The sequence below is a fragment of the Protomyctophum parallelum genome (assembly GCF_964188405.1).
Source record: "Protomyctophum parallelum genome assembly, chromosome: 13".
In the NCBI taxonomy this organism is placed as follows: Eukaryota; Metazoa; Chordata; class Actinopteri; order Myctophiformes; family Myctophidae; genus Protomyctophum; species Protomyctophum parallelum.
In genome coordinates, this window is record NC_139708.1 from 18,439,771 (window position 1) to 18,728,128 (window position 288,358).

A 288,358-nucleotide genomic window follows, 5' to 3' on the forward strand; every position below is an offset into this window, starting at 1 on the left:
TATGATACAAAGTACCGTGACTAATGCAGCAATATTGCTGGCGCTGAGATGTCTCTCATAGCCTATCTATAAGTATGCTACAGTACAGGCAGTACACAATACATATCAAGTACACTGTATCTCAAGTTCCAGTACACAGACTTAGATGTACATGGGCAACTCATAATATAACAATGACTAAAACTAAAATCAAAATTTGCTGTCAAAATCAACACTGACTTGGTCACAGCTAGCTATTAAAGCAAAAACTGCCTTAAAAAAGTACAATGGATAACAACATAACAGCATAATGAGGGTTGGTTGAAATTATCCACATTGGCAAGGATACGAATATGTTCAATCAATAATCAGAGTGCATGAAATTGGTAGCATTACAGCAAATCATTCCGTTATGCATGTAAACAACTAATGCAATTATTAGTGTAATTAAAGTCAATGTTGAACCTGTTCTGTGCGTGTACTGTAAACGCTGACATTGTCAGGAAGCGCCAAGTATTTCTAGGCTATATAGCTACTGTATTCTGATGGCAGCATGATAGCACCCCAGCTTAATGTGTGTATGCTCTGTCAAAAAGTCCACTGCAACAGGTGGTGAAAAGATATATAATTGTGTGACTCAAGGGGGGGAAAAGAACATCTTGTCAACTCCTCCTTGTCTCTGAGATGAACTAACACTAACAGTCTTTTACTGTAAAAAGAACAACCTCATACCTGATGAACACAGAAGAATTTATCCACCAAAATACAGAGATGCAACTATTGATCGTCTTAGCCATGATTATATTGATTACTTATGTTTGATTAATCCAATAAGAGAGAAGCATGTTTTGTGACCATGATGATTATTTTGTTGTATGTCCAATTAAATGTTACAGCCCAAATGGACTATACAGACCTATTTGTCCATTTATGCTATTTAAAGACTATTGTAATAATAATGTACAAACCTAGGATGTGTTTTTGTGTATTATTTGCAGATACTGTAGCAAGCCTACAACATAAATCAAAATAAATCCTGTCTGTCCACTTTGTCCCTGTGACAAACTTCATAAACGTCATGTCCAGGGGGTGTACTTTTACATGTATCAAGCTGTCTCATGCTACAGAAACAGAGAAAGGATCCTGCCCTCATGACTCGGCAAGGCTTACTTATTATCCACTTTGTGGATGAAGCTGAAGTTAGGAGCAACTGAAACGTTGCATTTCTCTATAAGCCCTTGAACACAGCATGGGCAGTATGGGTTGGAGACTGTGTCTTCCGTGAGGAGGAGGCCCAACAGCCCCCATGGAAATTAGGAGGGGCATTCATAGCCTGGGTTCCAGCCTGATTCTCTGCGTTCCGCAGATCTGAAAATGTCACAATGCTTCTCACTGTTGACAAAAATAGTGCCGTTCCAAGACTTGAGAGTAAAAACCTGCTGTAAAAAGTAAACGATTCAGTAGTACACTGTCAGATACGATACGCGTTTATCACGAGTCCAATGTGTGACTTTTGGACAAAATATGTAGGAATAGTACATCAAAAAGTATGTTTTGAAGAAAGTGCAATATGGCATGGCCTATATGGACAGATGTGTCAAGATCCAAGGAATCTAGGGGAAATGACATTTTCAATGTACAAGGTTCATGAGTTACTGGACAGATCGTGAAGCTTCCATGAGGCGGCGTCCTATTTTAAAATAAAATAGAGTGTCTTCCTTAGACTACTGGCAGCCAGTTCCAAATCCGCACGCGCACACACGCCCACCACACACACACACACACGCGCCCACAACACACACACACACACACACACACACACACACACACACACACACACACACACACACACACACACACACACACACACACACACACACACACACACACACACACACACACACACACACACACACACACACACACACACACACACACACACACACACAACAAATCAACAAATCGATGTGAACAAAATTAAATGGCTGATATTTTACTTTTTAAATAATCATTTAAATTAATTAATTACACTGGACCATAAGGGAGCAGGCATACCTGAGCAGGGTATTGATCTAGTGTGCAGAGCAGACATGATCCATCATGAACCAAGCTCTCTTTCACTGCTATCTTTCTCTTAAGCAGCAAATCGTTGCTGCCAGGTGGAAACCTTGTATGTCCAGTATTATTTTGAGTATCATTATAAAACCTTTTTAAAATAGTGAAAATAGCAGATCTACAAGCAAAATAAATCGGCTATTCTTTCTCACTACTTTTGTGCGACACACGTATGATGCATGTTGGACATTAATTTCCGAAAAGTAAAAAACCTGTTGAAATATGGAGATAAGAGGTTATGTGTGTCAGTGTGTGTGCTGCTCATCTGCTGAGTGCTGGATGCCAATCACCAGCCCTTCCTGTGATTGGTTGGGGTTGCCTATATAAGGCCAGCAAACACCTGAGGTCTTCGGCAGTATACTTGTTGTAGCGCTGTCCCCGGCTTGCCTGCCATATTCTTGTTTTGTTCTGTATGTCTATAAATAATTTGCTACGCCAAACTTTATTAGGCTTTCTGCAGTGCAAGCTGCTTCTGAAGGTTTTATATAACAAGTGGTGTTTAGTCAGGTTCACCTTTAGGATGTTTGAACCTGCACTCAGAGCAGCATAGCTGACACTGTGTTTTGCTTCAAACTAAAGTTGACAACTCAACTTCACACAGTAGTAGTAGTATTGTGGTGCCTGCCTTTTGTAAACGTCAATTTTTGGTGTAGTTACTAGTTAGCTTAGATTTCATTCCTTTTTATTTTATGTTAGGTAAGTGTTTCGTTAGGTTGAGTTTTTGTGATTGTTTATTGATTTGCGTCAGGTACTTTTCTATTGTGTAAATAGTATCGAAGATCATGTCTTTAACCATCATGTATTTGAGAATGATAATGTCTTTGTAAAATCATGCAAAAAACCTAAAAGAACCGAAACAAAAGTGGTCATAAATAAACAACATTTCACTTTCCAACGCTATGTTGCAATCCTTATCCTTCCCCTAGACTAAGGATTGTAATACTGCCTGACAGCATCCAAATGGTAGATGTTAAGAATTTAAAGTTTGACATAATATGGCTTGTTATTTACTACCATTATACTGTAAAGCCACAAACAAAAAGCTTGTTAATTTAAATTGGTAGGACTGCAGAGATATATAAGCAGAGGTCATTACAGTATGTCTTCCAGATCTAGCCTGTACGACTATATGCACTACTATAGCTACTTCGACACTTTCCACCAGCTGGTACGCCTCTTTGTTCTCATTCCCTCTATATATATTCCCTCTGCGGCCACAATCTTCCAACATCGAAGATACGTGGCACAAAATAAGGGCTCCCCTTCAATCAACTATAAGACGGAGCTATATATTCTGATAAGTTACATAATCGTCGCCGTTAGGCGGAAAGAAACCTCATGTTCAAAACAGTCACTTTTCAGGATTCAAATGTCAAAATAGCAAAAGTAGCAGGTCTAACAGTACAAGCCCAAAACGAGTCGCATTGCGAGTTTTGAGCGTGTACATTGGCTATTTGTGCTACAGTGCTTTTGTATGCATGACAACAACCCATCTCGCAGAAATAGCGGGAAAATAGCACGGAGTTCCGTACATAGGCCTACACGCCTAGAAAACCCCAAAATCCGTACATATTACACGACTACTGTTTTGACCGCGACGGAGGCTTGCCTTTCACTAGTACAGAAGTGCTAGGGGGGGGGGGGGGGGGGGATATGCTGCAGGTATAATATACCTGCAGCATATCCCAGCATATCCACCCCCCCCCCCCCCCCATTTTTGTCACATGTATATTGATGCATATTGCACTGAAGCATATTATGCTTCAGTGCAATATGCATCAATATACATGTGACAAAAATACGTTGAGCACAACACTTTTCTGCCAAAGCATAAATTAGGCTTAACCTGCACGCCATCATACGGTCTCTGGTGGTGGTGTGCACATATAACACAAATTTATATTGTACTTACAGTAACGACGCAACAGTTTCATACAGTCTCTAAATATACATTAGTCTAAATATTCATTAGAAGTGAATACACACACTCAACCCGGTTGAGTGTGTGTATGCATGTTGGTTTAACACTACACAGTCTGATATGTGCTACTTTATACAGTACCCATGTTTACTTTGGCCATTTAATTTGGCTAGAGCAAAGAGCGTATCTACTGAATTGGCTGTGCCAAATGGGATATGTGATCAGTGGTGACATTTAGTACTTTTGCTTTACATGAGCATTGAAAGTATATATATCTATACATCTCAGAAACAAATATTGTACTTTTTACTCCGCTACAATTATTTGACAGCTTTAGTAGCCTAACTAAATTAGTTACATTGCAGATTTAGATTACAAAAGAATACTTATCACTAAGCCCTATTTTATGTGTGTTTGAAAAAAAACGTTTGAGTACATGCATATACTTGCTATTGTACTTTTAGTTTGTCAAAAGTAAAAGGTATTCAAACTTCAGAGTATTTGTATATTGTGGTATTGATACTTTTACCTACTGGAAGTAAAACATGAATCCCTCTTGCACCACTGGATCCACACACACACACACACACACACACACACACACACACACACACACACACACACACACACACACACACACACACACACACACACACACACACACACACACACACACACACACACACACACACACACACACACACACACACACACACACACACACACACACACACACACACACACACACACACACACACACACACACACCTATAGCTAAAGATAGCAAAAACACTTGATTTGCGACTTTAGGTGTCAGCATTGTATTTAGCACTATAGGCTGTCATTGATTTCAATTCAGTGGTGCACTGGTGAGGCCATGTCTGCTCTCTCTGCACGCAGAGGATGATCCATGACCCTGTTGTGGATCCTCGTGTTGGATCCATCCTTTGTTCATTTTCCTGTCTTTCAACTGATCCTTCACAGACACAGACTAGCTGAAAAAACAATCTCCTTGCCATCAGATTGTTGTTCTCTCTCTTGCACAATGCACACGTGGTTCAGGGCTGGCTGCTCGCAAGCATTTAGCCTTCTCCACACGAGGTGCAGCACGGTATTATAATAATGTCATTGTTCCTGTTCTCTCTCTCTCACACACACACAGCCAGCCTTGAACTGGTCCTGCCTCTACAGCTATTATCGTGAGTGTGCACGACACTTATCTGGCTCTGTGCAAATGGCCACGCCAGAGGAAGCATATTGTTTGGTTTGAATCACCTCTCAAAACACATTTTGTATTTCTTATACCCTTTCTTTTTTCAGTTTGTTTTTGTATTCATTTTCAAGCTGGGTTAACTTTATTGAAACTGTTGCCTACTTGCCTTGCAGCACTGTAAATACAAGTGTATAAATGCGAATAACAACAGTGGCACAAACACAAGTCGAAGGCAAGTGGCACAGATTATCAAAGCGGTTTGCCATAACTCACATCCTCGAGTGATATTGCTTTTACAGTTTGAATACATATCTGATTTACAATTGTGTATTCACTGAAATATCAAGGTTTGGTTGACTTATGTATATTCGGGAGACAAGAGTGTCGCACAAAAAGTATTTAAAATAGCAGATCTACAAGCTCAATCACGCAACGCATTGTGAGATTGTAGATCATCTATGTTCACCATTCTAAAGCGTTTTAAATAATAAGAAAGTAACGTTTGGGACATACAAGGTTTCCACCCCACAGTAATGATATGTGATGTATATGTCAAATAGCTACCACATGGCTGCTCATCTGCTAAAATAGTAAATGTCAACCATGTATCATGTAATTACAGGGCTCCAGAGTGCACCCATGGGCACACATGGCACATGCTCCCAATAATCTGTCCAGTGCAACCAAAGATTTTCATTGGTCGCACCATTGCACTCCATCAAGCACGAGAACACCATTCAAAACGGAATAGAACATGGTGGTCGCTTCCATTGAGTTTAATAGAGAATTGGCGGCCTGTTCTATTCGGTTCCTCAAGCTACTAACTCTATGTAGTGTATGTGTGCATGTGTATGTCTGGGTGCACCTACATTATATGATGGTGCATATGAAAAAGTTAAGTGCAGTTCTCGCAGTGCAACCAACAAAAAGGGTATTACGGAACCCAGAATTATTTAATTATTCTTCTAAGTTATATTTGAATACGTTTAGCCGTGTCTTGACGTCAAATCAAATGATTGGACAGATTTTTAGTGCCTATAGGGAAAGTTAAGCAATACCATGAAAAACACATGCACCTCCACACCACTTTTGCATTGTGAACCATGCATGTTATAGTCACAACGCATTGCGATGTGAGACCTTTGCTGCATGTCTTTCCCCTTCTCTTCCTCCCTCTTTCCTTTTAATATTTTATTGCAGTCTTATTATAACATCTTCAGAGCAAGTGCATCGCGGCGCAAAGCTTTGGCTGGCCAAAATGCCCTGCAGTCAATAAACAGCTGTCTCCTTTCTCATTTGGCTATAAAATAGTTTACAGAAGAGAAGAGATAGCTTTCACAAGCCTTGCTCTCACGTGGTGTAAGAATAAGTCTACTGCTGGTCTAGAGAAGGATGATCAGGACAAGTTAAATTTGAGTGGTAGCTGTGATCAGTGAAGCAGGAAGGGATGTTCAATTTAATATTTCACTCCCGACGTGTGCCTCAGTAATGTAGTCCCAGTGCTGTCAGCTTCTTCGCAACATTCTTTTGTGAGGAGAGATCTTCTAATGAGAAGAAAAATGTAATGTAATGTTTTTTCCTTTTGCTTATTGTTGCCATTACCTGGATGTGAGAACTGCAGATGTCAACTCAATCCTTTTTTCCTTTTGCGGATTTGCAAGGTATGCCATTTACAGTAGGCTGCTACATACTGCAGAATAATCTTAATCATGTGAAATGGAGAGCATCATTTGACAAACGTGACATAACCTTTTTTAATCACGCTGCTTGGAGAGGGTATTGCTGCACAAAAATAGCCGATCTACAAGATCACGTGTTGTGAAGCAACGTGTTTGTGCCATTTTTGCTACTGTATTTTTAAAAATCAGACCCGTCTGAAGTGAGTGGCTCTGTACTGTACTGTACTGTACTGTACTGTACTGTACTGTACTGTACTGTACTGTACTGTACTGTACTGTACTGTACTGTACTGTACTGTACTGTACGTTAGGCTGTGAAACAGTGACACTTGGTGGTGAACAAACGCTACAACGCTATTTTTGTACTTGGACAGACCCAGCCAGGGACAGACCCAGGGACACACATAGCTGTCTATAGGAGTGGTTGCACCACTCAAAAAGGAATACAAATTAAAATCAATACATTATTTTATTATTGATTCATTGACCCTTCATAAATCAAGAGTAAATCAAACAGTTTGGCAAGAACTAATTGCTTCAAATCAAATTGTTCGGATGGAACCGTCTAACATTTTGTACGACTGTGGTGACAGCCAGGTTGCTTGTATATGGATTTACTGTCAGTGCCGAGTGTGACAATCAAGAAGACATCTTCCATTGATACTAAAATAAAGCATGAACAAAAGGACAAATTGGAATGTTCTGTCAAGTGGGCTAAACATGCGCCTGTGGAGGGAATAATGTGGCGGTGAACAATGATCTGATGTACTGTTGAGGATGTTATGTCCATGACAGGCACACACCACAGCTTATGAATCATGGCTTGGCTGTCTGCACTGCATGGGCCAGTGTACATTTTTAGATCCTTCTACCCCCCACTTCCCGGGTACCCCATAGGGATGTGTTCTCTTGACCCCTTTGCGCTACCTGTATGTACGGCCAAATATAGTTTCAACTTATCTATCTATCAAGCTGTCCGTTGTTACACGTTGTATTTCCCTGTATCCTCTATTTTCCTGTCATTTTATTTTGAAGGCATGTCCTTGGCAGCCGTGGGATATTTGGAAATGTGACTTTCACCCTACATTTCCTAGTTGGATATTATTGTCTCCACCAGCCGAAGGCATGGGGAGAGTATGTTTTGCACTCCGTCCGTCCGTCCGTGTGTCCGTCCGTCCGTGACCAGCTAATCTCAGCCACCGTTAACCTGGTCGATGCCAAATTTTGCACACACACTCCCTGGATGCCAACCATGAACCTCTGCCCCAAACTTTCCAGAACAGCCTGTTATAGCGCCACCAGGAGGCCGCTTTGTGCAAAACAAGTTTTTGCACAGCACACCTACAGATTTTGTCCAAACATCACGCAAATTGGTACACAGTCTCTCTAGAGCCATTCAACCAAACCGGTCTTTCAGATTTCTCAGACTCTATACTGATTGGTTAAGATTGGCTTCCAAAATTCACAGGAGTGCTCAGTTTCAAACAAAATGCTGCAAATCATGAACACATCGCGTGATTTCCCTGAAATTGTGCACCCACATTCCCACTAGGCCGAGGACGAAATGCCACATGAACAATTTCAACTCAGCCTCAAGGTGGCGCTATAACTGGCCCAAAAGTGTTTTACCTCTAACTGCACGGATCTGTGGATAACCTGGTGGAGACCTGTGCCCAGAAGGGCACTTTTCCTAGTTTGTTATGTTGTTATCACGAGGAATTAAGGTTGTGGAGAGATTTTTGGAGACCTACTGTATAAGTGCTGATGTTAAAAGCATCAGTTTGGGAATACAGCAGCCAGTTAATCACTTGACCTCCGCCACCATATACAGCGTTCAATTTTATTTTGAAACCTCTTCCCTTTCCCTTCCCCAAAAATAAATTATTCTATATATGTTTTTATTGATTAATAATAATCGATTAAGTACTTAATTCTATAAAATAATCAATTAAGCACTTCATTTTATACTTAACACGCAAACCGGTGTTGTACGAAAGTAGTGAAAATAGCAAGCTTACAACGCGTTCCGTTCTTGCCTATAATGACCATGTAAAGATGGTTTTGTATACAAGGCCTAGTTGACCCCATCAGAATGCATTGTGAACTGTACAGTGGATACATTGAGTCACTCAATGTTAATAGTATTTGCAGTACATAACAGTATATATATATAGCACAATTTGAAATGTGCACCCTATGGCCAGAAAAATAAAGTCTGTTTGACTAGGGTTTGACTCGATAGCTGAATTCCTACAATGACCATAATGCTTTGGTGCACTACCCCTCCTTGTGGAGAGGGGGGATGCTGCGTGGAGGTGTGACTTGTAGTCCAGGAACTAAGAAGTGAGACCACATTTTCACGACACATTTTGGTCATGAACATGATGGCGTCATAACTCAAATATATATTTTTTGTTATCAAATGTTTTTTATTTTAAGACAGAAATCACAATAAGACACGTTAACATCATGAATGACTTAAAGAAAACAAAACAATATGTGTTTTGTTGTGGGTGGGATTGTTTGTTTTTTGTTTCTGTGTTGTTTGCTTTTGCTGTTATGTGTTTTATAATATAAAACACATAACAGCAAAAGCAAACACAGAAAGCGAACTTTGCATTGACTATTCGTTATGTTTGAATAGATCAGATCTCTCAATTCAACAGGATGAACCAAACTCTCCTCAAGCTCTCGCCAACAAACCTTTATAGATGAGTCGAAATATCTTAAAAGGGGGCGAAGAGTGAAAGCCCAATAGTATAATTTGAAGTTAGGTAACGAGAGACCGCCATCAGCTCTGGCCCGCTGTAACAAGGAAAGTTTGAGACATGAGCGTTTCCTATTCCACACAAATTTAGATATAGCAGAATGAATCTTAGTCCAATACTGTGCTGGCGGTGGCAGTGGGAGCATAGAACTCACAAAATTAACCCTAGGGAGGACATTCATCTTTATGATTGATACTCGAGCTCGAAGAGAGTTGGGCACATCTATGCCAAGATATTTAAATTTGTTCACTACTGGGATTATGGGAGGCAGAACAACAGATCTCATCTCCTCATTTAGCGGCAAAAGGGCTGACTTTGTCCAATTGATTTTGTAGCCTGAGATGGCACAGAACTGATCTTAAGAATGTGTGTAATTGACTGTGGAGCATTCTCAATAAACAGCAGGATGTCGTCCGCATATAAATAAATACGATGTGTGTTAACTGAGATAGGTGTGATCGCTGTGGACTGACGTACTGTCTGCGCTAACGGTTCGAGCGAGAGGGCAAAAAGGAGAGGACTAAGGGGGCAACCTTGCCTCGACGACCTGTCTATCGTGAACAGTGGGGAACAAATCTTGCCTGTTAATACCATCGCTGTTGGATTTGAGTACAATACCTTAATCAATGTGAGGAATGTGGGACCAAATCCCATCTTATCTAGTACCGCCCACAGAAAAGGCCACTCCAAACGGTCAAAGGCCTTCATAGCATCGAGCGACAGCACCGCCGCAGGAGATCGGAGGTCACCAGCTCTGTCAATAATATGCAACAATCGTCTAACATTATCAGTGGCCAATCTGGTGCCTATAAAACCTGTCTGATCACAATGTACCAACCTAGTCATGTAACCCTGTAAACGACGTGCAAGCACCTTAGCAAATATTTTTAGGTCAGCATTCAACAGTGAGAGCGGCCTGTAGCTCCCACATTCCGTGGGGTCTTTGTTCTTCTTCAACAACAAAGATATAATGGCTACATTAACGTCTCTGGAGAAGGAGCCCCTTTCAATCGCAAACTGAAACATATCATGCATGTGCGGACCCAGATCGTCCCAAAACAGAGTGTATAGTTCAGGTGGTATCCCATCCAAACCCGGTGACTTGCCTTTGCGCATCCCACTGACTGCTTCCTTTAATTCCGCTCTAGAAATTGGTCTGTCTAAAGCCTCTGCATCGGCCTCGCTGAGGGTTGGTAACTGAATTGTAGATAGAAAGTCATTACATTTACCTACATTATGAACAACCTCAGAGGTGTAGAGCTCATTATAAAAATCACGAAACACAGCATTGACGCCTTTAGGTTCATCATGGCTCCAGTTGTTGACTTGACACTTACAATATCTGCAAAATGCTCATTAGACTTAAGACGTAGTGCTAGTAGATGGCTAGGCCTTGCACTATTGAAATAATACTTTTGTCGTGTGCGTTTCATTTGAAACTCAGAACGACGTTTAAGAATGGAGTTAATTTCTTTCTTAACTAGCTCTCTCTGGGTTGCTGTGCGTTCATCAAAGCTATTCTGGAGAGCAGAATCCAACATGGCAAAGCGGGCCTCTAGTTCAACCAGCTTGGCTGACCTTAACTTTCTCACAGTAGAAGAATAGTGTTGAGTTACTTCTGATAAATCCCTTAATTGAATCCCATAAAATTCTAGGGTCAATAACTCAAATATCTAAAAACACATTACACACCCAGGAAAGCGTTTCTTGTGTCCTAAACATTATTAAAATAAGATCTGGTTTCAAAAGGGGGTGAAGTGGCCCTTTAAGCGTTTCCTTTGTTTAAAGCTGATTAATATAGGAGAATGGGCCATTCACGGAAGATTTTGTTAAGCACCGGACAATGGCACCGTTTTTGTTTCAATTCTGATTCCATACGAATTAAAATGTGTATGTAAAGTTTGTATTATGAATTATAGTTTGTCCATAAAACAATATGAAGATATCCGTTGACAGAGTAGCCGGCAGCACATTAGGCAGTATAGTCTCTGATCCCATAATATGATATAATAAACCAATACATAAATGTAAATGCAACAACTGTTGCTAATTGATTTAAAGGCCGGGCTACACCGGACGATTTTGTGCGCGTGTATGCACACACGCGCACACACACTTATAGGTCCAGTCCTATTTTAAGTGCGTGTATGCGGGGCTCGCGTGCGAAAAGCCTGGTGTAGCCCGGCCGTCACATGTGTGGTAGTGTTTTTGTTTCTTTTCTTTTTTTGCACACATCTCATAGTCGGCTGAAAGGTGCAGTCTTGTCTACCATTTTGTAAGACAAGCTCTTTAAAAATGTAAACCCACCAGGAGCACTAACTGTATTCGTTATAGACATGTACTTAAAAAAGTAAGAAGAAAAAAAAGCCTCGGATCGAGATTAAACATTTACACAGATTACTTTGGCACTTATCCAGAATCCAGATGGGGATATGGATGTACTCAAGAGCGATGCAGGAGCGCAAAGTACCAACGAACTGGCCAGATGGAGAACCGGGATGACTGGAAGCGAAGATGGAGGGCTAGTCTGAGGACGACCTAGAGAGAGAGGTGCGGTGAGTCAGAGGGGGATGGCTGTGGTGCCTGGAGAGACCCTGCATGTCTACCTTGGCTTGGAAGGATTCCCTTTTTACATGTTTAGTGCTGCATCGTATGCTATATAGCCGTGACTAACCTGAAGATGAGCGCTGTTAAAACTGCTGAGATGAGAAATTCTCCTTCCTTATCAAATGTCTACCCAATTGGCCATTTGGGACATTCATTCAGCCTGCTGCTGAACATCATAACACGCAGCATGACTGGACAGGAATGTGCCTGCTTGCCCAATAGGCAAGGCTAAATGGTTGTTCCATTCCAACAGCCAATGGCCAATACTGTATCTCATCTATTTCTGTCTGTTTGTTCAATTTTATAGATCTGCATCCACATCCTCTCCTCACCCGGTAGAGCCCTCTGTGGGGAAGTGTAACATATGCTCACTATCAGGTGGAAAACCTGTACATTATGTCCAAAATCATTACTTTTGCAGGGAAAAGTGGGAGGAAAAAAATTGTAAATACTTTTAAATGGTTAAATATATTTATAAAACATACTTGACCACTTTCAAACTGGCATCCCTGGCAATGTTTTTGGGATTAAAAAACATGCAGTGTAAATGCTATGCGCTTTGCAGAAACGTAGTGACACCTTTTTCTCTGGAGACCCAGTTGAACCCAGATATGCCGACTTGTGCTTCAAACCCTCCATTGTTAGAAATGATGACGACCTCGCACACAGCAAATAAACCTCTTTTTGTTCATCCTCTTGTCAGACGCACTACACTCCATTGGTCACTTGCAGACAAGCTGAACAAACAATTCCTTCTTGACCATACAGTATCATATCACCATTCGACCATTCGGACCTCAACCTTTCCAACGTGCACTGCTCTTATCTCTCCACCACATTTGTTTACACTTGCAGCTTCAAGTGGTAGCATCTTTGGTCTTTAGCCTAGTCTTTTCGAGGCTAAAGACCAAATGACACGTGAACGCTGTTTCATACGTGAACGCCGCTGTTTCATACGTGAATGCGTGCAATGATAGTCAACAGCCAGCGCGTTCATGTTATTGGGGCAATCCATCCCAGAATGCACTCTGTTCCTACCCAGGAGGAGTGAAATCGCCTCATGCGCTTTTGAGCAACTAAATGCAAGTGGATGGGAGGAGAAATCCGGCGCCGTCTCTATTCATATACTCTAGTCTAAGATCAGAACGCAGCACGTAGCACGAAAACAGAAAAGTCAATAGTATAGAGCCCTGAGGGACTCCCGTCTCCCGGTCAACCGAGTAAGTGCTTCAGAATGTTTCACACCTACACATTCTCAGGGTTCTGGTCAACAGGAGGTTCCACAATGTAAGGATCAGACCCGTGTCTTTAAAGCAATTAAAGTTAGAATCTAAATCATAAAACGATGGCGTGCAGCCACTGGTAAGACTAGAAAGATAGCACTTTGTAGATTGTGTACCTCAGCCATTGTCCTGCTTCCACCTGAAATATGCAAATTTGACCTAGACATTGATCGTGAGATTCGTGACCTTTCCTTTAAAGGTCACGTCTTCGGGTGAGCCTACTGACAATTCCGACCAAGATTCATGAAACTTCCATTGTCGGTTTGGACCTCAAACTCTATTGTAATTTTTACTTTTGTTTATTTTGACACCGTCACTGTGCAACAAGTGGGTCGAATAGGTATTTTTGGTGACGCCCTCAAACTCCACACAGAAAGGCCCTTGGCTTTTGTCAACCCCACCACAGGGTATGGGCACAATAGATTGAAATAGTAATGTTGTTTAATATGTTACACAGTATAACTTTAAACATCAGTAAAATGTTTTGCTATTGATGATGTCTGACAAATGTCACATTATTGAGTTTTGTCACCGTTCTCTGAAGAACAGCAGTTTTTCTCACAGCCCCGCAGGCAACCAAATAAATAACACGCAATCATGTCATTCTGAGCACCTCAAGAACACGCTAAGATTCAATAAACCTCAGAGCTTAAGTAGTTATAGGAATAGGATGTAAACAAGACGTCAGTGCCACTGACGCTCACATGAAAAGAATAGCCTGTGAGAAGCCACGTTGGAGCTCCGTTTCATCTTCTGTCATCAGGGCCACTGAAAGTACTTCACCAAACAAGCTTAAACACCTACGCAAGTTTCATAATATTCCTAATAAGCAGGGACAATGTGGAGCTATACGGCAGACACCATCCCCTTCACAATCAAGTTACCAAACATCTCGGAGGAATTCCGAGATCTAGCCCATGGATCGTGACCCTGAAGCTGAAGGCTCTTTGACAGTGCAAAAGGCGAGGCCTATCAAAGCTATGATGCTCACATATGGTATCATTTCCCCCTCACTTCAAATTCCCCAGTCGGAGAACCAAGGAATCTGCTGCCCTGAGGCAATTAGAGTAGCTGTCAATGCAACAAACGGGACGGCTGATACTATTCATTTGGAGAAGGATGAAAAGAGAGGGTGGGAACAGAGGGTGCACAGAACCTTCGCTGACAATAGCACTTTGACAACTGCAGCCACATTTGGCACTACAGAGTAAAACCCTCAGTGCTAATTTAACCCCGAGAGTGTACCAATGGAATCAAATGGAACATACATACACACCGTATAGGACTGTGTGTTTATTGGCAATTAATACAACTTTAAAATCTGTGTTTAATGGTTTAGTCCTGTCTTATTTATAATACATTTCCTACAGGGGATGGGGATAACTACTGCTTTTTTGTTGAGGTGAATATCGTTAAACATTTGTGTCCACGGATGATTATTATTATTAAATATTAGTTAAATATTAATTTTTTTCTTCATACCAGGTTGTTTTTAGGTATTTATTCATCATCTATTATTTGTTTATGTTTGTAGTTACTGGGGAATGTTCTATCCAATCTTCTGGCATTGTGACATATAGTACATAAGAGTATGGCGATGTACAGTATATCTACATAATTGTGTTACGTGTCACAGTGTCACTTTTTGATAAGACAGTATGTAACTTTTTGTTAAACTTCCTGACTCTCTTGTTCCAAATCATGTTTCCCGTTGCAATCTCTTGTCAATGATAGCGCTTGTATTTTGTTTCACTCAATTACCTACAGTACAGTATAACTACAGTATATGGCTAATTTCGACAAAAGGTGATTATCTATTGGGCTTGCCAACTTGAACATATTTCACTGTCTGTTGAGAATGGGGAAAAAAAGCATACATTTTGCGGGAATTATCTAGACATTGAAAAAAAGTGGGAAATTCTACTACTGTGTGTATGCCATAATGCCAGAAGATTGGTAACATATACTGGTAACATTGCTGTCAATCTACAGTACTAAACTGAAATGTGTAAATTAATGATAAATGCATAATGTTGAAACGTGTACTTTTGCTTTCATGACAATAAACATTAAAACGGCTACATATTTGCACATCATGATTATATAAAGAAAGCTACAGTATGCTGTAATCCCCTATAATATCATCCCTTCCATTAATTAATTGTGGTACTGTGTAAAGATCTCCTTCACTAATGACAGTAGAGACCCAAGGTCAGACAAGTGTGTGAATAGCTTGACAAATTGAAATTCTCACAGAATGAAAAACAATCAGTGTCACCAAGCTTGAATATCTTGATAATTCGGTACAGCCTTCACGCCATGCACTGGTCTGTCTGTGTACACACTGTCCTCCTTTGCATGACTTTGATTTGAATATCTGTTAATTACATTTACGGAGAGCTCCTTATAAGCATATAAATATAATGTGAACATAAACTTTTCAGAAACAAATAAGTTGAGGGAAGAAGAGTATGAACGAGTCGGTTAAGTAATACACTATAAAGTCTAAAAGTATATGCACAAAAGTATGACTAACAATGTTACTGGTTTGGTTTATGGTAATTGTGATTGCCTTTGATCCAATTGGTGCTATTCACAGGTGTATCTGAAATTGTATTTATCAAATTAAATGATTAAAGGACCACTTCACCACTTTTCAACCTATCTTCATAATAGGTCCTCACTAATAATCATGATAAAATGTCTTCCAGTGACATCATCATTAGGCAGATTTATTTTTTAAACAAGATTGTTTTACAAAAATATATATTTTTTCATTATCGTGAGAACGATGGCTTCCATTTTCGCATTGCAACTTTTCAGGATTAGAAAGCCTGCAGTTTTTATTAGCTTGTATTCCCCATCGATGATGTCACTGGAAGACGGTTTCTAAACTACCCACAGCCGTCCTATGAGACACAGACTGAGTAAAACAAAATCGTGACATTTTATCATGATTATTAGTGAGGACCTATTATATGAAGATGGGTTGAAAAGTGGTGAAGTGGTCCTTTAAATGTTAGAGTAAGGACCACCACTGATAATGCCAGAACTAAATACTGGATTTAGTTAGGTCAAAATGATCTTGTAGATATAGAGATTGATGGAATATTGGTTACTTTGTAGGTGGAGATCACCAATGGTGTCTATTTAAGCACTATTCACAAGCTTGAATGGTAATGAAGAGCAAATGGCTGGGTTTCCCAAACACATATGGTGTAAGACTTAGGTAATGCCGCTCATGCTCAGTTGCTCCTCTAGGCCGCACACAGAAGCCTGTGAACATAGACATTTCGTGCAAGATGTGCCACGCAATGGTAGGCCTCAGGTCTACCATTCTGAAAATAAATGTAATAATATTTGGACTGCTGGACAGCTGAGCTGGACAGCTATCTATGAACAAAATGTCTACGTTAACAGGTTTCTGTGTGCGGCCTAGAGGAGCAACTGAGCATGTGCGGCACTACAAGTCTTACACCATATGCGTATGGGAAACCCAGCCATTGTCTTGAACACTTTACAATGATACAGTAATTACTTTAATTTAGTTAAAAGACAACAGCGATCCTTATATTTAAGGTCATCTTAGAATTGTCTCAGTAAGAATTGTGGTTCAACCGTTCAAAAATAAACAAACTGTCTGCGATATATCTCGACAATAGTGAGTCACTCATAGTCTGATTCTGGTGAAAATGTTACTTCTGTAATTCGGCGGCATTAGGCTAACATTAGCGTTTTCTCGCTGTCAGTTGATTCTTCATATTCATATGAAGTATATATATATATATATATATATATATATAAAGTCTATGGGAATTCAGAATAGGGGAAAAAAGGCGACCCGTGGATGGATGTGTAAATTACGCCAGACTTATCGCCTTGGAAGTAATGATAGCTAATTCCCATAACGTCTTGCTAAAATACAAAGCAGATACGGTCTACACATGGAAATCATAAGTAACATTCATGTCTTGCCGATCTGAGACATATCAGAAGATTGCCTTCATTATAAGGGCTGTGTAGATATCAGAAGATCGCCTTAATTAAGGGCTATGTAGACAGTAAAAGCATCTCAGTGTTAATTTAATTAACAGTCAGGCATTTACAGTGGTAGATGTTAAATCTGTCCCTCCTGTTCGTCCCCCATGGGGTGCTCGCTTAGACGGAAGACAACCTGAGTAGCAGGAATCCCTGCCTTTGCCTTCAACCACCGATAAAGACATGTTCACACCTGCATATACAGCTTGTGTAAAAAAGAGAAAATGTAAAAAAAAAGGTTGTGCCAGGGCCAGCTGGCACACTAGGCAGCTGTCCTACTGACTGCCACCGGAGTGAATTTATAGAGGATTAACATAAAAAGGCTTGGAATTATATAGAACATATCACAACCTTGACTATTCCTTATTCTTGGCTCCTCTCCAGGGCGGCACCATTGCCCCCCTACAGGGCGGCGCCATTGGGTTTTTTCTCGCGGTCTATGAAAATAAGCCCAAAATAATTAAACGACTCCTATAGACTACGTTCTACCACTTTTAGATCAGCGATTTGAAAATAGCAGATCTACAAGCAAGTTTGTGTAAGAAGAAAATATACACTAATAGCTGAATATAGGAGGGGCTAGCACCCCTAAAAATGTCCGAAACGGTAGAGAAATTAGAGAGTTACCATGTGGGGATCGGCGGAACATCCAGACCCCCAGGAACGTGGCCAGGGGGCCTGGACGATTCCGGCGAGCCGCCCCACGTCCGAAACGGTTGAGAAATGACAGAGTTACCGTGTGGGGGTCCCTCTACTGTACCCTCTACTGTACTGTACAGTACGGGCACACCCGAAATCATCATATATACAGTTAATATGTGCGTGTGTGTTTGTGTGTGTGTTAGGTTGCGCACAGGTGGTGAAAAACAACCATGCTGTTTCCGTGCTCATACCCAGCCACCCAGCCACCCACGCACATAGCTCTGTAAGGGAGTGGTTGCACCACTCAAAAACAGATAGTGTACAACTGTACACACTCACACTATACTCAATAATATACTCAATGTCAAATTATCCATTTGTAACAAATGCAACCATATGGACCCTTATGGCTTACGGGCCCATATGGTTGCATGTGAACACTGTCAGAGTTAAATGAGCAGCTCTACTGCACCTGGCTGTTCGTGTATTCCGTTAGCACACACTTTGTCAGGAACTTGACTGCAGGTCAGTATAAGAATGAGTTCATGCTTTTCAGGGAGGTCAATATGAAGACAATTTTAGCCAATGATGTATCCTCTCTGGCAACACCCAACATTTCTCAGCTGTCATCACCATCCAGACTCAATAACTATGAAGGATTGGCCTGGGCAAGGTCAGGCCTCAGTCACCGTGTCCCAGTAGCTTCTCCAGCTGATCGTATTGTGATCTAAAAAAGAAACTAATGAGGCTGAATCACGACTCTCGCTCAGCACCTTTTTCCCTGTAGCAAAAGCAAGACGTGATTCGAACAAAGACGTTTCGTACAGTGTTTGTACTATAGCAGTGCATTGTGTGCATATATACGATACCAAATAAACGCAATATAATATATCACTTGCACACATTGCTACTGAATAAAGCATTAATGTTTAATGAAAGTATGATTGTACACCAGCTATAATGTTAAATTATTAAAGGGCAGCAAAGAATATGAGGATACATTTAATAAGCCACATCAGTGTAAGTTACCATGATTGGATCTCATCCTCCAATTATGTTGCTCACCTATTGCATTCTTAATAACCACATATCTCCACAGAGGCTTACACAATAGGCTCTATATTGCAGAGCTATATTCAGCATGTGATTTGCTGAGGTGTGTGTGCGTGTGTGTGCGTGTGCGTGTGCGTGTGTGTGCGTGTGTGCGTGTGTGTGCGTGCATGCGGGGTGGGGGATTGGGTTTCTCCCCCCTCTGGCAATTTGTATGGCCGGTGGGAATGATTTATCTGGTCAGACTGAATTAAATACATGCATTTCCTTTTGGTAAATGTATAGACAGTCTGCTGAGTTTGATATTTATGTTTGATTATCACAATTTAATAAAAATAAATAAAAAACAAGTAGGTTAACCTGGCTGGCATCCTTATTTTGGGATAAGTAAAAAAAAAAAGAAAAAAGAACTTGCATGTGCGAAGTGATGGCCGCTCTTAGCATCATACATCACGTTCCGTACTTTGGCCTCTTCACTTTTTATGTACTTTATGTTCTTTCTTTCTCTCCTTCTCTTTTTCTGCCAAAAATAACAGTTCTGGCTTATCCGTGCAGTCGGTTTTCGCGAAACTTGGCAATTTTATAGAGGGTCAATTGCCCAAAGGGTGGCTATAGCACTCAATGGAAAATGCTAACTTTGAACAGGCATACTGTAGCTCATGAACCGGACTGGTTTGACCGTTAGCAATAAAACTTCGATACACATCTGTTTCCTCATGCCGAACAACTTTTGTGTTCCGACTGTTGACCTCTGACCTTTAGATCTCCCACCATTTTTAATTATATGAATCTCCTCCTGGGATCTTTGCCCGAACAGTTATACACGTAAAAGTTTGACCTATATCGATGACTATCCAGGGTTTGATGAGGTCAGTGTTGTGATCTTCATGCCATATATGGAGCGTGTCACGAGGCGGGACTGACGGACTGACATGAAGTGTGACTGACATGAAATGCAGGCTTTCATAGTAATCTGCGACCCACAGTCGCAATAACTGCAGCCAGGCAGCGATGTTGTTGAGCAGCAGGCACCGCTCAGTTCTTATTCGTCTCGTCTTATCGCTACTTTGCAGCTACATTATTTTACTTTATTTTGATACAGGCCATATTTTGATACTGATGCTGATCTCACAGCACTGCTCATAATGTCAACCTGATTCTGAAGAATGTGATTTTCAACAAGCAGATATAGTCCCTACCAGTTGGAAACGCATAGCCAGCGGACTCTGTTATTTCAGCATAAAATAGTTTGTCAAAGATACAAGACGAGTATGAATGATTATAAATCTATTATTGGGGCGAGTGAAGAAAATAATGTTTTCAATCTGCATTGGATGAATAACAAAGGCCTAATAATCCATTCAGAGAACACATAATATGCCACAAGGCAGTGACATATTCTGTAAGAGAAAGTGCATACAAACAAAAAGGCTCTAGGATTCCACAGCTCCACCATGCATGGGCTTGTGAAGAATCACCTACGTGTATTTGCTGACAAGGATTACATTGACAGAACGTCACAACAAGGCTTCAGTACAATGCAAAGATTCACAGAGAGACTTACACAGTGAGGGCTTATGGTGGCTTGATGTTGTACTGTAAATATATATACAGTACAATATAGTGTACATATAGTTTACAGTATGTACAGTATGTTATGGAGCATATACAGCAGGTCTACATGGCGATACACAGATTACTTTTATTGCTATTTTCCTGCACACACTTTGTATTTAACATTGGGTCAAATATGTGCATTAACGGCCCGGGCCGGCCTAGCGGTCCGGGCACCTAGGCTGGTAATCCAGCGTGTCGTGAGTTCGAGTCCCGACGAACTTGGCTGTGTGTCACCCCATCCCCACCTTTCTCCCCATTTCAAAAGGGAGGGCGAGATCCAAAAGTGGTCATTGGTATACCACTCACAGTATACGACTTTTTGTAGAGAGTCACTACTGTCTACCTATGAATAAAGGCCTAAAAAACCCAAATACCTTAGAATATCTAACCACATGGACTGCACGCTAGCTAGAGGCATACAAGAAAAATACCCGCAATGCCGATAGAAGAAATATAAGGCACTTTATATAACATTTCATTATTGTTGTTTTTAAGACATTCTTAAATGTTTTTCTCATTTTTGGAATAATAAATAGTAATAGAGATAACATTTAAAGTGACATTGGGTATGGCAGGGAACGGGAGAGTCTTGCTTTTGCTGCTAATGGCGTCGATGCATCTATTTCGATATTATAACTCAAGGTCTCTCCGCCACTACGGCATATTGCAGAGGATTCTGTCCGTGTGTGTTTTTTCCACAGTGTGAGTGAGTGGACTCTGGGGGGGGGGGGGGGGGGGGAACCATGCATGCAGTGATTTCCAACATATTGTGCAAGCTTCTTCTTTTTTTATATATATATATCTCCCCCCCTTTTTTCTGACATTGTGGGCAAAACGCAGGTGCATCATTATGGTGTAATTACCCTGCTGTTAGTATTGGGGTATATTATTCATTAGTACACACAGTGTTGTGACAGGGAAGGTAAAATGAATGAGCCCCGCAGATAGGATCAGCCACAGCAGCCCATATTGTCATCATTAATACTGTGCCATAGCCAATAAATACAGCACTTTCAAGGCCACTGCTAAGTGACTCTATCCACCCGCCCACACAGAGCACCACACACACACACACACACACACACACACACACACACACACACACACACACACACACACACACACACACACACACACACACACACACACACACACACACACACACACACACACACACACACACACACACACACACACACACACACACACACACACACACACACACACAGCTTAGCAAAACTAACTACTTAAGGGCTTGTACTCAGTGGAGGAACAACACAATCTCAATGTTTGCATTGAGATTTTCACAGAAAATTTTAATTCTAGGCTGCCTGCTGTCACTGTGGACTCCGGACTTGCAACTTTAAAGGAGCAGTTCACCCCCCCCAAAAAATACTTATTTTCTAAAAGTTACACACCACATGAAGCCTGAGGCAGATTATTTTGTTTTTGTCGCATTCCTAAATCAATAATTTGGTAGCCTGGAGTCCACCAATGCTTCCTATGGCATAGGCAGCTCCCGGCAGGATCCGCCAGGAGAATCTAGACGCAGCTGCGCGACATGAGACTAATTAATTAGAGCGACAGAGAGAGAGAGGAGTGTGTGTGTGTGTGTGTGTGTGTGTGTGTGTGTGGGTGTGCATCAATTTAACAAAGGTGCAGACGATCAGAAATCAGCAGAGAGTGATCGACGTTTGCACTACTCTATGCCGTGTGTGAACTCGGTCCCAGACTTTCTTTTTCTCACCCTGGAAATAAAAACGTGACAAGAACAAAATAATGATCACAAATTCAAGGCTTCATGGGGTGTGTAATAATAGAAAATACTTTTTTTTTGTGTGAAGTACTCCTTTAAAATGAATCTTTACCACTTGAATCCCTTGGTCAGGGGAGATATTGACACACACACACACACACACACACACACACACACACACACACACACACACACACACACACACACACACACACACACACACACACACACACACACACACACACACACACACACACACACACACACACACACACACACACACACACACACACACACACACAGTTGTAGGCCGGTGGGGTATAGATTGGTGATCCTTGAGGATATTGTTCAAATGCACCAGTATAGTCCAGAGCTCAAACCAGGGCTGAGAACCACTGCTGTATCACACAGATTGGTTAACATCATGTTTTATTCAGTAACCACTTAAAGTCTATATACTTGTTGACCAGACTCACCCCCCAGAGGTCTATCCTACTAGGCCTCCTCTTTTCCTCCCCCTCTACGCCCACCTGGAATAGGGCCCGGCGCTGCGCTTAGGGCTCACGCTTATTGGTAATTACCATAGACTGGGTTTTTACCGGATTGCAGCTTTTAACTTCTAATCATGAGCGTAGTGATCGCTTACTGATGGCGTTTCAAGTGGCAAAGGACAGCCCAAATTAGCCATGCATGCAGGCCAGGGTAGAGGACTATACGAGAGAGAGAGAGAGAGAGAGACTCCAAAAAGGGGGATCACTGACTGGCTGCACATGAGAAACACTCACTCTCAGTGGTGGAAAAAGTACACAATTGTTTTACGTACTGTATAAGTAAAAGTATCAATACTGTAACGTAGAAGTACTCTGTGTAAATGTACAGAATTAAAAAGAAATAAAAAAAAATACAAAAGTATTGGCATCACAATGTACTTAATGTACCAACAGTAAAAGTACTCGTTATGCAGAATGTCCCATTAAAAGTTTTCAAATGTACTGTATAAGTTATAACCATCTTTTGAAAATAGCCGATCTCCAAGCTCACGATGCGTCGCGACGCAATAGGCTATTTTTTGCCGAATTGTACAGTGTTGAACAATGGTTAAATAAATGTAGTGGAGTAAAGGTACAAGTTTTGCCTCCGAGATGTAGTGGCGTAGAAGTAAAACTATTGGAAATTGGAAATACTCAAGTAAACTACAAATACCTAAAAATGGTATCCTTACAGTAGGTACAGTACTTAAGTAAATGTACTACTTTCCACTACTGAATACAACAAGGGAGGCCAGGTCTCTGTGACTGGGCTCGGGGAAGAATAACTAGAGATTGTATGGATGGTGTCGCCAGCGTGCAGGCAGCAACAGAGGAACAGAGCTCCAGGAAGGGCCTCCTCAGCTGTGCTGCTGTAACGCACCACACGGCTAAGTCCTCGGGGTTAATGTATCCCCACACTGAAGAGGGTCTAAAAGCACCCGCTTCCAATGTTATAAACCAATATCAACTAGTATAAGTCAGTGGTTCCCAAACTTTTTCATGTCAAGGACCCCCAAATTGACACTGATTAGCCCGTGCATCCCCCATTTGAAAAAGATATGTCAGGAACCCTCATAAGAGAAGATTTTTACAGCTCTAGCAGTGATTCTCAACCAGTTTAATTTCAAGGACCCCCCTGGTTTGACTTGAATTAGGCTACGGAACCCCATTTAATGGCATTTATATCTCTGAGATCCCAATTTATATTGTAAAATCAAAGTTTATTTAACTCTGAGAGTGTACACTCTCTGAGTTACAGACCCATAAGAGTCCATTTGGTTCCCAACTATCATTTAGCTAGGGCAACCCCTGGAACTTCCTGAAGGACCCCTAGGGGTCCCCTGTCCCCACTTTGGGAACCACTGCAGTAAGTTACTTATCAAGACAATGCAATCGACCTACTGCATGTACAGATGAACAAACATCAATTTATACAACAACACTGTCAAACAAGTCTATGAAAAAGTTTCATCTGCAACATCATTTTATACAATATGTAGGGGTTCATCGGACTGAAAAACATTGAAAACCCCTGCCGGAAACGATCTCTCTTAATAAACAGAAAGAACAAAAAGAGAGAGAGGGAGAGAGGGGAACAAAATAATAATAAAAACTGTATTTGACCTCTGGCATCACATTCACATGTAGTTGTAGTTGAAAGTAACAGCTTTAGCCTCTGCACTGAATAAAGACCAATAATCCATCAAACATTAAAACCTATAGTACATCCTGGCTGATCTGTACGCCAGTGGGAATGCGAGCGATTCAACAGCAGTAAGATACAAGGCCCTGTGGTATTTCCGCCAACCGTGGCAATGTTTTTGCAATAATTCCATGAGTGTGACAGACTACATTGTAAGAAACACTTCAGAATGCCTTATCGGTTATCAATGCATCAACCTTCACCACCCGTTTCCATGGGAACCATTCAATACCTTATAGCACCTATAGTAGTTTGTTCCTGTAGTATCATCCATATTCCTTCCAATCCCATTGTGACATTCTTATACTCACAGTACAGCAGGTGTACATTCCTGCCTATCTTTGACTATGCTCCAACTTTGGTTAGTGCGTACAGCTGTGGTAGGCTATACAAGTCTATTCAAAACTAAAACCCTTCCATTGAATTTGCATGGTTTAACAAAGTAGTTTGGAATGATGACAACAATTTTAAAACTGTCAAAAAACTGTGGTTAACACACGTTTTCAATATGTCTCCGAGTATAATACAACGATACAACGGAACGGAAGCTCCATGCTTGCAAAAAGTGTAACATTCATCAGTGTTACAAAAGTGCGTAACTCTGAAATAGAGCAGGTGACAAACGTCAAGCGTACACAGCTTGTTTTGAGCTCAGAGTTCTTCCTCGTGCAGCATAAAGCCTGATTTTATACTTTGTTGTGCATCACGCGTCACATCGACAATAGCAGATCTACAAGCTTACAAACTGTCATGCTGCTCTGACGCACTTCTATTCACCTGACAGTGAGGGGGTTCACCGGGTGGGGGCCCTGACCCCATCTGAAAATATGTTGTTCCATGGACCCCCCAGAAGCAAAGATTTGAGTTACAAATTTTGAACTGAAAGATATATATATATATATATATATATATATATATATATATATATATATATATTCAGAGATTCTAAAATAGCAGATCTACAAGCTCGTATGAGTTTGTAGATTTTTCAACATCTAAAACACCAAAATGGAATGAATGAATGAATGGGTTTAAAGAACAAAATCCATGGCCAAAGTAGACCCTTTTTACAATAGATATTTTGATGGGTAACGGTAATAATGTTAATTGCGGATGATGGTCTTTCATTGTTACTGCATGCATTGCACAGTTAAATTCTGTTAACTACACTCTTTAATTGAAACAGCCACAATTAAACAATATTACGTGAGAGGGTTTGTTTAGGACAAACAGGAACAGGACACTCGATCGTGGCAAGTTGTGTAAGTTGTGCATTGAAGTAAGACAATCAAAAAGTATTCATATCGTGGGGCAAATTCGCTCTCAAAATAAAATAAACCCTTTGCTAGTACTATCTCAATTTCTGACTGTGACAATTTCTAGTCTTGATCGATTCAGCCAGCCAACTTAGATAGAGATGGGATTTCCCAAACTGAATAAATACGAGACATAATACAAACAAAAATACAAAACTTGCTCAATCTTGTTCAAACTAAGATAGTTGCTGAAAAATAAATGTATTATTATGATGAATGAATTCATTATTTTCAAAGAATATGTTTTTAGTTTCATGGAGAGAAGAGGCACAGCTGATATGCCAGTTTAGGAGGAGCTTATAGTCACATCAAGGCCATGTCTGACCAAGGCTAATTCTAATCATATTTATAGTGTACGTAGTATAAACTACCAGTTATATTTCACCTCCAGCTGCAATTACCCCATCACAATGACCCTTTTGTTTTTTTGTTTTTGCTGGAGCTCCCGCCTCCCAGCCAAGCTACAGGCTATAGTGGGCAAGTGGTGGGCGAGTATAGAATAACTTCTTATTTACTCAAACAAACACTAGATACAAACATACAGGAAAACTATGTATACACAGCAGAGAAAGATTATAATACTGTAGAGAACAATCATATTGTTACCATAGGGCAGAATATATAATGTTTCCTTTTTTACGAATGTGGGTCCACAGCTAAATACATAATTATCAATTTGGGCGAGCTTGATAAGCATGTGGGTGGAAAAGCCTCCCTTATTTGTGTATGTGTTTTCTACTAGGAGGTTCGTGCCGGTATCCAGAATGCTTGCCTTAAAACACGCTCGCCCTCATTTTATTCCCCCTGACCTCACACCGACAGCTCGGTGGGGTGCTTCTTGTATTTGTTTTACTGAGAATAAGGTTAGAAATAAGTTTAGGGTTAAGCATAGTTTTACTGGGGTTACGTTTAGGAACAAGGGGTTAGCTTTTGGCACCGTTTTACTGAGGTTAAGGTTAGAAACAACTAACAAGGTTAGGTTTAACCCATTCTGGACGGGAACTCCTTTTGGTGTTATAACTAAGCATTATGTTATACTTTAGCTATTGAAAAATAACCACCAGCAGCTCTACATCCGACCTCAAACGCTTAGATCTCCATATATACAGTATGTTGATCCTTCCCCATCTATCCTTCTTCTTCGATGTCTCCCTTTTGACTGATACCTGTCCATTCAAACTCTAGACAGGCCTGCCCCAAAGTTATTAGTGCAGCTGCGCCTGGCAGCCGGCGAAAACTAAAGTTCTCAACAGGCCGAAAATTAAGGCCCTACGTGGGCCCTCATCAAACCCTGTACACTCAAGAGAATGTCCCCGCTACCACCCTTAGATGTCCATATACTGTATGGAGCTGACCTGTTCTGACATTCCATATGTTGTTCTGACCTCATCAAACCCTGTACACTCAAGACATGCTCCTTATATGGCCAGTACAGAATTCATTCCATGTTGATCTGACCCTCCATGCCAAAGTGCCATCACTCGCCCAGCTGCAGTCTGCCGTCAACGAGGCGGATGTGTACACGCGTCCTCGCCCTTTAGGCGTCTTACTGGTATAGGATACTGTTTAATATATTATTTTGTCTGCCTGCCAGGGGCGCTAATGTTCCCTTTTTCCTCTTTTTAGTTTTTTCTTTTGTTTGGCCAATATTTGGAAAGAGCATGCTGAAACCCTGTACAAACTCAGAGCTAGTTTACAGAGACAACACATGATCTTAACCTATCTACAATAATTATTGCGAAAATAGTGAAACTAACCAGTCTACAAGCTCACAATGTGCCACGTTATGATATAAAAAGGAATTGTTTTGAATTCTTCTGAAATGTTTGGAGATTTGGGGAATTTTTAGGGAATCATGCCAGATTCAAAGTTGTTAAGTACTTTGCCTGAGCGTATAGATACTAGATAGTCATAAAAACATTTATGATGCACGGTCTTTATCACAGTGCAAGAAGAGCTTTTGTTTGCATTGGTTTGAATGAGAAAATGTTACACATAATGACCAATTACAATGACCAGCTGTGTTTACCAGTCCGGTGTGTGTGTGTCTCAGTATAACATTCAAAATTGATTCTGCTGCAGGGCAATCCACAAGCTGTCCAAAAGGACTCCTCACCCTTGCCTTTTTCCTTGAATATGAACTCCCAGTTGGGGGTTGAGTCTGGCCCTCATCTTGTGCCTTGGTCTACCAGAGTTTCTGCAACACAGCAACATTTATATTTCAACGGGTGGGTATGAATTATGCACAATAACCAGTGAGAGAAGGAATTTAATGATGCCTCACTGGTACAGCATGCCTCTGCAAACGTGATTCCCCCTGTCTTAGCTTGGGGGATGGTGGTGGTGGTGGTGCTGATTTGAACACATCTTGACCTCATCTTTCTGGTTGTGTGGCGTGTGTGTGTTTGCAGTCAGTGCACAGGTTTTGGCGTGGGAGAGATGGCAATGAGGGCACCGCACACACTGTCAGAATATTGATCTGCTGTGACATCTAATGTAATGATTCTTTGTCAGTAATGAAACGGCTGGACAGACTGAATTTAGGTCATATCCCCGATGACTTTTAATTAAGACTCTCTCTCACACACACACACACACACACACACACACACACACACACACACACACACACACACACACACACACACACACACACACACACACACACACACACACACACACACACACACACACACACACACACACACACACACACACACACACACACACTTTTTTGTCATCCAAATTGCAAGCACCTCTTGGATCGGTTGTCATTGTGACCTTAATTTGTTGAGTAGATGAACCAACTGCCTTGAAATCACAGATCATACCATGGTAACAACGCATGGCACTTTTGAATTGGTAAATGGTGCATTTATATATAGGCACGCACGCACATGCACACACTCACTCACAGCATTTTTCAATTAAAATGTATTTAAACCCTTTATCAAATCAGTCCATCTGCAGGCAGATTAAAAACGGGGAAAAAATATATACCGGTATATATATTTTAGTAGCCTAATGTGTAAAATACTAAATGTGCAATGAAGTTACTGCAAATTGTAAATTATGTTTTGTCCAATGAAGGGAAAGCGTAAATGATTCAATAATGCATTTTTTATCAGCACCATTTGCAAAAGCGAAAGGCAGCAAGCAAGTCCAAAGGTCAAGCGAATGATGGATGTTAAGGGCATGGCTGTGTTGAGATACTGCTGATTAGAATGGCTTATCTAGATTAAACAAGATCACCAGGTGACATTTACATTTTCGTGCGGTATAGTAGTCTTAATAACAATATAGTATATACACACAAGTATTGTCTGTACACACCTCTACAAAAAATATTTACATTATTAAACAACTATTCAGCAGCAGCTAAAAGTGGTTTAAGTTCCTCTCCGTGTCCTTAAACGGCAAGGACAATGCAAGTTACCTTGATTTGCACTTTATTTGTGTCCGGTTAGGCCTAGTGCAGGTGGCTGGGTCAGTCCCTAGGTCTTCAGGTCTATTTATATGCAGGTTTTTGTTGGTGATTGATTGCACGTGTTAGATTTGTCTCCATTTCCACCTACTGGTGGCCTATACACTATGCACACCTGACCAGGACTGGTGCAGAAAGCCAGGTTGCATGTTAAGCCATGTTTACACAGTATGCTGGCTTTAACCTTTGCGTTACTATAGTGTTACTATATGTACTTGTTCTCTGTGTATGTATGTGTGTTACTACAGTGTTACTAGTCTCTGTACTTCTCTGTGTATGTACTGTATGTGTATCTGTGTTTTATCCTTACTTCAGTGCTGCTATGATAACTACATTAATAATAGGTCCATCTTATCCGTATTCTATTCTTCCTTTCCCACTGCTTTGTGACAAAGGACTAAAGTATGTGCTACAAAATACCCATCTTTCAACCGAACAGCTGATTGACACATCTATTGATTCGGTTTGGTACTGTACATAAACATTACTGAAAGCCTGAGAGCATCTATTTTCCAATTATATCTCAATTATCAGGTTTACATGCCACGAGGTCAGAGGTCGATGTGATGAGATCCATCATCCAGTTTCACCTGGGCTGACATATCATTTCAATAGTCATTCTAGAGTGACATGCTGCAGATCAACTGAAAATGACCTCCTTTCCATCAACACCTCGTCTGTCAAGGTTAGAAAGAAATCCATTTCACTTTGGTATTACTTTCATCTTTTAACAAGTGTGTAGCTTCAATTAATACATTATAACCATATTAATTAAGAATGCATTTAGAAAATATGTGTCGTTTTAAAAATTAAAATATATGGATATGAATTAATTTGCACTCAAAACCATGGTGATAAGAATTGACATCATCAAAGTCTTTTTAACTACACTTCATTAGTATCAGATCAATACTGTAGCTTACTAAAGAGAAAAAAATAGAGAGTAGAGATGAGAGGTAGTACTGTAGGTATGCGTTCATCGGGACTTAGGGGTCCTTGGGGTTTGACAGTGTACTTGTGTGGAAGCAGTGGCGTCGCTACCTATAGGTGCAATACGCACTGCGAGTAGGGCAACACGCCAAGGGGGGCAACAAAAAGTGCCAAAGTGCCAAAATAACAATTTTCTCCGCGGCTCCGCCGCATAACAACGATATGTGCGTCCTCACAAACGGCGAAAATAGCCAATCTGCATGAGGAAACGGAGCAGTCATGTCAGGAGGGGGGGGGGCAGCACAAATATCCTAAGAGTAGGGCAACCAAATGGTCTACGTCCCTGTGTGGATGCTCATTCCACACTCCCTCTCTCTCCTACACACCATGCCACTCATGCCAGTGTGTGAAAGAGCCTTTGTTTAGCTTGTTATTTCATGCATTAATTTGTATTGCTGTTTTATTGTTTTACAGTTGTTTATGTCATTGCTGTTCTTCTATCAATGTTAATTGCAGCATCTTTCCATTTTCATAATTATGTGCACATAATGTGAACATTGCTCTACAAATACAAGATATATGGTATATTCATTGAAGCAACTAATGAATACTGTTTAGTCCTGTAGCTAATGAAGCGTTTAATTAGATTATTCAATTATATTAATGCCTAAAGGAAGTAAATATGTGCGCATCAGCACAGCAATAGTTTAGGTTTAGAGTCTTGAAGCTGTCCTCGTACCATGCAGCTGATATGTTATTTATTGCACTCGGCCTGCGTGTAATTGCTGTGGGCAAAGTCTCTAAACTAAATAGGTACAACAGCCCTAGCTCAGCCTCACCCCCGGTGTTTGCTTGACTGACTTGAAAGGATTACACAAGAACTATAGCACTGAATTATGCTTTCTCACACGTGTATAGGACTTATAGAATTGTATTTTTGTCGTTACAGATCTAGAAGCAGCAATGCGTATAGCATAGCATGAGTAGTGTAAAAAAGTACTCACATGTTTTACTTAAAGTATCAATACTGCAATGTATAGACATAATTACAAGTAAAAGTCCGGAATTCAACATTTACTTGAGTAAAAGTACAATTGGTATAAAAATGTACTATATAAAGTAGTAAGCACTAATTATCCAGAGTTGAGTGTGTCATAGTAATGGACTTTGATTAACAATAATGCCATGTTGTGATTTCACAGTGCATTGTGACAGGTTGAAGGTAGACTATACTAGAAAGACTACTAACCCCTTTGAAAACATTTTATATCAATATATGTATACATCACACAATTTTGCACCCCATTTTTTTCACCCAGTGACAATTGTCTAATGTAATCCTGGGCACTACACTCCCTCTGCCACCCTGGGGAGAGCAACAAACTGACCTCATGCTTCCGTCAATACATGAGGAGTCCAAGCCGCTTCGTTTCACCTGACGGGGATGTTTCCCTGGTTAGACGTAGCCGTAGCGCGTGGAAGGAACACGTTATTCCAACCAGAACATGCAGACTCAGAAAGGCCCTTTTGCCAACCCCACCTATATGGGCCCTTTGTAAGAGAAGGGCTTTCTAAAGGTTTTCAGTTTAGGTCACAACCATTTCCAGTTTTACATTTTTGAATACAATGGTGTAGATCCTCGTTGAATACATACAGTGCCACCTCTTCACACCCCTGAAAAAAGAAAAAAAAAAAACATATACCGAGATGAATATCTGCTCCAATGCTCCATTGAATATGGCCTACTTGTACACTTGAGATAGATGATTCTGAACTTAGGTGGCTGTAAATCATTTTGTAATGTGGCAGACTGCCAATCAGGGAAAACTACCGCAGTATCATGTCTTTTTTATTGGTTATTATAAGTTATGGTTTGATTGCTAGCCAAGAAAGACATTTCTATTAAAGATTTGAAAAATGTGCGCCAATGCCTCTGCATTGTAAAAAAAAAAAAATGATATGGGTGGAGGCCGTTTGGACTGGTGTGTCACGCCTATTGAACACCTACAGTAAGATGGGCTTGGCTTACTGTATGAGTCTGTATGAATATGTGATAACATATTACCTATTGTTATAAGTATAGCCAACGTTCATATTTCGGGAGGCATCTCTTTTCAAACGATGCAGAATGACTCACCGATTCCTTAGTTGTGCTGAGTTATTACACTCTGCAGGGGGATTGGGTGGTTCAGTGTATCTTGTATGCCAGTGTTTCCGCTATCAGTGGCGTGCGCAGACATTTTGAAGGGCAGGTGACAAAAGTGAAAAAAGGGCACCTTTTACAGAGCGTGGAACCGCCGGCTGCCTTAATAGTGTGTGAGATTTATAGATTTTGGGGCATAAATAATATATTAGCAGCTTTTAAATACAGAATTGGTCGATGTCACCATGTGCCACATACTGTACAAAACAATAAAAAAAAATGAACAATCTGTACAAAAAAGGGAAAAAAACGTTCAAAAGGGCACAATGCTATTCAGAGGGCAAAAAGGCAGGTTCTCCAGCACCGCCTCTAGCATGTCTATCTGTGCACGCCCCATATGTATTATCGTGTGGGGGGGCCCCACACAATCATGACCAGCCCCCAGAGTATATGATTTTTAGTAGGCCAAAAGACCACAAAAGACTGCAAAATGCGTGCATGTGTGAAAGCTCCCCCCACCCCCCCACACTATCAGCTTCTCAGGCTAAGGGAAACACTGTATGCGGAGACAACAGACAGCAACTAGAACTAGATGTCATACTTTTACTTCAACATCTGGGGGGGGGGGGGGGGGCACCTTTAATTCCACACCTTTTAAAAAGATATATCTGCAGATGTATTTATTTTCTTTTCATTATTTTCATAAATCATACCACTTGCCAAGAGTTTTAGGCATTTTTCATCTCTTAATCCAAACCTCCAGGTCGCATGTTAGATAGGTGCATAGAGCATCTCAGAGTTCCACCCCAGTCAAGCCACCGCCATATAAATGCCGTTGGACATTTTTGTTTAAAAGAGTGGTGTGCACATTCAGTTCACTGCATGCTGACTGACTTTCCGAATTAGAATTTTCCCTGCCTCTTGAAAACAAATCCCCTCCTGCTGTGTGTGCCTGGTTTGCATATCACTGAAACATCAAAGAATGTTTATGCTCTGAATACCATTTTTTTCAGCCCGCACACCCTGTGCATAGTGCTTTTCCTCATTCTGAAATATGATCCATGACTCTTACTCTGGCACTGAACGCTATTATGAATCTTAAATGACAGTGGCGGAAGAAGTAAAAGTATCAATTCCACAATGTAGAAATACCCTGTTGCAAGTACAAGTATTGGCATCAAAATGTACTTAAAGTACAAGTACTCATTACGCAGAATTGTAGTGGAGTAAAAAAGTACACTATTTGACTGAGATGTATAGTGGATTAGAAATAAAAGTTTTGAAAATTGGAAATACTCAAGTAAAGTTAAAACAAATACCTCAAAATTGTACTTAAGTACAGTACTTGAGTACAAATACTTAGTTACTTACTAACACTGAATTATAATCGGAAGATACACAGTCAGTGTGTCCCTAAATGAGAACATTCTGCAAAATCCATTCCTAATGCTGCATGTGACGCTCAACCGTTCTAAATTTCAAAGAGTTTGATAAGCATTAGGGGCCACGGACCCCCATCTGATACCATTTTTATCTCTGCGACCGCAATAACTGTTAATATCTCAGTGTTACGGTAATTCAACTATGAGACTAAGTTCCACTTGTTTACTCGCAAGAGTTACAGACCAATACGGCTCCATTTGGTTCCATTTACATGCACTCTCTTGAGAACCACTATTGGCCAGTCATCTTATTCAGTAAAAGGGATACACCTCTCAGACCTCTCAGTGCCCTGGGCGCGACGGTCGCTGGGGTCTGGTCAGCACTGGTTTGCTGCACCTGGCCGGCAGGTTGCTCACTTTCCTGTTGGCCAGGTGTGGCCATCTCTCGGTGCTGGCTGCGCCTCGGTGATGGCTGCGCCCGGGGCGCCCCTCCGTGAACTTGTCTATAGGTGGAAGCCTGGAGGAGAGGGGCAGTGACTTGGCCAATCACTGCTGACCCGCCAACTGGAGAGGGTTGAAACCTTAGAGTATATATGAATAGAGAAGGCACCCAGAGGAAACCCTGAGGCGAAATGGACATAGTGGCCGAATTAAGGTATTGCAGCATGGCCCCAAACACATGAACGCGCTGGTCCGTTGACTATCATTGTACACGTTCACGACGGACGACGCTCGTGCACGTTCAACGGCAGCGCGTTCATGTGTTTGGGGCCACTCACCATTGCAATCCGTCCCAGAATGCACTCTGTTCCTACCAGGAAGGAGTGAAATCGCCTCATGCTTTTGAGCAACTTAATGCAAGTGGATGGAAGGAGAACTCGGGTGTCTTCTCTATTCATATATACTCTAAGGTTGAAACACTCCAAACACAGGTTGGAGACCACCTGATGACCTCTCTTCCTCTTCCATCCATTAGAAATGGATTATATCTTTGATGTATTTACAAACTATAGAAAGGCCTAACCAGGTTCTGGGGTCGCAAATTAGCCTCGGCTATAAACTCCATATACTGTATACATTTTAAGGGTTTCATGTTTTTATAACTTGGCACATTGTTTTTTGTATTGTCCCTGATAAATAAACGTATAAATAAAATTAAAGACAATTCTACAGTAGCCTATATGACACTTCTCTTTTAACATGTACTGGATCACACAGCTCCCATCAGCTATCCCCATTGGCCCAATCTTACTATATACAACAGCTTCATGCAATCAATACACTTACTATGGAACCTTTTCTGGCCTACCATTCCCCATCTCTGGTGACTTCATATGCTGTCAAATGCACTTAACCCATTTATGTCCGACGTCGAAATAAAAATGTATTTTTTTCTGTATCAGTGTTTCTCAATATTTCATGTCAAGGACCCCAAAAATTATATGTAATATGCTGCCGACCCGCATCTGAAAATATGTTGTTCCAGGGACCCTCCAGAAGCAAAGATTTGAGTTAAAAACTGAAACTCTGAAAGAATATATGGGTGGGTGACGTGACATGGTGTCCCTGGCTGTCCTTAGTGTAACTCATGTATAAATAAGAAATATATTTGTCAAAAACCTTCTGAATATTGTGCAGGACATTATGGTCCATGTGAACATACTCAAGATTAAAACATTTCATTCCTCATTTCTTCAGAATTATCAACCAAACACAGCAAAACTCATATGGTGCGACTGTCCTGGCCTTGTTTCTCAAAGTAGGAACTTAAATAAAACTATGGAAAAAAATGCTAAAATTCTTTAAAAAAATCCATAAATATAATATAGATGTCTATTTGTGAGCCTAATCTTTTCAAAGTCCAAGCTTAATGTTTTCAGTCTTTTCTGATCAAAAATATTTTGTCCCCCAAACCAAAATCATATTGTGTGACACCATTTTGGGAAATTTCAACAGGCAATTGTTTACACACCCATTGGGATAGAGAGGTACTTCTTCAGTAAGGCTGTTCAGCACTTGCATTACAATAGCATGACAGGTGTCTGTGGTGAATTATCATTTTAACATTTTCATAAAATACGATCTTGTTGGAACGCTGACAAATGCGACTCTTCCAAGTGTCTGTGGGTGTGACACCTTTTTCATTAAAAAAGCTTAAGGTATTAGATTTTTTGGTCATAATTACATGTAAATCTATGTTGCTTTGTTATAGCTAGCATGTTGTTAGCATGCTAATGTGTAGCTAGTAGCCTCAAGGTTATGTTAAGTGCAGAAAACGTAATATGGTGTGACACTTTATCATAATGGTGTGACTGTTTTCCTGTCATGCCATATGACTTTTTTGTCACACCATATGATACAAACTGTACTTTCCTACAGATATAGCAATAAATAACAAAGTCCCATGTTTCTTTTGTCCATTTAAACATTTGTTTTAAACATTTTCACCTAAAATCTGCAACTATCCACAATAAATTGTGTTTAATTTCGTTTTATTCAGTCATTGCCATGTTATTCAATGTTAAAGCAATTTTCCTGTTGCTGTTTTTCCTGAGTAATTGTTTAATCAATCTGTAAAGTTCAGTACTCACTAATAAGTAGGTTAAAACACAGTTTGCTTTGAAAAATGAAGATATGATCATACGGTGTGACACTAAATAATTTGGTGTGACGTTCCAAATAGTGAAAAAATCATACCTTTATTAATGATGAAACCATTAATGTTTATGGATTACATAGCAAATAGTCTAAGGAAGAGTCACAAATATTTGTGTAATTTTAGAGAAAGTTTTGTCACAATAAATGCAAAATATATTGAAAGACTGATAACATGGGCCTCACATTGAGTGTTGATTACGAAAATAATATACAGATTTAATACATTTTCACAAAACTATAGTGGATCACAGGTTAGTTATGATAAAGGACTTTGATAAAGTGAGCAACTTAAGAAAGTTGTACTCCATTTTCATTTTATAAACAATTATTGTCATGTCACACCATATGACGATTTTAGGCACAAGTACAACAAAATGCTGAATAAATTCTGATTCCAATAAAATATCTAAAAACTAAATATGTTTCCATAAAGATGAGAGTGAGTAGAACAAAAGTAAATCATTTTTATTCCTGTTATTTAAAGGTTTTAAAAAAACACTTTTTTGGGGGTGTCACGTCACTGACCCATATACTCAAAGATTTGCACTACATTTTCACGATCTTTAAAAAATAGCAGACCTACAAGCTCGTAGCGCGAGCTTGTAGATCTGCAAATTTTTTTTTATTTTTTTTTTATGCAACACCAAAAGGGGTTCCCGCCCCAAAATGGGTAAAATGATAAAACATCCATGTCACAATGCTAACGATGGCGAAAACGTAACCTTCTGAGTTAAATCAACACTCTGAACTTTACTGTGTGTGTGTAGGGACCAATAGAACTTCAGGCTGTTACATATGCTCATAATTCCAGGGAAATTTGCACGTAAAACTGCATTGTGCCCCTACTGTACAAGGGCAATTCTGATAACAAGCCATTGTGTTCATAGACAAGTCAGCTCTTCCCCCTGGCTCCCCATCTCATGTCTTATCACAAAAATTCACACATAAAAGACTAAAAAAAAAGACTAAAAAAGCCAAAGCGAAACAAATCAAAACAACTTTGCAAATATACCGGCAGGCAATGTTTCTTTAAGACCTACTTTAGACCTACCTAATCCTCTTAAAACAGTCAACAGAAAAAAAATGTTTTAAACATAAATCCTGGCTTTTCCCTGTACCTGTGATGAACGACTATGGTAATTTGCCTGAAGAAAATGTTCAGATTAATACATGCATGTCTGTGTGTTGAATTAACATACTGTAGTAAATGATTAGAGACACTCCCGGCACGCTCTCTGATAAGGGAATACAATTTGTTTATTTTCTGACCTTTCGGTTGATTAGAAAGACATTCTATGAGAAGTGGATTTGTCTCTAGAATTGGCCAATCCGGCAGACATGAGATAGCGTTGTTTAATGGATACATATTGCAGTCTGTTTGGTAGCTTGTGCAGCAGGATGGGAATACCTGCAAGCAACAATATGATCCCAAGATGGTTCATTACACCAAAAGTACACAAGCCTTACTCCCTGGAGTTAAGCCGCAGCGCGGACACACACGCACGCACCACGCACACACACACTTTCAGATTCACAGAGTGTATGCTGGAAAATGCTTGTTTCCTGCTCACTCTATTTGAACCGCTATTATTACTGTAATTGATAACAATTAACACAGTTTAAGCTGAATATCCATTATACAGACTGAAAGATATAGGCCTACTGTGTATAGTCTATTATTGTAGCCTATATCTCCAGCGTTGAGGAGCTACGCAGTAAACAATCCTCGCTGGTTCCATTTGTACATTCAGAGTTAAATCAACTTCAGGATTTTACCGGGTAGAATACACTGAGGGTGTCGTTCAAAAAGATCATTCTTTTCAACCTTAGTTGTTATGTTGTTCCGCATTGTTTTTCTTCCCGGTTGGAATTGCTGGAGGGTGAAAACCTGACCCAACTGGAGTATACTGCTGCATCATGAATGCAGTGTCAGCATCACACAGTGTTGTTGCCCAGGCCCAGTAAACAGACACTCTATTGACACGTTACCGCAAACCAAAAAGATTGAAATGAGAACCGCGATTATTCAGTGTATAATTCAAATAAATTACTCTAAATCATTTTTATGTGCTCATCATCATCCTCACACACACACACAAGAGCTGTTAATACTAGTCCATGCCAAACCAATAAAGATAGCAATCAAAGTGATCGTCTAATTAAAAAAGGGCTGTGCACTGTACAGACAGGGAAGGGCCTCAGTGTAAGGCCACTGGGACACGGTCTAAGGGCTGCTGAAGATCACTATATGCTCCCATTATAAGATAAGCAAGAAAGAAAAGATTAAGAGGTGACCTAGTTAATGGAGACACTATTGAGAGTTCATGCAAAGCAATTATGAATTAATGCCATTTCAATAATTAGCATTAATCTTCGGCTTCATCAAGGTATACTAACAGCATTATACGTGGTAGTCACCGGGGAATTTAGAAATCCCAAAGGCACGAGTTTCAATGAGGTCATAAAGACAGCTGCTCCGCTCTCCATTACATCTCAGGTCAAAATGTTTTAAACTGCCAGTGTGCCGCCGCCACCACCACCCATACATCATCTCCGTTCTGCCCACTGACGTGTTGGCATATACCAGGTGTCACCGGGAGCAGGGCTGGTCATTTTCGTGTGAATTTGGCCCAGAACCGGCCCACCACAACCAGCGCGCAGGTGATACAGGTACAGTGAAATTATCATGATGGCAGAATGGCAGCACGCCCGGACCTTTCCTGGTGGCCTGCCGCCTATTGGCCTGCCTGCCTGTCAATCATGGGAATATGCCCGGTACGACCTGTGGCCAGTCCAGCCCTGGACGGAGTTCGGGACCTCCGCATGTTGAATCTACAGTAGCCTATGTACAGTATAGTGTGAGGACACACATTTCCAATGATTTACACCAAGCAAAGAAAAAGGCTATCTGCATAGACACAACATTGTAGGCTAGCTAAAAACGGATACTGGGATTCTATAATCTGAAAAAATAAACAGGACAAGGTCCTCCTAAGACAGTATACTATATCTGAGGCTGATCAGCATTTTGAATATGTACAGAAATTCAGACGGATTCAGTGGCATCCTGTTTACTATCAGTGGCCCTTGAGGCAGTTCCAGCAAAAGGAGAAACAGTTTAAACACTTAAAAATTGACAGGAGTCCCCCATGAATCTATACTAGGCCGGCCCCTCCTTTTTTCACTGTATAGCAAATATCTTTCCCAAAAGCAGCCGAATGTTCGGCCCAGAATTAGGGCTTCTAGTGTTCATGTTCATGTGGTTAAATAATAATATAAGCAGCAGAACCTCAAGGTGTTTCACTTGACTTGGAACCAACCCTGTAGCCTTACTTAATTATACAGTATTATGACATGCCACACGTATAAGCTCCTTGGGGCCTAAAACGTCATCTAATTTGCATTTTATATAATGCCCTTTTCCATATAGTACTTTACAATGTGTATAGCGGTGGTTCTCAAAGAGTTGCAGGGGACACCAGCAACATGTATGAACACAGCATCTAAATCAGTTTAAACCTACATTGTTTATTTGAAAATAGACAATCTATGCATCACGATGCATCACACTGAGCTTAATCTTTTTGAAATATTTTGGGTTCCCTGGCAAAATAAATAGATCCACGGCCAAATAGATGAAGATGTTTGAGAAGCACTGGTATGCTGTAGGCCCGTGGGGCGGCGGTGGCTCAGGGGTAGAGTGCCTGGATGGTAACCGTAAGGTTGCCAGTTCAAACCCGGGCTCCCCCAGAGTTACTGTCGAAGTGTCCTTGAGCAAGACACTGAACCCCTAATTGCTCCCGATGTGCTAGTTGGTGCCTTGCATGGTTTCCGCTGCCATCGGTGTATGAATGGGTGAATGTAATGCACAATCTCTGTAAAGCGCCTTGGATAAAGGTGCTATATAAATGCACCATTTACCATTTACCCTCGCTAGTATTACAATCCCCGTAGATTGCCTGTTCGCACGGTGCCGTTCATGACGTGCTGTCGAGCTTCCGCCGTTTCCGTTTGCCAAATCCGCCAATACTCACAGTGTGCGCACTGTGCGCGTCTTAAGCACTTAATACAGTATTTGACTTCAGAAGCGTTTATATTGTAACCTCACTTGGGTAGGCCTGTCACTTTCATGTTCAAAAGCTATAGCCTAACAGTGAATGCAGGACAGGTGTCTCAATCTAAGAATAATTACAGACTCATTATGTTCATATCATTGAGTTGTAGGTCACAGCATAGGTTATTCCACATGTGTACATTCTGCATTTCCACAGATGTCTGATATTATAGACAGAATAAGACAATTGCTTTTTTCTGGCACAGGGAAAACTGTCCAAACCTTCTTGGCACAGTAGCCATTCTCTAGCAGTGCATCTGTGTTGCCGCTAGCCACAGGCTGCACCCACTTGTGCTCTTCATACTGAGATAAACTGGCATGGAAAAGCGATTAGGAATAGATGTGGACAGGAGCCGAATCGCAAGGATTGTTTTTGTATGTGTATTGTGATTCGCTTATCTTGATAACTCTGTTTTCCATTTCTGAAAAATAAAATTTCTCAGAACCAAAAACTTGAAATCTTTTGGAATTTATTATAAAAGGTATACCCTTACAGGTCTGTAGTGTACAAATGGAACCAAATGGACTGGTGCAGATCCCTTTGGTTCCATTTGTACACTCCTCTTGAAATTGCTTGAAATTTAAAAATAAATCCGAACCTAACATAAGGCCCTTCTAAATGGAATTTGTCTAACTGTATGCATCACCAAGCCAGCCAGCTGACCAATCAGCTTCATCTAAAGCAACGGTTCTCAACCAGTATAGGCCGGGACCTTAGAGTATATATGAATAGAGACGGCACCGGGAGGAAACCCTGAGGCGAAATGGACATAGTGGCCGAATTTGGTATTGCAGCTCGAGCCAGCGCTGGTCCGTTGACTATCATTGCGCACGTTCATGTGTTTGTGGCCATGACACGTGAACGAATGTTTCATACTTGAACGCGCACAAACGGCACAATGATAGTCAACGGCAGCGCGTTCATGTGTTTGGGGCCAATCCATCCCAGAATGCACTCTGTTCCTACACGGAAGGAGGAGTGAAATCGCCTCATGCGCTTTTGAGCAACTTAATGCAAGTGGATGGGAGGAGAACTCGGGTGTCTTCTCTATTCATATATACTCTAAGGCCGGGACATGCTTTTGGGGGATCCCCAGATGACAGTAATGTGACAATGTGAGGACATTTAAAACTTTTTCTTTCTGCTTTTTTGGAAAGGGGGAGAGAGATGGGGTGGAAGACATGCAGCAAAGGTGGTCGGGATCGGGACTAGAACCAGCGACACACTGTGCAGGCTGGATTACCAGCCTAGGTGCCTGGACTGCTCGGCCCGCCCAGGCCCATTTAAAACCTTTTAATTCCCCCCCAAAAATATTGCAGCCTCATCCTTTTAGATGTGGTGGGCGTGTCTAGCTTGATTTTAATCATTGCAACAGAGCTTGTTCCTTGTAGACCTGCCCATATGCTGTTGTATATAATACGCCTCTTGATGTTGTACACTCATACCTGACGAAGACCCACAGAGGTCGAAACGTTGTAACAATAAATAATTTTCCTGGGAGCTACAACTCAGTGTGCGGACATCCCTTCTGTGGACATCCCTTCCTTTTTCACAATACCCCAAAAATGAAAAAAAAAAGTAATCAACTACAATAAAAACTGGTCAAACGCTGTCCCAAATTGTCATATAATAAGAAAGTTGTGAAAATATATGTGTGTGTGTGTGTGTGTGTGTGTGTACGTTGTCCTGAAAAGGTTGAGAACCACTGGTCTAAAGTGCCACCGCGTGCACTGAACCATCACCACAAGCAACCTCACTGCTGATCCATGTCGAACATGGATGGAACTCTGCCACAGAAGACACAGTGGAGTTAATCTGGGCAGAAAGCGAACCAAAACACATAGCGGAAAACGCGTGACCTTCAATGGCTCACGGTTTGTTCCTCGTCAACTTTAATCTATTCATTCAATTAACGTGTAAATGAAATGCCATTTTCTCATTGTCTTTGTGAATAAGGCTCTAAGGTTATATAATAAAACAAATCACAACAACGAATGTCGTTGATGATAATATTCTGTTGATAATATCCTGTATCACAACCATATTTGAGATGCACAGTGAAGCAGCAACCAGGTGCAACAATACTGATTGCCAGTTACAGTATAAAGTTATGATTATTCAGAACATACAACATAATTGCCCTAATGCATGCATGACTAAACAAAACATGAAAAAAATAACAAAAAAAACCCTCCCTTGCCACGTCTGGGCCAGTGTGTGTTAGTTGTGCGAGGTAAGAGATAAGAATAGCTCTGGGGTTGATCAATGACTAGATTATTTGAATGTCAGATGTCAGCCAGACATAATTAACCCATTTAGACCTGATTTCCTGATCCTTTAATTTCTGAAAAACCCATGTTTCTATGTCAGTGATTCTCAAACTATTTCATTTCAAGGACCTTGGAAATTATATGTACTTGACTGCAGACCCCCATCTGAATGTTGTCCCAGGGACCCCACAGAAGCAAATTTTTGAGTTAATTTTTTTTGCTCTGAAAGCCTATATACATTCAAAGATTTGCGCCACATTTTCACGATTTAAAAAAAATAGCAGATCTACAAGCTTGTAGCGCGGCACTCGGTGCCGCGCTATGAGCTTGTAGATCTGCTATTTTTCAATAGCTAAAGTATAACACAAAATGGGGTTCCCGCTCTGAATGGGTTAAAGCTAGTACATATCAGTAGTTCATTCATTATTTTTGTTTATGTGGCTCCAATAATATGGTATACACTGACCACACCTCTCACACATAATTAATGTTTACTGGCAGAAGGTTAATATCCACTCAAGACAAAATGAATCAACAGTAAATTAATGAGACCATTAACTGCATTGATTGATACCAAAATGAGCCTTCTTTATATGCAAGACTTACCTGGGTGTGTGGGAGTATCGATTATAATAATGCCTCTTTTAGAGAAGCCCATGTCCAGATGGGTGATTTGTGTGGAGATTATCACCAGGGTAGGCCTGCATAGACTGGGATCAAGTTGCTTTGCAGATTGCTGATCCATTTCCCATATCTAGAGCAAATAATGGAAATGGTTCATTGTTATACTACATACAGTACAAATTACAGAAGGTGCATGCGGTCTCAGGCCGATCTTTAAACCTGGGAACGATACTACATGTCTTCTAAATCCTGACAGTTTTCTGAAAACCTTCAGCGTCAGTGGCGCTCAACCTTTTTGATATGTCAAGGACCCCCAGAATTATCTGTATTTGGCCGCAGACCCCCATCTGAAAATATGTTGTTCCAGGGACCCCCCTCGAAGCAAAGATTTGAGTTAAAAACGTTTGCTGTGAAAGAAATTATATTAAAAGATTTGCGCCACATAAATAGCAGACCTACAAGCTCGTAGCGCGGCACTCTGTGCCGCACTATGAGCTTGTAGATCTGCTATTTTTCAACAGCTAAAGCATAACATAATGTTTAAAACACCAAAAGGGGTTCCCAGAGCAGATTTGGGTCCTTTTTGTGACACAAAGCTTAATTGTGTTGGTTGTACCTCCATGTTAATGGCAGATTGTTTTTCCTTCAACATATTCATTACTTAGTAAATGGCTCAAACAATCTTACCTTGGGTTTTCATTATGAAGTATGGCTGGCACTGGCAATTTCCTTCCTGACGTCAGCCATGACGCATATGGCATGCATGGGCAGATCATGCAACAAAATAAGTGGGAGCTAGCCTACTCTTTTATTTTGTGTCTTTGTGGTTTTCAGAGGTGGGTTTACTGACTTACTGACTCCTGTACATTCACCAAGACACCAAGTTGGCCCTAACCCTACACTGCTCTGGCCAATAACACTGGTCAGGTGGAAGTCATTATTCACCTGGCTGGCACTGCATTACTTTTAATGGTAAAACTGTGGCTTGTTGACTTTCTGGAATCTATAGGCCTATATATGGCTAACCCTGGCTTCTGTTGTTCTGCTGCAGCAGGGAACAGCCTTTAATAGATCCTTTTCACAGCAGCCATGTTGACAGACCAAGCAGCAAGGTAATATCATGAGTGTGTGTGTGTGTGTGTGTGTGTGTGTGTGTGTGTGTGTGTGTGTGTGTGTGTGTGTGTGTGTGTGTGTGTGTGTGTGTGTGTTCCATTCAAAGTCTCTTGTGTGCCAGTGCCAGCATGATGTTAAACTGCACCACAAGAGCTATCTCTGCTGGCACAAAAAGTAACACCTAAAAGGAAACACACCCACAAGCCACAATTAATTGTTATTAACTTCAGCTGTGTTTACCTGTCAACCTGTCTGCTGTGATTGTGAAAAGGGTCCATTTCCTATCTGGAGTATATCGGGGACAGCGGGATGATGATGAGCCCCTGAGTAGAGAAAACGAGGGAAGATAAGTTGTTGAACCACTATGAACAAGCTGCAGTCATTCTGGGGCATTATTTTTGTGCTGTTAGCCTGTTTCACAGCTAGCTGCCGATCAAAAGTGGCTGCAGCTGCTGTGATTTACAGGTTTCGTGTTAACAGTGTTTGCTGCTCCCTCTCTAGGTCGTCCTCAGACCTGATAATGATGCAGATCGGGGCTTCTTGGATCTTTTTAGATTATAATTATTTTTTTAAGACAAAAATCTGTTCAAAGTCAGGATCCTTTTTGGATCGCAGCTGGTTGGATCCACAGTCAGGAATAGTAAAACTACTCCCCATCATGATTCATGTACCTTCATGAGCTAACAGCTCATGAAGTTCGCACTGCGGACGACACCGCCGTCATTGGCCTGATTACAGGCAATGATACTGCCGCCCTACAGAGAGGAGGTGAGAGCCCTGCCCTGACATTGCTGTGTCAAGAAAAACAACCTCCGACCTAACGTCAGGCAAAACAAATGAGATGATCATGCATGCTTTTGAAACTAAAGGTTCAAACCCTCACATCTAGAGTTCAGGCCAACTCGAGTCTCTGAAAATATTGCGGTTATCAGGAGACTGCAGGTAATATAAAAAACCTCCACCCCAAGACTGTGGTGGAGAGTGAGCACTGAGCAGCGTGGTGTTCGTCAGGGCTCACGTCAGTCAGTGATAACCTATAGCTGATCACATCATGTGAGACAACAGCTCTTTTTCCTCTGGAGACTGTCAGCGTGACCCCCGTGCCACTCTGAAGCTTCTATAGCTCCACCATTACGAGTTTCCTGGCAGGTTGCATCACTGCCTTAATATTTATACTGAAGATGCTCAAAACAACTGACTGCAAGGCTCTACAGAGGGTGGTTGAAAGAGCAGGGCACACCTCACGGGGGACGCTGCAGTGGAGAAGGTCAGAGTTCCTGGGAGTAGTAGTGATGTGCTCCGCACTACCTCTGTACCTCACCTGGGATGTGCAGACAGATCGGGTGAATCGCTCAGGTTGGCTTCTACCATTGCCAATGTATAAACCCAGCGGCAATGAATGCAGAAAAACTGAAGATTTTTTAAACTTTAATCACAACATGTTATGCTGGATCAGGTACTGCCAGAGGACTTTACCATAGAGTTTACAGGTCTATTCTATATTATTTGAGGAGGGATTCCATGGGATATAGCATGTTGATCCATTAAAGACAATTTTGACTACCGGTATGTTGTTTTATTGAGAAAATACACACATTTCCTGCTGCTGGCAGTTTTTTGTCTTTGACCACATTTAACTGAGGGGCTGCCATCGTGCAGCCTCAAGCTTTTCACCAGAGGAGAAAAACTGATTTTTTTATTTTTTTATTCAAAATTAGTTACTGGTAATAGCACAGGCAGACTCTTCACATACTATAGAGCATGTCTGAAATAAATGTCAGAGCTGAAATCGACATATGAATATTAAACATGTAGCTAGTGAACCTTATGTTTTCTCAACTCACTGTTTTCTGTAAGACATTACTCTATAAGCCATATCTCCCAAACTGGTGGGTCAAACTGAACAACCAATATGTCAATTTGAAGCTATGATTCCCTGCTTTCATATGACATGAGAAAACGAAAATGACAACCATGCCCCCCATGGACAATGTGAGATCTCTGAGGTCCTAAGATCCTAAAAGTTCCTGAGACTAAGCGAAAGACTAAGGTGACCGCACTTTTGCAGTATAGTTGCTCACTGTACATTATGGAACGCCCTACCTTTCACTTTAACAACGCTGAGTCTGTTGATATTTTTAAGAGTATGTTGAAAACGTTTTTATTTCTGAAACATTTTCCCGATATGTTATTTGACCTTCTTGATTATGTTTTATTGCTTGTTGTACTCCATTTTTCCTTGCATCATTACACTATGTCTTGTTTTAATTTGATTGATTATATTGTGTTCATTGTACAGCACTTTGTAACCTTGTTTCGAAAGGTGCTTTATAAATAAAATGTACTTACTTATTTACTAAACTGTTGAAACACTATCGAATATCAAAACCTAATGCAATTTTTACGATCTAACCACACTTTTGTGGTTTGTAGTTTTATGGTGCATTATGTTATACATCACATCAGTGCATTTATTGAAAAGTTGTTTCAAATAGGTCACCTATTCTAGAATCAGCCATCATCATGCAACGAGACTGGAAGATCTTTTTTCTTCATTTGTTTGAAATAACTAAACAGACTAAATATAAATTCTCTCTGGGTCGTCTTCAGACGAGCCCTCCATCGTTGCTTCCAGTCATCCTGGTTCTCCATACATCTGGCCAGCTCATTGGTGCTTTGCGCTCCTGCGTCGTTCTTGTGTACATATGTTAATACTAGTTTGCTGGCCCGGCAGCTCTTGGTGTCTTTGGCAGTGTCCTGCTAGTCTAATTCTCCTGGCTGCTATTTTCTGGCTCACCCTTGGCATTCTATCATACAGGTTTCGGTTTGTGTTGGTAACATGTGTGCTCTTACTGATGTCATGGCCATGTGCCTTCTGTTATAAAATGCCTAAACCAATTAGATTATTTCTTGAGCACTATCCCTGCCCACATAGCTGTGTCTTGTGTGAGCGTCTAGCTATTAGTTAAACTGCACATCCCCAGAGAAAGTTTCGGGAATCCACTGCAGACTTTACAATAACATTCCCTTTCTTCAGTGATGTCACAACATGCTTTGTTGAGGCTTAAAGGAGTAGTTCACCCAAAACAATTGTTTAATTACACACCCAATGGAGCCTTGAATTCATGGAGATGTGTTTTGTTTTTGTGACATTCCTAAGCCAATAATTTGATGACCAGTGAAGACTCAAAGAGAGTTCATTGAGTCTCCTACCGGAGACTTATTACAGAAGAGATATCAGTTGCATAGTAAACCTGTACAGTACTTATCAGTGTCCTTCATAGCATCGTACCTCTTAAGTGGCAGTTAGATGAAAAGAAAAGTTGTGAGATTATTAATAGACTTGAAAAGTGAAGTTTGGACCCAATTGCAACTGTTTGGTAGCCATAAACGTCTAGACGTCTAATTGCCAATTAAGTACCGGATGCCACGGACGACAAGACGTCTTCCCTTTGGAATTCATTTTTTTTTTCTTATATATATATATTTTTGAGCAGCATATTTTGAAATTTCCTCTAAGCTGGTGTACAGGTGATGACATGCACATTACATGCATAATAGAATTACAAATTATTTATTTCTTTATAATGGGAGAATTGGCACTCAAAGCCTAAACTGGTGACCTGAAAGAGTTTTAAGTGCCAACTGACAACCTACTTGTACAGAAGCCTTGGCTAGCTATTAAGATTGAGCCAGATGTCTATTCTACTTTACGGTTTAAATAATATGCCATTCATCTCATGTCATTTTAGATTTTTGTTATGTGCATTGGTAATTTTATATAATAATATATTTGGGAGTCCTCTTTGACATTAAAAGTTTGAGCACCACTATAACATATTTTTTTCAGAAATGATTCAGAAGACATTTGTAGAATCTGCCTGCAGGTCTTAATGGGTTGAATCAGGTCTATATAAAATAGAGTTACTGTATGTATAATTCATAGCATGTGACACATCCAACCATCCATAATAATTAACAGAAACCCTTCACATTGCAATGGAACATGCGGCATTGCATAAATAATTCAGCTAGGGTTGATATCCTTATTGGTTGGTAGGTCAGTCGGGTGCACTTCATGGTGGCCAGGGAATACACCAATCATTATTTCAGTTCATGCCAGTCGTGGGCGACACACATTAATACATTAAGACTTGAGGCAGATTCTACAACTCCTAACAGTCTTCTATAATATCGTGGACCCCTGAAAATATAGTAATTTGGCCGCATACTCCCATCTCAAAATATGTACTTCCAGGGATCCCCAGAAGCAAATATTTGAGTTAAAAAATGTTTGCTTATATCTGCTAAAATCTAAAATGACACAGATGCTTTCTCGTAAACGTATACAGTCGTATACGTATACGAGTCAAAAGTAAAATATTTGTCTTTGGAAAAATGTAGTATCCAAAAATAACCTGCTATATTGTACGCAGTGCTCAAGCAAATATACTGTGTTTCTGTCCACCACCAGACAACATTAATACATTAGTACATTTCAGTAAAATGATAGCAATGGCTCATATAATGAGCAGGAAACACTTCTTTGTCATCCGAGTCTTTCCTTTTCTGTACGCCGAAACCAGCGGTGAACCACACAGCACCACACGACCCCCACAGGGAGAAACACGTGGAGGACAGCTTAGCATAGTCTTTCATGCGCTGGAACTCTCGCAGGATGAATCAAAGCACCCCGCGTCCGTGCCCACCAACACCGATCCGATCCTCACCTGCAATATAAGAAAAATAAGTGTCTGAATCAGCTAACGAGAGCCTAAAAATACACACGTAAACTTGTGGCAAGGAAGGAAGTCTCTCATGCACGTGTGCCTGGCAAAAATGCAAATGCTGTCACTTTAGTTTCGAGCACAGAGTGAACTCAGACATTCGGCATATTGCAAACGCACGTCCACAGCTGCTCTAATAACGCTGCAGGTTTCTCTTGTGAATTTACTGAATTACTAGCAGACAGATTGCATGGTTTGAGGGTGATTCGGCTATTATATGGATGGATGTGTGAAATGTTGCAGAGTCCTGTCTTATTGGTTGTGATTATCATATTTCTTTGTTTCTCAAAGAAATACGAATTTCCTTTTTTTTTGTAATTCACCCAGCTTTTAAACAGATCTAGCTGTGTGTGAGCCATAATCATTTGCAAATATTATTTGCTTTTTCTTTATCAGCTTAGCAGGTTATATGAGGTGAGAGTAAAGAGAGGGAGCTAGAGGAATCAAGATGGGGAGAGTCCGAGAGAGAGAGAGAGAGAGAGAGAGACATGCACAGACAGACAGAGTGATTGCCAAGAGGACACCAAAGGATGGCTGCACACAACAACCTCAAAGTGGAAGTTGTGTCTCTGGGAAAGTGAGACTCAGCGGTAAGTGTTCAGACTTGGTGTTACAAAGGGCAGTAAAGTGCTTACTTTGATTGAATCAATTGCTCCGCGTAACTAGCTGGCGGTGCCGGGCCTCCCCAGAGTGACAGGAAGGTCTGCAGAGAGTGAACCAATCCAACCTTGCGTTGTATTCGGAGAACAGGGGAGATTAACAGTGCAATGCATCATAGCTGTGCCAAACCACTGATGTGTAGCAGACTGTATTTATTGACTCATTGACTCTATTGATTGTCTCAATTGATGAAAAGTCCAGAGACAACAGACAGATAGATGCACAGCAAGTTATGCAAAACAAGATCATGGGTCATGTTACTCTTATTTCATTGGATAAGCATGGATAAAGTAGGATTCAGAGAGAGAAGCAAATACCTGCCGAAACCCTGTTATTATAATCTTTACTCTTATAGCACAGTGGTTCCCAAACCTTTCCAAGCCAAGGACCCACAAACAGCCGTAGCCTCTGGCGGTGGGGCCCTTATTGCGAAATGGCTTCACCCAAAACAATAAAAAATAGAAAAAAATAAAATATCAAATCTATAAACTCACGTGTCATGCTGCAACATATTGAGAGCTTGTAAATCTGCTATTTTCCTTCTTTTCAAAGATCTCTACGTTTGATAATGAATGAGAAATTGTGTGGCATGCCCAAAAAAGGGATGCCAACAATCTCATTGATCATGATTAATTTGAATATATAATATAATATAATTTTAATTTGTATATATATCATTTATTTTTAGACTTTTTCTTTCCCCTTTCCCAATTCCACCCGCCTGCGGCCACGCCGGCCGCTGCATGTAGCATGTGTGTGACGACCCAGTTTGTCCTGTTGATCACAAGCAGGTGGAAGTAGGCTATAACTTTTAGGTATATCACAGACATGTCCCTGACAAGCATCAGTCGATCTGATTTAGATACATACAGTACAGTAACAGCTCAGTAATGTATCTGGATACGTTAGCAAAATTCACATTTTGACATTGTTCCATTGACAGGTTCACTCAATAGGCCAATAAAACTCTAATGACGGCAAACGGCACCGCGGCAGATGTTTGTCAGACAACTTGTGTGCAGTCGTCCTGTGTTGTTCTTCACCCTCATTAACCTGTATTACGTCGACGAGAAAGGGGGACGCAATCAGACTCTGTAGACTGTAGAGAACCGTCAGATTGATCTTTTCTGGTCTATCAAGCATGTTTTGGCATGAAAAATGTCAGGGTGTAACATGATTGAAAGCATAAACAATCCTCTTGATATTTGCAATTAACAAATAATATGTCATTATGTTAAAGTCATTTATACTACACCACGCCAAGAGTGCCTGGTCTATGAGGACGCTAAAACGCTGTCAACTATGCAGCCAATTTTCAAACCCAAGTATTGAACGTGAATGGCAGGCGCCAAACATCTATTTTGCTATTGAATGTGTGTGCAATTACTGAGTGCGGGCCACAGAGATATCGACACCAAGGAAATTAACACTTTGGTCAAACTGGGATGATGGAACAAAAACAGAAGGATTGTCTCCACATACAATACAAACACTGACAACTGAAAAAAGATGAGTGCATGTCAAGGGATTATTGTACTATTTGTCTACGAATTTCCTTTCCTTTTCTTTTCTCTACAACAGCAGGACAGTGTCAAAAGAAATAATCCATAGCACTTCTTGGCCTCAGCCATTTGAATAGAATGTCTTTCTCTACTGTATGCTGGTGAGTGGGTGTGAGGGCAACAGACTGCAAGGAAAGTAAAGGGAGGGGGAAAACAGGCAGAGTTTGCCCTTAGGGCTCACGAGGTAAGGACACTTAAATCATCGCATGCATTGCCATAGTCAACAGGATTTCTTTTTTTAAGATCAGCTCTTTTGCTTTAAAAACAAAATGAATAAATCATCTCCTCTTCACAAATATAAATATATTTTATGTATAATAATTATATACAATGTTTTGCCACCATCAACAACATTAGTATTGAGGGGGATCGAGAGAACAAAAAAGCATTATGTCAGTAAACTCTTGCCGATGGGTATACAGACATTGCAAAGACATAGTCATGATTGATTGACGTGCTCAAGCAGTCTCTCTGAAGATGCAGATGCCAAACGATAGTTTGTTGTATTATTGAGAAGGCTGGTGGTGTGGCTGTGCTATATGTGCCTGAATCACTTGTCTGCTAGTCCTGAGAGCTATACGGGACTGTCCACCTTTCTCCCAGCTCTCTGTCTGCTAGTCCTGAGAGCTACAGGACTGTCCACCTTTATCCCAGCTCTCAGTCTGCTAGTCCTGAGAGCTATGGGACTGTCCACCTTTATCCCAGCTCTCAGTCTGCTAGTCCTGAGAGCTACGGGACTGTCCACCTTTATCCCAGCTCTCAGTCTGCTAGTCCTGAGAGCTACGGGGTCCTCCACCTTCCCCCAGCTCCCACTGAATTACCTGTCTGCTAGTCCTTAGAGCTAACGGGGTTCTCCACCTTCCCCCAGCTCCCACTCAAAGTTCTGGCCAGTCATCTGGTAGAACATCATGTTAAAGGGCTTGTAGAACTTGTGCAGTCGGCGAATCACGTCGGGGTCGATTTTGGGATGAGTTCTCCCTTTTGACTTGCCCAGGCACCGCGGGGTGCTGCTGTCCTCTGGCTTCTTCAGACACGGGAACCCTTTCGTTTTGTTGAAGTAAAAATGTTTATCCGTGACAATCCGCTTCAGTCCCAGGAAATCCTGCACTTTGGCCATCTCCCCCGCCGGATCGACGATAAGCCTCTCCCCGCTAACAAAGTGCATCTGAGCCAGAGGGAAGTACTGCATCCAGCTCTCGAGGTGCAGGGCGTATATTCCGATGCGCAGGGCGCTCCACGAGGCATCGATGAGACCGAGCGTCCGGTTCTTAAACGCCAACACCTCAAAGGTCGGAATCTCGGGTTTCTTGGACAACGTCTGCGTGTAATCTGAGATGGCCCTCGTGACGGGGTTGCGCACCACGATGATAAGCTTGATGTCCCTGGCCATCGTGTGGATGCGCTTCGGGGCGTGGTTAGTCACAAAGTAGCTGGGCGTCTTCTCCATGGTGATCTGGCCCTCCAGCGTCGAAGGCATCAGGTCTCTGAGGAGACAGAGACAGACAAGACAGCAGACACAGCAGTTAGTTCAGGACCAATGTGACATTCACACACAAACACACAAACACACACACACACACACACACACACACACGAGCGGTGACCATATATGGAGGCGTGATGTCATGAGGCGTGACTATATACAGTAGGCATGATGTCACAAGGCGTGACCATATATAGAGGTGTGATGTCACGACGAGGCGTGACCATATATGGAGGCGTGGGGTGACTAACTAACTGACGGACGGGAGATGCAGGTTTTCAAAATAATTTACATAAATATTTTCGGAAATCTCTATGAAAAAAAAGAGGGTTGTCTATCTGTTGAACCACAAAATGGCCGCCACTACTATGCCCTATAATGTGACACAAATTACACTGTGCAAGCAAATTCATGACGTTTATCAAACTTGAAAGTACAAGTGAAAATGAGCGTTATCATCACTGGACGTTATGTTCTGAGGAAGAATGTACAGCTAATTACATCCATGGAGCAATCTGTGAGAGATAAAAGAAAGGGAGATAAAATGGCAGGCGAACAAGTATGCTCATTGCTTAATTGACTCCATCTGTGTTACTCCAGGAGCTGTTTTGGAACATTAATAATGAGTTCGCTGCATATCATTAATACTGTGGCGCCCGGGGTATTGTTTTGTCATACATTTATTATGCGTGCGAGGCTCCACTGCGCTCTGCTGTGTGTGTGAGTCTCATTCCTCAGCATTCACATGCATGCCTTGTGAGCATGGCACTTTCTCTTTCCTCTCTGTCCAATGTTTAAGGTTAGAGGCTGTTCAATGAAGGGAACACTAGTGTAATCATTGAGTGTCATTGTGTGATCATTAACTGTAGCTTAGAAATGTTCCTGTCTGTGGAACCGTGTCCTGTCAGTATGGGGTGGCGGGAACGCCTTTCGCCATGGTCACGTTTTCTCTGAGAAAGAGCTGGTGGAATCAGGTAAGTATCACTCATACGTCTTATATTTCGACAGTTACCATTTTTATATTGACAAATAAAGCATTGTGTTATTACATCAAACAAATCCTCATCAAATCCTTACATCTGTGTCCAATCCTAATCCCTGCTGTTCTGTTTGTTTATTTGCTATTGGATTCTGTGCTAAATTGGTACAATAAATCCTTTGTGAGACGGCACTTATTTACTTAGAACTTCAACAATAAGAACCATGAGGTACTGTGTAATATAAAAGGAAATGGAATCCAAGTATAGTCTGTGGAAATACATTTGTTGTTTACAAGCATACAATGAAGTTCTTTCATAGACTTGCACTGTTAGACAATATTCCCTATATTTCAATGATAAAAGCTATTTCGTTCTGGCATTTCTTTCTTTTTTAAATCCCCCATTAAGTTGGCCAGCAGTGCAAACGTACAGTAACGATACGGACACATCAATCATTCGCATCTTGGACATATTCTAAATTAGCTGTTCTCTGCAAAGAATCCAATTTACTGTGTAAAGCACATCAGCTGTTATGCACATATCGACCACCCTCACACACATATGGATACTGAGCCGCACGTCTCACAAGTGGCTTAGTAATTGCATCTCAGTAACAGTATTGCATTCCTGATGGGTAATTTCCCCTTGGATTATGTTTTTCTCCAGACACCATAGAACTGTGGCTACTTCTTCCCCGGTAATGGGATATTAAACATATCTACAGATAGCATGGCGACTGTGAGGAATATTAGTTTTCATTATATCCCATCAATGTGGGCACACTTCTTCACTTACAGTAATGAATGGCTAAAGATTTTCTCTAACCTTTCAAGGTCTTGAGCTCTTCACTGTTTAAAACCCAAGTATGAGGCATGGTAGATGGCACAAAGTTTATCGAAATTAAAGCGCGAGGAGGGCAAACCGCGAGGCACGCTACAATTAATCACCTTGAAGCCACCTATGTGATGCACCTTCAGCCTAGCGCGCGAGCCGGGGTGTCTCGGTGGTAATGTGCTGTGCTTCTTTGGAGCATATCCAATTGACGGGACAGATGAACAATGTTCAAGGTAACCTTTTTATATACGTAACACACTATTGTCCTCATCAAGCCGCCCCAATGCTGCTCATTATAATGTTTAATTACCAAAAGATGGAAACGCACAAGCCAGATACTTTCCCATTGTGATTGGGAATCAGTCATGGATCATGTGCATTTCAAATGTCGGTGGTGAAGGAGAGGCGGCACCGAAAATCCGAACGGCAGATAAACAAGGTAATTCTCCCTGGGCGTGTGTGGCGGATGACTGCTCCGGCCTTGCAGTCTGCCGGAACCGAAGTAAACAAGAGGAAACGGTTAACACTCGTTACTCTCCGCATCAGCTGCTCAGCTCGACACGGGTCATTCAGGTGGGTAGGTAAATAAAATGCACAACGCTAAAGAGGCCCTGCTTACCATCTGCTGTTTACAGGCGCAAACCCAGAGAACACATCGCATGACATTTGCCTTCTGTTTTTACCAGACTCTGAGCGCGATATTTACATAGACAAACAGAAGTGTGAAAAATAAAAGTTTCCAGGGAACTTACAGTATAGCGTGCGTGCCGTGCGTGCTCCGACTCCACCATCTAATAAGGGCGAGGGTTATTATGCCTGGTTTATACCTGGCGAGAGCAGCGAAGTATGAATCACCCTTTAGGGTTATTTGTTTGTATGACCTAACTGCACGATGTACTCATGTACATTCATGTAGACTAGAGCAAACATTTTATTGAGTTGAAAGGTCCATTCTGTGTGTGTGTGCATGTGTGTGCGTGTGTGTGTGTGTGTGTGTGTGTACGTGCGTGCGTGTGTGCATGTAAAAATGTTGCAAAATGTTATTCATATCATCCGAACTAATAATTATAATGATTTAGCATCTTCAACTTATACCCAGTTGTGTTTCAGTGGAAATGAGGAGAAAGCCATTTGACAGCAGTAAATGTCAATTTGCATTCATAAAGTGCAAAAACAAAGATTATCAGCGGAGACTAGCCTCGATACCCAGGCTTTCATTTCGTCTGCGCGAAAGATGAAAGCCTGGAAAAAGCCGTGGGCTGAACCAGTCTAAAAGTGGGAGTCAACCCTTCCGCGTAGGCGTCGCTCTAAATGATGTGACGTAGCGCTGCACTAGGGGGGAGAGGAGGGGCCGGGGGTGACGGACAGATCGATGAGATCCAATCAGGGTGCGCGTTTTTCTGAGCCGCGGCCCTCCCATCTAGGCCAGAAATGTCTCTGCTTAGGTCAGGCTAGCGGAGACAGACAGACAGACAGACAGAGTCTGTCTGTCTGTCTCCGCTGATAATCTTTGTTTGTCTGACAGACAGACAGACAGACAGACAGACAGACAGACAGACAGACAGACAGACAGACAGACAGACAGACAGACAGACAGACAGACAGACAGACAGACAGACAGACAGACAGACAGACAGACAGACAGACTATTGAGAGAATCTCCTCCTCTCTCACACATGCCCAGGACCAAACATGCTCTTTAACCTACCCAAGCATTTTATTAAATGTTTCATCATGTCCTGTCTGGCTAGCGAAAGGCGGGATGCTTTCAGGGTCTTGCTAATTTACATCCCGGATACTAATAGGGCCGAGCTGTGTCTTGGCGTGCAGAAGGAGACTACAGGGAAGCTGGGTTTTCTCTAATAAACACTGGCAGAGCAATAAAAGCTCCCTCCATCTCTCGTTTGGATTGATCATTGTTTTGTCGCCGGGTTTTAATCCACTGAACCCTCTCCACATCCTGTCAAATGCAATCAACCATTCTGTCCAGATATACTATAGCTTCAGTACAGGGAAGACAGCCTTCTTGCCAGCCAGTAATACTGCGGGCTGACTTCTGTAACCAGACGGTTGTGATGAAGAATTTAGTTTTGGTTTGTTTTGTAGCCTAAGTAGATAGTTTTGATCTATTAATGGAGTCTTTGTACTTTGCGCTTCCAACGGTAAAAGTTTTGCACACCATGTAAGTCCAAAAATTGTGTGTGTAATATTCCTCATTGACCGCCGACACGGCGTCTGAAAAAGGTACTCCAGGACCGCCGCCCAGTCTATTAATACCGCAAGACTCTTAGTTTTAAAGACGTTTCACTCGGAAGAGTGTCAGGAAGTGAATTATGGTATATGTAACGGGTGCCTCGATTGTTATTTAATTCACCCAAAACATACACTTTGTAAGGTTCTGGGTAGCTCCAAATGATGTGACGTAGTGCTGCACTAGGGGGGAGAGTAGGGGCCGGGGCTGACGGACAGATCGGTGAACCAATCAGGGCGTTCGCAAATCTCAGCCGCGACACGTTAGCTCAGGCTAGGATCTGGGGGTCATATCGTTTAGAGAAATGAGCTGCAAATAAAGCTTGTTTTGAGCCAACAATCTTTTTTGAATAGTTCAAATAGCCGCTCTACAAGCTCACACCGTGTCGCTAGTTGAAAGATGTAAAATCTTTTTAAAAATAGTAAAAAAAAAGGCCCTGTATACTCGCGTCACGGCACCCACTTTGAGAATCCCATCCGTGTAGGCATTCTGCTACATGCACGATGCAACGTTGTGTAGAGCATGCAGAAGATAACGGTAGCTTAACTCAGAGACACGGAGAGAAGTCAAGGTATGTTTAAGTAAATCATACAGAGCAATTTAATTCAGAGACACGTATAGGCTACAGAAGTCAAGGTATGTTTTAGTAAATCATACAAAGCAATTTAAATAACTCCCCCATTATTGCCCCTTCACCTCCCACTAAAGCATACATATTAATGAGGTTTAAGGTGGAACAATCCTGTGCCCTAGTTTATTACATATTCTCCTTATCTAACCTGGTGGTTAGGTTAGTAGATCAACTTTCAGTAATCATCACCCCTTAATATATTAATATCTGGTCCTATACTGCATTATGCTAAAAGAGCTGTTAGACAAAGCACACTTTGTGGAAGTCAGTTCGTGAAACACATCAGCACTACATAATTACTTAACGATGTAATAGTGGTGCAATTTGAAAAAACAAAATAAACTAGAAAAAGTGCCCTTCTGGGCACAGGTCTCCACCAGGAGGATAGGAATGTTTAGGAGTAATATAAACATGTTTTTTGTTTGTTTGTTCCAATCTTTGCCAATCAGGATGGAATATGGGAAATGGTGCAGATCCGTGTTGATCGCACGCATGCACAATCCACCTGTTGGTGGCGCTATAACAGGCCAATGTGAAATGGGTGGGCTATATTCCTCAGCCTAGTAGGAAAGTGCGTGAAAGATTTCACGTCAAATTGCACGCTGCGTTCATGATTTGAGGCTTTTTGTTCAAAACAGGGATTTTTGGACAAAATCCGGAGGAGTAATATCCAAAAATGTGTTTTACAAAAGTCGGCCTCCTGGTGGCGCTCTAAAAGACAGATGTGAACTAGAGAGACTGTGTACCAATTTGCGCGATGTTTGGACAAAATCTGTAGGTGTACTGTGCAAAAACTTGTTTTGCACAAAGCGGCCTCCTGGTGGCCGTTCTGGAAATTTTGGGGCAGAGGTTCATCGTTGGCATCCAGGGAGTGTGTGTGCAAAATTTGGCATCGACGGTGCCGGAGATTAGCTGCTCACGGACACACACACGGACAGACACACGGACGGACGGACGGAGTGCAAAACATACTCTCCCCCCATGCCTTCGGCCTGGTGGAGACAATAAATACAGCAAGACACTCCATGGCTTTGTGCTCAGTGGTGTACTGTAGTTTCAGTCCAGAGTTAATGAAAATAACATGTCACCATGTTCCTTAAGCAGTGGTTCTCAAACATTTTCGTTGCACTCATTGCATTCATTTGGCCGCGGACCCCCATCTGATCGATCCTGTCTGTCTGTCTGTCTGTCTGTCTGTGGCAGAGACCCCCGTAAGATAAGAAGTTTGTCACGATGCGTTAATTGTGAGCAGGCTATTCTCTGGGGTATAACTGAGGTTAAAGTGGTTCAACACAAATTTTCTGGGGAATTTCGCCGTTTCCATTGTTAAGTCATTCCAGTAAGTCATTCCATTGTTAAGTCTCTGAGCAATCTTTCATTGAAGCTAACGGATACCGCGGGGTACACAAACTAACCATTGACACTAACCAAATATAGGCCTAACATGCAAAATGAATGGTTTATCATGCATTCTCGTTCAACAACACACAAGGTAAAACAGACAGCCCTATGGAACATCTGACAGCAAACATGAAAGGGGGGAAAACAAAAACAAAACGCTGCAAGCATCTTTGTTATTATGAGCAGCAATACTTCAAGAGATGCACAGAAACATGGTGCATGTTTGGCAATTATGCAGTGCGTAATCTCCGTATCGTATGCACTGTATGTATCTAGCTGGTGCATATTTTCAGTAACAGTGACGCACGCACACACTTTAACAATGCCTGTGGTTTACAGAGAAGAGAATGGCCGTCGGTCAGGTGAGTCATTCCTGTGTTGTGGTCTCAGCGTTTGAAGAGTACAGAAACAAAGCAAACCGTGTTTATTATTTCCCACATTAGAGGGTCGGAGTGTCACTGTTCTGCTGTAGGCTGTACTCAAGTACAATACTGTAGGCTGTACTCAAGTTTACTGGAGTAGGTTAATTTTTAATCATTTAGCTTTTACTCCAATACTGTACACATGTAGTAGTACTGTACACAGTAGTACTGTATGCAGTAGTACGTTAGTAACTTAGTACTGTATGCAGTACGTTAGGTGTATCCGTGGTGCAGAACTGCAACAAGCATTACCATATAGAAGCACTTGGCCTCTGTTGTGCCATGTGGAGTGATGGGGTTCCATATAGTGGCCTTATCTCGGAAAGAACTCAAGTACGGGCTATAAAAAATATCTCCGTTTCACTTGGTAACAGCCTTCTCCTCCCAGAAGGACACAGAAATCAGGGACTGCACAAAAATCTAAATGCCTTTTATTTCCTTTAGTGAGTCAAAGTGCGTGACGATTCAAAAACCCTGATGCTGTGACGAAACAAATAGTCCATTATTAACTGCGCGTCTCGGCGAACGGTTTTGCATTTGATATGACTTTAGTGAAGGTCTGGTTCAGTTAGTGGCCCTAACAAGTTAAAGTCTGTGCAAATAGAGGTATGCTGTGCTGTACATGGACAGGATAAGGCAGCGTTTCTCAAAACATTGAAACATTTTCATGTAAAGCTCACAACGTGTTGCGGTGTGGCCGCTTTGTGTGCTTGTACATCGGCATGTTTTTTAATAGCCGAAAAATGAAATACGTTTCAAGTGGTAAAACTTTAGATTTGTATAAATTTTTTTCCTGGGGACCCCCGGAACACCCTCAAGGTGACAGGGGGGTCAGACGGACCGCAGTCAGTGTGCAGACCACCTCGACCAAGAGCCACAGTTCTGCTCTGTCAATGTGCACACCACCTCGACCAAGAGACACAGTTCTGCTCAAGTGCCAAGCAGGGTGGCATTGGCAACCTCCCAGTTTCAGGGCGGACACTCTAACCACAAGGCCACTGTCTGGTTCTGCTCTGGCAATGTGTGAATGTCATTACATCTCCAGGTGTCCAGGTGAAAACAGATCCCACCTCCTTGTTGGACGTTTCACTACCAGCTAATGAGAAATTAACCTTGATCGGCCCTCCTATATTCAATCAAATTTTAAATACGTCATGTTGCGTCTATTCATTAATATGTGAGCAATGAGCATTGATGTCAGTGGCACTTGGTAGTACTGTAGTTATCGTGTTTCATAAAACGACATGCAGGTTTACCTCTCAGTAACGTATATGTGATGTGAGTGTTCTGTGTTTGCAGGTATCAGAGAACACAGAGACAGCATGCATCACAGCGTGCATGGCTGCACGCATCAGAGAAAGCGCACATCAGAGAGAGAGAGATTACATTTATTTGGTCTTTGGTGTCATGTCTCTATAGGGCCCTGGCGGTATCATATTTGGGCCAGGCTGTGCTTCATGAACACCACGGACTGCAGGGATGGAGTTTTGGTCCCGTGTAGGTCTCTACTCTGCAGTGATCTTATACCTTAAAAAAATACTTTTTTTGCAAACCGAAAGAATAATTTACGAGCACAGAGTCAGTGTCTATGACCTCTCGTAATCTTTTCAATCTAAAGGAGAAAAGTCACACTTGTGTGAAGTGAGGGGCGCTCTTATCATCATACATCACTTTCCATGCTCAGCCAATCAAATCATCACAAACGTCATTCCAGCCAATCACCTTTGGCGTCTTCACTTTTCTGCCCTCACTTTTTATCCTCAATATGTAGTTTGCTCAGCCAATCAAAATATCATCTTTGTGTTCACACAAACAGACACACAACGCCCCCCAAAAACTAAATAACAACAACTAAAAAATAACCCCATGAATTTTTATAATCGTAAGCAATCCTAAAACATGATTATTGTCATCTGTTTGGATTGATATATTTGCATATTGCCTCTAGACAGCACACCCCCGTGAAGCTGCTTCTGCTGTGTGTGTCTCTATGCAATCTGAGAACTCATCCGCAAAAAATAAAGGAAAAACAGCGCCCTTTTTTTTCTTTGAATGACACGAGTCAACCGTCTGTCTCGAGAGACTATAGTGTCTATGAAACACACTCATTTCTGGTGAAATAACATAATTGATAAAATGATAGATATCCTTTACAGTCCAGATACATACTAGGTTTTGACCTAGTCCTTTTTAAATACTTTAATACTTTCATACTTGTATTTACAATTCCGCAGTGTCACGGAGCAAACAACTTTAGTAGTGGTTTCCCCCCCAAAAAAAACGTTTCTATCTCGAAAACGCTGTAATGAAATTCGTGGCTATACAGTATATCGTTACAAACACATCATCGCCGAGCGGGCGGGTAGAAGCGAGTCAGTTTGCTTTAATTAACACATTTTGGGCGGGAACCCCTTTTGGTGTTAGCATTATGTTGTAATTTAGCTATTGAAAAATAGCAGATCTATAAGCTCGTAGCGCGCCACCGAGTGCCGCACTACGAGCTTGTAGGTCTGCTATTTTTTTAAACGGTCAGGATTTAAGATTTTTTTTAAATCTGCTCTCAGGTCAAAATGCATTTCTTCCGTGCGTTAGAATCTGATCTCAGGTCAGAATGGGTTAAAACATAACACAGCCTCCCCACACAGCAAGCAGGCCCATTATACTGTAACACTCCTGTAGAACTATGAGCTTCAACGGCAGCCGCGTCGAGTATAGAACTGACAGCTGGGCTTGATCAAAACCCTGTTCCATCCTTTCTTCCTCGAGATCCCCCCGAAGACCGTTTCACATCCAACATGGCGGGGGAGCCAGGTACTTCTCTACCCAGAACGCCAGACTGTCTGCTGCAGCACAAGATCTGAGGCTGGCGTTCAAATGCCCTTTGGACACAGAACATCGTGAAATGAAGCACGGGCAAGAGTGGAAGGTAGGGGGGGTGGGGGTAACTATGTGGGTGTTTGGAACATCGTAATTTACTGCATCATCAGTTCATGGCAGCCTTATCTCACATCGTAGATGAAATAAACAAGAGAAAATGTTCCTGCGCCACCCAAGTTTACGTCTCTGCCAGAGTGATGGAGACATTTTAAAAAGGACAGTGGTCTCCTTTCTCAGTGTAGACACGAGCATACAATGCCCATGGCAAAAATAAAAGCCCTACATAATTGTTCATTAGGACTCAAATGCATAGTACAGCAAATAGCAATTTGCCACAGAATTGAATATTGACTTGCGTTTGTTTATTTGTCTTTGGATGAGCTGATGAATGCTTCGGGCTACACACGCGCACGCAAGCCTGCGCACACACACACACACACACACACACACACACACACACACACACACACACACACACACACACACACACACACACACACACACACACACACACGCACCCAAAAATCCTATTATTCATGTTATGGTTACACAAACAAGTGAGCATGTGTTATTTATTTCACACTGTTTTCACACTGCAATGTTGACAAGTAAAACCATCATTTAAGGCTTCCTTCGACAGAGTGTTTTACTCGGGAGGAAATACAGTCAAAATGTATTTCCTGAGTGAGCTTGGGTGGAATAAAAAAAGCCAATAACGATATATCACAGATATTCGGGTGGTGCAGGGCATGCAGGGCAGAATTATCCACTAACCAACGTATAATCGAATAATAGAGAAGCAATGCATTTTTACTGGTCAAAGCTGGCACTGCAAGCGGGCACAATACATGCATGAGCTAGAGACCGTGCCACTGGGTCTTTGCTTTGTGAACGTGTGAGGTGACGTGACGTAGAGGTACCACAAGAGCCAAACAATTATATCGAGCCAACAGAGGTACTTCCCGGAAGACTTTGGTGCTTCAGAACGCCACTGAGCAACTCCCACCGAAAATTAATGAATAGCTGGGAGGGGGGGGGGGGGGGGGGGACGACACTGTCCACTCCGCTCTATAGTTTATACACCCTTCCTAAGATTACCACTAGGTATTTCCTTAAAGTTAAGAAACCAAGTCAGCCTGCCACTTGCCTGATTATTAAGGGGCAGTAGCCCCTGATGCAATTTGTTTTTGTATTAGCTGATTACGCTTCAGGCTGTACATAAAATTCCATCACAACATTACCTAATATGATATTAATTACATATAACGTGATGATTTGTTGCACTCTCCCAGGCAGAAACGACAGGAGAGAGGGGGGGGGGGGGGGGAGAGATGAAAAGACGTGTATTTTTTCTATCTGTTTACCATCTAAAATGACTGTGAAGGATGTATTTGCTTAAAAGAGAACAGTAAATGGAAGTCATACCTGACTACGCCTGAGGCAAAGGCTAAAACGTACCTCCAGGAAATATTACAGATCTGGCTCAGTTAACCAGAACCGATTAATATGACAGTTTGAACGAGACAGATTCCCCAGCCGGAGGAAAATGGCCAGCACTCATCCACATGACTTACGGAGAATCTACCCAGGTTGACTCAAACTCCACAGTCCACAGTAATGCTGCAAGGCAGCTGCTGTGACACCCTTATAAAACCTGGTTAAAAAAGAAACCAGTGAAAAAATCCTCAGCGTTAATTTAACTCTCGAGAGCGTACAAATTAACAAAATTGGACACGTAGGTTTCCATTTGGTTGCATTTGCATACTCTCAGAGTTAACCCATTAAGAATGAGGACCCGATTCTACAAATGTCTTCTAAATCCTAGTCTCTCGAGACATACTGAAGAAGAAGGGCGCTGTTGTTGCGTTTCACCTAATGGGTTCCCAGATGGTCTAAATCCTAACAGTTTTCTGAAAAGCCAATGTTTCTATAAGAGTGGTTCCCAAAATTAAATGTATTTGGCCACTGATCCCCATCTCAAAATATTTTGTTCCAGGGACCCCCAGAAGCAAAGATTTGAGTATATATATGTGTGTGCACACGTGTATATGTGTGCACACGTTTTCATGATTTTTCAAAAACAGCAGATCTGTTTTTTTAATAGTTAAAAGTGGTTAAACGCTAAAGTGACATAGATCTGTTCCAGGTCAACAATGGATACATTAACAGTGAAGGTCTTACCGTCGTGTATACTGCAACATATTGGCCGCACAGAGCATTATCATACAGTAGGTTCAGCTCTGATAACGAGCTTTAAGAAGCCATTGTTAAGCAGTCTGAACCACAGCTCTGAACCGTGCGAGCTGTACAGTATATATAGGCACTATATACTAACTGTTTGCATTGAAACACCTATAGTGTTGCCGACTCGCCACATCTGCTCGGGTGACAAGAGCGAAGGGCATCCATTAGCGTGTAAATAAACATGCGTGCGGAGAAGACATAAAAGCATGCCGCGGCAGCGTGGAGGACCCATATGGCTAATGTCATACCGGAGAGCGAGTGGAGACAAACCAGTCACCGGAGACATTGACTTTAAGAGCATCTGCTCGCATCACAATTCATTTTGTGCCATGGGTATATTGAAAATGGATGTTTCAATAGGATATTGGATAGCCTTGCAAATGTTGTATTTATTTTGACTCGAGTGGAGAATTCAATATACAGAAAACTAATATAAATCTGGTAGGCCATGCATGCGGTTGCGTGGAATTGGAAGGTTCCCGGCTCGATTCCTGACTCCATGTCAAAGTGTCCATGTTGAGCAAGACACTGAACCCCTAAATGCTCCTGATGAACAGGTCGATGCCTTGCCTTGCATGGCTGCCTCCGCCATTGGTATGTGTGATTGGATGAATATAATGCACATACGGTGCTATATAAATTTACCATTTACCTACCATTTACCTCCCACAGTGCATATTGTCCTTGTGATTGTCATATTTTGGTTGATTGCTCACACATAGGTGTTAAGCTGAAAGCAAAAATAAATTGTATGTATATATATTATGTGGATAAGGAGAATGCTGCTTTATTTTTGGAGGCAGCATTGATTCAACCCCAGTTGACATGTGTGACATTTTAAAAACAGTAAAACAAAACAGAGCAGTCAGACATTGCAAGCCATGAAATAAGTCCTATCATGTTTATGAGCAGGCAACGAGTATGCTCTTTTAGGTTTAGGTCATCACAGTATTTTTATATATTTTGTATTTTATATATTTTGAATCTATCAGATATTATCCTGCTCTACTGTAGTCTGGACTCATCAAATCACTTTTCGACAATTTCATTTCATGGAACGTCCGGGCCCTGTATCCCATCGGGGATACTGTGGCATTATCCCCAATTAATTCCTGAAAGTTGGCGGCGCTAGCTTGCTCCCTATTTTGAGTGTCTCGATCTCTCTGACTGTCGCCGACAGACACTGTCAAATCAGAACGGATCCAAGATGACTTTCTTGTCAAAAAGAATCACGTCAGATAACGCCCTGTTCGTTGACTGGAGGCGTTTGTTATCGTCCCTGTTATGCCGTATTTCCAGCTTGCATAGAAGAAAAGTGCAAGATGTTAGGCAGACACTCCAGATAGGCTTTTGTTGAAGTATGGTGAGTGACCTCGTTTCAATAGGCATGCCATCCTTTAATATACAAATAAAAGTAGTCCCATATTTCATGGAACTTTCCTTTGACATTGTTCCTCCTGGCAAATGATTATTTGAAGGATGCAGTTTCAGTCATAAGTTGGGTCCAGTCTGTGATCTCTGGCGTAGCAGAGCTCTTACAGTTTCTCAATATCAACCTGGCTGCATTAATAAGACCTGCAGTCACTAATGCATGTTGTGCCTTGGTGACCCCCTGTGGCAGCACCGTGTGATCTCCCACCTTGGGCATTCTGGTAGTATTAGCCCCATCCATTCGCCAAGTTTCCCCAGTACCTCTTTCCAGAAAGGTAAAACCACAGGACATTCCCAAAAAGCATGTAAAAATTTACAATTCTCCCCTTTACATTTCCAACACCGTTTGTCTTCCACCAAGCCCATCCTAAACAGTTTCACAGGGGTATCGTAGAATCTATGTATAATTTTGTAATGTATAAATTTGCTTTTAATATCCCTAGTATAGTGGCCCACCCAACTTTGGAAATTATATTTGACCATTTCTCTTTTCTTTTTCTCTATTTCACATCCTAAATCCCTTTGCCATATTAATCTAAGATTTTCAGTATTTGCACATTATATTTTTGTAATTTATTGAAGCCCTATGCATTGTTGGTGGCCAGTCAAAAAGGTTGAACACACTTCCCACACTACTTAGTTGAAGATATTTCCAAAATTCACCCTTACCCATCAGGTTAAATTGATTCCCCAACTCCTGATATGACTTAAAAGTTGCATCCATATATAAATCATCAATTACACCTATGCCATTTCTTTGCCAAGGCTCCCAGCAAAATGAATGTTTACCTATCAAGATGCATGGATTATCCCATATAGAAGAATATTCCTGTTTATATTGGGATTTCCCCATCAGCCTATGGACCTCAGACCATACCCATTGGGAATGTTTCAAAATGGGACTCTTCCCCCCTTCTACCATTTTAATCTGAGAGAGAACCTGTATAGGTTTGAAAGGAGCTACCATAGACGTTTCTATCTTTACCCAGTCCAGTTGGTTATCACCTTCAGCCCAATGCCTCGCTAGTTTAGACAATTCAAAAGACAGATTATACATTTCTACATTCGGAAGAGCCAAGCCGCTACATTCCCTAGGGGAACACATCTTTTTAATATTAATCCTTGGCTTTTTCCCATTCCACAAATAATCTCTCACCATCTGATTATATTGTTTGTATATCCCACTAGGAATAGTCAGTGGTAGCATCATTGATACATAATTAAATTGTGGCGCTATAACCATATTAATAGTATTAACTTTGCCCCATAAAGTAAGATTAATTATTTTCCACCTTTCCAAATTGTTTTTCATCTCTTGAAGTAGTGGTGCAAGATTCATTTCTATTATATCTGTCAACTCAGCACTTAGCTTTAGACCCAAATACTTCATTCCCACTGGTACCCATTTAAATGGAAAACTGGAAACCTCTGACCGGGCACACGACCTAGATACAGGCATCACCTCTGACTTCTGCCAATTGAATTTATACCCAGATATTTGAGAGAACGTTTCAATTTTATTAAGAATTATGGGAATAGAGGTAGCAGGACCAAAATCTGCTCTTAAATTGTACGTCTCTAAATGTTATGATGAATTGAACATTGTGGACCCTATTGTAAACAAGTGGAATGCTTTATGCCTTATTGTATTGTATTGAGTTGTGCTTGAAATGTACTGTAATTCTCCAAAACTGTTAATACATTTTTCAATCAATCAATCAATAAAACGGCGTGAGAGAGGTCAGAGGTGACAGACTGATTAGCATGCATAGAGACTAAAGTACAGGAATGCAAACTACAGACAATGACAAGAGGGTTACTCAAATGGGACAGAATGAAGGAAATTAAAGTTTATGCAACCTCCGAAAAGTTACTATGGTTTTGAGACCAGTGGTGGAAAAACTTCTACATTATTTTACATAATAAAAGTATCAAAACTGCAATGAAGAAATACTCTGTTACAAGTCCGGTAATCAAAATTTACTTGAGTAAAAGTGCAAAAGTATTGGTATCACAATGTACTTAAAACATTAGAAAGGACTCATTATGAAGAATTAATGTCCCATTTCACAAGTTTTCAAATGTATAAAATAAGATCTACAAGCTCACAATGTGTCGCATCACATTGTGATCGAGCTTGTAAATCGGCTATTTTCAAATGGCCGTATAGTTCTGAAGTGGTTAATGTATGTTTTGTAATAATAATCAAAATTTACAAAGACTTACAAATTCAGTAACTATACTACTAGTAACTAAAGTTTTCAAATAATTGCAGTGGACTAAAAGTACAATATTTGACTGTAGTGGAGTAGAAGTAAAACCTTCGAAAATCGGAAATACTCCAGTATAGTAAAAATACACAAATGCACTAAAGGTGGTGAGATGAGAATTGATACTGAGGAGGGCCGCATACAAAGTACCTGTTAGGCCCAAATCACTAAATCCACCCCTGATTGTTAGTGAATGAGATGACTCGAGGTGACAGCGGGTTTCAGAGTTTGATTGACTGTGCCACCCTCTCAGAAGAAGATCTCGTGACGGGATTGGAAACGACTTCTCTGTTAAACTGTGCAGCGTTTATGATACGATGGGAAAACCCCTGAAGCGCAATAACAGCAAAACAATATCCATGCAAGACTTAACCTCTTAAATATGCTTTGCTGACCGGAGTCCCCCGGGGGTCTACAATTTTTCAGCAGAAAATAGCCAATCTACAAGCGCACAACCGGTTATGTTACAATGCACTTTGACACAATGCTGTTTTCAATAAATGTCCACTCCAGGGTCTATGGGGACGCTACGGTTCATGTCAACCTCTAATCACACTTCTATAACATCAAGTCAAGGCGATAGGTATGATACATTTACATAAATGTTGCGGAAATTGGACAGTTGGTGTGCTAGATGCTAGAACATATAACTTCAATATAGCAGAGAACCAAACTAAGGGGCACGGACATAAGACAAATGGAGGTCTATAGAGATATAGAGAGCAAGTCATCATGTATTACATTAACAGTAAATGGTTGAAAGACTGAGCTATAGCTGATGTAACAAAAAATAAAATAAGTCCTGGAAGCAAAGTATGCCAACCTATGAACCTACTGGTGTGTGTAATCTTAGTCAGCTGATTTCAAGCCATTCAACTTAACTGTGTTATCATCATTTTCTCTGGCTTCTCTAAATGTAGTATTGTACATGTGTGTAGCATAGCAATTCATAGTGTAACGCATGTGTGATTTTCATCAAGTGAAAATGGTCCTGTGATATGTTATTATTGCCACTGTCCTCATCACATATTGGCATTGGTAATGGCGTAATATTGGGATTTCCCTATTCATTTCAGGAACACATGTTGCATCCTTTTAAGATATGGACTGGGTGCTTGCGATGCCCTGGTGCATTTGTTTTTACAAGGATAATGATGCCCCAATCACATTTCTTTTTTGCAGTAAATGGTAAATGGTGCGTTTATATAGCTTTACGTAGATTGTGCATTACATTCACCCATTCACACACACATGTGAATCTGGCATATACCGATGCCAGAGGAAACCATGCGCAAGGCACCAACCTGCACATCGAGAGCAATAAGGGGTTCGAGTCTTGTTCAAACCGTTCGAACCGGGAACCATGCAGTTGCGTGTGTTTGGAATGTGCAATGTGACATAAGAGGTAAAAGTTTAGTTTAAAAACGTAGATGGGTGCTTCTAGGATCAACAGAAACCAAACCTTGAAGTAGAGGAGAGATCCGCAGACACTCAAAACAATAACGGAGGAGAGGCCGTTTAATTATGTTTACAAAAGGTTTACAACGTGTTACGACCAGCAACAGGTCTTAATCAGGGCATGCTGTAAAAAGTTTGTGATTAAAGTACCTTGATTTTACACCCTCTCCTCCATTATTCTTTGAGTGCTCGGATCTGTCCTCTTCTTCGTGTAATGTAGTCTCACATAGCCAGACAACTATTCCACAATCTCCAAATGCTATATACTGTAGAGTCTGGAACTACACCTCCCGAAATCCGAGTAAGGAAGCTGGCATTTCCGTTCAAGAAATATATTTTCAAACGGAAGTGAGGAGGAGGCTACACTTCCGCTTTATCGCTTACTTATGATCAGAGCTTCCGTGCTCCAGACTGTATGACGGAAGCGTTTGAAAATTGCTAGAGGCAACAGTCTGGCAACGGGAGACCCTATTCCTATCCCTGGTGGAATATTTATTGTCTTTTGCAACCAAAGATATAAAATACCCTGGCCCAGAACAGACAGGAGCGGAGATCCTTTGTTACTTCCCTCCTGAACATGCCAGGCAGCCAGCATAAAGGGCAGTAAGTAAGTATAAGTAAGTAAGTAAGTAAGTAAGTAAGTAATTAAGTAAGTAAGCGAGTGAGTGAGCATTTAAGCAACCAAAGATAATGGCGCGCGACAGAGGCTTATTTGACAAAGATCATGCAAAGTGACTGTGGCTATGACACGTATCATCCTATCGGTTATTGTATCATCTGGTCGTACAATAAACCTAAAGCTGCAATCCATAAGTTTCATGTTGTAGCCGGCATTTGAACCAGGGTGGGTGGCCTGCATGGGAGATAAAGCTTAAATCACTCTTCCCGAGACAGAGCTTTGCATGGGGAGATAGATCACTAGGTGTTCCCGCTCAACACCATAGTCTAAATTTCTCAATGGATTAGTAGGAAAGTTTTATTATTAGCATTTATTTATTTTTGTGGGCATGGGATTCAAAAGTAATCACCAAATGAGAAAGAAAGGTCTTCATTGAAGCTGTAATGAATATATTTCTTATTAGAAGGTGTGACAGAAACTGTTGGCAGGTTTGTTCACCGTTCACACCGGTGAATCAATTATTCATGATACAAAAAAAAGAAAGAAATTAATACCTGTAGCCTACTAAAAAGACTATATTGACTTTAGTGCTAGAACGGAGACGAGGGATGGAAATCTAATTTAAACACAATTACAATTTATGTAAACTTTACAGGTTAATAACATTGTTTCCATGTGGACCTTCTAATCCCTCCGCCATTATCATACAACAACAGCTGTGGTGCTAAGGTGGTGCTAAGGTGATAAACTGGTTGGTATAGCCAAATAAAAGCATAATTTTAACACTTTCTGTACACGTTTTTGAAAAAAGAAAAAAGAAAGAAAAAAATCTTCCTCCTAGTATAATCATATAGTACCTGATGATCATGTTTTATGGGGTGAAAAATCACGGCACTCCATCTTTAAATATTAAGAGATATGAGCTTGCTAGCTCTGGGGCTGCACAAGAAACAGGTGATTTGTGAAGTTTGAAATGTCACATTCAACCATGGCCCGGCAGAGCTCATATTATTATCATTGGAGATTGAAGGTGGATATAACGAGGCCCTGTCTCTCACTGAGGACACAGCACGGCGGCTCCCATATCAATATAAATTATATCCCAGCATAAAAAGTCGAACAGATCTTCTTTTTTTTTTTTTTTTTTTAAGCTCTTCAACTAATCTCCGTTCTTAACTGTAACACTGCGATGATGAGCTTTTTCTTGGCCTTTAGCACGTACGTAATTACGTATACCTGTCTGGCTGTTTATTGATTCATCTAGTGCTGCAGAGTATCAGGCATGTACAATTATTGACGATAGTCTTTGGACTCGCACGCAGGTGAGATTACACAGAAGATGGAGAGCAGGCGAGATCCTGCACGCACCCACGCATGCACGCACGCACGCATGCACAGTATAGATTATAGAAGGTCTAAGAAGTACTTACATTTTGTTCTTAAAGGGATATTTCACTTTCACAAAAATGCTGGGGGATTTTCTCGTCTACGCAGGCTTTTGTGAACACCCCAGACAGTTTATAAGTTGCTCGATTCAATATTTAGATATTTAATTTTCATATTATCAGACACTCCCCCTTCCTATACAAAGTGTTAAGTAAAGCCCAAACCACACCAATTGGTCGCCATGCAACTCCTTGCAACCAAGCGGTTGCGAGTAGACAGTATAGACGCACGTAGTTGCAAGCAACCATTGAATTGAACCAATTGAATCACAAAGGGCGACTTGCGGCGACATGCGCCACCATGCGCCGACATGCGCCACCATGCGCCGACGTGCAACAGGACATAATGTATGACAACGCTGGGACGAACGCTAAAACCGTTTTGTTTTGTGTCGACCCATTGGTGTGGTTTGGGTTTACAATGGGTTTGTATAGGAAGGTATAACATATAGAAAAATTACGGTAAAAATTAAACTGACTATTCTAGGCGCATTATAACCTATAATATCTCGTCCAATGTCGTTCTAGGGCAGGCGATCTGTGAATTTTAATAAAACTCGTCCAATGTCGTCCTTAGCAGAGAAGGAGTTAACTCACTCAGTACTCAATGCGTTTCATTAAAACTGGAACAGTCTACTGGCAGAACTGGATTGCAGTTTAACAGCATAGTACATAATAACACTAGGTTTAGGAAATATTTCTGGTATTGTACCATAATTGCTGTGATTCAGAAGTACTGTACTGTGTGACACAGTACAGTGTGTTCAGTGTAAGATGATTTTAAAAGGTCATATAAAAGGAAATTAATTTACATGCACATTCAACATCATTGAGCTGTGATTATACGTCCTTATGAAAACCCTTAAATAATGCCTTTGAAGGTGCAGCCAGCAACCTATAACATCGTTGAGTAAAATTACAAAGAAATATGCCATGAATACGAATATGCAATTTCTAAAGCTCAATCTGACTCAGCCACTCTAGAGTATGTTGTAATGTTCTCTGTCAAAAAATGACATGCGTTCTATGGCTATAATAACACACAAAGAAAACACTGCCTTGATTTCATCCTGCGCCATAAAAAGACTACATTGAAATCATGGCTTTAAAGCCGTTTGATGTTGATGTTTTTTTCCAGAACATCTGGCCGGGCATGTAAGGAAATGGCTGCTAAGAACTTTCATATTCATGCACACAAGACCTAAGCTGCTCCATTAAGGGCTAAGCTGACCTACAGTATCATTGGAGCTTCTGCTAATCCCAACTGTGCTTTGGCTGGCAGAGATTGCTCAATTTAAAATACTAGTGGGCGGGGGTTAAATTAATAAAATAAAAAAATAGTGCACCCGCCCGCTTGTGAGTGTCTACTAGCATTTATTCAAACATTTTACAGTCAGTATCTCTCAAAAAGGACAAAAAGTGCATATTTTGGTTATTTTCATTCTGCAGGGGTTTGTTACTGCATACTGTAAGTGCCATCTATGATCAGTCTCTCTCATCATACTCTAACGTATTGAGTGACAGTTATTTTCACAATTGTAGACTGATAGGGGAATCACATTCAACACAAATTTTCTTACGCAAGAATGACAACTGCAGTATTCTTAGTTACTCATGAATATTTTTCTTTTTATGTTTGGCAAAATCATTTCTGCTTTGTAATGATGTCGTAGGTGGATTTCTAAGCTGATCTCAAGCTTTATGTGCGTCTTTCTCCAACGGCAGGTCATGTTGACTGTACTGTGTGTGTTGTACGTGGACTAGTGAGCATAAACCAGCCTTCATATTAGGCCTTTTATGCTGGGGGTAGTTTAGTGAACACTGAACAGCCAATATAAGTGTAAGTGTATATAAGTGGCACGCAGACACGCACGCAGACACGCGCAGACACACGCGCGCACACGCACACACACACACACACACACACACACACACACACACACACACACACACACACACACACACACACACACACACACACACACACACACACACACACACACACACACACACACACACACAGGGGCTGACATGACACTGGGGAATTGGATTTGCTGTGTATTATATATATTTTTGTATTATTACAGCGAGATCTAACCCAACACTCTAATCTCACAGGCTGCTCTAACAAGCTATTTTGCAGACTGCAGAGGGTTCCATTCCTGCCAAAGACTGAAGGGATTTCAGAGAGTGCACTAAGAGAAAGAAGTACACTAGCTTCAAAACAACATGAGGGCAAGTGGGTTAACAGCACTGTCGAAACAAGAAAGACAGGCTAGCGGCCAACCACTCAATTTAATGTCTTTCTCTATGCTGGACAGGCTTTATGTATAGCACCAACAGAGCTATTTTCCACTGTAGTGTCTATTTTCATGTATCTTTTATGAGTCCCAGGTTCAAAGCATGGCGTGTGCTTTTTGAATTCCACTGTCCAAAAAGAATATTCCTTGCAACCACAAAAAACAGTCGTTTTGTGGAATGTGTTCACAGTAGATGTTTGTACAGGTGTTGCACACTGAAAATATAGCAGGTCTACAAGCTCACAAAGTTACGCAACACAGTTTAACAATACTTGTTATTGTCCAAAGTTTCAGTGCACAATAATAATAACAATAGGCCTAATAATAATAATATTAATAATAATTATGATTATTTACTATTTATTATTTACTATTACTATTACTATTACTATTATATACACAGAAAGAATAATTTTTATATTGGACACCAGAATATCGTACAACATAAAGATACACCTGTACTGATACATCTGTGATAGGCCAATATTGGCCAATAATATTGGCTGACATTGAGATATGAGTGTAATCCTGGGATGGACTTTATACTGTAGTTCTACATCCTTAATCTCCCCAGCAGAGGTATAGCCTGACACTGCAAGTGAATCTGCCATACACGCACATTACAATTGCACCATAATGTGTTTTTACAGATATATACAGTACACTACAGATTATTTTGTGTAATCCCTGCTGCTGCCAAAGAGCCTCAGTATGCTTCAAATGTTTATGGGCAACATAAACCCAAATATTAGGCCTTCGTCTCCGTTGGATTTCTCTTTAGCTGTACACTGATAGTTCCATTTTATAACCAAATTTTCACATGTGACTCGTTGTGAGCTTGTAGATCTGCTATTTATTACTGATGGGGTCCCCCAGGGCTGTTCCCCTCCATTTTTAAGTGGTCCGCACAGTCTCCTTTAAAGGGCGATGTTTGTCCCTGTGTCTGTCCATATGGGTGTTTAGAGTAGGACCCTTGACCCTGCTGTTTAGACAGTACGACCTATTGACCCCTGCAGATGCCGGGCCATTCCTAGCACACGCACGCACGCACGCACACACTCAATCTTGTTGTTCACAATCTACAAACTCATAATCCACAAAATCACAATTTACAAACTCACAATCTACAATCTACAAACTCACAATGCGTCCGGCCACAAAGCGTTGTGAACTTGGTAGATCGGCTTCCCTAGAATACAGTAGCGGATTATCCGGTTAAAATAATTCAGGAGTTGTTTACACATGCACACACACCGTACATTTAATTCCGTCTCCGTTGTCAGTCTCCATTCTGACAACAGGCTGTGAACCTGGGTTAACAGAGTGTTGAGCGTAAATGGACTCCCTGGCCACAGTTTACAGAACTTATTACAATCTGCTGCAAAGGCTTATGGGGAAAACTGAGGCCCTGAGTGAAATTACAGTTCTCAAGCAAACAAGTTCACAGTCTAGACCATTCATCATCGGTGCACTCCTGAACAGTACAACACTTTTCAAATGGACTTGAGGGATTTCAATTGGAACAAACGCGAGTGGACAAAATGTGTCTGGTGAGGAAAGATGAAGTGAATAAAACAAACTGAGATGTGGTCTTGTGGGATGTATACACATGGTAGAACCTGCCTGATATAAGCATGCCAACAATGTGTCTCAAAACATTTGAACAGAGATATTCATATTTGGTGTGTTTTGACACACTGGCCACCATAAAGCAGTCTGATCACCAACAGCCACCAATCAGCCATTCACCTTCTTACCGTGTGGGATCATGTAGGAAGCCTTCCAGAAATAGGTCAGTGAGTTTGTTTTGTCTCGCCTCGTCTTGTCTGTGTTAATCTCCCAAATCACTGTACCGATCAGCGCCAAACTTTATCGGGCTGGAAAAACCTTGCCCGAATACGGAGATTACTTAAGTCATAGTCATGATGCCCTCATGAAGTCCAAGATGTTTCTTTTCATCAACGTTTTAATTGTTTCGTTTAGGTCACCGACATCTCTGGACCTTTTAGTGTGCATTTAAAGTCACATTTCCATCCATCTTCTGCCTTCTAGCACTAAAGTCCAACAGTCTTTTTTACTATTGTTCATTTATTTATCTGTATCATGAATAATGAATAACGATGTGAGCCAACCTGCCAGCAGTTTCGGTCACACTATCTAATAAGAAATGTATTTCCAACAGCTTCAATGAAGACTTTTCTGTCACAATAATGTGGTGAGAGCCAACGGGTAGAGCTACATCGTCACTGCAGTGTATGTTTGAACCATAACAGCCCAGTGTACGAGAAGTGTCACAACCAAAATGCATTCATGTGGAATGGTTATTGTGAGAAAGGTACGCTAATTTTGAAAGTAAGGGTCCAGTCGGTTCCACTCTCCAAGTTACACAATTGCAAGTGTACAGTTGCTCTGAATAATCATGTAATGCCTCTGTTATATGGGATAATTTGACAAACAAAGGCAATTCAAAGTGCCTTACACGTAAAGGCATACGAAAGCAAGAAATCAAAAAATCTAAAAAATAATAAAATGGATGGAAAAAAAGGACAAATTAAGGCCAAAGTACAATTGTGTTTCACATCCTCAGTCTGGTATTGTGTAGGAGCATTTATCCTTCTGTTCGGGGACAGCAATACAATAGCTTATCATCTTTCTTGCTGTAGCAGAAGGTGTATAATCACTTTTACTACACATACAGTAGTAGAGATAATATACAAAGGCTAACCTGTAACCTTACAACAAACTGTTAGGGGGCACAAAAGGGTCGTGACTCAGCCATTAACTATACTATGGATTAGATCAGCATAACTGAAAGGTGTACAATTCAACCACGTCTTCTACTACTGTACAGTACCTATTGAATCGAAGCTCATCTTCAGCCCCTAACGCAGAACTTTGTACATTTAGTGCCGGTTTGAACTCCTAAAAGGTTTAGCACTTGTTCACCACAACAATCACCATATCTTATCAGTAACTAAAGCCTGATTATAAAGCACGAGAAAAATACCACATTTGTAATGTATTTGGTAGACGTATTCCTAAACAGGTTGATGAACGAATGCTCAACCAGATCATTTAAACTCTGTTGTATTTTAATTACATCTGGAAAAGTCTTTATTGTCTCTAGTTCTCCTCCTTTAACGTCAGTATATTCAATTAAGTGGAGAGATTAGACGATTTGGAAGAGCAAACTGCATTGCGGTTTTTCTGGTGTCTCCTGTAATGCGAGGAATCTTAAACAGATGTTAATCCAAAAGAGTATGCCTCCAATACTGAGCACTGAGGGTGGGAGCTGAACTGTATGTCTATACCTATCCTCCATGAGCAAACCAAAAGGTTCCAACTATTTAACCACATGAACTATTCTGGGGTGATAGCCGATCTAAAAAGAAACAGCAGATCTGTGCACTCACAAAGTGTCATGATGCGACAACTTGCGACGTGTTGTGAGCATTGGCTATTTTCGGTGAAGAGATTCTGAGAGATGTGTTGACAAAAAAAAGATACCTTGATACCTTGTGGAGGGGAAAATGAGGTGGCCTTGCATACAGTAGAGCACTGGACCACAGTCTGTCTGGGAAACAAGTTATGGGGTTTAAGTGGCTAACAGTAAATTCCTATTTGAAAAATGCATTATGAGTTCTAAAGCCCCTATAGCTGCCTTGTACTCTGCGTCCTCTGAAACATAATGGTAAGTTCTATCATATATTACCTTGCCTGTCAACATCACTTCACTGTCCACGCGTTGCTGCGTTTGTCCAGAATTGTTCCTGACTCGTTTTAAAATAAACAAGTTGTTACCCTATACATCAGTGCTTGGGATTCCGTGACCACACCACAAATAATAATCTATACAAAAGTTATTAAGTATTAATAGTTTTAATTTCTATATCAGTACTTTGTGCCAATACAGAGAGAAAATGTAAAACTTTTGCATGTGTTTTTTTTTCCTATTATTTTTGTGTGTGTGTTAAAGTATGAAATAGGGTTTAAAAAATTACTGCTCTAAAAATCTAATCTGGCATCCCCCAGGGCTGGGCTCTTGGTCTGTTTGTTTTCTAACACTACTTTATGCTCCCTCTGAGTAATGTCATTATTAACCTGGCCACAGCAATCGGTACTGTCTCACTGTGTGTGTGTGTGTGTGTGTGTGTGTGTGTGTGTGTGTGTGTGTGTGTGTGTGTGTGTGTGTGTGTGTGTGTGTGTGCGTGCGTGCGTGCGTGCATGCGTGTGTGGCTGCATGCGTGCGTGTGTGGGATAAGCAGATTGTTATGAAACTTGTTGCGAATGATCACTTGGCTGTGAGATGAGTAACGTTTATGCCAGAAAAGTCAAAGGTTGCGGTCAAAATGCATGGGTGGATTTTCATGGTGTTTTTTTAGTTTTCTTTTGGTTAACAAAAAACGAAAAGGACGATTTGAGTCAATGTCACAAATGGACAGATGTTGAGAGGGTACAGGCATGGCAGGCCAAGCACCACGGGGGTGCCAGACGGCAGGCACCCTCAGTTGCAAATTTGAATTTAATGTACACTGTATTGTTTTACTATATCAAAATTATGTGTGCCCCCTTGCCATTTTCAACTGCCCCCCTCAGTCATGTCATCCTGGAGCCAAGCCTGAGGCAGGAACATTTGTTAAATTTAAGACACAACAGAGTAAAGTCCCTTTCCTTTCAAACACAAACAGTCAACAGCACTTTATATTCAGAGAGCTTAATCTGTCCCATCCTAGCTGTGTGTATACCTGGCATGTCATTTTCTCTGTGCTGACAAAACTCATCTCTACTGGCATTAGGCATGTTTTGCCCTTTAAGCATGGCCTTATATATTAGTTAGTTACTTAGTAAACCTGAGCTGATTTGCACTGTACTTGGGTGCGCTCCATTCCCCCTCTACACCAAATCTCTTTGCCGAAAATAGCCGATCTACAAGCTCACAACGTGTCACGTTGCGACGCGTTCTGAGCTTGTAGATGTTCTATATTGGTGAACATTCCCCCCAGAATGGGGATGCATGGGGCTCAGGCGGTTATAATGAAAGAAATGGATCTATCTATTCATGCTTTCCTTTTCAACCATTGTTGCAACAAACATCTCTGACTGCCCTGCTCCAACTCAAAACCAAGAAACATTCACTGTATTCAAAACTCAGCAGCCAAATGATTCACCGCAAACAAAAATATGTAATAGGGCTCTTCAATACTTTAGGTCTGCCTTCACTGCTCCCTCCCTGTAAACCCACAGTCCTGCACCGAATAGTGCCCCAGGACATCATGGATTCACAATATACTTACTTACTCATGAGCGTAGCTCCCTCCTTCACTCACATGACTTGGCATAGCTTACAACTTGCCTTAACTCCCATCTCAGAAGTCATTCTTCTTCCCTTGTCCAATCCCTGCAGTCTATTATTCATGTCCTTCTACAGACTGATGTGGTACTATAGCCTGTGCTCTTACAGTGCAGTCACATGTGCAGGCAGACACACCCCAGACCCCCCCGCACACGCACACGAGCACGCACACACACACACACACACACACACACACACACACACACACACACACACACACACACACACACACACACACACACACACACACACACACACACACACACACACACACACACACACACACACACACACACACACACACACACACTTGCAATATCAACAAATCCAATATTCTGGGTTGTATTTTTTGTTAGACATTTATGATGTACACACTATCCATTCTGCTATTTCTTTTTCTCCATTATTTTATTTTCCTCCAGTACTACCCCTTTGTTCTCTGTGATGTGTAGACAAGCTGGTTTATTGTGCTTTAGTGAAAATTACATTTTATTTACAATTACTTACATTTATCAATAAAACCGGATGTGGCTAGAGATTTGATTCAATTTGTGTCTACTACTCGATACTTCAACTCCTTCAATTTCCATGTCTGTGTTCTAGAGGAACTGCCCAGTCTTTGAACCGCTACATACACCTTGTTACAGGAAAGTGGATCACACCTCTTAAGAATGATATGCTACTTGGTGGGAATACATTCATTATCAGTCCTCTTCAAAAACAAAGTTGGTCACAGAAGAGAGAGCACAGCTACAGTAACTAAATAACCACAAATACCCTGTTTAAAGAACATCGCAAAAATAGCTTGTAGATCTGGCATTTTTGTATTTTTCTTTTTCCCGGCTATAACATGCCCAAAATAGCGATGCCAGGCATTACAGCGAAGACATACTATACTTCGATATTCCATTCCAGAGCAAATTTCTCTTTTGGGTCTCTAGCTGAAAAATGTTGAGAGCCACTGGTGTAGACAACCTCATACTTCTTCTGATACAAATGGAGTCTCCGGCAACTTCTTTTCACCTGCCAGTGACAGTCACCATGCAGGCTAGCTTCAAACTCGCAATCACTGCCAACTGTGTGTTCATTGGAGCAACTGGCCAAGTCAGAGGCACCACAGAGAAGTTGTTCTAAAAAGTGGGGTCTGGGGAGAGTATTTGCTGTGGTCCCCTCTGTTAGTATAGCATAACAAATCAGTTTAAACACTTTAACCATATTTTATACTTACTGGTTGATCGAAAATATCCAATATACAGATATTTTGCAGGACACGCGTCATGTCAACGTCCTACTATTTGAAACACCTCATCTACACAGGCAAGGGGCGAGCGTTCCGACGGCGATATCGTGTGGAAAAACTGTCCTGATATGCACGTCGGCTGTTGCGTTGCGACGTAGCCTGAACCAATCAAATAATCTATGAATAGTAGTGTGTAGATCTCAACCAATAAAAGTGTTTGGGGCAGCGAAACCTCGCTCAAATAGAGACTCTGTGAGCGAATATAGGAGGGGTGGACGACGTCGCTGCACGGCGCGTTGTCGCTCGCGGTACGTCAGGACAGTCTCATTGAAAGACATGTATTCTAACGAGATTTCATCGTTCGATCGCTTGCTCGCATCGCTGGCAGGTGTCACACGTTACCGCAGTGAAATTTGTTCTCCGCATTTGATCTCGTGGAGCGGTGAGCCGCAGCTGTGACGCGCTCTGGAATCATTTGTAGTTGATTTGACCCACCGATCCAACCCTTGATGCTGAGTACCACGCAAGCAGGGAGGTACTGGGTCCCAATTATTTTTTTTACAGTCTTTGTTATATGACCCGGCCGCTGCCAGGGATCGAACCCGACCTCCCAGTTTCAGGGCAGACACTTTAACCACAAGGCCACTGTCACAGCCTCGGTTTCCACTGTTATGCCAATGATACACAAGTCTACCTCCCCTCCACAACCATCACTGCCATCTCTTACTCCACCCTTACCTCCTGCCTGACTGACATCAAAACTGCAATGAGACTTCCTAAAACTCAGCTGCAATAAATCTGAAGTCCTAATCATTGGCCGACCCGCTCCACTCCCGACTTATCCATTAAACATTGATGGTTCCACTGTTGCTCCCCAGTCAGCAACACCAGATTACTTTATTATTACAAGCTCACATCGCGACGAGTGTTGAGCTCGTAAATCTGCAATTTTAATATCTAGTCTTAGAAACAGTCTAGACTTGTGAAAAACCTTTCTTATGGGGTCCCTGAGACAAGTTTCAGATACTGTCTGCTTCCTCAGGGGATACAGGTGGTTATACTTTACCCCTGCACCACCCAGTTGCCCCATTTATATGCTATCATAACGCTTGGAAGACCACCAATATAAAGAAATATTGGTTAATATTATGTATGGTGAGGCCCACTGCCTCCCAAACTTTTAAGCTCATGACCTAAATAAAAAGAGAAATTATTGTTTTCCCAGGACCCAAACTAGTGAAAATAGCAGCTCTACAAGCACACAACATGTAGCTTTGTGCCACAATGCGAGCTTGTATATTATTATACTAGTCCTTACCCGTTCTAAATATATGAACAGCAAATTATGTTCAGTGTGGGTAATGTGATAGGGGGGGGGGGGATTGTTTACCCATGTGGGTCTGTTGCGCGGAAAAGTGTGTCCCAGTATTAATCTGTGTCCATCCTAACATGCATTTGGTGACACTGGTGACACGTGATTTGCGGGGAGATGTTTTTTAACGCAAATTAATTTAATTAAGATGATTGTTAGAATGTTTGGCGTGTGTAATGCAGGTCAGACTGAGGTTGGAGGACAGGGCTGTGCTAAGGGAACCACAAAAATGTGTCCGTGACCCACCAATGGGTCCAGTGTTTGGGAACCAGTGTGGTAAGAGGTTCAAGGATCTTTATTGCCATCACATGCACATGATGACTCCGCAGGGCAGTGAAGTTATTGTACTCAGAGCTCCTCCTTTTGGTTGCTATTCTATACATGATATATTGAGCATCTAGATTTAAAGTCACTGTCACTGTGTTTTAAATAACTCAGCCCCTCCAGACAGTATTAAGTGCGTCATACTGTCACTACATTATATACCGTATCTAATGTGGCTGAACGAACGGTATTTCATTTTTAGTGTTTCTATATCTAAAATATGGAGCATTTGATTGTGCATGAGTTCCTTCAGTTCATTAAGGTTCATGCCTCCTCATTTTACACACAATGTTTGCTTTCTCGGCTACACTGATTAAAACCTCACCCACTTGAGAGTTAAAAGAAACCGTTGCAATTAGGGCTGCAACTATTTAAAAAATCTTAGACTTTATTCCATCAATTACTTTTTTTGTTAATCTAATAATTTAGAGGTGCAGTGTTTTTTCATATATATTAAATATTAGGTTTTATATCCCTGACTAGGATCAGAAAGTCCAGAGGGCACGTATTGCCTGGAAAGGCCTAGCCTCGGCCCCAGCCTTACTCATCTGCGAAGAGAAAAGCCTGGTCACAACCTAAGGCAGAGAGTGCATAGCTGGAAACGTCGGAACCGGAACTGGTGGCGAGAAAACGGACCCTGTGGGATCCAGCTATAGCACAAGCCACGGCCAGGAAGGGAAATAGGCGTACCACCTACTTAAACACAGCTGTGCGTGACAGCTCAGCTACAGTAACACCACTGCGCAGAATGGAGAAATCACCCGTCAAGGGCGTCTGCCAGAAATATGGGGAGGCTTGGCACATTTCTGTGCCAACCGCAAACAACTTTCTTTTGCCGATAAAGTCAAGTTTTAGACTGCGACGGAGTCCGACATACGTGGCCGGTTAAGACTGAGGTTAGGGTTAGTAATGTCCGACATACATACTGACATAGTACTGTACATACGTGGCTTCCGTGTGCGGTGCCACTCAAAGTAACTACTGGGTTTGGCTGCTGGATGCCAGGGGCTGGGCTTACAGTATAAATATTATGTCTGGCACTGGCACCCTGATGCTAGCCAGGATGGTGTACTGTAGACTGTAGAGGCACCCTGATGCTAGCCAGGATGGTGTACTGTAGACTGTAGAGGCACCCTGATGCTAGCCAGGATGGTGTACTGTAGACTGTAGAGGCACCCTGATGCTAGCCAGGATGGCATACTGTAGACTGTAGAGGGCAGGGATTCAGGAGTCCCAAGTTGGTTTTGGCCAGTCCACGCACTCGCATCTTAAAAAAAAAGAAAATTAAGCTATGGCAGATACAGGCTTTATGAATAAAGCATCTCATCTCATCATCATATTACATTTGTTTTTTTTATAATCAATATTAATTCAATCAATTCGATTAACTCTAACGCATCCATAAATGCAATGAAAACCGTTTCCAGAGAAGATAAACGGACTAGCTGAACTAGTCGTTATTAACGCCTTTAATGGATCTTCTGCTCATATCCGAGCAGAAGAACCACTACAAGCTTGCAGGACGGAATTTTCCACTCAATTAATCTGATTATACACATGATCATGTTTCAGTTATCCATATAACAAGCAGGCTGAATGTTGTATGCAAAACCTTTCTTCGATTTGCATGATTCATGTTAATATATCCACACACATGTATTGTTTGTTTTTGCATGTGAGGCACAGGCAACGCATGTGCGTAAACATGTTTTACAATGCATGTGAGGAGCAATGACTTAACCACGAGGTCCGGCTGAGGTCTGCATGCCTCATTATGAACCGTGACTCCACATTCACTTTGACCTCACCGAGTCAGTGGATTATTAAAAGATGCTGATTCTTCATCTTGGAACTGTAGTCACACAGTCACACAGTCACACACACACACACACACACGCACACGCACACGCACGCGCACACGCACACGCAGCACCACACACGCACACAGTGTCCATAAGTATGCGTGAGCTTGCAGATTTTCCTATTGTCAAATCCAAATATAAATAAAGTGTAAATCAACCCAGGTTTTCCAAATCAAGTCATCACATTGGGGACCAATCGCAAACGTGTCCAAGTTGCAGAGCCGCATATTCAACAAAAAAAGACCAAACTATTCTTATTGTTAGACAAATACTAACAATTCAAACACATAAGCCAGGCTAAAAGCAACACAGTCGCGGCTGCCAAATGCAGGCCTAAGCCAGCTGGCAAAAACAAAATCACCAACTATGTCAATGCGGAAGTTAATAAGCTTATACTATCACTGCCCCATCATTAGAACATGAGAAAGTCTGACTATAATTGTTATATTTATGTATTTCATGAAATTAATGTGTTGCTTAGATGTATTCTGATAGCCTTATTCTTTCAGCTGCAACCCCGGTGGTGTAAGATTTACTCAAATAAAAATGTGATATAAAATAAATACATAAAGGCAGTAGGTTTACTTTCATACCTATCTTACAAGTGCAAAGAAGTACGATGCTTCTGTGTTCCAATCAGTTACGTTGTAGTGGGATATGGATATACAAAAGCACTATGAAATGGATTAGATATTGTCTGCAGACAACAGCTCCTATGGCTCAAGAAGCTTACACGGATAGCTCACTCCCTCCAACTAGAATCCATACCTCTCACTTATAAATAATTGTCAGTGAAAGCCAAAGGGTTTTGCCCGTCCCTGAACACTCTTGCCATCCTAAGAGAGACCTCTCATGAGCTACCACGTGCACTCTCCACGGGATCTTTAAACGAATGGTGATGCCGTTTTCTAAGAGAACTGTTGGTGAGTAGGTGGTGCTTTTAGTTTATGTACGCACAACCATAAGTTACACCATGTCGATGTTCCCCTGGTTAAAGCCAGAGGCATACTTTGCGCGTCAAAAATAGGCGACCTACAAGCATACTACGTGTCGCAGATACAATGCGTTCTGAGCTTGTAGGTCAGCAATTAACCCTGCATCCTGCTTCATGCTTCAGTAGTCATATGAGACCTTAAAGTTGCGTTGTGCAAAACATGGCCCCTTCCCTCTGGCTCTCCATTCTTTGTTTATAAAAAAATTATAATAATCACACACAATCCCACAGACTATGGCAGCCAAAGCATCTACCAAGCCGTTTCAGTTTTGTTATCGTGTAAATGAAGTGAATATACATACAGTAGGTAGTTTCAATGTATCTGTAAAGTTAACTGCCATAACGCACTAGCGGGTGTGGGACGGGGGTGCCACGGTGTTTGATCAAATCTGGCAGGAGCTCGGAGCCTGGAGTCTTAAGACAGCGGGTTAAGACAACGGCTTACGACACAGAACATCGTATTCTGACGAGTTGTGAGCTTGTCTATTTATTTTCGCTATTTCTGAAGATGTGATTTGAAGGCGATAATGTAACAATGATGCCCAACATGATAACAACATGCCCAAAATGGATCTATGCCAGGTTGAAAGTGGTTAACTGGCACTAATATTAATAAAGATTATACAGTATATTTAGTTAGTTTAGAGTCGTGTTTTGATGCTTGGCAAAGGATGTGGCAAAAAACAACAACATGGACAGCCTCCATTGTCGTTAGTGCATCTGTGTCACCAGGCTTTCCACCTCACGTCGGAGGAAAGCCTGGTCTGTGTTTCTAAATCGCCATGTGATCCGGTCTAGACCCGATCGTAAAATAATAATAAAAAGAAAACGTATTCCTGTTTGTGGTTTCCAGCTTTTTTGGTGTTGTTTGGCTATGTTTTGTCAACCCTGTTTGTTTTTAGTCTCGCCAGTCGCTACGAGTTGGAATAAAATATGGATATAAAACAAACTGTCCCAAGTCGTACTTGAAACATGTCAGATTCATACACCTTTTATTGGGTAGGCCTTAAAAGTACGATGCCCTTGATCACGGGGAATTTTGAGTACTTCTGATTAAGGTTTGTGGTTTCCTGCCTGATAACTACAAATCAGTGACTACAACATGCCGTCAGTTACCTTCCGCTCCGACTGGATCATAAACCCGAAAAGGAATGCTTCCCAGGCTAGTGTGTATGTGAAAGCTTCATACAGCACAGATTTCTTTCAGGCCATGCAGCTTTAATGTGCAGCTTGTGACAGGAACACACAAAGTCTAGTGGTCATGTTGTCAAATCATCCCCAACATAACTGGTAATTATTCATGCTTCATGCCAGACATTGGAATAATTTAATATGCACGTCTCGCTTTATTAAACGAGGCAGACATTGCTACTGAAAAAAGTAGTTTTTTTCCCCTTCTCCTTATTGTAACCCGAGTTGTGATTAAACTTGAAATTGCTGTTTATCCAAAGATAAACAGCAGCAAGCCAGTGATGATTTGAACAGTTTGGAGGAAGTTGTTGGTAGAAACCAACTTAGGGAGAACATGTTATGCAGGCAACTGCAATTTATTATGACTAGGCAAATTATAGCCAGCCTATAATGTTACAGATTAAAGGCCACTTGTATTAACCTACAGTAATCTGCCTTTTCATGTTCCAGGTAAGATAACAATCAATTCATACGACTGTTTTTGCTTTCATATTTAGCCACATCCGTATACTTCCCAGGTTCACCCAGAGCACTTTAAAAAAACAAATTATGTATTTTTTTATACAATTAAAAAGCCATTAAATATTTGGACATGCCACACAACACACCGTTTTGGGAAGCATTCACTGCTGAAGCCAAGGGGCCAGCTAGGCACTACAATGAAGCGCTGGGCCCTAGTGGTAAGAGGAAGGACTGCAGGCGGACCCGTGGATTCATGACGAGGAAACCCCGTGCAGCTGGGCTTTAACATTGAGCGCTCGGTTGCATTTCCGCATTGGACCTCCAAAATTTGGAGGTCTAATGCGGAAATGCGCCCAAAAAGGCGGAAATAGACGGTCCCTCCGGGTGCTTCAAAACGCCACTGAGCAACTTCCACTGACATGAATAGCGGAGGGGGCGGAGCTTCGCGCCAGATCAGTCTCTATCCTTTTAATACTCTATGGCTGAAGCCTATAGTGCCAGTGCAGTCAGTGGTGACAGAGAGACCCGTCTCCTTCCTGTCATTTAGCCTGTCAGTGACAGAGATGAGCCACAGGACTCCGGACTCCATGTTGCATTCCCTCTATCTACACTCCATCTCTGCTGGAATGAGCCATGCTCCAAGGCGCCGTGTGCCATTGGTGCCTTCTGTGAAAGAGGTGCTGCTCAGGAGCCTCTGAATATCTGTCAGTCTGTGTGCCATAGTTATTTCTTTCAGCACTTTTTAAGAAACTACTGCTGCAAAAACAAATGCACAAGGCATCCAACAAAGGCACATGCGTCAAACGGAGGTAGACCACCTGCTCGACAAATGATGGGCTCATTACCACCTTGTTTGGTCAATAACTATGTCAAAGAATATGTTGTGTGTGTATCCCTCTCAAATCCACCGGAAAAACTGTCCAAATAAGCCAGTTATCGGATGAGGTCTTTAAACTAACGTCAATATTGCTAAAATGACACACACGCCGGTTGTGGTTACTGCCTGGATTGCTGTAATTTCTGTCGCAATTAACAAAATCTGCCCCACATATGCTGAACAATAGCCTTTTTTTCTCTCCAAATATCTCCCCAAGGCCAATGCCTTAGAGGACAAAATAATTAACAGCTGTGCTGACTCTGTTTTTGTAAAGATTGTTTTTTTCCTTCTTCTTTCTTTGCCCTTTTCATTATCAGTGTCAAAAACATGTCTGCGGAAAAACAACAGGAAATTGTAAACCTCAAATTTCTGAATTGTTTGTAAGATAATAATCTGGACTCTGTATTGTGTTTGCTTGTTATCAGTAACCTGCAGCTGAATGGCCTTAGAGATAACTGAACTGAACCGTCCACAAAAAAACAACATAGGATTAGCCATGTTTCATTTTCTCTCTCTCTCCCTCTCTCTTATAATACAGTGCACTATTATAAACGGATTGATTTAAGGTTTAGATACAGAATGTGTGCAATCGTTTGATGCCAAAGCATAAAAAGCAACAGCCTTATCATAAAAGATGCATACATGAGTACTGTATATGCCACAGCCTATCGTCTCTGTTGTATATCCATAACTGTTATACTTCTCAGGAAATGGAAAAAAAGGAACCTGTGTTCCAATGGATCCAATGTAGTTATTTAGTCTCAAGCTCTTGTTAATACTAAATATTATAGCTTAACCCCTTTTAACCTGGCACGTCATTATAGATGAGAACTCAGATTTAACAAAATAAATTAAAAAATCACACCCGTGTGAACTGAGTGGTGCAACTCCCCCCCCCCCCCCCCCCCCCCCCCCTATCTCTCTCTCTCTCATTAGCAGGCAACAGTGCAGCACTATCCCTCTCTCTGTTCTGGCACAACAGCGCCCCTACTGGTACTCATTATACGTGCTCATTAACCAACACATAGGTGAACACATGGACACATAGGTGAACACATAGGCGGACACGGACATTGCTGTTCTTTGGAGTGGTTGCACCACTCAAAAACAACCAAAAACACTCAAGCTCAACACGTTGCATCGTGACCAATCATGGGAATCCATCTTAAAAAAAAAAGCGGGGGGGGGGGGGGGGGGGGGGGGGGGGGACCCTTTGAATTTGCCTCTGGTTGCATCGTCAAATTCCCCACGTAGAGACCGGATGTCGGCCCGTTTACACTCCTTCAGCCCTCCTCTTCCGGCGGTGCTCCTTTGTTTACATTTCTAATAACAACTCTATGCATTGTAACGGGAGTTGCCGACAGATTCAGCTTGGGAGCTCTGAAGCTGTCTTGAGAGATTACATCGTGACAGACAAGGTTGTGGATCATGCAGCCATTTCCCCTACTGTTGCACTACACCGTCACATGACAAAGTATAAAATAAGACATTAATTTATTAAATAAAATTTACATCAAAATATGAATTATGGAGATACATTTCTGCCTGACAGGCTGACAGCGACAACATCATACATGTCTCTCTTTTATGTTTGAGGGACACAGTAGAAATAACATGTCTTACATACTGTAGGCCTACATTCATTTCATGTGTTCTTCCATGCAATTATCGCATGGCATACTTGTATTTTTAACTAAAGTCCAATCTAAATAACAGCCGTTCCCTCTGAGCGGAGCCATTTCAAAGGTTTCAGAAAGTGAAACCTTTTAAGTCATTACCAGAATGTGGAGTACTGTGCTTTTGATAGCTGTCTCGATAGGTTGGTCTTGTCTTGCCAGTCAGAGTGGTTAAATGTCATCTAAAATAGAGCACAGATAGAGGTCTTAAAATTTCTTTGCACCCAATTAAAGATAAATATGCCATGTCTTGATGTGAGCAGAGTCAGGTTATCAGGCCACTTCCATTTTGCAGCAATTAGTCTGCAGCTAGAGTGCATGTTTCAGTGACGGGTGAACTGTGAAGTGATATCCGTGGACCTGGCACATAGCATCAGTGATTTGGAATCAAAGAGCATGGCCTTTTTCCGCCTCAACGCTGGCCAAGTTCTCGGCAGAGAGTACTTCTTACAGTCAGGGGTGAACCAACGACCTCAAGGTCACCTTCTCCCTCGCGTCTTGCTGTCCTTCACGGCCTAAGAACACATGCCCTTTATAAACGGGGGGGGGGGGGGGGGGGAATCAAGAAATGACACACGTGACCTTTTGGGAGGTTCTGGCATCATTGCCATCTGACCTGTGAGCCATGTTGTTCCACCTCCCTTTGGTTGCACACATAGATACAACACACACAAACAGTTCTTTCACGTTCGATCTTGGAACAATTTACATTTCCGGGGGCGTGTTTCATTATACACAGTAATATCCTCTGTGTAAATTTAACACAGAGACTATAAATAGACGCAAATTGCCCGGGTTCATTTTTACATGCTGAGAAACACTGAAGATTTTTACTGTGGGCAAAAACGAGATTGGGTGCCAGGGTGTCAATTAAGGTGCAACTACACATTTTGTGAGCAAGCAGCAAAATTATAACTTAACTTCTTTAATGCTAAACCGCAAACTCAAATTATTTGCATGGCAGAGAAAAGTGGTCTTACTGTACATCATTATTTTATGTCATTGGTTCTCAAAGTGGGGTCCGGGGACCCACAGGGGTCCTTGAGGGAGTTCCAGGGGGTCCCCAGCTAAATGATAGTTTAGCTGGGGACCAAATGGACCCTTATGGGTTTGTAACTCAGAGTTAAAAAAAACTAGTGATTTTACAATATAAATTGGGGTCCCAGAGATAGAAATGCCATTAAATGGGGATCCGAGTCCTAATGCATATCACACAGGTGGTCCTTGAAATTAAAATGGTTGAGAATCACAGCTATAGAGCCGTGAAAACCTTTTCTTATGCGGGTCTCTGGCATGTGTTTTCAAATGGGGGTCTAGGCTGCGGCCAAATAAATGTCGATTTGGGGGTCCTTGACATGAAAACGTCTGGCAAGTGGCAACCACTGTTTTATATCACTGTTGATGTTATTATTTCAGCAGAAAGAAATAAATGCGTTGTGGCTTAACAGTTAACTAGCATCGATACAAAACCATGGACTAAATATTTAATTTCCTCTTGCTGCCCAGAAATTGCATTGCTCTTTTATCCTCACTGAAAATGATGCTTTATTCCGCTACAGCACAGTTGTCAGCACCGCCGCCCAAACTCATTTCTTCACCTGGCAAACCAAACACTGGAATTGAAATGTGTGCGCAGGTGCAAGTGCGTGTGTGTGAGCGTGTGTGCGTCTGTGTGTGTGTGTGTGTGTGTGTGTGTTGGCGCAAGCACGTGCAAATGCATGTGCAATGTGATAAATGTGAATGCTATACAATGCCGTTTCTGAATCGGCATTTCCACATTTTCCCTCAGAAATGTGTCCACACCAGTGGTGTACATGAGTAAAAATTTTACTTCACATGAGTATTTCCAATTTTCTGTACTTTTACTTCTACTCCACTACAGCTCAGAGACAAATATTGTACTTTTTACCATTGAAATGGGACATGCTGCATAATAAGTACTTTTAAGTATATTTTGATACCAATACTTTTGTACTGTTACTCAAGTCAATTTTGAATTCCGGACTTTTACTTGTAACTTTGTTTCTACATTGCAATATTGATAAGCAAAATATCTTAGTACTTTTTTCAACGACTGGAGACACCACAGCATTTCAAGAACTGATCTTCAAGCAAACGACGCGTTGCTTTGGACTAATTAGGTTCAACTATGAGACCGTGAGCAGCAGACAGACTACATTATAATCTCCAACCTAAACCACATCTCCATGTTGGACCAAATGAGCGTCACTTTGACAGATTTCACTAACCGCTAAATGCACACTCTCAAGCGGAGACCTCACCTCCCACACACTCAGCCCACTTCCTCCAACCCCCTGCTTGGGTTCAACTGGTTAAACCGCTCCATTTTGCAGTACTTAGAGAACGCGTTCACATAAAAAGAACCACAGATTGCTCCATGAAAAATTCAGCTGGCATCGGACGACCCCATACCATGCATACGCTATAACTGAGATGATGATGGCACTCTGGAGACAAAAGAGAAACAGAAACAAACAATGTCATTAAATATGGATGTTTGTCTTCTCTTCTGAAACGGTTGTGTTTGACCATGTAATGGTGCCTTGAATTCGATCCAAAGAAACACAAAGAGGCAGAGGCTGGTATCAACCACTTCAGCCCTAGAGTACTGGGTGCATACGTTGGTTAGACATACTAACAGTCCGACAGGCATTAGTCCGACAACACCCGACATGCGTGGCAGGCTAAAACAACCTATGGCAGGTTAAAACTCACCCGTTGCTCCCGACATGCGTGGCAGGCTAAAGCCCAACACACACCGTCTGTGAACGCTGCGTGTCAAAACAGCCGCCTCCGTTATTTTCAATGAACCTATCACACACCGGCGGCGTCGCTGGGACTAAAGCCTGTCAGACTGTTAGTACAACGGACCAAACACATGTACCCACTCTGTATACCTTGAAGGCGACCTTTGTACGACATATAGCTAAAAGCTGATACACAATTAAGCTGAGAATGCATCGCGATGTGATGAGTTGTGACTCGTGAGCTTGTAGATCAGCTGTTCTCAAAAATTGTGGACATCTTTCCAAAAAATCTGATTTGCCCAAAATAGGATTGATGCCAGGGGTAATGTGGTTGAAGTGCAACAGAAACGCCCTGTGACTCACGGGGCGTTTCAATTGCTTTGCTTGTTTTTGTCTCTACATAATGGCAACTACAGTATGTCACGCTCCTGCATGTGGGAGTAAAGTCTAACATTGCCAAGATAGTCCTTGTGGTTTAACACTACGCTGCGTGCACGGGGGCCACCGAAGCTTGACTCCAGAACTGTCTCAAGGTGGATTATCTCTTAGCTCAGCCTACAAATTACCATGAAGAATTACCGACTCCGTTCACGGAATATAAAAAATGCCAGTATACAGCCATCTTCATCAGCCGCATTTTAATAGTAACATCCTGGAATGAGCTGCACAATCACTCACCGCTCCAGTACGTGGATTTATCAACATCACAAGCTTCCCTATACTTGTTTAAGACGTTTGAAGGCTGTCTTCCACACTGCAATTTAATAGGCAGCGGATGTGTGTGTGTGGTGGGTTGGGGGGGGGGGATTGGCTACCCTGATCGAGCATCGGGCCTATAGCTATAAATATTCCGTATTTCATGTAGGCATCAAGGCAGACGGGAAACAATGGTCTGATTTTGTGCTTCCTATAATTTCATGATCAGCATCACACAGCAGCTCCGCGCATCGCTGCTTTCATATATAGAGCTTGTTTCCCGGACAAAGTCAAAACTGTCTCCTTTCATCTCCAGCAGAGACATTATAACCCCTGTGCAGCACTATAGTCTGCTTCCAGACACTGTCTGAAGAGCAGCGAAAACCGTGGTGGGACTTATTTACTCTCGTCGTCCATCATCTACATGTCAGAACCACTTTGAAACTCTTATCACTTAATCTGAGTAGAAGAGAAATGAAATGACGGCGCGAAATGAAAAACGTGCTCGATAATGACAGCCTGCATGGCAGCCATGATTAAAGGTGGACGTGTACACTAGCGCTGCATCATGACACACGTCTCAAATGTATCCAAATGTGTATATCGTATAATATTGTATATAGACCGCATACGTCCGTTCTATTCATTTGTTCAAAAGAACAAATGGAAAACAACAACAACTTGCCAACAAGCCTCTTTATATATATACCAAGGCCTAGGTGAGTGTTTTCACCTGCTCTGGGTGGTTACCATGGAAACAAAAAGAACGGCTCTGGACTTTCTCTTTATTGAGCGAGGATGAAGAAAACATAATACTAACATTATGGCCATGAAAACGACAATACAAAATCATTTTGCCGCTGCATGGCATAGCATGTGCAGTTGTGCACGCACTGTAGTCAATTCAATTCAATTCAATTGTATTATAGTGTCAAATCACAACAAGTTGTCTCAAGACACTTTACAACCAACAAAGATCCACCCAGAGCAAGCAATATTGCGACAATGGTAACGAAAAACTCCCCCTTTAGGAAGAAACGTCAGGCAGAACCCGACTCTAGGGTGGGCGGCCATCTGCCTCGACCGTGTCGGGAGGGGGGGGGGGGGGGGGGTAGAGGGAGAGAGAGAGAGATAGACAGAGAGAAATAGACAGGTGGGGTCTGGTCTGGTCTGGTCCACATAGTCAGTGTTAGTGTACTATTTCTTGTGCCTATTAATCAGGTCAAGCACCTGACTTGGAACTATAATTTGGAAATGTGAAGCAGAGGCAGAGAATAAAAAACACACACCAAACAGACAATTGGAATTACTTTTAAGGACAGGTTTTAGAGTTTGATCCTAATGAAAATAAGTCAAATGCTTATTTGTACACAGTATAAGAGCGAATATTGTACAAATAAGTAGGAAAAATAACCTAATCTTACTTAAAGGACAACTTTAGTTTTTTTCAACCATGGTTCATGTTTTAGGTTGTTATTAGAGAAACTAAAAGGTGAGTGTTCATTTTCTTTCATTTGCTGCTTTCTTTCGTTTTAGGGATTTTAGCTCTTTTTGACAGGGGGGCGGGGGCATTCGAGCATGGGGCTAAATATGTATTTTTTTACCAAATTTGATGGTGATTTATTTATTTATTATTTACTATTAGGGCTGTCAGTTCACCTCTATAATCCAATTCGAATTTCATTGCTTCATTATTTGTAATTTTCGAAAATATTCGAATATTTACATTGTTTATTTTAGCTCATATTTAGCCTATAATAATACAGAATATAATACTATGCACGTTCTGTCCACTAGAGGGCCCCCCCTTCCAAACGACAAAGCAGTACTTTCAGCACACGTAATAATGGTTTTCACGGCACAAAATAGCGTTTAAACTGTTTTATTGAGCACAGTGCACTCAGCACGGTAAGATTGTTGTCTGTCTATAGTGCAAATGCATTTTACAGTGAACGTGAAACGTAAAACGACAGGCCTAGCGCGAGACCCACCGAATGCTTGTGTTTCCACGGACATTATGTCATGTCATTGCGGTCACTCTAAGCGCCGCCGCTCCTCCGGACATTTCTGAACTTTCCGGGGGTACCGCCTGGGTTCTGCGCGACGGGCTTGACCATGCGGAGTAGCCCTCGTCGGCCCGCTCAGGACCCACGGAACCGCGGGCTTGTCAGCGGCGGTACCGCGAGGCCACGGGGCCTAGAACGCACGAAAATCGAGCCTCCGAAAATATTTTCGAGACATTTCGACGTTTTTGACCGCGTGCTCAGCCTTTGCAATCGGGGCCCTTGTCACCTTCGTGTAGCTGGCTAGTCTCCGCTCATTTATCACCGGGCCACTAAGCCGTCTCTATTACGGTCGCGAGGCCACGTGGTCCGGAACCCGGCCCACATTCGCTCGAGACGTGAACGTGCACGTTTTCACATGCAGTGGAAGCGGCCGGGGAGATTTCACAGCGGTAGATTCGTTACTCAATACATTTAGTGAGCGGATAAAATAACATAAAACAAAATAAAAATATTAAATAGAATTAATAAATTATAAAAGCTCCATTCGAATGGCAATTTTAGCTTTCGAATATATATATATTTTTTAATATTCGAATTTCTTTCATATTATGAAATTCGTTCTGACAGCCCTATTTACTATAGTCCTAATAAACCCCATGAAATTACATCTGGCCACAGAAGATCACAGGATCTACTGAATGTGAAGGTCCTACTGGGGGAAGGCTTATACTGTGTGTATAGGCTCAATATGTCAGTTTGTCACATTCAATAGATCCTGTGATGTTTTGTGGCCAGATGTAATTTCTTGGGGTTTATTAGGACTATAGTAAATAATAAAAAAATAAATCGCCATAATATTTTGTAATAAAATACATATTTAGCCCCATGCTCGAATGCCCCCGCCCCCCTGTCAAAAACAGCTAAAATCCCTAAAACGAAAGAAAGCAGCAAATGAAAGAAAATGAACACTCACCTTTTACTTTCTCTAATAACAACCTAAAACTTGAACCTTGGTTGAAAAAAACTAAAGTTGTCCTTTAAGTCTAACTTAAGTCTAGATAACAAAACAGTTTAGATCACACCCCTGGTCATGTTATACACCTACAGTACTGTACTGTAAACAATAACATGCAAAAGTGTATGAATAGTCTACTTCTGTCTGCCTTCCCTGTTCTATCACTCAGAAATATGTGCAGTAGCAAAGATAGCCTATACTTGAAATGCCATTTCACTGGGTTTTGATTGTTTTCTGCTTTCTGATTGTTTTTTCTTTTCAAAGCAATATACATGAGAAGAATAGCAGACAGCAGACAAATACAGTACATTAATTATTACTATTGGTTGCAAAGGAATATCAGTTTATGCAGTCTTTGTGAATAAGTTAAAAACAAGCCATGCTCCAATTAAGGTTAGCATGCAACATGGCCTTGGTCAGGTTGTTTAGTGTTTTGTGTTGATTCTAATTACAAGAGATCTGAATTACAAGTAGGCAGAACACACTTTAACTCATGCACTTTGAAACAGTAGAAGCGGGTGTTTGGGATATGCCTCTGAAAGCACACAGCCTCATGGTGGCTAGGGATGGGTATCGTTAGGATTTGCTCCTTTACACCTGACAGGGAGAGTTTCCCTGGTTGGACGTATAGCGCGTGGGAGGAACACATTATTCCAACTAGTTCCTTTCCCCTCTATCAGGCGCCCCGGCTGGCCAGGGGGAGGCAGTTTAGTGACCAGGATTACTGCATGTTTTTTGTGAGGGTACCTACCCTAGGGGACACGGGGAGAACATGCAAACTCCACACAGAAAGGCCCTTTCGCCAACCAGTTCTGCTTATCGATTCTGGTTCCTAACGATTCCCTATACTTTGATTCCAAAATAGTATAAAATAGCTTAAATAAGAGGTCAAATGTTTATTTAACAAAAAGCTTTACTTTATTCTTTTAAGCATTAGTCTGGCAAAAATAGACTGAATGATAGTGGAAGAACGGGGTGGTTGTGAGATAAGTGGTTTATGAACCTGGTTGACACAAGCGGGGAAGAATAGTCTTCAGCAGCCAGACACAGCATATATCGCACCATTCCAACTCTGAGATGTGTTTCAACTTTCAACACATATTTACTTTGCAAAATGAAACCTCACCGTTTCTGGTGCATTCCTCAGGGAGCCTCTGAACAATGTGAATGTCTATTAATCTTGTGACAGATGTGTCACAAGATTAATACTCTTTCCTAAAGTAATTCATAATTCAATACCTAAAATATTCCTAAGGTCCACGCAAAGATGTTTTTACCCATCACAATAGCATAGACATTCGAGAGATAATTGTTAATTAATGAATCAATGACATTTATCTTTATTTATCATTTGAAAAGAAAAGCAATACAGTAGTTTGTTGAGTACTGCCTCATGTACAAGTCTCATGTTCTATTTCATGTGTAAAAATAATAATAATACAACTACCGTGTGAAATGATGGCTTGCCCCTTTAGGACCTATACTTTTACTAAGTTTAGATCATATTTTTTCACCTAGCCCATGGTCAACTGAGTGTTTAATGATGCACTCGAAGGCTTTTGGGTGGAACATGCATCAAAAATAAACAATATGTGTCCCGGTCGGTCAGACGGTATATTTGCCTGCCCCGCCCTTGAATTCAACATGCAAATACTTTTTGCATGATCAAAGGACAGATATCATCCTAAAGGAATTGGTGTTTATTGCTCAGCTCCCGGGGATAGACAACTATTAAAAAATAAAAAGCACCCACTGATACAAGGCTGTAAACATCAACCATTTCAAATGCAAAATCTGGAAATTATGTTGCACGACTGTAGTGTCCATTAATCCTTTAAAAGCCACCAAGTTCAAAGCATTCAGGGGAATAATGCTCCAACTTGACCATTTCAATACAGTAAAGTCCTAGGTGTTCTTTTATCCATTTGTAAGTCAGAGAATATTTACAAATGGAACCGACTGTCACTGGACCCATTTGTACACCTTCTGAATTACATTAACACTGAGGATTGTACTGTGCTGCCTGCTTTACCACAGCAGTGTATGTACTATGTAGCCAACATAAGCTTTTTTGGATGTCACAGGGTCTTTAAATCACTGCTTCCCAGATTGGAACATGGTGTGTGGAGGACAGATACATTGAATTGTAGTCCGACTCTGTAGAAATGTTGTATTGTAGTCCTACTCTGTAGATTACAATTTAGGCATTTAGCAGACGCTCTTAATCCAGAGCGATTTACAGTAAGCAAGAACAACACATCAAAGTATAGAAATAGTATAGTCATCAAGGATCATAAGCAAGCTAAGAGCCTAACATCTGTCTAAAAGTAGAAATTATGTACAATGAAACTATAAGTATACACTATGTCATATGTCTACGTAAAGTGCTATCAAAATGACATAGATTTGGCATTTGCATACGTCTGTAAGGTCGTCGAGGCTAGTACAAGTGCTAAGGAAAGCTGTATGGGCTCAGACGATTGGAACGCCTCATAGACGATTGCAACGCTGGTGTGTGTGTGTGTGTGTGTGTGTGTGTGTGTGTGTGTGTGCGTGCGTGTGAATGGCCATGTCACTATCTATTCATCTATCTATCCATTGACACAATGACACTGAGGAGTGGATGACTGCTTCTGTACTAAGGACTGCCTGTACAGACCAATGGAGTGCACGCACGCGCACACACACACACACACACACACACACACACACACACACACACACACACACACACACACACACACACACACACACACACACACACACACACACACACACACACACACACACACACACACACACACACACACACACACAGTTCTTAAAGTTGTTAATGTTCATTGTTTTATTAAGTAAATGTGATGTTACACGGTGTTGCATGCTATTCATTGTTTTATTAATACAATGTAAAGTCACACGCATGTGTTCATCAGAAATGACTTGCGTTGCAGCACCAGTGGCCCATTATAGATGATGAGTGGCTCATTTTAGCTGAACCCGTTTAAGGTCAATTGAGCCACAGCTGGCAAAAGAAAATGCTTTTTCATTAAAAAGAAAAAATAAGCCAGCTAAGCAAAACATCAGCATTATATGTGATGAAGGCCATTATACTTTTTTTTTTTTTTTTTAATGACTTTGTTACTGTCCACCAGACACCACTGATGTTGTACTACGTACACTGTGCAGATATACATATTGTGCAGTGGGACCCGGAGATCACATGCAGTTTGCAGTTCAATACAAAGCGGAGCGACATAAGCTATCATTATTCTATTTGAGGAACAGATAATATACAGTAGGCATTAATTACTATTAAATCAAATGAGCCTGTGTGGCTGTCAAACTAATTGACTGTATTCAGTGGGTGTCCTCAAACCAAACCGGGTATAGAGGGTGTGTGTGTGACATCATCATCAAACCCAGAAGTTATGCAGGAATGCCTACTGAGTGGCAAAAAACTACTTTCTGGCCTTGACAACCTATACATCCAAACAGAAAAGTCATATTTGATTGCATTAAATGACTTAAAACAACATTAAATTCACTTTGTCACTCACTTTGACACTCAATTTACACTGGCAGCCAAATCTATACGGTAGCCTGAATCTAGCCTGAATGCTTGCACCCCTTGGTACCACAGCACCTCAAAGGCCCTTAAAACAAGGCTCCAGAGTCCAGACTTCCCAAAACAAACTGGTCAGGCTGCCACTTGGCCTCACTCCCCGAACCCACCTCACCCCTGCCGCCCACTTTGACAGGCTGGAATGGCTTAGGGTCGACGACAGAGTACAGCATCTGGTATCAGCATATACCCATGTACCTGTCTAAATACTTCCTTAATGTCAACAAAGTCCACACCCACAACATCAGAGGGAGCTCAACAAACCATGTGCAACCCAGATTTGGCACAAACAAGGGACAAAACTAATTTTGCTAACTAAGACATTCAAATCCCTTGACTCCTTCAAAACCGCTTTCAAAGGGCACCTACGGACGGCTGCAATTCTAAACTGGCCCCCTGAATCCCCAGCACCCCTTTTTCCGCCTCACTGTACATGTTTATTTTCCCTTTTTACCTCATTTATGATGATGATTTCCTGTTTTTTGGCTATATAGAAATGTATATTTGTATGTCTCTAAATGTTATGATGAATTGAACAAGGTGGACCCTCTTGTAAACAAGTCTAGTGCTTTATTGGTCATCCACTCACAGTTAACAGTTTTTTGTATTGAGTTGTGCTTGAAATGTACTGCAATTCTGCAAACTGTCAATAAATACTTACAATCAATCAGATCTGTTTCACATCAAGATTGAAATCTGATTTGTTTAAATAAGTCTAAATCATGCAGCCAAGTCACAAACAAGTCACATGGAAACTGATTTTCTCCATGTAACTTCAGCCACATTCAGAGGTGCTTTCAAATCTGATTCAAATCTGATTTCAGGAGATCCGTCTCATCTGAATGCAGTAACCTGATCTAAATCAGATTCCATGTGACTTGTACAGTATGTGACTTGTTTGTGTTTAGACTTATTTAAACAAATCAGATTCCAATCTGGATGTGGCACGTACAGATTTGATTCATGCTGGATTTGGCTGACAGTCTGAACATGCAGATCTGGGACAGATCCGATCTGGTCACTTGCAAATGCAATGTGAATGGTCGAGCCAAAAGATCAGATTTGAGAAATAAATCTGATTTGAATAATATTTGACTGGATGTGACTGCAGTCTAAATGGGGCCTAAATGTATCCTTGGAAATGTTGAAGCTGTGTTTGGCTTGGCTCGACCAGACAGCGAAGCAAAGCATGGCATCCTCCAGCGCATTCTGCACAACACAACACAGGGGGGGGGGGTCGTGGGGGGTCGTCCATGCCAAATACACAGAAACAGCAATCAGCAAAGAAATGAGTGAGAGGGAGAAAAAACACAAAATCTATGATGTTTAGGCATGCTGTGACTACCACGGCGGCAATCCTATATAAGGAGTGTGCCCGCTCAGGCATGTGTGTGCTAAGCTTAGCTCAAAACGAGACATTTCCTTTCTGAAGGCAATCAAACACAGGGAAAGTGCATTAGAGAAGAATGCTAACATACAGCTCCATGTCAATCAATCTGGAAAAATCCCACCCTGTGCTTCCTTCTACCAACTGTGACTTTGCTCCGTATCCCCCGCTTTGCTCCGTATTCTGCATCTCTCTCTTCATGTGTTGTATGTATCGGCTGCTAGCTCTCTCTCTCTCTCTCTTCATGTGTTGTATGTATCTGCTGCTAGCTCTCTCTCTCTTCATGTGTTGTATGTATCTGCTGCTACCTCTCTCTCTCTCTCTTCAGCTGCTACTCTAGCGCTGTAACTACCTCTTCGTGACAATGAAAGACTGTAAAAATAGACTATGATCAAAGGTGCAACAGGGACCGCTGAGAAGAAAGAGTGTTCAAAAAAAGAGAAAAGAAAAGAGAATTCATCAGCTATGAGAGAAAGTGGGTCTGTTCACCTCTGTCTGAAAGCGTTGTGTGAAAATGGAGAAGCTGCTCCTCACTCCTCTCGTCTCCTCTGAGAGCAATGCAGGTGCTCGGCATCACCTGAGGTCACTAACACTCTTCCCAGATGAGCCTCCATGTTCTCTGACGCCATTATATCAATGTTTATCCCGTCAAGGCCCGCGAGGCCGCGACTCTACAAAGGCCTTCCAAAACCATAGTGGCTCTGGTTCTCACTTCTCACAAAAATAGCAGATGTACAAGCTCACGCAGTGCGGCACAGAGTAACGCTCTGCAAGCTTAAGTTGTGCGTCTATTTTGGAATACCCAACGCAAAAAATTAAATAAAAAATAAAAAAACAAAAATTACATGGATGCTTTCCCGGTTGCAATGTGTTAAAAGCTCGATCAAGATGGAGACGGGCCACGGCCAGAGGTACTCACATCAAATTAAAAAAGCAGGGAAATGAAAAGGTTAGCTAGCAATGAAAATGAAACGGGGTGAAATAGGTAAGGCAGAGACAGGGGGGTTGGGAGGGGGACTGAGAGTCCCCTCTCTCACTCTGAGTCCCCCCCTCACTCTCAGGCTCAGTCCCCCCTCTCACTCTCATGTGGGAGGGGGGACTGAGCCCCTCTCACTCTCATGTGGGAGGGGGGACTGAGAGTCCCCCCTCTCACTCTCAGGTGTGGGTCTTTTTCTTTTCCTTCACTTTTCCTATCAGGACATGCTACAGCTTTATGACTATAAATCCCAAAGTAGGTCATTCGCTTTGTGTCAAAACACAAATTCACAGAATCCGCTCACTGGTTAAAAGCAGAGAATGACACAATTATGAAATATTTATGGGGAAACGGAATACAGCAAATACGGCGAATGGCAATTATATCGTGGGTTTCTTGTTCCGAGAGCCCTATGAATGTGATAAACCCAGACATTAAGGGCTAATTTGATTCTAAGATCAATTTAGCCAACTAGAGTACCGCCTCGCAGTGTACAGCGGTTTTAATTAAATCCAGTCACTAAATATGGTGAGGCTCTAATTTCTCCCTAAAGCAACTGGATGTAGAAAAGGCATTTCTATCTTTTTGTTTTGTTTTCAGAGATTTAGCATGGAACATGGTTTGTGGGCTATGGCTCAGCTTTGATAGGTGGTATATCGTTTGGAGTGTACACAGTCAAATCCTCAGTGTTATTTTTTACTCTGAGAGTGTACGATCTCGGGAAATGTACCCTTGGTTACCTTTGTGCACTCCCAGAGTTAAATTAATACAGACTGAGAGAACGTTGCAGCCTGTGGCGTAATATTATAACAACCACAGCCATCGTTTGAGTTTCCTGGGTAGGAAAGCCCTTTTCTCTGGATGCTTCAAGTCATTATATACGACGATATGATTATAATGACGAGGCTACTAGGCGTCGCTGATGGCAAGCAGCAGGCATGTAAATATAAGTCCTCCTGAATTAAGAGACCAGTACTCCAAAATAGACTTTGGTATATTTGATGAAAGGGTTGAAACTGAGTGCTGTATATGTTCTCTGTGAGAGAGGAGAATACAGTAGCTATTTCCTCAACAACAACAACAACAACTGTAGTACACTGTTTAATAAAGTCAGCGTAGAGAGAGACAGGGAACCAAGGGCAAAAATAAATAATAAAAAAATCAGAATCACAGTTTAAAGTAAAAAAGTGTGTGAAATTCGTTTTTGTGCATATAGTTCCCATCATGCTATTATTCCAAGAAAACAAAGAAAGGGAAGAAGAGAGAAGGAGGTGGGGGGGGGGGGGAGTTAGGAGATTAAGGCAAGAAAGACAGACAATTTAGAAGCCTGTTCCACACTCAAATTGTAGGGTCTCTCTTATCGTATTTACAATACAAGTAAGGGGTTCCCAGTTTATTTACAAGCTTGTTACACAAACGGCACAACCGTAGGGTCTCTTATCTTATTTACAGGCTGTACAACCAAGGGGGGTCTCTTTTCCACAAGAGAAATTACACATAGTGCCTGAGATAATAAGGTGCGTGAGCATAGCAGTACTGTGCAATATATTTTGTCATTTAATGCTGTATTATTTAATATCAGTCAGCGTAAGAGAGACAGGAAAGTCGGATTCGAACCCACGTCCTTGCACTCCCATACAGTAGGACCATAATATGGCCTGAGGACTAACAGGCTGAGCCAGCAGGCAGCTGAGAAGTGTGTTGTTTTTCAGCGTTTGCTTGAGATTCGCTATATGCTGCGTTACCAGCATTTCCATACTTGCTGCTGTGAAGCACTCATTCAGGCATTATGGCTGTGTTTTGAAAATGAGTTTATGCTAAGTGTTCGTATATCACCGGCCAAGAATATCGGAGCGTGTCACGAAGCCTTGCCTCATTAAAGGTGATACCATTAGACTGAAGACTCCTCGCTGCGTGACAATACCGCCTGAAATGTGGCATCCTTGAAACATTTGCATCACAAAACAAATCCTTTATATCGGCCAGCTCTATAGCCTCTAGCAGTGCATTGTGTATATTTCAATTTGCCATTATTTGTTAGCTGCACGTCACATTCCCTTGCATAGCTGTAGCACTGTGAGCGCAGTCAGCGCGCCCACTGAGTTGTAAACGAGATGAAGTGAGTCCTGTTGAGAGGTGGCTGCACAAGCTGTCCTCTATTGTGTGCCCCTGACCTTTTAATGATCGACTCATCAACCCAGGATAGCACCACCTTTGCCTACCAAACGCAACTCAAAGCCAGCTTCGTGACGAGGCCGATATATGAACGTTTTAAAGACTATGGAGTACAGAAACCAATTTCATAACCACCTTGCAAAGCTGACAATGAAATTCCTCAGACTGTTAGGGTGATGGCTGGCATCGGCCTTTTTAATTACATGGGAAAAAACGACAAGCCAAACGGTACACCCTCAAGATTCTTTGATGGGATTCTTTTCTGGAGAGATACTGCAGGTGAAACATGTCCAATAGGGCTAACCCCTTTTCAAATTGGCTAATAGATTTCCCACTAATCCGGGTGGGAGCAGGAGACTGGATGGATAAACATCCAAGACTCAGAGAGCAAACAAGTTCAGCCGCTGCTTAAAGTACTGTAGTGTATAGTACCGTACGGTACTGTATGTCCTACAGCAAACAAGTTCAGTACGTTCAAGTACTGTACAGTACTGTACGGTACTGTATGTCCTACAGCAAACAGCCCCCCCCCCACATCCTAGCATGTGATCTATGCTCCTAAATTGTCACATCTGGGAATAGTCAATGTGCTACCAGTGATTTTAGCCCCCGCTCGGAGGGGAAGCTACAGTAGGCCATGGTTTTATTTATTTATCTGGGCTGTTTTAGTTGTAAGAGGATAGAGTACATCTTTACAGAAGACTCTCCTCATAATAGCTGAAACTCTCCAATGAATAAGCCGGGTTATGTTCCTTGTTTTTAGTGCGGTTTTTTTTTCCAAGGGAAATACTGTGTTCCGCCATGTAAGCAATATGCCCCGGGTGAAAAGGCGCTAAAAGCTAAAGCCTGCTCAAAGCTTGCGCGTTATCCACAGTATATTTAATGCCATGAAAACATCTGAGGCCATAGCTCTCTTTAAGGTGTGTGTGTGTGTGTGTGTGTGTGTGTGTGTGTGTGCGTGCGTGCTGGTAATGGTGGAGTGTCTCCAGTGATACGGGCTAAAATGATTAACGAGGTCACTGGCTCTGGCTTTTCACTATCCCATCCGCTCTTGATCAGTGTGCTTTGAAGGGGGCAAGTCCACTGAAATTCACTCATGTGTTGTTATTGCTGCAGGAAATGGACTAAGAAAAGGGAATGGGGAGCAGGAAATGGACTAAAAAAAAGGGAATGGGGAGCATGCGAATATGCCACAATCATGTCCTGACCTGCCGACAATCAAATATAAATAATAAATATATATTGGTTTGAATAATGTCTAGTTCTGTCTTCTGTGCTTAATTCCCAAACTTTTGTTTGCATTTTGGTTAATGTTATCATATTGGTTTCAGGTAGAAGTCCTGAAGGTCAAGGAAAAATAAATTGCTACACATGTTCACATCTATATTTGTATCTTAATATTACAATTTATATAACCGCTTAAAAGGTGTGGTTAAAGGTTTCTTAAACATTGTGATGTGAAAGGAAAACCCCAATACCTAAGGTTGCAACATTTGGTCCCATTTATTCACATGTTTTGCAATATCTTTACATTTTTAAATTAGGCTTACAAACACTGAGACCATCCCCATTTCCTGTCAGCCTATTTTCATCTATCCCTCTATCAATAAAAATAAATAAGGTGAAAGCCAAAAAAAATATCAAAAAAAAAGAAAAGAAAAAGAGTTACGGGCAGTCCCCGAGACCAATAGGTATCAATGCACAAATACACGTCACTCTGGGAATTACGTGTTCTCCTTCTGTACAGTTCATTGTACGCAGACTACGCACGTGTTACTTAAAGAAAATAATATATGCCTATATATTAGACCCAGACTGTCAAACAGTAATATATAGACCCAGACTGTCAAACAGTAAGCAAGAAAGACGTTGCTATAAATAAAATGAACATTGCTCAGTTCCATTAATGGATTATGCTCAGGATTAATGAGGACTTCTGTCACAAAGTGACACTTTTATAGACTTCACAAGAGTTCTGTGAGAAGCAGGAGGTAATGTTTCCTCGTATGAAAACATGTCTCTTGCCTTCATGTATAATGTAACTGATCAAATTAAGTACATTGAGAACACTAATTTGTAAAGCATTTAAAACTGTCTGTCATTAAACTGTCATTAAAACCTTTTTTAATACTGTTTTTATTAGGCATTTTCAGAATATTATCGACAATGATAATGAGTAGTTCAGTTATAAAAATGAAAAAAATAACAGGCAATGTAAATGTTCCACATACAATACATAATAAAAAAGACATAAATGTGATAAACATGAAAAAACTAAAAACAGTTAAACAATGACAAGTGTGAACAGACAAACAAAACAGACAACAGGACAGACACTCTTGCTCTCAAACTTTTCCAACATGTTGTAAATTAAGTGAATTTCAGACAAAGCAGACAGCTTTTTGACATTTTCCATGGAAGAGCCACAGAAATGTACATACTGTATCCATTCTTGCACTGTGGCCGAGTGAGCTATTATTAAGATTAATTTTGTGCACCTTATATTTTAACACTTCCCTCCGAGTGTCTAAAGGTAACTTAGAAAGATGTTGGAGATGTATAATGATACAATCATTTAGTGGCTATTGTTGTGATAGAGACAGAGGGTTCTAAATGCGCTCATTCCATACCGTAATCAGTGTTAAGTATTTGGCACACACTGGCATTATCTTTTAGAACCCATCTGGGGTTTTTTAGTTGCACAGCAAAGTGATGATGAACGACTCTGTGGGAGGATGCTATTTGTCTCCTTGATCAATGTTATCGTGAGTTTTCCTGCAATGTTTTTTTTTTGTTTTTTTGCCCTCCGTTCTTGTCCACTTGCAGTAAGTCTCACTTGAGATAATGTCACTGGAAGGGTACGCCCGCCGAGCACTTTCCTTTCTCCTCCACTCTGGAGACTTTGCTTTTCATCATGTGCCCAAGCAGACATAGGGTAGCATGCTAAAAGGTTATCAGCATGTTGCACAGATCCCTATCAAAGATAGTGCCTCGTCGGTAGCACTCTGCCAACACAAAGGGAGTATACAGCAGAGTGACATGGCAGTAAACTGACAACACACAAACGGGGCCAAAAGAGCAACCCCCTTTGATTCTCAACAAACTACAGCATATCCTTTTCATGAGGATTCTTCCCAAGGAGTGCATTGTTAATGCAGTAAACAACGCCCTCAAACCCGGACTAAACTGCGTGATTTTCAGAAATGTGAAATCAACCAGGAGGGCGAAAAAGGAGGAAAAAGGATGAGCGAGCTCATTTGATTTACTGCACAGACTGCAAAGAAGAAACGCAAGTTTACCGGAGAGAAGCAGCTAGGCTTCCTTCAGCACCCAGCAAATAATCGTTTCCACTTTGAAATGTATGAGTAAACTAGAATTCTGTGTGTGGGGGTCGGTGAGGAGGGGAGAGATGGACATCTGTCTCATTTAAGAAGAGCTACCTGTACATTTCTTGGAACGCATTACTGTGTATATACCATTATGAGTAGGATAGCGGTCCTGAGAAAAGTCTCCACATCTACTGTACTGCACTTAGTAACAAAAAAATCACACCCATGTGAAGTGAAAGGCGCTCTATTCATCGTACAATCCAATAAAACACAAATATGAAAATCATATTGGCTTTAAGGGTTTGCACCGACATACCGACAGCTGATTTGCTCAGCTGTCCATTCATTGTCAATGGCATTTAATGTTTGTGTTCAGACAGAATCTATTCATTTTTGTAATGAGAAAATGGCTGTTTGATTGGCTGGAAGGTGTGCCATTCTGCGCTGTGATTGGCTGAGCATCGCATGGGTGTGCCACGGGGGACACCGTTATACATATCCTACTATAAATGCGCTACGTCTCTGTCTGCGTGCGTGTGTGTGTACGATCGAGAACCGTTTGCCCCACCGACTTCAAATTCGACACACGCGTTCCACACCCCCGCAGGGAGTGACCTGTTCTGACATATGGAATGTCAGAACAGGTCAGCTCCATATATGGAGATCTAAGGGATTGAGGTCAGATGTAGATTTGCTGGCCGGCTCCATATATGCAGAATAGATCTAGGAAGGTGATGATCCAGTCCTCTCCATGTATGGTTATCCAGGGTTATAGATGACATCAGTGTCGTGATCTTCATATATGGTGGCGTGACATGTCACGAGGTCAGGTGTGATGTCACGAGGCGTGACCACATATGGAGGCGTGATGTCATGAGGCGTGACCATATATGGAGGTGTGATGTCAGGAGGCGTGACCACATATGGAGGCATGATGTCACGATGCGTGAGCATATATGGAGGTGTGATGTCACAAGGCGTGAGCATATATGGAGGTGTGATGTCACAAGTCGTGACCATATATGGAGACACACGGAAATGGAGGTTTTCATAGTAAATGCGACCTATGGTCGCAAACAGTGGCAGAAACGTGTAAGTGTAGGTTAATGTATAACCTACTCAAGTATAGGTTTTACTGACAGGAAAGACGATAGAGGACATAGCCTGGACCCTAGAGCTCCGTCACCTGGGTGAAATGTACTCACAATGCACTCAACCAAATTCGCCGCATTCAGTAAAATAATGGAAAATAAAAAAGGATATTTTCATATCCCCAAGCAGGTATGGATCCCCAAACAGGTATGGACTAGTTAATTTGTAAATTGTGGAATTGAAAGTGGTGCACGACACTGCAGCACAATTACCCACACAAAATATACACATAACAACTGACAAAGACGTTTGCTTTACCTCCGCCATGGTCATATTCCAAAGGTCTTTGTAATTCATTGTCCTGTATTTGTATTTTGTACTATAGATGCTGGAACATAAAATGTGTACAAACATACAGTGAAATAGCGTACAACACTCTCAGAGTTATGTGGGTCGTTGGATTTAAAAAGGTTTGAGAACCACAGTACATTAAATGGAACAGATAATATAAATATACCTTATAGTTGTTGTGTGGACATAATAAAAAAAGTCCCCCCATTCTGTGTTGCCTAGAACTGGAGGTCTGAAAAGAATTAGTAACATTATAAAGTACATATTGATCATGTCATAAAGATGTACTTCATAATGTTACAGATTTTCTTCGGGCCTCCAGTTCTAGGCAACATAGAATGGGGGGACCTTTTTTATTTCAGGTTGCCCTGCTCGCATATTATTTGTGCTGCCCTTCCCCCCCTCCCCCGGTGACACCGATGCGTTATCTCATGCAGATCGGCTACTCTCTGCGTTTGTGTGGACGCATGTGCGTTATTACACGGAGGAGAATATTGTTATTATGAGGGTCGGCTTGGCACATTTTAGCACATCTTGTTGCCCCCCCTCTGCGTGTTGCCCTACTCGCAGTGCGTATTGCGCATATATGTAGCGGGGGCGCTGATCCCTATTCTGGGCATGTCATACGAGGCAGACATTCTTTGTTGCAAAGAAAAGAGGTCTCATAGCTCGTAGCCACGATGCAATAACCTTTTCATTTTACCAACATTTTGACGCAATACAGTCTGCTTCGGGGTGACTAGGCATACATTCAGCAAAAATGGCCGATCCACAAGCTCACAACGCATCAAGGCGCATTGTGAGCTACGGCATATCGTCTACCGAGGAGATTTGGCGTGCTACAGGGAAAATAAAGTGTGGGCCAAGAAAAGAGCCCTGGGGCGACCCCGCTCAACACAGTCTATAGGCTTTAAGTGGTTAAATGTGTAATTATTCATGGATCAGGCAAAATCCCTGCGCACACAGTCTCTGATATACAGTACGGTACTCTAGTCTATATATTAGCAGTACTCTTTATCGTATAAAGTATAAAGGTAGTTCCTTTTATTTATACCAGATCAGATAGTGACCGTGAGAACTGATCAGTGGTGGAAAGTAGCTAAGTATATTTACTTAAGTACTGTACTATAAGTACTATTTTGAGAGAGAGTATTTCCAATTTCCAATACTTCTACTTCTACTCCACTACATCTCAGTGGTAAATATTGTACTTTTACTTTACTCCACTACTTTGCTTATTATTACAAAACAGGCATTAACCATGCCCAATATACATTTCGGCCATTTGAAAATAGCCGATCTACAAGCTCACAATGCGTTGCGATGCGACACATTGTGACCTTGTAGATCGGCTACTTTCAAAAGATTTGTGAAATCTTGTGAAATGGGACAGTACTTTAACTTTTGGTACTTTAAGTACATTTTGACACCAATACTTTAGCCTACTTTTACGCAAGTAAAGTTTGACAGACTTGTACGGAGTAGGCTAGTTCTACATTGCTGTATTGATACTTTTACTTTACCATCACTGGAACATAAAAGCCTTTCCTGGGGTGAATCGTGTTTGCCGTCCTTGCCTCTGACAAGCGGTGCCTTGCCTCACCTTCTGTATGGTTCCCAATACAAACAATTAAGGTAAAAAGAGAAAGAAAACCATTTTTCTGGGCAGAGCAGATATGTCTTCCTCCAGCACCGAGGGGTAGCGCACGTGTGTAGACAACAGCTGGTGCTGAGGTAAAAGCATGTTTCCGTTTTACTTCAGGCAAGAGCTGAATCAATGCACTATGACAGCCAATACACTCATGTTAAAGCTGTTAAGAATGACCCCCAGACAATTACCTTCAATGTCTGAGACAAAGAACCACAGAGAAGGCCTATTGTACCGTTGAGCAGTATTGTCAGTATTTTCCAACACTGTCGAAGTCTATATAATCCCTATAATACAGTGGTTTTCAACCCTTTTCATATCGAGGTCCATTATTTATTCGGCATTTGAGAGTCAGACCACCATTTGATGAGTGTAAAATGGAACCAAATAGACCATAAGGGTCCATTTGGTTTGATTTTACTCTCTCATGAGTTAAAGATCTAAAGGGGTCCATTTGGTTACCAGCTCTTCATAATTTAGTTGGGACCAGCTGGAACCCCCTCAAGGACCACGGGTGGTTGAGAACCACTGCTTAATGTATTGAGCAAAGTTTCTTAAAAAGAAAATAAGCAAAAAGCAGAGGGCATGGCATGTTTTAGTTATACCACGCAATCAATTTACCTGATTAAATTAGCCCACTCTAATTTGCAACATCTCCTTAAAAGATTTACTATGTTAACTTGCCATATGTTAGCATTCATTACAACGATTCAGTATATGCAAATACACGTCTATGTAATTTTACACTTGGGTGAACACGATATAATTTGTGGCTCATTGCTTATAAAGTAAGTAAGCAAGCCAATAAGTAAGTAAGTAAGCAACTCTCTCTAATAGAGAACACACTGGTTGTAAAGTGAGCTGCATATTAGAATTAATTAGTCTGTTGCACAATATCCATTTCTGTGTTAAATGCATTATTGTGACCGCAGGTGGCATTTACTATGATTTGACCGCAGGTGGCATTTACTTACGTGCATTTCCCGTTGGTCCGTCACGCCCCCATTCCCGCTGGTCCGTCACGCCCCCATATATGGTCATGTCTCGTGACATCACGTGACATCCCGATGCCCTAATACAATCCCTATTATGCCCATATATGGAGATCCCTTTTGTCATCAATATTAAGCCCATACATGGGAATGTCAATACATGACCATATTGTGACAGTCTCATGATAACCACTATGGTTGCTGCGACGCAGACTTGCAAATGAACCAAGGTGGTACGTGGAGCTTTCATTATGAAAGACAGATGTGTGGACTTTATTTCATTTTTTTCCAGATTAAAATAAGCTGCGCTGCACTGTGGACGTTATGTCTTTTTTCACCTGTACCACTCGTTATTGGATAGAATAACAACAGAGGGTAAGAAAACAGCTAATCTGGAATTCTCCTTTAATGGTAATCACTAACACAGTATAACCCATTTAGACCTGAGACCAAATTCTACAAAATGTCATCTAAATCATTACAGTTTTCTGAAAAACCTATGTTTCTATGTCAGTGGTGCTCAAACAATTTCATGTCAAGAACCCATAGAATGATATATGTATTTGCCCGCGAAACCCCATCTGAAAATATGTTGTTCCAGGGAGGGACACCCCAGACGTAAAGATATGAGTTAAAAACGTTTACTCTGAAAGAATATATATTCAAAGATTTGCACCACACTTTCACGATATTTCAAAAATAGCAGATCTACAAGCTTGTAGTGCGGCACTCGGTGCCGCGCTACAATGCACTAGGCTACTATGAGCTAAAGTGTAACATAATGCTTAAAACACCAACAGGGGTGATCCCTCCCAGAATGGGATAAGCACAGATGTATATTCTGCATTCTAATTCTAGGTCCTACGTACTTAATATGCAACCCAAGGTGAAATGTATTCTATTTTATAAAATCACAGAGTCATTTCAATAACGTCCTGCTCCATTTTTATACCCCCCCCCCCTCCCCATACATATTAATTAGGTTTATAAAAAAAGTATGCCCTCCTTCCTCTCATATTCCACAAGCCAAAAAAAGAAAAGAAAAATCACAAAATGGAAACAGCTGTGAGTTTGTTTAGTAATAGAAAACACCTTGTTAAAGTTGTGGAAGTTGTGGAATAATATTAATAATAATAGTGAGGCATCTGCTTCGGTCATTCAACTGATCCTCAAGCTCAATCGGCATCACCTTTTCTGCATAGCCCTGCATCTATCTGTATATAATCTTTTCCATGCTGCTTGCTTGTGGAGTTGCAAATCCTGTTAGGGCAAATTTTGGCAGCAAGCCACTGAATCCATGCTGAGATCGCCGTAGCAGTACAACCACGACGCCAGATGCCAAATAGCTGAGACACTGTGTGCAAATAGAAAATAGCAATCAAACAAATAATGGCTCTGAATTTGAAGTCCTGGCTAAGATATTAAATTGTAAATGGACTGCATTTATATACGTAGCGCTTTTCTCCAAAGCGCTTTAGAAATGTATGTAACACAATGTGTGCATCCCCTCAAGGCCAGAACGTGGTCGGAATCTGCGCTATAAGCTTACAAGACGCGTCACTTCCGCTCCAGGGTTTCAGTGTCATGCTCAAGGACACTGGGGCGGCAGTAGCTCAGAGGTAGAGTGGCTGGATAGCAACCGCAAGGTTGCCAGTTCGAACCCGGGCTCCCCCAGAGTTGGTGTCGAAGTGTCCTTGAGCAAGACTCTGAACCCCTAATTGCTCCTGATGTGCTGGTTGGTGCCTTGCCATCGGTGTATGAATGCGTGTGTGAATGGGTGAATGTAATGCACAATCTATGTAAAGCGCCTTGGATAAAGGCGCTATATAAATGCACCATTTACCATTTACACTTTGGCGTGTATAGCCAGGAGGAGCCGTGGATCGAACTTGGAACCTTCGGATGCAAAGACAGCCGCTCTCGGCTCTACCCAACCTCCTGAGCCAGTGTCGCCCAGGCATTGTATAGCGGGCTACTCATCTTTAGATGGCTACTCAGCAAAATTCCAAGCTAAAGCTAGAAATGTCAGTATTATTTTGAAATGTTTACACATTTATTTTGCAACAGACTACACGGCTAATCTAAAAATTAAGGAAAACGCCACAGTTCCATCTATTTGGCCAAACCTCATTGAACAAAATCATTGTGATTAATGATGAAGTTACAAAATGTGGAGAACATAATAATGAAAGGATTATCGCAGGTGAATAAATAAATAAGTAATACTCAGCTGGCATCAGGCCCTATCACTTTCTCTTGGAACAAACAATACAATACCTACATTTTGTTCAAAACAATGAAAATAACTAATTATATTTGTATTGGTATGACCATGACAGGCCGCAGATTAAGGGCCATATTGAGTAGCCCATGTCTAAGGCTTTAATTAATTGTCTTGGAAATATTATTCCTATGCCTTATCCACACGGCGAGGACAAATGACAATAAAGGTAAGAGGGTTAGTTGTCTACGATATTGCATATTACAGAGTATGCCAGAGGAATCGCTAATGAACTTCATCCAGTCTCATTCTAAGGTTATCAGAGTGATTTCATTTGTCTGGTCTTTGTGTGTAATTATTGATTGTCCCCAGAAATGTGTCTAGCACAAAGCTCGGCAAACAGCAGGTAATTAGTATTTCTGGACCTTTGGCAGGATTTATTCCCTCATTTGTTTTCATAAAAGCAGAAGGTGCAGTCCTGAGACCACTCCAGAGAGCTTTGTTTTCATAAAAGCAGAAGGTGCAGTCCTGAGACCACTCCAGAGAGCTTTCCATTTTATTTATGAGAATTACATATAATTATATTATGACACTGCAACTGAGTGATCTTTTCTCTAAACACTGATAGGCTTAATAATCTAGTGACAACAATTCTGCAATTGCAATGTGTTAAAAAAATAACCGATTACGTTCTGTTGCAGTTTGTGATGTGTAAATTGCTAACCTTTGTGCATACCTGAGACAGCCTACTTATTTCTAATGTCAGTGGAGGTGTTTCTTCTCATAATTACCCTGCACGTTTATATAAAAAAAAACACAACATGAATGATATCTGGATGTGCATAATAATAGGCTTTGCTGATGAGAACACAGCATGGAAAGCGAAATGCAAATAATTAAAAAAAAACTGTCTAGCCCAATCATTGCGAGCCATAGTTATTTAACAATTACGGTCATAATTATGCACATCGTCTCGTCTCGTCTTGGGGGCAAATAGATGAGCACAGTTAGAGCTGGAGTTGGTTTCATCACCATGCAAGCTCCATTTCATCATTTCCTCTGGGTGCTCACAAACACTGATTTACCAAACATAAGAGGGTGGGGATCCAGTGTAGGCCTATGCTTTGCTCAGATTATGAGGACTTGCCTGAGGTATAGCGAGATAATACATTAGTATTTTGTTTTGATCCGTTTGTTCGTGGAAATACTGTAGGAATCTCTATTTCTGTGGAAATACCCCCCTCCTCCCCTCCCCGGTAGAAAACAGCGGAGAACACTAAATTTGGAGTGACGTGCCTCTGCACCGTTATTGAGACCGCAGCTGACCTGTTCTGACATTCCATATGTTGATCCTTCCCCACCTGTCCTTTCTCTACGATGTCTCCTTTTTGACTGATACCTGTCCATTCAAACTCTAGACGGACCGCCCCAAACGTATTAGCACAGCCGCGCCCGGCAGCCAGCGAAAACTAGAGTTAAGTTCAAAATTAAGGCCCGGCCTGTGTCGGCCGATGTTCGCCCGCTGTTAAAACGTACTGTCAGGGTACTATACCAGATCATCCAATGGGTTTACCAAGGCTTCATTTTTGAGCCGAATGCGAACGAAAATAAATGACTGGGTACCAAGGCTAGGACAGTTGACGGTCCTCCTTTGTTGTGGATCACTCAGTGCAACATGTCAGATCAGTAGCAGGCTGCCACTCTGCCCCTGAAGTCCCAGGACTGCATGGCTCAGTCAGACAACACATGACTGCACTTAACAACTCCTCACTTTTTAGGGTGGATGATGATTCATCAGCTTGTAAAAGTGAAGAAATACTGCAAAAGATCAGAGCTGTATACACTTTACAGGGTTCAATTTGTTGGAGGGGGGGGGTGGGGGTTCAAACATATACAAATATATTTTAAATTTACTTTAAGCACACACTGGTGTCTTTTTGCATATCTCCAAGCTCACAACATGACATGAGATTTGACCAAGCCCCCAAAATGGCTGGCCAATGTTGAAACGCTCGGCCATACTGGTCAGAGCTGGAACTGTAGGCGGGCCCGTGCATTTAGCACAAGGAAACCCCTGCAGCTGGGGTTTAACATTGAGCACTTCCACATTTTGGACACCAACTTCCATTGAAATAAATAGCAGGGGGGGGGGGGGCAGTATGCTCTCTATCCTTTATAACTCCATGGATTTGACGTGCAAAGGACTATTAATAGGGCTTAAGTGCTTAAGAAAATGCCCCCTCCCCTCTGTTGTTTTTAACAAATGTAGGCCTGCCCTGCGGCCCCATGCAGGACTGGGTCAGACAACACAGTAGGGCTACACTTTACAACTCGTGCCTTTTAGCTTGGCTCATACAAGCCCACACAGGGTGGATGATGGTGGATGATGATCTGCCCGTGAAAGTGACGAAATACAGCAAAAGATCATATCCGTGTAATAGAACAGAACCTGTATTATAAACGAATAAAGACATACTTCTAAGTTCTAACCTACTGTACTGCCATTACAGCAGATTGCAGTGTATGCACAGTAGTAGCAGACACTGTGGAGTGGTTTTGCTGTCTACACTCTACACTAGTCTCCCCTGGACCTTCAACACTGCACTGAATCTATAAAAACTTCCAGCCAAGAAAACTGCATACCTGTCCTTAGGAAAGAAATGCACAAACCACCCACACGTGTTCCACACACACTCAAGTTCCTGCTGGGATAAACAAATTCACTCCCTTTAAAAACACTAGCATGTCTGAGAGGTCTTTTTTTAAGTTAATTATCCATGACCATCATCATCTCAGACATTTTTAACATCTGAAACATTTTTCTAAATATGAATTTAAGCACATGCTACTTCTGTATGTATGACACCAAGGATTAGAAGTTTGTGCTGATACAATGGATCTTATTTGTACTGTGGTTTGTTAGATTCTAAGACTTTTTCGTAACCGGAATTTGTCTGAGCTTCTGATAGACGTGTATCTTGGCTGTACTGTATAGTGAGACTTTAATTTATTTATTTTCTAACTTTGGTTATCTCTGGAAACGATGGGAGTAAAAAATAAAAAGAACTGCATTTGAGTTTAAGATGGGTTTAAAAAGTTCCAAGTGCAGTTTCCATCTTCACCTCAAACTCTTCGAGCACATACTGTATAAGAGAATATATACCCAAACAGTAGGTTGTCAACTTTATATTTCAGATTGTATCTTTAGTGGTTTTCATTGCTGCCAACATACTGTACACTTTCTGTAAAGCTGTCAAATACCTTTGCCATGCTGGATGGCTCGTTATTTGTAGCGTGACTATGACTCCTGCAGTTCTTATTTCAGGTATCTGTGCTAATCTGTGCATTAACACAGTCGCATGCACACCTAAAAGGTTTGTGTTTACGCTACGAAGATTCCAAATGAGAAAGCTGTGATTGGTGATCACACACCGGCCCGGGACATTTACATGAAACGCCACCGGTAAACACATATGTTTTGTCCGCCCTGCTGAGAAAATAAACAATGGACATTATTCTATACAGATTTTCTCCCACATGCAGCCTGGTGCAGAATAAGCAGAAGATGAGTGTGTTACATTTAATGCAGATACTCTGGAGACAGCAAGGCGTGTGCAGTATAGACTGCCAGTGACAAGTCACCAAATGTAAAGGCTGCCCAGAAATATGCCCACCGTAGTCCCATCGGCAGTCATTAATAGCGTCCCCCCCATAAACCATAACTTGCTGTGAGTTCCCATCTCCCTAGGTAGGCTAAAACCAAACTCTTAACATCAATAAATCTGAAGTGTTACAGAGGTGATAACGTTTGCAAAACCGTGGAACGGGAGGAGAGGAATCCGCGTTTTGGCTGTGTTCCTTGATGCATTATTTAACCACTTCGTAATGGCACTAAGGAGCATGAGCATTGAGTAAACTTCAAGAGAGCGCCACCTAATTAAAACAACCTTTTTAGTTATGCACACATGCCTCTAAATACGTGCACACGCTCACACTCGCACTCACGCACGCACACACACACACACATGTACACACGCACACACGCACACACACGCACGTCTGGCGGTGGCTCCAGGTGCAGTGCCGCGGCCCCAGGGCTGCCTGCGCTCCCTGATGGATAGCCCCGGCCTCTGGGCTGGGCTGTCTCCCCCTGACACGGGACGACCCGATTGATTACGCCTACTGCCAGTCTTCCTGAGAACTGCCAATACTCCCCTATCAAGAGGAGTCGGGACGTGGAAGGTCTTGCCAAAATAAAGGCATCAAGTGTTGCGTCTACAATTACCAAGAAGAGAGAGGACCCTCCTCGACGAGAGAGCACGGAGGGCGAACCCGACCCGCTGAATGACAAGAGGATAAGCCTCCCCCCGCAAGCCTGAAATTTCAGACGCTCTTAGCCCCGCACCGCCCGTCCCCGTTAAATATGGGCTTCGTTTCAGGAGATTAAAGACATCAACAGCTCGATGGCGCTTTCATAGGAGTTAAAAGAGGGAGGGAGATAAGCGGGTAACATGACCAGGACGATAAGAAGCTATCCGTGGACCACAACGAGAGGGAGTCTTTTAAACCACAAGGTATATGGGATTAATGACTCTGTAGCTGCACGGGGAAGTTCTAATTTAACTCTGGGGGTGTGAAAACGGTCCGGCAAAGGGTAAAATGGTTAAACTGACACTCCGGATTTGACTGTGTAGAAGTTGGTTATTACGGTGCAAGGCAAGCAAAAACAACTGTTTCACGTGAAAGATGGAGACTATCATTATTTAACACAGACAGGAATATATATTATAATACAATAACAATGTGAACAGATAAGCTGTGCACATATGGAGACAACGTGCCTCTTCCGTTAATTAATTCTGCCACACAGCACTTACTACAGTATCTAAGATTATAGTGAGCATAAATGCCATGTAATTACATGCTAAAAGTTAGACAATTACAGCCCGTTCTCTTTCTTTTCCCCCCCCTGCAGGAACAGCTGCATAATCACATGTAAATTAGTTTGCCGGCTGTTATCGCTTACCTATTTGAATGGCATGCTGAAATCACAAAGGGGCAATTTCATTCTTAAATCACTTATTCCGCCATTAGGAATAACAAAGGCTCATACACAATATGAGCGATAAAGCCTTAAGTCCTTAAATAACACTCCTATTGGAGAGGCTAAATTCTGTGATAGATCCAACGGAAATGGGCTCCCGTCCTCAAAAAGAACAATATCAAATAAAATGGATTATCATTAGCCCGGCTGCCACTGGACCTTTTATTTAGGGAGATTGGCCCATTGTGTTGGCCTACTACAGTATGGCTGGAGGATCACTTTCACTGCACTGCAAGGTCCCAAGTATCAATTCACCCTGAGAGCATGAAGAAAAACGTCCTTATATGCACACCTGCGGACAGCGGACAGGTGCGTTGGATACCTGGAGCTGGAGAAGTAGAGAAAAAGGGATCCCGCACACCGTCTTCACTTAGTCTTCACTAAGTCTTACAGCATTACATTTATTTATGCCTGAACGACGGAAACTTGCTCAAAAAATGTAATGCTGCAAGAAGAGAAGATCCCTTTTTTTCTACCCTGCAGAGCATGAAAGACACGGTCAGAGTTGAACCCAAACCACACCAGTTGCAACTCCTTGCAACAAAACCGTTTTAAGGTCAAACACACCAATTGCAACTCAAGGAGCTGCATTGGCGTGGTTCACCTTAAAACGGTGCCGTTGTAGTCATAGTTAATCAGTCGCCATTTAGAGGTTTAATACCTAGTCTGGGCAATGCAATGCAATCCCTTCTGCTACTACGCAGTAAAATCCAGAGTGTTAATTCGCCTGTAACTCAGAGAGAGTAAATGGACCAAATGGACCCCAAAGGGCTTCTCCCTCAGAGTTACAGGTTTGATAAATTAACACTCAGGGTTTTTGAGTGTGCGCCGCGTGCAGTACCTCCTGGTGATCACTTATCAGTAGGCAAATCAGCTTATTCATTGACCCTGCGCACCCCTGGCACTCATTAGTGCTGCGTGTGACAGTGATGGAAGGGCGGGCTTGTCCCCCAGTCTGCTGCTCACACTGGGAATACACGGGTCACAACTAGTGGGTGGTCAGATTAGTGTGTGCCAGAGTAGAGCTGAGCTCTGTCTCTCTCGCTCGCTATCGCGTGCAGTGCCCCAGGCAAAGCGTTTGCTGCCTGCACAGGTGGGGGCGGGGTGGGAATGTAGGAAGGAAGACACCCCCCCCCCCCTCCCACATTTGGTAATCCCACTCCTGTTACTCTGGATATGGGGAGAGAGAAGCTACATTAGATTGGGAGAGTGGCTGTACTGAGTGATGTCAGCTCGGGAAAGCGGCATGCACTCAAGGCATTATGGGCCCAATGGCCCTGAGTGCACTCTGCAATGACAGCAGATCAACGGCTGCGTGGTCACATGGCTCCACAGTGTCCACAGTGGACCCTGGTAAACTGTGTGGCATGTGTGGTTAAACTGAACCCAGAGACCTTCTGCTTAAAGATGAGTGTTAGAGCGGCTTCGGAATAACAACGCAGCCCGACTTTCGATTAAACAAAACAAAAAATAATTCGTATAGAAGTCCTATTCCGTTGGTATTCAATGTGCTATGTGGTTTAAATGTTGGAGTATGGAGTTAACATTACTCACACCCCCAGGTGTGGTTATAATTCAAAATGTCTTCCCTGTGTATTTTTTTGTTTGTTTCTTCCTTAAAGCTGAAAGCCTTTGAGTCAAAATGGCCAATCAAAATACCGGGACACCACCTTAGTGATATCATAAATTCAACCCCCCCCCCCCCCCCCCCCCATTATATTCAGGTGGGTGGTGCTAAGGTAAAACAGGTATCCTTAATGAACTGGTGGGTGTGGCCACATACACATTTAATTGTAACATTTTCTGTACACTTTCTTTTAAGAAAAAATAATTAGTAGAAGTAGAAGAAGTAGAAAAAATATGTTTTCCTCCAATACCTGATGATCATAGTGTGTGTGTGTGTGTGCACACGCATGCGTGTGTGGTGCTCATTAATTAACTTGTAATTAACAAGCAAACTGCTTACATTATTTCCACACATCCCTTCTCTCACACACCATTTCACATTTGGAGCTGCTGGGAATTTACTGCTAGGATTTACCACGCAGATACTACTTTAGGTGCAGAAACGTTTTATATTATTTTTGGCTCTGGCATTGTTCTTGTCGACCGCACTTCTATAAATAATCTTAAAGTGTCGCATGATAACACGAAAGCAATAGATTTGATTGCTGCGTACTGTACAATAGGCGGATATATAAAAAAAGCAAAAAGAAAGGATGATAGATATGAATAAATAAACAAGCAACTGGAGTATGTGGGATGTGTGGCTGATTCCATTGTTCAGTATAGGCGGGTGTGAACACTATGGGATAGTGTGCTGCACCCACACGCTGTAGAGGAATGAGCCCATTGGACGCACCTGTGCTATTTAATCAGCTTCCCCAGGCCATTACCCAGCAAGGGGGAGTACAAACACCCAGTCGTTTCTATAATTCTGTGATGTCTTTGAAGACATTACGAGGACCTGAGAGACCAGATTCTACAAAATGTCTTCTAAATCCTGACAGTTTTTTGGAAACACCTGTGTTTCTATATCAGTGGTGCTCAAACCTTTTCATGTCAAGGACCCCCAATATTAAATACCGGTATATCCGGCCGCTGACCGGCACCTGAAAATGTTTTGTACCAGGGACCCCCAGAAGCAAAGAGTAGAGTTAAAAACGTTTGCTGTGAAAGAATATATATTTGTGCCATATTTTCACGATTTTCCAAAAGTAGAGTGAAGCGCTACGAGCTTGATCTGCTACTTTCCAACAGCTAAAGTTTAAAATAATGGTAAAAGTGGTTAGATGCTAAGGTGACACAGATATGCGTTCCCGCGGTCGTAATGGGTTAAAGCGAAGGAGGTGTGTTTGGGGGGGGGGGGGGGGGGGGCATGTTGAGGCTACTGCATGGTCGTCATGGCGGCGACAAGGCGGAACAAACACTTTGTGATGCCGCTACTAGGAATGACAAGAGAAAGCACAGCCACGTTCAGAGCAGATAAATAAAAGAATGTCGTCCCATGCTCTAATATGAATTTTAATTGGATATTCTTTGGCCACGTAATGGTAATGATGACTTTGAAGAGCATTTCTTGACTGTCCCCGTGACAACGGCAAAAAAATGTATTAACAGAAGCTAATTTGTCACATCGATAGCTGAGCTACAGGTAAGACATTCGCCACTGAGATTAACAGTGAGAATTTATGGAACAATGTGCTTCTGCAATGATAAGGAACCAAATCTCAGGGCTGAGGACATTCTCTCCTTTTATTGATCACTGCCAACCTGCCGCTCTTGACTCCGTTTTCAACTCCTTCTTGTCTTTTTTCATTTCCGGAACACTCTCACCTCTGAGGGTGTACAAATGGAATCAAATGGACTCGGTATATGGAATTGGGGAAACTTTGACAGAAAAAGACTCGCTCACCATATAAAAAAATAAGGAAAACTCCTTAGACCGAGAAAACATTTTTTCCTTTTATTTTATCATGCTCATAAAGTGCTCTGTGCTCAAAGTGCAATTAAAAAGTTTCGGTCCTAAGACCTTCGTCAGATATAGCACTGACGAAGGTCTTAGGACCGAAACATTTGCTTTTTAATTGCTTATGTTTTTGAGACCACCGCTACTGTAGTCAAGTTTGAAAAAAAGGACGAACAGTTTTCTCAGTGCTTCATATATGGAATTGGAACATAGCCTCAAATTGTGTTGTATGGAACATAACCTACTGTGAAGCTGCTCACAAAAAGGTTTACCTTAACTTTGCTACTACAAAAATGCACATATGTTACATATCGGCATCATATGTTATATGATGTACATACGATACTATTTTAGTCCTTGATTGCTCTTTCTTCTATCCCTTTGTTTGCTGTGTTTTTGTTGTATTGAATGCTATACAAATAAGTTTTACTCTCATGTACCTGTACACAAGATGTAACAATAAGTACAACCTTGAACCTGGAACTTGAACCTTAGCTTCTATATTCCGATGCAAACATTCTGCTCTATTAAAGATATAGCGTACGGTGGCACAGTCGGTATAGTGCTGTCGCCTCACAGCTAGAAGGTCCTGGGTTCGATTCCAGCTGGGGACGATGTGGGCGCTGGGGACGTGTTCTCTCCTCCGCGTCATCAGTGCCCATACCCGAGGCGGCGTTGGCGAAAGGGCCTTTCTGTGTGGAGTTTGCATGTTCTCCCCGTGTCCCCTAGGGTAGGTACCCTCACAAAAAACATGCAGTAATCCTGGTCTCTAAACGACCTCCCCCTGGCCAGCCGGGGCGCCTGATGGAGCGGAAAGGAACTGGTTGGAATAACGTGTTCCTTCCAAGCGCTACGTCGGGCCAGGGAAACTCCCCCCTTTCAGGTGAATAGAAGCAGCTTGGACTCCTCATGCATAGAAGGAAGCATGAGGTTCAGTCCGCTGCCCCCCCAGGTTGGCAGAGGAAGTGTAGCGCCCAAGATTACATTAGATAATCGACACTGGGTGAAAAAATGGGTTGCAAAATCGTGGGATAAAAATGTAAGTGCTGGTGGTGACCTATCACTGTATACTGAATAGGCTGTGTATAACTCTTTCAGAGGACAGAGCTGGTCAACAGATTGTCTGTGTTGCCCCAATGCCCCCCCGGGGTTATGGGATAGGTGAAGCTATCTCTTTATATAAGCATGTAAACCTACACAATGAGAAGTGTGTAGGTGTGTAATGAGAAGAACACGTCAGCTGCAAAGGAATGTGTAACACTTATGAGCTGAACTGGTGAAAATGGCACCCACCCGGGTGAAAGCTACTGTACATGGTTCACCAGACTCACTTCACTCCTCCTCTCCCTCGGCTCACTCTCTCTCACTGCTGGGTTAATGCAGTCGCACCACTAAAGCTGTCAGCGCTTGTAACAGCTCTGCAGATGTACGGCTGCGAGCACTAAAATGCTATTACTGGGTGGTGCCGTGGAACTCAAATATGTACTGTACAGCTACAAATATGATGTAGTGAGACGTACAGGTACACAGAGAGAGAGAGAGAGAGAGAGAGAATATATGAGGATCCAGACCTATGAAAGGAACGGTGGAGGGTAAACACAGTCCCATTGAAATTAAGCCATTTTTCAGTCAATGTTTTATCACTCGAAGGAAGAACCATCTAAAAACTCCAGCCTGCAGATAAAACTGTGATCCGTGATCGGCATGGACGTTAAATACTGCTTAAATAATGCGTTGGTATGACGCTCGAGTGTTACCATGGCTTCTATGAATGGATAGTATATTAAGATCAACTTAAAATTACAAACCTTATAGTCCTTCCTGGTGTTTACAAACATGGCGATAGCATACAGTACAGTACCTGATCATGCCTACACTGTGAAATGAGGTCTACCATCTATTTAAAATGGTACAATATAATTGGAAAGTGTAGCAGGCCAGGGTAGACCCTCCAAACTCAGCACTTTTCACTGTATATTAATCATGCTGGGTTAACAGAAGGTAGCATCTGCATTCACATTGCATGGCCTGCTTTAGTCACCAGGCATCAGTCATTTCAGTTCATTACAGCAGAGACCACTATTCAACACATTACATCTTTTAACAATGGCCGTGAAAGGACTCTGTCAAAAAATGATAAATTACATGCAATATCAAAATCATAGTTCAGATTGAATTCAGTCGGAACGAGTAAGAGATGACAGTAATAGAGGCGACAAAGCTACACAATGACAACACACGGCGCCCTGAGGCTGTGTTTTTTTTCTCCCAAACCGTCCATTTCTTTGTTTCCATTATATGTTCCTGCATCAGAAGCTCTCTAAGGGGATGACAAAGAAGATCTACTTTATTCAATACAATGTAGGTCATACGCCTTAAAGCAAGGGTCAAGCCCCTATAGGGTATTCTCTGTCCAACTCTAGAGAAGAATCAGAGAACGCCACGGAACCCAGAGGACTCGTATGGCCATTTTAATGTTCTGCTAGACGGTTCACGGTGTAACAAACTAAATCATTACCACAAAAATAATTGCATTATGGGCTATTATTTAACAAATAACTGTCCCTTTGTAAGACTCTATAAGCTTCTATGAATTACAGATAATTGTCTCCATTTTCCAGCCTATGGTGCATTCATATCTCAATGAAACAGAAACAGGAGGTTATTGTTTTTCTTTTTTTGGGGGTGATATTATTATCCCTTTTCCTGGCATTAAGCCATGATTGTGAAATGAATGAGCGGAGCATGTAACTACTGTAACTCACTGGATTAAGCCACTTATGCTCAAATCAGACATTACTGTATGTCATGTTCCACTGCAATAGTAATTCTTAGCATGCAAACTATTGTTCATGGGGGATTCCAGTTTCCAATTGACAACATTTAACTTTCAAACAGATAAATACAAATCTCAAAGTTCATAATTTCAAGGACCCCCAGTGCCCCATAACTCTGTCACTAAAATCAGTGGGGGGTGGGAGGGTGGGAGGGATGTCATGGAGCCTGTAGCCTCGGTAGCCTGGAGGAATGCATTGGCCGCTCTGGTCTAAAAGTGGGAGTCAACCCTTCCGGGTGGCCGTCGCTCCAAATGATGTGACGTAGCGCTGCACTAGGGGGGAGAGGAGGGGCCGGGGGTGACGGACAGATCGATGAGATCCAATCAGGGCGTGCGCAAATCTGAGCCGCGACCCGCCCCTCTAGACCAGAAACCTAACACGTTAGCTCAGGCTATGGAGCCTGTAAAACTAAAGCGCTGGGACGATCACTGACGTCCACTAAAAACTGACTAAAACTTTTTTTTCTTCTAAATAATAATAATAATGTGGGGTCCCCACAACATCCAGACCCCTATGGGGCTGGCCCGCTTCCCGCGAGACTTCCCGCGTCCGAAACGGTCGAGAAATGTCAGAGTTACCTTGTTGCAGCTTTCCGTGCTCGGACACAGGGACAGACATACACACACGTACGTATAGGGACACGCATAGCTGCGTAATGGAGCGGAGGCACCGCTCAACAATAGGAAAAGTTAATGCATGCTCTATTCAGACTTTCTTAAATTTGTTCCACTTTCCCCCAGTCTATGATCAAATGTTACGCTTTCATGCTGTCAGAAACTTGTGGGTTTATCCCCAACGATGACAGTAAAGTGTTTTGTTCCACTGCAGACAGACAGCACTGCTATCACACTGCAGTCACTAGGAGAGAAAGTTACTGTAGACCTAGTGATGTCAAGCCGATGTTCCACTTCATTCATAACATCATTGCCCGGAGCCATCTCTGCGTGGCATATGACTCAACTGGGGGTCAACATAAAACGAACGGTTATGCCACTACATCCATCATGTTGTGCATCGCCCTGAGCACTCCAGATATTACCAGAGCTAGGACTCGTTATACGAGCACTGACAGCTGCGCGTAATCAAGAGGCCCACCTGCACTCGGAGATTCCGACGACGAGAGAGAGCGCCGATTATAAATTCTAAAAATCTAATCATTGCAGCACTTGGAGCTATAGCCTAATTACACTCGTTAAATTTAAGTTTAATGTGTTGCATTGGATTGTACACATGGAAAAGCAGATTTGAAAAGCCAATAGTTGTGAATTCAAATACTGGGGGGGGGGGGCTCTAACAAGACAAATAGCATGTCCATATTTACTAATCAGAAACAAGGGCCTTTGGGGAAACTATCCCATTGATTAACGATTTAATTTAATTTAATGTGTAAATACCACCATGTCTATTTCGAAAATGTTTCAATGAACAACTTTAATAATGAGCATTTGAGCTTTAAGAGAAAAAACAAACAAACATATCCTCAAATAAAAGAGTTATGCCATGCCATGAGTCATCATTACGGACTTCATCTGTCGTAAAGGTGATTTATACTTATACCGAAAATAGCCAATTTACAAGCTCACACACCGCATCGTTGTGAGCTTGTAAATTGGCTACTCGCGGCGTGTGTGATGGCGCACAACCAGGTATAAATCAGGCTATTAGTAAAAACTCACTAAAATAGAAACTTGCGTTGTCGCAAAGGTTTATGGCCCTCACAAAGTAACTTTGCCCAGGTTGTTTTCCTTCTCGGTAACGTTCACACTGTTTGCAGAGGCTTAGGGATTTCAGCTTTGCACAAACTGCATTAGGAGAATCCAAGGTTGTTAAACTTGAAATGAACTCGATACTCGCTTTGGAGCCACTGTCAAAATATGACTTAGTACACAATCCGCACTGAAATGAATGAAACCCGACTGTCATCATCTGAATGCATTAAAATCGGGAGAGCGTCTGCGTCACTTTCGATTTTAGCGTTGGCTATTAAAAGTTGTAGATATACAACTTCACAGCAGCACGTCACTTCGTGCCACGCTGAGAGCTTGTACCTCTGCTGTTTTTGAAAATGTTTTGAAAAACTGTGAAAGGGTTTCGAGGTCCTCGGCACTGAAAAGTTTGAGAACTATACTGATTTAAAAGGAAGACGCATTTGTAAACCATACATCATGAGAGCTAGTGCCTCTGCTGTATAATGTTGTTCACCTTCTCTATGATTGGTCAATTTGTGCACATTGCGGTTTATACTCTGCTCTATTGTATATAGTGTATATTTTCCAATGTCTCCTCAGGCAAACCTGCGTGGAAAAGTGTCACATCCTGGGATTTCCAGGATACTTATGCAGACAAAGCAACAAATGCAGCGCTATTCAGCTTTAATAGCAAGTATATTATTGTACATTAGCATTTTTTCACCCCCCAGTCATGTTGCAAGCACTACACTACGACTGCTTATAAACCATTTCCTTAACTCCACATTAGACGTTTTGATTTATCTGATGAGGAGCCGAGTGTGGCTATAGCTTGTTTTTATTTTTTTTTAAGATATTTTTTTTGCGGCTTACGCCTTTTATTGATTTTTGAAGGGACAGACAGTAGGCTGACAGGAAACGGGAGAGAGATGGGGGGATGACATGCAGTAAAGGCCGTGTCGGGCTCGGGAGTCGAACCCGCGGCACACTGCGACTGGATTACCAGTCAGGTGCCCAGACCGTTACGCCACGGCCTGGGCCACTATAGCTTGTTTGTACTAAAAACAAGTCAGTGTCATTGTTATGAAATCTGAGGCTCACATATCGATCATCCGCCAAATCTCTCAAATCTCAATGATGAGAAATATGAAAATGGGTCACATGTCACCCAGCAATACAATACTAGATTTGGTGCAGGCTATACTGAGCACGAAACACACATAAGCAAGCGACTTTTAAACATCATGTTTCTGAATCTTCAGGAAAATATCTTCAGGTATGTATGGTGGTGCCTAGTCGAAATATGATTATGCTTTTCCCCTCTAACAGTCCTGACATTGACCAATAACACAATATGCACACTAGGCTTTTTTTTACTGCATACTTGATAGAAAATAACCCACAAGTTGCCTTTATACTGCATTTCCAAATCACATGATGATTGAACTGTCCACGTTTAAATGACCTGCCTTACACGGAACTAGGGCTGGGGTAGCTTTGTAGCCTCGGCCGTCTGCAGATTTCACCTCTATGAATGAAATAATACGTTTAGCAGTCTGACTACCTGCCGTTTACGCTTGTTTGTACTATTTTGTATTCTTAGTTGCACCTCTTCTTTATTTCTGTATCTGTCCAATGATTCCAACTACGGTACTGCCATGACATCTGCATCTCCCTCATGTGATCAATAAAAGGTATATCTACTGTAGGCCTATGTATCTATTTACCAGTGTCTGGCTATAAGCCAAGATATCAAGTGCAAAAGCATATAGCACGGGAGCTATGAATTAGCCTATCTTCACCACATGGACGCCTAACAGAACTTCTGATAATGCCGTCCTACCTGCGCATGCATTTGTTACGATGTTGTGCACTATCAAAATACATCACATTTTTCAATTTCCAGCGCAATTCCCCGTCCGACCGTCGATACGTTTCCGTGACACGCTGTCACTTTGAGGAATGGCTCGTCATTGTCATGCCTATGGGCAGTGTGTGAATTGAGTTGCCCGGCTGGAGTTATGTTAAACGTAAGGCAAAGTGACAGAAATGCTAATCAGGTATCAAAACTGACACTGTTTTCCCATCGACGCACATCAGAACCTTCAATGATTTATTAGTCAAAGTGAAAGCACGCGCGCGTCAGTGTTTGGAGCACGGTGCTCGTGGGTGAATGCATGCAGCCGCTGCCAAGGTGCACCATTTAGTCCCCCCCCCCCTCCCCCGTTTCCCCTCAAGCATCTTCCTGCTCACTTTGACAGGCTGGGATGGCTTAGGGTCGTCGACAGAGTACAGCATCTTGCAATGGGTCTGGTCCACAAGATTCTATACACCACCAAGATACCCATGTACCTGTCTAAATACTTCCTTAATGTAAACGAAGTCCACACCCACAACACCAGAGGGAGTGCAACAAACCATGTACAACCCAGATTCGGCACAAACAAGGGACTAAATTATTTTCGCTCCTATGCCACCAAAATGTGGAACGCCCTACCAACAGTCATTAAGACATGTGAATCCCTTGACTCCTTCAAAACCACCTACGGATGGCTGCAATTCGAAACTGGCCTCTGTAAAATCTGAATCCCCCCCACCCCCCCACCCTCACTGTATATTGTATATTTTCCCAGTGCTTGTATATTTTCCCTTTTTTGCTTCCCATATGATGAATTCCTGTTCTGTTCTTTAGCTACATAGAAATGTCTATTTGTATGTCTCTAAATGGTTGTATGTCTTTAAATGTTTTGATGAATTGAACAATGTGGACCCTGTTGTAAACAAGTGTAATGCTTAATTGGGTCGTCCACTCACAGTTGACAGTCTTTGTATTGAGTTTGTGCTTAAAATGTACTGTAAATTCTACAAACTGTTAATAAATATTTCAATCAATCAATCAAAACCACAGGGGCCTCCACTGACAACGGGGGTGGAGAGTAACTTTCAATAGGTAAGCAACATGCAATATATCTAAGGAACTCACTTCAGAGTGTACTAAAGGGCCATTATAAGACTACAAGGGGGGGGGATATGTGTGCCTACTTCAAATGGGTTCCACTGCAGCTGGGTATAAGCCTTCCCCTACCCATCCTTCATTCCATCCCTGTCCCCAGCTAGCTCGGAGAGAGAGAGAGGCAAAGGCGAGCGGAGCGGAGCGGACCCCAATTATCTGACCGTCATTCACAATCCTTCATTTACCTCCTCAATCGGCCGCTCACCAACCACTGCATTCATTTCACTCAGGATATTCCCTGCCAGAGCCTGTGGGATTCGGGGAGGGGTGGAGAGGTTAAACACTCCACAGCTCAACCCAATTTGACATGGGAACAGAAGGATGAAACTTAAAAGACAGCTCATTGTGTGTCCCAAACCATGCTGGAAATTATTTTCATGGTGGACCGGCTGAGAAAGGGGTGATCCGTTTGCTCTGCATCCACTTTGGTGTTTTGCCAATCAATGCAGAATTTCCTCGCGAGCAGGATTCTGGAACGAGGCCTGGTTTGACGCATAAACAATGCTCCAGTGCATAATTAAAACCAAACCAAAAAAACACCACAACATCCATCCAGAACACTCACTATAGCCTATCCCGATGGCGTTCCTGCAGCGTTGACTTCAATTGCTGTGAGTGTACACTGACTGGAGTAATGAGATTACTTCAGTTGAACGATCGGATATTGCTCGTGCCACTCAAGACGTTTTGACCTTTTGTAACGACTCATAAAAAGTCGTCAAGCATATAACCCTAATAATACCCTGATAATGCACGACGCTGTTATAGCCATCAATCACTCTTAAGCTGAAAATATATGACTACCGTAATTTAATCAGCATGATTTCCGTGTATGCATTCAAATAATATTCATGTACTGTACTGATAAATATTGGAATAGCTGGTTTGTGCATAATTCATACATCTTAACATCTGAGAGAATGCCCGCCCCCACTAAACCATTTTATTGGTTCGCCTGCGAATCAAGACCAAGTCCCGGCTGCCAAGTTTTGCAGCCATAGTGGGGTTGTTCATTTTTAATAGCAAGGGGAGAGAAAATAGAATGGCTAATGATGTTGATTATGTAGAAGGGCAGGCCAACATGTTGCATCTTCCTTGAAAAAAAAGCTTGAATCAGACACGTGCGCGAGACACACACACACACACACACAGTCACACGCACACTATTGTCCTCATTCAGAAGAAACACATGCATAAAAATCATGCACGCACGCAAGCACACACAGAGAACATGCACATGCATGCATATCACACACAAACATTCTTGCACACACACACACACACCATTGTCCTCATTCAGAACAAATGCACGCACGCACGCACGCACGCACACACACACACACACACACACACACACACACACACACACACACACACACACACACACACACACACACACACACACACACACACACACACACACACACACACACACACACACACACACACACACACACACACACACACACACACACACACACACACACACACAGACTTATTCTCCAAGGATCCTATTTGCATTAAGTCTTCCACTAACTTTGATGGTGCTGATCGCCATTAAAAAATATTCCTTTGTTCATGTATGCAATTAAAGGCAAGTCTTTGATTACTTCTCATTACACTACTCATTTCTAAAAGGGGTGAAATTAATATTCTACTCTTGGCAAAACTCATTTTCACAACATGATAATTATGAAAAGAATAATAATAATATAAATCTACCAACCATAAATAGCGAGGAACTAACTGGTGTAGTTTAATTTGTTTTGTTTGTTTTTTTGCAATAAACTTCCACACAGTGGGAGAATCCTTGTTTTCAAACAGTCAGTGAATATATGGTCCATGCACTTCGCATGTGAGCCACAGCTATTGCATCATGCATGACTGCAGCCCGGGGGCGATGTCTGCTTGGCACAGGTTTTCCCTGCAACCGTTGCATGCTTGAATGAAATCAAATGTGCAAGCTGGGTAAAGTTGATTATTCGGGGGCTATATCAAGATAAACTCGTGCTGACAACAATAATAATTCTTCTGTCTGACCGCATCCGCATCCTTTGATGAAAGGAAATCTGATATGTTTGTGTTGAATATCCCACCGCTGCTAAGCCACGATACTCTGGCAGGGGAGTTGATATCTGTGACTGTCACATTTTCCTATTCCGCCGTTCACACATTTCTCCACACGTTTGACTTCAATATGGCCATATTTGGCAATAGTACGTTAACTTAACATTTCTACGCACTGTACAGGATGGAGGAAATCGGGCCAATCTCTTCTGCTGTGATATTTCATTCTGTACATGCATACATAAATCAGTGGAGGGCCTCAGGAGGAGACCTCTAATGGGAAGCAAATACAACAATGTCACTGGGAATATATACTGTGCATTTAATTAGTATGGACACGGACCATACGCTTTGGACATGTGATTAAAGGGAGGGAAAACAGACTAGTGTTCCACTAGATCCACTTTCCCGCTCTGTAATAAAGATGTCCCTTATGTTGCCATTCCAAATCGCTCCTATATGCAATGGGAAGAAATTGTCAGCGTGCCCCCGATATATTTGCAGTTATTAATGGGACGGTGGTCGGGGGGAGGGCGGACTACTTATAGCCGCACAATATCTGACCTCTGAGAGTGCATTAAATCAAGACATTAGGGAACTGCGGTCGGAACGCAGCTATAAGCCACATACTGTATATATTTAGTCGTACAACGGTGTCGCACGCCAAACATGGCAGATCTACAAGCTCACTGCGCGTGGCGTCGACGCTGCTGGCATCGCGACGGATTATAAATTAAGCATGAGGCAGTGAAAACCCTCTGAAACACAAACACAATAAGGAGCCTGAAATCACAGCCGGAGGCTGTAGTTACAGTATAGTGACGTTCAAGTTCTCACAGTCATGCTTCTGTTCCGGATCACTAAGCACAGCCCATTCTCAACCTGTGGACTGCATGGGGCCAACAGCTTACAATTGTATTAATAAAATTATAGGGCCTATGTGTATATATAAATATAATGTAAAAAAAAAATGTCACTGTTTAAATATATATTTTCTTTCTTTAAAACATTGCAATGTGATATCGATATACAGGAACTCAACGTCTGTTCTTTTGGCTCCATTCATCCAAGCCGGAACACAATCGATTGATTGGTCATTGATTGGTCGACTGATTGGCCCACCCATCTGAACTCTTAACACGGTTGCCGTGTTAAGGGTTCAGATGGGTGGGCCGCGAACACTTGCCGTGATCCAGAACAATTTTTTGCTCAAACGTATATCAGTGTATTGTTCCGAGTGTGATAGACTAGGCTGATTTTCAGAAAATGTACTTATTTAAAGTGCTGAAGGCAAATCGTGTTAATTTATTACATACATGTTTTTTAGGGGTATTAAGGGCTGCTGAATCCAAATCTGCTGTATGTAAAGCTCAAAAGTGGCCGCCACTATACTGGAGTATATTACATAGCATCTTTTTGAACAAACAAGGTAGAATTTTGTTTTTTTTAGGCTTTCATATATGGGGAATCCGCCACTTGTCGTGATCCAGAACCTTTTTTTCTCTCAAACATACCAGTGTATTGTTCTGAGTGTGACACATGTAGGATATTCAGGGTTTGATTATGTGCCTGCATAAAGTGAGTGGCAAAGTGAGTTTAACGTTGTTTAATGTAATCAGATAGGACTTCTGTTTGGATGTATGGGCTTCAAGGCCAGAAATTCATTACTTCCGGGTATGATGATGATGTCACGCGCATACCCTTCATGCTCTGAAGAAGGCTACGGCCGAAACGCATCAGTGTTCTCAATAAAATGAGAAATTGTACATCTGAGCTAGTGTTCCATCTTGTATTTTGGAGCACCGCGTTTTCCACATTGTTGGTTTATGAAGTTATATTCAGAGCTGAGCACTCACTGCCTCAACCAAGGGAAGTTTCCAGAAGAAGCACACCTGCTTCTTTCTTTATATGTTTGATTTTTATGTTTCATAATATCAATATTTCACAGCTTAACTAAAAAGGTATTTTAACGCACAGCCTGGCGTCCTTATATGGTGTCCATGATCTTATTTTTAAAACCTTGTTGCAGTGAGCTTGTAAGATCAGCTATTTTTGCTATTTGTCGTATGCCAAAGTATAGTGCTTAAGTGATGATTAAAAAATTCCAAAGCCAAGTCGCAACACTAAAGCTATAGATGGTTGGTGGGGGAAAATACTTAAATATAGAACATACAGTGAATACTGATGTCAGCAAACAGACAACTGGTTTGAATAATGTGTTCCTTCCACGCGCTACGTCCAACCAGGGAAATTGACTCCTCATGCATTGAAGGCAGCATGAGGTCAGTCCGGTGCTCTCCCCAAGTTGGCAGAGGGAGTGTAGTGCCCAGGATTACACTAGTCAATTGACACTGGGTGGGAAAAAGGGTTGCAAAAATTGTGGGGAGATTTAAAAAAAACAAAACAGACAACAGTCACTCAAATCTGTTGTGTGTTCTATAAAGTATTTCAGGCTGCAAGTAGCCTATAAACATGAACCTGACTGAACCGAAGTGGTACTGCAATAGCCTATACAGGAATATGTGTAGTATGTTGTCCAAGGACAGAGGTATGTACACTATGTACAGTAGTAGTAGGAATCTTAAAATAGGCAACTCGCCCTCTGAATCTCGCTGCATGTGTTAACCACCATTTTCTACAGTGCCATTGGCAAACTGTAACATGTTGTCTTTCAACCCAAAATTACTCTTCCTAATTATTTCAAATTAATGGCTTCATTAACAGGTGGTCATGCTAGCAGCTGAAGCTGACCGATGTGCCTAGCTGCGCTCACTGGGCAAACTGTTTAGCTGTAGCCTACTGTATGAAGGCCAGTCATCTAATGTACATTTTTATTATATATTTATTTTTTGGTTGGGGACAAATATCTCATTTTGCTGGTAGAGGTCACACAAATAAATTGAAACGTAGCTGTTTTTTTAGCTACTAAACCAGAAGATGACAGTGAGTAATTCATTTGTCCCTTTGTTGGGAATGGTAGAAACTTGACAAGGGTAGCAGTGTCACTTACGGTGCCATAGCTTTGCTGCTGCATGAATCTGTTATTGATTTGATATACAATCGTTAAGATCTTGCTAGCTTAAGTATGTATGGGTGCATAATACCTAACTGAATCCACTCCCTTGGCCGCTGGGACCTTTGGTTGTGGAGATTTACTGACTTTTCAAAATGAAAACTTATTCTGTTATAATAAAAAATATATATATACTTTGATTCCTCAAAAAAGAAAATAGACATTAAAATGTTTAAATAGCTTAAATAGATTATTGTGCTCAGTTCCTTTCTAAGTCTTGGGTAGAGATTTAAAATTATTGGACATATAGGATTAATTATACTTCATGTGTTCTCATTATTCATATGATTTACATTGTGTATTAGATAATGTACATTTTGATCAATCAATCAAGTCATGATAATAGCACATTTTTTCTCCATTTATTACTAGCTTGACAAGTTCTTGCGATTACATCCACTATTATGACTTCCACCATCCACCCAACCGAAGACCCCACATTATGACTTCCACCAACCACAAAACCGAAGACACCACATTATAACTTCAACCACCTAGCCGAAGAGAAGACCCCACATTATGATTATTATTCAGGTGGGGGTCGGTGGCTGAATCATCATACTATAATTCTGACAATGTCTGTCTGTCTGTCTGTCTGTGTGTCACTGTGACTGCCGTAGCTCCTCACTGCTTGCACCAATCACTCCCACTTTTCACACAGGCATTGACCATAATAATATGGAGGTCTTAACAAAGCCTTTTTTCCAATGTAACAAATTATTAATTATTAACGAATGTATTAGTGAATTAAAAATGTGAAAACGCACCCAGGGCGCAGTATCCCCCACGGCAAGTATTTCACAACAGGTAAGGGCTAGTACATATAATTTTGGGGGTCTTTCACATGAAAAGTTTGAACACAACTAAAGAAACATAGGTTTCTTCAACTGTCGAAGACATTTGTCTCAGGTCTTAATGGGATGGGAAAAGACATGCTGAATAAATGCAATCTACACTTGCTATGGTTTTGGACGATGCAGCTGTTAGGACACTGAGTGGAACAGAACAGCAGGTATTTATTGCATGGGATATCTGCCATGGCAATGTTGTGTTTTTGTTGTTATGGCCTCGTGTGGATTGGGTCTATATTTGGTCGAGTGCAGCCGACCCTGCACAACCAGACAACCATATATGTTCCCCCCAAAAAGCCTTTGTGATGGCAGACGTATTGGTCCACTATGACCAACGGCAAACATCACCTCAACAGCTTCTTCCCAAGAGCTGTCAGCATTTACTCTAAAAGCCCTACTCAACCCCCGCACACCCAAATAATCTGTAGACAACCCTTCTATGGGCTGTCTGTAAACCTACCCCTGTTACTCTTTATTACCCCATTGTTAAAACCACATGAATAATAATATTGATTGACCTAAGGTTCAAGAGTCATAGGCCAAAATGTCTGTTCTAGCGCCACCATGGGGACGACTGAAAATTGCAGGGTGGCATTTCTTCCTCGGCCTATAGTAAGAATGTGTGTTTCACGCGAATCGGACACACTGCATCCGATTGTCGTGGAAGCTAGTCTTAGCCAATTAGGATTGAGCAATAATTTGCATATGTTTGGACGTCTGTAGTAGAGGTGGGATCAGGCCGACTTTATACTACCCGAACCGAACCCGTCACCGACAGCTTTGTGTCCAAACCGAAACGAGCCCGACCTTAATTATTAATATATGCGCTTGGCCCGTGCCTGATACCAGACCCTTTTTTTTGTTGAGGAAGGCACTTTAATAATTCCACTGACAGCATACAGCTTGCCTGGCTGTTACCTTTAGACATATTATGCCACACTATATGTCTTGTAAATTACCATGAAAGGGGTCCGTTTTATATAGCCTAGCCTACTACGTTGATTAATAAATAGCTATAGTATAACACGCCGTGCTACACTACAAAGCACACTGCACAGCACTGTGCGCAGTCAGTTGCATACACACAGTCATTATTACACACACACACACACACACACACACTCCTGCAGTTTTATACCAGCATTGATGATTGATTTGACATCGGCAACTCTGCATTGGCAATATTTAATCCACTGCAGCTTGTTCGTGCAAAATTGCAAACTGCTATTCAATCAAACAATCCGCGCCAGCGGGAGGCGATTATTGGTAGCCTAATTTGCCATGGTCCATGGGCAGGATCAAGTAACTACTCAACTCTTCACTGTTCAACATCTAATAAATCAAACTATATATATTAATCCAAAAATCACGGTTTACATGTCATGGAGGAGGAGGATCGCATCCGCCGTGGGTGAGTTCAACCTAGGCTAACGCCGTCCTCCTCTCTTCAGTGGTTCTTCCAGCTGCGCCCCATATAATGTAGCCTCGGATCCCTACGATCATTCTGTAGCTTCAGACCTACAGAATTAGCGTAGTGACTGAGGTTCACAATTTCACATGGGGCTACGTTCGCTGCTGCTGCTGCTGCTTGCAGCATGTGCGTTGCAAGCTTGCGTTGTTGCAACTTGCAAGCGGTGCTGCTGCTTGCAGACAGAGCATTGTCACGCTGCACCATCTTAATATAAAGGCTACTCTAAAGTGCACCATGCGTCCTGGTTAACCAGGAAACACACAGAGAGACAGACTAGTCGGATCGTTTTTATTCATATTTACACTTTATTTTCTATATATCAACAGCATGGTTGCCCGAACCGAAGCCCGACGACCAATTATGATAATGAGCCTTACCATAGCCCGACCCGTCGGGTACCGACGGGACCCGTCGGGTTTCAGTCAGGTATCCCAGCTCTAGTCTGTAGGACACTTGGGAGTAATATCGGCCTCCTGGTGGCGCTATATCAGGCCGATTTGGGGCAGAGGTTTTTCCTTGGCTTCCATGGAGTGTGCGTGCAAAGTTCTGCACCGATTACTCCAATGATTAGCTGCTCACAGATGGACGGACAGACACACGGATGGACAGGGGTTAACACATATGTCTTTTGGCCGTATATGCAGACAACATTGGCACTGGTCTGGAACGATATAAATTTGAAGCTGATAAATTATCTTTATTGGGTACTATAAAATATATTTTTTTTTCTATGTGTATATATTTTTTTCTTTTTTTTTAACCAAAAAGATTTCACTTAACCCATCTTCAATATTACCCAATGATTGTTGCTATATCTCTCCTACATTTCATTCTACTGAGTATAAACCAAAGCTAGTAGCTATACTGTAGGCCAGGGGTGGGCAACTTTGACGAGGGAGAGGGCCACTATATTTTCCACTCCCAGAGGGCCACGTTGCATATTACTGTCGTAGAAAAAATTGCCGATCTACAAGCTCTAAACGCGTCGCGTTTATTTAATTTCAAATGAGTTTAGTTATATTAAGTTTAGTTATGTTACTTTTATGAACAAATTCCAAACACATTTTACATACAAAAGCGGCTCATGTTGACATGTTTGGAATTGTAACAGCTGAAATCAATAATATATCAGTATTGTGATATTAAGCTGAGGGACGCATTAAGTGAAGGTGGGGGCCACATGTGGCCCCCGGGCCGCCAGCTGCCCATGTACAGTATGCTGTAGGTGACAGCAGTTGAATCTACGGGGACATGTACCTCTACCTCTGCAGTCTGCGCTGAAGCACGCAATTTGAAAACATCCACCTACCGTGCACGTCCTATAGTTATTACCTAGAATAATTAGAACAGGCGTCAGGAAAACAATCACCCGTTCTGTCATGAGCCATGAAGTGCCTATTTTACATAGCAATGCTGTTAATTGCTTTGTGTTTGCAGTGCTGTATCTCGTTTGGTTTTCATTTTGCATGTTTAGTCTAATTAAATGAGGTGTCAATGAAATTACACCAAACTTCTAACATGAATGGCAACATGTTCTTTTTAAAGCATGTACCGTATAGTGGATATAGGCAGGGCTGCACACAACTTTTTTGGTCTAGTACTCAGAGGAGCACCTGGAGAAGTTACTTGGTGCTCCCAAAATGCGGCGACCCGTCTCGCCGGATGGATAAAAGAGGGATGCATGAATAACTTATATAAAAATATTTATTGGATGAGTGGGGAGTCAATAGAGGGTATTGCAACTCTAGATTCATCCCATTATAAAAAAATCTAGAGTTACAAATTGCAGCTAGGTCCATGTGTGGTCCAGCCCTATGGAATGCACATTATAATAAGCATCAAAGCAATATTTAGATACTTTAATTTTTTTATTTAAATAGCCGATCTACTATCTCACAACGTGTTGCGGAGGTGACACGTTGTGAGCTTGCAGATCAGCATTTTTTTTAACATGCGACACGGTGTACTGCTAAGCATACGTCAGGCTTCCCTTTTGTTTTTAGCCGAGGCGACGTACAGTCAGACAGTCAGACACACATGGCTCCTTGACAACAATGCACACTGGCAACGTGCAGGCGTGGATATAGGAATAGATTTGCTTGCTTGTTTGCATGATCGGTCCGAATATTTTTTTTTAATCAGACCCATCTGAAGTGGTACTGTACTGTACTGTACTGTACTGTACTGTACTGTACTGTACTGTACTGTACTGTACTGTACTGTACTGTACTGTACTGTACTGTACTGTAAGCCCTCCTCCCTGGCCTGTGTGTGTCTGTGTCTGTGTGTTAGGCTGTCCAACAGTGACACTTGGTGGTGAACAAACGCTATAATGCTATTTTCGTGCTCGGACAGACCCAGGGACCCAGGGACACACATAGCTGTCTATAGGAGTAGTTGCACTACTCAAATACGAGTCACTCAGACCTACAGTAGCATTTTATTTAACCAGGACGGGACTGAACGATTACATACATTTTCAAACCAGGACAACTCCTCTTAGCACGGAACCTGTGGTGGACATTGTTATGGCTTTTAAATGTAGATTGTGTGCGAGGTAGATGGGGGGGGGGGGGGGGGGAAGCAGTACAAAAGCAAGGGAAAATAAAAAGCAAAGGAAAATAAAATAAAACTAGAAAAAGTGCCCTTCCGGGCACAGGTCTCCACCAGGTTATCCACAGATCCGTGCAGTTAGAGGTAAAAACACTTTTCGGCCAGTTATAGCGCCACCTTGAGGCTGAGTTGAAATTGTTCATGTGGCATTTCGTCCTCGGCCTAGTGGGAATGTGGGTGCACAATTTCACGGAAATCACGCGATGTGTTCATGATTTGCAGCATTTTGTTTGAAACTGAGCACTCCTGTGAACTTTGGAAGCCAATCTTAACCAATCAGGATGGAGTCTGATAAATCTGAAAGACCCGTTTCGTTGAATGGCTCTAGAGAGACTGTGTACCAATTTGCGTGATGTTTGGACAAAATCTGTAGGTGTACTGTGCAAAAACGTGTTTTGCACAAAGCGGCCTCCTGGTGGCGCTATAACAGGCCGTTCTGGAAAGTTTGGGGCAGAGGTTCATGGTTGGCATCCAGGGAGTGTGTGTGCAAAATATGGCATTGAAAAACTTGTTTTGCACAAAGCGGCCTCCTGGTGGCGCTATAACAGGCCGTTCTGGAAAGTTTGGGGCAGAGGTTCATGGTTGGCATCCAGGGAGTGTGTGTGCAAAATATGGCATCGACCGGGTTAACGGTGGCCGAGATTAGCTGTTCACGGACACACACACGGACACACACGCGGACGGACGGAGTGCAAAACATACTCTCCCCACATGCCTTCGGCCTGGTGGAGACAATAAAAGAGATTGTGGGTATCATGGCACATGTCCTCTTTGATGTCAACCACGGTTCAGTGCAACCCACGCTTCCATTATGATGCACTATATGGGCCACCTATATATCTCTATCTGCTGTCGGGGAGAAACTACCTAAATCCAGAATGTTCATTTTTCAGGAAATTAAAAATATATTTTTTTCTGGAAATTAAGAAAACCGTATATATTATTATTATTATCATTATTATTATGACAATAATTTATTACATTGTCAATTACTTGCATGAGAGGGGGAGAGGTGATGGAGTTAGCTGCTTTAGCAGACAGTTTGAGGGGCCCAATGGAGTTTTGTCAGAAGCACTTTTGCTTCTGACATTCTGACAAGCTTTTACATCAAATTCTCAGTTGAACACTAGGCGAACAGAGCAGGATATATTTGATTTCCTATGAGTGAAAGTTTTTCCAGCTACTACAGAAATAGGTGCAGGGGGTGCACCTATAAATAGGTGCCGTTTCCCCAGTGAAACACTGGAGGGTAAAGGTTAGGAGACTGTACCAATGTACCATCATGCGTTTGTAATTTGGTTACATTACAACATAAAGGCATACATTGTAAATCAATGGGGAGCTCAGTAGCAGAACATGTCAGGGTTTTGTTTGTTTTGTTTTGTCTTGTTTTGTTTATTCAATCATTTTTACACAGTTGGGCTGTCAATTTTTCCCAAAGTGATAGGACTGGCTGTATGATGTGAGAGTAGCACAAGCACCCAGACAACACAACAAGTTGAAGTACTGCATGCCAAACAATCATTACTATTATAGACATGGGAAACCTATAGATATATGAAGAGTATATTATTTAGCACCACAATATATCTTGAAATAGACAGCCTCTATGATAATGAATGACAATGATACTCTGAATGATAATGTGAAGATGCAACTGTTATAACAGGACACTGCCAAACAAGACTGTAACTATGAAATAAGGCAAGAAACATGCCAATTAAAAGCAACTTTAACTTTATTAAACTCAATGTGTGACATCCCTCTCCCTATGGCATCCCTCATTAACTAATAACTAATTATCACCATGGCACATTCATTATGTAAGAAGAGAAGAGTACTGGCGGAGCAGACAACCTGCAACACTCCAGGTTAGTTATAGGTGCAAGGCTCCATTATGTATACTAGAATGAAGACAATGCCAGCACTCAATATATGTCCCTTTCACATGATTTTATTTACCTCTGACGAGCAGACAACGTACGCGTTTCGGCCTAGTCGGCCTTCCTCAGCGTTGTGATGTTGTGACATTCATTTTCTAGACCCCACAGCATTTGTTGAGTTTACCCAAGATGTGTTTAGCTCAATAAAAATAAGAATAAACAGTCAACGTGTACAGCAAAACAGATTTAAGAAAGAGCAATTTATGAGTTGAGACAACACAGAGCCCTGGGCTGCTCAGCTCAGGCACTTCATTTATATTCTACAGATTGCATCAGAAATTTAGAAACAGTTAATTGGAGACAATGTGGTGAGACGCTGATATGGTCTGACATGTGACCACCATAATGGAATTACAGAGGAATTAATTATTAGAATATGCTAATTGTGACAAGAGAATGACATACACAATCCCCAGAAACGCATAACAGAAAAACACAGACGTGAATCCTAAACGGTCGCCATGCAGAATAAGCAGGAGTGCCTTTCGCCTGGCACATTTGAATCAAAAGGCATTACTCCCTTGCATCCAACTGTGGACATGTTTACAAAGACCTCATTTATTACTGTTTCCCGGCCCAGCGAGCATGGCCTCGGTGTGACGCTGATTAGAGGGCTTGCAGAAAAATAAAAGCTAAAATAAAAGCTTGAGAGCCCCATTTCACCGCAAACCTATACTTATTTAGTTCTGCAGATTTATACATCCAGCTATCTGGGCAAGAAAATCCAGCATGACATGAGAGTGAATTTTGCCCTTTTGAAAAGGGTGCTAATCTTGGTTTCTCTCATGGAGAAAGCTCAATCTTCCAGTGGGCAGCATGCCTCCTATGATACAGGGGCTGCAGCAATAAATTGAATTAAATAAACCCATTAGTTACAGCAGCTACCTTCTCACCTCGGCTTAGACGCACTTTCATGGTAAGTTGGCCCTTCGATAAGACCATAGGAACCAGCTTAGGATTGTGACCTTGTGTCAATGAGACAAAAGGCCCATCCATGTTCATTACTCAAGTCAATTAAAATGGCATCTTTGGACACATAGCACAGGCCCAGCATGTTCTGCAGGTGCTTTAAAGTGAAAGTATGCTTATTCAAAAATCAATTCATACTTAAGATTCTGCCTCCTCTCTTGTCTCCTAGACATGAAACAAACTAGAGGTCGACTGGAGTGGAAAGTGACTTACTTGGCAGAGTCACCCCAGACACACTTAAAATGCATGGAATGAATAGTGCAGCTCACGAGAAATCTCAGAAATAAATAAATAAAAGACTGGCTTATATGTCTGCAACACAGGAATAAGCCTCTCAATTTACCTAGTTATGGTTTCTGTCACCAAAAATATTCTATCTTTAAAAACAAGCATAATTTCACTGCAAGGTGATATTTGAACAAGACAATTTACTGCGAGGGGATATGTGTGTCTGTGTGCATATACATGCATGTCTGTTTGCTTGTACACATGCCACAGGGCATAAATTATGTAAAATATCACACATTAGCTACAGCAAGAGAAGGCGTTACATGGCTGCAGGAAGGTATGACCTCATTAGAAAGGCACAACACGTCAACTCTTTCCCAAATCTCTAATGCCAATAATCCAAATTATCCAGGAAAAAACAATCACCTTCTGATACACCAATTAGCAATTAGCATAATCCCTAAAAGCGCCCTTTTGCATTTCGTTAGCTTAATCCAAGTCCCAGTGGAGTTTGGCAAATGCCACAGCCGGTATAAAAATGTCTTCCGATATATTAAGAGCAATGAGAGCATTCCTGTACAACTGGAGGCCGATTAATAAAATAACGCGTCATATTGATGGTTGGAAATGAAACAAAATGTTTCATTAAGGCGGTTTTAAAATCAGACCCGCTCAAAGGGAAGATTTTCCTCTTTAAACTCCTCTAGCAAAACCAGAATATACTGTACTAGCGTTTCTGTACATAGTATACATACTGTTTGGATGCGCATTACACATCTAGTGCTCAGCTCATACACAGCTGCACACGTGGTGCTAAAATTATTCTAATGGGATAGCCCCGTGGTGATTTCAGGCAAAGAAAGACCATGAATAAGTAAACAACATAAAGTGATGAACAACTTCAAAGGCGACGCGAGACAATCAAGACAAACAAGCTCCTGGAAGCCAATGAACGTTGTTTGTCTTTGTTTTGTGACAGTGACTCAGGGGTGTAAACAATAGAATTAGCTCACACCTCCAGAGTCTCAGCGCGTCGCCCAGCCCTAATTCAATTAAGACGCGTATGACTCGTGCGATTACGTCCATTTTCGGTAGTATATATAACTTTGCCCATTCATTCCTTCACACCTCGAACCCGTTCAAAGGAATCCAATAATCCTCAGGCGGTAAAAAATATGTATTTTTGATTTATATTTAAAATGTCTATGTTCAGTGATCACGACATGTACAGTATTGCCTCTGGAAACAACAAAACAAGTCACAGGCCCTCAGACGGAAAGATAATGTAAGGTAATGCTGGGATGGAGGAACAACAACAAGGTATGATCTTTTTTACACTTCATATCCCTCAGCAAAACATAACATGCATCAACATATATCAGGTCACGGGCACATATTTGAAATACACTCCCAGCAACCCCCCTGGTATCTCGGCTCTGCGGACGGCGCTGTCAGCCGTCTCCTCTGACTGAACAAATGCATCAGGCTTGCTTTTTGGTTTGTGTCATGAGCCTGCATTCCTCACAGACGATAAGGAGCACAGCGCACAGCGCAAGTGCTCCAGGAGAGCCGAAAGGGAAAATTGGAATCCTGACAAGTATGATTGACATGCTTATTTGTCCCGTGGAAGTCTTATTCGTATAGAGATTTAAAAGATGGCTGTAAAGCAGCGTTCCTGCAGAATGGGAATCATTGTTCCTTTTCTGGCTGGAAGCACATCATGGCAATTCTGTGGCATGTAAATAAGGAGGGGAGATAGGCATCCCTTTAAAGCTTAAAATGGGTTCTGCTTTATTCTTTATTTTTGGTTTCAGAATAAATAATTTACCAGGCGTAGCAATGTCTGTCACTTTCAGGCAATCCATCCACGTCAAGGAACAAAAACATGAGCATCCATCTACCTTATATCCTATTGTCAATGGAGAGGAAGGCAAGGCAGCACATTGAATTCTACCCATCTCTTTTTGACGGACACAAAAATACAGAGGATATGAGCCTCAATGATGGGGAACAGTACCCCATGGGCACATCCCCGCGATCGAAACTAAAGCTGCCGAATTAAATCCTAACCGTAAGTGAAACACAATTCAACTTGAAAGCATCAACCTCTGCCGCGGAAGGAATGAATGTGTCTGACAGAGCGGGAATGCATGTGAATATTATTCTCAACAGGACCAAAGGCTGCAGGATAATGGTGAAGCACATCATCCGTCCAAATAACTCCAGAGTTTTGTTTTGTTTTTCCTCTCCCCATATGCCACAGATAATAAAAGCAGCATTATGTTCTCAAAACTTATTTGCGTTTACAGCCCGATACTGTACGAATACTTACAGAACGTAACATAACAGGTTTAACCCATTTTGGGCGGGAACCCCTTTTGGTGTCTTAAGCATTATGTTGTACTTTAGCTATTGAAAAATTGCAGATCTACAAGCTCATAGCGCGGCACGAGCTTGTAGGTCTGCTATTTTTGAAAAATCATGAAAATGTGGCCCAAATGTTTGAATATATTCTTTCAACGCGAACGTTTTTACAACAAACAACGTTTTTCGGAGAGCAATTACATATATTTTCGGGGGTCCTTGACATGAAAACGACGACGAAACATGGGTTTTTCAGGAAACTGTCAAGACTTAGAAGGCATTTGTAGAATCGTCCTCAGGTTTAAATGGTTTAAGGGAGGCCATTCAGTTCCAGCTACGTGCAGCTGATGGCTGCTCAGATGGTTAGGATGAGCATTCGGGGGGAGGGCGTTAAGTGTTTGGCAGAACGGCATCTCTACCCATCCAGCTATGGCTGATCTGATGTGATACAACATCATCATCATACAGTATGTCTGTCATCTGACTACTCAAACATTCTAAACACAAACCCTGTTGGAAAATAAAATGCACAACAACCTCTATGGAGAACACAAAGTCAGTTTCAAAAGAATGTAAATCTGAAACTGCACTGTGCATGTGCTGCCATCCATAGAGTGTAGTGAACGTTTTTTTAGTTTTTTTCAACAGCTAAAGCAGCTTAACTCTCCATGACTCCATTTATTACACAATGAAGGATAAAGTAAATGTATGCAAACATGTAATATTTAAAAGAAAACTGCAATCGTACACTCGTAATCCTGATGCAATGCAAGTGTATAAAGCCAATGTTTCAACAGAGTTAACCCAGGGCTAAGATGGAACCATAGTGTTCAGTACATTAATTTAGTCTGAGGTGGAGTGAAGAGACTTCGGGCTGGCTGTTCAATGTCATTCGGGGCCATTTTGTTGTGGCGCTTATCCTCGCATCTCAAAGTCGCTCGATCTAAAGGGGAAACAAAAGCAATTTCTATACCAGCTGTCGCTGGCGGAAACGCTACGACGCTTCTCAGGAGCTGAAACGAGCGGAAGCGCGGGGCGGGGGCGGGGCCTTGAATAAAGACCTGACGGCAGCCAGTCGGTCCACTCTCTTGACGGGCGCCAGCGTGCGCAAGCTGCTAATTAAAAAACTTTTAATTCCTCAACTGCCGCCGCACTGGCATTCGAAGCACTCTGAGGTTCGTCCTTGCGAGCCTTGGCGACGTTCTTATCAGGCGTAGGCAGATCCTGCCCTGCTGGTAGAGAGGAGCGGGACATAGCGAGGCAGTGGCGCAGCGCATTGGCCCAGCTGTGAGAATGCAATGGGGGGGGGGGGGTGGCAGGGATCTGGCACGCCGCTCTCTACTGTTTCCCCGCCGACTGGTGTCATGGCCCCCTCCAGTCGGGCGGCAAGAGTCAGGGGCTAAGCTGCCTGCAGAGCGTCTGAGGGAGGGAACCCAGGGCTAAACAAGGGATAAACTCTGGGATTTTAGACTCTTCCGCGGCCTAGCACGGGCCCGGCAGCGGAATCCATGTCTCCATTACACACTTCCTGTCAGAGGGGTGCTGTCCTCCGCCTGAAGGTTGCAGGTACCGCAACGCCAATGTCGGGAGGAGTACACCGTGTTCCTCCCCGGTAAATGTCCTAAAGCGGCTGAGCCACACACACACAATGTCCTGACATGTCCTCCACGAATAGAATATTTTAGAGAAGAGGCCACGCGGAATCCTTTGTAGCTGCTTTTCACAATGTTGTGCTGAATGGGAGGTGTGTGTGTGTGTGTGGGGGGGGGGTGTATTTTTTCTCTTCTACTTAATGATAATCTAGAAGAATGAATGAGAGAGCCTTTTGTTCAACAGACTTGGCTGCAATAGAAACATTCATGTGGGCTTCACAGCTATGTAGTTTATATTGATTTAATAGAACATAAGTGTACCCAAAGAGGAGGAGAAAAAAGAGAAGTCCTTCAAAAATGGTGAAGCTAATTCTCTGAAATCTTTTTAAAGGCGACATCATATGAAGCACCGCGGAACAAAAGCAGACACTGATGACACTGGCAAGGCACAGTGGTTTACAAATAATAAAGCATGCATAACGAGTATGCACTACTGTAGGATTAATTATCACACAACCTACTGTACGAGGTTATTTACTGATTTACTGATTTACAACTTCTGTTACCGTTTAAACACAGAAATGAAATCACACAACACACAGTATACCACTGATATGCCATCTGTTTTCATGACATGAACAATAAAAGCTTTGTTTGTTTGACAGCACAAAGATAGTAGGGCCAATATCAGCTTCAGATGGAAGCCGATTTCCCTGACTTTAATTTAATTGTCATTGTTTGTCAAACGAGGAACAAAGAAAAAGACACATGATTCCTGTTCAGACTTACCAAAATTATGTGACTGAATCACCTTAGCGCGGCACACCAGACATATCTGAATGGCCTTTTGCCCACGACTTGCTAATTCTTTGGAGAAGGTGGCCTTTAATTGTACATCCCTTTAATTTGTCTTTAATTTGAATAAATTAGATTTGGGATGTTTGCTGTCATCCTATTAAGATAGGCTGTAGGATTCTTATTAAAAGAGAAGATAATATCATGCCAAGTCTGTCAACATCAATAAGCATGTTTGGCCGTTTCAAGCTGCACATAGGCTAGGCTATTGTTCTTGTATAAATAGGCTACAATACATGAACAGGTTGTCTGTTCAACCTTTTAACAGCTGCTTGAGGAAGAAATGGGGTTATTTGCTTAATCGTTAAAATCTCCCCATTTACAATATGCAGCAGTGACTCAAATCACAAACTAAACAGGAAAATGTTCATTCATTGGGGGCTGCTATACCTGACAAGTAAGACGCGCAAACGCGGGAAGCGAACGCAGCTCGTGTGTGTGTGGTTGTGTGTGTGTGTGTGTGTGTGTGTGTGTGTGTGTGTGTGTGTGTGTGTGTGTGTGCTACAGCTGCGCCCTGTGTGTGTGTGTGTGTGTGTGTGTGTGTGTGTGCTACAGCTGCGCCCTCTGGTGGCGGGCGGGTGGTGTCACAGCGGGACAGACACACAGACACACACACACACAGACATGAGCAGCAGGGTCTCATAGTAAGTGGCTCACTGCGTTCGCAATAAGCAGGCAGGTATAGACAAGCCATAGCTTATTCAGGATAGCTAAACAGAACCTACATTCAACTAGCTGTTATCAGAATGACCAATGTAACATTTTGTTAATATATAAATAATAGATAATCTCTAGCTTGTTCATGTATTATGTCTGTCAGAATCTATTGCTTCTGCTTTGCCTCTAGCGGATGCTAATGTGAGTAACCTGGGGCTCGTATCAATGATTCATAAAGACTGAGTGGACCCCCCCTAATATAATATAGTACGAGTGTGTATTGATATTATGCTCTAATTCTTAGTGTGATATTTATTTAGTGACGGGTCATTCAGTACAGAATCCACTACATTATCGTTGCTTATGCAGTAAATGATTAAATAAAAATAAATTTACATCCCATAACAAATCAAAATGCCTATTCATATCATCGTTTGCTGTACACCAACCAAATAGGCTGGACCCTATTATTACGTTACATACTACACAGAGAAAGTTTATTATCAATAATACAGTGATTCTCTCTCTACCTATTTAAATCTCCGGGACCCCAATCTACACTAAAATCCTCTGCCCCCTATTTTACAGTGAGACATGGTACTTAAGATGGGCAAAATATGGCCCTCAATGTTAATTTAACTGAAAGTGTAAAAATGGAAATAAATGAACCCTTCTACGGGTCCATTTGGTTCTATCTGTGCACTGGTGTAAGTTACAGACCTGTAAGGGTTCCTAACTATCAATCCCTGAGACCCCTGAGTGTCCCTGGAGCCCACGTTGAGAGGGAGTGGCGTATGGCGGTGAATGTGTTTTTAAATTATAGAGCCAAGCCAACTTCACTGGACCCGTTCTAACATTCACCCTGAATAGACATGGGAACACGTTTAACAAGCATGTCAGAAACGGCAAACAAAGCGATCATGACATGAGTAGGCCCGCGTTGCCAGACTGTTGCCTCTCGCAATTTTCAAATGCTTCCGTCATACATTCTGGAGCAGTGGTTCCCAAAGTGGGGTCCGGGGACACCCAGGGGTCCTTCAGGGAGTTCCAGGGGGTCCCCAGCTAAATGATACAGTAGGTTGGAACCAAATGGACACTGACGGGTCTGTTTGGTTCCATTTGTACACTCAGAGTTAAATTAACATTGATTTTACAATATAAATTGGGTGTCCCAGTGCATCTAAGCATAGTTATAGCTTACTTGCAGAAATGAAAAAAAAAAAAATACAATGTAAAGATATTTTAAAATATATTTCTGCGAACGGAAATTCCAGCTGCCTTGCTCTTATTTCGGGAAGTGTAGTACCAGACTCTATACACTAACAGCATTCAGAGATTGCGGAATAGTTGTCTGGCTTTGCGAGACTATATGACATGAGTGACGCTGTATTGGGGATCCCTTATTGAACATGCAGAACGCATACTGTATTAGATACATATTGATATTGGCACATTGGTATCAAAACAGTCTGCATGTGCTTTGAACACCGACATGGGACTTTGGAATAAATCAACACTGCCAGGGTGTTATCTCAATTCTCTCAATCTCGTCCCCAATGTTTGCACACGGATTACATGAATGTAGATTGTCAATATTTAGAGCAGGTTTACTACATATTCATGTTACAACAATGTTGCCATGACTACACAGATTGTACCTGGGTCTTTTCAACCTCTGAGAGATTTCACTCAATTGAGAAAACACTGAGATAACTGTCCCACCTGTCGTGTGTGAGGAGACCCTTTGTTTAAATAGCACTGTGCTGAACAGTCGTGTTTTAGCATCGACACGGCGAGCAGCTCCTTGTATGATTTGCCCTGGTCAAACAAGCTTTTATGCTGAAATTAATAAGGTGGCATGTGGTGTTAGGATTGATAGTATTACAATACAGTGAAGGACTGTATAACTAAGCCTAAGATTGTAATTTAAATGGGAATTCTGCCAATGTTTAACCTAAAGCGTAAAGCCCCCTGTACTGATGTGTGTGTGTGTGTGTGTGTGTGTGTGTGGGGGGGGGTAATACCCTACAATTACAATTTACAATTTAGGCATTTAGCAGACGCTCTTAATCCAGAGCGACTAGAACAACACATGGTAATACATCAAATACATACAAAATACATATTCATCAAGGAGCAAGCTAAAAACCGTAGAATATCTTCCAACCGACTGCATGTCTGCTTTTCTCCTACGATATGCTGAACTGTACCCCTGTGTTGTCAAAATGTGTTGCTTCGCATCATCGAGTTCAAGGTTTGAAATAATAAAAAAAGGCAAATTGTTCCCTTCTCACTCTGGAAGTGCACAAAATGGAGCCAAAGGGTCAATTTGGCTCCATTTCCATTTGTGCACCCTCAGATTTGAACGAGTAGACTGAGAACATTGCCACTGTTGTGTGTCACTGTCACTTAACGACTAAAGTGCTTTAAAATGTGCAAACCCAATAAATATATATATATATATATATATATATATACATTTCCACAAATAAACAAGCATTACAAATGCAAACATGGCACAACAAGAATAACCTTTAATCATTAGTCGTCTTATTTATTCATGAATTAAAATTTGTTTCATTCATTTGAATCTATAACACGAACGTGTGACAGCTTGCCAGGCCTCATTCTGTCACCAGCCAGTGCTGTTTTACACTGTGGTCACGGACCATTGGCACTATCCTTAAATAAGAATATAGACCTTGAATAAACTCTGGTTCATCACTGTATGCTCTGCCACTCTCAATTTTGGCCCACTGAATAGATTCCTTTTCCATTTCATTTTGGGAAAGTGGCCGTGTATTTTGCGGCAGGAATTCCTCCGCTCACTTAATCAAAGCAGTCTGAGCTGCTTTTGTGTAATTTGGCTGCTCTACATCGATAAAGAAAATAACTTTATAATTAAATCCAAACTATGGATTATTTTCCCAATTGAATCAATGCAAGAGGAAGTGTGGAAGCAATTGATTGATTTATTTATTTATTTGCATTCCTCCCGATCACACACAACCCCTGCATGCAACCCACTGAAAAACTCTCCTTTTACAGTATAGGCTACTGTAAATAATTATGCAATGTATTGGCTCGATATGCAGTATGTTATCCAGACCTGTCCTGTTGACGCTTGGTGCCGTTCGATTTGCACACTGCATTATTTCATGCTTAATGTGATCTTTAATATTTGGAAAGTAGACATGGATCAAATGTACAAACCATTTCAAATAAATAACCACATGCACTCTAGAATCCATATTCTGGGGCAAATCATTACAGGTGAACATTCCTCTAGTCTACATGGCTGAAGATTGGCTATTTTTGGCAATATTTGGAAAGGGGAAAATATTAGGGGACCGAGTATAGACCCCTGGGGGGGGACTGCAGTGAAAGTGGTTAAATAAATTAGATTATAGTCATATTTGGGAATATTCATGTTGCTATGACTATTTGTAAAACTTTGATATCAATTGCATTATTATCGTAGGGTTGTTTGACCATAATCCAAGTATAAACCTGTCCAACATTAATGTATGTCAAATAGCGTCTGCACTGGATAATGCATAATGAATGAAAACACTGGGTGAAAACAAACAGGAATAGTAACACAATCATCTTCTGCTGTTCATGAAAACAACTTAGACAATGATTGCCATAATCAAAGTGAGTTTTTCCATATCTGGGCTCTTTTCCCCTAGTTGATTCCATCAAGAGTTTTGATTCAAATGTCCTTTCACAAAGCTGAATAACTCTCTGCAACTGTCAAACTGCCAGCATTAAACATGCCATTTCAACAAAGAGACACACTAAAGTTGACATGCATACATGTAATCTTACCTACAGTATGTTGGATTTATGATATTGACCATTGGCTGGTATTTATTGCGTAAACAAGAATTTTAGCAGTGAAGAAGACTGTCAAAGGGATGGCCCCCTATTTATTACTGGATTTTTGGGTTAACTATAACTATTAATGTTAATAATGGACACAGTATAAAGTTCATCTGGTATAGTATAGTAGTATTTTTAGTTTTTTGAGGAGTGCTGGCCCCTCCTATGCCCAGCTGTGTGTGTTTGTGTGTACCCCTCGGTGATTTCGTGGGCTGAACACGGAATGTGAGGATAAAAATAACACCCGTGTGAAGTGAGGGGCGCTCTTGTCGTCGAATTAATTTCTCAACTTACAGTATGTTATTATTATTTTTTTTTTAAGATATTTTTTTTTGCGGCTTACGCCTTTTATTGATTTTTGAAGGGACAGACAGTAGGCTGACAGGAAACGGGAGAGAGATGGGGGGATGACATGCAGTAAAGGCCGTGTCGGGTCCGGGAGTCGAACCCGCGGCACACTGCGACTGGATTACCAGTCCGGTGCCCAGACCGTTACGCTACGGCCTGGGCCTACAGTATGTTATTTATTATCTTTTAATGATACAATGTTTAAAAAAAAAAAGATGACAACTGAATTTATGTGATTGGTTAGCCGATTTGCTGTCTACGTACATATGTCGTACATTTTCCTTTCATTGTCAATGGGATTTAATGTTTACGTCATACTTCAGGCATATATGACGTAAATTCTCCTTTCATTGTCAATGGCAAATGTGAGACGTGACGGGAAGAAAAGCTGTATATAGGAGGGGTTATACGATTGGCCGGAATGTGATGATGTATGATCATAAGAGTGCCCCTCACTTCACACAAGTGTGATTTTTAAATAGCAGATCTATAAGCTTGTATAGGGCTATTGGCTATTTTCAAATAGCCGAAGCAAATAAGGTTCAAGACAAGTGGCTGAAGTGATTTTGACGCTATAGCCTATTAAGTCGTTTAGACCTGACAAATGTCTTCTACATCAAATGTCTTCTACATCATGACAGTTTTCTATATCAGTGGTTCTCAAAGTTTTTGTAATTGGCCGCCGACTCCAATCAGAAAATATGTTGTTCCAGGGACCTCCCCCCCCCCCCCCAAAGCAAAGATTTGAGTTAAAAACGTTCGCTCTGAAAGAATATACATTCAAAGATTTGTGCCACATTTTCTCGATTTATCAAAAATAGCAGATCTATGAGCTCGAGCTATGAGCTTGTTTGAACATCCAGCCATGCTGGATAGAGGCACCGCTGAAGATTCAAACTCCTCTGGTCTCCCCACGGTGGTGGTGGTGGTGGGCAGCCAGGAACTTTACCTCTCTGCCCCACCACCACCCCAACCCCCAATCTGACAACATGGAGTGGTAATTCTGCTACAAGATGTGTGAAATTCAACTCGTTCTGCTAAATACAAGACTGTGTGTGGGCGTGGCACATCACGCTTTGATTGACACCAACAGTCACACAACCCAATTAATATTTTAACGTTAATGAATAATAGACTCGATTTAACAGTGCGCCGTCAGAGAGAGAGAGAGAGAGAGAGAGAGAGAGAGAGAGAGAGAGACAGAGACACACACACACACACACACACACACACACACACACACAGGTGGGTTGAGTGCAGAGGTTAACACAGAGATGTTTTGTTGCACTTGTTTGCTTGTTTGGGCGGGGCAACAGGTGTGTAGCAGCCTGCAGACTCTCTGTAAGGGTCGGCTATCATCAGCATTAGCACACGCTATTTACCTTTCGCCAGAAATGTTTACATGTTGGGAGCGATGCGAGACAAAGTCACAAATGACATCCGGACTTTGGATGGATGACGATCGCCAAGGACAGCGCTCGTAGTTTCAGAGTTATGGAGCTTTGAAAATCCTGCTTGTAACCAAGGTAAATGCAGAGGAGTTGTAAAGATCCCATAGCTGGTGGTGACGGAGGGAGGCGTTGCATAGCAACTGGACCAATGGGGCTCAACCGCTTTATATATGGAGTATACAGGGCGGTACGAACATGTTCTTAGCAGAAAGAAATTGTTGATAACTGTATCACATAACTAAATGGTGTAATAAATGTCTGAGCTTACCCACACCAATTCAAACTCAACATCAGGAACATTTACAAATCTTAAATGCCAATGTGTCAAATTTGTCACAGTGGTTCCCAACACAGACCCTGGCATCAGACAGCACAGTGGTTCCCAACATAGACCCTGGCATCAGGTCCCTAGCATCAGGCAGCACAGTGGTTCCCAACATAGACCCTGGCATCAGGTCCCTAGCATCAGACAGCACAGTGGTTCCCAACCCAGACCCTGGCATCAGACAGCACAGTGGTTCCCAACATAGACCCGGGCATCAGGTTCCTAGCATCAGGCAGCACAGTGGTTCCCAACCCAGACCCTGGCATCAGACAGCACAGTGGTTCCCAACATAGACCTGGGCATCAGGTTCCTAGCATCAGGCAGCACAGTGGTTCCCAACACAGACCCTGGCATCAGACAGCACAGTGGTTCCCAACACAGACCCTGGCATCAGACAGCACAGTGGTTCCCAACACAGACCCTGGCATCAGACAGCACAGTGGTTCCCAACATAAGGTTGGGCGATATGCCAATTTTTTTCAACCGCCCATCGTCTGACCAAGAATCGGCGATTGACGATGTATTCGTGTCATAAAAGTAAAGTGAGAACAGCTCAGATCTACAAGCTCTTAAGCTGCCTGTTTTTGCAGCTCCGTTCGCTAGGCGTTGAGAGCTTGTAGATCAGTCTGTTTCTGCTGCGCAGCCAGGGTAACTTGCTCCCTTGCCTCCGCGCACCGGTCTGTCGGAGGCTCGAAGCGGAGCCCACAAGCTCCTGCGGCCGGGCTGATCCACAGGCTCTCAAGGCATTGCGTCCTGCCTGTTTTTGCAGTGCCGTTCGCTACGCGTTGAGAGCTTGTAGATCTGTCCATTTTTGCAGCGCTGGTGTCGGGGTTCGTTCACGTTGATGATCCCCGAGCCTATACAGTGGAGAAGTCTTGAGCACAGGCTCAGAGGGGCGCTAACTCTAAGCTAAGCGCTAAGCTAACGTTGCCCGAGCCTATACAGTATAGGCTCGGGGATCGTTAGCTTAGCTTAGCGTGTAGCTACTGTTTCAACACACTGAACTAACTTCATCTATACTAACACTACCAGCCTGTTTTTTTATTTTTTTCCCCCGACTTCACGGGTGGCGCATTGGGATTGTGATGAGACACGAGACAGCAGTGTGCATTCTGTTGTGACTGTATATTATTAAACTGCATGGGTCTGGACTCCGGAGCTTAAACAACATGTAGGCTACAGCCTCCCTCTGCTCTTACGGCTGCCGTTAGTGCCGTTCCCCGATGCTGCTGACTGCTGAGTGCGGGGAGTCGGACTGTGGGAGCATACCATTATAACGGGAGGAGGGGATTTCCACCCGGCCGCTTGCTGGCCCAAATTGATTCACATGCTGCTCACACTTTACAGGTTAATTGGGCTAAATCGTCCCGAAAAATCGCCTAATAAAAATATTCGGCGATTGGATTCGTATATTCGCGATTGACGATGTATTCGTATCGTCACCCAACCCTATCCCAACATAGACCCTGGCATCAGACAGCACAGTGGTTCTCATTCCCAACACAGACCCTGGCATCAGACAGCACAGTGGTTCTCATTCCCAACACAGACCCTGGCATCAGACAGCACAGTGGTTCCCAACACAGACCCTGGCATCAGACAGCACAGTGGTTCCCAACATAGACCCTGGCATCAGACAGCACAGTGGTTCCCAACACAGACCCTGGCATCAGGCTGGATGGTAACCGCAAGGTTGCCAGTTCGAACCCAGGCTCCCCCATATTAGTGTCCCTGAGCAAGACACTGAACCACAAATTGCTCCTGATGTGCTGGTTGGTGCCTTGCATGGTTTCCGCCGCCATCGGTGTATGAATGTGTGTGTGAATGGGTGAATTGATGCACAATCTATGTATCTATCTAATCTATGCCTTGGATAAAAGCTATTGTCACAATTTTTTGCCTTTTTGTTTGTTTATAGTTTGTTGATTACTTTTGATGCAGTTCAGTGTTTATTTAATCGTAATATAGCCAATCGACACGTTGTGAGCTTGTAGACTGGATAATTTAACTATTCAAAAATGTTTTTAAATAGGAAAGAAAAGGAAAAAAACAGTAGTTTAGGGATAAGGGGTTTAGCATGGACAAAAATAGAGCCCTTGGAGACCTGGCTGTTATTTCAACAGGACAGGATTTCAACCATGTGCATTAGTTCTAAATTGCATGTCATGTAGGTGACAAAGTTAAATTTACTTTGCTTTTTTATTTTTAATCCGCTTCACAATAGATCATACACTCTTTTGTGTTAGATATCGTTGATGGTACAGTCTCCAATGAGTTTTCACTGCCAAAGCACACAAAGACAATCCAAATAATTTTGTTTAATTGGATCGCAAGATTTTCACTTATTTACTAAAGATATTTGTGAATCATAGGCAAATTAATCCTCTCTAAACCCGCAGGGTCATGGTTGGGATGGTTGTCTTTAAAGTAATTCCTATGATGATATAAAAAAAAGTTCTGCTTGTTAAAAACTTGGGCTTTTTATCACAGAGAGTAGAAAGTTGTTTTCCATGCCCAACATTCCCCAATGAGACAGTTTTGATGACAGTTTTTCTTATGCAAGGAGAGATCAACATGCACCCACTCAAAAATGTTTGTTGTGCTGCGAGTAAATCCCCTTAGATAAGAACTTAAATAAATAAAACCGCACTCTCCCGCATGCACTGTTCATTGATTTATTTGTCTTTCAGACCGTCTGGATATAAGGAATGCCTTTTAATCACCAACAAACAATAATTAGATAATAAGTGTTTGCCTTCCCATCTCGTTTATAAATGTACAATGAGGAAAACATGTTAAAGATGGAGTGCCACCATTTTTTTCCACCCTAAAACATGATCATCAGGTATTATTACAATATAAGGGGGAAGAACTTTTTCCAAAAAGTGTACAATATTTGTTAAAATCATGCTTTTATGTGGACACGCCCACCAGTTCATTAAGTATGCCTGGTTTGCCTGGTGGGTGGTGATGGGTGGTGATCCACCTGAACTGAAGCCGCACCCACAGCTGTAGTTGTATGATAAAGGGGGAGGGGTTAGGGGAGGGGCTGATAGTGTGGTGTCACTATATTACTGTTTACTTCATTGGCCCGTTTGACTGTCAAGGGTTCAGCCTCCAGGAAGAAACCCTAAATACAAAGTCAATACACAATTGGACATAAAAACAACTCCAGTCTGTCTAATTAAGTACTGTCACCTCATAGACACATGAAAATGAATACATCCACATCAACTGTATGCTTTACGTCATAATAAAGATCCTTGTCTGACAGAAAACTTGGCGAATAAGACAGAGAAACGTGTGCGCAGTATCTTTGATATTGAGTATCAGTATATTGAGGGTCCAATGGAGTTAAGAGGTTTTGACCGAATCACAACACACAGACGTAAAGGGTGTCTAATAGCATTGGTTTATGAAAATGAAGTTATAAATAAAACTTAAAAATTGAGTTAGGTGGTTTCTTCCCAACAGACAACAACGATATGTACGTTCAATGAGAGCTTCTGTCCCTGAGGGACTGTCGTCAACAAAGTGCAGTACTGTATCGTGTATGGGTTGAAGTGGTAAAACCATATTTGTACAGAGAAACGATACAGAGAAAATGTCATGAACTGACCTCCAGATCAAGCCTCCTTTTCTGAGGTAACTGCTTCTAAAGGTTACACGGAGTGCAGCGAGCAGCATGGAAAAGTGCTACAATCAAAAGTCAACGCAATACCTTTAGTGCCATTTATGCTGGATCTCGTCTTTACACAGTACTAAAACAATGAAATTGTATAGGCTACTTTGTTTGGGGATTTTGGATATCATCACACCTAGTAATCAATGCCTCTGTGATGCGTTTGTTTGGTTGTGGATGCGTCGCCTATGGTATCCATAGCAACAAGTGTCATCATCCCAGAAAAGTGGGCGACGGTGAATACGGAACTAGGGTGCTTAAAACTGACACGTGGCTGATGACAGGTTAGGCCATTTGTACTAACTGCTTTGTGACAAAGGTTTCTTGGTTCAGAATTGAGTGGCAGACAAGAGTTTAGATAACTTGGACCTCTCATTGTAGCTCTGCATAGCAAATGACGCAGCATGACAAGGACGAGCTAGCCATGATGAATGTACTTAATGTCCTAGTTACATTGATGATGGCTCTGACAAGTTGACAACGTCTGTATTTTCAACCAAGGTTCAATGTTTTAGGTTGTTATTAGAGAAAATAAAGGATCTCCATTTGCTGCTTTCTTTCGTTTCGAACACCTGGCTGAACATAACATCATTGCCATAACATTTTTACAAAATGTTATGGCAATTTCTTTATTATTATTTACTATAGTCCTAGACCCAGGAAAACATATGTCATAAATTTACACTATTTGCCTTAATTCAGCACTTTAAATAAACACCTTTTTCTGAAACTCTGCCTAGTAGTCTGCAGCATACATCTAGTGAGGTGATTATGTGATGGAATAAATGTTGAAGATATGTATAATTTCCGCCATTATCTCTAGTGCATATTAGTATCGTCGACCAATACTTCTATTGCAGTTAATTCCAACTGGCATAGAAGACATTTCTAGACTGGTGTAGCAATGAAGTTCAAGAGCAATTGACTGCATGCGACACTTCAGTACATAAGCATTCTGCACCACACAGGCTGTTGTTAACCATCAAAAGTGTAGCCAAGGACCCTCAACACACATCCATACTTAAATGCCCTTATTGCCTATGAACACTGGGCTAATACATCTAGATGGAGGTTAAACATTCACCACACAATAGCCAGTACTTCTCTGACAGGAAAGGACATGACATTCGATTCCTTCAGCAAGCGGCGACGAATAACAACATGTCACTTAATATAGGCCTAGTATATATACACAGTATCTGTCCTCCTAACTTTGTTCGGTATGAGGAATGTTGACAACAGATGTAGGTTTGCACTAAGTAAGTATTTCCCCATGTTCCCTGTACTTTGTTTGACAGAACAGACAGATTGGCTCTATTCTCGGGGGTGCAAAACTCCTGTTCTCCTCATTCTTTTCATGCACAAATCACGCTGAGGTTAAAACTACACGCAGGACAACCACACACATAAAATTAAGGGCGCTTAAGGGACTTGATTGGCTCAGGGGCACCAAAACACACAAGCACTCTTATTATTATTTATGTAAGCCTGTCATCTTCCTGTTTAATGAGCCTTGCACCATAACCATAAGTGTAATGAAACAGTTCACATTAACACAGGCTAAATGAACAGCAGAGAGCTCCCATCTCTCTCTGCAACAGTACCGAAGCAGATGCTCCTCGCCGGCTGACAAACCCAGAGCAGAAGACTGGCTTCTATGGGAAGCACGCACAGCAAAACTCTCTGGGTGAAGGTGCTCGGAGACCTCATCCTCATCAGCTCAGTGAGTCCATTAAAAAGCCTAAATTCCCCAAACATTGCCATGTGAGAATAATGCTTTACTGAGCGCCCGCCCTCTACATGGACGGTGATTTAACCTTGGACTTGATTGTACTGCCGTGAACACCACTGATAAACAATAAATGGCCCTTCTCTGGCTAATAGCACATACCTGAATGGAATTGAATGCCAAAACAATGAGAGGACACACAGTCTGGCCCATTTTCACTAAATTACTTCTTAGTTGACTAATATAGTAAGGATTTGATCAACTAATCATTAGATGTAATCGACAAATCTGTAAAATCATGCCAAGTTTGCCAACTACAATGATGTAAAAGCAAAATCTCAGTTATTCGCATGCTTATTATTATTATTATTATTTCAGGAAATAAATCAATATAGAGGGAAAAAACGAACATTTACTAATCAACCAACAATTTCTTGGTCAATTAACGTCAAACCAACCGATTAATGATTACTCAATGAGCTGGCACTCTTGGAGTTACATTCATGATACTTTTACTGTAAATGGACTGGTGTACAGTCAGTGCCAACAGACGGTTGGAGGCTATGCTGATCACTTCTGTTAGTTTACAGGTCTACAAAATGTGTGTCAGTAATTGTCAGATTTATAAGATTGCAATATGTGTTAGTTTATCTTTGTGGTTACAATCGAAAGGGAAAGGAAATGATTAAGTTCTTCCAAGGACTTTGAGGTGGGCACAGCACCGAAAAATACACTAAACAAAACATGCACTTCTGTCAATAGATACTGGAATATGCAAATCCAACATCTACACTATATTCAATAGCGTCTGCCTTCTGCATTATTTAGTATGTGTGTGTATGCTTGTGTGAATACGTATGTGTGTTAAGGCTACACTACTGAAACATTCAAATAAACAGAACAATCAGTTTTTAAAACTCAAACCGAGCAATTGGGTTTTAATTTCAGTTTTTGGTCAAAGCTAAACCGTGACTAGAGTAAATGAGGTAGTAAATTAAAAAAGCAGTAAATGTTACAGTACACGGAGCATAGACAAAATGTAATAGTTCAACAAGAGGCTTAAGCAAAATTAACTAACTCCATCTATCATCTTCTTGAAAACAAAGTGAGACAAAAACCGTGTGTGTGTGTGTGTGTGTGTGTGTGTGTGTGTGTGTGTGTGTGTGTGTGTGTGTGTGTGTGTGTGTGTGTGTGTGTGTGTGTGCCTGTGCGCACGCACGCACACATCCATAGGTTTGACATAAAACAGGAAACGGTGTGACACAGTCTGTGACAGGCCTGTGTTATTATCAGCCCTACCCACAGTACAGACAGCTGTAGGAATACAATGCAATGTATGCACACACTGTTCCATATAGTGACTCACGCACTTCAACCAAAGCAATATCATGTCTTTCTTGCATAGGTCAAACCGTCAAACTAGGTAAAAACTTGCAAAATATATAGGCCTAGTGTATGATATGGCATGGTTTACAGTTACATACATTCAATTCAGTACTGATGTGGTACTGAGTAATGGCTGCAATATTAATATAAGTATTAGAAGAAGGAGAAGAAGAATTAGGAGAATTATAATAAGAATTAAGAAGTAGTTTTTATATAAAATACATATTTACTTATTTGTAGGCCTATTATTTGATCTAAAAATGTATCTAATTGTTTCTGAAACTACTAGATATAATTTTATCCCGGGGGATCAAAGCCTATAGAATAGATCTGGATAGGAATGGACCCTGTTGTAAACAAGTGTAATGCTTAATTGGGTCGTCCACTCACAGTTAACAGTCTTGGTATTGAGTTTGTGCTTAAAATGTACTGTAAATTCTACAAACTGTTAATAAATATTTCAATCAATCAATCAATCAATCAATCTCACCTGTACCAGTCCAGGCCCCTCTCGTAGTTCCTGTCAAAGAAGTGTGGCTCATTCCCAACGGCTCTAACATCCGGGTGCACCCTCAGAGCCTCCAGCAGAGCCCTGGTTCCACCTTTCTTCACCCCGATGATGATGGCCTGGGGAAGCTTCTTCTCGCCATAATCCGACGTGCAGTTCACGCCGAGTTCACTGTCCGTGGTGCTGAAGTCCTGCTGCTCATGGCGCTCCACCACAGCGGCGGTGCTGGTGGTGGTGGTGGTGTGACCGTGACGATGCACCGCCGAGGCGGAGGAGGGTTTGGTCGGAGCCGCCGCCGCCGCCTGACTCCTCCTGACCCAAGACTCCACCGTCCTCTGTTGCTCCGCTTCTTCCACATAATCTTTCAGAGTGGAGGAGATGGCACTGGCGGTTTGACCGGAGGACGCGGTGGCGGCGCTGGCAGCCTCGGCGAATTCCTCCTCCTCCGGCTGCAGGAACGAAGTCGGATAAAGTTTTTCCCTCAGCGTGACAAAAGTTGTCTCCTCCGTGACCTGCGGCCGTTCCCCCTGGTACACGTACACGTTCTCCTGCAAGGGGAACTGCAGCGAGTTGTAGCAGCTCATCAAGCTGTAGAACAGGTATGTGACGGAGAGTGACAGCGTGAACATGAAGAGGATCTTCCGGGGCACTTTAGAGGTAAAGAAGACCTGCGTGCTGGACCAAAATGCCATCTCTGACAGCAGTGATCCTCTCAGAGAAGTGGCTTATTGCTGCAGACATGTTTCCACCCCAAGTCTTGCATGGACACTCCAAAACAACAATAATCTGTCACACTATCAGCAGCAGCAGCAGCACCGCTCCTCCGGCTGAGGACCGCACCGACGAGCTACCACCGGCACCACCACCACCACCGAATCGCATATTTATAAGGATAGTGTGGGAAACGGATCGATGGGAAATTCCGAAAGAATATCGCGTCCCCGCTTTCTCTTTGAGTATCGATTTCTTATTCCAACGGCTGACAAGAGTATGTCACCATTTATTGGACTGAACTTGCAGATTTGAAAGACTGGAGGTCTGGCGTCCTTTCCAAATGAGCCGCCCGGCTTGAACTGGACAGAGTATGATGGATGTGGAGTCTTGGCATTTTATGGAGAAAAGAAAAGAAGCAGAACGGGCAGGCAGAGTGTGCTTGAAGTAGGCTGCAAAGAAAGCACGTCTTCATCAACTGCTCGATCACTCAATCCTCGATTCACCACAGCTGTGTGTGGATTTCAAACGCCAATTTGGCAGCAATTAAATCCGTCGGATATCTCGAACAAAGAATTCCCCTTGTAAAAAAAAGTCCCAGCTTCGATCGTCCCTAACTTTGTGAAACATAAACTAACAACCTAAGCTAAATGGATCTATACTCTTTGTGCTACTATAAGGAATGCTGTCCTTGTGCCTTTAGAGATCTTACGATGTGCGCATCGGGCTCGCGTGTGCTCGTCTGAACTGATCAAGCACTGACTGTAGAGCCACCGCACAAATATAAAGTGTACACCCACTTTTTTCTCCTCTATCCGCGCACAAGTAGGCTATAAACGTCAGATTTCATAATCTAAAATAGTGTGGAGTAGAAATACTCCCCCTCCCCTCATTTACACCATCACTTGTGAGCTTATGGGCGATGCAGCGCCAGTGTGGCTGTGCCCGTGTCTGCCTACTACTATACACAATACGCATACTATACTGTCTCATTGTTTCTATAAAGTTCACTATGAATCCCGTCAAGATTATTCGATGCATATTTTACATGTTCCTACACGAAGCTCATGTCTGCACTCTACTGGTGGTACTATTGAGACATTTAAAAAAATATATAAAATGTGTTCCAAATTAAATTACAAAATTGCACGGTCGGTCAGTATCAGTGCTACTATCTCTGAATGTAAACATGATAACTAAATTATTATTATTATTATTTTACTGTACTGATAATGAGAAATTAAATGCAAGATGGATGAGGGTGGCTGAATTCTCCACTTTGGCATAATGTTCAAGAGTAGGCTATGCTTGGGTTGATCAACACTGCATTTATAGACTGGTTCCACATCATTAAAACTGAGATTTCAGTCAAGTCTGCAGTGTGAGCTGACACTCGATCCAAATTCTACTCTGGAGACTTAGAATAGAAAGAAACACATTTCTGCTGAGAGATGTCTCCAACACATATACTGTAACAATGCATGTGTCATTCCCTAAATGGCAGGTGGCAATTAGCACCGAGCCTTGGCGTTTGACACAAATACTGTAGCTATACATTTCAATCACACGCAGGGAAATCCTCTCAGTCTGAACTGTACTGTATCTGTCTGGGCCGTTCCTGTTGCCAGCAATCTGCCATGTCAATAACAGAAATGACTTTTATTATGTGTGATGTGCCATATTACAAGCTGTGTGTGTGTGTGTGTGTGTGTGTGTGTGTGTGTGTGTGTGTGTGTGTGTGTGCGGCTGTGCGCGCGTGTGTGATGCTCTTGATAAATCAGCTCTGTTTTGCATTCTGCAATTGGAATCTCACAGAATCAGAAAATCTATGCCATCCAATGGGACCTGCACAGAGAGGAAATAAATCCTGCCCCCTTCCTCTGTCTCCCACCAACACATAGTTATGAATCCCCTGGTGCGCGCGCACACACACGCACACACTGACACACAGCACGTTGAATTTTCCTATAATTATTATTGAGGGTATTGAAAACCTCTTGAAATTCATGCTGCCACTTTCAAATAAGCCTCGGTTAATCCTGCCATAGTCTTCCATATAAAATGACAATTCTTTTACGGTCTGGAAGAATAAGCCTCTAGTTGATTTTTCACTTTTTGTCCTTTTTGTAAAATCAACGCTAACTTTAACCTCAAACATAATGGATTGTGTTTTATTTGTTACCTCCTTAAAATGTGTGCTCTTGGCACAGATACCGGTATAAATATATATCAAATTTATTGCATACGCTCTTAATCTAAAGGCTAGTTTGAGGGTGTGTGTGTGTGTGTGTGTGTGTGTGTGTGTGTGTGTGCTGTACATGTATGCATGTTTGGGGCATGGAAGAATAAGCAGAGTTACAAGTATTGTGGGGGCATGGATGGCTTGATGGCTTCATTGAAATAGGTGTGATCACATACCCCCCAAGGACAACAGCTCTTTCTCACACGCTGTCTGTTCCGTGGGTATATTCCAAGCACCAAGTCTGTTAATATGCATCACTCTGTGATTGTTCCATTATGTACTTTTATACCACTTCATGCTATTAAAAGGGTAGACGCTGCCTCTTCACAATCTGTACATGTAGTTTTTTTATTCTCACCCCTAATCTTTCTGATTTTTGTCACATGCTGTATATAGTTGCAAGAATACATAATTAGGGTAACTTAACCAATTAAGACCTGCATGAGGCCGATTTTACAATTATCTTTTAAATCAATAAAACAATTTTCTGGAAAAACAAAACAAAAAGAAAATTCTCATACTCAGAGACTTGTTCACAAGGCTGGCAAGATCAAATGGGTAGCATTTATAAATTCAACAAACATGCAGCAATTCAAATATGCCAAAACTCTATTCTGGGCATGCCACAACATTCTGTGACATTTGGCGGAAATAGCAGACCTACCTACAGTACAAGCTCAGAAAGCTGTAAGCTTGTAGATACTGTAGGCCATTTTCCGTACAGAGGTTTATTGTAGAGGGAAAAAGGAGGCAGGGAAGTACAAACCCTTGGGGGACCCCGGTCAGCAAAGTGCAGTATAGAGTTTAAGTGGTTAATGACTGAATGTCTCTAAGGCTACAGTTTCAGCACCTTGTTAAAAGGGTAATTTCATTTTAGTAACAGAATGTATGTCTTTCACAGCCACAAATAAACTATACTGTGCTGTAGATACACGGCACAATCCAATATCCACGTTTACAATAACCACATGGACCCTCACGGCGGGTCTGTGACTCTCGGAGTTCCAACGACACTGAGGATTTTACAGTGCACCGTAGATAGATACCTGCCAGAATTTTATGGCGGTGATGTTTTGTCTCCAGCGTGTCTTTGTGTCCTGGACGCTCTTTGTCTGCGAGGTTTATTACGGACCATAAAGCTCTCACTCATCACTGTGCCTGGCAGGCGCAGCCCCGTGACTGGTCTGCCTTGTCCACTCGCCCACTTACACAGTCTTACTTATTGGTATCATTTGTACCCACAAGGCCCTTATGGCCACGTTTCCTTATTTCTTATGATCTGTAAAGAGAGAGAAAAAAGAATAATATTGTTGTGGGAAAAGTCTGGTGAGAGTTGTTTTTTTGGTTATCTTTATATAATTTAATTAAGCACAATAGCTTTAACATTGCCTGCTACTGATTCATGGAACTCGCTGAAAGAATTATTTAAAAATGAAAATGACTATGCCGCATTGGTCCCACTGGATGGGAGGACTCAAGAGGGAACTGTCAGGGTTTAATTTAAATGTGCATTCTATTGTTTATTTAAGTATGTTCATCATAATAACGCATCCTGACCCAGATAAGGTTCTTATACAGATGTCTCTTCACATTGTAAACACAATACAGTGCCCAATTTTACGCTGTATAGCGTATGTCTGCATGGGTTAATTTGTGACACTTTCCATTAGCACTGACATCATGTGTCAGTGCTATATATAGTTGACTATATTTAGATTAAACGTTTTATGCAAACAGCATACAATCATTGCCAGAGCCATGACGACTATACCTGTCAAAGCAGGGCAATACATTCAGCGCTAGAACCGCTTGTTTGCCACGGCCACGTTGTATTCACAGCAGGTTCTAAAACGATATTGCCGAGATTATTTTCCAGATGCCATTTGATCCAGGTCTCACAACACTTCAACCACTCCCGTCGGAGGAACAGTTCTAACATGATGGTCAGGAGAAAAGAACCTCTGTTAAAGCTGTGTGCTTGACTTTTCCACCGCTTTGCCTCATCTGTCATCAAGGTTGAGGTGAGCATCTGTGCTTGCCTAGTGGATAACTCCAGCTGGATCTCTGCCTCCCCCCCACCCCACCCCACTCCCACTCCCACCCCCCCACCAAGTCCAGCCTTGACAAGACTGAGCTCCTGTTCTTCCCTGGAAAAAAAGAATAGGTGGGGGAGAAAAGAAAAACCTGCCCTCTTACAAGGCCTCCTCATCTCTACCGACAACATCACGGCCATGGCCCATTCCTCTATACTATACTGTACATTCACACTCCACAACGTTTCCCCGTGTTGGACCTTTGCTTACAAGCGTATCAGTCACCATCTATCCCTTCTCAGGCTCTATAGTGATTTCCTATCTACAGGGTGAGAGGACATGTGGTTCTCTCTGTGCCCCTGCAGCTCAACCACAAATGCTACAGGCTACAACCTCGTCCCCAACCCCCCCTAAATCCTCTCCAGGGAGAGAGATCTGTGCATGAGATTCACACAAGACGACGCGAGCGAGGCCTGCAGTGTCTGTCCCTGCCTTGCCTTCCATCCTTCCCAATCTCCTCAAGGAGCACTTCACGCCCCCTCCTGTCTGTCATAGCCTGAAAACTCATCGTTTCGAGAAACACTTCGCCTCCCTTGCCCCCTGCCTGTTAACATGCTGTTGTTTTCTCCTTAAGAAAAGCCAGAGAGACCAAGATATTTTATTCATTCTATTGTCTGATGATAATGCATGGTCCAAATCATTATGTTCAGTGTGGAGTGAACCAGGGTTCAATTCGGGTTAAAAAAAAACTCAGGGTTTTCACTTTCTTAACCACTATACTGTGGAAAACTTGATAGCTGATCATCTGTACAAGCTTAGTTTAGCTGCAATATCGGTTCTGTTGAACAAAAACGTAGGTGGCTTTTCATTTGAAATGACAGATATATAGGAAGTGTCAACTCTCCGCCAAGCAGAGTGATGAAGTTGCAAGTGCAACCACCTTCTGAGGACGTAATTGAAGACCCCCGTGGGTGTAAATCAAGACCCTTGCAGGTGTAATTGAAGACCCTTGCGGGTGTAATTGAAGACCCTTGCGGGTGTAATTGAAGACCCTTGCGGGTGTAATTGAAGACTGTGGAGCCACCGTAAACGGCCCCTGAGTGACGATGTAATTGGAAACTACACCGAATCATTTCATGAAAGAGCCACAGCCAATGGGGAAACTCCAACGCTCTGCTGGCCGACCGCCAGTTGTAACGCCGTGTGGTTCTCTTCTCAACCATTTCTGGTTCAGCGACCGCTCCAACATGTTGAAATCATTCACGGTCCACCCAACCCAACCGACCACTTAGGCATTCGGTCAGATGGGTGGGCTCTGGGCTCCGCTACTGTACTGTACATTTTCAGATCATGTTGCGTTGGCTATTTAAAGATTGCAGATCTACAAGCTCACAGCACATCATTTTCATTGCGAACGCAGTGAGCCACTTAGTATGACAGCAAGGGCTGAATGTCTGTGTGTCACGCTGTTACACCACCCGCCCACCACCAGAGGGCGCAGCTAGACAGCAAGGGCTGACGCAGCTAGACAGCAAGGGCTGAATGTCTGTGTGTCCCGCTGTTACACCACCCGCCGCTGCTTAACAACGACACTGTCTGTAACTTGCTCGCTGTTACACCACCCGCCGCTGCTTAACAACGACACTGTCTGTAACTTGCTGTACTAGGCCCAACATAAAAATAATACTGTCACAACGACGCTGTCTGTAACTAGGCTATGTGTACTAGTGTGTGCATATGGGCTAACGTTAGCTAAGCAGTCACAGTCCTGTTTACTGCTGCTCAACAACGACACACCAGAGGGCGCAGCTGTAGCACACACACACACACAGGGCGCAGCTGTAGCACACACACACACACACACACACACACAACCACACACACACGAGCTGCGTTCGCTTCCCGCGTTTGCGCGTCTTACTTGTATATTTTTTAAATATCTTTTAAAGTGTGAGAACTAGTGATTGAGAACAGTGGTTCCCAAAGAGGGGTCCTTGAGGGAGCTCCAGGGGGTCCCCAGCTAAATGATAGTTTGGAACCAAATGGACCCTTATGGGTCTGTAACTCTGAGAGTGTACAAATGGAACCAAATGGACTCGTCAGGGTCCATTTGTACAGTCTCAGAGTTAAATTACCGGTAACATAGATTTTACAATATACATTGGGGGTCCCAGAGATAGAATTACCATTCAATGGGGGGTCCGTAGACTAATGCATGTCAAACTGGGAGGTCCTTCAAATTTAACGGGTTGAGAATCACTGCTAGAGCCGTAAAAATCTTCTCTTATGAGGGGTCCCTTTTTTTCCCAATAGACATTTCAAAAAGTATTTATTTAAAGATCTGTAAGCCTCGAACAAAGCCAACCCGGATCGTGACAAATCATGACAACAAACTGGGGCTCAACTAAATTAGTTTGGCCCCAAATAGTGTTTATTTAATCATTACAAAGAAGAAAAACAACAATAAAAGGTTTTTACCCTGCCCTTTATTTCTTCTAATTATTTGTTCGGCCCAAATTTAGTTTATGATTAGTCACGATCCGTATTTTTTAAATAAGTACTTTTTGAAATGTCTATGGGAAAAATGCATGGGGAATTATTTCCTGGGCCTGTCGTCGTCATGAAAGGGGGCGGGACTGTGACACTCTATAGCAATGTTGTTGTGGAGGGTTGTGGAGGGTTGTGGAGAGAAAAACGGATTCCTGTGTTCATGGCAAAGATTGTGTTAAGCAGTCGATTATGTTCCAACTTGCATGGATCACTTTAAATTCTCATTCATAAGTATCACAAGTCTGTCTGTCCGTCTGTCCGCCCGCCCGCCAGCCAGGCAGCCAAGGACTGTCACATTTACAGAGCTGGTTGTGCTGTTGCGGTCCAGCCAAAAAAACCAAAAAAAAAGGTTTTCAGAGTAAGAATGTAGTTTTGGTAATGAGAGCATAATGAGAACACAGAGGTGCTGTTCTGCAGCATGCCTCGTACTCTCACTGGTTTACACTTCCTTAGCCGTCGTCTCTGTGGGACTTCACTGCTTGGAATGACAATGTTTTAACCCGTTGAGGCCTGAGGGCCGAATTCTACAAAATGTCTTCTAAATTGAGCGAGAATGCAAAGTGTGGGTCATGGCCGAAAGAATAAGGTTGCGAATACAAGTGACCGAAATTAGTTTTCTTCGACGGGAGATATAGGGTGAGAAAGTTCAGTCAGTCCCTGCTTTTGCGCCTGGAAAGGAGCCAGCTTAGGTGGTTCCGGCATCTGGTTAGGATCTCCCTAGGGAGGTCCTCGAGGCACGCCCCACTGGGAGGAGACCCCGGGGCAGACCAAGGCGCAGGTGTAGGAAACACATCGACTCACTGGCCTTGGAACGTCTCGCCAGGAGGAAGTCACTAATGTTGCTCTGGAGAGGGAAGTCTGGAGCTCTCTGGTGGAGCTGTTGCCCCCGTGACCTGACTACGGCTAAGCGGTTGAAGATGGATGGATGGATGGACCTTATGTTGCTACGTCAGTGGTTCTCAAACGTTTTCGTGTAAAAGGCCGCCAAGGTATTATGTATTTGGCCACGGACCGCCATCTCAAAATATGTTCCAGGGACCCCCACCCACAGAAGCAAACATTTGAGTTAAAAAATGTTGACTTTAAAATATTATTTCAAAGATTTGCACAAATGTTCATGTATTCTTTCTCCAAAAATAGCCAAAGTATAAAATGATACAGGTGCTTCCCCGGTTTTAATGGGTTAAACAGGATTAGCACTCTAAATCAATGTTAATTATATTCCTCTGTGTTCTCATAAATTAAGGTAATCTCAACATCTCATCTATTCACGTCTACTGAGCTTGGTGGAAGAAAGAAAAATCTACATATTCATATACTTTCATTTAGACAAGTTTCTGTAACAATTACACTGCTAATCAGTCTGTGTTAGAGTGGCTAATAGGGTTATTTCCCAATGAAATCAATTTTATGATCCGATGCTGATGAACCAATAAAATTAATTTCCATCTTTGACCTTTTAACTCTATAAGCCAACTTGCTAATTCTCCCTTCGGCACTTTTTCCCTTTTCTCAGAGAAAGTAATGTCTACCTTTTTGACCTCTTCTAATCTTATATTTTAATATAACATTTAATTGAAGGGTGTTTTGTGCATTATGCGGTCTTGACAAAGGTTATAGTACCAGTTCTCTAAATGCTACTGTAAATGAGCAGCTGCTACAACAGCCCTTTACTTTAAGTATACGCGTATCCGTTATATGAAACATTGTTGTAACGATACATTTTTAACAGCTTTGTGAAATAAAAGCAGGGGGCAAAACAAACAAAAACAAACAAATATCTTGGGTGGATTTCAAGCCTTTCATATGTTTTCATATACAGTATGAGAGTATGTAATCATTCCTGTTTCTATCTCATGTCTTGTCATGTTGGATCTGTGCCCATTCCTGTCTTTATTGTGAAGCGCATCATATCTGCCACTGCCATATGAATTATGCCACAAAAATAACTCCTCACAGCAATGACTGAGAGGCTGATCTCCAACACTTGTTTTCACAGGATCGGACCTCTCGTAAAACTCAACCTTTTTGACTGTGGCAGCCTATTAAAGCACATGAATGGGGCGGCGGCGGTGGATCAGCGGTCGGATGGCAACTACAAGGTTCCCAGTTTGAACCCGGGCTCCCAGTTAACCCAGTTAGAAAAATGAATGTTTCTAATTAATGACAATTTTCTGAAAGATTTGAGGCACATTTAAAAAAAAAAATCAAAAATAGCAGACCTACAAGCTCGTAGCGCGCCACTCGGTGGCGCGCTATGAGCTTGTAGATCTGCAATTTTTCAATAGCTAAATTATAACATGTTTAAAACGCCAAAAGGGATCCCCGCCCAAAATGGGTTAAATGTCCTTGGTGGCTTCCTTGCATGGTTTACTCAGCCATCGGTGTATATGAATGTGTGTGAGAATGGGTGAATGTAATGCACAATCTATTTAAAGTGCTTTGGATATACAGTAGGCGCTGTATAAATGCACCATTTACCATGCATAATTTACATGATTTGCCACCCATGTTGCGGGTAACTGTCTGGAGGAGTATAATGCAAACAAATGGCCTGAAACACTAAACTGATTAGTAATCTGATTACATTGCTACAGCGGCAGTATTGGTGCCAGGAATACAAAGTACGTATGGTAATAATCAGTGGTGGAAAGTAACTAAGTGCATTTGCTTAATTACTGTAAAATGCAGTATTTGTACTTTACTTGAGTATTTCCAATTTCAAATAGTTTTACTTCTACTCCACTACATCTTGGATCCAACTAGTTTTGAAATGGAACATTCTGCATAATGAGTACTTTTACTTTTGGTACCAAAACATTTGTACTTTTACTCAAGTGCATTTAGAATTCTGGACTTTTACTTGTAACAGATACTACAGTATTGATACTGCAGTATCTATCATGAAACATGCGAGTACTTTTCCCACCACTGGTAATAATACACAATGCTAGCAACACATTCACGGTTCAAAACAGTGATTCCACTTCCCCTTCCACAGCGTATAAACCTAGGCAGTATGAGCCATGCTGTACAGATTGTTCGTTCAGTAAACCTATAGCCATGCTATAGATCCAGTTAGTTCAGTAAACCTAGGCAGTATCAGCCGGGAGGCATACTTTGGTTAGACATAGCATTGGTTAGACAGCATTGGTCCGACTGGATTAAGGTTGGTGAGGGGTGTGTTAAGGGTTGGGAGAGGGTTAAGGTTAGGTTTAGGTGTGTTTCCCCGTGGGAAGTTAGGGTTAGGCCGGGTGAGGGTTTGAGATAATAACCAATGGTATGTCTAACCAGTAACCAAAAGCATGCACCCGTACAGATTGTTAGTTCAGTAAACCTAGGCGGTCTCAGCCATGCTGTACAGATCCAGTTACTTCAGTAAACCCATAGGCGGTCTCAGCCATGCTGTACAGTACAATCCAGTTTGTTAGTTCAGTGCATCAAGGATGTAATCCTGTTACATGCCTCACCTGCTCCATTTTACGGTGATGATCATTTCTATGATAGGTAGTAATATGGCCTATATATCTGCCCGGATTTTGTCTTGTTTGTAATTCAGTGCTTGGTAATCCCTCTAAGAAGAGTATTGACCTTGCGAAAGACTCATTTAGTGCCAGGGGAAGGAAATTTGACCATGGCTGTGTCTGAACACAAAGGACGTGTAGGCATTTTTACCAGAGCCCTGCATGGTTCAGATTTCAGGGTTAGAACAACACGATTTGCCATGATGATGAATGATGCATGGCTTGATGAGATCACTGACACAATTAATTATTCTCCCTTCCTCAGCTTCTCTTTCACGAGGAAACCAATGACTCTGATAAGTGATAAGTACACTTCCTCTACGGCAGGGGTAGGCAACTAAGTTTGTCCTCGGGCCAATATCTGTCCAGGACCTTATACAGGGGACCTTTTTTAACGTCAATTTAGAAAAGTTTAAAAGGACAAATTAGAGGAATATCTCAATTTAATTTAACATTAGACTGTTTTCACCCAATGCCAGCTGCTCTCCCTGCACTGTCACTCTCAACATGGAGTATCAGTGTTATAATAAGTACAATAATATTAATAAACCTTCTTTAGGTGGGGATAGTTTTTCTATTTGGACTTAATATCCGATATGTGGGTCTGTCGGTCAGATATTGTATGAATATCTACCCCTGCTCTGTACTGTACATCAGTGATTCTCAACCTTTGGAATTTCAAGTTTGATATACATTATTAGGCCACAGACCCCCATTTGATTTCCAATCTCGGTAAAAAATGGCCTCAATTTACACTATAAAATCCTAACTCTTTGTATACAGTTACAGACCCGTAAAGGTGAATGGTCAAGGTTTTCAAAGTGGGGGCGGGGCACCAAGCAGGCCGATTCAAATTCAATTCACAAGATTATTGTGCCAGTCAAACCACTTTTATGTCAGTATTAAAATGCACACACACACACACACACACACACACACACACACACACACACACACACACACACACACACACACACACACACACACACACACACACACACACACACACACACACACACACACACACACACACACACACACACACACACACACACACACACACACACACACACACACACACACACACCCCAATATTAGGGAGGGAGGCTGCTGTATGTCCCGTGGCTATCTGGGGATTTTGGGAAGGCCTGGACTGCACTTCTTTGTTTTTAAACACAGGTTTTGTAGGCCATACTGTAACAGGTATAAAACACACCCATACACATCAGTCACTGCAGTAATGTCTGACTAGCATGATTCATAACAGTAAAACTGACCATCTGGAGGTAAGAAGGTCATCATTAGATTGAATTAATGGATCTGCTCCTCGAGCCAGAATAAATTATGTGCTGTTTTTTGGGGGGGTACGACATTGTTGTGCCACTTCTTTGGTTCAAAAATCCTTCAAGCTTTCTCTTTTTATTCCCAAAGGGAAATACATTGTACACCGGTATGAGATGTGGGCCAAAGTGTGCACTTCTTAATCTAAGGAGTTGGAGGGTGATTGATTCCATCATTCTGTCGTCAACAGTGAAAGGAGATTTACGTTTGTTGTGTTTGCGTGCTTAATTTCAAATTTTGTTAAACTTGAATGGCCTCCATGTCACATGTATATACACCCTTGAAATATTTCGACCTTAAACACTGCCTTATCCTAGGAATATCATAATAGACAAATATTCTGAGAAAATACGTAAACATTCTATGAAAATATAGGCACAAACATTCAGAGAAAATGTCTACAAGCTCACAGCGCGTTGCAATGGAAGTTATTGTTCTGGTTCTGTTTCCTCCAAGTGAGAAGCTACGCTACAGTATTTAGCCATCTATGTCTGCCTGTGGAGCTTTTCATGGTGGAGCTTTTCAGAGCCACATTAAATAGATTCTTTAGCAAATTAGTGTGTGTGGATCATGAGCATGGGAATTCAGACTCAAAGATTCAGATTCAAAGAGATAAATGATTTCCATTATAATGCACTTTTGTCTCTTGGAAGCAGATGCAAAAGATCTTCACAGTGCAGTAAGGACAAGCTACTTAGAAACAGGGAAATCAGTCAGTCAATATATCAATGGATACTCTAGTGTACAGCACGGCTGAAAACTAATTTCTCAGGCTACTTAAAACATGAGAGCATGAATTGGCATAACATCTTATAAACTTAATAAGGGATTCCCATGTTTTCTTTCTGGACCTAGCAGGAAATGCATTTGGCTCAACACCACACCGTAAAATCCTTTGTTAATTGACCTCTGAGAGTGTAATTGAACCCTATAGCGTCCTTGTTTTGTACAGGTCATAAGTACTATAGACGAAACAGTTTAAGTCCACACTGATTATCCATAATGTATAAATGATGGATAAGGGGTCAGGACAACGAGGCCTTTTCATGGAGGGGTCAGAATAACATTTGAACTTAAACTGTTATTCGTCTATAGTACTTTAGGTTGATGTCTGCTATACAGTTACTATATCAGTGATATTCAAATGTTTTAATTTCACTCTGAGAGTGTACAAATGGAACCGTAAATGGTTTTGTACCTGCAAGGTCTGATTAAAGTTTTATTAAGCTCTAAACATTAGCTCAATCTGAGCCCTATAAATGCGTTAAGATTGCGTGCGAGTGGGTGGAGATTTTGGATATTCGATGATGTCACACCATGGGTGCCACCGGAGGTTAGCGACGGATGCTGAAAACAACTAACAGACGGTAAAGAAAATAATATTAATTCTGGATAAAACACATTAAAAAAACATGAGATTTCTCGGGTAGGCAAAGGAGGGTTTTAAGGTTTAAACCAGAGAAATTGCGGGTTCCCAACCCTAGTCATACGTGAACATTCACCGAAATTAGCTGATCCCTAGGGGACCCCGGTGGCTCAGGGGTAGAGTGGTTGGTAGAATGGCCGGTCGGACGGGAAAACCGTGAGGTTCCCAGTCCAGCAAGACACTGAACCCCTAATTGCTCCCGATGTGCAGGTTTGGTGCCTTGCATGGTTTTCCCCGCAGGTGTCGTGTGTGAATCTGTGTGTGTAGATCTGCTATTTTCAAAAGATTTGTATACATTTGAAAACTTGAAATAGGACATTCCGTACTTGGTACTTGGTTGGTATGGTACTTTAAGTACATTTTGATACCAATACCTTAGTACTTTTACTCAGGTAAAGTTTGAATCCGGGACTTTTACTTGTAACAGAGTATTTCTACATTGCAGTATTGATTCTTTTACTTTTACTAGTAAAACATGCGAGTACTTTTTTCCACCACTGCAAATCATGTATGCATGTGGTCTTTAGCATTCACCATGATGATGAGAGCTAGAAGAGAAGCTGCAGGCTGGGTTATAGCACATACCACAGTCAGGGCATATGTGGGTGTGATATGACAACAGAGATTACAACGTACGGGGACTACAATAGCACCTTGCACTAATTGACCATTTGGCAAGCGGTTATAACATCCTGAAATGGGCTGAGTAAAGCCAGGTTTACGCAACTCAGTAGCCCACACTGTACAATTACAATGTATAGCCTAATTTAGGCATTTAGCAGAGGTAGGTCTGTTTGTGCAGTGGTTCTCAAAGTGGGATCTTCGGAACCCCAGGTCTCCTGTGTGTGTGTGTGTGTGTGTGTGTGTGTGTGTGTGTGTGTGTGTGTGTGTGTGTGTGTGTGTGTGTGTGTGTGTGTGTGTGTGTGTGTGTAATCTCCCGCACCGTTGGACCGATCTGAGTAGTAGCATCTCCTCATGGTAGCTCTACAATAGCTCACTTTTGGCCTATATATATGTCTTGAACTGTGCAGTAGGTCGTACAATCAACATATTTTCCCCCTGGAATCCTTGGATCATTGACGCAACCTATAGGCCCCATTTTTGCCAGATTACATTTTCTCCCATAGTTTTAATCAAAACACACTTTTGACTCGGTACACATTAAATCTGGGGTCATATGTGATCAAGATGTACGAGTTTGTTTTTTCAGATCCCATTCCAAGTGGCATGGCCAGTTTACAGGCCCTAGCCTAACCCAGCTCCGAGGAGCACGCTTTTCAGTTAATGTCGAAGCGGATTGATCTTTGACTTTTAGTGGTTTTGAGGTTCAAAGTGTACAGTAAGTGGGATCACATTTTATGGGATTATGGGATGAAGTGTGGACTAGTGTGGAGCTTTGTAAAGTCACTGCAAGCCTAATTTAAGAAAACATGTACACTTGATGTCCAATTAATGTATGTAGCCACAGACACACAAACCTTTCCTTTAAAAACAAGGTTTCTTCCGGCCCTGCAGTTAGACTAATTACATTGGGTGCCGTATACTGAGAATTGTCTGAGACAAATCTTGATCTGTCTCTGATAAATGCAATTAACACTCCTGTTTTAGAAGAAGGTAGTTAGGTAGGTACTATGTAATTTATTCATCTCTCCATCCCAGAAGAGAAATTAAGGTGTTACATCACCTTTCAGCAACAATCAACAACAAAATCACAACGGTATAACAAAGATACGCGACGATAGCATAAAATATAACAAGCAACTCTGGAAAATTGCAAGGTTGCACTTCTTCATGTGGGAAGCCATTTGCACACTTTTAATTGTCTCCACCAGCCTAAGGCATGGGGAGATTATGTTTTGCACATCGTCCGTTCGTCCGTCTGTTGCCAGCTAATCTCCAGCACCGTTAACCTGGTCAATGCCAAACTTTGCACACACTGGATGCCAACACATTTTCCAGAACAGCCCGTTATAGCGCCACCATGAGGCAGCTTTTCACCTTTTTTACCTGTAATTGCACTGATCTGCGCAAAGCGTTTCATGCACACTCCCTAGAGGCCATGGACAAACCTTTGGCCTGCGTTTTTCAAATCTGCCTTTCATAGCGGCACCAGGAGGCTGACTGAAAAAGATATTACTCCTCCAGATTCTGTCCAAAAATCACGCAAATCGTTACACAGTATCTCTATAGTCATGTGCTCAAGACGGATCTGTCCAATATTTCATATTCCATCCTAATTGGCGTCCAAAAGTTTGCAGGATTGGCCCATTTTGAACAAAAAGCCTCAAATCATGAACGCAGCGTGCAATTTACGTGAAATCTTTCACACACTTTCCTACTAGGCTGAGGCATATATCCCCCACCCTTTCCACTTTGGCCTGTTATAGCGCCATCAACAGGTGGATTTTTGCAAAACACATTTTTGGAACAAAATGCCCCAAATCATCCAATTGCCATCAAAGGCATAAGAATAAATGGCACCCTTTTCACATTGGCCTATTGTAGCGCCACCAGACCTGGTCTGCTGGAGACACATGCCTCGAGGGGCACTTTGTCTAGTTCATCATGGCTTTATACAGAATGTTCTGTACTTGATGAAATCTGTCTTGCCATTATTATTACATAATTGTGTCACTCCTGTCTGATTGGACATTATATTGTCCAATCAGAAAAGGGACATAAAATGGACATTAAGGGGTTTCAGAAAAGGTTACAAAAAAACAAACGTCCATTGAAAAAAAAACAGGTTTACTCTGACCTACTGTACTATAGAACAATAGTGTGTTGCCTACAGCAAGCACACTGATAAAATAGACATCTAAAAACATATACCACGAACAATCCAGTATCTCTCACACACACACACACACACACACACACACACACACACACACACACACACACACACACACACACACACACACACACACACACACACACACACACACACACACACACACACACACACACACACACACACACACACACACACACACACACACACCTAAACTTCTTTGGCTTTTTTGTACTATTTTGAAAAACATTTTTGAATAGTTAAAATAGCCAATCTACAAGCTCACAACGTGTCGATGTAGATCGGCTAGTTGAACTTTTCAAAATAGTAAAAAAGGCAAAGAAGTTTAGGGATAAGGTAAATGATTAATAGTAAATGGTGCATTTATATAGCGCCTTTATCCGAGGTGCTTTACAGAGATTGTGCATTACATTCACCCATTCACACACGGATGCCGGAGGAAACCGTGCAAGGCATCAACCTGCACATCGGGAGCAATTAGGGGTTGAGAGTCTTGCTCAAGGACACTTTGACACTAACTCTGGGGTAGCCCGGGTTCGAACTGGGAAACTTGCGGTTAACCATCCATCCGGTCACTCTAGCCCTGAGCCACTGCCGCCCCTAAGGGGTTTAGCATGGAGGTAAATAAAGCCCTGAGGGTGTACAAATGTAACCAAATTGATCTGTACGTGAGACCAGTGTTGTTTTCCTCGACTAATACTAAGACAAAACATGTTCGTCAACTACCTTTTTCACTGGTGAAAACGGAATGGAAACTAAATAAAAACTAAGCTATGATGACTAAAACTAAGACTAAATATATTGACAATTTCGTCAACAAATAAAAACTAGACTAAAATGTTAGGAAGGGACTAGTGGACAAAAGATCCAGTATAAGTCATTTTACACTTGGTTTGAATGCTGAAAATAGCTGATCTACAAACAAGCTTGTTCTTTGCCATTTTCAGCCATTACGACGGCATCAAGGCCCACCAAAATAAATTTTAGTCAACAAAATCAACTGTAGATTTAGTCGACTAAAATCTTATGATATTTTGTCGACTAAAACTAGACTAACACTAAAACATTCCACGTGACTAAAATGTGACTAAATTAAGTTTCATTCCAAAGACTATGACTAGATTAAAATAGAAATTTGCTGCCAAAAACAACACTGCGTGAGACCCTTTTGGTTGCATTTGCACACACTCTCCATTTGCACACACTCTCCATTTGCACACACCCTTTTGGTTATATCTGGCTACACTCTCAGTTAACACTGAGGATTTTACTGTGTATAGTCTGATATTTTACTGTGTGTATATAGTCTATATCGTGGCAGGCAAAAGAGATGTCCTATACCAGTGTTTTTCAACCTTTTTCATATAAGGCAGATTATGTATTCGGTATTTAAGCCACGGACCACCATTTGATGAGATTTAGCCTCGCAGATACAAAACTAAAGAATATTTTGTCATCGTCGGATAAGATTTTGTGCACAATTCCATGCTGTATTGTCGATGTTGGTACCATTAGGAGAGATAACAGGCCAACGTTGATCAAAATAACAATTCTTCTACATTCTCTAATTGTGTGCAGACGTCTTGTAAATTAAGTAATGCAGATGTTCAGGTCCATTTGGTTCCATTTTACACTCTCAAGAGTTAAAGATCTAATAAGGGCCCATTTGGACCACTGGTTGAAAACCACTGTCCTATTCCTATACCCTGGCTTAGTTCAACGCAGACTGCAATAGTCTGTTACACAATGCTGTTGCTCCCCCACGAACATAACAATAATGTATGACTTTAGGCTATACTGTATTTATAGAGAAAGTACTGTGCATACGTCCAAACACAGTTTTTCCAGGAAGCTAATTTGGTTGCACACCTTTCTCAAAAGCACAAATATTCCCACCTGGTCCTCCTCCTCCTCCTCCTCTTCTAGCACCTGCCCACATCACTACAACAGCCTGACAGGTCACCCTCCTCCGCTACTACACCACAATGTGTTACGATGAGAAATAAAACCATTTGTGGATGTACAGTATACATTAAACACAGTATAAACACTGCAACGCCTTAGCTACTGTATGAGGTTCACCAATAGCAAAAAAAAAAGACCTGAGGCCAAATCTATCCTAATTATATCTTTTAAATCAGTCGTTTTTCGTGCCAAGGACCCCCACAATATTATACTATGTAGGCCTACCTGTATTTGGTCGCACACATCTGAACATGTGCTAGTAGTAGTGCTAGTGCTAGTAGTAACCCCCAAGGACCCCTCCCAGAGTTGTGTAAATAAGAAAAGTAAAAAAAAAATCTAAAATGATTCCAAAAACGTCCAAAAATTCCAAAAGCACTGTGAGCTTGTAGATCTGCTATTTTTAAGAACCACTGTTCTAAACCAGGAAACAAGAGTTTTCTGAAAAACACAGATGCCTTTGGCACCAATGCAAACGGACTTAAACACGTGCCAATTATATTTCTGTTTTCCTCATTTGCCCTGTTCCGGCAAGAGCCACTACGAAAATACAGAGAACTATGATCCTTTAATCCCAACACAATTCTACCATATCATGCTTACTGCATTTCTTAACCACTTAAGCCGCTTTGGGCGGGAACGCCTTTTGGTGTTTTAACTATTAAAGCATTATGTTATACTTTAGCCATATAGGTCTGCTATTTTTGAAAAATTGTGAAAATGCGGCACAAATCTTTGAATATATATTCTTTCAGAAGACCTTTTTCTTTTTTTTTTGACGTCGGGCCTAAATGGGTTAAGCTTTATACTGCCCTGTACAACAAACCGTTCCACCGATCTACTGTACACAATCATGACCCTTGTATTCTCAGTTTTCTTAATGTTGGTCTCTAATGACATGCCAACACATACAGGGACAGAAGTGGTCAATTGAACATCCAGTGTGTGGAGGCTAAATTGGCATCGCATTAGTTACGGTGCGATGTGTGTTGGTAAATCTCTCCGTAGAGATAATGACCTGCCAACAGACGGGGTGATTTCTTCGCCGTGGAAAAATAAACAAAACGCCTTCAGTTTTGAATGGCACAACATCATTTGTTCAGGTTATATTATTAGTCCACCGCGTGGCCAATTGGCCGGCGTGTCGATGCTGCAGGTGAAATGATAGATACCACACTTTATTTAATCAATAATTCTGCTTTCCTCCAGTGTTGACCGGGCTGCCACTGTGTGGTCTAATTAGATGATAAAAAGTGATGGATGCGTATTAAATGCAGATAGTCCTTAAAAGAAAATTCCTTGGGGGCTTTGCCCGGTTTCCCGCTGACCTTTTAGATCCTATAACTTTATTGTAAGTGAATGCAATTGTATGCATGTGTTGATGTTTCACAGCAGCACAGCCGAAGTGGCTAAAACCGCTGCACTGTTGCTGATAAACCCATCTAATAACAAGTAGTGGAACAATTAAAACAGTAAAACATTAGTTAAACATTGAAACAAATGTGATGAATGTACAGTAGATGTTAGAGGAAACTAATGCAAATGCAACCGACATGAAGATAAATACCTTTGGAAATGCACAATGGGTCAATTTCTGCATCCCGTATAGCTTTATGAATAAAACAAGGGACAAAATCCCCATTGATCCTCATTTAAAAAACACAGAGATAATAAGATTTTCAAAAAATTTGCTCCCAGATAAGTCACAGTGGCTAGAGGAGAGGAGAGGAGAGGAGAGGAGAGGAGAGGAGAGGAGAGGAGAGGAGAGGAGAGGAGAGGAGAGGAGAGGAGAGGAGAGGAGAGGAGAGGAGAGGAGAGGAGAGGAGAGGAGAGGAGAGGAGAGGAGAACAAATTGCCCATGCTGGGACTTGTTGTGCGCGGGAGAATCCAATAACCTCTCCCTGAACGGGTGTTCAATAGTGTCGCGTAAGGACATATGGGGACCATGGAGACCATTACTGGAGGGAAGATGGAGGATGTGCGAATCACCGCACTGTGCTGGCATGGATTAGGTGTTCCCCACAGGATAAGGCTGAGGGCCGACGGAACGGAAGGCCCCCCTTAGAGCCGCACAACTTTCTCAGCCCGTTTCTTAATACAGTAAGAAGATTGTCATATAGTTCACGGAGCTGCACTTTGGCTCTTCTGAGGCCCATTTGATTTGATTCCCGATGGGGTAAGCATTCAAATAACGAACACCCCGCCTGGGCCGTGGCTCAGCGGTCCAGGCACCACGGCTGGTAATCCAGTCTGTGCCGCGGGTTCGACTCCCGATCCCGACGGCCCTTACTGCATGTCACCCCCCCATCTCTCTCCCCATTTCTTGTCAGCCTACTGTCTGTCCCTCCATAAAAATATTAAATAAAGGCGAAAGCCACACAAAAAAACATTTAAAAAAAAGAAAACGAACATCCCCTATTTCCAAGAGAAAAAAAGGTACGCCCCCATAAAATGTTAAGTATAGTTTTTGCACATTAATTAACTACTTGAACCCCAGCATCCATTTTCTGGGAGGCAGCATTAGCCAAAAATAGCCTATCTACGAGCTTGAAGATTTCGTGGCATAGAGATTTGGTGAAAACAGAAAAAAATGACAATTCAGGGTTTAAATGGTATACGTATCCTACAGTATTATCTATATAAAAACAGTAAACGGAAATAACATGAAATAATAAAAGCATAATAAAGAACATGTTATTTCTTATTACCGGTAGGCTTTGTTAGGTCTTATGCGATTTTTTATTAGACCAAAATGTAGGAATAAGTGTGTATAATTTGGGTATAACCTCTGTCTGACAACACGTTATTTCTATTTCTACTTAGGTGTAGTGTAAATTGGGCCGCGACCTGAGCTTGCGTGTGCGTGTGTGTGTGTGTGTGTGTGTCATTGACTGTTTCCCAAACATAAGTGTGTTATCAGTTCAATAAGGGACACGTCCTTTAAATAAGGGACGACGGAAGTTAAACAACTCCTTCAGTGCCACCTGGTGGTCACCAGTTTAGGCTCTGAGTGCAAATTCTCCCATTATAAAGAAAGAGAGGATGTTTAAAAAAAAAAAAAATGTAAATATATATATATATATATATATATTTTTTTAATTACGTCTTATCGTCTTTGGCACCCATTGCAAAGACGTCCAGAAGACGGGATTACGGTCCTGGCACTTAAACAGTTGCCGTAGATTTTTTTCTTAAGATTTTCATTTGTGATTGGAACGGACCTGCTACTTGAATCTGAAACAGAGATGTAACAGATGTGTGAAATGTATTGAGAACCATCTGTGCGTCCACTTCCCGGAACGGTTACTCAATGGACCTTGTGACTTTTCATGTCTTTTTCAAATATTTTTCTTCTCCGTATACTGAGGTTTAATCACATTATTTTCGTCTGCTTTCTCACATTGTGCACAGTGTGAGCTATCTTTAGTGTGCCAACATGAGGAGGCTGATTAAACACGCTTGGCCTTAGCACATGTGATAGCGGTAAATTAATGGGAGCGCTACAGACTGTTTCAGCCAGGGGTGACGTCTGTTTGTAGGCCAACCAGGAAGTTATACCCCCGCCTCGGGTTCACACCCCTTCCCAGAAGCTAATAAGGCATCTGCCTCGCTTTCAGGGTTCTTGGAAACGCCCCCCAGCCACTGCGTTAGTTTTACTGAGGTTAGGTTTAGGTATACTTTACTGAGGTTAGGTTTAGGTATAGTTTCACTGAGGTTAAGGTTAGGGTTAGGTTTAGGTATAGTTTTACTGAGGTTAGGGTTAGGTTTAGGTATAGTTTTACTGAGGTTAAGGTTAGGGTTAGGTTTAGGTGTAGGCTGTCAATCACAGCGACTGGCCAGTCACAGCGCACCCTCTACGTCACTCTGTACCGAATGCGAGGCAGGAACCATATCAGCTTCCCAGAACGGCTGGCCAACATTGAAGCGCTCTGCCCTACTGGTCAGAGCTGGAACTGCAGGCAGGCCTTCCATCGAAATTCCATAAATCCATAAGTCCATAAATGTTGTGGAGTACAGTATATCTGTACTCCACAACATTTATTTGACAGCTTTAGTTACTACAGTAGTTAGACTACAATATTAATATTACAAAACATACATTACCCACTTCAGCCCTGTATACATTTTGGCCATTTGAAAATAGCCGATCTACAAGCTCACAATGTGTCGCATGTTTATACATTTGAAAACGTTAAATGAGAAGATCTGCTGCTTTCTACTTTTGGTACTTTAAGTACATTTTGATTCCAATACTATTGCACTTTTAGCTGTGTTTTTCCGTCGGTTTTCCGCAAAACGCGTCCAGTGTGCAACCACCTTTAGACCACCTTTCTATATTACAGTATTGATACTTTTACTCAAGTACAAAATGTGAGTAATTTTTCCACCACCAAATGAAAAGGGATTTTTGCCTCAGGTTTTGGATAAATTAAGGAGATAAGCCCTGTAGCAAACAAAGGCTTAATTATGATATTCACTCGTTTTGTTCCAACAACATTAATTCCACAAATTATCTTTACACTATCTTTTACAATATTTATCATTCACAGCTGAGATACTAATTGTCTCCACCAGGCCGAAGGCATGGGGAGAGAGTATGGTTTGCACTCCGACCGTGTGTGTGTGTGTGTGTGTGTGTGTGTGTGTGTGTGTGTGTGTGTGTGTGTGACCGTATGTCCGTCCGTCTGTGTATACAGCTAATCTCCAGCACCGTTAACCCGGTAGATGTCAAATTTTGTACACTCCCTGGATGCCAAAGATGAACCTCTGCCCCAAATATTCCAGAACTGCCTGTTATAGCGTCACCAGGAGGGAGACTTTTGAAAAACACTTTTTTAATATACAAAAATCCCGCAAATCGTTAAACACTATCTCAGTCATGTGTTCAAGACGGATCTGTCTGATATTTCATATTCCATCCTAATTAGCTAACATTAGCTTTCAAGTTTCCAGGATTGGCCCGTTTTGAACAAAAAGCCTCAAATCATGAACGCAGTGTGCAATTTACGTGAAATATTTCACATACTTTCCTACTAGGCTGAGGAATATATCCCACCCTTTTCACATTGGCCTGTTATAGCGGCACCAACAGGTGGATTTTTGCTAAACACATTTTTGGAACAATATGCCTCAAATCATCCAATTGCCGTCCAAGGCGTAAGAAGAAATGGCACGCCTTTCACATTGGCCTATTATAGCGCCACCAGGAGGCCACAACCTGACCTGCCCTGATGGAGACCTGTGCGCCGAGGGGCACTTTATCTAGTTGGTGTATATTATTATGACATAGGACAAAAAAATGAAACTCTAATGTTAACCACAGACTTGATTTTCTTCAAAAATCGAAAATCCCATGTGGAGAAAAGAAGATCATTAGAAATGTGATGAGGGAACCCATTTGCGAACATAAACTGTGACACTATTGGAAAAGTGATGAAAATGCTCTTGTTGGAAGCCTAATCACAGAAAAAAGAAAACTCTTGAATGAGTTTCACTCAGAGAGCTGGCCTAAAAAAAAAACACTTGCCTCTAATGACCCATCATTGTGAGGTGTCTGGAATTGATGACTTCCATTTGCCCTTTCCACAACTTGGGCTAGGGGAAGTATAAGACTCAATCTAAATGCGTTCCCCTGGAGTGGTGTTAAACCCCTCCACTTCTCCCACAACGTGTATAGCAGTGGAGGCACCTTGACTAGAGTGCCGTGCTGGAAGCTGCTCCGGCGTGGCCTCGTGGGCCTTTTCCTGAGTCGCTCGTTCCTGAGTTTTGCGAGACGACGTCCCCGAGTGCCTCCCAGGTGTGGCTCCCTCAGCATAATTAAGGTGGGATCTGCCAGGGCTTCTGGGCCAGGGTCATTCATCAACTGGATCACCCCGCAAGATTAATGTGCACTCGCTGCAGCACTGCAATGGATTGCTGCCACTTGCCGAGATCATTAGCGTTGGCCTGCGCACCACTGCAGAGGCGCTCCACTCAGTGCGGGGGGAGATTTGCAGCTTTGCATACTAAATGAATAGTCCATCATCGCCTAATTAAGGGATTATTGGAGACACTTGTGTCCAGTCCCCCGGACAGTAAACCATAACTGAAGGGCAAACTAGATAGATTAGCTCCACCTGCTTAGTAGCAAAGTGCAAAGTAATGAAACTGCTGACAAAGGTAAGCTCAAAGGAGAAAGAGGAAGGAGGGTGGCATCATTACACAGTGTGTAAATCCCAACGGGACTCAGAGACACTATTTAATAACCAGAGTGTTCGCAGTAGGAGAAACCGGGATTGCAACATTTCTCCCATGGAGCGGTTAGTTATATGGAATCAGCCAACATCATTCCTGCTGGTCATTATGCACTGTCACATTCAAACAGAGTCTGAGATAAGAGGGTTAAGACATAGAGGGCCACTGTCGTCTGTCTATCCTGGATTAGTAACTGTCACAGCCTTTCTGCTCGAGGATCTTGTATAATAGGAATGAATAATACAACACAATAATATAGCCTAATACCCGGCTCGCACAACGACTCTTCAATAACTGCTTGCTAAACAATTCCTTGAGTTCCCCGTCAGTGAAATCGGGACGTTTTGTAAACAATTCATTGGCAAACATTCAGTTCATCTATACAAGCGCACAATGTGTCGATCAACAATGAGCTAGTGGATCAGAGATTTGATGTGGACAGGGAAAAGGAGCGGACCAAGCATAGAGACCTGGGGGACCCCGGTCACCTATACGTATATTAGAGCACTGAAGTCTGACGTCAATATCGCTAGAAGGCGCCAAAGTCCACGGGTTCGTGTATTTATTCAAATATGAGTGACTGACTGTCTTAAAAGATACAGAGACACCACCCCGACAATATCGCAGAGACAGTTTGTTTATTTTTGGACCACAATTCTTATATGAGATAATTCTAAGATGACCTGGTATTCTCCATACTAGAGAAAAACGTCCGTGAATCCCTTGGAACCAGGGGATGAGCGAGTGACGTCAGGACTTGGCGCTCTATAGTGTAAATAGAAGTTAAACCAACATATGGAATGTTGCCTTGAGTGTACATATGTTGCGTGCCTTGAGTGTACATATGTTGCGTGCCTTGAGTGTACATATGTTGCGTGCCTTGAGTGTACATATGTTGCGTGCCTTGAGTGTACAGGGTGTGATGAGGGCCCAGTTAGGGTCGGGCCTTAATTTCCGGGCCTGTTGAGAACTTTTTGCCGGCTGCCGGGCGCGGCTGCACTAATAACTTTGGGGCAGGCCCGTCTAGAGTTTAAATGGACAGGTATCAGTCAAAAGGGAGAGAGAAAGGATGGATGGGGAAGGATCAACATATGGAATGTCAGAACAGGTCAGCTCCATATATGGAGATCTAAGGGTTTGAGGTCAGATAATGTAAGTGTATCGAGTCATTGCAGATAGAGTGACTGTACTTATACGACATCAGGGGTGAAAGTGGGCCGGGATGGTCCGGAGCTCCGACCCGGTAAGACCTTAGGCCCCGGAGCGCACCGGAGCTATCAAAATACTATATTAAATAAGCTGCCACTGTGCCCACAAACTCATGTCCAAGAGGAAAACAATCAAAACAAGTGTTATTAGTTGAGTTTTCTTAATGAAGTGCTTCTGAATTGTAACGGTGTGTTTATGTCAGTCAGCGATGCGATCCGTTGTTATTAATCCACCACCGCATGGACTGGAGAGACGAGAAGTGTTTCTCACTTGCGTGGATGTGCAGGGAGCTGGGAGTACCAGTTCACTTTGCATGTTGAAAATCCGGTATAGAGCGGATACGGAAACGGACGTTCATCTCCCTAACATATGTGTGCATATGACCGGATATAGTAGGCGGGCTCTACGACGTTCTACGATGTTTCTGGTTGGCTGACAGACTGACACAGCGAAATACTTAGTTCTACTTAGGGAAAAAAAAACAAAAAAAACACAGGAAACTAAACCGGCAACTTTTGTTGAATGAGAAGCCACTCAGAAGAATGCGATTAAACAAATAATTTAAGCAAAATGGCAATGCAACGAACAATAGCTCAACTGTTTAAGAGAAAAGATAGAGTTAAGCTGATAATGTAGTTAAAGAAAAAGTGTATTATATATATATGTATTATTATTATTATTAATAATAACTAGAAATATTGTTCCTGAAGAAACAATGTGGGGTCACTGCAATCAAAACGATTGTAGGCCTACTATAAATCAGTCAAGGTCCCCCCCAAAAATGTACTACAGTATGTTCTGCTCCATTCTCAACATCTTTTGGTTTTCAAAAACAAGTAAACACAAACAGTAAAAAGCTGTTTAATGTGTGCTTATTTTAATTTATCTTGTCTGATATCTTCAAAAGAAGACATTGCAAGAGAAATTTGGACTAATGATTTGTAAGACCTGTTGTTTTCGGCCGTGCGTCCGGCAGGTGTCGCAGACGCAAATTTCTGGGAGCTCCTGAAAGAACTGAAAGCCACTTTCACCCCTGTACGACATGCATATCTGAACATGAACACAGACAGCCTCATTACAATCACTTTGCAATTCAACTAATTAAAGTTGCAAATGTATCGTTTTATATTGACCAATCTGTATGATATATGTTATAATACAATATGCCTACCCAAACACAACTGCTGTGGTTGTATTTGGTGTTCTTCTACAGAAAAATGTAGATCCGGTGGTCGGCGTAGGACCACTACTGGTTTACAAGTGGAAGTGGCTGAAGGTCAAAATCTCCCCTGAGCAAGCATGTGATAGAAATGTCGCCACACACATGCGCGGTCCCAGCGCTTCCGAATCCTTGGGTTAAAGTTACGGACTGTAGCTTTAAGGGCATTATGCAGTAAAATAACTTTGATGGCATCTTGTGTAGATACAGTATATGCATGCAATATTATGTTAAAACTGAGCGCACATGGCACATATTAATGAGACATGAAGATGGGAACGGCATCGCGGAAAATACTGATATCATGGTCTAACTGTTTGTTTGGCACCAACTGAGAAGTAAATAAAAAGGTCAATCCAGTGATCCAGGGATCAATCGAGGGGATTGATCCTGTTAAGTCCGATTCAAATGCCCCAGATAATTGTGCGGGGTCTGATCTAACTTTATATCAATCCAGACAGAACATATTAGATTAGTCGGGGTTCAGCACCCGCAACAGCGCTCATCTGTCAAATCCATTTCATCTTTAGAAGATGATGCCAAAACCTGCCAATCCAAACAGATCAACATTTGCATACACCTCTATTATATCACATGCCTGCTGTAGTGTATACAGTGGGCTTGTGTCGATAAGATGGTAAACCAGTGATTCAATTTGCAGTTTTTCTGTTTTGTTTGGTTTGATCTTTTTTTCCCCCCCGATAGTACATACGTGTAGTGCACAGAGACAGGAAATAGGGGAGAGAGAGTCAGTGAATGACTGACGTGCAGCGAATCCGCCATCAAAGCCTCTGTGGTACGCACTTTGACCACTCTCTTAACCACCCAATGGGTGCAATAGTATCCCCAAGTATCCCCAAAGGGGATACTACAGTACTATAGTGGGGATACCATACTATGTGTCAGTGTGTCACCTCCTGCTTCACATTCAGTATACGTCTGATCTTTTGTGGCCAGATGTAATTTCCTGGGGTCTAGTACGTAGGACTAAAGAAATCGCCATTAAAAAAAATACATATTTAGCCACTTCGAATGCCCCCGTCCACCTGTCAAAAATAGCTAAAAATCGTTAAAACGAAAGAAGGCAGCAAATTAAAAAAATCTCATTTAATCTCATCTTTTACTTTCTCTAATAACAACCTAAAACATGAACCTTGGTTGTAACTCAATGTGTACGAACGTAACCAAAATGGGTCCATTTGGTTACATGTTACACGTCAGTTAAATGAACACTGCGGGATATTATTACAGCACAGCAACAATCCTAAAATGTGACTATGACGAGGAGCTGCACCATGAAAAGAAAAACAAACGAGAGCATCCATCCACTTGTTGTGTAAATCATCACTATACTGTAACACACACACACACACACACACACGCTTCCCCCTCAGCCGGGAGGGCTGAGGGGGAAGCGTGTGTGTGTGTGTGTGTGTGTGTGTGTGTGGCGTAGGGGGGGGGTTGGTGGTGGTGGGTGGGTGGGTGGGTGGGGGTCTCTCAGTTCAGCCTCTCTCTCTGGGCTGTAAGCCTCTCTGTATATAAAAGGCTTGTTTTTCATTGACTGTGTCAGGAATCAAGAGGGCTCTAATCCCTCCGAGACTTCAGATGAAAGTTTCAAAAGAAATAATGAAAGGCACAGTTGCCTGGGGGTGCGTATCGGGGTGGACGTACGGCAAGCTGGAGTGAACAGCAGCAGCAGCGCACGACAAGAAGGAAGAACAGAGCAGCTTCCCTCGCCTTCTTCTCCACCCCCACCAGCACCAGCCTAACCCATTCAGACCTGCTGGAACGCAACTGTGGTGCCTTATATATAGCTTTTAACCACTTTAATAACCTTCTTTTTTTTTTTTACTTTAGCATGTTGAAAAAATTGCAGATCTACAAGCTCGTAGCGCGGCACTGAGCGCCGCGATACGAGCTTGCAGATCTGCTATTATTGGGGAAAATTTTGTTTAATTGAATTTATTATTATTTCACAGCGAATGTTTTTTAACTCATGTCTTTGCTTCTTGGGGGAACAACATCTTTTGAGATGTGGGTCGGCGGCCGAATATACATTTGGGGGGTAATTGACATAAAAAAAAGTTTAGGATTAAGAAGGCATGTTTTTAGAATCGAGGTCCCAATGGCCTAACTATAAATCACATATTCTGTTTCCAAGACAAACGCATAAGCAGCGGAGTACATAAAAAACCTGGCATGGCATTAAATAAAAGACAAAATAATCTTTTTCTTTCCTTTTTTTGCATTTTTGGATTATCCTTTCTTTTTTTCCTTTTTTTTTTTTACTTCTAACAATTCAAAATGATACTAAAGATGACGACAGTATAGAGTATTATATATGGAATCTAATGGTTGCCTCAGCTGGCAAAGCACCACAAGGATTATCCTTCAACATGCGTTATACTGGCATGTTCTTTCCCGCTAACATTTCGTGTAATTCCAACAATGCAGTGCACTGCTGCATACAATACCATGAATCGGCTTTGGTTGCCAATTTCAAAGTCTGGTTGGCCAAGAAAGACCCTCTGTGCGACCGTCTTCATGTGTGTGTGTGTGTGTGTGTGTGTGTTTGTGTGTGTGTGTGTGTGTGTGTGTGTGTTCAAACTCAGGTCTCCCGCGTGAAAGTCCAACATCTTAACCTCCAGGGGGAGACCAATTGGGTCTCCATTGACCCGCTGAGCGCTGTTCAGAGGTGGACAGCCGCTGGGGGCAATGGGGCTCAAGAGTTAACCACTAGACCAAAGGGATATCCCTATGGACCGGGGGAGATATTAGACTTTTGAGGCCATCAGGTTGAGGCTCTGAGCCACTCTGCGACATGTGCATGCATGTGCATGCATGTACATGTACGTATGTGCGTGTATGTGCATGTATGTGCGTGTATGTGCACTTGTGTGTATGTGCGCTCGTGTGTGTGCTATTGCGGATGCTAACATCTAAAATGACAAAGACACTTTCCCGGCTTTAGTGGGTTCATTTACCTGTGGGTGGGGGAAACAAGAAACTTGGGGAGTAGTGCATTTCCAATCCAAGGTGACTTCTCTCAGGTTGGACACCATCTGTGGGCACACAATGGACAGAGGATTGCTTCAACAGGGGATTCATCGCCTTGGTTTCTTTGGCCATATCGGGCCAAGCTTTCACGTAACCAGTGGTGGAACAAGTATACTCACTTGTTTTACTTAAGTAAAAGTACCAATACTGCAATGTAGAAACTCTGTTACAAGTACAAGCCTGGAATAAAAAATGAACTTGAGTAAAAGTACAAAAGTATTGGAATCAAAATCTACTTGAAATACCAAAAGTAGAAATTAAGTACTCATTGTGATTGTGCAGAATGTCCCTTTGTTGAGGGGACAATGACCACAAGTTCAAATGTGTAAAATCTTTTGAAAATAACAGATCCACGAGCTCACCAAGCTTACAGATCGTCTATTTTCAAATGGCTGAAATGTATATTATAGGGCGGAAGTTGGTAATGTATGTTTTGTTAAAAAAAAAGAAAACAAAAACTAAATTGGTCATATGATTATTTCAGTTGTGGTACCAGATAATTGTGATAATTAAAAGTGTTCAAAAGCAGTAGCCTAATGATAATGTTCTCAGTTTGTCACACCACAGAATAAAGTGTGACCATGTTCTGAATCCTCCACTGATGGTACACTAATAAGAACTCCGTGTGTGTGTGTGTGTGTGTGTGTGTGGGAGAGTGAGTGAGTGAGTGAGTGCGTGCGTGCGTGTCTCTCTCTCTCTCTAACTGGGATGCTCCGATGCAACCGTCTGAATATTGGTTTGGACAATTGGAAATGATCAGACCACAGACAGTCGATGCGACACTATGGGGATGAACACTTCCTACAACTGTCTAGTGTGCTGCAGCCATGTGTGTAGCTCGTCAAAAAGTAATGGGATGGGGTTTTTTTTGTGTGAAGCATGAGTTCTTCTGCAGAGATGTCTAGCAATAAGCTGCCCACAAAGACTCATGGGCTGCTGTCAGCTTATAAAGAGACATTGTTATTCCTCAGTGGTTCTCTCACACACACACACACACACACACACACACACACACACACACACACACACACACACACACACACACACACACACACACACACACACACACACACACATTTTGGAGCAAAATTACGTTTCTATAGTCTTAGATCCATATCATGATGCATGTATTTTATATACACCCCATGCAAAAAACATAAACCACTCCTCGTGTGCTTGCTTGCTTTAATTGCGTGGAACTGTCTACTCTACGTGGCCTTTGCTATTGGATCATAATCATAATGATCACGTTTGAAATATTAATGTGAACCAGGCCTCTATCTAATCAGGGCAGCCCGGCCGGCTGCGCTCACGTCGACATCAGCTTGTGCTGTGTGTTGCCGCGTGGCGTAAACCCATCGCACTCAATTTATTGTGTGCCTTATTGTGCCTATACTGCTCTGCTGCATGGTTGGCACAACAGCATTATACAATTCATCGTGCTAAAGGAAACCAGCAAAAGTAAAGACTGTAAAGCCGGGGTATAACAGTGTTGTCTGTCAAGCAGTGAGTGCGATATGGTGTTCCCCCCACTAGCCTGCGGTAATGATGTCGACGGTTGCCCCGAGCTCTCCTTTGTGACGGTGGTTGACGGTTGCCCTCAGCGCTGCTTTGTGACGGGGCTGGGAGCTGATGAAGAAGCACAATGCCATGGCCACCGGTCAGCCAGTGTTTATGAGGAGTGTCATCGTGGCTGACAGCTGTCGCGCACGCTCCATGATTTATACACTTCCTATAGCAACAGGCACCTGCCGAGAGGGAAACACAGGCTCGCCTGTGGAGAAGCACGGAATGGTTTCAGCACTTGATGCCTGGGGCGATAATGACACCCCTTGAGGTGTATATACGATTCAACACACAAAGAGTGCACTGGACACATATTTGAATACCGTCTTTAATCTGATAATGAAGCTATATCATATGTTACAATTCATTCAGATGCTGCAAAGGCCCGGGGCGTCATTGAGGGAAACGGTCCTCCCGCGCACTCAGATCAGCCAACGCAGGGAAACTGGAAGTACCCTCACTAAAAACGCCGGGACAACGCTCCACACGTCCCAAACTCTTCTCCCTTCTGGCTCCAAAACTGTGGAATGCACTTCCCATTGCAGTCAGAACTGCAGCATCACTCCCAATCTTCCGCCGTAGCCTGAAAACCCACCTTTTCAGACTCCATCATGGCCCATAGCACTTACCCTAACCCCTTAGATAGCATTTCTGTTGGCTTAGATAGCATTTGACACAGACTTATAGCATGTTATGTAGACAGCACTATAATTGTATTGTATATAGTCATAGCACGCCATAGTACATATGTATAGCATAGTAGTAAATATGTATAGTGTATGTATAGTTTCATTATATAGATATTCCACTGTTACTTTCTTAGCTTACGCATGTTTCATGATATTGATAAATGCTTTTATGTAATGTATTCCCATGCTTTTGTTCTTGCTTAAATGTAAGTCGCTCTGGATTAAGAGCGTCTGCTAAATGCCTAAATTGTAAATTGTAAATTGGTCCACTCATTGCCAATTTGTAGTGGCCATGCATTGCAGCATCCAACCTCTCCTAAACATTCACAGCATTGACTCTCCCATGCTGGCTGTGGCCACTAGAGTGCTGGGTTGCGCCCCGAAAATAGCTGATCTACAAGCTCTCAAGGCGTCACAGCGTGACGCGTTGTGAGCTTGTAGATCGGCTATTTTTTGTCCAAAAGTGCCCTCTTGCGGGATTTCAGCCCTTGCCTCAAGGCTCATACATACTTTTGGTGATAGTTTATCCCCGTTTTAGGTGATAGCTTATCACCTAAAACGGTGATAAGAGTTGAGGCCACCATACTCGCGGTGATGTCCTTAAGGATTGACCCCGCCTCCCTGTGGTTTACCCAACTTCAGTGACCAATCAGTGTCCGCGGTGATAAGCTATCACCAAAAATGAGCCTTAACACTCTCTGCACGTCCCTGGTCTGTATAGTCACAAAGACTTTTCACAGGAACATCGTTTATTTATGACAACAATGTTAAAAAGTCACGACCAAACCCTCTTGGACTGCTGCGCTCCCCATGACACAGTTGATTCATCTCAGCATTCCACCCACACACAACACTTTGATAGTTCAGTCAATCATGTTAAGGATTAAAGCACACCCTCACCGGCTGCATAACGTTGAGTGTATATGGCATAGCAGGAGCATTTTAATTTATGAAAGCCATCTTTAATTGAAATCTCCGTTTGTCATTTTGAGCACAATCGCCCGTGGCACCTCATAAAACAGGCGCCGATTGAAATTATTATATAATTAGGCATTAAATAGGTGATATATTCGGTGCTCCTTTCTTGGAACGGTTACATTCACACACACTTCTATCACATTTCATATTAAATGACACATTTTTGTTCTTGCAAAGCACAGATAAGACTAATTGGACAGTTTAGAGCCTCGTGAATTGATGATATGGCTTGTGTTGCTTTTCATTCAGGACGTGGCATGAATTGATAAAGGCTCCTCTGCACTATCCTCCGAGTTCTCTGTGACCTTCATGATGCTTCAGCAGAATGTCTTTGCTTTTGTTTCTTTTACTTTTTAATATGCATTTCATTCAGTCATGAAAAACTTTTTTAATCACTTTAAAGGTAGCGTAAGTGATTTTCCTTTGGTTAAAATTAGTTTAAACAGAAATTTAAATTAGTGTTTAAACAGAAAATGCATTTTCAGAAACTGAAACTGGGATACCAATTGTATCCAATTAAGAACCCAGTCAGGGCCACAGTCAGGCCACAGATTAAACAAGTGTAAGTGTAAGTGATGACACAAACACAAATACATGAGCAGACAAAATTGGAACTATAACATTATAAAAATTAAGCTTATAAATGGCTACTTGCTGCCTGATTGGCAGAAATGGTCTGTTTATTAGAGAGCTGGAGAGACAAGGGGCCTCATGTTACTGAACAAACACTTCATAGCGATGATTACATGACAATATAGTGATTTAACCTTTTAACAAAAAACCTTTTGTTTTAACCAAAAAATATGTTTTATATTTTGAGCATGTGACTCATTATAGGAAACATCTCGGAAAGTTTACAGAATCTCAGCAAGTTTACAGAAAATATTGGCTATTTTGCATGCACGGGAATTCAATATTATAGTGATACATTTCTATCTCTTTAATTTCATACATACTGTATCTGTCTACAGATGATATTATAAATCAAAAGGACATAACTGGATTGTCTCAATATGCACTTATAAAACAAAATCCTTTTTTGTAATATTTTGTGGGATTATTATGCATCATATATAACCTACTGATAAGGTATTTTGTATTTTATAATCTTAGAGAATAGTGGAATCACGAGCAATATCATCCGTCGTGTTTGAAGAATCACACATGCATTTGCTTTGAAACCGCTGCATGCTCGGCAAGTTTAACTGGCTTTCTGTCTTTAGAAAATTGCCCCACTCCTGCGATAAGAACTCGGCGTATCCTGGAAGAAATAGAAAACCCAAACCAGAATCTTTATCTCCCCGACATAGTGGATGAACTCAAACCCAGCCTGGGTGTGTTATCACAATCCTATGAGCAAGACCACATTTCTTGTCCATGTGAACATTTCCCTGCCCTCTGGTCTTCTTTAAATGGAGAAGTATATCCTGAATCTCGGGCCTGGACAAATCTCCCTGGTACATACTGTACATAACTGTGTCCTCCATGATAAATACAACAAGAGTAACAGAATTCTCCACCTCGGCTCGGAATCTGCTGAGGGAAGTGCTTTGTTTGTGTGTGAAATCATGTAAATAAAGGGATACATTCTGGCCCTGATTGTCTCCACCAGGCCGAAGGTGTGGGGAGAGAGTATGTTTTGCAGTCCGTCCGTCCGTCCGTCTGTGAACAGCTAATCTCCGGCTCCGTTAACCCGGTCGATGTCAAATTTTGCACACACACTCCCTGGATGCCAACCATGAACCTCTGCCCCAAAATGTCCAGAACGGCCTGTTATAGCGCCACCAGGAGGCTGCTTTGTGAAAAACAAGTTTTTGGACAATACACCTACACATTTTGTCCAAACATCACGCAAATTGGTACACAGTCTCTCTAGAGCCATTCAACGAAACAGGTCTTTCAGATTTCTCAGACTCCATCCTGATTGGCTAAGATTGGCTTCCAAAGTTCGCAGGAGTGCTCAGTTTCAAACAAAATGCTGCAAATCATGAACACATCGTGTGATTTCCGTGAAATTGTGCACGCACATTCCCACTAGGCCGAGGAAAAAATGCCACATGAACATTTTCAACTCAGCCTCATGGTGGCGCTATAACTGGCCGAAAAGTGTTTTTTACCTCTAACTGCACGGATCTGTGGATAACTTTGTATGCCAACTCCATAGGCCAAAGAAAAACCTTTGCCTGGAATTTTTCGCATCTGCTCTTTATAGCGCCACCAGGAGGCCGACATAATGTAAAACACATCTAATATTACTCCTTCAGATTTTATCCAAATTTCACGCAAATCGGTACACATGCTCTTCATAGTCATGTGATCAAGACGGGTTTGTTTGATTTATCATAATCCAGCAGCCTGCTTTGTACCCGTTTTGTACAAATCGCCACAACTACTCAACGCATTGTTCAATTGTGGTGAAACTGTGCATGCATAGGCTTTGGAAGAAATGCCACTTGACAGTTTTTTCAGCCTCATCGTGGTGCTACAACAAGCCACCACACACACACACACACACACACACACACACACACACACACACACACACACACACACACACACACACACACACACACACACACACACACACACACACACACACACACACACACACACACACTTCTTCTAAGATTGTTGTGTGTGTGGGGGAAGATAAAATCTTTATCCTTAATTGCACAAGCTATATTAGCATAGAGGTAGTTAGCCAACACATATATGCATTTAACACAAGGATAAGAACACTGTTTTCACACACATCCCCATTCAATATGATTAATTCAAGAGCACTTTCAAACCGATTTGTATACAAGAACATTATAAATTCATTAGACATACGTACATATATTGTAGATAAATCATAAAGCAATCAATATTTGTTGCTAATTAGCCTAATTAATACTGTAAAGTGCAAAAAAATAATAATAATAATACTAATGGGGACAATAAAGAAAACTGCTGTTTTAACTGTACGTAGCCAGAAATCGTTCAGCTTAAAATTGACATTCTCAGTCAGTGTGCGATGCTAGCCTATTGTTGTGACAGTGTATGCTTATGCTTTCCACATGGTTGCATTGGAGGAATTTGTGTGCTAACAGAGGGTAGGTAGGAGGACAGAATGATGGGGTGGAAGGCTCATGAGAGATGTGTGATTTAGACATTTCTTCTGATCGTGGACGGAAAAAAGAATATAATTTTCCTTTTTCTCCCTGCCTGATGGCATGATAAAATGAAACCAAATGGACCCTTATTTCCTATGATCTGTAAGGGTCCATTTGGTTACCAACACTTTAGCTGGGGACCACTTAGAACCCGCTCAAGGAGACAAGGACCACTGGTTGAAAACCACTGCTCCAACATGATTCAAGGCACATTATATGGTTTGTGCTGAATTAAAATGCCAAAATGTATTGAAAATGACCAATGCAATGCGACCCCAATTAATGTCAATCAATGTGCAAGACTATAGGTAAATACAAGGAAGTGATGCATCATCAGTAGGGGGAGGGGGGCTGAACATGTGACAGGTGGACCCACAGCTGTTTTATAATGAAGACAAATGAGCTTGTTTGTTAAAGCCTGAAGAAGACTCAAGGCCTCAGCTGTCTTGCATCTGGCACAAAGCACTTTAGAATGCAGATGTCATTGCTAGAACCCATGTGTATACTTAAAATCACACCCGTGTGAAGTGAGTGGCGCTCTTGTCATCATCATGACATATATTTGCTCAGACACTATGACGTAAATTTGTCCATTCATTGTCAATGGGAATTTGTATAGGACAAACATAATGTCTGTTTAAGCAACGGGTGCTAATGTTTGTTTAAATTTCTCTTTATTGTCTATCGTTGAAAGACAAATATTAAAGCTGTATATAGGAGGGGCTAGCCTAGCGCCCCTCAAAAATAGACACTAAGCCGATTTGCTCAGACACATATGACGTGAATTCTCCATTCATTGTCAATGGGAATTTATTGTTTGTGTAAGATGAAAATCTACACTAATAGATAAAATCCCACTTGTGTGAAGTGAGGGGTGCTCTTATCATCATACTGTATGTCACTCCTTTCAGCTAAGAACGAAGCAAGGTAGTTCTCTCTCACTGGTACATTTGTCTCTCACACAAATACGTCAAACTGTTGCAGAAATATCAAACAATAAACAAATGCAAAAAGGAAAATACAAACACCTCACTCACGCTGCTGCATAAACGGAAGGGAATGAATGAGTTCTTTGCCCTCTGAAGTTCCCATAAACACAGTGACGCACTGCATACAATGTATTCCATCAATAAGACATTTAAACCATATAGACAGTCAATATGTCTTGATGTAAATGTTTACTACTAAACTTCACACCTGTTGTTCAGCAACACGCTACAAACATTTCTCCTGACCAGACTGAAGCAAACAACGATTGTGAACCATTACCGACTCACACCATATATGGGCATAGTGCCGGAAGTGACTGAACTCAGAAAAATACCTTTTACCCAAATATATATATTTAAAATAATAAACGTAGAATACTCATTCAAGTAGCAAAATTACAACATGACAGCAGTAACACTGTACAAATCATCATACATCACATTCCGTACTGCAATCAGTTGATCACATTGCGTGCTCATACACACAAAACTGTGCATTGCGCACGCACGCACACACACACACACACACACACACACACACACACACAAAGACACACACACAAACCCCTAACAATTGTCTGACAGGCATTAGTCCGACAACACCGTCGCTCCCCAACTCCCTAACTAACCTGTGGCTCCCGACTTGCGTGGCAGGTTAAAACTAACCCGTAGCAGGTTAAAACTAACCCTGTGAGGTTAGGTTTAGGGTTTTGAGTAGGGTGTCGGACTAATGCCTGTCCGACTGTTAGTCGGACCAAACACATGCACTGAAAACATGCCGTTTTTTTTTTCTTCAGTTTTACATGTGTTTATGAGGTGACAGCACTTCATTAGACCATTCATCAAACATATGCGTAGGGCAACCAAATGGTCAGCGACGGCCCTGGTTCACTGCATACATGCCTACAGCTTCAGGGCCTTCCTCCAGGTGGAGATTAGCGCTCTACCGGGCGCACCTTTCTAGTTTCTAAGTATACTGTCAGGCCAGAACATAAAGGTCAGCCCAATTGACTTATTTACAGAGATTACTCGGATGTATTGAACTTGTTCTAAGACGTCGTATTGCAAAATAAGTCGATGCATGAGTGTTCACGTGTTCAGCAGAGGAGAAAAATAATGTCACGATGTGGCAGTGAGTAGCTGCTGGAAGCTCCCATTCCTTTGACAGCATATCTACTGATATTACTGCAGTTCTGCCTTCAGCTGGTATATTATATCTTTCTGGTGTTGCAGTTCGTTGACGAGTACATTTCCTCTGACGGTTTGTGTTCATTGTGTGAGAGATTTCTGGAGTCAGTTTGTGAAAATCTATTAGAAGGGATCTGTATGAGACGCATTGAATGTCATGGTACATAACACACTGTAAAGCTTGTTGTGTCTTCTGTATTCCTCATGTACATTTATTATTGTGAAAGATATCCCCCAAATGTAAATGATTAATTTATTATTATTATTTTAATAATAATTATAAATGTGCATTAAAAAATATATATTTCTTTTACATATTTTCCTCTGCAAAGTCCTAGTAGTACAAAGTAGTAGTAAGGTTGAAATCTCTTTTTTGCAAGTAGAAATATATCCGGGTCTTGCAGGGTTAAACATCGCCCAGGAGAAAAGAGGACGTGTTTTTCTTTTGTTTCGTTTTTTGACCTGGTTGACCTTCCTTTAGTTACATATTCACATTTTACATTATAGTACACTGGGTTGTTAAGTCGCCACTTTATAGCACATTTAAAAAACGGCAGACGCTGACCGCTAAGCGTTTTCCAATCATGGCATGCATAATAATTCCTGACCCGACCCGAGTGTAAAACACACAGTGTGTACAGCAGCGATATCCTTTTTACCCTCACAGGGGATTGTAGTTAGCATCATGTCGAAGGCACAGCAGCACCCTTCATCCAAGCTGGCATTTTCTATCTAAACATGTAGCAGCAGTATAGCGTTCAAACTATTTACGCTCCACAGTAGTATAGTCTGAAGGGCTGGTGGGAGTGAACGCACGGGAGTGGAAGGTCAGTGGCGTCTGGGAGCGTGCAGGTGTGCATGTGTCAGAAGTTAATGGAGGCAACGGTCCGCTCCGTAACAGATTACAGGGGCTCTGTCAAAGGGAAGAGGAGAGGCATAGACCTGCATCCCATTCATCACTGGCCCTGTCTCCTCCTCAGCCTTAGTCTCCTTAAGCCATGTGATAAAGGTGCATGTCAGCCTCCCTCCGCTGCTCAACTGCATCCGCCACAGTCCCTGCAGAATCCACACGCCACGGTGCAGTCACAGCGTGACACCACAGGGTCGCTTTGGCTAGATATAGACCGTATAGCTGCCTGCTAATGCAGAGCAGAGGATCTGTTATGTTATATATACAGTACAGTATATGCAGAGGGAGGGTTTCAACGTCAACTGCACTGTTCCGCTTTGAACACACCGAGAAGGAACTGGAACGCCTCTGTAACTTTGTATAGACACATGCTGTGCTTCCCTGTGCCTTATAGTTCAGCCAAATACCACTGGCATGCAGTAAGAGTTTATAGGTTGGGAATATCCACAGTTAATAGCAGGTCTGCTAGATTGTGGAATTAAAGTCTCGTTTCATTAACAGTGTTGGGAATAACGTGTCACTAAGCACCTTCACTGCTTCATGCGGTAACTATAAGTGTAACTAATTACTGTAATTTTTCAATTACATAGTTATAATTACTGAAATGTAACCTCGTTACTATTAGCTGACAATTTCAGAGGATTATAAGGTTTACTTTAATATCATGACGCGCCCTATTCCGCTTCTGATTGGTTTAGATTTAGGCATGAGCTGTGATGACTGGTGGTTAAGGCAGGGTAAAATATCAAGGTAAGAGGCTCAGAGTTGGAATTGGGCGCACACACACACACACACACACACACACACACACACACACACACACACACACACACACACACACACACACACACACACACACACACACACACACACACACACACACACACACACACACACACACACACACACACACACACACACACACACACACACACACACACACACACACACACACACACACACACACACACACACACACACACACACACTATACAGTATGTAAGAATATCAATGCACTATATAGTATGTAAGAATATTAATTATAGTAGTACGTTCAAATCAATTGCATTTGTTTATGGTGCATCGTTACCCCAACACGTCACAACAGCAAAAACACTGTATCAAGAAATAGCACACAAACAGAAATGAAAAACGCAGATTTTTTAAATCTATTAATTTCCCACCCCAACTCCACACGTTTTATATTTATCATTATATTTAACCAAGCAGCAGTGGTGGAAAGTAATTAAATACATTTACTTAAGTAGGCTACTGTACTTAAGTAAAGTACAAATACCAAAAACTTGAGTTTACTAGTATTACTTCACAATACATATGGGACCCAAACATTGTACATGTTACTCCACACTACATTCATTGTAAACTTTAGTTACATTAACCACTGAAGCCCTATATACATTTTGGCTATTTGAAAAAGTAGATATATGCTATTTTCAAATAATTTTATACATTTGAAAACTTGTGAAACTTGTGAAATGGGACATTCTGCTTTTACATTTGTACTTTCAGTATAATTTGATACAGATACTTTTGTACTTTTACTCAAGTACATTTTGAAATCCAGACATTTACTTGTAACGGAGTATTTCTACATTGTGGTATTTATAACTTTTACTTCTACCACGAAAAAAAATATATAGTAATTTTTCCACCACTGCCAAGCGGCCTTACAGTATGTGAATGAGGTGACATGTGTCTAGTTGGGGTTAGAATGTGTCATCTGAGTCTCATGCATGGCATCAGGTAATACTCAACATTGAAAACACCATTAAAACATTGAACACAAAAAAACACGGCAGAGCGTGGCATTAGCCTAGCGAGTACCCACGAGTGTCGGTCACTCAAAAAGTGAGTGTTCATCCCCCTGGGACCATAAGGGTGCAAAGGAAATGCAATTGCAATACACCAAGTGTGTGTATATATATACTACTAAACTAATACTATACTAATTAATCTCAATGGGATTATAGCGAGAGCAAGGTGCATTTTACCACAGAATAATTAAACATTTCAACATTAACCGTATGCAATTTAACTTTATTATTATTGAAGTTACGAGGCGTCATGTTTGTGTGCATGCGTGTGTGCGTATGCAAGTGTGTGTGCTTGCACACACTCTGTGGCTTGAGGAAGTAGAGACATTCCTCTCCGCTCAATAGTTATATCCATTAGTTAGCTATGGTTATATAACTCATAACCGTTTATCTACCCCCATGGAGACTTAAATTCATGGATATTGTTTTTTTTAAGCCTAATAATTAAGATGACCACAAAGGAGACTCGGGGAACCACTGTTGGTCATCAAATTATTGACTTAGTAAGGAATGCCACAAAACGAAAAATCACGTCTCCATGGGGCGAGTAATTGATAGAAAAAAAAATGTAAAAAATTTTGTGGGTTGAACTATCCTTTTAAGTTGATTGGTTCAGGCTATCAATGCCATGGCTAACACGTCACTCTGCTGGGTACTGCATGGATGGATTTGAATGGCTGTCATTGAAAATAATCCCTTCAGTTGAAAATATTTAATAACCTAGCTCTGTTCGTCATGTCAGCCATTAGGCGCAGTGATATGGAATATCGCTGAATGTTGCATCTTTACATAGACTAGACTAAGTATTGAATCATGCCAAAAAAGAAAGAAAAAAAAACAATCTGCCACCGGCAAGATTACACAGACTGAGTTTTATCGTTTCCCTCTCCTTTCAATTAAAAAAGCTCTCCAGCATTTAATTTGCATTCTAGCAATATATTATGTTTTGACCCAGTCTTGTTCATCATCCTACATTCAAACTCCACCGTGGCACTCCAGTAATTGGCAAAGTGTCTCATTTTATATGTGCAAGATGTGCTCCCATCTTGAAAATGAGTAGTTTTGATGGCATTATTTATCGCGATGATTGCAGGCCTCACATTTAAAAGTTCAAAAGGTGTCTGCGGCCAGCGTGTCTCTCCGGTCACGTGCAATTGAAAAGGAACACAGGTGGCGAGATGTGAAAAGTGGCTGGAGAGAGATGTCACTCGGAAAAATGCTCAATTTGCATTTAATGATGCTTCTTTATTTCAATGCCCGTTTGCCACATTGCATCACAAAATACATTTTTGAAGACTTGTGTGTTGTTTTTCTGGTGGCTGTTTTCTATCCTAGGACTTGAAGTCGATTTATCCACACTGTATTTATTTTGTGTCCTCATTTAGAGAAGCGGTTTTGCCATGTCTGTGTCCTTGTTATCAAACTCTGCCTCTGTGTCACATACAGTACTAAATATGAGTCAATTATCGGCCCTTAACATTGTATTTTGATTAGTGGCATTTCAATATATAGTAGTAATGGTCATAGAGCACACACACACACACACACACACACACACACACACACACACACACACACACACACACAATTTGGGGTGTTACAGTAGGCCTACAGTGACAGTACAGGGACCCCCTAGGGACCCCCACACAGTAACTGTCATTTCTCAACCGTTTCGGACGCAGGGCGGCTCGCCGGAACCAGGCCGGCACCCTGGCCGCGTTCCTGGGGTCTGGAACTTCCGGGGACCACACTGGGGACCCCCACACGGAGTTGCACCACTTCACACAGGTGTGATTTTTTTCTTCTTTTTTAACATTAAGCCTGATCGAGCTCTACTATGGCATTGGTTATTCAAAGAATAGCAGTCAGATATACAAGCTCACAACATGTTGCGCTGTGACGGGTTGTGAGCTTGTAGATCGTCTATTTATTTATTTATTGATTGATTTTTTTCGGTGGCCAGGCTTTAAGGCACCCCATCCGACTCCTCCTTTCTTCTCAGACCATACAGTAAGTATTCCACCCAGGCAATGAGATTTAGAAAATCCCTTTAAATCGACCCAAGGGTTTCATAAATGGTGCTGGTAAGCAGCCAACCATGGAGGATATTCTCCTAACTTAAGACGCACACATTTACCAACTGCTTGTTTAAGACCAGAGCACTCACCTGTGTCACCTTAGCTTTTAACCACTTTAACCATTATTTTTTAAACTTTAACTATTGAGAAATAGCTGATCTACAAGTTCATAGCGCAGCACTCTGTGCCCAAAAAGAATCGTGAAAACGTGTGCAAATCTATTATATAGTATATCATTCTGTCGCAGCAAACATTTTTAACTCAAATCTTTGCTTCTGGGGTGTCCCTGGAACAAAATATTTTCAGATGGGGGTTGGCGGCCAAATACATATATTATGGTGGTCCTTGACATTAAATAGTTTGAGCACCGCTAGAAACTTAGGTTTTTCAGAAAACTGTCATGACTTCGAAGACATTTTGTGGAATCTGGTTCTCAGGTCTCAGTGGATTATTAATAGTCATAGCTGCTCAGACAGACCAGAGCTATTCACCATTCATTATTCTCATGTTTTCCTCTTCCCGCCAACCATTTTCTCTCAAGTATATGCTTTAATATTGGTGCGTAAAGTAAATGAGAGGAGCATTGTGTTAGCGAGTTGCCTCTTTCCCCTCAGGGCATCAGAGACAAAGCACTTGTGATTAAATATTCATATGCTCTATTTGATCCCCCATCATCATCATCATATAAATGGCTTTCCTTGGAGCTCCATCCCCATCTATCCAAAAAGCTGCTCTTCTGTCTCTAGGGGCCAGTCCACCTCTGTAACGATGCATGTTTTGTTGTTGTTGCTCATTTGATATGAGCTGCATTTTTAAGGCTATACGTTGTTAGGTGAAGGAGGGACACACCATCATCTCTATAGTGAGAGTGCAGACCTCAAGTAGCTGGATTAGATTTCATCTCAGCGCAGTGACGTTACACCAGAAGTACCCTTGTCGTGTCGGAAACACAGGAGGAAACCGCCTCTGCAAAATGAATGCAATCCTAGCAGGGCTTTGTTCGTGGTACTTATTCATGTTGTGCCCAGGCAGTGCACCTTAAGGACCCGTGGCACCACAGCATAAGGGCAGAGGAGGATGGAATGAAACGCAGAACGGATGGAAAAGTTCAATTATAAGGCATAAGCAATTCATATTTCTGCTTTCCTTTCCTATCGTGGTCGGCCGCAGTGTTCCCGCTGAAATATGGCACGACGCTCTAATGCCTGTCCACGCGCTGTTACAAGAACATCTATCACTTTAGATTTTCATCCTTTCATGTTATGGCTAATTCAATTCTATGAATTTATGGCCCTGGTTTACTGCACGCATGGCTGACTGGCACACAGATGTCTCTCTCTCTCTTTAGAAGCCCTACCTCAGCATGTGTGACAGCTTTCAGTCCGTCTCTCTCACGGTTAATGGGATTGCATTATGACGGCGCAGTGAAAGAGAATTAGAACAAATAGGTGTATTTAAAAAACAATTTGAAGTGGGTTTGCATCGTGTTGGTCATTTTGCATTGAATTAGAAGACCAGTGTCTATAAACCACCGAGGAAATGATGTGTCAGGACTCAGGAGCGTGTTAGCTCAATCTTTAGACAGCAAAGCATGACTGCATTGATTGCAGTCCTGTGCATTTAATCAAGGTAAAGCTTTTTCAAGCCGTTTATGGGACATGTATAATTGTAGTATGTCACATATTTGTGAAATATGACACGTTAAGGCAGAATGTAAAGTAAATGCACAGGGATGTGTCATAATGGATGCCTGTTAATCTGAGTCTATACTAATCCATGGATTCATGTTACATTGGCTATGAATTGTTATACAAATCATAATGCTATGAAATATTGGCATGAAATGTAATGTTAAGCAGTTATAGGCTAGGTGTCCACAGTGTGATCAGAAGGTATACAGATATGTTATTTATGGTAACATATATGCCTAGTCTGCCAATGGAGCCACAAACCCCCCACACTTTCACATTCGTAGAACTGAATTCATGAAATTACAAACCTGAAAAAGGAAATTAGATTTCTCACTATGGTGCCTCTTGAAATGTCTTCAAGGCATATTCTTTTTTTTTTGTTTCTCTCTTTTTTTTTTACAACCAGCTTTGCAAATGATTCTGTAAAGCCATGTATGTGCAATACATGTAAGAATACACGTATAGAATGCTTTTAATTGTAAAATGCTTTTGTAGTATGATCACTGAAAAGCATAAAGCACCGTTTGATCGGCCTAATGTAGAGAGATATCCTTCGGATGAACATGTTGTCATTATAATTATGACCGCGTTGAACATCTTCTAAGCCGCTGACTTGAAAGAAATATATAAAAAAAAAAGGTTTCTCGAGTCTAGTTGGAACTTTTTGATTAGCATTACGGCTGGCAGACGTGCTTCCATTATGTGACTTCCAATGATCACAGGGAGGCGTGGTGCTACATGCTCAAACCAAATTATCAGTTGACATGGAAAACGTCTTGGGCAGAACAATAATGACATGATTTGAGATAATACTATATAATATAGATCCTGTTTGATATAATGGGCCCACTGATTACATGGATATCTAGGAAGAACTGTAGTCACCAAGGCTCCATGAGACAATGTAGTCAGACATGATTTGCTGGTATAGGAGGGGCAATTCAATATCGTCTCTTTTGAAGAATCATGCTCTGTTGTATCATGCATTATGAAGCAAGAGTGCTTTCATACAGCGAGCTGTAATTGTATTCATTATTTACTTGGATTGGGTGTTTTAAATATATGTCTCATGAAATGCTTTGTGGCAGAGTGAATTATCCAGAGGAAAATGATTGAATCTTACTGCCGCATGCGTGCATATACGCACATGAAGATGAATAGGAACACATGCTTGCGTCCCTAATGTCTCCTGATGGCAGAACCCTGGACAATGTTGGTATTTAACACTTAAACCCTACACATCCTTCATTGACCTTAGGTCCCCAGGGGTCTGCACTTTCCTTTTTTTACCCCTGTAGCCTACACACCATTGGCCTTCAACAGGGCATCCGGGGCCCCTAGGGGGCCCCTCAGAGTTATAGGAACATTTTATTTACTTCCCATTAAAAGAAAATACTGAAAATACACAGTAGCGCGAGTCCAACATTTTATTTGCAAAGACAATGTGTAAACAACCAAACAAACAAAACGCATTTACACAACACTGATGGTATATAGTGCCGATAAACGATCCTATACGCCATCAAAGCTGCAGTGAATCACTTGGAGACGAGCCATACTGGCACACTGCCAAGCTAGTGTCAAATCTCTCAACGGTCAACAGACATTGATGAGACTATCAGCTAAATATATACTGTAGCGAGCTAGTTAGCTTTGGAAGCATCTTATCTAGTAGCAAAAATAAATAAATAAAAGTTTCATATTATGCAATACAGTTTTATACAATATTGCATAAAACAGTTGCATATTCAACGAGAGAGAGAGAGAGATAGAGACACAGTAAATGAAGCTGAGATCATTTAAGCTAAGATGCCTGCTTTGTAAATCTGTGTTATTTCAGCTGGATATTCACCTATTATGACATGAGCAGAATAGTGATGAATAGTAATGGTTCATAATTCATATGGTAATTGAAAAATTACTATAGAAATTTGTTATTAAGTTACTGTTCTCAAAAAACAAAGTCTATAAATGACTTAATGCGTTACAAAACTAATTAGTTACTAGGAAGGTCAAGGCAGAGTGGATTATTGTCAGTATTGGACAATATCTATCCTTTTTTCAATGTGCTAGACCTCTGGGAGATGGGTGATGGATTGCTGAGGTGGAGCACTACACTTACCATCAGCTCCCAGTACGTTACACTGTGCTATACACTGTGTTCTCACTATGAAACGTAGTAGTAGGCTACACTACACTACACACAACACACTGTTCTCACTATGAAACGTAGTAGTGGCTACACTACACACAACACACTGTGTTCTCACTATGAAACGTAGTAGTGGCTACACTACACACAACACACTGTGTTCTCACTATGAAACGTAGTAGTGGCTACACTACATACAACACACTGTGTTCTCACTATGAAACGTAGTAGTGGCTACACTACATACAACACACTGTGTTCTCACTATGAAACGTAGTAGTGGCTACACTACACACAACACACTGTGTTCTCACTATGAAACGTAGTAGTGGCTACACTACATACAACACACTGTGTTCTCACTATGAAACGTAGTAGTGGCTACACTACACACAACACACTGTATTCTCACTATGAAACGTAGTAGTGGCTACACTACACACAACACACTGTGTTCTCACTATGAAACGTAGTAGTGGCTACACTACACACAACACACTGTATTCTCACTATGAAACGTAGTAGTGGCTACACTACACACAACACACTGTTCTCACTATGAAACGTAGTAGTGGCTACACTACATACAACACACTGTGTTCTCACTATGAAACGTAGTAGTGGCTACACTACACACAACACACTGTTCTCACTATGAAACGTAGTAGTGGCTACACTGCACACAACACACTGTGTTCTCACTATGAAACGTAGTAGTGGCTACACTACACACAACACACTGTGTTCTCACTATGAAACGTAGTAGTGGCTACACTACACACAACACACTGTGTTCTCACTATGAAACGTAGTAGTGGCTACACTACACACAACACACTGTTCTCACTATGAAACGTAGTAGTGGCTACACTACACACAACACACTGTGTTCTCACTATGAAACGTAGTAGTGGCTACACTACACACAACACACTGTTCTCACTATGAAACGTAGTAGTGGCTACACTACACACAACACACTGTTCTCACTATGAAACGTAGTAGTGGCTACACTACACACAACACACTCAGCTGTTAATGGGCTTTTCCAGCTTTGAAATATTAGACAGTGGTAACACTTGCTATGCATCCCATGTCTATAATGCATTATACCCTGAAGAAGGCAACTCGTTTGTCTAAATGTTGGTAAAAAAAAGTTTTTTGGCATCGGGATGAGTTGTGCGACCTCTCCTTTCCATTTTAAAGTTTATCTCCCGTGGTCAGCACCTCCCTACTCTTGGTGTGCGCTCCTACCATCTTTGTTTGCATTACACATATACTAACAAACAAGTGTAATATTATTCTTCTGATAGTTAACACATTATTGCGACAGTAGGTCACATTTACTATGAAAACCTGCATCACATCCATCCGTCCGTCCATTAGTTAGTCACCCACGCCTTCATATATGGTCACACCTCGTGACATCACGTCTCCATATATGGTCACGCCTCGTGACATCACGCCTCCATAATTATATGGTCATGCCTCGCGACATCACGCCTCCATATATGGTCATGCCTCACGACATCACGCCGCCATATATGGCCATGCCTCATGACATCATGGAGACCCTTAGATTTCCATATATGCATACGTAGCCGGCCAGCAACTCTACATCTGGCCTCAAACCTATAGATCTCCATATATGGAGCTGACCTGTTCTGACATCCACATGTTGATCCTTCCCGACCCGTCCTTCCTGTTCTGACATTCCAGTACAGAATTCATTCCATATGTTGATCTGATACCCCATGCCAAAGCGTCAGCGCTCGCCCAGCAGTTTGCTGTCACCCAGGCGGATGCATGCATGCATCTCGCCCTCAGGGCGTCTTACTGGTAATCATTTACAGTGTATTATAGTGTCAGGCCAGGCCGTAAAGGCTTGCACACACACATTTAGTTATTATGATTTTAACCAGTGGTGTAGTACATTGTACTTAATACAATTTTGAGGCATTTTTACTTTGCTCGAGTATGTCTAATTTTCAATACTTCTACTCCACCACATCCCAGAGGAAAACAATTATTTGAAAACTTTAGTTACTTTGTAGATTTTGATTATTATTACAAACCAAAACCAAAAATATTATATATTTTGCCCATTTGAAAATAGCAGATCTAAAACTTGTGCCCATTTGAAAATAGCAGATCTAAAACTCAAGTCTTAACAGTTAATGAGAGAGAGAGATCTCTCTCCATGCACAAATAGTAAGGCATGCCATAGGAAATATCACGTTCACTCATATTAGACACACACACACACACACACACACACACACACACACACACACACACACACACACGGTTTTGACATTATAATAATTTTGTAAATTTTCCCCTTACGCACAAGATTGGTATCAGCCGATTGTGAGAAAAACAATCAGTGATTGGTCTCAAAAAACCTGATCAGAGCACCTCTATTTAGAACACCCGCTTTGAATGTTATCAACCAATAATCAACAGTATGTTCTTATATGAAGACCATTAAATGCATGCAGCCTAGTGGACCGTATGGATATTTACACATACTGCCTATACCGCGAGTATATACGTAGGTGGAAGTGAAATGTTTCCGAAGCGAAAACATAGTGAAACTGACTTACATGGCCGGTTAAGAATTATATGATAAGACTGAGGTTAGGGTTAGAGTTAAGGTTAGATTTAGCTGTTATGGTTAGTAATAGTAGGACCAACGCCACGTCGGACAATGGCTGACAACAATGTCAGTATGTGGAAATGTCCATACTGGCTGCATTGAATGGTGTTGATAACGGCTGATGGCGGACATTAAATACGGAGATAACTAAAATGTTAATTTATAATTGCAGACAGGGGATCCATAGAGGTTTTATACCCTCAGTGACAACATGGAAGTGAAGGTTGAATAATTATATTTGAGCAGCTTCATAAACCAAAAAGGCACACAGTACAAACAAGTTAAAGGGACACTTCACCCTTTTTGCAAAAACATATATGTTAATGACGTTTAGAAGCTTTAGAACACTTTCATGGGGGTCTTTATGTGTGTAATATGTGGTTTTAGATATTTTAGATTGTAGCAGTGAGCCCAGTGTCTCTGATGTCATGGACACTGGGCTCACCTTCCTTCCTGGACTACATGTTGTCTCAGTAAGACGGCTCTCCCCCTATCCACAAGGAGGAGCAGTGCACCAATGAATTATGGGAATTGTAGTCCAGGAAGGTAGTGACACCAGTGTCCATGACGTCAGAGACACTGTGCTCACTGCTACAATCTAAAATAGCTAAAACCACATATTACACACATAAAGACCCCCAGGAAAGTATTCTAAAGCTTCTAAATGTCATTAACATATATTTTTTTGCAAAAAGGGTGAAGTGTACCTTTAAATAAAATGGCCTTCTCTGCATTAAGTCAGATGCAAGAATGTGTGTATTTTAATGTGTGACGGTGATGGACAGGAAGAAAGTCTGATAGCATGGTGGTGGCATTAATGGCCATTAAGTACTTCATAAATACTATTACTGAGATTGGAGGCGTATCCATTACTCGTAGAGGATGAGTTCAATGAACGCTCGTAAATAAATCCATATAGCCTTCTCAAAAAGGTTTCGCCATTTTGGACTGGTGCTCTTCAAATTGACTTTATATCGTCATTTTCAAATGTGATGAAACGGCTTCATAAAAAAAACACGTCACAATTGTTTGTTATGAACAGGGTTACTTATACTGTACTGACAATGCTAATATTCACAGACTCAACCAAGCAACACATGAATCTATGCTTTACATAGAGGCCTATACTGTGCATGAATGTTATTACGTAGAGCTAAAGTAGTCACTATAGTCAACAAGGCTTATAAGACGCTGTATTGTATATATTTACAATGGGGATTTACAAGGCTCTTTCTTATTCTAATGATACGCCCTTTGAAGCCTTGTAATAAAAGATACATTAAAAGAGGACACTTGTGGGAGGAAAATGATGATGACAATGTCATTTGTGAGTACAAAAAAATGGGGGGGTTTGATCGTTAGGCTGTCAGAGAGAAAATAAGTCACCCCATTTAAGAGCCGTGTCAAATGTTCACGCCATGGAGATATATCAATGAATGGAGCTTTGATGTTACACTTTAATTACGTCATTAAAGTATAATATAGAAACAACTGATGTACCAGGTACCTAATATGGGCCCGGAAGGGCTGCTCAGTGGTAACTGGTGCATTTATATAGCTTTTTCATCCAAAGCGCTTTACATAGAAGTGTAATGTCTTTAAATGTTCTGATGAATTGAAAATGGAGGACCCTGATGTAAGCAAGTCTTATAGTGCTTTTTCTGGTTATATCCTCACAGCGGTTTTTGTATTGACCTGTACTTTCGTTTGAACTGTACCCATTCTACAAACTGTGAATACAAATTTTAAATCAACCAATAGTCAATTCATACACCGATGGCAGCGGAAACCATGCAAGGCACCAACCTGCACATCGGGAGCAATCAGTGGCGCTCAATTACTAGCCTACCGACCGTCAGGTTTGCCCAAATACCCACAATCCCACAGTTCAGTGTATTGGCAGGACAGTGTCAATAGTGCCGTTGTGGCATGAATGGGGATCAGTCATGGCTGTGGTGGCAGCAGATTCAGGTTGCAAAAAGGCCAGTTGGCTTTGTTTATTTCAATGGCACCGATGCAATTAACCTGAGCGTGAACTCGTGTTGTTGAATTAATTCCAGTCTAAACAGAAACGAGGCAAAGTCTAGACAAATTCCTGACATAAATCCACCTTAATCTCAATCAGGGATTAGAGGAAAGAGTCGCACATCATTATTCACCTAATTCCGCAAAAGTCCCAGTGGATGTATGTATCATAAACGGAATCCTATACTGTACATATGTTCAGGATGCACACACACACACACACACACACACACACACACACACACACACACACACACACACACACACACACACACACACACACACACACACACACACACACACACACACACACACACACACACACACACACACACACACACACACACACACACACACACACACACACACACACACACCTGTGAATATACAGTATGTCTCCAGCCCCATGATTTGGCGTTCATTGGGAAGCGGCCAGACCAGTTCTGTTTAACCCATTAAGACCAGATTCTACAAATGTCTTCTAAATCACGACAGTATTCAAAAAAGAAATATCAGTGGTTCTCAAACAATTTCATGTCAAGGACCCCAAATATTATATAGCCTAGGCCTATGTATTTTTCCCCCGACCGTAAATGTTGTTCCAAGGACTACCCAGAAGCAAAGATATGAGTTAAAAAACGTTCACGGGTAAAGAATATATATATATATATTCAAAGATTTGCACCCGTTTTCACGATTTTATTCAAAAATAGCAGATCTACTGTACAAGCTCATAGCGAGGCACTGAGCTTATAGATCTGCTATTTTTCAATAGCCAACATATAAAATAATGGTTGTAATGTGGTTAAGCGCTAAAGTGACAGAGATGCGTCCTCAGGTCTTAATGTGTTAAGCGTATCAGAATGCAGATTACCATATGTAAATAGGCGAGTTATGATTGTGCGCACAGTATTTTTTTAGACGACATTGTAACGTTGATAAATGCTCTACTTTATCATTTCCCCGTTAAGCGTACAGTGCAAAGCGCTCCCATCCATGCATTATACATGCATAAACTCACCTCAAACTGTATTGATTCGACGTTGTTGTGCAACTATATGAAACGGCAAATCACGGTGGGAAAAAAAAACCACGAGACATAAAAGTGACACGTTTTTATATGCCGTGTGGAAATATTGATATATGATGTTTTAATAGTCACGGTTTTCTTGTTGTGGGCACAGTAAATGTACACATAAAAAGATGACAGACAAGTCTATCCATGCTCCGGTTTTCCGTCCAGCGCGCCGCGGCCTCGCAAGAAACATGGATAAAGACTCGGGAGAAAATCAATACGCTATAGCCCGGTATGTTTTATGACCATTCCAGCGCAGGAGTGCTTATGCAGCATGTGGCCTCTTGACCCGCCGCCAGTGAATTTCTAACACTTGCTTTCCGTTAGTGTCTTTCATGTAAGTCCTCGACAAACCCTTTAGGCCAAATGTCAGCGGACAACAGAGGTCACCGAGTATCAGTCACTTTTATTTTATTTCCCCTGCCCCCATCCAACTTTACTGGTAATCCAATCACGGCGGGGCGTATCGTATGCGGAGGATCCACCTCCCGAGGGGGAGGGGGGGGGGGGAACCCATAACGGCCCTATAGCGTCCCATAATGAATCGCTGCCTCTCCTCTCTTAACAACGTTGTGTACTTCTCCCTCGCCGTGGCAACAAAGGTGAGAGTTCATTAGTTTTCATGAGGCGTGTCCAGGGGAGAGGAGGGAAGACGAATGGCAGAGGCATGCGTTTGTGTGTGTGTGTGTGTGTGTGTTTGTGTGTTTGGCCGAGTGCCTCGTCCGTCCTGCTGAAGCCTCCCCAGAGTGTCCAGCTCCTGGCATCAGGTTCTGCAGTTCCACCGGGGGTGGGGGGGCCGGGGGGGGTAATTATCTACTGCCAACACAATCAAAATATAACACGTGGCATTATTTTTCGGGACGCTTCTCGAGTGACTAGGCTATAGGTAACCCAAAACTCCCCCCAGATCGCGCGCTGCGCCCGCCGGTCATTATAAGGTCGCGCTCTGATCTTTTCTCCCAGGCCCAACAAACAGTTCAGTTTTGCGATAATGATTCGTGAAAGATTTTGTTGGGGCGGCATTTTGACAAGACGGGGGAGGGGGAGTATAAATAAATCGTCCGGCTGGATCCTTCCCGTACAGTAAATCTTTGGCTGTATTGCCTCGTCGTCTCCTAAAAATAGGAAAACTGTCATTGCCGGTGTTTTGGTCATTTTCCGGCGGGCCGGTGGTGTCGACTTGGATGATTGGCTCCTCGTGTCATAAACTCTTTGGAAATGAGCCCTTAATTGGTTTTTGTTTTGTTTATGTTCTGCAAGCCGTTGTACGTTGGCGGCTGATTGGCCATCGCCAGGTCCTGTAGGAAACTGTCATTATACAGCGTGCTATTTGTAAGTTAAGACATTAAGGCCTGATAGATCCTCATTCTGCAAAATGTCTACAGTTTTCTAATAAACAAAACTAAATATATATATATATATATATATGTTTCTAATGTCAGTGGTTCTCAAAGTTTTTCATAGTTCAGAGTAGACTAGTCATTGGTCCGACAAACGACATCCTACCTCAAAACCTAACCTAACCATAACCGCAAGCACGGGAGCAGCGCATGTCCGACTAATGTTCCGTCGGAATTTAGTTGCGGATCCCCAGAAAGGATATGTATTTCCCCCATCTGAAAGAGCTTGTAGATCTGCTATTTTTCAATAACTAAGATATAAAATAATGGTTAACGTGGTTAAATTTAAGTGACACAGATGCGTCGTCCCAGGTCTTAAAGGCTTAATGAGTGGATGGATGTACCAGTGAATAAATCAGCGAGGTGCGTGTTGTGAGAAACATACTGTACATGCATTCTGTATAGGATATGGGAGCATTATAATCTGCATTATAAAGAAACATTCTCCATGCATGGTGTTCACTCCATCCAAGCATAGCGGCAGCAGCAAGTGTTTCTTTTTTTTTCTCCACCTTCTTGTCAGATGAAGCCAGGTCTAGACTTTTATGGAAATGAGGAACTGTGGCTGCCACAGGGTGTACATGTAGAATGAGGCGCTACGTAGATACAGTCAATCTATATTTGCTATTCATCATCTCTGTTTCGGGTTTTTTTACCCCCCCTCTGCCCTTTTTCTTTCTTGTGCCGTTTTAAGTTCCAATTTCAACTTTCTTTCAGTCCTGCCTTTCATCTCTACTGGAGTTGCAATTTACACTTTGTCTTTCAATTCATTCCTGTCTGATGTTAGAGTGGTTATCAGTTCACCTCTACCTCCTGCATTTTCCTTCATTCACACTTCCAAAAGAATGTGAGTGTGCGTGCATGCGTGCATGCGTGCGTGCATGCGTGCGTGCGGGGGGGCATTCACATCGGTGAAAATGTGTGGCAAGAGCCTTTTATTTCTCACACCCTCCAAAACACCTCGCTCTTTATTTAATGTCTGCACACACACGGTCCATTCCATCTCAAACAAGAAGCCGGCCGGGTGGGTGAATTTTCATTCCGTTGACATCATAAATCTGGACGGGAGTTAAAGGTGCCGGTGCGGTGCGGTGCTCCGTTGGTTTTGGGTGGTCCTGTGTTGTGTTCCCATCATTCTGTCACCTGTTGGAGGACTGAGTACAGCGTGGAGAATAGATGAGCCTGTTCTGGACCACACTGACTGACCAGTCAGCTACTGCCATCTGCTGGAAGCCAGAGCCACTGCAGCCTGCGCCTCTCTGCCATCTCATCTCACTACCCAGTGGTGGAAAAAGTACTATACTCACATGTTTTACTTAAGTCAAAGTAACAATACTGCAATAGAGAAAAGTTAAAGTCTGGAATTCAAAATGTACATGCGTACAAAAGTATTGGCATCAAAATAAATGTAGTTTAAAGTATCAAAGTAGAAAGTACACATTATGCAGAAGGTCCAATTTCAAGTTTTCTAAGCTAAATCAATCTAAGCTCACAATCTAATCTTGTAGATCGGCTATTTCCAAATGGGTGAAATGCATAGAGCCGACACGGGTAATGTATGTTTTGTAATATTAATCAAAATCTACAATGTATCTAACTAAGGTTTTCAAATAAACATATAAGTAAAAGTACAATATTTGCCTCCGAGATTTAGTGGAGTAGAAGTAAAAGTATTGGAAATACTTAATGTACAAGTACCTCTAAATTGTACTTAGGTACAGTACTATAAGCAAATATACTTAGTTACTTTACACCACTGCTCGCTGCTCAGTTACGGGAATACCTTTTTTGCAGAGCCTCGGTGGGCGCTGATGGGACGCTTGTTTTACAGCGCCGGCTACTACTAGTAGGGCGGTGTTATATAACCTCATAAAAACTATACCTAAACCTAACCCTAACCTCACAAAAACTATGCCTAAACAACATAACCCTAACAATGTAAAACAAGCGCCCCCCCCCCAGCGACCATCGACTCCCAGGCTCTGCAAAAAAGGTCATCCCGCTCAGTTACAGCTGCAGGAAATGTGGAGTGGCTCAACGATAAGTACATATTGTACGCCGGGCCAACAAGGAAGGAATACAGAGAGGAGTGATTAAGCTGCAAAGTGACTAGACTGGAGTGTATTCTCTTGTATACACAGACAGTCAGACACATGCCCTAGGTGAGCTGCAAGCTACACCAACACGTATAAATAAAGCTAAGAGAAACAAGGAAAAACAAGCAGCTCTTGTTAGGTGTATTTGCTCTGTCAGGCCGAGGTAATTTATTACAGCGGTATAAAATGAGAAGGGACATGCTCCTTAATGGTCTAGGACTTGTTGGCTTCTATCAGGGCAGCAAGGAGATACTGTAGCACTTTACACCTGGTAAAAAAAACATAAAATGGTGAGCACTGCCGTGCAGACAAGACAAAGACATCTGTGGAAAGCTCAAAAACTCACAGCAAATGACACCATACACCAGCCTCCTTCTCAAGAGTCAAGAAAAATGCCTCTTTTGGCAAATCAGGTTCCAAAAGGAGAAAGACAATATAAAATTTCAATTTATATTCCGTCTATCACAGGAATAGGAGTGGAGGTGCACCAATACTGTGGGGACACATTAATCAGAATAGCTCTGCATTCCTCCCAAAAACAAAACAAAACTGACAAAATAAATGTATTTATCACGCCTGTGTCACGCCTGTGCTGTGCTTAGGGGATAGACAATAATTGATGATAATTGTCAAATCCACCATTTAATGTGGTGTCAGCTACTTTGTACAGCTCAAATTATATAACCCATTTGGGCGGGAACCCCTTCTGGTGTTTTAAGCATTATGTTACACTTTGTGCCGCGCTACGTAGGTCTGCTATCTTTGAAAAATCGTGAAATTGTGGCGCAAATCTTTGAATAATATATATTCTTTCAAAGCGAACCTTTTTAACTCAAATCTTTGCTTCTGGGAGGTCCCTGGAACAACATATTGTCAGATGGGGGTCCGCAGCCAAATACAGATCATTCTGGGGGTCCTTGACGTAAAAAAGTGTGAGCACCACTGGTACAGAAACATCGGTTTTTCAGAAAACTGTCATGATTTAGAAGACATTTTGTAGAATCCAGTCTCAGGTCTAAATGGGATAAACATCTGCTTAAATCTCCATCTTAGGCCCAATTTACACAGACTGAAATGAGCCAATCTACAAGTTAAAGCATCACACTCGTGTGAAGTGAGGGGCTCTCTTATCATCATACGTCACATTTCGTGCTGAGCCAATCAAATCATCACAAATGTCATTCCGGCCAATCACTTTTGGCGTCTTCACTTTTCTGCCCTCACTTTTTATCCTCAATATGTATACTTTGCTCAGCCAATCAAATCGTTGCTATGGGGTGATCAGCTAATCACCAGCCAATGTTTGTGTTCATGTACATAAACTTAAGTGCTGTACTGTACTTAAGTACAATTTTGAGGTATTTGTACTACATTTTGAATTCTGGACTTGAGACAGAATGACAGTATGTCTATGTTGCAGTATTGATACTTTTAAATTGTGAGTACCTTTTCCACCACTGAAATGAATTTATTATACATCTGCTTTTTGTATAATAAATGCTTTTTGGTCCACGATGCATACAGTATGGGCATTCATTTACAGTAGGCGAATGCTGAGGATGATGGTGCAGCCAGGGCAGCATCAAGATGATTGATTTGACAACTACCTAGTGTGTATTGTAACAAAGCCCTGGGATTCCCCTTGGACGCTGGTATCTAAAAATATGTAAATTCCAGTGGGTATAGGATTTATTATTATGTGTGTTCACACGTACATTGTCGGTTAAAGGGACACTTCACCCCTTTTGCAAACCAGACCTTATGTTAATGATGTTGTGTTTCTGTGTGTGTAATACGCATTTAGATATTTCAGTATTTCAAAGTCTCACTTCCTTCCTGGACTACATGTTGTCTCATTAAGACAGCCCTCTCCCTCTCCACAAGGTGGGGTGAGTGCAGCAAAGCATTATGGGCATTATAGTAATCCAGCAGTGAGACCAGTGTCCATGACATCACAGACACTTTGAAACACTAAAATATCTGCATTCATAATACTCATTATGCAAAACGTCCCATTCCAAGTTGTCAAATATCTTTTGAAAATAGCAGATCTACAAGCTCACATTTGCCATGTCTATTTTCAAATGGACGGAATGCATATAGCCGGTCTTGTTTTGTTATAATAATCAAAATCTACAAAGTAAGTAGTAACTAAAGTTTTCAAATAAATGTAGTGGAAGCACAATATTTGGATGTGAGATGCAGTGGAGTGAAGTCAAAGTATTGGAAATTGGAAATAAGTAAAATACCTAGTTACTTTACACCACTGCTTGTACATCTGCTATGTTTGAACACTTTTTACTAAATCTTGAAAAGGCATTTGTATAATCAGTAGGGTTGATCCGATCACGTGACTCGGAAATCAGGGCTGATCACGTCATTTTCAAAATGTGATCGGAAGCAAAAAAAACGTCCCTGTATCAATATTATATCATTACAATAGACTGGATATAATTGTGATTTTGGATATTGTGATATTGCATAAGTGTTCTATAAAAATATTAAAGTCGGATCAGGAATAATCGGTATTGGCAGATAGGCTACTCAAAACCAAATGATCGGAATTTTATCGGGAGCAAAAAAAACGTGATCGGGACATCCCTAATAATCAGGCCTCAGGTCTTAATGTGTTAAAGGAGAAGTGCAACACATACAGACAGGATCTCTCAGCTAAGACTGCAATAGGTCTGTCTTAGCCTGGCTCCAGCCCTGAAACGCTACCATTAAAATAATATGTCCTGGCAATTCAGGTCTGGTGACTCTGCCTACAGCGGCGGCAGTCTCGATCGAAAATCTGATCACAGCAGCCGATTGGCCATCAGCCCCGTCACAAGACAGACAGAACATGGCTGCTCCCACTGCGGGGTTATTAAATAAATAGTTTTACAGAAACGACAGATTTTATGAACAGCATCATCCAACATATTTCACCGCTTTTGTTTACACGCTAGTAGCGCTCGTTGACTGTGTTTGTTTGGTTAGCAACCGGATTAGCCATAGCCATATAATTGACAACAACGTCGTCTGCTTTCCTACTATTCTGATTGGTTGGTATGAACTATGAACCAATCGCCAAAGACTGCCGCTTTGACAACGCCCATCCCAGAAACTGCTGCCGTGGGAAGGGCTTTCAGTCTGAATAATGAAGTGAAACAAGATGAAAATTCAGGCCGAGTGTCAGGCTAGATCTGTCTGACAACAGCATGGCATTTCAAGCACGTCCACTGGTCGGACCTTAACCCCCCTAGCCTTGATGCGCTCCGCTCATATTTCACTGCTGCAGACTTAAGACAAAGCCCACTGACCTTTACTCTATGCCCGGCCTCGGCCTACACACAAGGTTCCTGAAATCTTAACATTTTACACAGGGGTGTCTCAGTTGTCTGACACCGAGAAAAATGCCATTTATATCCGATAGTTTAAGTGTCAAGTAAGAATGTGGAATATTGATCTCTGCAATATGACATGAGGACCTGTGTGCAGTAGAAGATGCACCGATTCTCATGTCCTCAAAACGCTAAACAGTATATCTACAGCAATGGTCTGCAACCTTTTTTAAACGAATTCAGTGCCATGTTTTTTTTATTGTCCACGAATAGAACCTTTTTCATTCTTTTTAAATATTTTCCTTTCAGTTCTAATGAGTTCTAATGAATGTAGAATAATGTGCAGGATTTAATTTACAAATGTGAGAGACTTAATTTATTTGAATAAATAAATTTAAATTGTTTATTTTAAGCCAAAGGTCCTCTCTCACACACACACACACACGTATGCCAGTGTGCCAGTGATCTCCCTCCTTTGTGCCAATGTTGGCACCGGTGCCAAAGGTTGCCTACCCCTGATCTACAGTATAATGTACCGTATGTTCTGAAAATGAAGCTGTACATTAAATGATGAAACCTAGAGCCAAGACTCTTTTTTACAGTAGGGGTGTCCGTCCATTTGAACTATGCTCCTCGCCAGATTTCCAAAGGCCCAAAGATATAATCTAATTACCTGACTCCTGCCAGCAGTGCCAGCCCTTTGCAGATTGAATGAACAAGCACCTGCTGTGCCAGTCTGGGACGGGCCGGAGCTTGGCAGCTTGTAGATTGAATAAAACTGTCCAGTCGATGCCAAAGTAATGGCTTCTCAAACCAGAGTTAAATGCAATACTGATTTCGTGTCGGTGTTGCTTTGTTGGATAATTCTCCCTGGGGGTGTTGAGGAGAATTTGTTACCAGTGCACACACACCACACTGCAAGGGACCATATCCCATCTCAACCGTGTAAATGGTAAATGGTGCATTGATGCCTTTATCCAAAGTTTTTGTATTTCATTCCCTCATTCACACACATTCATACACTGATGGCGGAGGAAACCATGCAAACCTGCACATCGGGAGAAATAAGGGGATCAGAGTCTTGCTCAAGGACACTTCGACACTAACTCTGGGGGAGTCCGGGATCGAACTGGGAACTTTGTGGTTCCCATTGTCCGCTCTACCGGTCATTTTACCCCTGAGCCACTGTGTATATTTCTATGTACAAGAGGCACCAACCAACCCAGATTTCAACCACTTAAACCAGTGGTTCTCAAAGTGGAGGTAGTAGAGGACACCCAGGGGTCCTCGATGGGGTTCTAGGGGGTCCCCAGCTAAATGAGTTAATGTAGCATCAAAATCTGTTAAACCACTTTAACATTTTATCCTTAGACTGCCGATCTACAAGCTCACAACACGTCACTTTTTAACAACTCAAATATTCTCTTAAAGTATGAGAACCATACACTATCTACATCTGAATATATCTGATCTGTGAGCTTGGAGATGTGCCATCAAACTTTTCTGATGGGGGTCCGTGACCAAAAGCATATTAATTTGGGATTCCTTGACATGAAAAAGTTAGAGAATAACTGGCCTAGTCTAGATGGTGCATTTATATAGGGCCTTTATCCAAGGTGCTTACAATGTGGACCCATTCGCACACATTCATACACAGATGGCGGAGGAAATCACACAAGGCGCCAACCTGCTCACGGGAGCAATTAGGGGTCTTGCTCAAGGACACTAACTCTAGGGGAGCCCGAGGATCAAACTAGGATATAACTAGGTTATATAGGTTTACGATGGTGACAATGATGACATGTTTCAATGTTCCTGTGGACTAAAGATAATACCCCTATGTATACATGTATGTAATCCGACACCAAGGACCAAGAAAAACGTAATAAAAACCGAATAAATGAAACCGATGGACAACGAAAGGAACGGCTTTCAAAAAGACGGAATTCATACGTTAAAAAGGATATGAGTAAAATACCACTTGAAATTCAAGAAAATAAAAAACTTAAGAGAAACAGACGACTTTGAAATATCCGAACAAAAGAAACAGATGAAAGACGAAAGGAACGGTTGGTTATGCGTAACAAAAATCTCAAAAATATAGGAATACAAAAATTAGAGGAGATCAACGGAAATGAAACTCAAACTAGAACTGTGTGATCGAACAATTGATACAAAGAAAAACCAAAACCATAAGGACAACCAAATACGTAAGGAAAACCAAATAAATTAAACCGATGGACAAGGAAAGCAATGCTATTGAGAGTTTAAAATAAATATTATACTGTATACGCAACATATTTTCTTTCAATTAATATATTTTTTTTTTCATCCGATATCCATGACTTATTTTTCTTTGAGAAACTACAAGTGGATCCTGGACACTTCTAAAACGATGGGACTGTATTTCATTATAAAATAGAAGATTTTCCTATAGATAGAAGATTTGACCATACTTCAAAATAAAATAAAAATTCCTCCAAAAGCAAGGTACGTAGCAAATAGCTAAACCTAATAATTCAATATTGCAAACGTTCTTTCACAGAGAGGCTGAGATTTGAAAGTTTGGCGGTCTACAGTACTTGCACGCTCTGCTTGCGCACCAGTAGGCCGTTTATGGCCTACTTGTGTGCAACAAGCAAGTAGGCAGTCGACAGAGTGCAGTTCTAGTTTTAATGATGTTCGGGAGACAAGAAACACTTTCCTGTGGTTTTTATGTGTGCAATACGTGTTTTTAGATATTTTAGTATTTCAATGTGCCAGTGATGTCCTGGCACTGGTCTCACTTTCATCCTGGACTACATGTTGTCCTACATATTTTCGGCACACATGCAGAGTATAAATCAGGCATTTCAACACATTCACGGCCGCAGAAATGCAGTCTGACTTATCAACTGTAGATTTAGTCGACTAACATCGTATGGTATTTAGTCGACTAAAACTAAACCAAAAATAAAAAAATAAATAAAAACATTTTGCTGACACTACAAAATGTGTTAATAATAGCATCAAATTTACCACTTTAACCTACAGTACATCAGCTATTTGAAAACAGTTGTTGAAAACAGTTGAAAAGCAGGCAACTTGTAGGTCTGATAGTTAAACAAAACAAAAAGATTTGTATAATATATTTTCATAATTTTAACACAAATCTTGCATTGGGTTCCCTGGTACAAAATATGTTCAGATGGGGGTCTGACGTTCATGGCCAAATACATATGAATTTGAGGGTTCTTGACATGAAAAAGTTTGACTGCTTTTACATACTGTACAGTGCAATACTGTGTTTTATATCTTCAACGTCTGATTCTGTTGTCTGTGTGAGTCTATTGTCATTTATTTATGCTTGTGATGGGATGCCGGAATCAAGTGCTGGGAGTGGGGAAAGATGGAATTCCCCCTTTAGGCTCCCAAAAGGCCAAACAACCGAACTGACCCTACCAAGGACAATGACAACTTTTAATGTCTTTTCAAATTTCGGACACAATCTTCACACTCTGGGTCACATCTTGATAAGGACGTGCAATTTCTTACTTCATGTCCACATGCTGTGGGTTGCCATGACCAAAGAATCAATCCTAATATGTAACAAATGGTGTTCCATCCATAGTGGGAAATGGTTCCCATTTGTCCCCATCTGGTCAATACGGATTTTGAAGTCCAGTCAAGAGCTCCTCTATGAATGTGTGCTGGCTTGTTTACCCCTGGGAGACAAATACATAATTTCTGTCTTCATGTTTCTGGCCTACACTTCACCACACGGCTTTTTCATGCCAAGATTGCCGTCTCTGAGAACATAATTCTTGAAGGATTGTCACAGCTGCTTTTGGCTTGGTGCATCACAATAACCACCAGGGTATGAGATGTAGATAATCACTGTGTCTGTGTGAGGTTTACCGCTTCTCTTTGTTCTGAAGAGAAACACTTATACGTCTCACTGCGATCTGGAGAAAAAGGGATCTGTAAAGCCAAGTTCAGACAAAGGCTATTACCGTAAGTGTTCCTTGTATATGAAGCACTTGAATGTTATAAGACAGTTCAAGGACAGGGGTAATAATCAATAACGGCTAAGGATCCTACTTTAGCGCATTATTCATGTTGACTACTTTGTTCCGTGGTTATTGATCGATGGGCAATGTCACTGAAATGACAAAGATGAATGGCTGAGGGAACATGACTTACTGTGCATGTCAAAAACCACTGATATCGATTCCAACCATATACAGTAGAACATGTGACAGAATCACCTGTACTGTTCTAATTATGAGCCTCTAGATCAGTGGTTCCCAAACATTTTAGCCCGAGACCCAAAAGAGAGATTAGACAACATTAGCCGGGGACCCAAACTAGTGAAAATAGCAGATCTACAAGCGCACAACGCATCGCTTTGCGCCGTGTTGACTAAAACTGGGAAACAGTGCTCTAGATACATTGGAGATTTGCTACTTCTCTGAAATCCATTATGCTAGTCTTTGACACTTTTTACTTTTCCCGTTGTTAATACAGTACTATGCAGACTAGCTGTACAACCAAAGTGACAGATATGATAGATTTATGACGCTGAGGATATAAGTCATTTGCGCCTCCCCCCTACAGATCAGGTCAATACGCATCAATATATACAAGGGCATTCTTGCAAATGGAGCACGTTTTCAATTTGCCAGCATTCATTCAACATGGTTTAGTTGTGTGGTTTTCATGACATCTCCCTGTGAGCAGAACCATTCTAGTGGAACTCACAGACACTCTACCTCTATCACTAGTGGACCAGATCAATACAGGGATGCACAGTAAAATCCTCAGTAAGCTTCATTTATCCAGTTGTAACTCTGGTGTGCTAATGTAACCTAATTAACCCGAAATTGGGGTGCATTTGGTTACCTTTGTACATGTATTGTACACTCACATTAACTACCAATGTTTAATTAATGAATTAATTTAACTGTAAATATCTTCATTGTCTAATCAATTGTCTGCTTTACGGTGAGACACTCATTTGGCCTAAAATCAGACAAGCCCAACTTTAAAGTAATGCAGTGCAATGCAGTCATCATCATCATTTTTCGACTGCGGTCGAGATCAGGGATTTCACATTGTTCACAATGCCACACCAGACTTCCAAAGCCCTTCATTGCCATCCCCAGTTCCTGCCTACTGATGCATGTGTCCCTAGCGATGACATCAGGGAACGAAAGTTTTGTACCTCTGGTCTGCTTTGAGGCAGGATTCCAGAGAAGAAGGAAAGATATAACCTCATGATAAGCTCTGTAGCAGTGGCCAGCAAACTGTGTTCTTCTGGATCGGATTATAGTGAAGAAACACGGGGAAGGTTGGTTCTATGAATGCAGTCATATTAGAAACAGATGACAATATCTACTGTACAGTAGGCCTATATCACTGAGTTGTTTAAAAAATAAATCACACCAGTGTGAAGTAAGTGGTGCAACTCCGTGTGGGGGTCCCAGACCCACAGGAACGCACCCAGGGTGCCGGCCCGATTCCAGCGAGCCGTCCCGCGTCCGGAACGGTTGAGAAATGACAGAGTTACCGTGTGGGGGTCCCTCTACTGTACCCTCTACTGTACTGTACTGTCACTGTACTGTACTGGCACACCCAAATCACATACAGTTAATATGTGCGTGTGTTTGTTGTTGCACAGGTGGTGAAAAACAACCATGCTGTTTTCGTGCTCAGACGCACCCAGCCACCCACCCAGCCAGCCAGCCAGCCAGCCACCCACCCATAAAATTTAAAAATTGTTGAGATGCGATACAGGTATACTGTAATCAATCTATTAATATTATTATATACATATCCACTCACAAGAGGCCTGAAGTTGCAATACATCTACCTGTCTATGGGGGGCACTACATCAACAGATACACTGGATACTGTGTGTACATGATGGGGAGCTGACTCTGCCACATGCCCTCAGATACACTTTGGCGTCTAATACCAGTGGTGGAAAAAGTACTCAATTTCTTTACTTAAAAGTATCAATACTGTAATGTACACATTGTGAGCTTGTAGATTGGCTATTTTCAAATGGCCGAAATGTATAGGGCTGAAGTGATTAATCATGTGTGTTTGAAGTGTTTCATAAGAATCAGAATCAGAATCAAACTGGTCGGAATAACGTGTTCCTTTCACGTGCCATGTCCGGCCGGGGGAACTCCCCGTCAGGTGAAAGAAGCAGCTTGGACTCCTCATGCATAGAAGGCAGCATGAGGTCAGTTAGTCCCCCCCCCCCCCCAGGTGGGCAGAGGAAGTGTATAGTAGCCTGGTTAACAAACCAGACCGAATCAGCCGTTGGCAAAAAAAAAAAAGCCTGCCGGCGGATTACGGTCTGGAGAGGCTCAATTGTACGCCCATTTCCTACACCAGAGAAATGGGGCGGCCAATCGGGACACGGTATGCAATATGGGCGGGCTTTGGTACAGTGACTTTCAATGCTTGAGACCTTTGACTGACAGTAGCTCTGACCAATTGCGTCAAAGAGAAAATGTTTCAACCCGCCCCCCTGGAAATGAAATCCAAGCTGAGCCTCCCCAGACTAATATCCTGCGGTCCGTGCGATATTAGTCTGGTTTATTAACCAGGCTAAGTGTATAGTGCCCAGGATTACATTAGATAATTGACACTGGGTGAAAGAAAAAGGGTTGCACAATCGTGGGATAAAAATTATAGAAGAAAAAGAATGATCAAAATCTACAAAGTAACTAGTAGGCCTAACTAACATTGTCAAATAAATACAAAGTACAAATTTGACAAAAGTACAGTACTTTGTTACTTTCCACCACTGGAGCTGACTGTGCCACATAATGGTTGCCCTCAGATACACCCCCACCATGAGCAGATTCTATTTTTCATCACTGCACAAATGCCTGCCAGCATCGTATCAGTGACCAATCCAATGAGCCGGTTAGATTACATTATACGGCTGATGTGGCTCCTGAACTGGTTCCAGTAGACTTATTTTTTCTGAATCATGCGAGTTTGAGGACAGTTGGCTAACGACTGTGTAACCGCCCTTTACGCTGACCTTAAAGATGGAGATGGGTGGTCATGGGTGGTAGTGGTTACCCACCTGAACTGAAGCCGCGCCCACAGGTGTTGTTGTATGATAAAGGGGGAGGGGATGATATTGTGATGCCACAAAATCAATGTTTTTTTCATTGGCACGTTTGACTGTCAAGGTTTCAGTCTGCAGGAAGAAACACTAAATACAAAGCGAAGACATCATTGCACATAACAACCACACCAAGGAGTCTAATGAAGGAACCTGACTCCGCCAGATTGCAGCAGTATCGAGTTCACAAGTTCCCTCCTCCTACCTCAATCTGGTCTCTCTCAAGCAGAAACGATGAACTTATATCTCCATAATAATTTCGAGTTGTAGTCCTGTTATAAGGTTGCGTTTACATTTGCGCTGTGGCACAGCTACAATACGTCACTAGTCTCGCGGCTGCATATCGCTCCGATCAGCATTTGATTGAAGTGCATCGTCTCTGCCCGAGAGAGTCCAGATGGGAAGCAGGAGGAACTCACTGCCTCAGCTGGCGGAGTCAGGTTACTAATGAAGTACCGTCACCTCATAAACGCATGCAAAACTGGAAAAAATACAAAAATCACGGCACTCCATCTATAACCATACAAAATGTTTGTTTAGGCCTACACAATATATTTTCTAATACGTTGAATTAGAGTTATTGTTAACCTCCTAAACCCTCAATAGCCTACTTGTGCAGATATCTCTAAAAGTCTTCAAAATTAGCAGCTCATGGCACATGATATCGAGACTGTAGATCTGCTAATTTTGCTAAATAAAAACGTAAAAAGTTGAAATATGGAGATATGATACGGACTGATGCTTGCTCAGAAGCCACAGGGCATTGAAGTGATAAAATTGTGTCAATGTACAACCATTTACATTTATATAGGCATTTCGCAGACACTCTAATCCAGGGCAAGTATTATTCTAGATTTGCATAGTCAATGGATAAGAGGGAGTAACAGAACACATTTTGACTGTAGATCCATTTTGGCTATAGATCCATCTGTAAGCATCCATTAAGCAAGCCATGCTGTGTCTTCTTAGCATTTGCTTGATCTGTATGTTTGTTTAGTTTACAGGACTACAGACAAACAACAATCCCATGAAGAAGAAAGACGAGCTTGGAGTGTGCAGAAAAGGTAAACACTATAAATGGCGTTAAATAAAAACACGCATAAGCACTTGGATTTGAACCAGGGTTTCTCGCATTGCGAACCCAAACCCATGCCACTCATCAAAAGGGGAATCCCAATTGGCCTGGGGAGATGATGAGTTATAATGGCTTCTGGGCGTGTGGCTACTCTGCTACAGAGAGTAGCCAGTTTCATTCCAAAATAAATCTGGCAAGAAATTTGTGCTAATTAGTGAAATAAATGAATTACATAAAGGGTACTGGGTAGGGAAAGAACTTCTGCGCAAAAGGCTAAAGACACATCTTGCATTTAGTCGTAATTGTATAGAACAGCATTTCTCAAACTTTTTGGGCCAGTGACCATCTCTCCAATATCCGGGTTACTTACAGCCCCCGCACACCCAATTAAAATGGTTAAAAGATTTTAAATTTAAATTGTGTATCGTGTTATATAATTTAGAAAACATCTCGTCAATTTCCAAATATCAGATTATACATTAAACTGAACTGTCAATGTCATGGTCAATATCAGTGATGGATATTATTAACAAGTAAATTGAATAATTCAAGTGAAGTTATGTCACATTAAAATGGAGCATTTATATCCTTCTTGTACACAGGGAGAAATTCAGAGTTTCCCCACCAAGGGGCTCCCTTGTCAACCACTGATATATTACGTAAAGCTACTGCATTCTTGAACAGCTGCATAACAGTGGTCCTCAAACATTTACATGACAAGACAAACAAATTAATATGTATTTGGCCTTGGATGCCCCATCTGAAAATATTTTGTGCCATGGACCTCCATACAAGATTTGTGTTGTTAAAATATATTTAAAAAAAAAACATTTTCAAGACACACACACACACACACACACACACACACACACACACACACACACACACACACACACACACACACACACACACACACACACACACACACACACACACACACACACACACACACACACACACACACACACACACACACACACACACACCAAGTGGCAAAGTGAGTTAACGTTTCAAGGCCAGGAAGTATAGTTTTTTTGCCATTCAGTAGGCATAACTTCCAGGTATGATGATGATGTGGTGACGAGCATAGCCTCTATCTTTGATGTGGTGAACATTTGGTGATGCATTATGTGAGCTTGTACAGCATCTATATGTTCGGCATAGATATTTGGTGTAGAAGTAAAAAGGAGTGGACCTACATTATTTGTACAGACTAGAGCCAACTAATTGTAAGTACTACTGTAAGTACATACGGTAGGGTTTAAGACCTGAGGCTGATTCTACAAAAAGTCCTATTATTTGTCAGACACGTTACCGCAGTGAAATTTGTTCTCTGCATTTGACTCATCTCTTGGAGTGGTGAGCCGCAGCCGTGTCCCCCTCGGGAATCAGTTAATTTGACCCCCCAATCCAAACCCTTTGATGCAGAGTGCCAAGCAGGGAGGCCAATTTTTACAGTCTTTGGTATGACCCGGCCGGGGATCGAACCCCGACCTCCCGGTTTCAGGGCAGACACACTAACCACAAGGCCTTCTAAATCACTAGTTCTCAAACGTATTCGTGCCATCTGCAAATGTTTTGTGCCAGGGACCCCCGGAAGAGAAGAAGTATTTGTATATATATTGTTTGTTTGTTTGGTTGTTTGTTTTATTGTCCTAGTCTTTTCTTTTTCATGTACCGGTATGTTCAATAAAAAGTAAATTCAAAAATAAAAATAATACACTTTTGAACACTTTCAATATATTTCCAAAATCTTCAAAATTATATATATTGTTTGTGCAGCGTTGTGAGCTTGTAGATCTGCAATTTTTGAGTAGTTTTCTGAAAAACATGTTGCTATACTGTAAACTAAATGACACAGATGCTTTCTCGGTTATAATGGATCTCAAATCATTGAAGGATTTTACCTCACATACGGTATGTTTAACGGTAGCCTACTACCTATCTGTAGAATACACATTACATTAATAAAAAAAAACTGTAGGGAAAACAATTATCAAATCGAACGCCGACTCACCGAGACACACAGTAGTTAACGACTTAACGTACACATATTGGCGTGCATAATTCAGTGTGCGGTGGGGGTGCGGTGCGCGGCCGGCCGTGTGCGGTGAGAGAGAGGTCAACGGGTAGCAAATGTGCAACTGGAGAGAGAAAACAGATGGTTGTGCATGGGCACCACGTTCACCGGCCTGACCTTTCTTGATTGAGTGTAATGGCAACGCAGAGCAAATGCAAAAAGGTCAGCCACTATAGACAGCATTAACGCATTGAGACCCCACAACAGATTCTATAAATTGTCTTCGAAATCATGCCAGTTTTCACGTCAAGGACCCCAAAACATTATGTGTGTCATGTAGTTGGCCGCCGACTCCCATCGCTCGTTCCGGCAGATCTACAAGCTCATAGCTATGCCGGCGCTATGAGCTTGTAGATCTGCAATTTTTCCAACAGCTAAAGTTTTAAATAACAGTTAGTGGTTAAAAGCTATAAGGTGATACGGATGCGTCCTCAGGTCTAAATGGGTTAATATTATAATTGGCACTTTTCCCATGGAGACAGTTTCTGTTCAGAGATGAGCTGCAGCTATAAACCACATGCTCTGCGAAAATCCATAACATATTCAACGGCATAATGTCAGGATAAGCCAGCCGGCGCAGTCATATCCGCACAACGCAGGCTATACCTGCTTAATCAAGAGGAACGTTACTGTGACCAGACGCACAGCTATACAGATACAGCATTGTTTTTTCCGTTTTAAATTGGCATTCTGCTAATTTAGCGTTTGTTTAATTTGTCAACGACACGCTTCATATGTCATAATCTTGGACCCAACCACATGGACCCAATAACAGCATCCCTATTCTGGGACAAACTTTATGCAAAAAAAAAAAAAAAAAAAGCAGATCAACAAGCTTACAGTATACGTCGTGTTGCCACTGTGGTCCTCAAAGTGGGGTTGAGGGGGTCCCCAGGGGTCCTCGAGGGCCTCGAGGACCGCTGGGGAACCCCTATAGGGGTTCCAGGGGGGTCCCCAGCTAAATGTATTAACATAGCACCAAAATCTGTTTAACAACTTCAATTAAACCTATCCTGTACATCATCTGCAATTATACAGTAGCTGATCTACAAGGTCACCATGTTGCAAAACATTGTGGGCTTGTAGATCTGCCATCTAGCTGGACATAGGAGGCTAGATGGTCCAGCCTTTGGTGTGTGTGCACAAACCTTGTCCTACACAAACATTAAAATGCCATTGACAATGACAACGTGTCGCGACGCGTTGTGAGCTTGTAGATCTGCTATTTTCAGCATATGTAAAATCTGCCATTACGACGGCATCAAGGCCCGCCAAAATGCATTTTAGTCGACTAAAATTTCATGACATTTAGTCAACTAAAACTAGACTAACACTAAAAACATTCCGGGTGACAAATGTGACAAAAACTAAATTAACACTATTCCAAAGACTGACTAAAACTAAAATAGAAATTTGCTGCCAAAAACAACAATGGTCTACATAGAGACGTTTAGGGTGCTTCTTGAGGACACCACATTAGTGAGTGAATGCACCCGTTCAGGGGGGCAGTCAGCCAGATATTTCGTGAAGCCTCATTTGAAATCGGTAGTTCATATAATGGCCTGTTGTGGCGCTGGACTGGACCCAAAAAGCCCCATAGCTCCATAGAAGCCCATGTATTTTGGCCCAACTTCACCTAGACTGTATTACCTTAATAAACATGGTCATGAATACTTTCTGCTTCCAGTCACTAGTTTAAAGTCTCATTTCTAATTTCTAATCTAAAAATTATGGTCCCATTTATAAAAGAAATGACCATAAAGTCGCGTATGTTCTGAGGGGCGTGGCTACCGTTACAGTCTATGATCGGGATCCCCCACCCACTCGAGTCAAAATAAAAACCAACGGAGAAGAAGGGGGGAAGTTCCGCCTCGTTGTCTGGGCCAGCCAATGGCCAACTGGACCAGAACGGATCAAGAAAGATGGCGACTTACAGTGCATTAGAGTGCAAGGAATTTCAGGCTTCATTTTACGTTCATGTTAGACCCGGGGAACGCTTTGTCCATATTTTTTACAGTCTATGCACCCGTTTCATGTAATACGATACATTTATTTGCATCTGTGATGTTTGTTGTTTGTCAAATGTTTGTTGTTGCGTTTTGTATGCTGTGTATTTGTTTTTGTTGTTGTGATCAAAGAGCATAATATTGAATTAAACATTTGCATCTACAATGAGAGAAATTAAATGAGAACCATGAGAAGTTAAGTTTCTCCTCATTCCCTGAAAACGGCCCAACTTTAGACGCCTTCACACTAAACATTCTAAAACAGGTCCAACTTTATATCTTGTTGGAATTAAACTTGGACCCAAAACTGTTTCCTAGCAACACAATTCCACTGGCAAGGCCTAATAATGGAAACTGTAGCCAGAGTAATTCATTTTCACATTCAGTCATTATAATAGGTCTAGCTAAACCTATTTGTTGAGGAGGGTTATGTAAATGCAGTGCATTATAATTAATTTAATTTGAAGAAGGGTGAACATAATAATTGGGGAAACCTCACAGGACCTTGAGGAACAAACAAGTCCTAAGCATTATCATGGTAGCATTAGCATGGTAACTTGTACAGAGTCCTGCCCCCCCTGTAGCACACAAAGTAAAACTAATATTTGCCAGTCACCCAGCCGCTAGAGATTCCCTGCATGATTAATGTCCTCAGTTAGACCTTCTAGGCATGAGGAAGGTTTACAATGCTACATTTACTATCCTAGTGCAATGTATGCACTTATTAGAACACTTTATGTAATATGTGGTGAACATAGAAAAGAGACTCAGATCCTTTTGAAGTTGCAGTTTGAATATTGTGGTCAGGCAGAAATTGTATCCCCATATTTCCTCTTTTAAAGTGGTGCAACCACTCCTAGAAACAGCAATGTCTGTCCCTCCCTATGTCTGTCTGTCTGTCTGTATGTATGTTTAGGGTACCAACAGGGGGCGCTGTTTTTAAGATATTTTGGGGGCTTTTATGCCTTTATTGATAGATAATAGTATTCGTAGAGAGAAACAGGGAGTGACACCGACAAGCAGCAAAGGTGCAGGAATCGGCCGGGCGTGGGAATAAAACCCCATGACTTGCTATGTGGCATGTCCCAATATTCTTTATTTTAATTTTCTTTCCTAATTACTTTCCCTAGCAGTATGTCACTCAAAACGAGATGTGCCGTGAGCTTCAATTTTAGAAATATCTTGCCTACAATGTTGTTATTATTATTATTTTTTTGTTCTTTAATTACCAAATCGCAAGAATCACCTGCCCAGAATATGTACAGGTTGTCAAGACTCACTAGTGATATGACAAAAAACAAGAGCATAATGTATTTGGATCCGCTGGAACAAAGGCAGTTTGTTCCAATTCCTGTATTGGTTTAGGACAGGGCTACTCAAATTAGAGAATTCCACCCTATACTGTTTTATACTGAATTCTGTTAATGTGGATATTAACCAAAAAAATAAAAACAAAAACAAGGATATAATAATAATAATAAGTAAAAAACACGTCATTGAATAAGATAACTAGTGATAGACTGGCCGTGCGGGTAACATGCTTATTTCTTCTGTGCTAATTTTCCAGTGATCAATGGATCATCATCGTTATATTATGGTAAGAAACGGGTTGTGCGGAAATGTCCTTTAAGATGGCTCAGAGGCCACTCAGCAAAATTCCAAAAGTCCAAGGTCCTCAAGTTACAAATGTCAGTATTATTTTTAAACGATTACAAATTAGATTACAATTAGTCTGAACATTAAGGAAACGCAGAGTAAAAAGACACATTTCTATCAATAAGGCCAAACCTCAATGAACAAAAACAGTTACAAGATGAAGATTCATTCACAAAATGTGAAGAGAACATATATAATGAACAGGTTATCACAGGTGAATAAATAAGTATGTCCAGGTTAATACCCAACTGACATCAGGCCATATCACTTTCTCTTGGAACCAAACTACAAATACAATACCTACTGTGGCCGAGATCTAGTATGATCTAGATTCTCGGGGAGAGATGCCGAGGAGATAAGGCTGGTTTACTTATCTTCTTGAGCCGCAGGATTGGCAGAGTTAGGTGTGGTGTCTAAGTCTACTGCTGTTGCTATGATGATATCTTCCCAGTTAATCCTGCGGTAGGCATGTATTTATGGTTCTGGGGCGTCAAGAGTGATGTCACTGCTGACGTCCTGGTTGTGATGTCAGAGAGGCGCTCCGTTCCTTCGTAACACTCCCCCTTAGTGAAGCTATTAGCTTCACTATTCGTTCCCTCTGGTCGTTGCGGTTGTAGCCGGCGGCTTCTTGGGACTCGAACTGCCGCGTCGTGTGCCGTGGGTAGATGCAGCTGTATGACTGCGTCTGGGGCTTCTTCACGAGGGGCGCCTGGTCGATGTAGAACCGGGGATGTAGGGCAGGTGACTGGTGGGATCGGGCTGGCCCATGGGGAGGGCGGTCCGGTGTCCGAATCAGGCGTGGCTCACAAGCCTGGGGTCCAGGATGGCTCCTCCTGATCGGCGCCGAACTCGCCGCTTCCTCTGGGGCGGCTTGCGTCGCTGGTATTGCAGATTGGGTGTGTCGCTGGTATTGCAGATTGGGTGCAACTCTGCTCTGGGGCCTTGGCACTGCGGCTGTAGTGCAGATGGGGGATCCTCCCTCGAGCTCCCCCCCTCACACCCGTGGCGGCCGTCGCCGCTCCGGGCCTTGGCCTCGTGTGCGGTGAGGCTTCCTTCGGACTCTGCCCTGAGGTTTGTTGGGGTGCTCTCGCAGACTCTGCTCGAGTGTTGACCTGTTCTTCGGGCTTGTCGTCCAGACTGAGTGGTGGCGATGCATCAGTGCTGGAGGTGAGCTGCACAACGATGCTTGGACTGTTGTAGCGTATTCATCTTGTCGGCGTGCGCTGTCGCTGTTGTTTGTTCCGTTTGTTCCTCTCCCCCCCTGCGTTATTTAAACGCAGTGGCCTTGGTGCGTCCTTTGCGGGGCGGGGCTGGGGTGTCGGACGGTACTAGGCTGTGGAACGCCGACTTCGCTGCTGACTGGCGGTCAGCGGGGCCAGTCGGTCGGCGGAGCCGGACCAGTCGGTCGGCGGAGCCGGACCAGTCGGTCGGCGGGGCCGGACCAGTCGGTCGGCGGGGCCGGACCAGTCGGTCGGCGGGGCCGGACCAGTCGGTCGGCGGGGCCGGACCAGTCGGTCGGCGGGGCCGGACCAGTCGGTCGGCGGGGCCGGACCAGTCGGTCGGCGGGGCCGGACCAGTCGGTCGGCGGGGCCAGACCAGTCGGTCGGCGGAGCCGGACCAGTCGGTCGGCGGAGCCGGACCAGTCGGTCGGCGGGCCGGACCAGTCGTTCGGGTCGTAAAACCGAACGACGGACAGGCCTGGCTAGTGTGCTTGGTCCGGACGTGATCGAAGTCCCGTTCTTGCTAAGGCATGAGGCGGTTGCCGCCTTGGCGTTCGGGTCGTAAAGCCGAACGTCTTGGACACTTGACTGTCCGCTTAGCGTGGCGCATGGTTAGTGCATGATGACATCAGTAGAGGTGACTCGGTGGAGTGGGGGGTGGCTCTGGCCTTCCCTCGAACTGTGGGGGTTCGTTGTTAGACCTTTTGAGTGACGGGGTGGCCGGGGTGGCCGGACGCCGCGGTTGATCTTTCTCCCCCCGTCGACCGTAGCCTCCCGCCAGTCACTCTGGGTATCTGGCGCCCTTATTGAGTTCGTGGAAGGTTGTGAGATGGTCGCCACCGCACTTGGCGCAGGGGTTGGAATCGGAGTTGAGGTTGCAATCGCTAGCTTTGTGGCTTCTGCCGCACTTGTAGCAGCCTTTGTTCGCCTCTAGCCACTCTTCCTTCTCCGCTTTGGTCATGTTACGGAGGGTGGGGCATGCGCCGGTGTAGTGTCGGTCTGTGTCACAGATCGGACAGAACTTGTTTTTGTCTTTGGCCGTGTTGAGATGAGTCACCATGACCGGTCTCGCAAACGCAGGCGCTCGGGCTCAGCCTCCAGACGGCATCAGACAGGCCCCAGCCCCGCTCCCGGAACTCGAACCCCATGCCGGCGAGCAACCGGCAGATTACAGCATGCCACAGCCCTCCGCAGCACATCGCGAATAGACGTCTATTATACAGTCCCACCCACCCACCCACCGGGAAATTTCAACCATGAGTGAGGGAGAAAATGCCCTACGTACCTTCAGGGAGGCTACCGAACGAATGGCAGCTCAAGACAAGCGCCACGCCGACTTAATGGCGGTCCTGGCTGGCAGCGCCAAACGCCAGGCAGACCAGGACAAGCGCCAAGCAGACCAGGACAAGCTCTTTGCAGAGGCCCTCGCCACCATGACCGTTCTCTCAAACGCAGGCGCTCGGGCTCAGCCTCCAGACGGCATCAGACAGGCCCCAGCCCCGCTCCCGGAACTCGAACCCCATGCCGGCGAGCAACCGGCAGATTACAGCATGCCACAGCCCTCCGCAGCACATCGCAGGGGCGAGTATGCCAATAGCCCCGCCAATAGCCCCGTTCCCCGTCCCGAGGACGCCCACGACCGCTACAACGGCCGCGCCCAGGACCGCACGAGCGCTTGGTCACACCACAGCCGGCCCAGCCTATCAACCGATGCTTTCGGCGGGCACCCAGCCCACCAAGAGACCGTCTGCCTAACGAAATTCGACGGCAGCAACCCCAGGTACTACCAACGCTTCGCGCTTTCCGCAAACAATTCGGTCGGCTCTCCGATGACGATCAATGCCAATACCTACTGCAGTACACCACGGGCGAGGCCCGTAGGTGCATCCAGGACGAGCTCGACGACTCTAGTTCGCGCGCACCGTTTGAGGACGCCATGAAGAAGCTCGCTCAACGCTACGACGGCCCGGACAGAGTCAACGTCCTCATCAAAAGTGTGAACGACCTCCCAAAGCCCACGACCGCCGACGAACTTAACCACATGGCCAGCATCCTCGGCGAAATAGACAGCAGACTCCGCGACCTACGCCGAGACAACAGCATCGAGTCACACCCCTTCGCCTCCCAACTCATCTACGGTCTGCCAAGTAGGATACAGACTGCATGGGACCGAAAGGCGACCGAGATAGTCGGCCCCTATGGGGAGCGGCCCGTCATCATCGCCGACCTCTGCCTGGTTCTGCGGGAGTCCGCACTCTTGTGGCGACGTGTCCCTCCACCCCCCGCCCATCCCGCCAACGATCAAGGACCCGACAACGGGTACCGACACCCGCGCCCTCCTAACCCCCCACCACAACAACACCAGCCACCCCACGATCATAGTCAGTCGTCTCAGCGACATGACAGGGGGAGGAACGACCGAGGTGGCAGGGAGAGGGGCGATCGAGGTAGCACGGGGAGGGACGGCCAGCCGCGAGCGCACACCGACACGGCCACCGTGACCCATCCCAACATGGCCAAAGACAAAAACAAGTTCTGTCCGATCTGTGACACAGACCGACACTACACCGGCGCATGCCCCACCCTCCGTAACATGACCAAAGCGGAGAAGGAAAAGTGGCTAGAGGCGAACAAAGGCTGCTACAAGTGCGGCAGAAGCCACAAAGCTAGCGATTGCAACCTCAACTCCGATTCCAACCCCTGCGCCACGTGCGGTGGCGACCATCTCACAACCTTCCACGAACTCAATAAGGGCGCCAGATACCCAGAGTGACTGGCGGGAGGCTACGGTCGACGGGGGGAGAAAGATCAACCGCGGCGTCCGGCCACCCCGGCCACCCCGTCACTCAAAAGGTCTAACAACGAACCCCCACAGTTCGAGGGAAGGCCAGAGTCATGATGTCATCATGCACTAACCATGCGCCACGCTAAGCGGACAGTCAAGTGTCCAAGACGTTCGGCTTTACGACCCGAACGCCAAGGCGGTAACCGCCTCATGCCTTAGCAAGAACGGGACTTCGATCACGTCCGGATCAAGCACACTAGCCAGGCCTATCCGTCGTTCGGCTTTACGACCCGAACGACTGGTCCGGCTCCGCCGACCGACTGGTCCGGCCCGCCGACCGACTGGTCCGGCTCCGCCGACCGACTGGTCCGGCTCCGCCGACCGACTGGTCCGGCTCCGCCGACCGACTGGTCCGGCTCCGCCGACCGACTGGTCCGGCTCCGCCGACCGACTGGTCCGGCCCGCCGACCGACTGGTCCGGCTCCGCCGACCGACTGGTCCGGCTCCGCCGACCGACTGGTCCGGCTCCGCCGACCGACTGGTCCGGCTCCGCCGACCGACTGGTCCGGCTCCGCCGACCGACTGGTCCGGCTCCGCCGACCGACTGGTCCGGCTCCGCCGACCGACTGGTCCGGCTCCGCCGACCGACTGGTCCGGCTCCGCCGACCGACTGGTCCGGCTCCGCCGACCGACTGGTCCGGCTCCGCCGACCGACTGGTCCGGCTCCGCCGACCGACTGGTCCGGCTCCGCCGACCGACTGGTCCGGCTCCGCCGACCGACTGGTCCGGCCCGCCGACCGACTGGTCCGGCACGCCGACCGACTGGTCCGGCTCCGCCGACCGACCGGTCCGGCCCGCCGACCGACCGGTCCGGCTCCGCCGACCGGTCTCCGCCGACCGACTGGTCCGGCTCCGCCGACCGGTCTCCGCCGACCGACTGGTCCGGCTCCGCCGACCGGTCTCCGCCGACCGACTGGTCCGGCTCCGCCGACCGGTCTCCGCCGACCGACTGGTCCGGCTCCGCCGACCGACTGGTCCGGCTCCGCCGACCGACTGGTCCGGCTCCGACTGGTCCGGCTCCGCCGACCGACTGGTCCGGCCCCGCCGACCGACTGGTCCGGCCCCGCCGACAGACTGGTCCGGCTACTGACCGACGGGTCCCGCTGACTGCCAGTCAGCAGCGAAGTCGGCGTTCCGCAGCCTAGTTCCGTCCGACACCCCAGCCCCGCCCCGCAAAGGACGCACCAAGGCCACTGCGTTGAAATAACGCAGGGGGGGAGAGGAACAAACGGAACAAACAACAGCGACAGCGCACGCCGACAAGATGAATACGCTACAACAGTCCAAGCATCGTTGTGCAGCTCACCTCCAGCACTGATGCATCGCCATCACTCAGTCTGGACGACAAGCCCGAAGAACAGATCAACACTCGAGCAGAGTCTGCGAGAGCACCCCAACAAACCTCAGGGCAGAGTCCGAAGGAAGCCTCACCGCACACGGAGCGGCGACGGCTGCCACGGGTGTGAGGGGGGGAGCTCGAGGGAGGATTCCCCATCTGCACTACAGCCGCAGTGCCAAGGCCCCAGAGCAGAGCTGCACCCAATCTGCAATACCAGCGGCGCAAGCCGCCCCAGAGGAAGTGGCGAGTTCGGTGCCGATCAGGAGGAGCCATCCTGGACCCCAGGCTTGTGAGCCACGCCTGATTCGGACACCGGATCGCCCTCCCCATGGGCCAGCCCGATCCCACCAGTCACCTGCCCTACATCCCCAGTTCTACATCGACCAGGCGCCCCTCGTGAAGAAGCCCCAGACGCAGTCATACAGCTGCATCTACCCACGGCACACGACGCGGCAGTTCGAGTCCCAAGAAGCCGCCAGCTACAACCGCAACGACCAGAGGGAACGAATAGTGAAGCTAATAGCTTCACTAAGGGGGAGTGTTACGAAGGAACGGAGCGCCTCTCTGACATCACAACCAGGACGTCAGGAGTGACATCACTCTTGACGTCCCAGAACCATAAATACATGCCTACCGCAGGATTAACTGGGAAGATATCATTATAGCGACAGCAGTAGACTTAGACACCACACCTAACTCTGCCAATCCTGCGGCTCAAGAAGATAAGTAAACCAGCCTTATCTCCTCGGCATCTCTCCCCGAGAATCTAGATCATACTAGATACTAGATCTCGGCCACAGTAGTGGTACCTGGGGTATAATAGACGTCTGGTCGTCTCCTTAGGTTTTCGCTGAAGGTGAGGGGTCAGGTCGAAATTCTGATGTTTCGGTGTTTCGGCCTGGCTTCTCTGAGCCGGCGTTTTAAAGGACCACTAATGTGGCCGAGATCTAGTATGATCTAGATTCTCGGGGAGAGATGCCGAGGAGATAAGGCTGGTTTACTTATCTTCTTGAGCCGCAGGATTGGCAGAGTTAGGTGTGGTGTCTAAGTCTACTGCTGTTGCTATGATGATATCTTCCCAGTTAATCCTGCGGTAGGCATGTATTTATGGTTCTGGGGCGTCAAGAGTGATGTCACTGCTGACGTCCTGGTTGTGATGTCAGAGAGGCGCTCCGTTCCTTCGTAACACTACAATCTTGTTCAAAACAATGAAAATAACTAATTATATCTGTATTGGTAGGACCATATGACGGGCCGCAGATACATTAAGCAGGGGCCGCATGCGGCCCAGGAAAAAGCCTATACCTTCCAAGGTTTCACCCAGCAATGACAATATGTTTATTTGTGATATACTTGTTCACCTAGAACAACACAACAACAACGTTATTCTATTTCAGAATAGGGGTTGCATTGACGAATCAAATCATGTTGTTGTGCAGGCACCAGTGGAGGAACGCCATGACAGCGTCTGATAGATACATGTCAGTCCTTGGATAATTTGTGAATGATTGATGGATATGTCAAAGAGCGCTGCAGTGAGCTGTCATGCCTGTGAGAGAGGCTGCTGCTACACAGAGAAATCTGGGTTAATTTCACTCAGAGCGTGGAAAAAAATGGACCCATTTGCAAGTTTGCCGCATACCAAACCAACACTCCACATCCAATGCAGGAACAAACAATAACCAACTAATGCTCCCTCTGTAGGGGATATTGTGGTTATCTTTTATAACATACCCGCATACAGTAGCCTGCAATTTTAATAATATTGCAACCAAGCACTGGGGGAGGAGAGATTATATACTGGTAATACATTATGAAACAATAATCCTCACATCCAGGTGAATTCTAAGAGAAGGGGAATGTTAATCTAATCACATCAAGTCAATGAAAGTGATTCATTTATTTTGTTGTTATATTACCTCACTGTCAGAGGCAAATATTTCATGTGACAAATAGTCTGTATATGCAATGGTCAAAGCCGAATGTCTCTGTGATTAGAACATTTAATAACTCACTCTCCGGAACACATTGACATTGTCTGCAGGATGAGGATCCTTCCTGGCCAGGAGGATGGCTTGATTTACCAAACCCCTTGAAGGGGGAGGGGGGGGGGGGGGGGGAGAAAAAATCTCATTGAGGAGACGGATTGCTGAACAGGCTCTGGAGCAGACCCATAAATCATTCTTTAATCAGAGCACACAGAGTGCGAGGTTAGACATTCAGACCCTGTGTTAGCACCACTGACACTCTCCACTGTCTCTACGCTCCTGTTCCTACACAGCACCTTCTAAACACCCCTCCCTCCCCTCTATCCATATGCTCTCATCGGGCCCACTCCTCAATACACATGCATGCACCGCAGTCAGTAGTGCCAGAGTCTGCAAGAGAAGTAAGAAAAACCAGGTCTATGAAAACAAAGCCCGCCAGAAGCGACAAGCAAGCACTTTAAACGTCGGTTGAAAATAGCCAATCTGCAAGCGATCCACAAAGCGTCGCATCAGAATCTTGGGAGGAAAAATGTGAAATGTTTTGAAAATGTACTAAAAACACAATTCCCTGGGATGAGCAGACATTTACATTATTCATTTGGGCTCCTCAACATGAAAATGTTTGAGAACCACTGGTTTAATCAACATTAGGTAGCCAGCGCAATTAAGCAACTACACTACATAGGAGCGTTAAAAAGTGGCATTTCTTCCTCAGCCAGTAAGGGAATATGCGTGCACAGTTTCACCACAATCGGACGCTGCGGTCATGATTTGCAGCATTTTTTACAAAACGGGCCACTCATGAAAACTTTGGAAGCCAATGAGGATGGAATATGATAAATCAAATAGACCCGTCTTGATCACATGACTATAGAAATCACGTGTATCGATGTGTGAAATAGAGCAGATGTGAAAAAATGATTTTTCTTGGCCTCTAGGAAGTGTGCATGCAAAGTTTTACACAGATGGGTGCAAAGGTAAAAACAAGGTAAAAACATGAATAGTTATAGCGCCACCATGAGGCTGATGTGAACATTTTCAAGTGGCATTTCATCCTCGACCTAGTGGAAATGTGCATGCACAATTCTATGAAATCACACAATGTGTTCATGATTTGCAGCCAATCTTAGCCAATCAGGATGGAGTATGAATATATAGAGGCTATAGAGAGACTGTGTACCAATTTGCGTGGATAAATGCACCATTTACCAGTCCAGACCAATGGGACCCAACCATTGGAGAACATTGTAGAGCAAGGCAAGGCAGATGGCTTCTTGGTTAGAGTGGGTGACAATATTATCACACGAAAAGATGAAATTACCTACCTAGGTTCCATCCTGGAGGCCAATCTTTCCGGTGATAAAATGGCCACCAACGTAATCAAAAAAGTCAATCAAAGAACAAGATTCCTTTACAGGATCTCCTCACTGGTCAGCAAAAACACCTTGAAGACCTTAACAGGAGCCCTCGTACAAGGTTTCTTTGACTATGCATCCACCTCTTGGTACCACAGCACCTCAAAGGCCCTTAAAACAAGGCTCCAGACCTCTCAAAACAAACTGGTCAGGCTCCTACTTGGCCTCACCCCCCGAACCCACCTCACCCCTGCCCACTTTGACAGGCTGGGATGGCTTAGGGTCGACGACAGAGTACAGCATCTTGCAATGGGTCTGGTCCACAAGATTCGATACACCACCAAGATACCCATGTACCTGTCTAAATACTTCCTTAATGTAAACGAAGTACACACCCACAACACCAGAGGGAGTGCAACAAACCATGTACAACCCAGATTCGGCACAAACAAGGGACTAAATTATTTTCGCTCCTATGCCACCAAAATGTGGAACGCCCTACCAACAGTCATTAAGACATGTGAATCCCTTGACTCCTTCAAAACCGCTCTCAAAGGGCACCTACGGATGGCTGCAATTCGAAACTGGCCTCTGTAAAATCTGAATCCCCCCCACCCCCCCACCCCATTTTCCCTCACTGTATATAGTATCTTTTCCCTTTTTTGCTTCCCATATGATGAATTCCTGTTCTGTTCTTTACCTACAGAGAAATGTCTATTTGTATGTCTCTAAATGTTTGTATGTCTTGTATGTTTTGATGTATTGAACAATGTGGACCCTGTTGTAAACAAGTGTAATGCTTAATTGGGTCGTCCACTCACAGTTGACAGTCTTTGTATTGAGTTTGTGCTTAAAATGTACTGTAAATTCTACAAACTGTTAATAAAGATTTCAATCAATCAATCAAAAGAACAGTTTTGAATTGCCCTTTTGCAGGTTGGAGTGAATGAGTATACTTGTTGAATTGCAAGCAAAGCATTGCAGAAAGCTATCAAACGTGTTTAACCTATCAGTTTCCCTCACTCTTCAGGCGAACACAGTCCAACCAAACAATGGCAGACTCTTGGACGGAGGCAAAAGAAGACCTAACTAGAAAAAGTGCCCCTCAGGGCTCAGGTCTCCACCAAGTCAGGTCAGGTTGTGGCCTCCTGGTGGTGCTATAATAATGTGAAAAGGGTGCCATTTATTCATACGCCTTTGATGGCAATTGGTTGGTTTGAGGTTTGAGTTATAACAGGCCAATGTTAAAAGGGTGGGATATATTCCTCAGCCTAGTAAGAAAATGTGTGAAAGATTTCACGTAAATTGCATGCTGCGTTCATGATTTGAGGCTTTTGTTCAAAACGGGGCAATCTTGCAAACTGTGAAAGCCAATTATAGCCAATTAGGATGGAATATGAAATATCAGACAGATCCAACTTGAGCACATGACCATAGAGATACTGTGTAACAATTTGTGAATTTTCTGGACCAAATCTGGAGGAGTAATATATAAAAAAATGTTTTACAAAAGTCGGCCTCCTGGTGGCACTATAAAAGGCAGATGCGGAAAAAGCAGGTCAAAGGTTTGTCCTTGGCCTATAGGGAGTGTGCATGCAACGTTTCACGCAGATCGGTGTAGTTCTATGTAAAATAATTGAAAAGCTGCCTCATGGTGGCGCTATAACAGGTTCTGGAAAATGTGGGGCTTAGCTGGTAACGGACGGACGGACGGACGGACGGACGGACGGACGGACGGAAGGAAGGACGGACGGACACACACACGGACGGAGTGCAAAACATACTCTCTCCCCATGCCTTCGGCCTGGTGGAGACAATCAGCCTTTTTTTTCCAGAGAGGGGACAAAGCAAAGGAAATGTGAGGCTGATGAAGGGCTCTCAGCACCAGCATGTTACGGAAGTTGAGTGGTCTCTTACAGCACACAAGGGCCCTTAGATCGACTCAGTGCTGGTCCGGATCCGTATAAACAACGTGACGATGTTCTTTGACTGCATTATCTACCATGTCCTTGAATGAATACTGAAAGGCAAAACAAACCACTGTGTTCTGTTTGTTTGTGTTTGTTTTTTGTAGTAGCATTAAGGCATTCAGTTTGTGACATGTTGGAGAAACATGACGAGTAACTTTTAATCCACGTCTCTTCATAGCCTCTTTGTCTCAAACTATTTTCTAACTCTTTTATTTGGATGTTGAAGTCTTCATTAGAGCTGCAGGCAGATCTGTCAGTTTCGGTTGAATTGAGAGACAGGGAGACTTTATTTTGAGAGCTGGATTTTATGATTCGCCACAGCGAAGAGAATGTCTATGCATAAGCTTAGAAAGTAATCTTAGGCTGTTGTTTGGGATTGTGACATTAAAAAAAAGTTTTTTAATTGTTCTTGTTTTTTTTAGGTTTTCTAATCTCAATTGCACCCAAAAAACATGAACTTTTAACATTCAGTAGATTTTCTGTGATCTGGGGTTTTCTGGCTCAAACAGGTGCTCTGATTTGCCGGCAGTAAGTGACATCACAAGCAAATCCCATATATGTCAATGGGATTTTCCAGCAGATGTCACTGTTTCACTGTGTTGCCGGTTTTCATTGTAGCTCAAAAGGCCCCAAAAAAAAACCAAAGAAAACTTCAGACCACAGAAAATCCACTGAATGTTCAAAGTTCAGGTTTTTTGGGTGTAATTGAGGTCATAAAACCTAAAAGAAAAAAGAAAAAGAAAAATAAATGAAAATGAATGTCATAAAACCTTTAATTACCAGTCCAAAGTATTAGCAATTAAGTCTTGAGGATTTATACCACAGCCTCACTGTAAGTAGTCCCTAGGACTGCCAGCACGAATGAGAAAATTGCTGTGCATATGAATGGAAAGTACTGGAGTGCATTGATTGCAGATTACAGATGCATGGAGATATACATGACAACACTGTGGGTCCTTTCAAGTTAACACTCATTGGCCACTTGACTCTACATGCAATTTGGAACCCATACAGTCATTTCCCAGTCCCAGTCCCATATGGATCCCTATTTGCTGTGGTGACACATACTGTAGATGTTCAATTAACTCGAAAACTCTATTAGTTTATAAGTTAGATTGACCTTCCATTAAGTTGCCTCTACACCACATTAGGGCAATGCATGAAAGAGAAGAATCTTGGCTTTCTTTCTAGGGACAAGCTTAATATAAGTGTCGTACCCGTTATTATAGCATTTGAAGGCCACACTATGATATCAGTCATGTATGATGACATACTGTAAGTACTATGACCTCAGTCAACTAAATTTTTTTTCCAGCAACATACTGTACACTGTAGGCAAATTAGACATTGTTCCTTCAGCCCATCAGTCACCGATACATTGTCAACATTTGAGGCTGCAGTGTAGGGATAACACATCCCCCTTCTGGGAATGTATCAGGTCCTACATCCAAACCCACCGTCAGATTCAAGCTCCGTTGTATACAATGATGAGTGACACACGTCGACAATTGCTAAATTTACAAGCCCACAACAAGTCCCCTCTGCTATCTTCGGCATGCAACACAACATAGGCCTACAACATATAAATCATGCTTTATAGTCGTGGTTTAATTCAAATGTACAACGCGTCACGGACAAAGTCAGAGAGAGAAGGATGAGGCTTAAGCAGGGCACTGCGTCAGGCACCCAGAACCGGGGCAAAGCCAGGAGGTGAAAGAAGCGTACCACCTATGTAGACGTGCTGCGGTCAGTGCGGTGTGACAGCTTGGCTGACAACACTGCAGAGATCAAGAACCTGATGTTGGCTAGACCTCACTCTCGCAGAAACTACTAATTCAAATGGGTTGTGTTCAGATTGACCAAGTAGATAGGCAATAGAAGACTGCATTACATTTTTTTGCATACATTACCAAGTTCGCTCAATTCATCGGTCACTTACAGAACTGTATTTGCATGCATTGGGACCACATTTCTTAATGAAGCTGTATTAAATGTGCTCGCTTGTCCTAGAGGATGTTTTTGAGTTGACTATAGCAAATTGCCCTGAATATTCTTCACTTTACAATCTAGAGGCTGAAGTATTTGTCCCATAAACTATGGTGTCGTTACTATTGATACTGTATGTCCACAGAAACTTAATTGGAATGGAATTCCATCTGTAGTAGGGAACAATATGTGCCTCTGAATTTATAGCACAGATATATTTATATCAGTGGTTCGCAAAAGCGAGGTCCTGGAACCCTCAGGATTCCTTGAGGGGGTCCCCAATGGATTCTACTTGACAGTGTACAAATGGGCCAAAATGGACCCTAATCATTTGGGTCCATTTGGTTAACAAATCAAGGTACAATTTAAGCTACTCAGCGATTCCTTTGACTATTGGAAACACTGCTTTATGGAGGCGTTCAGTCATAAGCCTGCAGATGGTAGAGTCGCCCCAGTGGCTCCTCAGCCAAGCACATGCACCAAATGTCTGAACCGCGGTTCCTCTCGTACTGAGTGGGGTTCGGTTACAGGGAGCAGAGCTAAAGAAGGTGGAAGATTGTAAGTACTTCGGATCAACATTCCGGAGAGTGTGGAAAAGAGGTGAAGAAATTAATGGAAGCAGGTTGAAACGGGTGGAGAAACATGTCTGGTGTGATTATCAGCAAGAAAGAATGAAATTGGGAGTAGTCTTGCATGGCAAGACTGTTGCCTCTCGCAATTTCCAAATGCTTCCGTCATACAGAGAACGGATGATCTGATCGATAATGGGGAAGTGAAGCTTCCTCCTCACTTCCGTTTCGACTTTACAGCCGTGCAAATTAATGCTAATATAGATCTAAATAATCTAAGCATAATATATATATATATATTTTTTTTTTTTATAGGATAGGATCAGGAACGAGTACATCAGAGGGACAGGGCATGTCAGATGTTTTGGAGATAAAGCCAGAGAGGCCAGACTGAGATGGTTTGGACTTTGGACATATACAGAGGAGGGATAGTGAGTATATTAGCAGAAAGACATTTATGGATGTAGTGAAAGAGAACATGAAGTTAGTCGGTGTGAGTGAAGAGGAGGCAGAGGACAGGGTGAGGGTCTACTGTCTACACACATATCAATTTCACAAAAAGTATCTCATGGAGTTTACTGGTACACATTAGTATGGAAGATAACCCATTGCCCTCATACACAGGATGCAATGACCTTCAGAACATCTGCAAGAGGACCCCGAAGACCTGATTAAACAAACACAGAAGAGCAGAGCCCTTGGTGAGCGGCTGAATAGTGATCAGGTCTGAACTTTGCTGCTTGTGTTGTTGTACAGACTGTTGCACAGACTGGAATCCCAATGAGGTCTGTAGAAACATCTTTTTTTTACTTGTGTAAAAGTAAACTCTGTTACAAGTAAACGTCCGGAATTGGGATCAAAATAAATACCAAAAGTAGAAAGTTCTCAGCAGTTAGTCCCATTTCACAAGTTTTCAAATGTCGAAAAGTCTTTAGAAAATAGATGATCTACAAGCTCATAATGCGTCGCATTTTGAGCTTGTAGATCGGCTATTTTCAAATAGCCGGCTAATGTAAAGTGGCTAATATATGTTTTGTAATTAATAGTCAAACTCTACAAAAGTAACTAGTAACTAACCCATTCAGGACAGGAACCCATTGTGGTGTTTTAACCCTTCTGGACGGGAACCCTTATAGAAACATAACATTTTTATCAGTCATGCTTTAGAATCGGCCTCAGTCCTAAATGGGCTAAAGTTTTCAAACAAATGCAGTGGAGTAAAAGTATTGGAAATACTCAAGTAAAGTAAAAAATACCTCAAAATTGTACTCAAGTAGTTACTTTACACCACTGCAATCTGTGTTATATTTAAACAGACGCTTCTACAAGTGTGTACAGTATGTCTCCATGTAGCATTAATAGAACACCTGCAACTAATTAGCAATTAATTACAAGACAAACATGACAGCACAGCTTGGTACTCACACAGACGGCACAGACAGACAGACAGACAGACACACACACCTTGTCTTTCTTATCTTGATAGGAAAATTGTTGAAATTATGATGCGGTCGAATTGACCTTCATCGGGTGTCTCAAATACCCGATGAAGGATCAGTTCGACCGAAACACAAAAACTCACACACACACACTTTGTTCAAAAGTTAAAGCTCTGCAACAGTAAACATTGCTAGTTGCTACAGTGTTTCTAACTCCCCATCATGTCCCCAGCTCTTTAGTTCACACTTATGACATTCATTTTCATTTATTTTTCTTTTTTCTTTTTTCTTTTAGGTTTTATGACCTCAATTACACCCAAACAACCTGAACTTTGAACGTTCAGTGGATTTTCTGTGGTCTGAAGTTTTCTTTGGGGTTTGGAAGCCTTTTGAGCTACAATGAAAACAGGCAACACTGTGAAAACAGTGACATCTGCTGGCAAATCCCATTGACATAAGGGATTTGCAGGATCTTACATCACAAACAGCAGGAAAATCAGAGCACCTGTTTGAGCCAGAAAACCCCAGATCACAGAAAATCTACTGAATGTTAAAAGTTCATGTTTTTTGGGTGCAATTGAGCTTAGAAAAAAAAAAGAAAAAATAAGAACACAAAAGGTCACAATCCCTTTAATACATTTTCAGATCAATTTTGTCAGCTTCATTTTGCGTTCCAGTTTAGTTTGTTTCATCACTTCCAATTTTCACTTGTTCACCCTGTATCCTGAATGAGTTCTCGCTCCTGATTGGATATAATTGGTATCACAACCTGAAATTGTATTTCATGCTTAAAGAGCTGGGGAGACGAGGAGATGGCCGTCTATAGCAGTGATTGCTATCGGTGCTCCGATCAATCGGCCACCGATCGATTGGCCGATATTCACTCCAAATGACTCCATCAGTGATCGGCAAATTGACCTAATCTGGAGAAACATATATTTTCGAGTGGTGCAACCATAGGGTGCAGCCACTCCAATGCCCAGCAATGTATGTCCCTGTCTCTATGTATGTATGTATGTATGTATGTATGCATGCATGTTTAGGGTACCAACAGGGGGAGCTGTTGCACCACTCACTTCAGATAGGTCAGATTTTTACTATTTAAAAAGGAATAGTTCAGATTTTTTTAATTTAAGCTGTATGAAATATTTGCCATTAATATAGTGGTTGCAACTGTATTCATTGATTGCCCGAGTCCCGTGGTGGGAGTTCTGCTCTGGTTTTGGTGAAATATTAAGTAGTTCCGGTCATTTTGTGGGGGGCACAGGGGGCCACACAGTAAAAACTAATGTCATTTGTATTGTTGACCTATTTCTAAAATATTAGTGGAACTTTCGTTCATTTTTGACCCCTCTATCACACAGAATTATGTTTTGTGTCCATATCACTGCGCCCATAGTTCAAAAAAAATCTGAACTATCCCTTTAAGTCAATCAGATATATAGTATAATATTACTAACGAAAAAATATATCACTTAGTGCATTCCTTTTAACTCGTGTAAAACTTTAATCCAACTTCTACTTTATAGAAAGACCAAGAGCCTTTGGTGAGTTTCGCAAAGATCCCCGTCAATGATTAAAGTGAGGGCGTTATTTGATATGCCAGAATGTTAGGAAGGTCAAACTCTAAGTCACAACAGAAGGATGGAGAATGTGGAAGAATCCTTTGTACACAGAGTTGCCATTAATCTCCTTGTATTTTTGATCATACCTTTCATGACTTCAAAGTCGTTTTCTGAAGGTTCTTTCTGCCCAGCTTAATAACTAGTCTGTATAGTATATAGGGTACTATATACTATCCCTTCTGCCCTTCTATTTTTTGTTTAATTGTTCAGCTCTGTGCCTCCTTGGTCATAGTCACTGTGGCTAAAGTCTGTCTCTAACCTTAATGTCTTTTAACTGCATGGAACCCAACCAGTGTCCATTCTCCATTCTGCACATTCTGAATTGCAATGTTACTGTACTGTAGAGGGAAGCACTAGTGGACTTAGTATAGAGCCCTGGAGGACCAATTCACACTTTGTACGACTCAGTAATTGAGCTTAGGCCCCGTCCACACAGAGAAGTTTTTAGGTGTATCGCAATTGTTTTTAATTGACATTTCGTCAACACAGAACCGCCGTTGTGGGTGCCCGAATACGATTATATTTTATAACCGGGTCCCAGAGTGAACAATACGCCACCCTTGTGTCTCATGCATGTGTACAACAAACAACGCCAAACGACGCCAACCCCCCAATCTTTTAAAATGTCTCCGTGTGGATGGATTTGTTTTTACGTCCGGACGCCCCGTCTAGGACAGGCTTCAGACGCGCCTCCTCAGGAGACTTATTGGCTCAGATCTGAACCCATTTGATTTGGCATCCGTGTGGCCATGGCCTTAATGTTGGAGTGGGAGGACATCTACATGATCATGAACATGCACAATCCACAGAAAGACGCAGCGGGGTTTGAAAGCAACAGGACTCAAGGCAACAGTGTGTTAAACACAGAAGCACTTATTAGTCTGTCCTATAAAAAGTACAATTCTTCCCTCTACCACACTGACAGTGAGACATAATGGATGATTCAACGTGAATGAATGATTTATTGTGTTTTCTAGGTTGTGGTTTTCAGCTCATGATTTGACAACTTAACATTGCTATTGTAACAGCACCAAACAAACAAAAGTATTTTTTTAAAGCTATCAAAACAAAACACAGGTCAAATAAAATATAAACAGGAGACACTTTTGAATTGAGGTTCTATGAAGATCTGTTAATAATGAAATTGTAATGCTGCTACAGTAGATTTTGTCCACCACCTCACAAAAGTATGACAAATGACCCCCCAAAAAATATTCTATCCCGTCTTTGAATCTCTGTATCTGGTACTTTATATTCTGCCCGCCCACCCCCGCCCCTCTGACACTAGTGCAGTGGGAAATGATGAATGATTGAAGCAACACACACACACACACACACACACACACACACACACACACACACACACACACACACACACACACACACACACACACACACACACACACACACACACACACACACACACGGCACGGTCGGGCTGCATGTAGCGTCTTCCCTCTAAGCACTGTCGGAATGGTGTGGGTTAGGTTACGGGAATCAGCCCCCTGTGACCGGACCCACTAGGCAGAAAATTGAAAACCACCATCATTATTTGTCACAATCAATTTGCTCTAATTAAATATGTATGCACCTTTCCAAATGCCCGCCTGCTGATAAAGGCCCGCTCGGATTATTAGACAATGTGGCATATTCAGAGCCATATCCCCCCCCATTGAAGTTGTAATCAACTACGCGTTCCAGCCTTAAAGCATGATTTTGTTAAAACGAAAATAGCAGATCTTCAAGCTCGCAGCACCACGTCGTGTACGTGCATGTACCATGTGTGGCGTGTGACACCGTCGTACGACAGTGCATACATTGGAGGAGGAACGTGCTGAACAAAGTGTGACCCCGATCATAATGACAAAAAACTAAACCCCAGTGAAACACTGTCACCAATTAAGTTTCTCCTAACGAATGTGAAGCTGCGCGCCGGCTCCGTTTCTCAGGTGTGAGTGTTTCGCAGGTTACCATCAAAATAAATCCCCTTTCCAAATACTGATAACATTAATTGAGTCTAGATTCCTGCTGGATAAAGCCGTCACGGATGAGAGTAAATGAGCCCCTGAATATGAGTGGCTTTACACATAAATAATGAATATGCCAGTAACTCAGAGTGCTCAAAGGCTTCGCCCTCACATTTGAATAATGGACATGGTTTACTGCTTGGTCAGTCCATATGAATATTTGGTCCATATGAATATTTGGGGTCCGCGGCCCCCTGGTGGTCCGCGGAGGTACTGCTGGTGGTCCGCAGCCAAGCATTCAGAAAAGTTATATTTTTGCCTTTTTTTCTTTACTTTTTTTTTTACCTTTCTAATATATAATATAAAACTTATTTGCACTCTTTTTACTTGTTTGTAAATAATAATAATAACTTATGTTGAATCTAACATTTCAAAAGGTCAAGTGCTCAAGGTGTCAAATAAACCAAAAGAAAAGCTGACGGAGTCATCAGCTGCCAGCGGAACAACCATCCTGCTCTTCCACCCAACGCATGCATGCTTACCGTGCTTGCTGCCCAAGGCAAGCACGGTAAGACGTTGCCATAAATTATTCATTCAATTCATAATAATACGTTTGGGAAAGTCAAATCTCCCTGCCATAGAGTTATAGCCTAATATCTGCCGCGGATCGATTGAATAGTCTCACATAATACTAGTATTCACTATTCAATGTGCAACTTCTCAGTCTATCGTTGCCGAAAAGGCAGAGCTACAAGCTCACAACGCGATGCAACCAGGTGCAGGCTCCACCGGGCCCGTCAGCGTCGCGTCTCCGTCAGGGAATGTTCCCGTTTTAATCAATGAAGGGTGGCTCCACTGCCCACGTTGTGTTGCGTTGCGTGACTGCATTCAAATTGCCCCGGTTGGCCGGTTCGTTTTTTGACGCACACGACGGAGGCGCAACGCGCCCGGTGGACACCGGTGACACCGTCGTTACGCTTTTAAAGTGACGGTACACAATGAACAGTTCCCTCTGTCTGTTAGAAAGGTACTGTATAAGGCCCTAGTAAAATGTAGTGCAGGTTGTAGGTTGGTTAAAATAAAGAGAAGATGATTAAAATAGAATAAAATAAAATTATATATTCTGTTTCTGTGTGTGTGTGTGTGTGTGTGTGTGTGTGTGTGTGTGTGTGTGTGTGTGTGTGTGTGTGTGTGTGTGTGTGTGTGTGTGTGTGTGTGTGTGTGTGTGTGTGTGTGCGTGCGTGCGGGGGGGGGACTGTCAAATGTGTCTTCAGTGTTTGGGTGATTAACTGAAATGGATTATTATTTTGAGACTTATTTAGAGTCCTGCTTAGTACAAGTAAAAAACACTTTAGTAAAACTTTTGATAATAAAATACTTTGAAACATAGTTTTTTTTTGTCCAGCTCATGAATGTAGCCTGTGATAGTGTGATTAGTGAGTAACAAGTAAGAAGAAAACAAAATCAATCTTAACCCATGGTGCATGAATGCCCCACCACTATTGTGTCGGGTGGGTCCATCGTAGATCTACGATGAACCCACCCGACAACAGTGGTGGTCCCCAGGCTGCTGCTAGTCAGAATGGTGGTCCCTGGATCAAAACCAGTTGAAAACCCCTGATTTAGATCCATAAATGGTTGAACCAAACAGTAATTAGTTCTAGAACACTCCAGATATTCCCTATATTTATTTAATTTAGGTGGTCCATCCAATTAATAGTTTCAACGCAATTGGGGTGCGTGCAATCCAATACTAATGGGACAGCAATTTTGGGAAGCTACCATGAGCAAACCTTAGCAACAGACAGCTGGATACAATCAAGCCTGATTTATGCATTTGGTTGTGCACACCGCAAATGGAATATCATTCTACAAGCTTGCAACGTGTCAGGTTGCGGAACATTGCAGGCTTGTAGAACAGCTATCTTTGGTTTGTGATACCTGGCTGCGCACAACTAATAGCCTACTCAGGCTTTAGATGTACCATATGTATATCATACCATTAGATGATTAATTTAGCTTGAATTAATATGTGCAGAGATATTTACCATATGAAGGATTAGTGCCATTGGTTTATTTAATATCTTGTAAGTCCAATGGTACATTAGAGCCAGATTTGACTGCAGGCTCATAAGAATAAGTTGAAATCTCAAATTGAATCATATTATTCATTAACTACACTGAAGGCAATTAATATACTGCATTGCCCATACAGTACACACTTAACCATACGCAAACAAGACCACATTTGTTTATTTGTGTCATTGTATGTTATTTCTGTCATAGTGTCATCATCAGTATACAGTATATTGCCCTCTTCCCAGCCTGAGATGGTGCAGTGATAGTGATCACTAAGGGGCAAAATTCATTCAGAAGGCATTTTGTTTGGATTAAGTTTTCTGGGAGTCCATCTCGGAATACCGGATTTGGTTCTCTGTATTTTGCACAGGGCATTACCCCTAAAGAACGTGATGAAATGGAATCTAAGAGTCACTGAATGGATCCGAAACGATGAGATCATAGCTGATTGATTGATTGATTGCAGAATTACAGTACATTTCAAGCACAACTCAATACAAAGACCGTTAACTGAGTGGACGACCCAATAAAGCATTACACTTGTTTACAAGAGGGTCCACCTTGTTCAATTCATCAAAACATTTAGAGACGTACAAATAGACACTTCTATAGACAAAGAACAGAACAGCTACTGTTATCAGTCAAAAATGCAGTCTTTGTGGAAAAAGGATTAAAAAGTGCAGCAGCTTCTTTGTCACTGAAATCCAAATAAAACTTGATTAAAAGTGTCTCTTTGAAAAATGCAGTATGCACCTCATTTGCTTCCAGCAGCTGACAATTAACTCTGTACACAGTAAAGTCCTCAGTGTTATCCATTTGCTATTGTATCCATTTGTAACTCCAGATAGTGTGCAAATAGAACCACATTGACAGATAAGGGCCATTATGTTTCCATTTGTACACTCTCAAAGTTAAATTAACACTGTGTGTGTACATTATTTCTCTCTGCTAATGGCCTCAATACACACCTCTCTTTCTACCAGTAAAAAGCTGTTGAACTGTGTTTGTTCTAATATATTTTCTTTTATTTGCATATTTATACCATCTCCTGAGAGTTATGCACAATTTCAAGAAGCAATAAGTCCACATAGCTGTGAGTATGCTTCTTTACACTGAAATAAATCCAGGTCCAAAAACATGCAGAGTATGCTTTTGTACATAGTACACATGCAGCTCAAATAAAAGGACAAACTAGAGGCCACAGGCCTTTTGACCAACAAAATGCCAGATATTGCCAGAATGTCAGATATTGAGTTAAAAATCTAATATATTAAATGCTATGGCCTTGTGTAGTATTTGAAGAAGGAACCGAGTATTATTGAGTGGTTATGGACAGAGTGACATACAAACAGGCAGCTTCTTTACAATAGTTTCTCCACCCCTCTGTCGGCTTCATTTATAAATGTCTAGCATTACCTGGAATCCCCATCCAACCACTCATCGCATGGATCCTAGTAGAGATTCATTCTGGGGTGAACATTTGGCAAAAACAGCAGGTCGGCTATGTTAAACAATGTTGAGAACCGTTTGGGGACTCTGGTCAAATAGTATGTTATAGTTTAAGTAGTTGAGAAATTGTTATTGTGGCAGTTGAGTTTATATATTGTTAATCGAAATGGCATAGTGTAATTTACAGGTATCTGACAAAGATAACCCAAGAATGGCAAAGCGTTTGCAAATGACACAATAGACCAAGGAAGACTGAAGGCCCTTGCAAGTCCAATGTAAATTGTTATTGTATGTGCAAAAATAAATACATTGTTATTGGGATGTCGGGAAGTAGAGACATCTCTCTAGACTCATCTCTATGTGAAGTGAAAGGATCTGTGCAGAGCCCAGCAAAGCCATCACCAGTATGACGAGTACCAGCCTCTAGGAAACGGCCCCATTGAGATGCACAGTGGATGACCGGCAACGTGGCATTTATTAAATATGTCCCTATTTTTTTTGGAAGAAACTAAATAAATCGATACATCAAAATTGTCTTGATTTGAACAACAGTGCAAAATGTCAGCAGCAATTAGCTCACACAGTGGCTGCAGGAAGAGAGGCGGCCTGCTGTTCTCTGGCCTTTAGTTGGAGACTGGCTTTTTAACCTTGCTCCCCCCCCCCCCTCCTCTGGTTGATAAGCACAAAAAAAGCACAAAAAAAGTAATTTGTATTATTAGTTGTAGTAAATAAATAGCATGTATTGCCGAACGTGAAGAAAATGTTAACATGGGCCTAAATAAACACAGACTTACTTAAATGGTTCAATATGACAGCAATGTTAAAAACTACATTTTAAAGAAGGGATGTTTTTGCTGTCATAATAGGAAAACACATTTAACAAATCAAGTCTGTAGAAGTGAGTTTTTAGGAGTGACTTGAAAGCGTTTGCTGATCTAGCTTCAGGCGTTGTTCTTCTGCCAAAGTCATTATCTCCCATGCACATTAATTCACACATTACAGTATTCTCTCCCATGCACACACATTACACGGTAAACATCTTCAGTGTTCATTCAACCCTGGGGAGGTACAAAAGCTAAGGGAAGGGAAGTAAAGGGACCATGATGATGCTGACCACGAGGGACCATGTTAAATTAACACAGGAGAATTGTGTAGTAGTACAGATGGTCACAAAAAACACATTTTCATTTAGGCTTTACCAGTGTCATATGTCACATTATTGGTGACACAAACTTAATTTAACAATGATTTCATGACTGGTGCCATGTAAGTAAGCAGATTGAAATAGCTTGCAACCTAAGCTATGACTGGGTATAGCTTTATCTATGGCGATTCTTACTTGTGTACAAAGAATCACACACGTGTGAACTGAGTGGTGCAATTCCCCCCCCCCCCCCCCTCTCTCTCACTCTCTCTCTCTCTCATTAGAGACACAGCACTACCCCTCTCACTGTTTCTGGCGCCCCCTACTGCTATTATTAAGTCACATACTTGTGCTCACTTATACACACACAGGTACACGGACATTCCTGGTTGTAGGAGTGGTTGCACCACTCAAAAATATTTGTACAGTGTGTCGACACCAGAAAGTGTTCCAATTCACTAGATTATGATTCACCCAAATTTACCTGTGTTAAAAATAAAGCATTACCCAGCTTTCAACTGACAGCGTTTGGTTTCGCTTGCAGTCCTTGCTACTGTACAGCCGTGGAGAAGATCAATGAAAACAAAGCTATGTCAGCGCCACAGACAGCTCCAGTGTTACACACAGCGGAAACTTGTCAAGTTTGCATTTTCCTCTCCTACTGTACTTACATTTCAGAAAGGGAGAAAGGGTGTTTGAGTTTCTAGCTACAACATTTTTCACTGTGAATCTTGTTTGTCAGTGTGGAACAATTCATGCATGAGGGGAAAAAGAAACAAGCTTCAGAGAGTGCACAGTACTGTATAGGTGCTGGAACAGCATTAGCATAGTGCTGAATACAAGCTAGACTGTGATGACTGATGTCTGGGAGTTCTTCTTAGCATTGTCAACAGACATCAAATGTTCTGTGGATTATCATGTGATTTCGAAATCTGTCAATTTTATATACATTGAAGTTCTCCCCAACAATTACTTATTTTCTATCAATTACACTCCCCATGAAGCCTTGAATTCATGGATTATCTTTTGTTTTTGTCACATACCAAAGCCAATGATTTGATGGCAGGAGACTCAATTGACTTGCATTTGAGTCTCCTATACCAGAGACTCAAGTTTCAAGGCTGTGCTGGTAGAATATAAGTTGGTTTTTTTAGGTGAACTACTCCTTTAATCACTAACATAGTGTACACAAGTTAGGTTGTGTGAGAATGTACTGAGCTTATTGACCTGTGTGAGAATGTACTGACCTTATGGACCTGTGGACACAGAAGAGACATCTTTGCAGGATCGATGTCTTCAAGTGACCACAAGAAGTTGTCACAGATGAGAACAACTTTGCTCATGTCATGACTCTAGACATTTTCAGCCATCTTGGGAAGAGGGCACCGTTTCTGACTGTAATGAGAGGAGTAAAGAGTGAGGTGTAACATTTCTGCTTAATTTATACTTTGTCATATACAACAATACAACACATAGTACTACAAAGTAAAAGGCTTTCTGTCAACATCAGAACCAAGCTTAATTGTAATTAAAATGTATTTAATCTGAATGTGATCATATTACTTATTCAGCTTTCAGAAATCGTCCTTAACCTATCAATAGTGGCTATAAGCACATGGTGTCGGATTGATAACAAGAACCTGCAAATGATGCATAATAATTTCTAGCTACACAATAGGATTATACAGGCACATCTTAGTAAAATACAACAAAATAGAAAGCTTAGCCCCATGAATGCTATAAGTTATAGGACTTATGGTGCACACCAAGGGTTTGGTGAGGTGCCGACCTTCGATTGTTGAAGGCCCGAAATGTCAAATAAACAACTGCATAATGTATATGGAGCCGGAGTGTGCAACTTTTCCCCTCCTTTAATTTCACCTTAAACTTCTTACCATTCCTGAGTCCTGAAGGAACCCACTAACCTGAATATTTCTGAAGGGTTTTCTCTATGAAACAAAACCGCTCGAACCACTCCCTGCACGAACGCCCACACTTGTTTTAACCGCAGGCTATTTTCCAAACTGTTAAAGTTCTCCCTGCCTCCTTGTAGTTTTGATATTAGCAGTTGTAAGTAAGCCCATTCTTATTCAGTGTAGCTGCCAAAATATGAAATTGAGCCTGCAGCCCGAGGCCATAAGCTTCAATAGCCAACCAAAGTGTGACACAGCAATAGTCCATTCCGTACAAAAATGTATTGTCCTAAAGCATAATCCATTTTTGCTTCAGCGCCATGGCAGCACGATGGATCACACTGTACAAGTAAAATCCTCAGTGTTAATATAACTCTGAAGCTGTGCAAACTTATCCAAATGGACCACAAGTGTACACTCTGAGTTACAGTATTATGTACTTGGTCCAGTATAGTGTGTCAGACAGTGTAGTAAATCACCTGCTGCACAACCAAAAATGTATTTCCAGGTACAGTAGATAAATCTAGCACAGCGATAGTTCATTACAGACACAGAAGGCAGGAGGTTACTTCTAATTATCTCTCCCTGGAACCCCCATTCATTCGCTAACAGTTAATTGATATACTCCCACTAATCAGTCTGTCTGTTTCTCATTTGCTGCAAGCTAAGGGCCGATTCATACTCCTATTTTAGAGCCGAATAAAAGTCGGTTCGGCTCTGTAGTGCCTACAATGTGACGTCATTTGAGGTTCGAGGGGGCGGGTACCGTCCTAAAGTCGGCTCTTCGGTGCTACTGAAAATTTCTGACGAGCCGAAATCATTTCGGCACTACAGCGCCAAAACAGCGGTAAAATAGGAGTATGAATCGGCCCTAACTCACACAAGCCCCCACTATACAATCAGGTGGTCCGTTTAAGCAGTTACTATTCTGGTTCAGTCCAGTACATTCTAGCTGACACAGTGGTTGTTCAGATGTCAGTGTTCAAATTCCCTCCACCTCCCGAGCCTCCTCCCTTTGGTATGTAGTTCAGTTATAGGTGATTGTGATTTATGGATTGTATTATGATCATGTATGTATCCATGTGGTATATGGAATGCATTGAAAGTTATGTTGTTCATGTAATGTCTTCATCTTATGCTCTAGTCTAGCCTCTGGTTTGTTGTTGATATCAGAGCTGTGTCTTGGTGCACAGATAATCTGAGATATCAAATGTGATATGATATCAGAGCTGTGTCTCGTGCACAGATAATCTGAGATATCACATGAGCAGAGACACACCACCATACTAAATGCAGTAGCTTTGCAATAAATGGTTAATGGTCTTGGTCAATCCTGAGAATTCTTAATGAATTACAGGATTTGAGGGAGCAGTGATATTCATTATACTTACTGGAAGAACAGGACACTTATGATATTGTTACAAATGTCATATTGATATCCACAAGTTGACATAATGTTCTGGAGACTTTATATTGTGTAAATATCCATAGAATCTCCACCTTCCGACTATTTACATAACTCAAGGTGCGTTTCATTTTGGTTGCAAACATTTACACACAAGAGCTTTGACCACCTAAAACGTTTAATAGACTGGAGTCCCCATAGAGATTCAAGCTCCACTCCTTTTTTTCCTCTACATCAAATCTCTCCACCAAAAACAGCCGATGTGGATAATGCAAAATTACTGTTTACACATCAAAATGCCAGCTCTGTGAAAACGGTCTATTCTACACGGACAGAAGATAATGAAGAAAAGCCATCATCATAGCAATCATCTGGACTCCAGAAAAACACATGCCTACTCCCAGCCAATCTAAGCTTTGTCAACATATTGTACACAGCATAGTGGTTCTCAAAGTGGGGTCCAGGGACCACCATGGGTCCTTGAGGGGGGGCCCGGGGGCTAACTACATACTTTCGCTATTGGAAAATAGTTTTGCAATGCGTTGTGCGCTTAAATAGATCTGCCATTTTCAAAACATTTAGAAAATATTTTTTAACAAAATCCTCTGTTGTGGAGGGCCCTGGTACAGAATGTTGTTGATGGGGTCCGTGGTCAAATACTTAACAGTTTTGCGGTCCTTAGTTTCGTATGGCCGACTATGTTGACTCTCACAATTTTTTAATGTTTCTGTCATACAGTCTGGAGCATAGAAGCTCGGATCAGAAGTAAGCGATAAAAGTGATCAAGTCTCAGCATGAAATTGAAATCATGCTGCAGAAATTGAAATAAAAACATGAAATGTAAAGATATTTTAAAATAGGAACGGAAATAGCAGCTTCCTTGCTCAGATTTTGGTACATAGTTCCGGACTCAATCTAGCATTCAGAGATTGTGGAATAGTTGTCTGGCTACACGAGACTAGTGGGTCCTTGACGTACATTTAAAGAAACGACTGCACTATGGAGACATTGTGGTCGAATGGCAGTGACATTCTCATGTTCCAAAATACTTTGTCCAATAAGTCATCTTGGAAGTATTTTTGTGCTGCTCAGCATTAAAGATGCTCTTATCCAGATAAGTCTGTTCATGTCTTGGTAATAAATGATCAAGTGCATCAAAGAGCATGATATCGCAGGAGGATATAATATGGAGTATTAATAGTATGGAGGCCGGCATTCAGAAAATAATGAACTCACTTTTCACATTTAAGTCTTTGTGAATTTGCTCTGTGTTCTGCTTAATTGTCTCCTATAGTAGGCTAGCTTTAAACATTGGCGAAACTGGTATTAGTAATCCATTTTATTAACCAATTAATATAACCTTGACATTCAGATAAACCATGTAATTATACCCCAAGTAAAAATTTGCAAACGAGCATGTTGCCTAAAAATAATACTGGTGTTCCTTTAAAAAACTAAAGTAAAACGAATGGAGAATTATTATCATGAGTGACGTCACGTCGTTCGTTTAAATATTTATGGTCAGTTCTTGTAACGGCATTCTTCACAAGTTTATAAAAGCGAGACATTTGGAAGAAGAGGAGTCATGAATTCCCTCGATGGTGACCTATAGTATAGAGACTGGAACAATCATTCAGTCTGATCATATGAGCAACATGGTGCGTTTAGAGGAGGAGTGAGGAGTTTTTCATTGTCACTCATCAGTCATCAATGTCCAGAAAATCCTCACACATGCAAGGGAAGGAGAAAGGAAGAGGTGGTCGTCAAATTCCTCTGGGTTTCGAAGATGCGCATCCTTCCAGCAGCTTGAATTATCACTTATATTAGCACTCAAACATTACTTGGACAAACTTGGGAAAAGGCGGAATGATATGTTTTCCCCTCCTCCAGGCAACTTTGTTACATTATCCTGAATCAAAGTTTTAAAATGCTACTTACACACATGATGCCTCCGGCAAATATGCCTCGCCGGATCGTTCCAACTTGGATATTACTGCTGCTGGACTCCAAACGCGGACGAGGAGAGGAGGAAGACTGATGGGAATTAAACCATGCATCGCTTTAATCCATGGAGACATGGCACATAGCAGGCTCCACTCAAGTCGAATGATCGTGCCATCTTCAAACAGATTCAGCAAAAGATTTGCCTTCATCTTTACGCTCTCTTTGTCCTTCACGTATTTGTGCTACAGTGTTATTTTCGGTTGCAGCAGAAGCAGCACGGTCATGACAAACAACAACAACCAGGACTATGACGAGAGAAGGTGCCCGGCGGCGAACAAGAAGAACGCGGGGAGCAAGAAACTTCTTCAGAAATCAAACGGTTGCGCGTCTGTCTCGGACAACGTGAGCCATGCTGCGCTCCGTGCGCAAACGGCACCGCCGAGTTCTGTTGTTGCTGTTGTGCGCAACCAAAGCAAACACGCCGCTTATTCTGCCTCCTCTTTTGGAGATAACAACAACAATCACTCGTCGTGGGTCGCTTTGAACGAGTTCAAGTTGAAAAACATGACCGTCGCTGCACAAAAGTACGGGAATAAGAAGCTGCCCAACGCGCTCATCGTCGGCGTCAAGAAGGGAGGCACCAGGGCCGTGCTGGAGTTTATTCGGATCCATCCGGACGTGCGCGCACTCGGAACGGAGCCGCACTTTTTCGACAGGAACTACGACAAGGGGCTTGATTGGTACAGGTGAGGATTGGAAGGTCATCATTTGAAATTGAAAACAATTAGGCTGATTAACATCAGGCTGTGGGACACAAGCAACGTGTGAGATGTTTTCTTATTTTTCTGACAGGTTTGATTGCATGGTCATGGCATGGGGTCAGGTTTTGGTTTAGACACATTTTCGTGTCCCATTTATTTAACAGAAAATGTATAATGCATTACGAAGCATAAGTAATGATGAACATAATCACACGAGCGAGTTTAATAGTTGGCAAACTCGTGCGATTATGTCCATTACATGTGGCACTTAGGCACTATGTTGTGCTACCAGCATAAATTAATTGGAAAATGTATTGGGTGTGAAAAACAGTTATTAATTATACATTCCATCTACAGTGTAATAGGCCGTAGTTGACTAGAATTACTGGCAGGAGCCTGCATATTAGTTGAGGGTGCTGTGGCGCAATGTCACAGATTGGATGCTTAAAAAATTTATTTGCTACAACTAGTGGCCACTACACTGCAGGTAAGTCTCCCACCACCCTTCCCCTGCGCGCGCGCACACACACACACACACACACACACACACACTCACACTCACACTCACACTCTCTCTCTCCTGATATTGGATAACAGTATGAAGGCTATACTTCGGCCAGTTTGTTTTCACCTGTTATTGACTCATTCCAGACCAGCACAATTAAGCTGCCTCAAAGTCAGTCAGATGACCTACAGTACTGCCCATGTAGATCAATATAGAGTGAAACTGCTGTACAGTGCCGGCTCTACAGTACTATAGGGTTCCTGAGCTAGACTCAATTTGGTAAATGGTGAATGGTGCATTTATATAGCGCTAACTCTGGGGGAGCCCAGGTTCGAACAGGCACAGGAGGGGGGGGGGGGGGGGGGGGGCACAGGGGAACCCCCACTTATGTTTTGGTGTAATTTGGGTGTATTTTGGGGGTACCCAGCCCCCCAAAAAGAGAGAGAGGCAGACATATAGTCTAGTCGCTGTCCATGGTGCTGAATGAATGCACCCACTCTGTTTTACAGCAAAATACCTTTTTTCACAATATGCTTTGATAATAAAATCACAGTTTAACAGAGATGAGCAATAAAGAAAGACTCAAGAGTATTGCGTATTGAGCGTGATTTCTTTCTTAATATGCTTCTTTCAAAGGCAATACAAACAGTTTTTACGATTATTTAAGTTTTGTCTCCTGGATTTCTTTGCAGGAAAGTCCTTAATCAGGTCACTGAAATCCAATTTGCGGAGGATCACTCTTGAATGACATCACAGTCACAGAGTGCTGTATACAATTATGCAAACTCTGGAACCTGTCCAATACCTTTCATTGTGTTATGTACAGTAGTTTAACTCAGTTTATTATAAGACATTGATTTGTTAAAATGCTATTTAACATGATGTATTTTGTGCTTGTCCACCATCATGCAGTGTATAGCCTGTACAGTGAAGTGATGTGAAGAGTTGGGGTTAAAAGGATTGGAAGGATATTATTCATATTCATTTGAATGAGTTTCACACACAGTATTTAATTTTAGAAGGGTGCATACACACAATGTGCACCATTACATTCTCTCTCTCTCACACACTCTCACTCACACACACACACACACACACACACACACACACACACACACACACACACACACACACACACACACACACACACACACAGTTATACGCACCAACGGCAGAGGCAACCATGTAATGCACCTGCTCATTGGGAGCAGGTGAAGTGATTGACGTTTTGATCGACATCTCCCACATTTTGATTGACGACTCCCTGGCTCAATACCAACAACAGACATAACAGACTACTTTCCGCCCTGGAAAGAATGTTCTCGTCGAGTTAACACGGGGAGAACATTCTATCAAATTCATGAAACCAACCAGAGAATGCTTCTGCTATATAATGTGCCACGTCTCTGCGTACATGCTTGTGTGCGTGTGTGTACGGTTGTAATGCACGTAACTCGAGAACTGTTTGACCCACCGACCTCATATTCGAGACACACGTTCCACACTCCCACAGGGAGTGCAGTGCCATGTATTGAGTCGGTCGGACGCACGGTTCTCCAGAACCACCACAAAAGGCTCTGGTCAGGCTCTGACATTGGGCCTAATGAGGCCAACTCCTTTCACCTGGGTCAGGCTCTGCCAGTGGACCTAATGAGGCCAACTCCTTTCACCTGTGCAATTTCCAGCCTCTGCCTCAGCCAATTGAGGCTCAACCAATCAGACTCTGCCAGTGGGCCGAATTGATTGCCAAGTACACTTTTCAGTCTGCAGTCTTCACACACACAGGCACATACACAGATCTCCATGTGGGACACCGGCTGACAGTTAAAACGGGTGCTATGACAAGTTGCATCGTTCCCAAGTAGGCCGGTGGCCGACTGCGACGGGCACGTACAGGTCTAGTCTTTCTAATTTGAGACTTGAGACTTGAGAGCTACGCTTGCTGCCGAGACGAGTACAGTTATTGAGAAACAGACCCGTATGTCTCAGCCATCATACGGCAATGTGGCATTTTAATACAAAACTAGAATTGTTTTAAATCTGTCCAACTAGCGTGGATGCGTGCGTGCGTTTCCATAAAGTATGTGCCTTTTCAAGTACAGGAGAATAACGACTAACGTGTATGTATTTTTCAGTGCAGAGAACTGTTACGTAATGTACTTGGTACACAGACTGTAATTTTGGCAAGAAAAGCTGAATGTATAATAGGGCTTAAATGTTGTGGAGTAAAAGCACAATATTTGGATCCAAGATGTAGTGGAGGGGAAGTAAAAGTATTGGAAATTCGAAATACTCAAGAAAAGTACAAATACCTCAAAATTGTACTTACTGTAAGTACAGGACTTAAGTAAATGTACTTAGTTACTTTCCACCACTGCTCACTTGTAATTAGAGTACAACAAGGTTTGACCCCAAATATTGTAGCCTAAAACGATTCAGGTGCCAATGGCGCCCCCCTAGTGCGACGATGGGACTGCCATAATACAAACAGTTTCATCCACTATGTTGTGTTGTCGTGACCAATTACTATGACAGGCATCCATGCCTTTTAGTGCTGGTGGGAGTGGTGCGCACGTACCTTTAGTGTACACACAGTCACACGCACAAAAAAGACAAAAAGTACTATTTTTGGCCCGTGCATGACCTAAAATGAGTGTGACATCCCTGTTCTACATTGATGAATCTTTTATTTTCAAAGTAACATTTATTTTCTTATTCGCAGAGGTAAAGACTTTTGGATTTGCTGAGTAACGAGTGAGATTCATTGCTCTATCTTCAGTGGTCCTTCAGTGGGCAAAGCAATGATCTGCCGCAATGATTACTACAGTATGCCTACACCCTACAGTATTGGAATTGACTGTCCAGTTCTGTATAGAAGCTGGCATTGTGTGTGCATATAGAGGGTACGCAATACGCATGTGGCATACCCAGAAGTTATGCCTACTAAGTCGCAAAAAACGACTTCCTGGCTTTGACAGCCCATACATCCAAACTGTTTACATTAAATGATGTTAAACTCACTTTGCCTCTCAATTTGCCGTTTATGCATATGCATTCCCTCTATAATGTCTATGTTGTTTTTGTCTGCCTGTCACACAGCCACTACTGTTTCTTTTTAAATGAAATCTTATTTAAAAAGTTGAAAAGTTGAAAAGCCAGGTTTACAGATCAAGTCGACGACTTCATAGGGGGAAAAAAAAGATCAATAATCATTCATCTTGAAAATAAGAATTGTGTGGTCTCTTTGACATGCACAAGCCTAGTCTACCCAGTCAGAAACATACACAGTATAAACAGGCAATTAACTTTAACGATTTCCAAGAGCCCATATTGTACAGTGCGGTCTACTGTACGTTATTACCGCTTGTATGAGGCAGACCAGTGTGACAAAAAAAAGAAGAAAAGAATAACTGGTGCAGTGTTCATTACTGTGCCACCGGAGCAGAACACAAAGTGTGGCCTCATTTAGATTGTGTCAGGGTTTTCACATAACTATACGGGGTCGCCTGATCAGAATTAACATCTCACTGCCACACTAGAGCAGAGTTAAACTGAGGCTGAGAACTGCATTTAATGGTTGGTTTATCCACTTGTTAATTCAGAGAGGTTTGGTTAGTTACAGTCGTACATTTTACCGTGTAGTGCGTTTTTCCATCCGTTTTCCCACGGGACCGTGAAGATGAAACCATGCGCACCGTAGTGGATTGGAGCGTTATCACACCCATAATCACCACTTATCAAGACCATGCAAAAAAAAATATATATATAAACTGGCTCCATTGCAAGTATAGCATACTGGTGATGACGGCTTGGTAGCATTCAAAGCGGGTGTGCACCGTCAAGACTTGAAAGGGCATACCGGCTCTATTGATTGTACAGGAGTCAGAAACACTTGCGGTTGGAGCCTGTGAGATGTGTTGAAACTTTATGAGTAGCAGCGGGCTGCAGCTAAGAATATTCCTAGCCTGGCCATTAATTGGCTCTGGGAGGCAGCTAGGGAGATATGAAACACGATCATCACATGTAGGTTGATGAGGAGTTGGGTGGTGCTCATTTAAACTGGGAAGGCCACACGTTTCTATACAGTGAGGGGTGGTCAGGCGTGTGTATTATTAATGAGCACACTGCATGGCAGTATAGCCTGGTGACATCTAATGGGCACAATTGAGCACAAAAAAACTTTTTCTTTCAGGAAAGGCCACTTGCCTCATGCAGTGAGGCCACTTGCAGGTCAGTCCAAGATACAAAAAAAATGATCATTCTTATGTTGAATAAATCAGTGGATTGACTAGTGTCTAGTGTGAGTATAAAAATATATGTATTGTATTCTCCATGCCTATAAAATATAAGGAAGTGGTGTATGTGATCCTGTGCAATATGATTAAATATCAAATGCAATCAGCATGTTAAAAGTTTCATATGAATCCTGAACGTTCATTTAACATGTACTGTACCATGTCTGATACTATTATACAGAGCAACCCACAGAGACATATCTTGTGTCCCAATTCCATACTAAATACTCTCTCTAACCATGTTTTTGAGTAGTGTGTTCATTCTGGAAAAAAATACTACCGTTACTACAGTAAAAATGTACTGTGTACTAATTACTAAAATCCTCTGGATTGAGTCTGAAGTAAATGGACACAACACATAGCGGAAGGAAGGGAGGGAACAATAATTCAGGGCTGGAAAAAGTGAATTAATCAACTCTCGTCCTCTTACTGAAAACAAAGATTAATCATTTCCATATCATCATTCCCTCCTGATCTTATGAATAATCTGCTCAGCTGTTTAAAGAGAAACATGCAAACAGACATTACAATACACTGCCATGCGTCACTGCGGGGAATGATATAACGAGAAAGATTGCGTGAACTAGACCGAGAGTCCATTCGTCCCTCCAATCTGATGTCAAAATGACTGCATGTCATTTCCACTTGGAATTGTGACAGAGTCTGTCATTTTGACCAACACATTTTTTGTGATCACGGCCTTTAATCTTCTTGAAGTTAATTTTCCTCTGCATGTAACCAGAGAAAATGATCCAGTTTCCACCACATTTCATGAATCCTCCCCCCCATTCTAAAGTTATTTTGAAGTCAGAGTCAGACTTTTTCTTTTCTTCCTGGAAATAAAAACGTCTGGGTTTCCGAGGCTAGAGTCAGACAGACAGAATGGGGAGAAAACATAATCCCATTCCAACCCCACTGGCAGAGGTAATTAGTCTTCATAGATTTGTACTGTACATCAATGCAAATACAACTGTATGAAATCTATATCTGTTTTGTGGCAGGTGTTATTATTCATTATACGTTGGCCTGCTGGAGGTAAACCGCAAAGAACATTATAGAGTATGCCAGAAAAAGCGAGTTAGCGGGACTGCTTTCAGATTGGTTCCTGAAACAACCCACTTAATATCAGCTTACTGTAGCTACACTCTGCAAGGTATGCAGCGCACATATTATCCTGGAGGTGAGAAATTGATGTCATGTCAGATTTAATCCATTCTGAACGGGAACCCCTTTTGGTGTTTTAAGCATTATGTTATGCTTTTGCTATTGAAAAATAGCAGATCTACAAGCTCATAACGCGGCACCGAGTGCCGCGCTATGAACTTGTAGTTCTGCTTTTTTTTCTTTAACCGTGAACATGCGCGCAAATCTTTGAATATATATTATTTCAGAGTGAACATTTTTAACTAAAATCTTTGCTTCTGGGGTGTCCCTGGAACAACATATTTTCAGATGTGGGTCTGGGGGCCAATTTAATATATAGATTATGTCAATATAGATTATTGACATGAAATATTGAGCACCACTGATATAGAAACATATAGGCATTTCAGAAAACTGACAGGATTTAGAAGACATTTTTAAAATGTCGAAGTCAGGTCTAAATTTGTTAAGGGATGCAGGGGCTGCGCGTGCTCCTAGGGCAACGGGTTGTCCATATCTAGTTCTGGACTGTCATACTCAATAAATACAAGGTTGCATGCAATTTCCCCCCCATCTAAAAAGTAATTTCCGAAGTATTATAGGATTTTGAGACATTTTAATACAAGTTGCCACCTGGATGATACCGTATCTCATTATCCATTGCTTGTATCTGCCATTTCCTGCAACTTTGCAAAAAAATAAAAAAGCAAGGTCTACAGCAGTGGGTCCCAAACACTGGTTCGGGACCCATTTGTGGGTTGCAGATATTTTTTTGTGGGTCCCATTATTTTTTTTGTGTCCTACATTTTCTTAATCTAAGAAATTCCATAAATTAGAAAACGTAATGAAAATACTATGCTGTACTACTGTGAGCTTGCAGATCTGCTATATTATCACTATAGTTTGGGTCCTGGGCAAACATAACATCTCTTTTCTAGTCTACAGTCTAACCTCAATTTACAATTTAGGCATTTTAGCAGACACTCTTAATCCAGAGTGATTTACAGTAAGCAAAAACCAAAACATGGTAATATATCAAATACATACAAAATAGTCATGCATGAATCATATGTAAGCTGAGAACAGTCGCAACGCACGGCACGGCGACTCACTCGGCTAGCGCCTTGTGCCTCGGTGCCTCACGTGGCTCAAGGCCCACCAGACACGGCGCGACTCCGTCATTGACATCAGTGACATTATCACCCGTCACAATAGGTGATAATGACAGCGAGTATGCCAGTATGGCCATATTGGCCCTATTCGAAGGTACTGATAACGGTTGATTTCGTGTATTTAATACAGTGATGCCCAGGCGGTGGCGTAACCATCTGGGCACCCGACTGGTAATAAAGTGTGCCGCGGGTTCGACTCCCGAGCCCGACACAGCCTTTACTGCATGTCTTCCCCCATCTCTCTCCCGTTTCCTGTCAGCCTACTGTCTGTCCCTTCAAAAAACCAATAAAAGGCGTAAGCCGCAAAAAGATAACGGTTGAATGGGGTGCTAAGAACCTAACAGTGAAATATATATACCGTAATTTCCAGACTATAAGCTTTTTACCCATGATTTGAACCCTGCGGCTTATACAACGGTGCGGCTAATCTATGGATTTTTACAGCTAACGCAGAGCCATCTAAGGCTCTGAGCTAACGTAACGGCCACTAGGGGGCCACTAGGGGGCCACCTGCGGCTTATAGTCCGGTGCAGCTTGTATACGGGATTTTCCCTAAATTTGGCTGGTGCGGCTTATATTCTTTTTTTTTTTTCAACTTAAAATTTATTATTTTTTCATGAACAGAAATAGACATACAAGGACATACAGAAAGCAAAAAGACAAACTATGTATCATAAACATGAATATTTGTGTCAAGGATTCAAGGATCATATCTTTTGTTTACATTCAGAGAAAAATAACAAAAAACAAAGCAAAAAAATAAAAATAAAAGCCAAACATTCTGGTTCCTAGCTCACCTGTTGTTCAGTTTTATAATCAAACCATTTTTCCCATTTGTTTTCAAAAGACTCTCTCTTCAATCTCAAATTAGCAGTCATTCTCTCCATGTCGAATATTTCTGAGACTATCTGGAACCATTCATCTATGGAAGGAGGATCTACCTGTAACCATTTCCGAGTAATGGCTTTCTTCCCTGCAGCCAGAAAGATTTTCATCAGATATCTGTCACTTCCCATAATTTCATCTGGTAAATCTCCCAAATATAGCATCAAACAAGAATCTAATATTTGAAAGCCCAGAATCTCCTGTAATTTCTCCGTGACATTTTTCCAAAAGGTGAGAATTTCAGAGCAACCCCAGAAAACATGATAGTGATTTACATCTACCTCTCCACAGTTTCTCCAGCACAACTGGGATATTCCAAGCTGTTTTGAGGTGTTTTTCCAGCAGAATTCACGCCAGGTGTTGGAACTTGAAGTTGTGTGTTGTGTTCTGCAAATATTTAACCATTGTTCACTTGTGATTTGGGCATTCAGTTCTTTCTCCCATTTCTCTTTGATGTAATCGGTTGTATGTTTTCTGGAGTCTGAAATACTTTTGTATAATTTTGATACTATATATTCTCTTTGTTCCTTTCGTATGAGCCCGAGCAATTAAATTAATAAGTTTACTTTGATTCATTTGTGGTTCACGGTTCTGAATTTCTTGATTGAAATAGTGACGTAGTTGGAGATATCTGGTGCGGTTTATATTCAGGTGCGCCTTATAGTCCGGAAATTACGGTAATTAAACTATGCGTATAGAGTGCTATGTCTACATAAAATGCTATCTAAATTACATAAGTTGAGCAGCCTTTGCATACGCCTGTAAGGTCGCTGAGACTAGGGCAAGTGCTATGGCACGTGCTACGGGCTAAGATGGAGTCTGAAGAGGTGGGTTTTCAGACTACAGCGGAAGAGTCTGCAGTTCTGATTGCAATGGGAAGTGCATTCCATAGTTTTGGAGGTAGAAGGTACCACGTACCAGAGTTAGAAAGAAAATGTATGAGCCCAGAAGAGGTTTTACGGGTCTTCAGGTGAAAGCACCAGCCCCAGCAGCTGTTCATTTATGTAAGCAATTAACCAAAACCCTCACCTGAGAATATTTGTGTTTCTTGGCAAGGATTTGGGAGGCATCCCTTTGTGTCTTCCTTTTGGCAGTGTTGTGTTGCGTGCTGTTTCCTAAACCAGGCGACACTTTGGCAGCATATTTCTTCAGCTCAGTCAATCAAACATTATTGCTCAAGAACAGGTCCCATGTGTCAGGGACATGCAGAGAATGTTAGAGAGGCAGGGGCTGAAATTCCCTAAAAGGGCACTTTTGGCAAAATAAAAAAATGTGCAAATGGCAGATCTAAAAGCTCTCAATGCGTTGCATTGCGATGCGTTGAGAGCTTGTAGATCAGCTATTTTCGGAGCACATTTGAAGATGTGGTGTATGACATCAATTTCTACACAGAGGACAAATTCTTTCAACGCAAAATGCTAGTTCAATTTCAGGAAGTTCGGCTTAATAAGTGTCAATTTCATCATCCTTTTTCAAACGCGTTCGAGATCATGGATTTCAAAATGCCACGCCAGACTTTGCGGTCCTTCATTGCCATACGGATGCATGTCCCTCCCTAGTGATGACATCAGGGAGCGACAGTTTTCTACCTCTGGTCTGCTTTGAGGCGGATTCCAGAGAAGAAGTGAAGATATAACCTTATTGTCAGCTCTGTAGCAGTGGCCGGCAAACTGTGTTCTTCTGGATCGGACTAGTGAAGAAACACGGGGAAGGTTGCCGTATATTAGATTAGTCGATGGGTGACTCTTCCAAGAGAGATTTTGCGCTGTCATTAGAAGGCGGGTGTAAGTGCCATCCTACCGTTTCTCTAATTTCTTTGAAAGTGTCCATGTCTCGGAGCCACAAAATAAATATTCTTACTAAACTGGGATGACCAGATCTTATGCATGTCATTGCAGGCTGACAAGGCCATAGCCTTCCTAGTTTTAAAGTCCTTTTGGGAAGAAGATACTGTATATACAGTATATTATGAACCCAAATACTTGTAGTCATCAACCTGTTTCAGAGGAGTGTTGTTAAGTGTTTTTATAATGTCGTTATTGTTGGATTTGCATATATTTACGTATTCAGCTTTCGTCTCGTTGAGATAAAGAGCAACACAGTTGGATTGGGGGTCCAATCTGGGGGTCCTTGACATGAAAAAGTTTGAGAAACACTGACTCGGACAACTGATGCACAAACCACACTTTTTCATACATTAACACCCTGTACTTCGTCATACAAGAAGAGCTTCAAACAAAAGTGGTAGTAGATTTACAAGTTCACGACACCTCGCTAATATGCCACACACTGTGTGAGCTTTATGTAGCTTTATGTTTTTAATAATTTGAAATTTGAAAGTGTCTCTGGCTTTTTAAACATATTGAACCAATGAAAAGTATTACCAAGAGTTTGAGACTCAATCCATTGTATCCATTGGAACACATGCAGTCTCTTTTTGCCATTCTCTGTAAAGCAATGGTTTTAGACATACAAGGTTCTTACACCTGTGTCATGAACTGACTCAATCATGACAAATACGGGAGACGACACACAGGATTATATTAAAACTTGTTTATGTGAAACTAAAGGGAACATTATACTTAACTATTAGTGTGTATTGTGAATAGTCAGTTGTATGTATGGATGTGTGAAAATGTAGAAGTGTTATGTGCAAGTACAGAAACAAGGTCATAACTGAACTCAAAGGAATCAAACACAAACAATGTTTTCCTGTGTGGGAGTCGAGACAAATGGCCTTGACCCTCCTCCTACACACGGACAGAGAACAGCATTAGAATCACAGAAACACCACACAGGTGGCCCAGTCTGCTTTCAGGTTACCCAACAGGGCAAGTGCTCGTTTGAGAGAGGACGCAAACACACCACCAGATATCTGTCTAAACACCTTAACGTGGCCAGAGCGCCCTGTCTGTGGAATGTAAAATAAAAGCACTCTTTACCTATAATGTGCCATTTTCACTGTTGCTAACTTGCTTAAACATATAAAACATATAACTTAAACAAGTGTGAATCCTGTCATATGGTACCTATACCTCCGGCCGCCCCAACAGCTCCCACCACAGCTCTAGGTAGACCCGTCTTGATTGTCCCTCTCCCAGCTAACGGGTCGTTGGGTTCTAAAAATGTTGAAGACTCCTGATGGGGGACAGGATAGACTTCAAATCTGTCAGTGTGGGAAGCCTCCGCGTTGTGATTGATAGGCGTTCTTATAGGCGTTCTACAAGCTCACATGCGATGCGTCGTTTTTGTGAGCTTGCAGATCTTGAACCTGGAAAGTATTTGGTATATTTTGACAGCTTCTCATACTTTTTACTATTTAAGCTGATAAAATTGCTCTGTTATGGCTTTTTCACGGTCATTAAGTGTTGTTCTGTTCCCAGGAGTGTGTGGTTATGTAACCTTGCCAGACACACAGACTCTTAACTCATCGATTGCGCAAAACGCTCTAAAGCGTTTTATTAATCTCGAGCGCCGTCTGCGCATCACGCTCTAAAGCGTTTTATTGGTGTTTTTACTGTATACTGTACATCAACTTCTCTGACGCCCGGACAACACATAATGTAACACTGATCATCTCCAGAAAGATCCGCTGTGAGATCCGGGAGTTTAAAGCCCCCCACCTCCTGAAAAGAGGCCTGGTCTAACCACATTCCATGCATGCCGTATCCATTACGACGTACTGGGGAGGCGGCATCGCCGTCCTGCACACGGCATAGACCAACGCAGATCAGGGGATCTAAAATGGAGCTACCCATTTTCTAGTGTGTGTGAAATTTGTGAATACACTCGATTACCCTTCCCCTCCTGTTTCTACATGGTTTCTCCCGAGGCATCTCTCCATCGCATTACAGTTTCTTCCCCCCCCCCCCACTCATTCACACAGATCCACTCGACACAGCCCTCTCTAATTCTTTCCAACGACAACTCACCGGTCTGCCGCCTCATTCTCGGAAATATAAACCCGTATATAAACCAAGAATAATCTCCAACGGTCGATCGCCATTTCACGCACACGGACAGGTATACGCGAAACGAATGACGTATTCTCGAAGGACCGCCATAGGAGAAGCAGTATACATCTGACCAACTGTCTTTTTTTCGCCGTCGCGTCAGCCATGTTTGGACAAAGAAGCAGTATACTAGGCTAGCAGATATCACACCGTGGAACCCCCCCCACACTGCGAGTTGCGATCGATCGTTTTGCAGTTTGCAATGCTACTCTCATTCTCGGAAAAAAGATTCTCGGCAGTTGATCACCATAATCGCCATAGCGCCTTCGCCAGCCAATTGCAGTGATAAGGCGTCTGGGACGTAATCGACCCGTTTGTAATGGATAACTAATACAATCCTAAGCTGCGGAAGCCATCGTGTTGTCTGTCATTTTGTCGAAATCACAGCCAGCCGGGCTACGCTTATCGCTCCTGTGGTTCATGTCCAGACATGTCGTGGAACCCCCCCCCCCCACTGCGAGTTGAGTCGCTCCTGTGGTTCATGTCCAGACATGTCAACCTCTCAAGTCACTGTTATGCTATCAAACGATCTGTTGATTTTGTTTACTGAGACAATGATCACATATGTGCATAGAATCATCATCATCATGACGTTATCATGACAGGCAGATATAAACATAAATAAATTATCATATACATACTACACACTGAATGAAAGCCCTAAATGTCTAATTTTAGGAGGAAAACAAATAAAATACACATATCCCATATACTGTTTGTCAATACTAGACTATTGAATCCATTTCATTTATAAAATTCTCTTTTTCAGAGAGAACTTTAGCCCATTCTGACCTGAGATCAGATTCATACGAGGTTTCCACTGGACACACACTGGTCTGATTAGAGAAAGCATGGACCTATAGAACTATTATTCACAAAATAAGGCATATAGCGACATGTACATACTATATACCGTATGAAACAGAAGACTCTCTGCTTTCATAAGAAAAAAACTAATACTGTAATAATAATAAAAATCACACCCATGTGAAGTGAGCAGTGCAATGTTGTGAAGTGAGCAGTGCAACATTGCACTGCTCACTTCACAGGGGTGTGATTTTCATTATTATTACAGTAGAAGTATTTTTCTTATGAAAGCAGAGAGTCTTCTGTTTCATATGGTATATAGTATGTATAGGCCTTATTTTGTGAATATTTAGTTGTCAGTTCCTTGTCTTGTCTAAAATACTCTGAGGATTTCAGAAAATGCATGGACCTGAAGAACCATTATTCACAAAATAAGGCCTATAGCGACATGTACATACTATATACCGTATGAAACAGAAGACTCTCTGCTTTCATAAGAAAAATACTTCTACTGTAATAATAATAAAAATCACACCCATGTGAAGTGAGCAGTGCAATGTTGCACTGCTCACTTCACAGGGGTGTGATTTGTTTCATACGGTATATAGTATGTACATGTCGCTATAGGCCTTATTTTGTGAATAATGGTTCTTCAGGTCCATGCATTTTCTGAAATCCTCTCTGGTGGGCGCAAGCTGCATTCAACAGCCAATTACTGACAAACTATACATGGGACCATGTGTATTTGTTTTCCTCCTAAAAGTAGACATTCAGGGCTTTCATTCAGTGTGTAGTATGTATATGATATTATTTGTGTTCATTTTTATATCTGTCTGTCAATGTCTGTCAACTTCAACCTTCCATATCTCTGCTGTTTTTTCAAAAGAGCAGCGTGCAGTGAAAAGCAGGTTTTAGAAAAAGGTCAATATCTCCAGAATGGAAGATGGTAGAATCATATGTTTTTTTTTAAATTGAAGTGGACTAGTTTGGCTTCCTTTTGATTTATGCAATGTGCGATGTGCTATAAGAGGCCCCTCGCTGTGGGCCCCTAAAAAGTTAAAAAGTCCAATGTTAATCGCTTAGCAGAAGCAATCCTGAGTAGAATTTCAAAAGTTAGCAATCAATGTGTTAAGTGTCTGCGGCTCTGAGCAACAAACATGGCTGTTTACCATTTCAACTAGTCAACTGGCAATACAAAAGCCTGCCTGAGCTTTAGTCACACCACATAACGCCTCATGACACACTCCATATATGGCTGTCTGGAGAAGACTGGATTATCACCTACATCTGCATATATGGAGCCGGCCAGCAACTCTACATCTGACCAAATCGACACCAGATTAATAGTGTAACTCCTGTTTATCAACTGTGCTGTCTTAAGAAGCTCTGTTGTTTCAGCCCTTTAGGGCGAGGTCGCTTCTCGCCCTCAGGGCGTCTTACTGGTTATTTTACTATAGCTAAATGAAGCCTTTCTTGAGGAACTGCTTGCTTTAATGATGCAAGTCTGGAATTTCTTAATTATGCATAATGCAAATGACAGTTACAATACCTGCTAATAATTTAAGATTATGAATAACAATCTTCTTGTCTGATTTATTTTGTAGTTTTAATTAAAACGTGATTTATTATTGTCGCTTGTATGTTTTAATGATGCAAGTCTGGAATTTCTTAATTATGCATAATGCAAATGACACTTACAATACCTGCTAATAATTTAAGATTATGAATAACAATCTTCTTGTCTGATTTATTTTTGTAGTTTTAATTAAAACGTGATTTATTATTGTCGCTTGTATGTTTTAAGATAGAAAGAACTGGACAGATTTGAAATCTTTGGATCCACAACGTGCAGCTCTAGCCCAAAGTGATTCAAACGTCAAAGCCAGACCTGTAATGTATTCTGACTCTCGTTTCACCTGAAAAAGTTTGCAGTGTAAATGACGAAAATGAATCTAGTCGAAAGACATAATAAATCTTCTATGATTGTGATTCGTGACATTACATAACCAGCTAATCAGGGTGTGCGCACGCAATGTGTGCAGTGCTGTAAAGTAACTTAAGGTATTAAGGTATTTGTACTTTATTGAGTATTTACAATTTCCATTTACTTAAGTAAAACAATTGAGTACGTTTTCCAGTTGTTCAGGGGAGGGAAGTCGGGCGTGGAGGGTGATATTTGTCACTGTATACTTCTATAGGCTGTGGCGGCAGCTGTCACTAGGGAGTGTTGGGCGGGAGGAGGAGGGCAGATGCTACATCCTCCCAGTGGGGGCTCCTCACTGGCAGGTGAGCAAGTAGGCTACAACAGCATTGACAATGCACAGATGTGTGTTCGGGAGGAATTTATTGGCATAACTAGAAAAGGTGCCCTTCTGGGCACAGGTCTCCACCAGGAGGATAGGAGTGTTTGTAAATAATTACTTGAGTAAGCATAAGAAAGTATGTAGTAGAGTTAATATTAATACAATCTGAATTATTATTTAAACTAGAGAGACTGTGTACCAATTTGCGCGATGTTTGGACAAAATCTGTAGGTGTAGCCTACTGTGCAAAAACTTGTTTTGCACAAAGCGCCCTCCTGGTGGCGCTATAACAGGCCGTTCTGGAAATTTTGGGGCAGAGGTTCATCGTTGGCATCCAGGGAGTGTGTGTGCAAAATTTGGCATCGACCGGGTTAACGGTGGCCGAGATTAGCTGCTCACGGACACACACACGGACGGACGGACACACGGACGGACGGACGGAGTGCAAAACATACTCTCCCCCCATGCCTTCGGCCTGGTGGAGACAATGACAAAATTGGGAGAAAAAGGGGCAAAAAAATAATAATGGAGATCTACAAGCTCTTGTAAGAAAGAACACAGATTTATCTTCTGGACATCCCTGCCTCCCACAACACCTTTTCAAATGGTGGTCTGCAGCCAAATACATCTCAATTTGGCCGTCCTTGAAATGAAAATGTTTGAGAACCACCGCTGCATAGGCGTCCATGCTTTTAATCCGTTTCCATAGCGTCACGGCTAGTACTGTACTATCATAAACTGTGTTTTTCTTTCAGTGTGGCTCAATAAATCTCAAAGGACAGAGAAAAACAATGTGTGTATATGCATTGACAATAAAATACAGATTGTTGATTATACAGCCAAAAGCCAGCTTACATTCTGTTGCATCACCGTACTTTGTGGAGTATTGCATGATCACATTTCTTTGTGTGTGTAGCACTAGAAAGTACTAGAAAGTGCCATATCCTATTTCAAGTTTTCAAATGTAAAAACCTTTGAAAATAGCTGTTCACAATGCGTCACATTGCGAGCCTGTAGTGTACTGTATGTGCTATTTTCAAATAGCAGAAATGTTATAGGGCTGAAGTGGTTGATGCACATTTTGTATAATCGAAATGTACAAAGTAACTAAAAAGGTAACTAAGGTTTTCAAATAATTGTAGTGGACTCAAGTGGAGTACAATATTTGGAGCTGAAACAGTGGAGTAGAAGTAAAAGTATTGGAAACTGGAATTACTCATGTAAAGTAGAAATACCTCAACTTTGTACAGTACAGTAAAATGTACTTATAGCTACTTTCCACCACTGCTTATTGCTTTAAAGGTCTATCTCATGAAAGATTCATGTTTTTTCCCGGTGGCAGAACAGCTCAGGACCCATAAATAAAGCTAAATGGATCAATATTTTCCAACACTTTAGACTAGGCCCGACTCACACCTTTCGATCTAGCATAAAACATTGATGCATGCTAAATGTATACAGGCAGGGTGTGATACAATGCATTTCCAATAGAAGTCACATGGTTTGACACAACATTTGTGTTGTACGGCTTTCGGCTGTGTTTCGACTGCCCCCCACCCCCTCATACAACACAAATGTGTCAAACCATGTGACTCCCATTAGAAATGCATTGCGAGGGCACGGTGGCACAGTTGGTAGTGCTGTCGCCTCACAGCTAGAAGGTCCTGGGTTCGATTCCCGCTCGGGGCGCTGTGGGTGCTGGTGGCGTGTTTCCTCCTCCGCGTCATCAGTGCCCATACCCGAAGGCGGGGTTGGCGAAAGGGCCTTTCTGTGTGGAGTTTGCATGTTCTCCCCGTGTCCCCTAGGGTAGATACCCTCACAAAAACATGCAGTAATCCTGGTCTCTAAACTGCCTCCCCCTGGCCAGCCGGGGCGCCTGATGGAGGGGAAAGGAACTGGTTGGAATAACGTGTTCCTTCCATGCGCTACGTCCAACCAGGGAAACTCCCCCCTGTCAGGTGTAAAGGAGCAACTTGGACACTCAAGCATGAAGGAAGCATGAGTTAAGTCCGTTGCTCTCCCCAGGTTGGCGGAGGGTGTGTAGAGCCCAGGATCACATTAGATGATTGACACAGGGGTGAAAAATGGGTTACAAAATTGTGGGATAAAAAATATATAAAAAAAAAAAAGAAATGCATTGCGAGCTTGCATCAGCTATACATCTCATACAACAAGCATACATCAGTCTGTTGTAAAGGTGTGAGTGAGGCCTAGGTATACCTCATGGCCACCTCTACCCCCTTGGAAAGGTTAGTTTGTAATCGAAGGCTTTCATCAGAAATAAAACGATGAACAAAAAAGAGTGTAGCAATTAATCATTATCAACGTGCGTATGGAAACTTACTGGAAATCCACTAAATTATTCATAATTGCAGTGACGTGTTGAAACTTGGGCACTTCATTAACTTTTGTGATCAGGAAATGGGAAATATCACTAATGGACAGTGGTGGAAAAAAGTACTCACATGTTTTACTTAAGTAAAAATACTAATACTGCAATGTAGATATAATCTGTTGCAAGTAAAAGCGTGGAATTCAAAATGTACTCGAGTAAACATGCAGAAGTAATGGCATCAAAATGTTTTCAAATGTATAAAAATCTTTTGAAAATAGCCGATCTATTTGTCGCATCACAACGCATTGTGAGCTTGTAGATCGGCTATTTTCAAATGGCCGAAATGTGTATAGGTACAAATATATAGGTACAAAGTAACTATAGTAACTAAAGTTGTCAAATAAATAAATTATTGTAGTGGAGTACAATATTTGCCTCTGAAATGTAGTGGAGTAGAAGTACTGAAAATGAAACACTCAAGTAAAGTACACATATCTCAAAATTGTACTTAAGTAGTACTTAAGTAAATGTACTTACTTTGCACCACTGCTAATGGAGTAGACGTAGGGAACATTTGTATGACGCCACTGTATTTTACTGCAAGAGGAAGATGGCTTAATTTAATACATGTTAGAAAAGGATTACATGTACATTCATGGTAAAGAAAAATAAACTAGTGCTATTTCATGCATATTTCCGATTCTGCTTGTGCAACTCACCAGTAACAAATCATCTTTTGATCCATTTGACATGCTGTACTGTACAGTATATGTTTCAAACACCTACAGTTTTAGGAATAGAGCACTATCTGTAGTACCTTGAATTCTTACATTTGAATAATTCCAATAACTCCCTCCCTCTCTCTCTCTCTCTCTCTCTCTCTCTATATATATATATATAATTGTGATTTATTACATGTCAGTGATTAAACTTCTCCTTGAGGTCTTCATCATATTGCCGCTATAAATAGTACCTGGATTGATCGGTGTTCCCCCCCCCCTCCCCTCCCCTCCCCTCTCTCTCTCTGTCTAGGGGACTAATGCCACGGACTCTAGACAGTCAAATCACCTTAGAAAAGACTCCGAGCTACTTTGTCACCAGGGAGGCGCCCAGACGCATCTCCAGCATGTCCCAGCGGACCAAGCTGATCGTGGTGGTGCGCAACCCGGTCACCCGGGCCATCTCCGACTACACGCAGACCCGCTCCAAGAGGCCCGACCTCCCCGCCTTCGAGGAGCTGGCCTTCACCAACCGGAGCCTGGGCCTCGTCGACGCGTCCTGGAACGCCATCCGCATCGGCATGTACATCCTGCACCTGGAGAACTGGCTGCAGTACTTCCGCCTGTCGCAGATGCACTTTGTGAGCGGCGAGCGGCTGATCACCGACCCGGCGGGGGAGCTGGGCCGCGTGCAGGACTTCCTGGGCCTCAAGCGCGTCGTCACAGACAAGCACTTCTACTTCAACCGGACCAAAGGGTTCCCGTGCCTGAAGAAGCCCGAGAGCAGCGGGCAGCCGCGCTGCCTCGGCAAGTCCAAGGGCAGGACGCACGTGCAGATGGACCGCGAGGTCATCGAGCAGCTCAGGGACTTCTACAGGCCTTTCAACGTCAAGTTCTACGAGACGGTGGGGCACGACTTCCGCTGGGACTGAAAACAAAACGTCGACCCCCACAACCGCCGGTGAACGTCGACTTTTCAGATGAACTGAAAATGGAGGACCTCAATTATTATCCCCTTATAGCAGACCTTGTATTGTACTGTTGCTTTACTCGAACTCTGCTTACTCTACAAACTATTGATTTCTATCGATCAATCAGTCACGTATTGGTTCTCAAACCTCCCACAAAATGATCATATATCATATTTGAATATTTTAAAATTATCATATCATCACTGGTTCTTTCTGGGCGTGACACTAATTAATGTCTGAATTCAAGTGACGCCGCCGTCATAAGATGAACTGTCATCAGGGTGATCTTATTGAGTCGTGTATAAATAGTGAAGCTTGTTCTGAACTAATCAATCAGTTGGACACGCAATGTATCCTCACGCACTTAGTTATCTCAGCCAGGCCAAAGGGACTGAGTTGATGTTTTTTTTTTCGTTTGTGTGTGTGTGCGTGCGTGCCTGCATGTGTTACGCAGTTGTTGTAAGATGTATGTGTGCAGAAAACACCATACCGGTGTATCTTATTATACCCAGATTTGCACACATGTTGTGGGTCCTGACCTGCACTGCGTGAAAAGAGGAGTTTAACGGGCAATTATGGGCACTGTATTTTGCCCGTAAACCTCAAGTTTAGCGGGCATATACAGTAATATATACGGTAATATGCAGGTGTGATGGTACAATACGGGAGTTTACGGGAGTTTGTTGGAAAGTTTAACAGGAGTTTCCTGTAATATACACATCCATAGTCCAAGCTTTTTGCGCAGTTCTGTATAGGACGCACCTCCAAAAGCACTTTTCTGCCCATAGGGGGCCACAAATGTGAAATCCTCAACTTACTGAGAAGCTAGGCCACCTGGCCTGGCAGAGATATGTGGGTCATCGCCATGTTGGCTTGTGGTGGACATTTAGTCAAAATTATATTTTTGCCACGGACATGCAAAATGAGTGGACAATAATATTACCAGAATCGCATAACGATATAGCCCTGAATGACCATAACAAGCCTGTAACTGTGTGAGTGTACAAATGGAACCAAATGGACCCGAATTTGTACACTCTCTTATGGTGATGCAATGCAATTAAAACGTTTGAGAACCACTGTCCTAGTGGACTCCTATAATGTGCCATATAGTGTCGTAGTAAATCAGTGTCATACATATTCTGAAGAAAACCTGGAGACTTCACATTCAGTAATTATGGTCAAAATAAAGAACATAATGGTGTCTAAAATGTGCCATGGACAAGGCCAAGTCTTTGTCCGTGTACGGACATGTTCATGACCCCGGAGTTTACGGCTCTACCAAAATAAATCAATCACTTTGGTAGAAAAATACAGATTATTATTTTTTATATAGCACATTATCCTAGCCTGCAGCGTTCAGATTATTACACAAAACAGTGTTAAAAACATTGCTTATTATATTCATCAGAACCATTGTCCATCCATTGTGTTCATAATACTGTAACGAGGCTGTACAATGTTAAACAGTGAATAAAATCAGCCGTCTGCTTTGAAAATGAGAATGTAGGCTATACTGTACTCAGCTCAGCTTTATTGTTTACATACGGTAAGCTCACAGCTTAGTAGTGAAGATATGTTTACTGAATACATTACAGCTACCGTGACATATTGAGTACAGCAGGTGTAATAATAAAAACAATATGTGATCAAACAGATCAGTGTTTGCCATATCTGTTCATCTCTTTCTCAGTGTTTGTCTTTTATTTCTATTTTTACATTTACAGTATTAGACACCCTCCATTATGCTGTATATTCACTGTTTCAGAAATGTAAAAAATAATATCCAGTATAGTTATCATTTAGTCACAAGCTTTGGTTAATACTATAAATTGGTTCACTTATAAAACCCACAGACACTTATTTCACTTAAAAAAGAAAACATAGTAGATCTACAAGCTCGCAATGCATTGCGATGTTTGCTACTTTTGTGTGCTTCACAATAGTATAACAACAAAGTAGGGCATTCATTTATGAAAACAAAAAACACATAAGAAGTTGAAGATACAAGGTTTCTTACAAACATACATTATTAATGCTGAAATTGTCAACATTCAGTTTCTATACTGTATTGTCTGGTGTCTTAACACCAGTGTTGTTTTTGGCAGCAAATTTAGATTTTAGTTTCAGTCGTAGTCTCTTGAATAGTTTATTTAGTTTTCGTCACATTTTAGTCACCTGGAATGTTTTAGTGTTTAGTTTTAGTCGACTAAATATCATAAGATTTTAGTCTCACAACGCGTTGCAGCGCGACGTGTTGTGAGCTTGTAGAGTGGCTATTTTCAGCATGCAACCAAGTGTAAAATTACTTATATCTTATAGATCTCTTGTCTGCATTTGTTGACGAAATTGTCAATATATATTTAGTCTTAGTTTTAGTCATGATAGCTCGTCTTCGTCTTAGTTTTAGGCGACGAAATCAACACTGCTTAACACACGCAATTATAACCGTGTTCTTAGCACATCCTACTGTAGCACTACAGTCTCACTCCAGCACTAATCAAATCAACTGACACCACATGCACAACATTCCTGTGTCCGTTTCCTGTGACTGTGAGCGGGAAAACGTTCACACGTTTATTTGATGTGCTTCACGGCAATGTTTAGCACTCAGAGGTTGCAATTTGCAATGAGGTGGTGAGCTATAATTGCTTTTCAGAAATGAGATTCTGATTCCTATTTTAGCATGCCTCTGAAACGTATTACGTACATATTTGGATTGTTACCGAATCATTCATTTCCCCAATGAAATCTATCTAAATTGTGTTTTGAATATATAAGTCTGTCTATGGGCATTCTACAGTGTACGATTACAGAGTATATACGGCTGGAAATAAGTTACCACTGTCATAAAGCGTAAACTGAGGTGGTACGGAGTACGGACACATCACCAGATCCTCAGGCCTTGCAAAGACCATCCTGCCAAGCACCGTACGAGGTGTCAGGAGAAGAGGGAGACAAAAGAAAATATGGGAAGAATGGACTCACTTGAAACTCAGTCAACGAGAGCTGCTGAGGACAGAGAGGGATGGAGAGAGCTGGTCAAAAGATCGTCTGTGGTGCCCAAACGACCCTCCGGGGTTACGGGATACGTGAGGTGAGGTGAGGATTGGTGTGTGGCTAGCAGCAGCTAGATTCATGCATCTTATATAAGGTGAACTTTATACCGAAGAAATCGAGGAGAAAAGCTTCTTCTCATAGTAAGGAAAGAGGAGTATTATACTCCAGAATTCCTGGTTATTTTATCAATCAATCAATCAATCAATCAATCATGTTCATCATGACTTTAACTTTAGGTTGCTCAGTATCACAAGAAAAGGAAAAATACCAAGTCATCAAGATTGAACGCACGCACGCAGAGTATACACAGTAGGCCTATATTTCCTATATTTTGGGAACCACTGCTCTAAATCTTAATGAATTTCAAACCTGCTTATGACTATAGGCAATGCATGTTATGATCATATCACATCAAACGATCCATCAGCATCATACAGCAGAGAGATAGTGTTGAGACAGCAGAGGCACCCTTTGTTATTATGCATCTCAGTAATTGTCATTCATGTTCATCATGATAATAAAAGACTGATAATGATCTAACTACTGTGCATACATTATGTCACAATGTGACCTTGTGTGAAGGAGATTAGATAACCACAGTGGTGCCCCATCTGTTATATATTAGTAGCAGTGGTGGAAAAAGTACTCAAATGTTTCACTTAAGTAAAAGTATCAATACTGCAATATAGAAACTCAGTTACAAGTAAAGTGTATAAAATGTATAGTATATGCTCACAGCATGCT

At 42.1% G+C, this 288,358-nt stretch overlaps 2 protein-coding genes across 2 annotated transcripts; one reads left to right on the forward strand and one right to left on the reverse strand.

Moving 5' to 3' along the window:
- Positions 1–52,785: 52,785 nt before the first annotated feature.
- hs3st4 (heparan sulfate (glucosamine) 3-O-sulfotransferase 4) lies at positions 52,786–163,188 on the reverse strand (the record flags this gene model as incomplete). Its single annotated transcript, XM_083779873.1, has 2 exons — positions 162,310–163,188; positions 52,786–53,428 (listed from the first exon to the last, which is right to left on the reverse strand). Exons 1-2 carry the CDS (start codon positions 163,017–163,019, stop codon positions 52,786–52,788), a joined length of 1,353 nt encoding a protein of 450 aa, XP_083635999.1. The 5' UTR covers positions 163,020–163,188.
- Positions 163,189–264,927: 101,739 nt separating this feature from the next.
- hs3st2 (heparan sulfate (glucosamine) 3-O-sulfotransferase 2) lies at positions 264,928–284,515 on the forward strand (the record flags this gene model as incomplete). Its single annotated transcript, XM_083778989.1, has 2 exons — positions 264,928–265,391; positions 283,897–284,515. 2 exons carry the CDS (start codon positions 264,928–264,930, stop codon positions 284,513–284,515), a joined length of 1,083 nt encoding a protein of 360 aa, XP_083635115.1.
- Between the last annotated feature and the right edge of the window lie 3,843 nt (positions 284,516–288,358).